A 286,593-nucleotide genomic window follows, 5' to 3' on the forward strand; every position below is an offset into this window, starting at 1 on the left:
TGCTGTGAACCTCAGATGTGCAAACTTGGGGGTTCCACCTTGGGGAAAACCTGGGTCTCCTTACCCAGACCTCGCACCCCCTCACTCCCCAAGCCTGGCTCCGTTCCCGCCTAGGAGCTTACCGTCTAGGCCCCGTCCTTCTGTTGTTTCGCCTCCTTGCCCCGTTGTGCTGGGGTGGGGATGGGTGGACTCAGTGATTACAGGTTACTTGATTATGAAGCTGATACTATTGAGGAAACTGAAGTTCAGAGAGAGTAGGTAACCTGCCTCAAGTCACACAGCAGTCAAGAGTAGCCAGGAAATAATAATGAGCTGTGGGAAGAGAGGGAGAAGCCTGTGGATGGTGTGATCATCTATGCCTCCTCCCCACACACCTAAGACTCAGCAGTTAAGTCGCCAGAAGGGTCTTCAGGATGAGACAAGGATGACCCCAGCCAGGCAGTCAGCCTGGAGGAGGCAGTTAAATTTTATTTGCTTTTTAGGGTCAGAACATGAGCCATTTTAATGCAGCTCTGAAGAACTCAAGGTTCTTTGTACATAACTTTCTTTTCTTTTTGTTGGCTGAGCCAACATAGCCTATGGCGTCTGAGTTCCCCTCCCGTCCATGTGTCAAATCTGCGCCTTCTGCAGTGGGAGCACGGACTCAGAACCACTGGACTGCCAGGGAAGTCCTAGAATTTTATTTTTTTATCAGTGATTTACTTGCTCCCAAGCAATAGCACCATCCAACTGATGCATAAGGCAAGCCATACATGCAAATCCCGTGTGTAATTTTTAGATTTTCTTGTCTGGAGAAGGGGATTTTCGTAAGGAAACTTGGCAGTGGTGTCTAGAGAGCGCGTACAGGCTTTGTTCCCACCTCCACCTCCCAGGCAAGTTTAATCTCCTTGAAACTCGCCTTATCTGTAAAATGGGATGATAAACCGTGAGGATGAGAACAGACCCTGCCCCGTGCCAGGCACACTCTCGGGGTTGGATGAGCAGTACCTGCGGGACTGTGCAGAGTGAGGGGCCCAAGTCCACAGACCGTCAGCGGGAATCCTGGAGGAGCAGCTACCTCGGCTCAAGGGTTCCGAAGGAGCAGCTGATGGGGTCCGTGGGTCTTGTGCTATGGGACCGCTGGAGCCAGGAGGGCAGGGCGGGGTGAGTGTCCAGGCTGCCCTAGGAAGGATGGGTGTGGGGGACATTCAGGGCATGCCAGGCAGGGGCAGACAGGGTGGAGCCTCCCTGTGCCCAGCAGGGACCAGCAGAGGGTGTGGGTGGCGTCAGGACCTCAGACTTCCTGAAAGCACCTTAAACTCTTTCAGAGCCGTAGGTGCTTCTGTAGTTCTGGGCGAGGGTGGGCGGGTGGTGGGAACACTGGCCAGGACCCCTAGGTTCAGGCTGGAGGCATGTGGCATATCTCCAGGGGAGGGGTCAGGGCTGTCCCTGTGTCCCCAGCCCGTGGGTGGCCTTGTCCTCCTGGAGGGACCCTCCTCCTGTTTTCTCTGCTTCCCTGGCTTGTCCCCGGGGCTTCTCCATGCTCTCTCCTGAACACAAAAATCCAAACCCCCCTGGCACCTCCACGGTCAATGCAGGGCATAGTCACCACCCTCTGCCGCCCAGCTTCAGGCCCCCACTCCTGCGCACCCCACATGGGAGCTGTGGAAGCCCACTGTGCTCTGCTTCGGCCAGTGGCTTTAGGATTCATTTGTTCCAGAAGGGAAATGAAAGAAGGGCCAAAGGGGAGAGGAAGGAAGATGTGTTCTCTGTTTCTCGCTGTATCTGGAAAACTCCTAAGTGTGCACTTTTTAAAAATTCTTTATTTATTTATTATTGGCTGCTCTGGGTCTTCATTTCTGCCCAGGCTTTTCTCTAGCTGGAGCGAGTGGGGGCTACTCGCTAGCTGTCGTGTGTGGGCTGCTCCCTGCGGGGGCTTCTCTTGTTGCCAAGCTGGGGCTCTAGGGCGCACAGGCTTCAGCAATTGCGGCTGGTGGGCTCAGTGAGTTGTGGTTCCCGGGCTCTAGAGCACCGTCTCCGTAGTTGGGGCCCACAGGCTTAGCTGCTCTGTGGCAGGTGGGATCCTTCTGGACCAGGGATCGAACCTGTGTCTCCTGCATTGGCAGGTGGGATTCTTTACCACTGTGCTACCAGGGAAGCCCCAAGTGTGCGCTTTTTAAGGGACACAATTCTTTTCTGTTTAATGTGAGGCAGAGTCCTCCCCACTCATCGTCAGGTGGACCCGCTGCCCTGGGAGGGGGTCTGGGGCTTCCAGGAGCAGCTTTGGGTCAGAGACCGGTGGGGAAGCTGGACAGGGCGGTGGGAGGGGGTGGCAGGGGCCTCTGGGTGTCTCCTCTCCCTTTTCTTCCAGGACAATGGCTGCCAGCAGAGGGAGATAAGGGGCTTGATTGGGTCCTGGTGGAATCACAGCCTCCTGCTGCTGCCTGGAGGAGGAGAGCTTCCCCGAGGATGCCCCGCCCCCAGCCTCCAGGGCCTCTGATCCCGGTCACTCTGCACCTTCATGGAAGGGCCCTGTCCTGACTCCCGGACTCAGTCACTCAAGGACAATGTCTTTCTGTCTTTCCTTCCATCTTCCCCCACCCCCTTTCTCTGTCTTTCTTCAAATGCAGAGTGTACCTGCCTTCAGTCTGCATCTGTGGAGAAGTTTGTCTGGCCAGGATGGGTGGGGGTCGTCCAGGTGCAGCTCAGCCAAGCGGAGGTGGGCCAGGTGGCTTAGTCTGGAGGGGAAAGAGAACCTAAACTTTCTCAGTAACTCTTACATTGATTATATATTGAAATGGTCATATTTGGGGCATACTCATGGGTTAAATGGGGCTTCCCTGGTGGCTCAGCTGGTAAAGAATCTGCCTGCAATGTGGGAGACCTGGGTTCAACCCTGGGTTGGGAGGATCCCCTGGAGAAGGGAAAGGCCCCACTCGAGTATTCTGGCCTGGAGAATTCCATGGACTGTATGGTACATGGGGTCACAAAGAGTCGGACACTACTGAGGGACTTTCACTTCATGGGTTAAATAAAACACTATTAAAATCGATTTCCTGGGTTTATTTTTACCATTTTGAGGAGGCTGCTGGAACATTTAAACTTACATCTGTGATTGACACAGAACATGTCCAGCTCCCAAAAGCCTCCTGGAGTCCCTCCTGGCCAGCACCTCCCCGGCTACTTTGACTGTTCTTGAACTTGATAAAAGGAGTCACTCCTTCCTATCTGTGGGGTCCTCCGTGGGCTACCCAAGTGGTGCTAGTGGTAAAGAACCTGCCTGCCAATGCAGGAGACGTTAAGATGCGGGCTTGATCCCTGGGTTGGGAAGATCCCCTGGAGGAGGCATCCCACTCCAGTATTCTTGTCTGGAGAATCCCATGGACAGAGGACCCTGGCAGGCTACAGACCATGGGGGCACAGAGAGGCAAAGAGGTGGACACAACATGCACGCACAGGGAACTCAACAAACCAGACTCTGGAAGGGGCCACCACAATAGCCGGGTCCTTGCCTTGGGCAGCGCGCACATGGTGGGAATGATGCCACGGAGTCCAGTCTGAGTGCCTGCACCTGAGCGAGGCCCACATCTGAACTGGGCTGAGTCAAACTGTGACCCTTGCCTGTAAATTCATGACCACCTGGAACCGCAGAAAGTGACCTATGTGCACGTAGGGTGTTTGCAGGAGTCATTAGTTAAGGATCTCAGATGAGATGATCCTGGGATGTGGGTGTTTTTATACGAGAAAGGAAAGGGAGGGGACGTCCCCAGTGGTCCAGTGGCTGACTCCACACTCTCAGTGCAGGGGGCCTGGGTTCAGTCCCTGGTTGGGGAACTAGATCCCACATGCCTACAACTAAGAGTTCGCCGGAACTAAAGATCCTGCCTGCCTCAACGAAGACCCAGTACAGCCAAATAAATATGTATACAAATAGATATTACGAAAGAGAAACGAGAGGGAAATGAAATTGGGGGACCCAGAGAGACACCAGGAAGGAGGTCCTGTGAAGACTGAGGCCAAGGACGCCTGGGGCCACCAGGGGCTGGAAAAAGCAGGGAGGAGAGTCGCCTGGAGCCCCCGCACAACCCTGCAGGCACCTCGATTTCTGCTGTCTGACCTCCAGAACCGTGAGAGAATAAATTTCTGCTGCTTCAAGCCAGCTGCAGCCCCAGGAAACCCCGCACAGAGCCTGTGGGGGCCCTTGGAGCAGCTCTCAGGAACAGAGAGGAAACTGAGGCTCGGGGAGTGCAAGCGAGTGAGGTCTTCTCACAGAGCACAGGTTTGGAACCCACCTCGACTAGCTGGGCATCAAGTCCCTGCCCCTCTCTGAGCCCCAGCATCCTTCTCCTTGAAGGGCTCTGCTGAAGGTGGACAGACACCCTCCTGCATAGGGCTGGGGGGCACCAAGGATGGCAGGGAGCTTGACTCCTCGGTGACACAGATGCTGCAAGAATCTGCCGTCAGCAGCGCCCCAGGTGCCTGGAGGCAGCGGTTTCTAAGGCATTCCTTGGTCAGGATTTTTGCCTTGCACAAGTTTTATCAGAAAATCCATAACAAGGCCAGAGATCAGGCCGGAGACACTGCAGTCCTCTGGCCACCGCAGGATGTGGCCAGAGCTGCCAGAAGGGAAGTGGACCCTGCGGGCATTTCCCTGCCTCTGCACCCAACACCCCACCTTCCCTTCAGCTGCCTTTCGGCCTCACAGGGTGGGGGCAGGATGGGTGGGAGTCCGGGACAGAGGAGGGGGCAGTGGGAGGAACTGTGGGGTCCCCCCCAGAGTGGAGAGGCTGGGGCTGGGTGAGCCTGGATCTGGGGGGCTTGTGACCCCCCACCCTAGGCCTGCCTAGGCCTGCTGGTGCTGTACCCTCCCAGCCCCTCAGATGGTGGCAAACTTCCTCCCCGCAAAACAAAAACTGCTTTCTGAGTGCATCTGCTCGGTCCGGTCCTCGTGAGCCTCAGGATGTGGGGCTCCCAGGCCCCCACCCCCATCACGCTGACTCACCCTCCTGCACGCGGTAACTCCTCCCCCATCTCAGCACCCCTCATTGCTCCTTCCCTCCATCTTCCTGCAGGCGTCAACAGAAGCACTCCCACACAAACCTTCCTTGGCTCCCCAGTGTCCTCAGGATAAACCCTGAGCACCTACCTGCAGGGGCCAGCCTCTCCCACACCCTATCCCCTCCCCTGCACCCCAGACTGAGCCCCAGCTGGACCCTGAACTCCTCTATCCCTGCTGCCTCCCGTGGACATATATCTTTTTCAGAACATTCCCTGATAACCCTGTGAGGTGGGTGGTATTGTACCCATTTCACAGAGGACAATGCTGAGGCTCCAGTGAGAAAGAAAGTTACAGGATGAGCGAGGCCCTGCACCCCAGTGGCCGCAGCTGCCCATGGTCCCACTTGGATGCTGTTGCCCCACCTGTGTGCTGACCTCTAGTTCTTTCTTTGGCCGTGCTGCATGTGGAATATTAGTTCCCCTCGTTCAGCTGCTAAGTCGTGTCTGATTCTGTGACCCCATGGACTGCAGCACGCCAGGCTCCCCTGTCCTTCACTGTCTCCCAGAGCTTGTTCAGACTCATGTGCATTGTCGGTGATGCCATCCAACCGTCTCAACCTCTGCCGCCTCCTTCTCCTCCTGCCCTTGATCTTTCCCTACCTGAACCCACACTTCCTGCAGTAGAAGCATGGAGTCTTAACCACTGGACTGCCAGGGAAGTCCCGAACTTCATTCAGGAAGTATCTGAATTTCATTCCTTTTTAAGGATGAATCATATTTCATTGTAAGGATGAGCTGCACTGTGTTTATCTACTCAACTGTCAGTGAACACTTGGGTTCCTTCCACTTTTTGGCAACTGTGAATAAATGCTGCTGTGAACACAGGTGTCCAAAATGTCTGTTCACGGCCCTGCCTTCAGTTCTTCTGGGCTTTTACCCAGAAGTCAAATTGCTGGACTGAATGGTCTTTCTTTCTCAATGGGCGTGGATTTGGAGAGAAATGTCAGCTTGGCTAAGAGAAATGAAGGAGGGTCTGCAGGAGGACTTGGGAAAAGGTTTCTTCCGTTTACAAAAGCAGCCCTCCACCTACAGCTGCTGGAGTCAGGGCGTCTGGAGTCTGTGAACGTGCATGAGAACACAATCACGTCCTGATGGTCAGTGACTGAATTAAGCATTTCCCTCCTTTAGGGGGGTGAGCCGCAAACCCCAGAAGGCCCTGTGGGTTTGCCACCTAGGGTTTCAGAACATACTACATCTATGTATTGCAGAAACTCCAGAGTGTCATTTGGACTCAGATAATGGTATTCTAAATCTACCACTAGTTATTATTTAATGTATCAAAAGGAAGCACATATTAGCACTTCACCATTAAACAACAGGCTTGACAATATAATGCAATTGGCTTCCTTTGTAATCTCATGTATTTTGTCTCATGTGCTTAAAAACATAACACTGAGAAGGGGTTTGTCAAAAACCTGGCTTAGATGACGCTGGGGAAATGTGATGTCCAGAGCCCTGGTAGCCATTCTGTGACTCTGAGGGGCTCAACCTGAGGGTAAAGCTGACTCAGGATGGCAGTGTGAGGACTAGGGGAAGTTCCAGGGTCCTTTTCCAGCTATTATCAGAATTAAGCAACCCAGGAAACTCCCCTCTTCAAGGCTTCTTATTTCTTGCCATAACTACTGGCCTTGCTATTTAGCCAGTTGAGTCCTTTTTTTAATTTTTTTTCTTTTTTGACTGCACCATGGTGGCTTGTGGGAGCTAAGTTCCCCAACCAGCAGTTCAACCCGGGCCACAGCAGTGAAAGCCCAGAATCCTAACCACTAGACCACTGGGAAATTCCCAGTTTTCTTTTCTTCTTCTTTTTTTTTTTTGCCTTGACGATTTCATGACCGAAGAGGGGTGTGTCCTAAAGGGTCCTGGAAGGGCCTAGGGAAAACTGGGCCTGCATAGAGCCTTGTGTGAATTAGAAGGAGGTGATCCTCTCGGGGATAAAACGTACCCTGACCAGGGGCTATGACCGTTGGTAAAGAGAACAACCTCTTTTCCTTCAGGTTGACACAGCTTGTCTAGGGGGGCTTGAGCTGGCTGTCCCCCTACCTCAGCCTTTGTGCAGCTGTACACGGAGGCCCTGGGAGAAGCCCCCAGTGGTGCAGAGCTGGTGAGCTTCGTGGAGGGCAGTGCCTGCAGAATTCAGACTCCCAGGCACTCTTGAGGGGGAGCCTCAGGCCGCACCCCTGCTGGCAACTCCCTGCCCCTGCCCTCCCTTCCCGCAAACGGCCCTGCAGCTGTGCTCCGCGCTCAGGCCCTAAGACCGCCCTCGTCCCCATCCCAGGACCCTCACCATGCCCTGCAAAGGGTCCTGGACAGGCACTGGGTCGGGCAGAGAGGGGCTCTCAGGACCCCTGAGCCAGGCGGGCAGTAGAAGGTCCCCCCCTCCCCACAGGAGGGTTCAGAATCCCCCAGACGCCCTGACAGGCCATGTAGACCTCACTCCAGCTCTTTCTGGGAAGCAGTGGGAGGGCAAGGGGCCAGGTGCCCACTTACGGAACCGTCGGGGTCTGGAGTCTGGGAGGGTCCGCAGGCCAGGGGAGGACTGAGCTGAGAAAGGCCCAGGCCGCAGGGAGAGTGAGCGAGGGTGCAGGCCGTGGTCTAGGCCTCCAGCCCTCCTGCCTCTGGGTCCCTCTGTGTTGCTGAGGCTGCCTGGCAGCTGGCGGGCCTCAGGGGTGCGTTTGTCAGGGGTGTGTGCAGGGCCTGACCGGGGCGCCGCAGCCGTGGCACTGGGGAGGGCGCGGGAGCAGACACGGCCCTGCTCGCCTGCGGGGGACGAGGGCGGAAGAGCCAAGGCACCCCGACAACTGGCCGAGGCGCTGGACGCCCGCCACCTCGTCTGCTGACCCCTGGGGCATCACCCCAAGCCCCAGACTCTGCTCTGGCTTCCCAGGAGGGCTGCCCCAGAAGTGCCCGGACCTGCCTTTTCAACGCGTAGATGAAGCACACTGAAGCAACATGCAAGGTTCCTCGGGGACCAGAGCCTCAGGCTCCCTTATCAGACAGAGCAGATTCCAGAACATTTCCCTCGCTGCCGAAGATGCCTGCCCTGACCCCTGGGATGCCTGGACCTGTGTGAAGAGTGTCAGAGTTCCTCTCCACCCCTGGGCACTCAGGGAAGGAGCCAGGAGCCGCCCCAGAGGAAGTGGAGGACGTTTGAGGTGGGTCTTTCCCATAAGCAGGGGGCTTGGCAGGTGGAGGAGAGAGACAGGAGGAGAGGGAGGCAGGAGACTTGAACAGAGAGGTGGGCCCCCCGAGGGTTCCGAGCACTGGGAGCGGGGAGATGGCCAGCTTCGCCCTGGAGGCAGCCGCCGGGCCCCCTGGCTGGATGGACCAGAGGCAACGGGGGTGGGGATCGAGGCTGCTGTCCCCGTGGAGGTGCTTGTCGCTGTTTCTCTCCCCAGCAGCAGAAAGCAATCAGAGGTGCTTCCCTGGTGACTCAGTGGATAAGAGTCCATCTGCCAACGCAGGAGACACAGGTTCGATTCCCGGTCTTGGAAGATCCCACACGCCGGGGAGCAACTAAACTCACGGGCCACAGCCATTGAACCTGTGTGATCAGAGCCTGTGTCTGCAAGGGAAGCCACCGCAGTGAGAAGCCCACACACCACAAGACCGTAGCCCCCTCTCACTGCAACCAGAGAAAAATCCGTGTAGCAACGGAGACCCAGCTTACCCACGAAAAAAAACAGTCAGCATCATGCTCAGAGCCCACTGGGAGAGGGAGGCGAGGTGACCGTGACGCCCCTGGACTTATGGACACAGTGTAGCAAGGGTTCCATGCAGGTTCGGGGAGGACGGATGACCAGGCCACTCAGCAGACGGGCCTGAGGCCAGGTTTCAGGGGTGCCGGCGGAGGGGTGGGAGGAGCCCTTGAGGGGGGGCACAGGCTGTCAGAAGTAGGAGTGGGGCAGCAGCCAGGTGTGGGGGGGAGGCTGAGGCCTGGTGCAGCCAGGGAAGCGGCCCTGCTCCTGGCAAGGATGTCTTGGCAGGAGACAGCTTCTGCCCAGGATGCTAATACCCTCTTAATTAGCCAGGCCCTTGCCAAGCTCACTCTGCCACAGCCTAACTTTGCAAAGCACACTCGGGCCTCAGAGCCGGCCCAGCACCTGCCATACTGTCGGACGGATGGGCCAGGTGCGGCCTCTGAGCCGCCCACTGAGGCCAGTCCAGGCCTTCCCCTCGGGGCGTCATCGTCCAGATGACAGAAACAGAAATACTTTGCAGGGACACGTGTTCAGAAAGACACAGGGAGGTCAGCCTGTGGACCTTTGCTCCAGCTGACCTGGTTCCACTCTGCTGAATTCCTATTCACCCAGCCTGGCCACTGCTTCCTCCTGGGGGCCCTCCTGGATCTCACAGTGAACTGTGAGATTCCCCGCTCCCCACAACAGCACACAGCACCACGTGGGTCAGGCCCTGGGCACCCCACTCCAGGTTTGGCTCCTGACTTACACGGGTTACAGTTTAGGACCAGGAACCGGGTATTACAAACCTCTTGTCGCATCCGACAAGATCACGATGTAGGGCAGAAACCAACACTCTGTCGTAAAGCAAGTATCCTTCAGTTAATATTAAAAAAAAAAAATCTGACAAGAGCCACGGCCTGGGCTCCTGAGAACTGCGTGTACCTGCTAAAAGCTGACACCGAGCCTCTCTGTCCTGCCCAGTCCAGGCCTCCGTTTGCCGACTGGTAACGTGAGGGCCCTGAGCCCAGATCGGCAGAGTCGTTCCTGCAGATGGGGTGATGGGGTGACAGTTGGTCCTGCCCTCCTTGGCTCTGACCCGACGGTGCTGGGGGTGTAGCCCGTGGCCTTGGAAGGCACAGCTGTCCGAGTCCCGCCCCGGAATCGCTTCCTCCCACTGAGGGCACCCGAGAGGGAGGCAGGCCGTACCAGGCTGCCTCGAGGGGCCACAGGGGAGGAACAACAAAGACACCATTCACGGGCTTGGGTCCCGAAGCCGGGCGTCCACGCGGGCTGGGCTGTGGACATCTGTGCGTCTGCAACGCGGACGGCACTTCTAGGCCCAGGGCCCCACTCACCTTGTTCAGAGAGAAGGGAGGGTGAGGCTTGGAGAGCATGGGGAGCCCCCTTCAACCCCGAATGATGCTGGCAGGAAACTCCCAGGATGTCACACCCTGGCCTTTTGCTGACGTGGAACTGAAGCTTCAAGGGGCTGTGATCTGCCCAGTGCCGCCCCCAAGACCTCCATCCCTGGTCCCTGGACCACAGTCAGGACCTCGGGTAGGGCCCAGGCCTCGAAAGCCGGCAACACCCTAGGCAGGTGTGATGGGAGGTTTCTAGCACCTCATGGGGATCCCGGGAGGCAAGGAGAGGGTGTGACTGCAGAGCTGGTGCGAAAGGGAGAGCCCCAGGAAGGAGGTGCAGGGCGGGAGCCGGCCTGAGGCCTGATTTGACTCCTCCCAGCTTGGTGATTCACTTGTGTGCTTTGTTCCCCGCTAAGACTGATTGATTTTTTAAAATGGAGGCAAAGATCACATAACATAAAATTAAGTGTTTTAAAGCACGTGATTCTGGGACTTCCCTGGCGCTCCAATGGCTAAGACTCTGTGCTTCCACTCCAGGGGCCACGGATTAGATCCCTGGTCGGGGAACTAAGATCCCACATGCTGCGAGGCACAGCCAATAAATAAATAAAAGTTTAAAAATTATAATAATAATAAAAACACCATACAGTCTCTGTGGCCTTTTGTTGTTGCTGTTGTTGAGGTTGAGTCATGTCCGACTCTCTTGCAAACCCTGTGGACTGTAGCCCACCAGGTTCCTCTGTCTGTGGGATTCTCCAGGCAAGAATGCTGGAGTGGGTTGCTGTTTCCTTCTCCAGGGAATCTTCACCGCTCAGGGATCAAACCCGCATCTCCTGCATTGGCAGGTGGATTCTTTACCACTGAGCCACCAGGGCAGTCCCTCTGTGGCCTTTGGTGCAATCAAAACCTTGTGTACCCGCCACCTCTACTTAGCTCCCAAACACTGTGGTCCCCCTGAAAGGAACCCCGTCCCCATGAAGCAGTCACTCCCTCTACACTGGCAGAGGTGTAATGCCTGCCCCCTCACCAGATATTACACCTGATCTTAGCCAAAAGGCCGAGAAGCCAGTCAGTCTTAAAAGAAATCAACCCTGAATACTCATTGGAAGGACTGATGCTGAAGCTGAAGCTCCAATACTTTGGCCACCTGATGCGAAGAGCTGACTCACCGGAAAAGACCCTGATGCTGGGAAAGATTGAAGGCAGGAGGAGAAGGGGGCGACAGAGGATGAGATGGTTGGATGGCATCACTGACTCGATGGACATGAGTTTGAGCAAACTCTGGGAGATGGTGAAGGACAGGGAAGTCTGGTGTGCTGCCGTCCATGGGGTCACAGAATCGGACATGACTGTGCCACCGAATGACAACAACTCCCACCAGAGACCAGCGCCAGGGGCCTCAGGAGTGGTGGGCGCCAGGGCCCGGGTCCCCAGCCAGGTCTCAGGAGATGTGGGGTTTGGCAAGATTTCCTCCAGGAGAAGCCGGGGAGCCCAAGGTGCTGGAGGCCCCCAGGCAGCACGGAGCAGCCCTGGCCCAGGTGAGAGGGCCCAGCACTGGGACAGGTTGGGGCCCAGCCTGTCCAGGGAGGCATTCGCCCTGGGGATCAAGCCTGAAGCCTCAGGCTTACAGAACAGCCTGCTAGGAATCTGAGGCCCTTCCACACGCCAGAGAGAACAGGTAGACAAAGCCTTGAGGGTGGAGGGGGTGGTGCGCCAAGAGAAGAAACACCTCTTATCTACACATTTACCTGTTGGCTCTCCATCACCACCTACAGAGCATGTTTCTGAACAAACGTAGAGAGAGGACCGGCAGGGTGAGTTTCAAACACGACGAAATGGCACACGCAGGACAAGGACTAAGGCAGAAGCGGAGATCCAGGATCAGAATGTCTGGGTCCATTATGGCTGCGGAAACTTTCAGGCGGACACAGGATTCGTAGTATGGCATCCCTTCTGCGGCCTCCCTGCTGGCACAATCAGTATATCCTCTCTATCCCCGCCTCCACCACCACGATTTTCTGGGAGAGAGGGGACTGAGAGAGGGGTATTTTATTTTTATTCTTAGTGTGCCTGTCTAAAACTGTAATTTTTTGGTTTCTTCGGCCGCGCTGGGTCTTCATGGCCCCAGGCGGGCTTTCCCTTGGTGCTGGTGAGAGGGGCCCGCTGCTGGCTTGGTGCGCGCGCTTCTCCTGGCGGTGCTGCTTTCTGCTGTAGAGCGTGGGCTGTAGCCGCAAGCGCTTCAGCAGCTGGGGCTCCCGGGCTCTCGGGCACAGGCTCAGTAGCGGCGGCGCACGGCCTTAGTGGCTTCATGGCATCCGGGGTCCTCCCAGAACAGGGACTGAACCCGCCTCACCTGCACTGGCAGGCGGATTCTTATCCACTGCACCACCAGGGAAGCCCTGTTTAAAACTTTTTTTATGGGAATGTCCAAACATTTATTCAAGTAGAGACTCGGAAATTCCCTGGAGGCCCAATGTTTGGGACTCTCCGCTTGCCCTGCCGAGGACCTGGGTTTGATCCCTGGTCAGAGCCAGGCTGAGTGGGCCAAAAAGGAAAAGAGAGAGACTCACATAAGTCATCCCCATGTACTCATCACCCTGTCTGGAAGAGCTTAAGGCAAAACCCATGCAGCATGGCATTTCATAGTGTTTTGTTGCGGCTTGTGGGATCTTACTTCCCCGACCGGGGATCGAACCCGGGCCCTTGGGGGTGGAATCACCAAGACCTGACCACTGGACAGTCAGGGACGTCCCTTCTCCTGTGACTTCAGTGGGGCGATGCACCGGGGATGGGACAGCCCCCTCCCGTCCGTGGTGGGCAGGCTCAGAAATTCTCCGAGGCTGTTGGGCGGGGAGGAGCCCGAGTCTCTGTGACTCGGGGACCTGGGCTCAGGCCGGCCGAGCAGCCCCTCCTGGTGGCCTCGTTTCCCTCCCCAGACCAGGCAGGAGGGCGCCCGGTGGCCAGCCTGGGAGCGGCCCCAGCCAAAGCACATCCGTTCTCCCCAGGCCATGCCCTCGTTCCGGGCAGTTCAGGTGGCTCCTGGGTTCCCGGGGGGCCCAGGGACACAGTGTCCGTGTTCCTGTCTTTCCCCAGAGGGACCTGAGGTGGAGCCTGCGGACAGGACCGTGTGGCTGCACGGGACACAGAGGCTCCCATTGTAACCGACACTCGGGGAAGGCGAGAGGAGGAAACGTGGGTGCGGAGCAGACAAGCAGTTTTGAAAATGCTCTTCGGCTAAACTGACCTAAGATTTTCTTGCTACATTGACATTTCAGCAATAACTAATAAGAATAATTTTTAAAAACCCGACTGATTCACATTCTTGTACAGCGGAAAGTGACATCACATTGTAAAGCAATTATCCTTCAATTAAAAAAATCCTGTGATAAACCATAATGGAAAAGAATATTTTAAAAAGAGAAAATATATATGTATGACCGAATCACTTTGGTGTACAACAGAAACTAACAGCATTGTAAATTAACTAAACTTCAATTAACAAAAAAACAAAACCCTGAGATGCTTTCCTTTCTCCTTATCTAAGGGGCTTCCCTGGTGGCTCAGTGGTAAAGAATCTGCCCGCAATGTAGGAGACACAGGTTCGATCGCTGGGTCAGGAAGATCCCTTGGAGAAGGGTATGGCAACCCACTCCAGTATTCTTCCCTGGAGAATCCCATCGATGGAGGAGCCTGGTGGGCTACAGTCCATGGGGTCACAAAAGAGTCGGACACAACAACAGCAAATAGGCTTGAGACCCACGGGAGTGTGGGTTTACACAATTTTGTAAAGCTGTTATCCTCCAGTTTAAAAAAATTCTGAGTTTGCTTGTCTTTGAAGTTCAAGGAGGAGAAAACAGCCTAATAGCAGTTATGCAGGTAGCGGGGTGGGAGTGGAGAGAGGTGGAGGACAAAGGCCTTTTTAGATTTGGGGATATTTGAACTATGTGAATGTGTTGTCTATTCAGAAAAAATTAAATAATAATCACTTAACTCCACGCCTGTTGAAATTAACCTCAATTCTTCATATATTGCCCCCTCCCCACCCCTCCCATCCCCAGTGTCAGGACTAACTAACCTGACTCCCCGATGCCTCAGTCTCGATTCTGTTCATTTGACCTGCCTGCCCTTGTCCACGGGGAAATCCAAGGTTTCCTTTCTATGTCCCATCCTCTGCATTGCTCTATCTGATGTTAATTTATTCAGCAAATTGGCACAAGGCTTGCGCTCCTGGCCAAGTGATCCTAAAGCTGTGCTCCACCATCGCTCTGACTATATGACTAGGGTCCTGGGAATTCCTGGGGGCCTTAAGGGGCTGTACCTTCCCTGGTGGCTCAGATGGTAAAGCGTCTGCCTACAATGTGGGAGACCTGGATTCGATCCCTGGTTCGGGAAGATCCTCTGGAGAAGGAAATGGCACCCCACTCCAGTACCCTTACCTGGAAAATCCCATGGACGGAGGAGTGTGGTAGACTAGTCCATGGGGTCGCAAAGAGTCGGACACAACTGAGCGACTTCACTTTCTTTCACTTTAGGGGGCTGGAGGGAGTCTGGCCTGTCTGTGTCCCCAGGACCAGCTGGTGTTTATGAGCGCTGACCATGTGCCAGGCACTGTCATCTAGGTGCCTGGTGTGTGCAGTCACCAACCTGTCCCCATCTGCCCAAGACCCTCCTGGTTTGAAAACTGAGTGCCACGTCCCAGGAACCCCTTGGCCCCATTCATGTGTGTGGGCTCCTGTCCTCTCAGCTTCTTTCCCGGGACAGACGCTATCATGATGCCCGTTTTAGAGATGGAAAAACTGAGGACCAGGATGTGCATTCGACCACAGGAAGCCCAGTGCAAGAGGCCAGGGCTACCACCCAGCTGGGCTCTCCAGTCTTTGTACCTATCAAAAGCATAACCTGGGAAGGCCTGGACCTACTCCCACCCCTGGCCTGACTGAGAGGCAGGAGCCCCCAACTCCAGCCCCACAGCAGGCACGTCTCAGCAGATCCCAGTCCTCGCTGTCAGCACGGGACTGCTGCCCCAGCCTTCTGTTATTCGGCATCCTCTCTTATGAGCCATGGCAGCTGGCCAGAGATTCTTGGGGATCTTGGGGATAGCAATGGGTTCTGAGGGTGGCCAAGGACAGGGTCTGAGCTCCAAGTCCTCAGGGACTTTCAGACCACCTTGAGATGAGGGATTTGCCTCTCTTCTACAAAAGGCGAAACAGGCTCAGAGAGGTTAAGTAACTTGACTATAGTCACACTGCCAGGGAGACCCTGGGTTTCAAGCCTATTTGTCATTGTTTAGTCACTAAAAGTTGTATCCGACTCTTTGCGACCTCATGGACTGTAACCTGCCAGGCTCCCCTGTCCATGGGATTCTCCAGGCAAGAATACTGGAGTGGGTCACCATTTCCTCCTCCAGGGGATCTTCCCGACCCAGGGATCAAACCCACAGACTCAGGTTCGCCTGCACTGGCAGGTGGATCCTTCGTCACCACACCACCAGGGAAGCACCTATCAGACGACTTCAAAATGAGAAACTTGGCTTCTCAGCCTCCAGAGCTTCGGGAGGGGGTGCTGTGGGCAGTGGCTGTCTGGGGCTCAAGGCCCTGCTGGTTAACCTACCTGACCTACAATAACAGGAAGGTAACGCAGAATTACCCTGGAAGATAAAAGCCCCTGGAGGAGGCTGCCTGGGGGGAGGCAGCGGCACAAACCAACCAGCCCGGGAGCCAGTTTAGTGCCCTCTGCCTTTAGCCTCGAGACCTTGTGGGCAGCCTGTGGTCATGCTGGCATTCCAGGGGCTTGCCTGGCATCTGGGGAATGTCCCAGCAAAAGTCTTGGCCTTTGGAGATGCTCAGAAAAGGGAAGTGCTCCTCTCCAGGGTGGGGGTGGGGATGGGCATCTGTAGGAAATATCCCCTCTGGGGTACCAGGCTCAGAGTCCAGTGCAGTGGGACCTGGGGGTGGGTACAGAATGGGAAGCGTGCTGGCCCCTGGGGTTGGAGTCGCGGGTTGCCCCCTTAGAGCTGTCCTTCCTGAGTCCTAGCACATCTCTTACCTGCTCCATAAAAGGGCTCGCTACTCACTCTATAGTGAAGAACGGGGATGTCTGGCGTGCTGCAGCCCATGGGGTCGCAAAGAGTTGGACACGACCAAGTGATGGAACAGCAACTCGCTCTATGCCTGTGAACCTCACCGGAACCCTGTGACCTCTGCCGCCTCGGGATGGGAACGCCGTTACTACTCCGGAGACCGATTTGGGCCAGTGGGGCTAGGTGCCTGGACCCCCGGGAGGGAGGGTGCCTTTCCGGGCAGTGTTCTGGGAGGGACGCTTCGGGGAACCACAGACCCCGCTTTGGAGGCTGCAGAGCCTGGGTTGGGTGAGTTGGGGTCGGCAGACGCCTTCCCAGCTCCTGGCCTGCGCCCACCCTTCCGCCCACAGGCACTTGGAGAGTCCCCTCTCTGCTCCTTCAAGGCTCTGCGCTAAGTCCACCTCCTCCAGGAGCCTCCGGAGCGCTCCGCTAGTCCTGATGAGCTCCGTGGTTTCCGAGGTCTCTAATCCACAACCTCTAATCTGACTCGGGCCTTCCTCCCGACTGGGCTTGGGGTTGGGGGGGCCTCCGAGGGGTCCCCTGCTCTGGGCGAGCCCTCAGGCTGCGGGGCCGCGAGGGTGGGGCTTTGGTATTGGGGGGAAGGGGGCGGTGGCCCCAAGTAGGGGGGACTGCAGAGGCCGGCGGTGCAGAAGGAGCGGCCGCTGCGAGCGCAGCTGCCGCCCGCGCCCCTCCGGGCTCCCCGCGCCACTCGCTGGCTCGGCCCGCGCGCCCCCGGCTCGGCGAGCCGCGGGGCGGGGCGGGGCGGGGGCGGGGCCTGGCGGCGCTGACGTCACCCCGCCTATAAAGGGGCTCGGGCGCCGCAAGCCGGCTTTGTAAAGCCGCTGCTGAGGGTGCGCGCACGGCCTCGGCCGCCGCCTAACAAAGAAGCAGGGCACCGCCGCCGGGACCCGCCACCGACCGCCCGGGCCGCGCCGGCCCGCCTCCAGCCGCCACCATGACCGCCAACGGCACGGCCGAGGCCCTGCAGATCCAGTTCGGGCTCATCAACTGCAGCAACAAGTACCTGACGGCCGAGACGTTCGGGTTCAAAGTGAACGCCTCGGCCAGCAGCCTGAAGAAGAAGCAGATCTGGACGCTGGAGCAGCCGCCCGACGAGGCGGGCAGCGCCGCCGTGTGCCTCCGCAGCCACCTGGGCCGCTACCTGGCGGCCGACAAGGACGGCAACGTGACCTGCGAGCACGAGGCGCCGGGCGCCGACTGCCGCTTTCTCATCGTGGCGCACGACGACGGCCGCTGGTCGCTGCAGTCCGAGGCGCACCGGCGCTATTTCGGCGGCACCGAGGACCGCCTGTCGTGCTTCGCTCAGACCGTGTCGCCGGCCGAGAAGTGGAGCGTGCACATCGCTATGCACCCGCAGGTCAACATCTACAGCCTGGCCCGCAAGCGCTACGCGCACCTGGGCGCGCGGCCGGCCGACGAGATCTCGGTGGACCGCGACGTGCCCTGGGGCGTCGACTCGCTCATCACGCTGGCCTTCCAGGATCAGCGCTACAGCTTGCAGACGGCCGACCACCGCTTCCTGCGCCACGACGGGCGCCTGGTGGCGCATCCTGAGCCCGCCACCGGCTACACGCTGGAGTTCCGCTCCGGCAAGGTGGCCTTCCGCGACTGCGAGGGCCGCTACCTGGCGCCGTCGGGGCCCAGCGGCACGCTCAAGGCGGGCAAGGCCACCAAGGTGGGCAAGGACGAGCTCTTCGCCCTGGAGCAGAGCTGCGCCCAGGTCGTGCTGCAGGCGGCCAACGAGAGGAACGTGTCCACGCGCCAGGGTGAGTGGGGACGCCGTCCCTCGCCTCTTCCGGGCCTTGCACAAAGCGCACCCCACCCCACCCCCGTCCCCACCGCCTCCCGCCCTTCCTTGCCCGCGGCAGTCCCGAGCGACGCCCGGTGCGCCCCCAGTGGGCGCGCAGGCCACCCTACCCGGCCGCAGGGCATGAGCTCCGATCCCGAGGAAGGGGCGAGGGGTGGGGCTTTGCCCATCTCTGGGGGCCGTGGAGCGGCCCCCACTCCGCCTTGGGCTTGGGGCTCCCTAGGCCGCGCTTAGGCCCCGCCCCGGGTGCCACCCTCGCACCCCCTGCTCAGTCTGGGTCTTCCCGACTTGTGCGGATTCCTAGGCTCAGTGGGCCCAGCTCTGGGGGAGGGGACGCCCCTCGCCCGGTGCCTCGTGTCCTTCCCGCCCCCCCCGTTAGTGGGTCTTCAGTTCCAGGGCGGAGCGAGGGGTCTCCCCCGGCGCGGGGCGCGCCCGCGCTCCCTAAGGTCGGCCTTTCGCGGGCGGGATGGGGGTCCTTTGGTCTCCGCAGGGTGCGCGTCCACCTCCCCCGGGGCTGGGCCGCTCTCCACCCACTCTGGCTGCTGGGAGGGGTTGGCCTCTGCTGGAGGGGGGCGCCCCGAGTGTCTGCCCTTCCCCCCCAGCCCCTCCTCCCGCGTCCGCCCCGCGCTTGAGGCCGCGGCCTTTGTGAGCAGGGGGCGGGCTCCTCGACAGGGCCCTCCCTCGCCCCCTTTGTCCTGCTTGGTCTCTGCGGATGAGAAAACCAGATGAGGCTGGGCGGGGAGGGAGTCGGCTTTCTGCAGGTCCCCCCTGCTGGGAACCCCGCGCCGCCCCCGGGGCTGGGTGCTCCGTTCGAAGCCGCCCCAGGAGGCGGCCTCCCTGCTCGCGCCCAGGTCCAGGGCGGCGTGGCGAGGATGGCTGCCCGCCAGGTACCCCGCCCTGCGGCTCCCGGCCGGTGCGCTCTCCTCCGTGGGTGCCCGAGAGCGGTCCCAGAGTGAGCCCGGAGACCCCAGCCCGGCACCCTCGGAAAGCGCCCCCTTCCTCGAGTAAACCCACCCCCTAAGACTCCCGCCTGGAACAGCTGGCTGCAACTCGACACGTCCTTTCCCGGGGCCTCCCGTTGGCCTGGCCATTTCCTACTGGCCTGCGCGCCAGAATGAGGCCCCTCTTTCCCGACTCAGATTCTCCCCCGGGCGGCTTCTCTTCCTTCTGGCGCCCTTGCCCCTTCTTTGGCCCAGAAGGCAGTCTGTTCCTTCCCCCCCAGGAGAACCTCTGGGTGTCTTGCTCCCTCCAGACAGGAAGTTGGACCTTGGCCTCCAGAGATAGCTGGGTGGGAACCCCAGGCAATGGCCCCCTTTCTCCTGAGGACCACCCTTTGGAGGTATGGACTCTGCCCAGGAGGTTGCAGCCTCGTGGCAGCTCCCGCCCAAGGTTGCAGGCTGTGGAGTGAAGTGGGCCAAGCTTCTTCCATCCTGCAGATGAGCGGGTTTAGGCCCAGAGAGGAGAACCCCTGTGCCCAAGGTCACACAGCAAGTATGTGGCAGGCAGAACTGGGTTTGAATCCAGAAAGGGCCCTCATCTGGACCCTCTGATGCCTCCCAGCCTCTGGGGACCACAGGGTCTCCCCTCTCCAGTCTCATACAGCACTAGGTGGGGCAGGACTCCTCACCCACTCCACAAACACTGAGCCCCTAGCAAGTGAGGCATGCTGAGGCCTGAGTGGTGAGCAAGTGGGCACGTCGAGGCGCCTTCCCTGCCGGGCGCTGTGTCCTCGTTGGGACATGAGCCACATCTTGGGCAACAGAGGTGTCTGGGACTGCAGGCAGTCCGTGAGGGCCCCGGGTTAGATGGGAGAGGTCCCTTTCTGGGGAGGACATTTGACCTGACCTGAGGGTGAACCGAAGGTGGGCTGTATCAGGTGTGTGGGACAGTGTTGTGGACACGGAGCACAGCTCATGCAAAGGCCCCGAGCAGAGAGGAGCAGAAAGCCCAGTGCTGGCAGAGAGCAGCTCATGAGGTTGGTTCACGGGTCTGGGTCAGCCAGCAGGGCTGCAGGACCCAGAGTGGAGCTTATCAGTGAAGGATGCTCTGTGCTTGCCAGCTGCGTCCCGTCCCTTCCCTGGGAAAGACTGGCAGGAGCCCTCTGGGGCCAGGAAGGGGCAGAGAGAGCCTGGGGTATTTTTGGCAGGTACCAGGTGGCGAGCCTGGACAAACACCCTCTCCTTTAAGTGAGGCTCGCTGGGGGTGTCATGCTGTGATTCAGGCGGATGGGGCAAGAGGAGCTGCCGGAAATTGCAGCAGGAGAGCCGCGGGCTCATCCATGTGTTTAAAGAGGAGGGAGCTCTGGGGGCCAAGGTTGGAGCTGCCTTGGCTTCAGGTTCTGGGGTCCGTTCTGATGTCGGGTCTCCCTGGCGGGATGGAGGGTGATGCGGGGGGTTTGGGGGGGCGTGCCTGCAGAGGCCATTTTGGACAGGCCTGCGTGGCAGGGAGGCGGAGGCGGCTCCTACAGACACATGTTGGGAAACACGGGCCAGGAAGGAGGAGCCTCCTAGGTTTTGCTGGCGGGGGATGTGAGTCATCCCAGCAGCCAGGGCCCCGTGCGGGTGGGGTGCTTCCTGCTGAAGCTGCAAGCTGCTCTCCGGCCTCAGTCTCCCCATCTGTAAAGGGCTAAACCTGGGCACGTTCTTTGCGGCCAGACCGTATTTCTGGGAGGGGGTCATTGCAGCCGCCGTTAGAGGCAGGGTCGGCCACCAGGGCGTGGGGGTCCTGAGAGCTGCTGTGACAAGGCAGATGGCATACATCCACCCCAGGTCCTGGGAAGCGGGTTCGTGGTGATCACACAGGCAGGGCCGCCAAGTGAGCCATATTCAAGCTCCTTTGGCGCCTGCCTGCTGTGGGCTCCGCTTCCCTGGTGGCTCAGATGGTAAGGTATCTGCCTGCAATGCTGGAGACTTAGGTTTGATCCCTGGGTCAAGAAGATCCCCTGGAGAAGGGCATGGCAACCCACTCCAATCTTCTTCCCTGGAGAATCCCATGGACAGAGGAGCCTGGCGGGCCACAGTCCATGGTGGGTTGCAAAGAGCTGGACACGACTGAGCGACTAACACCCGCACACACTGCCCTGGGCTCCAGCCAGACCCTGGGCGGAGCCTCAGCACAGTTCCCACCTGATCTCATAGGCCCTTTGCCTCTGGCCAGCTGTGCCCTGGGGTCTCTGTGCTCAGGAAGTGCCCAGCCCCAGCTCTTGAAGGTGAGGCTGGCTGGCTGGGGTGAGGAAGGGCTGGACGAGCTGGGCCTTGTAGGATGTGTAAGAGTTCTCTTGATAAGGCAGGTCACATTGGCCCCAGGGAACAACTCGTGTAAGGATGGAGTAGGAATTTAAGGTGGTCAGGTAGTGGCAAGAGTTGACAGCAAGGAGAAGTGAGGTGAGGGCACAGAAGCTTCTGGGCTCCCTCCCTTAAACTGAATGGGGTGGTGGAGAGCGCCCGATTTTTTACCATCCAGGGGATTTGGGGATGGCTAAGGCTGTGGGGGGATGAGACCATGGGGTCTGCTGCAGGCAGGGTGGGGGCCTGGCGTCTCCGGGGTGCGGGGATGTGCCTGTCGACTCTGGTGAACCCCCGCATCCCTCTCCTTACTTCTCGGGGCTCCAGTGGGCCTGTGACTCACGCTTTCTGTGCTGCTGTTGATGAAAAGAAAAATCCCGAAGAAAACCCTGTTCCCATAGTAACCCAGCTCTAATTAGAGACTCCCAAGGCCGAGTGGGGCCTTTCCCGTCAGGGCAGGGCCTTGGAGCCAGGATGGGCCCCCCTGGATGCAGTGGACACTTTCCCTCCTCCTGGAAAGTATGCCGAGGGAGGAAACCGTTCCTCCTGTTGGGGGCAGAATACCCGGTGTCTATTTGGCATCAGGCCCCTCTGTGCTTTCAATCTCCTGGCAGGACGGAGCTGGGTTGACAGAGAGGGAAACTGAGGCTGGGAGGTACGGTGCTCACGCAAGGCTCCTGGCCCCAACTTTGAGTACCTTGCTCGCTGGCCTAGGCCTGTCGATCACACCAGTTCCAGGACTGGACACAGACTGGACCTCGGACGGGGTCTGAGTGGCTGAGCAGACGGCGGTGGTCGTCGTGTGGCCCGGGGCAGGGACCCACCGCTTCAGAGTCTTGCTTTGTACTCCCCAGGGGTACAAAGTTAATGGAAGGAGCAGGGGTGCGGGGCTGGCTGAGCGCTCGGGACCTGGAGTCTCCTGGAGAAGGGCCCCCGGGCGTGTCTGGCCTGAGCCTGGTGTGCGCCTTGTGTACCAGCAGGTAGGCTGGCAAGCGCGGGAGGGCTGACTGCCATTCATGGCCCTCCCTTGCCCCCTTTGCCTTTCTCCCTGGGGAGCCCTCTCTGCGTTTTCTGCTGCTGAGGTGTGCCCGGCGAGGCTTCTCCCCTGTTCTTTCCTTGCCATCAGCCGGGCTCGCATGCGTGGGGCACGTGGTGCCCCGTGGCCTGGCAGGTGGGGTGGGGCAGGCTGGCTGGACGGGTCTGAGCCAGGAGGGAGCCCAGCCCCGCATGCTGGGCGTGGCCCCAGGACGGCCTGCCTATTGGGGACTGGGCGCCCCAGCAGGCCCCGCCCTCGCTGCTCCTTGCCTGGTGCTCCGTGGGGGGTGTCATGGTGGGTGGCGCTCACCCCCACCCCGGGGCCTGAGTAGACAGCTGATCCCTGACACTGGGGCTTAGGGGATCCCGAGGGGCTGGGGGTTCGAGCCCAGCAGTGGTGAGCGTCTGTTCAGGGTGACCCGTGGAGGCCGCGGCCACCAGTCCAGAGAGGGGAGGGAAGGCTGGGGGACAGGGCTTGGCACGAGGCCGGAGTTTGCCCCCTTCTCCTCCCGAGAGCCCGGGGACCCCTAGCTTTCTCCCTGGGTGACCTTGGGCAAGGGCACTATTTCTCTGTCTCCCTCTCTTGTGAGGCAGGGTGGCGCTGACATGGGACATGAGACCTGGTCAGCACAGGGCTGACACCTGTCAGGCCCTCTGGGTGGTGCCTGGAGAACCAAGAAGGGGTCCTGGGCCAGGGGTGTGGCACCCAGCCCCCAGACTTTGCCACCCGCCAGCCTCCTCTCATCTGAAAGGGTGCCTGCCACTGGCCCCGGCTTCATAAAGGCCTGGAGGCCCACCTCACCCGACGGTGGGGCTTTTAGACCCACGGTGCTTGGGGACCTGAACGTGTGGTTGTGACCAAAGGTCGCATTGCAGGTTTTAGCTGGAGGAGTCCACACAGGTGTGCAAAAGCGATGAGGCTGCAGCTAGTGGGAACAAAACCCCGGAAGCCACCCCCTTCACAGACAATTTCAGGACGTGGACACGTGTGAAGGGGTTAGGCAGGTCATGTGCAAATCGCGATCTGCCGCCCACATGCACTTTAAGGTCAAGAAAACGCGTGTGTGAATGCAGCAGAAACGGTTAGGAGGCTGTGGTCGCCCAGCGTTCACAGAGGCTCTCCGGGGGTGCTGTGGGCATGGGGGTGTGTGTGACTGCGCTTTTAGAGGAGTTTGCTAGATTTCCTGAAAGGAGCGTGTGCAATTGCTCTTTGAACTTCTACACGTACACAGAAGCAGGAGGGAACAATGAACTGCCGTGTAGCAACCCCCCCGCTGCCATCCCAGCTCCCTGGGCCTCCATTCATTGTTTTTGCTTGTACTTCCTGTAGAACCCAGACATCCGGGCATTTCATCTCGAAATCTTTGCCTGTGTCTCTATAAACAGCAAGGCATCCTCTTACATATTGACAACAAGATTAGCAGTAATGAACCCTTCCCCCCTAACCCCAGGCCACATTCGGATTCTCCTGGTTGGCTCTACAGTGTCTTCTTCCATCTGGTTTGTTGCAGAGTTTTACCTCTGTAATCAGAGAGAGTGATGTGTAAGTGGACTTGGCAGGCTTTGGTCCTTAACTGGTCCAGCCCAGGGTCCTGGGTTCTCCCTCTGATGTGGAGGCCGAGGGGTCTGAGCCGTGTGGTGCGTTCTCAGTAGCCCCTCCGCCTCCCACTGTACTGGTGTGTGAGGGCAGGGCTGAGGGTCAGCCAGAACGGGGGAGCAGGGGTCCCTGGTCCTAGCTGGAGGCTCTCCCCGCAGGTATGGACCTGTCGGCCAATCAGGACGAAGAGACCGACCAAGAGACCTTCCAACTGGAGATTGACCGCGACACCAAAAAATGCGCCTTCCGCACCCACTCGGGCAAGTACTGGACACTGACGACCACCGGGGGTGTGCAGTCCACCGCCTCCACCAAGTGAGTGCCCGCTGCCCGCGCTCGGCCACGCCGGCCCTTCTGTGGAGGGGGGCACCTCTCCTGACCCTGTCCCCCACCCCACCCCAGGGACGCCAGATGCTACTTTGACATCGAGTGGCGTGATCGGAGGATTATTCTGCGTGCGTCCAATGGCAAGTTCGTGACGGCCAAGAAGAATGGCCAGCTGGCGGCCTCCGTGGAGACGGCAGGTAGCCGCCTTGGGCACACCTCAAGCCGCAGTTCCCTGGGGCGGGGTCTCACTATGCCATGGTCACTTAACAACCCCACTGGAAGCCCGTCCTGTGCTGGGCGTCCTCCCAGGCTGCCCCCACCTTGCCTCCCCCAGGACTGGCATGCTGTGTGACTCTAGGCTCCTGCTGTCCCTCTCTGAGCCACACACACCCTGGGCGTCGCACTCCCAGCCCCCTGCCCCCACCTCCCTGAGGCTCACTGCCTTTCCCACTTCTTGGGACAGGGGACTCGGAGCTCTTCCTCATGAAGCTGATCAACCGGCCCATCATCGTGTTCCGTGGGGAGCACGGCTTCATCGGCTGCCGCAAGGTCACGGGCACCCTGGACGCCAACCGCTCCAACTATGACGTCTTCCAGCTGGAGTTCCGAGACGGTGCCTACAACATCAAAGGCAGGTGCCCCTGTGGGTGGGACTGGGCAGGGCACCCCCCGCCTGTGCGCCCCACTTGACCCTCTGACATGGCTTGGACCATTCCAGGCCCCACGTGGGAGCTCCAGCCGCTCTCGTGGGTACAGGAGGGAGACCATGCCAGACAGAGGGCTCCAGGAGGTGCTCCATCCATCCACGTGGGTGGACAGGGCAGACCCCAGCCGCACTCTGGGAGCCGTGATTGGAGGGTAGGGGGCAGAGCCTGAGGCAGGGCCTGACGGGGTCCCCCCTGTGCCTCTGCAGACTCCACAGGCAAGTACTGGATGGTGGGCAATGACTCGTCGGTGACCAGCAGTAGCGACAGCCCGGTGGACTTCTTCCTGGAGTTCTGCGACTACAACAAGGTGGCCATCAAGGTGGGCGGGCACTACCTGAAGGGGGACCACGCGGGGGTCCTGAAGGCCTGTGCCGACACCATCGACCCCACCACGCTGTGGGAGTACTAGGTCCCACGCCCGTGGCCCCCTCCCTGCCCCGCCCCCGCCCCCCGTTAACTCTCTTCTCCTGGGGGCTCTGCTGTGGGTGGCGAGTCCCTTGCCTTTCAAACTGGAAACCCAGAGCAAACGGTGCCCTCACCGGTCGTCCCCTGGGCAGGTCGGTACTCTGACCTGGCCCTGGGCGGGCTGTCCCGGCCCTCTGCCCTCTCTTATGTGCCCTGGGCGAGGCTGGAACTTCTCTCTCCTGACCTCAGATGACTCTGAGCCTTATTTCCCCAAAGAGGCCAAGGAGGAGCGGGGGAGCTGGGAGGCCTTCCCGAGCCCCCGCCCCCCGGAATGGCGGGGTGCGTAACTGGAATCTCCTGTCCCCTCCTGATCCTCCCTGCCCCCCCAGGAGCCACGCTCTTGCCCCAGGCCTGTTGGTGGCCCCCGCTTGCATCTCACAGGTTGGGGCTGGCTCCTGCCCCTGCACACCCTGCTGTGATCCCGGGACCCTGCCCCTGTCTCTCTTTGCTTTCCCTCTGGCCTGACTGGAAGCAGAAAATGACCAAATCAGTATTTTTTTTTTAATGAAATGTTACTGCTGGAGGAGCCCCAGGCAAGCCTGGTTGTAGCCATGAGTGGGCTTGGGAGTCTTGAGACAGAGGCCTCTCCTGGCCTCTGCGCCCTCCTCCCACTAGTGGTGGGGTAAGCGGGGTGTCTCCCAGAATCCAAACTCCCCTACCTTCTCAGGGGGTTTCTCCAGCCCCACCCTCCCGAGTGCCCGCCCCAGGCCCGAGTCTCACCTGGTGGTGCTGGGCCCCTCACCGCCTCAGCCAGGACCCCATGTGGTCGGTGCTCCTTGTCTGACCAGACTCCCGGGTCTCGGCAGGATGAAGCTAGGCCTCACCCTCAGCTGGGAGCCCCCTGGAAGCCCCCACCCCCCAACCCCTGCCGTGGCTCCCAGCCCTGACCCTGCCGGCTCCCCTCCCTTCCAGTTAGTGTCCACCATGCATCTCCCTCTGGGTGTCTTGGTCTTTTATTTTTTGTAAGTGTCATTTGTATAACTCTAAACGCCCATGATAGTAGCTTCAGACTGGAAAGAGCAAAATAAAATAACGCAAGTCTGCAGCCCCGAGGCTGTGTGTGTGTGTGTGCGCGCGCGCGCGCGCCGGGATGAAGGCAGACAGGAGGGGTGGGCCGGAGAACCCGACTCCTGCACGTTTAGGGGTTAGAGGTCAAGCCCACACAAACCAGCACACCTGGGCAGGTGTGCCTTGATTAGAGCATGGAGGCTTGGGCCGCCCCTTTCCATACTGAAAAGGCCTCCAGTGCGTCCATCCACACCACCAGACCGCAGGCTCCCACCGAGGTGGGGACCGGCCCTGGGAGGAGTTAGCTGGGTGGACTAGGCTTGCGGTCCAGGCTGGGTGCCTGAATCAGAAGACGCCGGCGCCGAGCTTACAGAGGGACAGAGCCACTTCTCTGTCTGGCAGATAAGAAGCCCAGGAAGTTTCCGGCCTCGAAGGGTCACCTGGGTCCCGAGTCCACCCTGCCCTTCTTGGTCCCTGGCCGACCACGTGGCCAGCCCTACGGGGACCTCCAGAGAGACAGGCGCTGGGTGGGCCCTCCTGTGCAGTCCCTCGTGTTACCCAGAGCCTGCCTGTTCCCATCTTACAGAGGGGAAGACTGAGGCTCACAGCAGCAAGGCGCAGCCTTAGGGGTGGAACGGGTGCCCCACGGGTGTCCAGCAGGCTTGGCCTGCAGCGGTCTCGCGGGGGCATAGGGGACCTGAGCGGTCGGCGGAAGCGCGGATTGGCTGCCGATGATGAAACTGGGATGCCTGCGCTGTGATTGGTGGTCCCTGGGGGCGGGAGTCTCGAGATTGACAAGGACAGATGGCGGCCACAAAGGGATGGTGAGCTCCCAGCGGGGTCCTGGCGACCAACCCCCACCGCTGTTCAAGCCAGGCTGGAAGCCAGAAAAGTCTCAGTGACGCGGAAGGAACAGATGAGGATTCCAGAGCCAAGCTCTTACAGACCGTTGGGGGCGGGGGTCCCCAGTTGGGCAGTGGAGCGAGGTGGAGGTGTTCCCCGCGGTGCCCTTGGAGAGGGCTGCCCAGGAGCGGAATGACCTGTCCTGGAGCGATTCCAGGGACCCCTGCCCGCATCCTCTGAGCCAGGCCTTAGGGGCTGGTTCTAAATTCCACGCATTCTGCAAAAATGAGCACCGGCTGCGTGCGTTCCAGGGGCTGTTCCCCTCCCCCCTCATCTTCTCTGCAAACGAGGTGCAAAGTCTGGTGGCAGAGGCGATCACACCTAGGGAGGAGGGGGGCCTAACCCAGTACCCGGGACGGGAAGAGCGGCCAGGCCAGGGAACCACCGCGGACGCAAAGGTCAGGAGTTGTGGCTGAGACCTGGCTGGGTCCCGAGGAGGAGTGGATCTGCTCGAGTGAGGCCGTCTCCAGGCCCCGTGGAGGCAATAGGATGCTATGGGAAGGAGGCAGACACTCCCGTGGTGCACAGGAGCACCGTGGGGACCTCCAGATTCACTCCTGCACACCGGGGCTACCCATGTGCTGATGTGTGTGTGGGGCTACCCATGTGCTGACGGGAAAGTGCGCCCAACCCCCACCCCGCCTCTGCCCCCATCAGAACTGGCTCTGGGGCCCCACGTCAGATTCCAGGGTGCAGTTCTTCCTCCAGCCAGAAGCATGTTTGCTTCCTCAGCGATTTCCAGTTCACAGGTCCCCGACCGCAGAACCCTGCACACAGGCACACGGGCCTGTGTACACGAGTGGGTGTGTGCACACAGGAACACATGCAGGCACGTACAAGAGCCCAGTGCACACAACACAGACGCACACAGACGCAGACATGCACACACAGGCACACAGACCCGCCCCCACTCAGCCCACATGCTGCCACCTTCTGTCCCTGGGGACTCCTTGCCTGGGTCCTCCTAGACCCTGACTGGCAGCTCCTCCCACCTCCAGCTGGGTGGGGGGCCCGCAGGGCCCCACAGTTCTGAGGGTGGGTTCCCCCCAAGCCTGCCGTGGAAGACGAGCAGGAGTCCAGCCTCCCATTGCTCAGATGGGGAAACAGAGGCCTAGAGAGTGCCCAGCGAGTCTGGGCAGGTGCAGCCAGTGCTCCAAACTCCTCCACTGGGGTTGATTGTGAGCCCAAATGAAGAACATGCAGTTGAACTTGTAAGGAAGGAAGAAGCAAGGGGAGACGAGCTGGCAGGGGCAGGACTGCTGGAGGCCGGGCGGGGCAGCTGGGGGCAGCTGTGGTTCCCAAGATGCAGCCCGGTCAGAAAAAAGCAGGACTTTTTTTCACAGACGGCCGTTCACATCCTTTTGGGGTGGGTCTTCCAGCCCTGCTTGGGGGCTCCAGCCCCGGGAGGACCCAGGTGGGTCCCTCAGAGCTTCCCAGGGGCATCTCCACGGGACACTTCAAGCCCAGGCCCCTGCACTCCCCAGCTCAGGCTCTTCCCTTGCTCTTCTCGAGGAGACCTAGCTGGGCCCCCCTTCCTCCAGGGACACGGTGGCCTCTGCTGTAACTGGGGAGGGGCCAAAACACACTCAAGTGTAAGGTGGGTGGCACTACCGAGGGACTCCCCCCGCCCCGGACTCCCTGGGGTCCTCGGGCCTCAGTCTCCCTCCTTCCAGGGGCAGCAAGATTGATGGGGGGAGGGGCTCTGAGACCCGCGGGGCAGCAAGAGGAGAAGGGGCCAGATGGGGGCTCCTGGCAGAAGCAGGCCCGGAGAAGGGGCCCGGGCCTGCCCGGCAGGGGTGGGGCGGGGCTGAGCAATTGGCCTGAAGCCCCAGCTTCCTGTGGGCCCCTGAGCTTAGTCAAGAGGAGGCTGAGCCTCCCTGAGGTGTGAATAATTAAGACCAAAGCTGCAGGAGATGGAGGAGGGGACCCTGCACCTCTCTCCCTGCCCCCACCCCCACCAAACAGGGACGACCCCCCAGAAGGGGAGGGAGACACACCTGCCAGGAACCTGGAACTGGGCAGGCTGCTCTGAAAGAGCTACATCCCTATCACAATGGTTGCTTTAAGAACTAAGGCGCCAGCAAGCAAGGGAATCTGGTTTGTCTGTTCTCACTTCCCCTTGCCACAGCGGGGCCCCAGTAAAGAAAGCCTTGCCTGAAAAAAAAAAAGAATTAAGAGAATAGGGGGCTTCCCTGGTGGTCCAGTGGCCAAGACTCTGCGCTCCCAGTACAGGGGGCCGGGTTTCAATCCTTGGTCAGAAAACTAGATTCCGCATGCCGCGAATTAAGAGTTTGCCTGCCGCGCTTATAGATCCTGAAGGCCGAAATGAAGATCAAAGTTCCCACACGCTGAACTAAGACCCCGTGCAGCCAAAGAAATAAATACTAAAAACAAAAACAACCAATGTGTGGTATCTATGTATATATACACACATGCACGCAATGGAATACTGCTCAGTCATAAAAAGGAATGAAATTGCCTTTTGTGACACCATGGCTGGATCTAGAGGGTATGTTGCTAAGTGAAATCAGTCAAAGACAAAGACTGTAGGAACAAGACAAAAACAGACTCACAGACACAAAGAACAAACAGGTAGTTGCCAGGACAGAGGACTTGGCGGGGGCGGCGGGGGCCGGGGGAGATGAGTAAGTGAAATCAGTGACCAGTGACGGGGACTTAGAGGTACAGATACCCGGTTACAAAATCAATAGTTCACAGGGATGCAGTGCAGACATAGGGGATATAGTTAATACTGTAAGAACTCGGTATGGTGGGTGACATGTGGTCGCTAGACTTATCCTGGTAGTGACTGTAACACATAGTGCATCTCTGTGTAACATTCATTATGTGTAGCCCACACCATGTTGTGCACCTGAAACCAACGTAACAGTGCAAGTCAGTGATGCTTCAGTAAAGAACCAACACATGTAACAGGTATGTCCAGGTACTGAAAGTCATGTGATCGGTTCCCCCAGAAACAAACGGACACGAGCGTCCAGGCCAAGGGGCTTCTTTGGGAGGAGACCCTAGGATGGGGAGAGACGGGGACGAGAAGGCAGGCAATGCCGCACCGTGGGCGCCGGGCTCCGAGCCCCGCTGGGAGGTTCAGGAGAGCAGGGCAGCGCATTGCAGGCAGAACCCTCCCTGATGAGCAGCGGTGCGGGCCTGTCACCCCCGCGCCTCTCCATCCTGGTGGGCTGCTTTCCAGAGCTGAGGTTCACAGGCCGCACCCCTGTGACGGGGGAGCCGAGGGGATATGTTATGCCCTTATTATCATGACCCCCACTGTATTTATTTTATGCCAATTAATTAACCAAATAACTTTTAATTGTGGTAAAATACATGAGCATAAAGGGGGCTTCCCTGGTGGCTCAAGGGTAAAGACTCTGGCTGCCAATGCAGGAGACGTAGGTTTGATCCCTGGGTTGGGAAGATCCCCTGGAGGAGCAAACGGCAACCCACTCCAGGATTCTTGCCTGGAGAATCCCATGGACAGAGGAGCCCGGCGGGCTACAGTCCATGGGGTCGCCAAAGAGTCGGACACGAGTTAGCAACTAAACAACGCTAGCGTAAAATCTACCATCTTAACCGTTCCTAATGGTTCAGTAGTGCTATCTTTATCCACATTGTTGGACCATCATCAGATCACCACCATCATCTCCAGAACTCTCTCCACCTTGTAAAACGGATGCTCTGTCCCCACTGAACACTGAGTCCTGGTCTCTCAGCCCCTGGCCCCCACCCTTATACAGTCTGTCTCCATGAACGTGACACTCAGGACCTCATCCGAGTGGAGTCCTGAGGTGCTTGTCCTTTTGTGGTGAGCTTATTTCACTTAACATAATGGTCCCAAGGTTCACCCACGCAGTAGCAAGTGCCAGAATTTCTTTTTTTTAATTTTTTTTGTTTTTTCAGAATTTCTTTTTTAAGGCTGGATACTGGGGCTTCCCTGGTGGTCCAGTGGTTAAGAATTTGCCTTCTAATGCAAGGGACACAGTTTCAATCCCGGGTCCGGGAAGATCCCACATGCTGCGGCAGAGCAACTAAGCCCGTGCGCCTTAACTAAAGAGTAGCCCCTGCTTGCTGCAACTAGAGAAAAGCCCAGCCCGAGCAGCAGTGAAGACTCAGCACAGCCTCCCCCCAAAAGAAGACTGGATCCTGTTCAGTTGTATTGATATGCCACAGCCGTCCATGGGCGTTTTGACGGCTTCCATTTATTAGCTATTGTAAATAATGCTGCTGTGAACGTAAGCGTGCAAGGCCCTGCTTCCCATTCTTTTGGGTACAGACCCAGAAGTGGACCTGCTGGGTCACGTGGCCATTCCAATTTTAAGGTTTTGAAGAACTGCCATAATGTCTCCCACAGCGGCTGCACCATTTTCATCCCCAGCAAGGGTGTAGGAGGGTTGTTTTATTTTCCGACACACAGAGCATCGGGCGTGTCCACAGCCCCCTCCCCTCACTGTCCCCTAACAGATGCCAGTTTTCCTTATCTGTGCAGACAGGCCTCCCTCTGTCCTGTCACATAGCCTCGGCACGTCCCGTCTAACCTACCTTGGCCCCTGCTCCCCGACCTTCACACCCCATCTCGCGAGTCATGGCTCGCACAGACACTGCTGAGTGGAACAGCGGTGGCAGGAGCTTGTTTACAAGTCCCCGGGCTCGATTCCTGGAAGGATAATTCCTGGGTCACTTGACATTCTGATCAATGCGGTCTGATGGCCTCCCCCTGAGACCCTGCCCAGCAGAGGATGAGTGTTTCTTTACACCCTTCCCAGCCTGGATGGAATCGCTCTTGAAGCTTCTGGCCAAGCGGAGAGGTGAGGAGCAGGGTGCAGTGTGCCCTGGGGAGTCTGTGCTCACCGGGAGCGCAGGGGTCTGCCCTGGGGGCTCCTGCCTGCTGGGTTTCCTTCTTCCCCTAAACGCCAGTGGCCAATTGGAGGGCTGTAAGTAAAAGCCTCCCACACCTCCCAGGGCTCCAGATGACGTCTCATCAAAGCGCTGGTAACCAGGGAGGCCCTGGGTCCCTGCGGCTCCCGAGGTGCCCGTTGGGGCTCAGAAGCGGCTGGGGCACGGCCGTTTCCCCCGACTCACCCGGCCCGAGGTCCTCCTCACAAAGGCCGTCGTTCCTGAGGGTGTAGAGTGGGCCCTGGAGGGCCCTCTTCCTCTTTTCTCTTGTGTTTCTTTGTTCGGGATAGTTTCCGCTGCTGTCTTCAAGTTCAGCAACATTTTTTTTGACCCCCTGCAGCATCTACTCTGTTATGAATTTCACCCGAGGTATTTTTAAAAAGATAAAACATTGCATAGTTTCATCTTTATTAATTTTAAAATTAATCCGTTTTGGGGGCTGTGCTGGGTCTTCGTCGCTGTGCGGGCTCTTCTCCAGTTGCGTCGAGGGGGCTATTCTTTGCCGTGGTGCTCAGGCTTCGCATTGCAGTGGCTTCTCTTGTTGTGGGGCCCAGGCTCCAGGGCACGGGCTCAGCAGCTGTGGCTCACGGGCTTAACTGCCCCACAGCCTGTGGGATCTTCCCAGACCAGGGGTCGAACCCGTGTCTCTCGGATCTCCTGCACTGGCAGGTAGGTACCACGAGTGCCACCTGGGAAGCCCTTCTTTCCTTTATGACTAAATATTATCCTGTCTGGAGAGACCCCATTTTGTTTGTCCCTTCATCAGACGGTGGACATTTGATTTGGATGGTTTCCACTTTTTGGCTATTTATGAATAATGCTAAATTATTGTTGTGTGAAACACATTCTAGGCAAACATCTCCGTAAACTTATAACTCCAGCTCTTGATACCTGGGCCGCTAGGACACCTGTAAAACCCCAGCCCTTGAGTGGGAAGGGCTTTCCAGGCTACCCAGGCAACTTCTTGCACCCCCTGTCCCCACCCCGGAGTTTACAGATGGGGAAACTGACACTCCAGCTGGCAGACGATTTGCCCACTGTTCCAGTTCAAAGAACACTCACTCACAAGCCAGTCAGTCCTAAAGGAAATTAGCCCTGAATATTCATTGGAGGGACTGATGCTGAAGCTGAAGCTCCAATACTTTGACCATCTGATGCGAAGAACCGATTCATTGGAAAAGATCCTGATGCTGGGAAAGACTGAGGGCAGAAGGGAGTGACAGAGGTTGAGATGGTTGGATGGCATCACCGACCAATAGACACGAGTCTGAGTGAACCCGGGGACATGGTGAAGGACAGGGAAGCCTGGCGTGCTGCAGTCCATGGGGTCGCAGAGTCGGACATGACTTGGTGACTGAACAAACACAAAGAACAATGAAGGTGAGCTTTGTGTGGCTCCTGGGAGTCAGAGTGCATCTTCACACACTCTCATTGGATGCCCTACCTCCCCCTTCTGAGGTGGGTCTCTTTATCCTCATTTCACAGATTTCTTCTTCCAGCAGTTAGTTATTTCCTGAACACTCCAGACTTTGAACCGGTGCTGGAGGTGGTGAGCTGGGCAGAACGGTGCTCCTAGGATCTCAGGGAGGCAGGAGCTACGGAAAATCTTCCAAAGGTAGGGAATGAATCCCAGACAGTCAGCATCTCAGCAGAAGAGAGCTCTATGTCCCAGAGGCAGGAAATGGGCAGAGCTGGGTAGGAACGCCCAGCTTCAGGGTCGCCCTGGGCTTCCTTTTTGGCCTTCCTCCCCATCAGGAGGGAGAGAAAGGAGATGTCTGTGGGGGTGGTGTGGGCGCCTCAGGGCTGAGGCTGGGAGCGGGCTAGGCCCCCAGCATGCCTGGGACAGGGCAGCCGGGCCTCCAGCAGGTCGCAGAGAAGTGCCTTTGCCTGCAGAGCATCCTTCCCTTGAGCTGCGGGCATGTTTCCACCTTCCAGACATATTGACCCTCCTAACTCTTGCCTGTCCACCTGTGAGGTCAAGCTGCCTTTTAAGATAAGGGCGGGGACACCTCGTGGAGACGTGTTTCAGAGCCCTAACTCTTGGCTGTGCTAGTGGTCACTTCGCTTGCGTTCCAATTTGTGTTTTCTATTTGTTTTTATATCATGTGTGTTTTGGGTAATTTGAGATTGCTCAGTTGTGTCCGACTCTTTGCGACCCCATGGACTATACAGTCCATGGAATTCTCCAGGCCAGAATAATGGAGTGGGTAGCCTTTCCCTTCTCCAGGGGATCTTCCCAACCCAGGGATTGAACCCCAGGTCTTCCGCATTGCAGGTGGATTCTTTACCAGCTGAGCCAGAAGGAAGTCCGTATTTTGGGTAAGTGGCCTTAAACTTGGTAGAAAGGAGGAAAGAGGGAGAGACAGAGACAGAGAGACAAAGAAGGTAACAGAGGGGACCAGGCTTGGGGCCGACACAGGTAGGGCAAACGGAGAAGGCTGCGGCCACTGTACCCCAAGAGGCGCCTCTTGCAGCTGAGGGGGGGCGGGGACGAGGCTAGTTTTGGGGTGTCTGGGGCGAGGTGGTTGATGTGCACTGGGCCCTGGAGAGCCCTTGACAGGCCCCGCGCGCCGTGCTGGGGGGAAGCGGGGGCCGCCTAGGGGCTGCCGGCTCAGCCAAACCGCAGGCGGGCTCAGAGCTGCCCCTGGGCCGGCAGCGCGGACCGGCCAGGAGCCCCGCGCGGTGCTCTCCAGCCGCGGCGCTCGTCGCTTCCTTCGCTGCTCCGGGCGGTTTCCTGTGGCTGCCGCGGCGGGGGCAGCTGGTCCTGGGCTGAGAGGCTGGGCCCTGCTGGGGGGCTTGGAGGCAAGAGGGACAGCCCCCAGGAAGCAAAGGCCAGAGAGGGGGCTCGGCCCGGAGCTCCTCCCTTTCCCCCTCCTCCCCCGTCGCCGCTCCCCTTCATTTCCTCCGGCTTCTGCCTTGCAAGCGAGCCCCGCCCCGCCCCCAGGCCAGGCGTCCTCAGGAGAGCGTCCCGGACAACGCTGGGGGCTGGGCGGCACACCTGCCCCGCACCCCCCGCCCCCCGCGTCTCAGCCAGTTCCCCCACCCTGCACGTCCAACCCCCGCCCCGCAACACATCCCACACATGCTACGGCCTCCACTAGTCCCCACACTGATGAGCGGATTGAAAATAAAGAGCCCCTGTGGACCAGACCCCCTCGTGATGCAGAGGAGGGGCCAGCCGGGGTCGGGGTGGGGGGCCCCTTCTGTGGCCTCTTGCCTGGAGGCTCCTCCCCATCACTTCCCCAGCCCCTGGCGGCTCCTGCTGTGCCCCTCATTCCCACAGTCTGGTATTTTAGTGGCATGTCTTGTCACCCGTGCTGGGGAACCTGACAGCCCAAGACCACCCAGTTGGGTGGCACCTTCCTGAAGCCCGGCCCAGGCCTGTCCCGCATTAGTGGTGTACACACAGGTGCCCACTGGGTGCAGGGCGCAGGGCATGGCCTCCATGCCACAATGGTTTTGACTGGCCCCTTTTAAGGCCCGGCCCAGCCCAGCCCAGCCCAGCCCAGCCAGGGATCAGTCTTTGGCAAAAATGTGCTGATTCCGACCAAGAGGGATGACATAGATGGGGTTTAAACATGATCATTATCCACCAGGGGTCATGGGAACAGAGGGCCAGCCAGCTGGGCATGACCAGCATCCTGGAAAGAGACTTTAGTAAGTCCAAACAGAACCCGAACAGAGCCTGTGGCAGGAGGTTATAAAAGAGAGAGCTAATTAAAAGCCACCTTCAGGAAGTCTTTGCTCATACCTGTTCCTGCTCCTGGTAGACGGAAAATCCGCACATCTGGTTTACTAATTTTGTGAAATACACCATGTATATCATAGGAAAAAACACTGGGAGGAAACACATCAAAGCCAACACAATCACGCAAATCAACTGGACTTCAATGCTGAGCCCCATCGCCCACCCTGACCCGACCTTGACTCACAGCTCTGCTGCTAGAAATGTATCTACTGTGATGTCAAAGGGAGTGTCCACTGAGGTGGTGTGTGCAGGAAATGGGAAGCACCCAGAGTTTCCTTAATGGGGGAATGGCCGGATCACTTGTGGCAAATCCATACACAGAAATACCACGGAAGGCATAAAAGGCACAGGTTAGAGCTATCTGGACCCATAGACCTGGAGGGCACACCATGATGGCGAGGAAAGTGAACTGCAGCCAGAGGTACGAAACCACTTTTGTGACAACAAAGACCCGGAGCGCTGATAAGCAGGTGCCTGCGGAGACGTGGAGGGTGAGCGGGGTGAAGGGGGGTAATGTGACTCTGGTGGCCTGAAGAGAGGATGGAAGAGAGACAACTGCGGACTGGGAGAGAAAACAGCACTGCTGATGAGGGCTGTAGGGCAGTCTAGGACAGTGCTGCTGCTGCTGCTGCTGCTGCTGAGTCGCTTCAGTCGTGTCCGACTCTGTGTGACCCCATAGACGGCAGCCCACCCGGCTCCCCCTATCCCTGGGATTCTCTAGGCAAGAACACTGGAGTGGGTTGCCCATTTCCTTCTCCAATGCATGAAAGTGAAAAGTCAAAGGGAAGTCGCTCAGTCGTGTCTGACTCTTAGCGACCACATGGACTGCAGCCCACCAGGCTCCTCCATCCACAGGATTTTCCAGGCAAGAGTACTGGATAGTGCTACAAATATGTAAATATGGAACGTGTACAGGAAGGAGACCTAGATGGCATAAGTAAACTTAAAAAATACACGAATTTAGAAGCTGGGAATGCAGATTAAGTTTTGTCTAGGATTTACTTCAGTACTTCAGCCTTTTTCAGACATGCAAAAAAGACGCCATTCAGTAAAAAGTTGTGAATGGGGACGAGGATAGCGTGGTCTATCGACGTTCTGAACTGGATTTGAGCCTGAGCGTGCGGTGTGCGCCTATGACCCACGGGCCTCCAGGCCTGGCAAACATGTCAAGTGTAAGGAAGGGGCTGCACCCGCAGCTCCTGTCTTCTCAGGACTGGCCTCCTCTCTGAGTGAGGCTTCTCCCTTCTGCACCCACTTCCCAGGCCGACTCCTCAGCCTGCTTGCAGAGACCTGGAAGAGGGACTGGCCATGGTTTGCCAAAGGCGACTCTGTGCTGAAAAGCACACAGCGCCTCCCCTGGTGGCCCAGAGCCGAAGGCTCCACGCTCGCTCCCAGGGCGGCAGGCCTGGGTCTGATCCCTGCTCAAGGAACTAGACCCCACATGCCGCAACCAAGAGCTTGTATGCCACAACTGAGCCCGTGGTAGCCAAATAAACAGTAAAACCGGACAAAAGCACCCGCCGTGCCCCACCTGACCTGGGCAGCTACCCAGGCAGGATGAGTGTGACGGATCGCCAGACCTCCCTCCTGGGCAGGCCTGGCCCCTCGGGGCAGCTCTGGAATCAGATCCTGCAGCTCTTGGGCAGCCTCCCGACCTCTGCTCTGGGAGAACTGTTAGGTGAGGTGTTAACTGTCCTGGGAATCTGTGGGCTTTCCGTCCAAGCAGCCCTGGTAACTTCGCAGGGGGCAGTGGGGCCTGCCTGATCATGACGTGCACTGAGAAAAGAAACCAGACAGCAGTCTGCACAAACATCTATTTACAAGAAAAACAAGTTACATATGATACAAGCTTTTTACACACAGTAGTTTAAACAATTATGTATTTTTACTACCAGAAAAAAAAATGTAATAAACTAATCATTTTTGCTGTTTTTATACAACGTGACTAGTCGTGCACACTTGTTTTAAAACCTTTCGCTAAGTGCAAATACTAGATTCCTCTCTCCAGTTTTAAGGCAAGAACAGGACTGCCACTGGGCAGTCTTTTGCTCCGGGGAGCAAGCCCAGAGGGGAAGGTGCCGGCTGCCTCCGGGACTGCTGTCCACAGACAGGGGCTCATCTCTGCAGGTGTCCTGGTGTTAGTGTCTTGAGGCCACCGTCTTGTCAGATGAGGATGTCCCATCTCTCCCCCTACCCCATCACCAGGACAGACCACTTCTCCAGGAGACTGAGACCCAGGTGCTGCCTCCGGGACATGGGGACACACACAGGCTCATTTCACAGACATGCCGGGACTTACGCTTGGTGGAGGCGCTGTGGCCGCTGACCTGCCAGCCACTCCACACCCCGGCTGGAGGAGCACTGGAAACTGGGCGCCCTTGGCTCAGAGAGAAAGGAGTGATTCCCTAGCTGCCCTGTGTGGCTAAGAACCGCCAGAACTCGTCTCAAAAGACGAGCCTTAGGGTTGGCCTTGAGGGAACCATCATTCCGTCTCCCTGTGCCGGGTGACCTCTACATGCCAGGTCCTAGGGCAGTCGCCGGGCCAGTGTCGGGCACACAACTGCCTGAGGTCTGTCCTTGCCACTGCCCCAGGCCCTCCATGGAGCCACATACCCTGGGACGCAGGGCCAAGGTGGAAGCTGGCTCCCTTGTTGGATGATGAATTGGGTCAGAGATCTAGAAGCTTCTGGTGGGCTGGGGTGAGACCGTCACCAGCTGAACAGGCAGACAGCACCTGGGGACACCTATGGGCAGCTCATGGCTCAGAGCCCTCCTGTGGGGAGCAGGGGCGGAGGTGGGGGAACGTGCCTTCCAGGCAGGGGAAGAAACCCTGTGGCTGCACCCAAGGGGTGGTGGCGGGGTGGGGTTGGGCAGGGAGGGCCTCCTGGCAGCAGAGGGCTGGTTTGGCCTCTCTTCAGGCACCCATCCCGCTCAGATCCAGACCCGGAGAAAACAGCAAGGATGGGCAACTCAGCCTCCTCTCCTCTCCAGCTTAATCTCTGAAAATCAGCTGAGGCTGATAGCAGAGGGCGCCCAGACATGGAGCATGTCCCCTGCACCAAGGTCTCTGTGCGTGAGCTCCGGGAACCCACAGCCATCGGAGTGTCACCCAGAGAACGGAGGCTAACACTGGGCGGGCCAGGCAGGTTCATCCCCACAGGGGCTGTGGCTCTGCAGGCGTGCTGGAGTGTGGTGACATGCTGCAAAGTGCGTGCTGGGGTGCGGCTGACACCCGGCTGGGGCTGGACAGCCAAAGGCCACGGGCGGTGTGGCGGGGGCTCCCAAACAAGTCCTGACTTCAGGACAGGTCTCCTGGCCCTGGGGACAGCCAGCGCCCCTGCCATGCCTTCGGGGAGAACCTGGGGGTGGCAAACACGAGGAGAGCCACCAGGGTGTCACAGCTAGCTCAGAAAGGCCTTGTATTTGGCGAAGATTTCGGGATCCCCACCGTCAGCTGCCAGGCATGGGGTAGGTAATAGGGATTGAGGGAAACTCTAGTAGGCCACAGAAAACTGGAAAAGTGAAAACTGAGTGAACAGCAAACGTTTCTTCAGATAAACCACAAACATCCCATTCCATGAAGTGGCTCCGTGGTCTCATCCGAGAGCCAAGAGGGGAGACCCTGGAAGCCCCGTGGCAGCGGGGGCCTGGGGGACACAGTCCACAGCTTTCCCCCAAGCAGTGCTCCCAGGCTTGTGAACATTACTCAGTCACCCCCTCACTGGGAGCAACTGGTCAGGGTGGCGGGGCGCACTTCACGCTGGGCGGGCCTCAGAGTGGGGGGACAGGAGAATCAGGCCTGCCGGACCTGGGTCCAGTCTCGCGGCTCTCCGAACTGCGCTGTTACTTCACTTTATTATGGGTCATGCTGCTGCGGCGAGGAAGGCTTACATGGTTTTTAACTGAGAGACTTCTGTTGTCTGCCAGGGGCTGGGGCTGGAGGCAAACATTTCCCTGCATCTACTCCTGCAGGGATATGAGTGGCAGGACTCTTTAGGAAGAGGGCTTCGCTGCCCCTAATTTCTGCCCAGCGAGTGCCAGACCAATCCTCATGGGCACCCACAGGGTACCAAAACCGGCTGGTTGCTCTTGAAGGAGCGGTGGCCCTTCCCAGAAGAAACTCTGCCCACCCTCCCGAGAGCCAAGTCCACCACCCCTACCTGGCAGGCCCGGCACAGCCAACGGCCTGGGCGGGGGCAGGGGCCAGGCATCAGAAGCGATGCCGAGGCTGGGGGCCAAAGTGCATGGGCAGGTTGTGCTCCAGGGGCACGTGGACGGGGGCAAATTCGTAGTTGATGCGCATATTGGGCAGGGGTGGCACGTAGGGTGCCGGGATGGGGCCCATGTTGAGGGGGAAGTTGTTGAACACGGGCCGGACGGGCGGCAGGGGGAAGGGCGGATGCACGAAGGCGTAGGGGGGTATCTGCGGCTGGTGCAGGTTCTGGGGCACGGGCCTTGGCAGGGCCTCGGTCCTCTGCACTTTCTCGGGGGGCTTCTCCAAGGGGGGCCCGATGCGTTTGAAGGTGTTCTCTGAAAAGGAGGCGGGATTTAGTCGAGAGAAGTGTTAACCCACTGTGTGCAGACCTGCTGGGGACCCAGCAGAACTGCTAGAGGTCAGGCCAGGCACCGGTGACCTGACTTCTTCCTGGTGGACACAGGAAGGATGGCCAGGCCAGACTGAGGCCAACTGAAGTCCCCAAAGCAGCATGCATGCACGGGTGCAGGCCCACCCCCCTCAGCAGCCACAAAGGACAAAAGTACATGTTCCCGCGAGCATCACAGCCCACAGGGGTCTCCTTAGGGGAAGGCAGCTCAGATCAGCTCAGAACGGGTGGAGCGTGTGTGGGAGCATCTCTTAGAGCCAGGGCCTGGGTGGCCGCTGACAGGAGCTCCATCGCCTTCCTCCAACCTCAGAGAGGCCTCCTGTCTTTTTCAGTTGGCTGTGGCTCCTGTTTGCTTCCTGAGTTCAATCTCACCAGCTGGGACCTACCTTCCTGCCTTCACGGAGCTGCTAACACTGCCTCTAAACTCTCGGAACCTTTCCCAGAGGGAGCTGGACTTGTGGATGGGGTAGACTGGGGCCTGCCTGAGGGACAGCCCTCCCTGGGGGTCCCTGGTGGGTAGGGGGCTGGGATTCCCACAGAGGCAAGCAGTGGGCATCCTTTCCTCCCCGTGGATACGAACTGCCTGGGCACAGGGCCTGTTCTGGGGAGAACTTGCCTCCATTCTTTCTTTTCTGTTCCTCTTCAGCCTCCTTCTGGATTTCCTCAATTAGCTTCTCGTCATCTTCCTAGAAGAAAAGCAACTGATGACAAGTTTGCTCTCAGCCAGCTCCACGTGGGGCTCAGGCCCTGCTGGGACATGCAGGAATCCGTGGGTCTGCACATTCCTCCTTCCCAGGTCTCCAAGAACCTTCTGGAACCAGATGGTGTTCCTGTGAGGCTGGGACAGAGAATGGGCCTGTGCAGGGCGGGTGGCTGTCTAGGGGCCAGGTTGAGAGCCTGCTCCATTCACTCAGCTTAGGGTTAAGAACTTCCCGGCAGAGGGCTACCCAAGGGCTTGGGATGGGCTGAGTCTGGAGTGGGCAGGGCCCAAGTAGCTTTAGATCTTGAGACTACAAGCTCTGAGCACAGAAACCCTTCTGCGTAGAGCCTGCAAGTTTTGCCGACTCCCTGAAATGGGCTGGACAGTTCACTGGCCTGCTGACCCTGAAGTTGGCTCTCAGCTCCTACTCGGCAGTGGGCGATAGATGGAGCAACATCCTGCCCACGGAGCACTGGCGGGGCCACGAGGAAAGCACTGCAGTTTAGGGGCAACTCCCCGACAGACTCACGCTCGGGAGACCTGCTTCGCTAAGGGGCGACTCAGCTATGGATGGTCCCAGCCTGGACACAGGAGTCGAAGAGGGCTCTGGGCACAGGCAGACATGTGGGCTTCACCAGGGACACTTCGGGGTCCCTGCCATGTACAGTTCCCCCACCTCCACCTGGCCCAGGCCTGTCCTGTGCAACGTGCTAGGGTTCGACCCACCCCTCAGTGGCCCTGCAGCAAGGCTGGGGGCTGAGAGGACACTCACTGGACTGAAGACCCATCAATACAGCGCACGTCTTTGCTGCCAGCCACAGGGCTGCTGCTGCACTGGCATGGCCACGGAGGGTGCAGGACTCAAGCCCACCCCGGGAACTGGGGCTGGACGAGGAGCAGAGTGTACGCTGCAGTCACAAGCTGACCCAATCGAGTGGCAGGCAGGTGCGCTCTGTCTCCTGGGGTCCAGCAGCAGCCTCTCCAGGAGTCCAGGGCAGTTGGGCTGGGCAGGAGTAAGAAGGGCAGGGGTGCCCAATATGGGGGCGGGGAAGTCTGCTGGACTCGAGTGCTGCCCCAGACGAGGCACGAGGCAAGGCCTGGTGTGGTCTGGGCTGGAAAACTGTCAGTGATAACTGGATTTTTCATGCCTACTGGATGCTGCCTGGCTGACATCACCTGTGGAACTCTGGGGACGTGAATGGAGGGGATGTGAAGAACACGTGGAACCCTTGGACTAGAGGAGAGCTTGGCAGTCTCAGCATGGAGCCAGGCCGTGGGCAGTAGTTATTAAGGTCACAGCCAAGATGGTCACCTGTGACTTCAGACAGTGCCGGCCCTGCCATGACCCTGGAGTCATAAGGGTCCCTCGCTCGGGGTGCACTGGACACCTACTCCACAAAAGTCCTAAGACATGGTCACCCAGCCTCTTTGTGAACACCCCCGGTGAGGAACCTTACTGCCCTGGAGCAACCGCTCAGCCAATCACCACACAGAACTCCAGTAACACAGCAGGTGTTGGCGGATGCAGACTGCAGGCCTCCATGTGAGGGTCAAGGTAAATTCCACTTGTCTAGGCTAGGAGCTGGCCAACATTTGCATTTTGCTGCCAGTGGCCAGCCTAGGAAGAAAGGTTAAGAAAAGAGTGATCTAGAAGAAAGGAGCTGCTGCCCCGCCCCGCCTGCCCTGCCCCGCCCCTCCCCGCGAGACTTGGGCCAGCACACTGCTGAGCACCCGAGTCTCTGCATCTCTTCTGTGGAACGGGCTGCTGTAAGGACCGCACGGGCTCAGTGCATAAAAGACCCAGCACAGCGCAAGCATGCCTCACGAACCGGACGAAGGCTGGCCAAAACGCCAGGGATAAAGATTTCAGCAAGATGGAAAGTTTCAGAAAACCCCCAAAGAGCTACTTAGGTGGTTCCCTGTCCCCGACGTCTGACTTGAAAACGTGGTGGGTGTAGGAATTCTTTCAGTCAGGAGTGTGTACTGAGCGAGCTGGATGCACAGCTCAGAATCAGGAGACCTGGCCCCTTCCCCAGGGAGCGCACATGGTTGTGCTGCAAACAGTTCCCGCTGGCGATCCTACGGTGTTCTCCGTGGGCTTACAGAGGCCTCTCACAGCACTGAGGACTGACCCTGGACCCCCGGCCCTCTCCCTCCTGAGTCTCATCTGTCAGGATGAAGAATGAAGGGTGAGGGGTGCTCTGTGAGTAGAGTCTCCAGGTCTCGCGCAGCACTGTAAATGGGATGGATGAGCAGGGCACCGGCCACATTTTTATCAACACCAAGTTTCCTGGGATAAATCCTAATGCTCCTGGTAAAAGTTCACCCCTGAATAAATAAATAGGTAGGTCGGAGGCACTTGCACAGCAAGTGTGAGCCAAGCTTCCTGAGCCGGGTCTGCCAGCTCCGGACCACAGAGTGGCCTAGGCCCCGCGCTGGCCGAGACTGCTGGGCCAGCACCGAGCCCCTCCGGAGGGCAGGGACAGCAGAGCCCGCCAGGCTGAGCCGGCACTGTCCGGGAGTCCCCGGGCCTCCTCCCTTCCTACCTTTGCACCGGTAACTCTGACTGCTCAGTGGACTCAGGACCGCTTGCCCTCACGTTCTGGCTCTCCCTGGTTAGGAAGTGCTCTTCAGAGTCTAAATACAGTCTGCATTTCACCAGAATATGTCAGCACTCAGCTATTTTGAGCAGTGATTGTTACCATAAATATTGAGTAAATTGTCAGTTATACCTAGAATATGGGTTAGGTGTCTCAGATTTCAACTTTCTCCAACTGGTTGGAGTCACAGGGCACTATGTCTAGAAACTAAGAACTCAAACACTTTTCAGTATATTTTTTTTTTTAAGAAAAAAATTACGTTTTCAGCCAAGTATGTTAGATTCTAAGGGTGAAGATTTTTTACTTCATCTGGGGTAGAATTCCCTTCCACAAGCAGTTTCCTTTGAGCCCTCAAAATTCCTCAAGAGTGAAGGCAGGCTGAACTGTACACTTTAAAAATGTACTTTATACATATTTTACCACAACTTAAAAAATTAATAATGTAAAGAAGAGAGAAGGCAGCTTCAGGGTTGATTCCGAGATAGCACGTGAAGACCGGCCCTCGTCAGAACACTCCAGGGTTCGGGTAAGCAGCACGTGAGGCTACTGAGGCTTTTCTAGAGGCGAGCGCCCTTGGCAAACACTCAAGGCGCTCTAAGTGTCACCATTCAGTGATCAAGGACACTGGTGAAGAAGGCCTGACATTCTGCAAAGCTAGGACACACCTAGGCTGCTGGAAATTGGGAACAATGGGAGGAAAAAAGATGCTGAGAGGCCTGGGGGTGCATGCGTGGGCTGGATCACAGAATGAACTGCCCTCCAGCCCCCTACAGGGGCTGAGTCACTTACAGGAAATCCAGGTGGGATGGAAGGCTCCCTCCTCACCCCCTTCCCCCTCCCCCAACTAGGGAATTTTATCTTACAACAGCATTGGCTTCCTAACAGAAAAGTAGCTGGCACGATGGAAGAACTCTAGCTTCGAGGCTCCACACACCCTGGCCTGGGGACCCCTCTGGTAGACCCAGCACGACCCAGGCGGGGGTCTAATCATTTCCATAGCAGGTTTACTGTGAGAAGTAAATGACCTCACCTTTATAAAGTGCCAAGCACAGTGACATAAGGGCATTAATACTTACTGAGCACCTACTATGTATCATGAAGATATCTTAACAATGCTAGAAGTTTGGTACTACTGAGTAATCCCTATACTACAAATAAGGAAACTGAGGCACACAGAAGGCAGACATACTGAAACCACATTCACAGAAAACTAGTCAATCTAATCACACTAGGACCACAGCCTTGTCTAACTCAATGAAACTAAGCCATGCCCGTGGGGCAACCCAAGACGGGCAGGTCATGGTGGAGAGGTCTGACAGGATGTGGTCCACTGGAGAAGGGAATGGCAAACCACTTCAGTATTCTTGCCTTGAGAACCTCATGAACAGTAGGGAAAGGAAAAATGATAGGATACTGAAAGAGGAACTCCCCAGGTCAGTAGGTGCCCAACACGCTACTGGCAATCAGTGGAGAAATGACTCCAGAAATAACGAAACGATGGAGCCAAAGCAAAAACAATACCCAGCTGTGGATGTGACTGGTGATAGAAGCAAGGTCCGATGCTGTAAAGAGCAATATTGCATAGGAACCTGGAATGTCAGGTCCATGAATCAAGGCAAATTGGAAGTGGTCAAACAAGAGATGGCAAGAGTGAACGTCGACATTCTAGGCATCAGTGAACTAAAATGGACTGGAATGAGTGAATTTCACTCAGATGACCATTATATCTACTACTGCGGGCAGGAATCCCTCAGAAGAAATGGAGTAGCCATCATGGTCAACAAGAGTCCGAAATACAGTACTTGGGTGCAATCTCAAAAACAACAGAATGATCTCTCTTCGTTTCCAAGGCAAACCATTCAATATCATGGTAATCCAAGCCTATGCCCCAACCAGTAATGCTGATGAAGCTGAAGTTGAACAGTTCTATGAAGACCTACAAGACCTTTTAGAACTAACACCCAAAAAACATGTCCTTTTCATTATAGGGGACTGGAACACAAAAGTAGGAAGTCAAGAAACACCTGGAGTAACAGGCAAATTTGGCCTTGGAATGCGGAATGAAGCAGGGCAAAGACTAATAGAGTTTTGCCAAGAAAATGCACTGGTCATAGCAAACACCCTCTTCCAACAACACAAGAGAAGACTCTACACATGGACATCACCAGATGGTCAACACTGAAATCAGATTGATAATATTCTTTGCAGCCAAAGATGGAGAAGCTCTATACAGTCAACAAAAACAAGACCAGGAGCTGACTGTGGCTCAGATCATGAACTCCTTATTACCAAATTCAGACTTAAATTCAAGAAAGTAGGGAAAACCGCTAGACCATTCAGGTATGACCTAAATCAAATCCCTTATGATTATACAGTGGAAGTGAGAAATAGATTTAAGGGCCTAGATCTGATAGACAGAGTGCCTGATGAACTATGGAATGAGGTTCGTGACATTGTACAGGAGACACGGATCAAGACCATCCCCATGGAAATGAAATGCAAAAAAGCAAAATGGCTGTCTGGGGAGGCCTTACAATAGCTGTGAAAAGAAGAGAAGCAAAAAGCAAAGGAGAAAAGGAAAGATATAAGCATCTGAATGCAGAGTTCCAGAGAATAGCAAGAAGAGATAAGAAAGCCTTCCTCAGCGATCAATCCAAAGAAACAGAGGAAAACAACAGAATGGGAAAGACTAGAGATATCTTGAAGAAAATTAGAGATATCAGGGGAACATTTCATGCAAAGATGGGCTCAATAAAGGACAGAAATGGTATGGCCCTAACAGAAGCAGAAGATATCAACAAGAGGTGGCAAGAATACACAGAAGAATGTACAAAAAAGATCTTCACGACCAAGATAATCATGATGGTGTGATCACTCATCTAGAGCCAGACATTCTGGAATGTGAAGTCCAGTGGGCCTTAGAAAGCATCACTACAAACAAAGCTAGTGGAGTGATGGAATTCCAGTTGAACTATTTCAAATCCTGAAAGATGATGCTGTGAAAATGCTGCACTCAATATGCCAGCAAATTTGGAAAACTCAGCAGTGGCCACAGGACTGGAAAAGGTCAGTTTTCATTCCAATCCCAAAGAAAAGCAATGCCAAAGAATGCTCAAACTACCGCACAATTGCACTCATCTCACACACTAGTAAAGTAATGCTCAAAATTCTCCAAGCCAGGCTTCAGCAATACGTGAACCGTGAACTCCCTGATGTTCAAGCTGGTTTTAGAAAAGGCAGAGGAACCAGAGATCAAATTGCCAACATCCGCTGGATCATGGAAAAAGCAAGAGAGTTCCAGAAAAACATCTATTTATGCTTTATTGACTATGCCAAAGCCTTTGACTATGTGGATCACAATAAACTGTGGAAAATTCTTAAAGAGATGGGAATACCAGACCACCTGACCTGCCTCTTGAGAAACCTGTATGCAGGTCATGAAGCAACAGTTAGAACTGGACATGGAACAACAGAATGGTTCCAAATAGGAAAAGGAGTACGTCAAGGCTGTACATTGTCACCCTGCTTATTTCACTTCTATGCAGAGTATTATCATGAGAAACACTGGGCTGGAAGAAACACAAGCTGGAATCAAGATTGCCGGGAGAAATATCAACAGCCTCAGATATGCAGATGACACCACCCTTACGGCAAAAAGTGAAGAGGAACTAAAAAGCCTCTTGATGAAAGTGAAAGTGGAGAGTGAAAAGGTTGGCTTAAAGCTCAACATTCAGAAAACGAAGATCATGGCATCTGGTCCCATCACTTCATGGGAAATAGATGGGGACACAGTGGAAACAGTGTCAGACTTCATTATTTTGGGCTCCAAAATCACTGCAGATGGCGACTGCAGCCATGAAATTAAAAGATGCTTACTCCTTGGAAGAAAAGTTATGACTAACCTAGATAGTACATTCAAAAGCAGCGACATTACTTTGCCGACTAGGGTCCGTCTAGTCAAGGTATGGTTTTTCCAGTGGTCATGTATGGATGTGAGAGTTGGACTGTGAAGAAAGCTGAGCGCCCAAGAATTGATGCTTTTGAACTGTGGTGTTGGAGAAGACTCTTTAGAGTCCCTTGGACTGCAAGGAGATCCAATCAGTCCATTCTGAAGGAGATCAGCCCTGGGATTTCTTTGGAGGGAATGATGCTAAAGCTGAAACTCCAGTACTTTGGCCACCTCATGCGAAGACTTGACTCATTGGAAAAGACTCTGATGCTGGGAGGGATTGGGGGCAGGAGGAGAAGGGGACGACCCAGGATGAGATGGCTGGATGGTATCACGGACTCGATGGACGTGAGTCTGAGTGAACTCTGGGAGCTGGTGAGGGACAGGGAGGCCTGGCGTGCTGTGATTCATGGGGTCGCAAAGAGTCGGACATGACTGCGACTGAACTGAACTGAGGCACACCATCAGTTTTGAATCCAGGCTGTGCAATCTCAAAGCCTGAGCTCTCAAGCACTTAAACCACCTGTGTTTGAACAGAAGCTTCTGGAACACTGGGACTGGAGGCAGTGTTACTGCCTGACCTAAGAACTGTCAGAGGTGACTATTTTTAGGCCCTGCTTTGTTCTACAAAGAGTGTCCCTTGCCCTCTTTGAAATATAAGACAGTTCCTTCTCTTTGGGATGGATGTAACTCTGAAATCTTCTTTGTCTACTAAATAAAAGAAGGGAACAGGGCAAAATAAAATACCTCTATTCAAGGAGGTGAACAGCCAGGACAGCAGGGAGGGAGACTCTTCCCTGAAAATTCTGATTTTTCTTGAGGTCCGCTCACCCAGGAGTGCATGTGACACCACTTGAAACATTAGGTCTCTGACTGGCCTCTGAGACCCTCTCACCCACAGCAGGAGCCGAGAGCTCAGGGAGCCCACAAGCCAGGAACCGAACATGCAGGCCAGGCTCCATCACCAAGGCCACAGGACTCACGGGCTCAAGGTAACGGAGTCGCTTACTGCTCCTGACCAGGGTGCTGCTCCAAGCCATCTCTGCATGTCCTTGCTTTGCTGACACGGTTCCTCATGAGGCCACCAAGTTACCTGTATACCTTGGAGTCCTGTGGGATTTTTTCCTTAGGCCACAAAAAGCCAGGGTTTTGATTCTTACACACATTAAAGCAATCTTAGGAAAAAGAGTTTAAAAAAACACTAGTAAATCTCACTAAGTTATCTCAGCAGAGATAACACCTGGGAAGATTGTGGCCTAATTCCCACTGTTCCTGTGTCCACATCTCACTTGCAAAACCCAAGGTTCCCTTCTGGAAGGCCTCATGCTGCACGCTCGGGTCCCACTTGCCTGCGTGTGCTGCTCTCGCTCACACGCGCCTGCACGCCACGTGTCTCTCCCGGCCACGAGCAAACAGGCCCTGCAATGCAGTTACATGCGGAAGGTCACCGCGTAAGTGGTGAGGAGTGAGACTGGGACCAGGGCAGGGCCTGGCTGCTCCTCCTGGGCTTCCTGTCCCCAGGGGCCCGGGCAGATCCGGACTCTGCAAGCAGGCAGGAGTGGAGGCTGAACCGTGCCCCCTCGAGACCTGAGTGCCCCTCCACACCCTGACTGCCTCAGTCACTGGGGAACCACGGGAGGGACAGACTGCTCTGCCCAAATCACCACCCTGGACACCTCGACAGGCCCTGGTGAGTGGCGACACAAGGCAAATGCCCACCCCAGCATTCCTCTCCGTGGCCTTTGGCTCACGGCCTAAGATGGACCCTGCAGGCCTTCTCTGCCCGCTCCTAACCTTGGTGAAACCTTTCAAGCAGATCCACAGAATGGGCACGTAAGCAAGTCTCAGACTGAGTGTAATGAAACAGCAGGCTTGAGCAGCAGTGACTCCACAGCACTTCCATCACTACTCGTGGCCACACTGGGAGGGGAGCCCAGACGCCTCCCCCACCCCCAGCCCAAGCGCAATGAGGACAGGCAGGAGAACACGGCTGAGCTCGCAGTGGGCGGGCGCACCCCAACACAGTGCCGAGGACAAAGGGTCAGAGCAGAGAGGGATATGGCGTCTCACCGCCCAGGAGATCTGGAGGAACACTTTATATAAAGAAACGCGCGGCTGCATCTTAACAGGGGGAGCGTTTTGCTTCCTTCCGCTGAATTCCTCTGAGCTCAGCAAGATACAGAAACACTGGCCTAACCCGGAAGACTCTGACACACCTGCCTCACATGGTGGGTGGGGAGTGAGGCGAGCCAGAGCATTCGGGGGCTGGCAGTGGGCGGCCTCTCCCAGTACCAACTCGGCATGCTGGCAGCCGGCAGAAGTGAGGGAGAAAAGCAGAGAGGCTTTCATGAAGAAAAACCACCCCAAAGCCCAACTTCTTACAATGTGTCCCCCAACAATGAAGCCCCACAGCTCTGCCCATGGAATGGGGTCTGGATGGGAGAAGATGAAAAGAAACTGCAGCTGGTTAAAGGGAAGAAGAGAAGGTTTCCGCCCATCAGATATTGACAAAATCGCCACCACAGGCTGAAGGTTCATAAAATAATGTCTGAGTACTTCGTGTGTAGCTATTTTTGTGAAGCTTTTAAACATCCTTTTGAGCCTGTTTCCTTCAACACGTCTGGGCACCAGGGCTGGCCACTCGCTTGCCTGCTGCCAGTCTCCTGTGGCCACAAAGGGAGGGTGGTTACTTTTCTTCTTCACTTTTCTTCCCCTTAAAGAGGGGACTGAGAATTCCAAGTCAACTGCTGCTCCCCTCCTGCCATTTTGGGAGTGGGGTTGCGGCTGGGATCCAGGTCATGTGTGGCCACAGCTGTTGTTAATAAACTTGCAATGATTTCATAAAAGGCTTCCAAAGAGCTGAGGATTTAGTTTCAAATTATTCCCAGATCGGCTGCAGATCGCCAAGCAACACCAGACCCTAACCCCCCAGCGCCAGCTGTCTCCCTGCAACAGGAAATTGGGGGGAGGAGGGTGAACTGCGGCCGGGGCAGCACGTGCTGTGCAGCTGGGGTCTGGAGAGGCGGGGAGGGGGCGCGGAGGAGGCCCGGACAGCGCGCTGGGGAGGAGTGCAGGCTGGACGGCTCTCGGCTGGTTCTGTGAAGACCTCCTTGGGGCAGAGGGGCCTGGAACCCACACCTTTCTGTCAACGCTCCCTGGCTAGAACCTGGAGGCGCGTGCAAGGTGGCCATGCTGTGATTCCTGTTGGGCTCAAGGACGCAGCCTGGGGCCCGCTGGCGTGCGCTGAATGTGACACAGGCAGACAGGCAGTGCCGAATGGGCTGAGCCACACCGCTTGCCTCCATGGTGCCGTCCTCCCTCGAGTCACCTCTAAACTGACTGGGCACACTGTCTAGGCCCCTTTCTGCATCTGCAACTTGCTCGGGGAGGGCCGGGGAGGGCCGGGGAGGGCCGGGGAGGGCCGGGGAGGGCCCACCCACCCCCACCCACCTATGGAGGCCTGCCTCTTCACTGGGCTCAGGGACCTGTGGGTGGCTCCCAGCCAGCTCCTGTACTTGTGACCCCTGCGCATGAGCATGGAGACTTTGGGACTGGAAGGAGCTAACATCTGCCTGAAGACCTGGGCTTGCATCCTGGTTTTACCAAGTGCCTCGAATCCTGTTCCTCACCTGTAGGATAAGAAAGTGGTCCCGCCTCCATGCTGTGATGGCAACAGTATTTAGACGTGAGGTTCACCTTACCATCTTGTTTCTTCTACAGAAGGTACATTTTAAAAGTTAAGGGAAAAAACACTGAAACTAACAATTAGTTATCGACCTGAAGTCTAGAGTATCTTTCTGAAGATATTCCCTGAAAGGGCCTCCACCTTTCACTCCCAATCCTCTCTGAAATACTTTTACTTCCTCTTCTTTCCCCAGGCCACTCAAACAAGAGTCTCACAGAAGCCCAGTGCCCTCAGCGCCCCTGACCCGTCAGGAAGGCAGATGCTGGTCCACGCTGGGTGGTGCTGGAGCCAACTGAGGGCAGAGGGCCGGTGGGCAGCTTTGTTTAAGATATGGAGAGAATAGAAGACCTGAGATCAACACGGGCCACTATTTTTTTGTATTTTAAGTCTGGCTGCACCACGCAGCTTCCAAGATCTTCGTCCCCAACCAGGGAGTGAAGCCGGGCCCTTGGCAGTGGGAGTATGGAGTGCTAACCATCGGGGTTCCCCATGCCACATTTTACTGACTGTAATCTTCTGCAAGTCTACATTTATACAACTGGGATGATACAGCTGCCTTAGAGCATAGTCACAGAAGTAAATGTATTCACACATATTAACGTCAGGTTCAATCCACTGCAGGTTTAGGAAAAGTAAATAAGTCTCCTGACCAAATGGCTAGGCGATAATGGTGCCAAATTGTAAACTGGTTGTAAAAGCCCTAGGGTTTTATTTGAACTGAACATGCCTCAAATTCTTATATTTAAAAAACAAAGAAGTTGTAGAGAACAACTCTATGCAGTTTCTGGTAGCCAAAACCCAAGATAAAACCAACTTTGGTTTGTATTTAAAGAGAAAATGCTCTTATGAATTTTGTCCCACTTCTAGAATCCAGCCTGCCAGGTGACTACTCTGAACACGGCTTCTAATAACAGTAAGGTGTAACTCGTTAACCCCACTAGGTAACCACTCATGGGCAAGAAAGCAGCACATTTGGGTCCAGTGAAGTCCCTGGGCAACCCACCCCCCACTGCAAAATAACGTCTGTTCATTTAGAGGCTTTGATTTGTCTGTGCATTCTGGCCCCTAAACTAGAAAACTGTAGTTTGTTGTGTCTGACTTGCTTCTGTTACTTTTCTGCTTCCTAAAAAAACATCTTGTTTTACAAGACTCTTGGTTGAATGTTTTGAGCTTATTTTCAGCAACTAATAGATAACTGACAGCTCTCTAATATGGAGTTAGTTCAGTTCCCAAGCAATCCGCAGTCATTAAGGACAGAAACTCAACTTCCTTCCAAACTACGAAGGGATAACTCCCTCACGGACAAATGAGAGGTTCTTCCCGGCCTTGCTGGCTCATTAAGCCGAGAGAAGGGTGACAGGCATGCTTTGTTTCCCTGGACTTCTGAACGGCTTTGTGTTCCCAGAAGCCCCAACAGATGCTGGGCTGGAATTCAATCGGTCTCCTGGTGAGAATCAAGGAGACGGGGCTGATCCCAGTTTTGATGGGAACAGGACAAGTGAACAAAATCTCTGGCTGTGGCTGCCTGAGGAAATCGCAGGGATTTATGCTGGCCTGACCTTCCTTTCGAACTTTACTCTGAGCAAATACAGAACCTTTCTCAGGGTAGAAGACGACAGTGCAACAAGAAAACACAGGGCAGTTGCACCTGTGGCCTAAACAAGGCAACAGAAAGAAACCTTTACAATCAACTCCACGTGTGGGAAGAAACGAGGTGGCAGGAGAAGGAAGAACGAGAAGGAGCAGAAAGGAAAGCAGGGCTGAGAGGAGGCCAGACCGCTGCCGCTCACCCTCCTGCACGCGGCCACTCCCACACTGCTCTTTGTTTCCGGAGAGGAGAGCAGCCTAAGAAATGCTTCCTAGGAGCTCCAGCTGAAGAAAAAGACCCGATTTCTTCACCAAGTTCCTAGAGATGAGCAGGCGCCCAGCTGCTGGCTGGCTGGGACCCAGGAAGCGAGTCAGCAAATAGCCAGGTCCGGGGCAGGGAGTTTTGCTACAAGGCAGTGCGGGGCACCCTGAAGAGCACTGCACAGAGCATCCCACTGTGGCTGCACCTCCTCCCGCTCAACCAGCAACAGGAGGGTGACTGTCTAGCTCCAAAGTCACCCCTTGGGTCGATTACTTCCTCAGTGACAGGAGGGTAGGCTTGCTAAGAGTCCTGCTGGGTCACGGGGCCGTGGAGTCAGAGTGGCTCCTGGGTTCCTCAGCCTGCTTTTCCACCCGGGAAGGAGACTATTCCTGCCGTGAGGACACGGGATTTTCAAGAGAACTCAGTGCTTTTCTGAGCCTGTGGGGAGCTCTGAGGACGATGCCGCCTGCCTGGCCTGCCACAGCTTCCAGCAGGGGCTGGCCCGACTCCCCAGCACCTTTTCTCACTAGAGCTGCTGGAGATGCTCTACACCAGAGCCAAGACTGGTGGTCAGCCAAGTCTTTCATCTTTGACTTACACAGTCCTAGCTTGGACAGTATTTCAGATTGGACTCATGGTCAACCTTTGGCGCCCATCTCTCCGTGCGCCCCAGTCCCCACGTCCTGCTGTCCCGCAGTCCTGGCCTGCTCAACATTCACCATCGTTTATGTACTTGCCTCGGGGCTAACTTGGGTCTCTGACCCCATCTACTCGCTATTTGTTCATGTAAGTCTTTCCACGTTTTCCTTTTTCCCTCTCTCCATGTTATATATAGATACATGGCATCACTTTTTACAGCTATATGCCGTATTGGGCTAGTCACCACTGTACTTAGACAGGAGGGAGAGAGAAACATCTGCCATGTCTAAGCCACTGTTATTTCTGGGCTTTCTCTTACCCACATCCAAACTGATCCTTATTACTATAGGGATATTTACTGATTCCTAACTCAGTCATATTACTCTTTACATATTAACAATATTATGTATCTACATAATTTATGTGTGACAACTATTTCCTCCAGTTTTTCATTTATCTTTACCTTTGTTTATGGTGTCTTGCCAAAGAGGATTTATGTTTCTCAGCCTGGCCTTGAGGCAGCTCTAAGAAGGACCTTGCCTTCTCCGAGACTATAAAAGTCATCTCTCCTTTGTGTTCTTGGAGCATCTTCAGATGGTTTGCCCAGTGCCCTCGAAACAGCTACTGGATGTTTCCCTCTCCACAGAGCAGCCAGCATGACCTTTACAACTTAAACTAGGCCGAGTCACTTGTGTCCTTCGGGCCTGCAACAGCTCCCGCCAGCCACTCGGTGAGACCCCCGGGCTGCTTCAGCGCCCACCTCTCTCCCCTCCCTCCCCTCGCTCACCACCTGCAAGCCACACTGGCCTTTTCTGTTCTACAGACAGGCTGGATCTGTTCGACTTCTCTGGCCTGCCTGCAGGTCTCACAGCAGACGCTGCCTCTCTCAGAGGTCTGCCGAGATGACTTCCTGCTCTGGCTCCCGTCACTCGCCACCACATTACTCTATGACTCTTCCTGCACTGCACCAACCACGGGAAGGGGTTTTGTTTTAAACTTAGTAAGACTGTAAACTCCATGAAGACTAGTCCTAGCAACACTGAGTAGTTACAAATGAAAGAATGGATGAATCTATCACTTCTCTAGGGATCTGAATGAAAATTTTATCACTTCGAATTCTCATGGGGCTGTTCCTGTCTCTGCTGTCTTCCTTTGATCTATCTGCCTATTCCTGCATTAGTCTACATGACTTTGATTAGTGCAGCTTCATAGTAAAAATTAAGTCTGTTTCAAAATTATAGGTAATTTTTTGATTAAAAAAAAATCCTACTGAATTTACACAAGAATTGCAGCAAACTTCTAGGTGACTTTGGACACAAGTGTGAAGTGAAAGTTGCTCAGTCGTGTCCAACTCTTTGCAACCCCATGGACTATACAGTCCATGGAATTCTCCAGGTCAGAATACTGGAGTGAGTAGCCTTTCCCTTCTCCAGGGGACCTTCCCAACCCAGGTCTCCTGCATTGCAGGCAGATTCTTTACCAGCTGAGCCAGAAGGGAAGCCCAAGTATACCGGAGTGGGTATCCTATCTCTTCTCCAGCAGATCTTCCAAACCCAGGAATCAAACCAGGGTCTCCTGCATTGCAGGATTCTTTACCAATGCTATCAGGGAAGCATTTTATACAAGGTAAATGCTATACAAATAGTTGCTGGCATGTGGCAAATTCAAATTTTGCTTTTTGAACTTTCTGGAAATTTTTTTTCCTTGAATATTTTCGATACATGGTTGGTTGAATCCATAGATGTAGAACCTGCAGATGTGAAGGGTTGACTGCATTTGTCTTTTTATCATCCAAAGGTATCATATAGAAAAGTATTATGGATAGCTATTAATACTGAACATTTCTGAACATCTGGAACAATCTTTCCTGGTCATGGTTTCTATTTGGTGATATTTTATTTATATTCGTAAGTGAGATAAATCTGTAGCTTTCTTTTTCAGGGTTACCTCTGAGAGGTTTTGGTATCAGCATTTGGCTGGCTTTATACAAATACATGTAAAACATTTCTTATTTTTCTATGCTCAAAAATATTTTGATGGCATACGAAATTCTATTCCCTAAAGGAGCAAAAGAACTCAGTTATAAACTATAGGGGAGTGCTGCTCTCTGCAGAGTGGCTTTCAGCTACTTTTTCAGTTTTTGTTATCAGTCTGTGCAGTTCCCTATCTTTTCAGGGGTCAAAATGCGCTAGGTATGTGTAAGACCTCTTTCTGTTGTATCATAGTATCGATACTTGCCCCCTACAAAGTGACGGGCAGCCGTTCATTCACTTACAGTGGGGTCGGTCCAGAGAGAGCATCGGGAACACTCCTGGCAGGGGGCTCCTGGGGAGCGAGGGTGCTGGCAGAAGTGGTCGTAGCCACTGATGGACACGCGGCAGAGGTAGCACATCTGGGCACCGCAGCGGCAGGACATGCGGTTGCAGCCTTCGGATTTGATGAGGCCGGTCCCACACTTGTGGCATTTCCTAATGCGGGCAGCAGTCATTTTTTCTTCACTTTAAAAAAAAAAGAAAGAAAGAAAACATGATTGGAGACAGCAGCGAAGATGAAAGAAAAATATTATGGCTGTGAAAGTATTTCTTTTCACAGATAATGACTGCTTGGCTCTTCTGGTGACATGTGAAGGGTGAAAAGAATCTATGTTTTGGAGTCTCAGAACTGGCTTCGCTTTTTCAGTTGGATGACCCTTCAGTTATTTAACTGCTTGGAGACTCAGTTTCCTCGTTTTCATAGTGTTTTGAAAGAGGATTACAGATAAGAAACAAAGCACCCTGGGGCACAGTGCCTGGTACCAGGTGTTTAGAGAATGATTATTCTGTTTGTTATAGGAGTCCGTAACAGGCTTAAAATAGAGAGGAAAAAAAAAAACTTAGGGTCTTCCTAAAGCTTGTAAAAACATATACACAAAGCTGGATAATAGACAGCCAATAAACCTTAGTTATACACACCTTATATTTTTAAGTACCTGACGTAAGGCCAGGGTAGACACACCTGGGGGCCAGCCAATAGCCACTTTATGACTTCCTCCTGTTGGCAGAGCCCGCCTCCTCTGGCAAACTGGCATGCTGGAATCCCACGTTCCCAGGTCCCTTGCAGCTAGGCGATGGGCATGCATATGACTCAATCCCGGCCAACGGGAAGCTTGTGGGGAGGCTGCCTGCTTTCCAAGGCACTTTAACTGATGTCTACAGTCAAAATGACAGGTCTTGGCTCTTTTTCAATAGCTGGCACTGCTGCATTAGTTACTTCTAATGGTGCTGTTCCTAACTCTAAAATAACACGTGCCAACGTTGCCTATAATGCTCATGTATGTCTTCCTCTGCTGCGCTGAATTCCTGAAGACAGAGGGCAGAGGCTGTGCTGCCTGTACCCAGCTGGCATGAAGAATTATGGTCCTGATGGGAAGGAGCCAAAGGTGTCCCTGCTAAGACCAAGAAGAGCATGAAGGAGCCCAAGGGTGCACAGCCCTGAAGGACTCATCCCACTGCTTGAGCACATTTCTCCTCTCCAAGTACGAACCCAGAGTGGTAAGCAGGGAACTGCCTCAGTGTAAGGACTGTAACTGTCTGGGGATGAGCTCTGATCCACTCTCTCCCTCCTAGAGCTGAGACAATGCAGCCTTCTTCCTTCCACCACTCCCCGTTTTTCTGCTAATGAGGAGGAGCAGCTAGGTGAGCGTGGGGCCGGCAAGTGTTTTTAAACACCGATGTTCAGAAGACTATTGTGGTATGCTCCTCAAAAGCCAGATCATGTGTTTAAAAACAGAAAAAAATGCATTCGGAAATTGGCTGCTATTCACTGAGGTCTAATTTCTGAATGGTCCAAAATAAAGGGAGAACATTGGCTTGAAAGAATTTAAATCCAGTTCAAGTTACAGAAGAACAAATGAGTTCTCAGTTTTACTGAATAGGAAACAAGGTCAAGGAGACAAGATTTTTAAAAGTGAGTTTATTACTGTCAACACTGTATACATGTTCATGATTTCAGTGAGCTCAGCAACTGTGAACACACTGCTCAACCCTCCACGTAAGGCTCACAAGGTTCTGATGAGAAGGTCTGCCCTCTGAAAAGCTGTGACCACAGCACAACTGCAATTTTCTACCTAGCAGGAGCTTTCTGGGTAAGCACACCCTGGAGGCTGCGGGCTGGCCTGAAGCCGCTGCGCTCTAGCGGCCTGGGACTGGCTCACTTCTTACCTGGGCAGCTCCTCAGGCTGTAGTGTGGGAGAGCAGTGGCTCAAGAGCACACTGTCCTTTCTCGGAAGAAAGCACAGGCCTGCTCTGTTCACCAAGCTGTGAGTCGTCCATGTGAAATAATACTGGGTGTGGTGGGGGGAAGTCAAGGTAGTTCTAAATGGATGGAGGAATATAAAGAACACATACAACTCAACATTATTGTGATGTTCAAACAGCTGTTCACACTGCAGGAATATCTATTCAAATCCATTTCTGCAAAACAAAAGTACTAGACGTGACCGGAATGACCTTGTCGCAAAAAAGGACTGCTCTTAAGGGGTTTTGGTGACCACCTATCCAGTGGTGTGAAAGTGCAAAATGGCACTGGGGAGAAATCATAGTTGGCTTTTTTGGGAGGAGGGTGATTTGGCAAGTCAATTCTAAACTAGGCAGGAAGCAAACAGGCCCACAGGATGTGATCGTTTGCAGGAAAGGAAGTGAGGCCTGAGCTGCAGCTGTGTGTGCTGACCTTGTGTCCAAACAGGAAGGCCCACTGCCCCCCTCTACACAACCAATCACGAGTCCGCGATCCCTTGCTTCTCTGTTCTCACCACTACCGAAGTGCACTGGGAGCACTTTCTGGGCACTGTCTATTCCTTGCGGCACATGCTACTTGAAATCTTAAATGGCGTTCCTTCATGAGCATATATATGTATTTTTTTGGTGATGACATGACACAAAAAATTAACCAATTTATCCAGTTTAAGGTATACAATTCAGGGACACCCAGTATACTCCCAGTGTTGTACACCCATCACCCTTCTCTGGTTCCAGAACACGTTCATCATCCCCCAAGGAAGCTTGGGACCTATGGAGCAGTCACTCTTCCCAACCCCCTTTCCACTGCAATCGCTAATGCGCTTTCTGTCTCTAGTGGGTTTGCCTATTCTGCACAGAGGCAAATATTCGGATGCCGATGAGTGCTTTATATACATGGAATCACGTTAACATGTGGCGTTCTCATACTGGCTTCTTCCACTTAGCCTGTTTTGAAAGCTCATCTGTGGTGTAGCCAAGTATCTTCACTCCCTTTCTATAGTTGAATAATACTCTGCTGTTGCTGCTCAGTCACTTCAGTCGTGTCCGACTCTATGCGACCCCACAGACGGCAGCCCATCAGGCTCCCCCATCCCTGGGATTCTCTGGAGTGGGTTGCCATTTCCTTCTCCAATGCATGAAAGTAAAAAGTGAACGTGAAGTCGCTCAGTCGTGTCCGACTCTTAGCGACCCCATGGACTGCAGCCTACCAGGCTCCTCCGCTCATGGGATTTTCCAGGCAAGAGGACTGGAGTGGGGTGCCACCGCCTTCTCTGGAATAACACTCTACTCTATGGCTGTAATACACTTGGTTGACCATTCCTCAGTTGGACATCTGGGCTGTTTCCTTCATCTGGCTAACACAAATAGTGCTGCTACCAACACTTCTGTACAAGTCTCGCTGGAGCACCTGCCTCACCTCATGCCACTCACTATGCTGTACCTTATTTCTCAGCAATAAGCCGCTCGTTATGCCCTGTGTGCACCCTGTTGTTTCTTTCTTCTGACAGTAGGCGACTGGGGTCCCTTGGCTCTCTGGTCCCTGGCATAACGGCTATGGGGGGCGGGCGGCAGAGAAGAAGTAGAAGCCCCTGGAGCACCCTTTCCCACAAAAGGTGACACCAGATTCCTGTGACCATCTTTGAGACTGGTGCCACCATCAAAAGCTTCCAAGACGCCGGGCTGTTGATTCCCAACGTATCTCCTTTACTCCTCTGACTGGCCTGTACTGAGGAATAGGTCCACGGCACCCCACAGGCCTGACCAGGTGCTAGCTCTCACTGCAGCTGCTGTTCCAGATGTCACCAGAGCAGCAAACAAACAGAACCTCTGGGAACTGGTATGCAGCTATGGATCCGGAAAATGCTTTTATTTTCTGTCCAATAAGCCGAGAACACCAGAAGCAGTGGGTAAGGATCTTGATCATCTGTCACCCAACAGATAACACACTCGACCACCACTCTAATGACATGCAACTGGAACCCAGGGAACAGGAAGCAGCAGGTACCCTAGTACATTAACATGGTATATGCACAGCAGAGGATGGGAGAAAACCCCCTAAAAGTACAGATGTCTCTCATTTCTATGACTCTCTGGTGGTCTGGAGGTCAGGTGTGTATATATCAGGCTATTATTCCTCCCAGAGCTAACCACACATTGCTGTATTTTGTATTCCCACCATGAAGAAAGAAACCAGACATCTGGGAGGCCTTTCTGCATTTTGGAATTAACATGTATCACATCTGGATATGTGGTTCTGATCCATTCACTCCTGAGACAAAAGGCCAGGTTTAAGCAATGCCTAAGCCAAGAGAAGCCTTCCAAGCTATGTTCCAAGTGTCTACAGCACACTAACATGCTGAATGGAGCTGGTAGCAGGAATGGACAGGAAAGTCAGACTGGGGGCTATGCTTTCAAAAAGTAACCAACTCTGGGAATTCTCTGGTGGTCCAGAGGTTAGAACTTGGTACTTTTACTGTGGGAGCCTGGGTGATCACTGGTTGGGGAACTAAGATCCCGAAAGCCACACAGTGGGACCAAAAGAAAAGTAACCAACTCTTCTAAGAAACATCTCTGGGTCTGTGACTGAGTCCTGGAGCAGTCCAAATGCCCGATCAGGGGGCCATCAAGAACCAATTTACTGAGCTGGGCAACACTCCATCAGCAAGTGCAAGCAGAATACACACGGCCAGGCCTGAGCAGGCCTTGAACGCAAGAAGCTGTCTGTTTATGTGCTTTGTCACAGTTATAAATCAGGGCCTTCTACTTAAAAACAACAACAAAGAGCTAATACTTATGGAAAACATCATGTGGCACAATCCTTCGTGGATGCTCTAACCTGCACAACTCTACAAGTAGTCTATATCTTATAGGTAAGAAAATTTTAAACTTAATTTAATTGGAGGATAATTACTTTACAATATGGTGGTGGTTTTAGCCACACGTCAACATGAATCGGCCACAGGTATACATGTGTCCCCCCATCCCGAACTCCTCACCCCATCCCATCCCTCTTGGTTGTCTCAGAGCACTGGCTTTGGGTGCTTGCTTCATGCATCCAACTTGTACTGGTCAACAGATAAGGAAATTTTTAGGCACAGAAAGATTAAAAAATTTGCTCCAGGCTCTTAACTACAGGTAACCCCAATGTGACCACATGACTCCTTAAGAGCAGAGTGAGCTTGTCTCTGGTCAGACAAAGACAGAAAGATGGACAAAAGAATCAGAGAGACACGAGAAGAATTCCACCGCCCCTGGCTGGCTTCGAAGACAGAGGAAGAAGGCCACGAGCCAAGGAATGTGAGAGCTTCCAGAAGCAGAGAATAACCTTCTATTCCCCGCTGCTGAGAAAATGGGGACCTCAGTCCTATACCCTCAAAGAACTGTATCCAGCCACCTGGATAATTCAGGATATTCTTCTCAATTTCAAGTTTAATAACCTTACATTTGGAAAGTCCCTTTTGCCATGTAAGGTAACATATCCACAGGTTTACAGATTCCACAAATTAGGGAGACATGGGACACTTCTGAGGAACACTGTTCTACCTACTAAACTTGTGGCAAACAGCAAAGCCAGGGAGCCCCTTGCCTGGACGCCAGTTCCTGCTCTGCCAATCACTGCTGCGTGAGCATGTCTACTTGGGCTCTCTGTGCCTCAGCTGTTGTCATTCGTAAAATGAGGATAACAGGGCCCATCTCTGGTGGAGACTTGGGACTGTTAACCGCCCTGAACAGCCACTTCCCACTTCATTTTCTTGGTTACAAAACCCACTCCTTACCCTTCAAATTTAAGCTGGACCAAAAACTCAGCCAGCTAGAGACTACATATGGAGTCTGCGTTGGGGCCTGACTGGGAGCACGTGGCTCAGTCTAGAGCAACAGGGTACGAGCAGAAACAACGGCCCTGTCTCTCTCCTCTCCCATGGGCCGGAGTGCAAATATGGGTGCCACCTAGTCACAACCACGGAGGTGAGAACACTCCTCCAGGGAATGACGAAGTGATGTGATAAAGAGAACGAGGTTTCTGAATGACCTCATGGGACAGATGTGTCCTATCTGCCTGGAAGGGCTGGACTATTATGAGAGAGAAATAGACGTTTGTATTATGTAAGTCAATGCATGTAAAAAGTTAGTCTCTGTAAAGTGCCCAGATACATACTGAGCGCTATACAGCAATGGTTCTGACTGACGGCATTATGTTGCATTCTAGAGGTTGTAATGGGGTTAGGTTGCTTCCTTGAGCCTATTCTAGACTGAAGTAGCTCGAGAGTTTATTTCTTCACACAGCATTTACTGCCTGCCATGCCCCCACAAAAGACAGGTTAATGGGGGAGTTGAGAATCAGTCAGTAGGCTCCCCAAACCATGTTACTCACATAGACGTTCGGTACTTGATGTCATCTTTTTCAGCCAGCTCCTCACAAGTGAGGCCGTTATGCTCTTTCCAGAGTCCTTGACACTTCCTACAGGTTTCCTGGGGATAAAGGAGAGACACAAAGACAGCTCTTGGTGAAGAGATACCATGTAAGTTTCCATTCAACAAGAGGGAATGTGAAACAAGCTTCACTTGGCTTGAATTCTTTTGGAGGATTGCTCTCCCTTTCAGCAGGGATATTTCTTAAGACATCTCTCAACAGAAGAAGTAAGAATCATTAGAAGGAACCATAGGGAAATTCTTCGCTCTTTAGATCAAAATAAAGCACTGCTCCCATCACCCAATTTGTATAAGGCTTTCTAAAAATTCCAAGAGTCGCCTGAAAAACCCAGAGGATCGATTTATGTGGTCTTGGGCTTTTAAAATTAAAATCCTGTGAGCTGTTTGAGGGCTGGTTCCACCCTCTAATCCAGCACTGGTCTGGCAGACACCACTTGCGTTAAAACTGAACCGAAGGACAATCTAGACCAGGATCACTAGGGGTCGTTACGGGAGACATCCCCTCAGCCACCCCTCACTCAAAACCATGGCTATCATCCTCCATAGCTTAACTCCATTTATAATATAAATTTTTAAAAGTATTACTTTTTATTCAAGGACCCGTCACAGTTTACAAAATATTCTCATATATGCTGGAAACCATCTTACCTCAACAAGAAGAATTTAAAGAAACATGAATCAAATGTAATTTCCATAAATGGAAATCACCACCGTAATAAGTACAATGAAGGAAAAGATGGTGTTATCAGCTTTCTTTGGCCTGGGGGCCAGTGAAGCCTTGAGGAAGTGGAGCCTGAGATTAGGAAGATGAGTCAAGAAAGCAAAAGGAGAATCGTGTTCCAGACAGAGGAACAGTAAGATGCTTGCAGAGGAAGTTGGGTAAGTTTGGTCCATGTAGCTGGACTGCAGATACTGAAAATAGGCCTAGCGAGGCCCACTGAAGCCTGTCTGTGTGAGGCTTTGTCAGTTCAGTTCAGTCGTGTTCGACCCTTTGTGACCCCATGAATCGCAGCACGCCACGCCTCCCAGTCCATCACCAACTCCCGGAGTTTATTCAAACTCACGTCTATTGAGTCGGTGATACCATCCAGCCATCTCATCCTCTGTCATCCCCTTCTCCTCCTGCCCCCAATCCCTCCCGGCATCAGGGTCTTTTTCAATGAGTCAACTCTTCGCATGAGGTGGCCAAAGTACTGGAGTTTCAGCTTTAGCATGAGTCCTTCCAATGAACACCCAGGACTGATCTCCTTTAGGATGGACTGGTTGGACCTCACTGAGGTCCAAGGGACTCTGAACACCACAGGTCAAGAGCATCAATTCTTCGGCACTCAGCTGTCTTCACAGTCCAACTCTCACATCCATACATGACCACTGGAAAAACCATACCTTGACTAGACGGACCTTTGTTGGCAAAGTAATGTGTCTGCTTTTGAATATGCTATCTAGGTTGGTCATAACTTTCCTTCCAAGGAGTAAGTGTCTTTTAATTTCACGGCTGCAATCACCATCTGCAGTGATTTTGGAGCCCAAAAAATAAAAGTCTGGTACTGTCTCCACTATGACCCCATCTATTTCCCATGAAGTGATGGGACCAGATGCCATGATCTTCGTTCTCTGAATGCTGAGCTTTAAGCCAACTTTTTCACTCTCCACTTTCACTTTCATCAAGAGGCTTTTTAGCTCCTCTTCACTTTCTGCCATAAGGGTGGTGTCATCTGCATATCTGAGGTTATTGATATTTCTCCCGGCACTCTTGATTCCAGCTTGTGCTTCTTCCAGCCCAGTGTTTCTCATGATATACTCTGCATATAAGTTAAATAAGCAGGGTGACAATATACAGCCTTGACGTACTCCTTTTCCTATTTGGAACCCGTCTGTTGTTCCATGTCCAGTTCTAACTGTTGCTTCCTGACCTGCATACAGATTTCTCAAAAGGCAGGTCAGATGGTCTGGTATTCCCATCTCTTTCAGAATTTTCCAGTTTCTTGTGATCCACACAGTCAAAGGCTGTGGCATAGTCAATAAAGCAGAAATAGATGTTTTTCTGGAACTCTCTTGCTTTTTCCATGATCCAGCGGATGTTGGCAATTTGATCTCTGGTTCCTCTGCCTTTTCTAAAACCAACCTGAACATCAGGGAGTTCACGGTTCACGTATTGCTGAAGCCTGGCTTGGAGAATTTTGAGCATTACTTTACTAGTGTGTGAGATGAGTGCAATTGTGTGGAAGTTTGAGCATTCTTTGGCATTGCCTTTCTTTGGGATTGGAATGAAAACTGACCTTTTCCAGTCCTGTGGCCACTGCTGAGTTTTCCAAATGTGCTGGCATATTGAGTGCAGCACTTTCACAGCATCATCTTTCAGGATTTGAAATGGCTCAACTGGAATTCCATCGCCTCCACTAGCTTTGTTCTTAGTGACGCTTTTGCCTTTTCATACTGAACAGTATGAAAAGGCAAAATGATAGGATACTGAAAGAGGAACTCCCCAAGTCGGTAGGTGTCCAATACGCTACTGGAGATCAGTGGAGAAATAACTCCAGAAAGAATGAAGGGATGGAACCAAAGCAAAAACAATACCCAGTTGTGGATGTGACTGGCGATAGTTCTAGCAAGGTCCGATGCTGTAAAGAGCAATATTGCATAGAAACTTGGAATGTTAGGTCCATGAATCAAGGCAAATTGGAAGTGGTCAAACAGAAGACGGCAAGCGTGTATGTCGACATTCTAGGCATCAGCAAACTAAAATGGACTGGAATGGGTGAATTTCACTCAGATGACCATTATATCTACTACTGCGGGCAGGAATCCCTCAGAAGAAATGGAGTAGCCATCATGGTCAACAAAGGAGTCTGAAATGCAGTACTTGGATGCAATCTCAAAAACAACAGAATGATCTCTCTTCGTTTCCAAGGCAAACCATTCAATATCATGGTAATCCAAGTCTATGCCCCAACCAGTAATGCTGAAGAAGCTGAAGTTGAACGGATCTATGAAGACTTGCAAGACCTTTTAGAACCAACACCCAAAAAAGACGTCCTTTCATTATAGGGGACTGGAATGCAAAAGTAGGAAGTCAAGAAACACCTGGAGTAACAGGCAAATTTGGCCTTGGAGTACGGAATGAAGCAGGGCAAAGACTAATAGAGTTTTGCCAAGAAGATGCAATGATCATAGCAAACACCCTCTTCCAACAACACAAGAGAAGACTCTACACATGGACATCACCAGATGGTCAACAATGAAATCAGACTGATTATATTCTTTGCAGCCAAAGATGGAGAAGCTCTATACAGTCAGCAAAACAAGACCAGGAGCTGACTGTGGCTCAGATCATGAACTCCTTATTACCAAATTCAGACTTAAATTGAAGAAAAGTGGGGAAAACCACTAGATCATTCAGGTATGACCTAAATCAAATCCCTTATGATTATACAGTGGAAGTGAGAAATAGATTTAAGGGACTAGATATGATAGACAGGGTGCCTGATGAACTATGGACGGAGGTTTGTGACACTGTACAGGAGACAGGGATCAAGACCATCCCCATGGAAAAGAAATGCAAAAAAAGCAAAATGGCTATCTGAGGAGGTCTTACAAATAGCTGTGAAAAGAAGAGAAGCAAAAAGCAAAGGAGAAAAGGAAATCTATTCCTATTCGAATGCAAAGTTCCAAAGAATAGCAAGGAGAGATAAGAAAGCCTTCCTCAGGGATCAATGCAAAGAAACAGAGGAAAACAAAATGGGAAAGACTAGAGATCTCTTCAAGAAAATTAGAGACACCAAAGGAACATTTCATGCAAAGACGGGCTCGATAAAGGACAGAAATGGTAGGCACCTAACAGAAGTAGAAGATATTAAGAAAAGGTGGCAAGAATACACAGAAAAACTGTACAGAAAAGAGCTTCACGACCCAGATAATCACGATGGTATGATCACTCACCTAGAGCCAGACATCCTGGAATGTGAAGTCAAGTGAGGCTTTGTAGGACATGATTATTGGTCTAACTTTTATGGTAAGAGTGCTGGGAGGCGTCAAAAGGTGTCAAGCATGGAAGTAACACGAGCAGGTTGCTGATTTTTAAAAGATGATTATGTGTAGTAGCATTTCTATATCAAAAAAAGGTGGTGGTGGGAGAATATGGTAATATACAAAAATCAGCCCCAAAGGATACCCAAGAATTGGTAGCACTGATTATCCTGAGTGGCTAGAAAGTGGGCTGTGGGCTGCCTGTATGTTACATAAATGTACTACCTAATTAAAATATAAAATTTAAAAAAGAAACAGAATGGACTTCATGAAGAACTGAGAACCTGAATAACTCTTTCTCATAAAAAGCCTTCAATCAGCGGGACGGGGTGGGGGTGGGGTTGAGAGGAGCTGGTCAGAGGCTGTCTGTTAAATGCTGTTGCTTCCAGAAGGCCCTGATGCTGTCTGGTCTACTACCGACATCTGTCAGCAAACAGAAGCTAAGTCAGTAGTGACTTCATTATTATACACCCAAACATAAAGCAGCACAAAACCCATTTTTAAAAGCCCTTGTGTCTGACTATTCTAGGAAACTGGAGGATAAACAACAGCTGGAGGACAGATGAGCTGGTATCTAGACCCTAACCTTCAAAACAATACCAACCTAGTCACCCACTAGGAGCAACAGCTTGGAAACAGTGCATAGCGTCGAGAGAGCTTTCCAGCACTCCTGGTGGCCCAGCTATTAATTCACGGGGCCTTCCTCACAGGGAAGAGCCCATCTTCCAGGCGAGGCACAGGCCCACAACAGTAAGGTGGCCCGGCCAAGCCGAGCCAGCTGGGAGTGAGGGGTCACCGTGAAGCCATTGCTCACTTCCAACACCACAGTGGCTCTCCTGTGGGTCTGTGTGTGGATTTTCAGGCATGTTCTTCTCGCTGAAGGCATCAGGGGTCCCAATGGATAAAATGAAACGCCTTTTGAAGAGACTAGAAACCCACAATTAAAATATGAGAAGCTAATAGCAGGCTGGGTGGGTTTTTACATTTGGAGCTTTCTCTGTTGCTTCTTCACAACATGCTCTCTTCTAAGCACAGTGTGCATTTTACTAAGAGGTAATCCTCTCAAGCACAGCTAGGCTTTGTTCCTAAATGCAACGAATGCTTAAACAGTATTAGAAGGAATGTTCTGGAACACTTCTAACATGAAGATAGTCAATTCTTCAAAGTAAGGTTAATGAAAGTCCCAAGGACCATTTGTAAGGCAGAGTACACAGCTGACAAGGAACTTCCAAACACGCGGGACGTGCACATCCTGGCTCTCAAATCTAATCAGGGAGACTCTCCATCACCCTTGTGCATGTTCAGATCAGGAGGAAGCAGCTGAGTTCATCACCATCGCAAATACACAGAGAAGTCAGCTCCTTCCTTTTTGATGAGGAAGGCGTGCACATACTGGTTATCTCGTTAAGGAGCAGCTACCAGCCAGTGTTCCTCATGGTATCAGAGAGATTTCTGGTCAAGTTTTTATGCTGCCCTTTAGTGCTTAAGATGCCTCAAGGTGATCTGCCTATTCATTAAGGTCTTAACCTTGCACTATGAAGAAAGCACTCGATGGCTTCTGTTCATCCATTTTCTGCTGCTTAAATGTTTAATGGGTAAGGCAGAAGATGTTTAATGGGTTTAGTTTCAGATGACCCTGTCAGGGAGCTGACATTTCTTCACTGAAACAGCTTCCCCAAAGGTAGCAGATGGTGCCCCAGGTCATCGTCTACACGTAGCAGGGCCTCCTGCTGGTGGCAGAGAACCTGAGAGAGGAGACCCAGGGTGACCAGGGTCCAAGTCGCCAGAATCAGTGCTCGCCACACCCCAGGCCTGCTCTGAAGCCGCTGCGTTCCTTGTCACTCTGCATCTTACCTGCCTGACTCCAGCTCTGTCTCAGAAGCGGAACAGGGTATAAGCTGCTCCCTTACTTCTGAATTGTTCCTTCAGGGAAACTTCCAGACTTACTCTCCTGGGGAGAGATGTCGCAAGCCTAAAATATGGGGATGGGGCTGTGGCCAATTCAAATAGAATCTCTGAATTCCAAGTCTCTGCTCTGCCATCTCAGGTACTCAAAGAATGATGGGGCTGTAAATCCTCAGAACTCTTTCATAAAAGCTGAGGCCCAGGCATGTGGCCATTCACAGATGCTCGGCATATTCTAGAAGCCACAGGGCTGTGGGCATTCAGGCCACATGTGTCTTCCAGTTGTCAAAGTCACTGGTTCTCCCCACCTCAAGACCCAAATGACACACGGATACTAGCCAAACCCAGTGAGAGTTTCATAGTGAGAGAGAAAAGCAGACAGCGAGATGGATGCTAGAACCCCTGGAATCAGTAAAGCTCGGCAAAGCCAGAGCTCAGGCACAAGCAGCGGGCTCTCCTTCCTGTCACCGAGGGAATTTGAGAAGTTCTGTTTTCTCTATGGTAAGGATGCCGAGGAAGTTAGATACATGAGCAAACCGAGTACAGCACAGTGGAGGTAAGCACACCAGTGTGCACACACACAGGCACACGAGAGGCAGCAGAGTAGGGGGAGGGGCGAAGTCAGACAAGGATTCTCTGAGGAGGTGGCATGTTCATGGGACTGAATAAAACCAGTATTATGAGTGATAAGAACACCCAAGCAACCGATATCCCATTTGGGCTGACATCTTTTAGTGCAGCGCCCTGCCCAGCTCCAATAGCCTGAAGTCTGTAAAATACGCGAACCAGGGACTTCCCTGGTGGTCCAGTGGTTAGGACCCCATGCTTTCACTTTTGAGGCCATGGGTTCAATCTCTGGTCAGGGAACTAAGATCCCATAAGCTGCAGGGCATGGCCAAAAAAAAAAAAAAGAGTAGAACCAGACTCTCAAGCATTTCAACTATCAAACATATTCAATGTGCTAATATTTTAATGAGCATGAATGCTTTTCATATCATTAAATTAAAAAATGTTTTAAACTAAAATTATTTAAAGGCATTTATTTCATCCTACCCTTTAAAACTTTCTAAATTTATATTTTGCAATGTATGTTACAACAGTAGTACAAACATGTAACTTATAAATAAATACCCATACACTCTGGGGGGAATTCTGCTGTATACATTTTTCTTCCCCGATAGAGAGAGCAATCATAAAGTCAGACATCTGCTGCTCTCGAGCTTGGACAGTCATGGAAGAAGGGAACCAGACAGGGCAGCAATCTGCCTGGGCTTGCATTTCCAGAAGCTCTGATGGACTGAAGGGCCGAGCAAGAGGCAGGAAGACAGTTAAGCAGAAACTGGAAGAGTCTGTGGGCTTGGGCTGCTGGAAGCATGGACTTGGATCGAGTGCTGCAGGAGGAGAAGCAGCTCCGAGTGAGGTGGGTGGTAGAGGTGAGAATACAAGTTTAATTTTAGACTAGCTTATTTATTCACTCTCAATATTTGCTGAATTTTTATCATTTGTCAAGGGCTATAGCAGATGCTGGGGATATAGCAATAAGCAAGTCAGACTTCTTGGGGTTTATGTTCTGGTGAAGAAAACATTAAACGAACAGGGTATCTAGCTACAACTGTGGTAGGAACATTTCAGAGGGAAAGCACTGGGTGCTGTAAAGCAGCAGAGTTAAGAATCAGCCCAGGGACCAGGAAAGCCTGAGGATACGGTGCTGAAGCTGAGCCCTCAGGGATGAGAAGAGTGAGCCGGATTTGGGGGAAGGGTGCTCTAGGCAGAGGGAGGAGCAGGGGGGAGGGCTCTGGCATGGGGGTGGGGGATGGCCTGTCTCATCTGCGGGGCAGAGGGAGCTGGTATTAGCTGGAGCCCAAGGGGGAGAGCTGACAGTGGACAGTGGTTAACCCTGGTGCAGCCACTGGAGGAGGGAGGTATTTGGAAAGCCAGGGTGATGGGTGGGAAGCACAATGATCTAATTTACATTTTTAAAAGACCATTCTGGCTGCTCATGGCGGAGGGAGGGATGCCTTGCTAGGCGGCAGGACTTTGCAGGGACCCCCCCCCCCCACCCCCAACACACACAGGACAAGGGCCCTGTAAACAACTTGGAGAACAAGCCCTAGAGTCTGGATTCAGTTCTGGGCCTAACTGCTGCTGCTGCTAAGTCACTTCAGTCGTGTCTGACTCTGTGCGACCCCACAGACAGCAGCCCACCAGGCTCCCCCGTCCCTGGGATTCTCCAGGCAAGAACACTGGAGTGGGTTGCCATTTCCTTCTCCAATGCATGAAAATGAAAAGTCAAAGTGAAGTCACTCAGTCGTATCCGACTCTTAGCGACCCCATGATTGCAGCCTACCAGGCTCCTCCGTCCATAGGATTTTCCAGGCAAGAGTACTGGAGTGGGGTGCCACTGCCTTCTCCATAGTCACTTCAGTTGTGTCCAACTCTGTGCGACCCCACAGACAGCAGCCCACCAGGCTCCACCATCCCTGGGATTCTCCAGGCAAGAAGACTGGAATGGGTTGCCATTTCCTTCTCCAATGCAGGAAAGTGAAAAGTGAAAGTGAAGTCGCTCAGTCGTGTCTGACTCTTAGCGACCACATGGACTGCAGCCCACCAGGCTCCTCCGCCCATGGGATTCTCCAGGCAAGAGGACTGGAGTGGGCACCATTGCCTTCTCCGAGCTTCCACAGCCCTCCACGACTCTGTTCCTTAACCCAGCGGGGCCAGCGATGAGCCTGCAGCAGTGAGGCTGATACGTGACTGGCAAACAGCTACACGTCTATCGTTTCTGGTCAGGAATAAGAGGGCCAGTTTCCCTACATGATTTCAGAAAGGGACTTGACTTTACAAAGGAGATTTGTTTTTTCAGCTTTGGCTCTTTGATGAGTTTCTCACTGAAATGTCATCTATATGGTAGAGACCATCTTTAAAAAGTGTCTCAAACTCAGATATCCCACTCAAGGTTTCCCTGGCTCAAGGTTTCAGACTTACACATCTTCCGGTACAGGCTGTTCACATACACATTTTATTCAGTCTTCACAGCAATACTACTTGGCCATTATTCACCCCCTCTCTTTTTTTTTGGTTAAGTAAATGAGAAAAGGAAGGCTCAGAGAGGCAAATTAACTTGTTCATAAGGTTATTAAGCTATGGACTCAAGTCTGCTCAAATCCATTCCTGCTTCCCACTCTGTTCTCACTGCCTCCTGGCACGGTGTTGTGAGCAAGAACAGGTCACTGCTCACTGGAAACCCAAGGGCATGAGGGTATGAGCATCTTATGTAGGGGAAACCACAGAGGAAGGGTCAGCGAGGTCATGTAGAATCCTGGGCATCAGGGCACTGAGGTGTGGACACCCAGCTGCAGCTGCACAGGATGCCTGCTTCCCCCGTTTCCTGGAGAGCTGGGAAGGACCCATGAAGAGGCAGGATGGACTAGGAGTAAACCCAAAGACACGGCTTCTTAATAATAATGATAGGAATCCGCGAACCACAGGGCAATCCCGGGCTGGACACGTGTGAGGAAGTAGCTGCTCTTGCCGCTTTCCACCAGCTTCATGTCTGGAAGTGTGTCCTGAGATTCCTATTAGATGTACACACATGAGCTTTCCACACCAGAACCAACTACCAATGACCTGGTCCTTCCCTCAACTAGCCACAGGGCCTTTCTTTGCAAATACTTGCCACTCACTTCCTCAGAGGTGGCCAGGACCAGAAGGGGTGAGGACCTGCGGGTGGCAGTGGCTGAGACCACGGCCACCACAAGGCTGCCCTGGAGCGCTCTGCACTGAGCGGAGCAGGGACACCTCCCCGCTCCTCCTTCGCCGAGAGCTGCCACGGGGACCAGCACTGTTCTCAGCAATCTGCCGGTGAACAAACGAAGTCCCCGCCCTCCTAGAGTCTATATTCTGGGGCGGGGGGGGGGGGGCAGTGGGCGGACCACCACACAGGTAAAATGTCTGCCCTGTCAGAAGACAGGGAACATCTGGGGAACTAAAGCCAGGTGCAGGGCAGAAGTGCAGCGAGGTGTGCGAGGCGGCACTGCAGCTCACGGCTGAAGGGCATCTGCTGGAGGAGGGGGAGTGGGACGGTGCAGGAGAAGACGCTTAGACAAGCCGCTGTCCAGGGCGCGCCCGTTCCGAGCCAGCACTCAGGCTAGCCCGCTGGCCTCCTGCCAGGACTCCACGCCTGACACTTCAGCCTTGCGAAGCTCTGCCGAGGTGTCCTTTCTCTGCTGGCAACACGTACTCATCAGCTCTCATTTCAAATACTAGGGGTTCCGGGAAACCCAACTGACTTGGTCAGAAGCTGGTACTTTTTCTCTGCACTCCCAGAGCCCTTGGCTTCAATGCTATTACAGAACCTTTAATAGTGCCTCGTGATTATCTGATTACATCACATCTCCAAGGGCTCAGGCACTCCTTGAAGGCATAGTCTATGCCCTGCTAATCACTACAGGCAGGCTTGGAGCGGAGGGTCCATCTATTAAAAAATGCCATCCCCTGAGTGCCTGCTGTGAGCCACACGGGGATCCACTGGTGACTAGGGCAGCAGAAAGTCCAGACTGAAAGGAGCCTATAATCTTCCACACTATGTCTCAATTATCTTCGGATTTCTAGGGCCTGGCACTAGGTCTGACACACACAAGGGGCTGAACGGATGAAAAGCTACAGAGACGATGGTGGGCAAGACAAAGCACATTCCGCTCCATGAAGAGCTACAAATGCGGCTAGCCTGCCCTGTTCTGGGGGCTTCTGCATTTTACGTGGGAAAAGGCACACGGAACCTCCAGGTAAATTGATCTCTCCCCCAAAGAACCCTATAACATCTTTTTCTTTAAAATTACACAAAACGTGGTGATGGTTTTACGACAAAGTCAAGTTACATGTGGGACAACTTCAAGTTAGTCCATCAAAGTTTATGCCTTAAGGATATGGGTTATGCCTTTTGCACTGCATTCCTTTCTTTGCTCCTTAAAACCCTTCCCCAAGCTAATGCACAAAACTTACAGATAGGTTACTACCAAGAAGTTAACGGCCAAATGCCTGCAGAAGGTGCTTGAGAAAGTACTGCATGCATTTAAAGTAAGATATTCTTGGTCAATTTTCTCCTATAGCTTCCATATGTGGAAACGGATCTCTCTTCATTTCCAATGAAAGGAGCTTCACCAAGTACACTGCCTGTGAGAGCCTCTAGTTCAGAGGGATTAGGACTCAAATCACAGTCAGTCAGGCTCTTCCCAGGGGGTGTGGAAGGTCAGTGGCCACCTGAGGTCAGATCACAGGTTCCTCCTGCCCACCCCTCACCCCAACAAGACAAGTCCAGCCTGCCTGGGCCTACTTTTCCTAAGGATGAACAAAATTCAAACATTAATTCTTTTGGTGATGTCTTATAATTACTGGATTACATCATGCCTCTACAAGAAGCCAAGCTCTCCTAAGAGATTTCTCACTATCCTTCAAATTAAATAATCTCTCTGAGACAGAAGAACCTTTTGATTTTTGAATGCAGAAATTAAAATCTGGGTGTGGCCAGGCAACAGCTCTGGGCAACATTACTGCAGAATGGGTTTCTCTGGGGAAGACTCCATAGTGTTCCTTTTTTTGGATGGACACACACACAGAACTATAGGAATTTAAAACATGTGCGCACTGGGTGCACACCCTACCACTTCTATGCACAGAAAGAGACTCTGAAAAGAGAAATCTCCAAATCTCATTCCTGCAGCTTAGAAGGAAGCCCAACAGCCCTTCTCTCCAGATTCACCGAGATCAGGTGACAAATCAGAACAGGCGGCTCATATCTGGTTTCTGTGCTGCTGCTGCCCCCTAGGGACAGGAAGCTGTGAAGGCACGGAGACTCATGGAGAGAGCTGGGCTGCCCGGGAGAGCGCTGGGTGTGCTCAGCTGGGTCCCACTCTGCAACCCCACGGACAGTAATCCACCAAGCGCCTCTGTTTGTGGAATTTTCCAGGCAAGAATACCGGAGTGGGGTTGCCAATTCCTTCTCCAGGGGATCTTCCCTAGGAGAGGGTAACACAGAAACACTGACTGGGAAAGGCCATTATACTAAGGCCATGGCTGCCTGCTTTTTACTGTACTACGCAGCCAGGACTTCTAAGAAACAGTGGGATGTAATGTAAATGTAAATTACTCCCGGGTGTCCAGGAATAATAGAAGTCCAATTTTACCTTTATTGAAATAACCACAAAACACCAATTTCCTCATAGAATTAATAGTTATTCAGGTATGACTTTCTCTAGAATGTCCACTGAACAGAACCATGGGGACGATATCAGCAACACCCGTGGCACGCCAGCAGGCACATCCTAATATACTCTGATGACTATGCTCGGTAATGGGGAATAAAATGGACAGATAGAAGTCGCCCACCTTCCCAGAAGTTACTCAGGGAAAGGTCACCATATGTCATATAAGTAAAACACACAGTGAGACAAGATTATAGGTGCTCAGGAGGAAAATATGGCGCTGCGTTGCAGAGAGGGCTGCTGTTCATAATTTGAAAGTGGGTGGCGGGGGAGGGCTTCTCTGAGAAAGTGTATTTAAGCAGAGACCTAACAGAGAAGAGGAAGTAGGCTCTGTGCTGTCTGGGGGGAGGGATTCCAGGCCATGGGAATAGCAAGGAGGGAGGTGGAAAGGCCGCTGGGCTGAAGAAGGGCGGGGTGTCTGGGGCCTGGGAGACAGTGCTAAGGACCCTGGCACGCACCCAGAGTAAACAGGTTAAAGAGGGTTCTCTGAAAAAGGACTTAAGTGAGTGAAGTCCTCAAACCCCGTCCACTGGCCTCCTCCCCGGCAAGCTCACAGGTCTTGGAGCCACACCTCCACCTGGGCCCCAGGTCTCTCGGGCCTCGTGCTGTGCTCACAGCTTTGAAAGGGCGGGTGGGCAGAGGCTGTGACTAAGCCCAGCCCAAAGGGCTCTGCTCACAGTAGACGCAAAACACAAGGCAAGTCTGGGGAACCAGCTCCTCACAGCTATGATTCATACAACTATGGACTAGAATCCATTGGTGGGTTATGAAATTATTTTAGTAAAATACAGTAAGTGGATTTTAAAAAACTAGAACAGAAAAGATACAAGAGTGCATTCCATATGCCAGGTATTTATTTCGTAAAACTATTGCTTTGGTTATACATATACATGTTTATGTTTGCACTGATTTTATGGTAAAATATATTCCTACTCTAAGTCACAGTCAAAACAATCTGAAAGCCATCAACTTAGGATTCAGTCAGTCATCCATCCGTTCAAACACCAAAAAGCTTCTTTAGAGGATGACTTACAGATGCACTGTACACCAGAAAAGCAGAGAAACCAGACCCCGCCATGCAGGCCTGAGCAGGAATGAAGGCCACCTGGGCACCTCTCCCCCGTGTCTGGTCCAGCAGCAGGCGGGGAGGTGTATGCAGCTGGGCTTCAAGACCAGGCAGAGGCGGCGCCGGAAGGTCTGAGCACACGAGGAAGGAGGGGCCTCAGACCTGGGCCGCACAGCGGAAGGGCTGAGTCGAAGGTGGGTGCGGTTCCAGGGGGCACTCTGTACAGCTGGCAGTGGTCCCAGCACCAGGGGCAGGACTCAGGGTTCCCAACACCCCTGGTGGATGCTGGGCAGGATGGCTCACAAACGTCTCTGACCCCGGCCCTTCGCCTGAGGAGCAGAAGTTTCCAAAGAAGGAGGCCCCGCAGGCCCCTTGTAGTGGCCTGTGTCTCCCGAAGGCGGCGTGGCTGCTCCCTCAGCCTGTACCGCCCCCTCCTTCCCACCCCACAGAGGTTCACACCCTAGCAGAGGAGCCATGAGCTGACTATAACTGTAATAAAATGAACAGTCATCCCCAAAGAGACCTGGACTGACAGCTGTGCTGCACAGGCCAGTCAGGCTCTCTAGACAGGGAAGGCGTCGACCAGAAGCCACACCTTCTCAGATGCTGCACCTGACAGAAGAGAGCACAGACAAATACCTGCTCTTTCGTGAGGAGAGGACTTCTTAAACACACCCCCCAAAGCACACACTACAAAGGCAAACTGAGTGAACGGAGTAGTCTCACCCCAGGGAAGACACCGCAGACAGGGTAACAGATGCGTGACTGACTGGAAGATATCTGGAACACTTAAAACCGAAAGCAGATTAATATCTAAAGCACACAGAGAACCGGCAAAAACTGGGAAGTAAAAACAAAAATCTGATATAAAAATGGGTTAAAGACATGAGAAGGGAGAGGAGCAACTTTAAAAGTTACCAAAGACAGATGACCAACAGGCACATGAAAGGATGCTCAACATCACTATTACAGAAACGCAGATCAAAATTACAATGAGGTGTCACCTCACACCGGTCACAATGACCATCACCAACAAGTCTACAAATAATAAACGGTGGAGAGGGTGTGGACAAAAGGGAACCTTCCTACACTGTTGGAGGGAAGGTAAATTGATACAGTCTCTATGGGGAACAGAATGGGGGTTTCTCAAAAAACTAAAAAAGAGAGTTATCACATGATCCAGCAATCTCACTCTTGGGCATATATCCAGAAAAGACAGGGACTTTTACTTTGAAAAGATACACACCCCCCCAAGGTTCACAGCAGCACTGTTCACAAAAGCCAAGGCATGGAAGCGACCTAAGTGTCCGCTGGCAGATGGGCGGATAAAGACGACGCGGTGCACACACGTATATACAACGGACCACTACTCAGCCGCAGAAAGAATGGAATAACGCTATCTGCAGCAACGTGAATGAAGCCTGCCCTTCTCACCTTTTAACCATTTGGGAGGAACTTCTTAAGAGTGACGAGGACACAATTCACCCTTTTGTTGGTAACTCGCATTATGGTCTCAGTATATGCCAGTCGCTCTGAGCTGTTACCAGCAAAGCCACAGGCATCCACCACAGCCATCCTTACCCTACTCGAGGGCTGCTGGGCCCTTGGAGTCCTCACGTTTGTTTGGCCAGATGGTTTTTTTCCTTATTGCTGTCTCTATGACTGCCCCCACGTACTCCTCCTTTCTCCCCTTCTATGGTTAAGGAGCTGAAGACTAGATAACGAAGCATTGCAGAACTGGGTCTCACATAAAAAGAGACTGATCTGAAGGTCAATCTCCAGGGTGAGCCCTGGAGGACAGAGCATGCAGGCTGGGATGTTAACTATCTTGGAGGCATCAAAGGCTATTCTGATTAGCTCCTGCCACTATTTCAGTATGGAAGATGAAAAAAGGCAGCTGTGGGAAATTCTTCTCAAAAATGGTAATGATTATGAAATCTGCCCTGGCTTGACCTTACGGCCCTTTACCAGCCAGATAATCCTTGCCTACTGGGCCAACGCTGTATGGCGAGTGGTGCCCTCTGTTCCCAGAGATGAGTGCGAGGGGCTGCAAGGATATCAGGTCAACCCCCCGACTCCGTGTTCAGTTTCCCTGAGGGTGGAACTTCCAGACTATACAGACCAACACCAGTCTTTAGATACCAGGGTGAAGGAGAAAAATTCCCACGTCTTCTCATTTTACCAGATGACAAGCTTCTGACCAGGACATCTTTAGTTAGTTCTCATTAACAGGCTTTCTCACAAAACCCAACCCATGAGATTAGTGCAGTGGGAGAACAGGTATGTTACAATCTTTTTAGATCGAGCATGCAGGTCTCATCATACTCATCTGAATATTTTAGGAACCATGGTTTATGAGAAGTTGTCAGTGTACTCTTATGAAACCCTTGTCAAGAAAACAAGACCTAAAAAGAAAGACATTACAGAGACATAGTATCTGCAACTGTAATAACAAATGATGTTTCCTGATGGGATTAATCAAGGAGTCTGGATTCATCTATATTCCCATATTCGATGAACTAGAAAATGGGGACATTATTGTAATCATGCTGTTTTCCCCCCAGGACTCAAGAAGAATGGAGTTATTCCTGAAGAAAACAAAAACAGAACAGATTTAGATTTTATGTGGGGGATGTGAGGAGTTCTTGGCGGTGTGGTTTGAACTCATTAGGCTAGGAGCTTGGGGAGAGCTGGGGCTGGAGTCCAGATGTGGAAGGCTCTGGCATGCAGAAGGAATTTAGGACAGCCTGGATGAGGTCACCCCGGGCAAGTGGGGACAAACACGAAGGGGCACAGGTCAGGGTCCTGGGGTGCTCCAGAGTCCTGGGGTGCTCCCGGGCAGAGAAGGGGGAAACAGGAAGCTTCTGAGTGGTGGGGCCTTTAAGGTAACTAGACTAGGTTTCTTAAATGGAAAGATGACAGATGAAAGAGAGTGGCTAAGACTGCTATGCTCGAGGGGCTGGCAATCACTCTTTTGGGCTAGCTGACAGCACCACAGCCAGCTCTCTCTGCCGGAGTATCGACACACATCCTACTTGCATTTCTCTCTGGTGAAGTCTTGCACAATTCATGACAGAATTTCTGGCATTCTGTAGTCCTAGAGGGACAAGAATCCAAAGCCCTGTAGTGTCAGGCTTCTTGGAACCAAGAACTGGCTCAACTCTGAGCCCCGCTCACCACTAGGTAACACGCAGATAACTCCTGGCTCACACTCTGTTCGTTACTGATGGCTTACACTGCATTGCTCACATAACCCAAGACCCCACGCTGGCAGCAGCGTCCTGGCTGCTGCAAACTTTAGCTCCAATTTATAGCAGAGGACTCCTCGTGGATACCCACGGCGGTGTACAGCCCTACCTTCCAGCACGGCTGGGCTGAGGGCTGGCAGCTAGGCCTCAGAGTGTGTGAGGAAGGAGGGACAGCCTCCACAGCTGTCCCAACTGTCAGTCACAGCTCCTCTGACTATTTCTGATAACGAGATTGGTAATGATTTCTGGAAAACCTGGGAGAGCAGCAGGTTCCTGGAGGGACAGCAGGGGTGGGGTGGGAACGGCCAGAGCGCGTCCGAGCAGGACAGGGAGCAACAACTCTCGGTCCGACTCCTTCCGGCGGCTGCCGCCTCCCCGCACGCCTGCATGGGCTCTGCACGTCGGCATCGCTTCATTTTCTTGCTCACCTCTCTGCTGACCCCTCAATCCCACTCCTTCTCCAGTGGTGCTCACTTCCCCTTGCAGAACTGGACTTTTATAAGGAAGCAGAGGTCACGCATGAGTGTTCCCCTGTGGAGGCTGCTGTCCCCTTGAATGCGGCCCCCACTCACTCGTTTTTGGACCCCTCGGGACAATTAAGTCTCTCAAGTTTCCTTTTTCTTCCTTTTCCCTGAGACAGACACACAGACTTGCTCTACTGGAGAGATTTTATGGCTTAGCATGCTGGGTGGACCGACTGGAGGAAAAAAATGACATACAGCAAGTTATTTCAGAAACTCCAGTAAAAAAGAAAATGATGCGGTTTCAGGTGTATTTCCAGGCTGGTAACTGGAAAGTCCCACTGGATTTTCCTCCACTTCTAAAGCTCAAGGCACCCCACCTGTCGCCCCAGGTGAAAACAATAAAGACAACAGTGTAGCAGAAGGCCTGGAGAATAAAAGGAAGCATCTGTTGCTATTTACTGCGATGGGCAGTCTCTTCTCAAAGATGGCCACTCTGCAGATCTCCCTGGAGAAGCACAAGGATTCACAGGCAACTGCAGCACCTCCGGTGGGCGCCTGGCCTGCACAGGCTCGCCTACGGCCGGCCCCAGGGGGGCTCCCCTCCTCCCTGCTCCTTTCCCCTCTGCCTTGTGCGCTTCTGAGTCCTGGTGATCAGAGCGCGGCAGCGCAGCCGGGTGCTCCTCGGGGCTTGTTTTCTACATCAGCACAGTCAGCGCAATTCAGTCGCTCAGTAGTGTCTGGACCTTTGCGACCCCACGGACTGCAGCAGGCCAGGCCTCCCTGTCCATCACCAACTCCCGGAGCTTATTCAAACTCACGTCCATTGAGTCGGTGATGCCATCCAACCGTCTCATCCTCTGTCGACCCCTTCTCCTCCCGCCTTCGATCTTTCCCAGCATCAGCGTCTTTTCCAGTGAGTCAGTTCGTTGCATCAGGTGGCCAAAGTACTGGAGCTTCAGCCTCAGTCCTTCCAAAGAACACTCAGGACTGATCTCCTTTAGGACAGACTGGCTGGATCTCCTTGCAGTCCAAGGGACTCTCAAGAGTCTTGTCCAACACCACAGTTCAAAAGCATCAGTTCTTTGGCCCTCAGCTTTCTTCACAGTCCAACCCTCACATCCGTACACGACCACTGGAAAAACAACAGCTTCGACTAGACGGATCTTTGTTGGCAAAGTAATGTCTCTGCTTTTTAATATGCTGTCTACGTTGGTTATAGCTTTTCTTTCAAGGAGCAAGCACCTTTTAATTTCATGGCTGAAATCATCATCGGCAGTGATTGTGGAGCCCAAAGTCACAGCACATAGTGCCCTGTGGGTATGTCTCTCTCTTTTTTTGCTCCTAAGCTTTCAACCTTTCCCTCCTTGCTCCTAGTTCATTCAGTTCAGTCGCTCAGTTGTGTCTGACTCTTTGCGACCCCATGAATCGCAGCACGCCAGGGCTTGCTCCTAAGTGTGACAGAAAGGAAAGCCTCTCTTGGGCCCAAGCAACATGACTGAATACAAGCATCAGAAGGAGGAGGAAGAAACGTCACTCGACACAAGGTCGTGGTGCAAAATGCAAGTGGAAGAGTTCCAACTCGCGAGGCATGGGAACAGGAAAACGAGACCTGTCTCAATGCAGAAACAACCGGCGTGGTCTCCCTCCCGATGCTGCACGCCCACCACACTCCCACTCCACATGCTTCGGCCGCTCCAGGTACTGTGTGAATTCTTTCAAATATTTCTGTTACGGCAAACAGTAGAACACTATGCATTTGGTTAGCATGCTAACCATCCTATGTCTCCAGGCACTGTTATCCTTAGACCCCTACTGACATGCCCACATGGCTCTTTATCCAACTGAAGACTAGTCCTCTCCCTTAGGAACAAGAGCAGTTTCATCAGTGATTTTCAATTCTGTGGGACAGAACACTATAAAGGACATCAGAGAACACTTTCATGCAGACGAGTGGCTACAGATGGCTTCCTCGGGGGATGGTTACCTAGTTACTTGCTCCTCAGAGGAGCAGCAGCACCGTCTTTCCCAGGAGCATGTCAGAAAGGCAGAACGTCAGGCTCCACTCCAGACTTGCCAAGCAGATCTGCGTTTTGACAGGGTTACTAAGTGATGCGAATACACAGTAAAGTTTGAGAAGGCCAGACCTCTCCTTACACAGGTCTTGGTTTTGCTGATTCTTTTGATACTTCTGCTCAGACAAGAGAGTACCAGGTAATCAGAGATCTTTAGGAGATCAGTTTTCACCACTGGCAATTTTTAGGGAAGCTGACTATATGCATTACCTGTTCTTTTCAACACGGCTATGGAGAGTGGCAGAGCATGCCCCATGCTCATGAAATCACCCCTTCGTCTTGCTTCAAGGGAAAGGCCATCAGAGCACGCGGCAGCAGGGGACGAAGCAGCATGAGCGAGCGAGGTGAGGCAGGGCCGGCAGTGAGGCCGCAGCTCTTTCTGTCTGTAAACCAGGGTCTAAAAGTATCAGATTTGCTAAATATTCTGCTGAAAACGCGACGGTGGGCAGTACCCTTTGGGAAGCGCCGTGCACACACACGATGCTGGTGCAGGGTCCCCAGGGCCGCACATAGCCCACTGCACCGAGCACACGCTCGCTGACCACAGAGGCTGCCTGCCCGTGCAGGGGAGGGCCCCACCCGACGCCACGTTGAGGGAGCCGCCTGGAAGGGACACTCAGAACCAGGGAGAGTGCGGAGCTGACTGCCGACAAAGACCAACGAGCCTTTATTTTCTCGCTTACTTATTTATTCTTGGACTAAAATGTTCAGCGCAGTTCGTCACTCAAGTATAAACAGACCTTAGGATCTGAAGCACTGTGAAAAAGTGTGTGATCAGGGAGAACTTCATCGATGGTGTGTCCCACCATCTGCCCCCGAAGCATGCTGAACCACCAGCCCCACTTTTCCATTCGTTTTCTTCATGTTCAAAAACCCAAAGGTGACCTCTGTGAGCGAAAGTGCAACTAAGGTGCTGAAATGGGTCTCGAAACACAGTATGTTGCAAATGTGACTTCCCTCTCAACCTTCTCAAGCTGTGTTTAGATTTTATCCATGGCCCCGACTCTCCGCTCCAGTTACGTGGCATACCGAGGGGGAACCTGTACTGCTGGCCATGTAAGGAGCCTGTCCACAGCCTTCCCTGCAGGCAAGACGAGCCCAGCCCAGGAAGGGAGCGTGGAAGGTCACCCAGTAGGAAGCATGTCCCTCACCCCTCTTTAGGCCCCTTCCCTAGAAAGGCTGCAGCGACCGTGTAAACACCTGGCCCTGCAGAGAGCTGCCAGAGTGGTGTCCTGGTGTTGCCAGTGTCTTTGTTTTTCACTCTTAATTCCTTCCGTTCAGCAACTACTCAGAACAGCAACAGATGGACAGCTGGGTAAAACTCCACCAGCAGCCGTTTGCCTTTTGTCAGGCTTCCCAAGCTCCGCTCCGCTCGGGCTCAGCAGTAACTGCCCTGTGTGCCTGGATAAAGGCTGGTCAACCTGGAAACACTGGGGGCGCGCCTGCTGAAGCTCTGAGAGACCTGTCTGTGACTTACTGGGAGCCCCGTATAACCACTCCAGTTTTATATGACTTGCTCAACTGAACCACACAGGCTAAAAAAGACACATTTTGGGGCGGCAGCTATTATGGACTGAATTCTGTTTCCTCCTACATTCGGATGCTGAAGTCCTGACTCCCCGTAGCTCAGAACCTATCTAGAGGGGCCGTCAGAGTGGGGATCGGGCTGAAAGGAGGGCCGACCCTGAGCCAGCCTGACTGGAGTGCTCACGGGAGAAGGGTGTGTGTGCACAGGGACACGGGCGATGTGTCCACAGTGGAAAGGCCCCGTGCAGACACAGGGCAGAGGCGGCGTCTGCGAGCCACGGGGAGAGGCCGAGAAGAGACCAGATGTGCCGACACCTCCATCTTGATCTTTTGTTAGGACAACCCCTGCAAATTAACAGAGTGGCTTCAATGGTGACCAAACATTAGGCTGCGGTGGGTCCAGAGGGGTTCTGACCTCTGTGCACACACTGCTGCCCTTCCATCCTCTTCGTACGTGCGGAGGCTCTAAGTCATGCTTTTGGGGGAACAGAAGGGAACAGACCGTGGAGACTGTGACTAAGTCCCAGAAAACGGAGAGTAAGTGCCACCAATTTATTTTCCATTCGGCTGAACATGTGGCTTCCCAGAATTGGGGCCTCTAAGTACAGTTGGCTTTGGGGGAGTAACAATCCTTTTCTTTCGGCCATGCTGCGTGGCTTGAATGACCTCTGTTCCCCAACGAGGGGTTGAACCTGAGTGGCAGCCTGCTCTGGTGCTGTCAGTATCTTTGTTTTTCATTCTTAATTGCTTCCTTATAGTAACCACTCACCACTCAGAACAGTAAAGGGCCCCCGCAGTGAGAGCACCGAGTCCCAGCCACTGCACCACCAGGGAAGCCCCGGCAATCTTGCAGTTGTATCAGTTACTCCTGTCTTTACTAATGACCTCACTTCACAAAATGGTCACGTTGAAGAGCTATGTTCGTGGCACTTAGTAAGGAGCAAAGCAACCAGCCTCAGAATATACCACCTCCCAAGGCAAAGCGTGAGGAGAGAGCTTGTGCTACTGACCAACTTCAACAGCAGGAAAGGAGCCGGGTGAGGCCGCCCTGAGCCAGGGCCGTTCATGGAAGGCCTCCTAAGGTGCACCCACAGAGCCACGGGGACGGTGGAGTTTCACACAGGTGGACAACATGGCCAAGTGTGTTCGGTATGACGACCACGCCGGTGCAGGCATGGAGCAGAAGCCAGAAGCAGAGACTTGCGAGGAGGCTGCCGTGCTGACCCCGGCCACAGTGCAGGGTGGAGGAGGGCAGCGGAGAGAACTTGGCGACAGGCTGCCAGGAGAGCTGGGAAGGTGGTCTAGACTGGAGGTGCGAGGACCTTTGTGCGTGAGGTTCTCTCTCTGGATTCTATCTGACCTCTGGGGATCTCCTGGTCAGAAAATCTACAGGACAGCTGAGACTTCCTGGGCCTTGCCCAAGAAGCTGCATTTATAGGTCTGTTCTGTCTTGAGAGACACGGTGTGTGGGGTGCCTATCAGCCTCCGTCCGTTGCAGTGGGGCAGGGACACACACGCACAGAGTGGGTTCCGCTCCGCTCTGCAGGGGCTCCCTGAGACCAGTCTCCTCAACACTCTGCGCTGAGAGAGATGCCTTCTCGCCAACACCAAACTCCACCTGTGGGCAGCACTGCATCTGGGGCCAGCCTTATCTGAGTGGGGGAAGCAGGCTGAAATCAGAGAGGTTCCTGAGATTCTCCTGTGGAGCCCCAGGGTATGTATATAAGGGCCTCTGCCTGCTTACCTGCCTACCTGCCTGACTATATATGGTCACTCATGTGGAAAGGATCCACAGAGCAGGGTGGACTGGAGAGGGCTTTGTGGAGACAGCAGGACAAGCAGGGAAGAGAATGGTCCCGGGGGAGGTTCAGCTAAAGGCACGTGTATGAACAGAGGCAGGTGGTGGTGGGGGACCTGGTCTGGTTTAAGGAACAGCAAGGCTGACGACATTTTAAGGCAGACTGGGAGGAGGAAGAGAGTCAGGGGCTGAGTGCAAGAGGCCAAGGCTCCAGACCAGAGACCAAGTCCAGGCCAAGTGAAATGGGGAGAGAAAAGACTCTGAAGAAATTCTTCCGTACGGCTAAGTTTAGAGGAAAACAATAAATAAATAACCCTAAGTCGTCACAGGCTACAAGAAAAATCTGCCAGACAAGAAATCCTTGGGAAGACTGTTCAAAAAAGGCTGACACCCACTTGCAGGAACACAAAGAAGGGAGCCTTGAACGCAGTGTGGATGTAAGACGGCTCGTGTCTGGACATGGTAGCTTCATATGTGATAGCAGAACTCCCACAATTTAACTGAAAGGTGATAATTCTAAAATAACAGCGCCTCTCGAACACTTGGCTACGGCACCGCTTATGAAGCAGCTGCTACGGGCTAGTCACTGCACTGGGTGCTTCCCGCCCATCAGCTTGTCAATCCTGGGCCCTGCACAGACGTGAGGGAGTCACAGACTCTCGAGGAGCCGAGGCTCCTGCGAGGGGAGTGGCTTTTCTGGGCTCTACCTCCATGGATGGAGGAGAGAAGCAGGCCCGCACAGATCATAAAGTGCAGAGCACCACCTCTATCTCAAAGAAATTCCTTTTCCCCCAGTTTCAGACCTTAAAAATTTATGCAGACTTGAACACAAAACCAAGCAGACAGGAAAAGTGTTGATAGCAGGTGCAAAAAAATGAGCACGGCTCCGAGACAAGACACACCCTGTCAGGACCTTGCCACAGCGCCTGCAGCAGAGCCAGTGGCCGCTTCCTGGCAGCCTTCGCACGTGTGGAGCGAACCTCAGTCTGTTCCAGGCCTCGGCCCAGTCCCGTCTGCCTGTCTGCACGGCCACCACAGCACCAACGGTGCTCTGGGGACCCAAAGAGAGCCCCGGATACCCTGAGAGGCCACAAACGGGGAACAGGTCCACAGTCGGCACGAACAGGCTTGTGCTGGAAAAAGCTGGTCTAATCTAAGTCCTTATTCTTATGGAAGAAGGGCACTTCAGGCCTAACAACTAGGGAAGAAATAAAAGACGCACCACAGTGTACTGTGACAGCCAGGCTGTGCAGAAAAGCCTCCAGCCTTCCTTGAGCTCTGGTTCAAAGTCCTTCCCCTCCCGCTATCGTCCTGTGCTATTGTTCCAAGGCTGACCTTGGGTCTATGGCAGGTGTGCACCCAGCTGGGAAGCTCCAGAGTGGACCAGAGAATGCCCGATATACTCTCAATTGAGGCCCCTGTTTCCAGGGGGTAGGGGTTATTGTTTCTTAAAGACAAAGCCAGACAAAAGCAAGCCAAAACAAACCAGATCCTGTGCAAAGATCTTCCTAAGAAAATCTAACTAGCAGCCTAGTCTAAATAAAACACTGACACCTCTCTCTCTCTCATACACACACGCGTGGAGCCCGCCCGCCTGCCCAAGTTTCAGGGCACTCGGATGTTACCTAGATGGTGTAAGAAGCTAAAAACAATTGTATTTTGTACTGGTATCATTTCCTAACTGATAAGGTGTTCATTTCAGGGCAAACATATATTATTTAGAGACATACTATTAATCTGGCTCGGGGGTGTGGGAAGGAATGAAAGATAAGATCCAGGCCACGATTCAAAGGTCCACATACAGGGAATTCCCTGGTGGTCCAGTGGAATGCCCTGCTCTCACTGCCAAGGGCTCAGGTTCGATCCCCAGTCAGGGAACTAAGATCCCACATGCTGCGTGGCGTGTCCAGAAAAAAAAAGGTCCATAAACAATTTTTGGTAGATTGTCACAACAAGCACTTATAAAGACACTGTTCTAAGCGCTTTCCACCACACCTACAGTCAGGATACAATAACCAGTCTGGAATCTGGCCACTCAACTGCCCCCACTGTGGGCTAAGAGCCAAACAGCTTCACCCTCCGCCAGGTGTGTCTGGTCACTTCACTCTGCGTCCACTGTCCCGGAGAGCCGTTCAGGGCTTCCCAGGAAAGGGTCAGCCCAGAGCGAGGGCCACACACGCAGAGGCCATGCGGGTTACTGCAGCAGAAACCAGCACAAATCAGAGCAGGGGGAAGCCGCGCTGTGAAGGGGTTAGAGAAACCGCTTCCGTTCTCTTCCCGGTTCCCGCAGGAGCCAGTGGATTCCTCTTTTACACACAATGGCACACCACACAATCCTCTGCCCCACGCTCAGAGCAAGACTACACGTGTTCCCAACTATCAGGTGACTGGATTCTGTACCAGTACTTCTGAAATTACTGGCTCTATCTTGATACCAAAGCTGCTGGCGTTTACTCCCAAGTTCAGAGATGGGCCCGCCAGTCTGGGCTGGCCTCTGGGAAGCCCGAATCTAGGCTTTATCTGTGAGGCTCGGTGGCCCTCTGCTGGCTGCCTGGTGTAATTGTTAGTTCCTCACCAGACCAGTGAGAAAATGGCCCTCAAAAACCTTCTCCATTTCACTGCCATCTACAAGGCTTTAGATTTTGACAACATCCACATGCACAAAAAATACGCAATACAACTTTCTGTCATCTGAGCGCGTGCAGCGTAGATATCGCCACCCACATTTCATAAGCAGGATCTAGAGAACATTAAGGCTTGAGCCCAGGAAGAGAAGGCGTACGTGGCCGAGGATCTGCCCAAGAGGCCCTCTAAGCCGCACTGCAGCCTCGCCGAGGCATCCAGTCCATCCCGTTCCGCAGCTGAGCGGCGGGAGAAGCACACAGGCTCCCCACACAGCCTGCTGCTCAAGAGCCTGGCTCTGGGCAGAGCTGGGTGGTCTGCCCCTGCCGTTCACTCAGGATAGTGGCTCACCTCCCAGCTCCAGTCTCCTCGTCCATCAAGGGGCCAGAACAGAGTTACAGGCCTGAATGAGACGCTGCCCTTGCAGCAACCACCCAACAGTTGACCGAGTGATGTTTCAGCTGCCGCTTGGCCATCACTAACGTCACAACTGTCGCAGCCTGGCCTCCAGGTCTCCTGCCCTCCCAGCACAGCTTCAGGAAAACCCTGGCTCCTAACAGGAGCTGGAGAAGCTCCTCATAGAGAAGGTGCAGAGCCTACTGCTGGTCACCAGGTTTCAGGTGAGAGCTGCCTTCTCTCCCTTGAAAGGTGAAGGGAAACTGGGGTGACAGAGTAAAAGAACTGAAGCAGAGGTCTGCAGCCACTGCTGAGGAGACAGACGATGGCGCAGGGAGCAGAGGATGAGCCCTGGGGATGACAGGGGTGCTGTGGTTGGCTTCCAGTTCCTTTCCAGTAACCATGACCAGAACTGGAATGGCCCTTGGAAAAGCAACAGGGACATTTACGGGAGCCACAAGTACAGCATGTTGGAAAGATGAGTGAGGAAAGCTACCAAACCGAAGAGCAGGAGAGCTGAGACACAGTGCCGTGAACAACAGGAGCCGCCAACACGCATCGAGGGCCTATGGGCTAACTGAACACTACTCACGCCTAGCCACTCAGTCCTCAGGCCCGTCTCCTAGGAGGGGCTATTCTCCTCCCCATTCTTCACAGCAGGGGAAACGGAGGCCAGGGGTGAGGAGGGCTGTGTAAGGCCACAGACTAGTGACGGAGGGGCTGGGATGTGAACACAGACACTGCTATTCCAGATGCCCCGATGAAGGGCGCTCAACAGCCTGCTTTGCCACTGTCTAGTGGCCGTGGGCACATTCTTTAGGCCCAGATTGGGGCAGCACAGAGAAGATGCTACATAAACAAATGGTGTGTTTATCAATACACTGAAGGGAAGCCAGAACCTGGGTGAGGCCTCCCAGTACCGGAGAGCCCCTGGACAGACCAAAGTGCCTCCTGTTCCTTATCAGATATCACGAGGTTATCTGATAAGGTTTAGCTCCAGGCGCTGGGGCAACAGACCACAGAATCAAACCACTGAAGTCCAGCAAGTGAAGGAACATTCCTGTCCTGGAATCTGTAGTGGAATGTGCTGCTGCAGGATACAATTAAAAAAAGAAAAAGAAAGGAGAGCCACTGAGAGAATCAGAGTATTTGTGTGAGTGAGTGCATTTTAAACAACCCGTCTCACGGGACTAGGAATAGGAGTATATTTAGAACGGCCCGTGGTAAGACAGAATCTGAGCAGCTAGACCACCTCATGAAGAGCCAGCCCTCCCATGACACCGGGGTCCATAAAGCCAGAACCCCCAATGCCCACACAGCGGGCTGGCCCACTCACAGCCTGCACCCCGGCTCCACCGTCACACTAGGACAACAGCAGCCGCCTGGACTGCACCGCGCCATCCCCTACTGCGCCCCCTGCCTTCAATCACTTCTCACCTGCACGCCTTTTTTTCAAACTGCTGCCTGAATAATCTTCTGAAAAACATGACTTGATCACATCACCCCCATTTCCCACCCTGGATGGACCTTCTACTGTCACCAGGAAGAGGCCCACACTCTCCACAGGGACTGTCCCCTCCCCAGCTGGCTCCTCACCTGCCACTGCCCCACCCCTCCCTCAGAAACACACCTCAAATATGCCGTGTCCTCTGCTGGGAGGCCTCTCCCCACCCCTCTGCCCTCGCTCCCCTGCAGCCTTCCAGGTGCAATCCTGAAGTCCCTTCTATAACGTGTGCTCTACTCTCCCACCCCCCGCCCCAGCCCACAGGCTCTGAGGCTCCCCTGCGGCAGAGAGTTGGGCAGGACCTGCAGGCAGCCTCCGCGGGGCCTGGCTCTCCTGGGGCTCTGATGGCGTCTCCAGGCAACAGGCCTCTGCATTCACCATTTCCACCTGGAGGTCTAGAAGGCACCACAGACGTGGAGCTTGCATCCTCACCCCCGCAAGCCCCGAGGGTCCCAGCCTGCCCGCCCACCACACACACAAGCCTCACCGCTCTGCCTGTCCCCGCACCTCAGCCCTCTGCTCCCCAGGTTGGGCACTCTTCTGCTAGAACACGGGGACTGAAACCAAAGCGAGTGTGGCCACTGTGGGGCATGGAGAGCCAGCTCAGCCATGACCCGCGCTCTAGATGTTTCCTGTTACCATGCCTAAAGCAGACCCTATCTTTGCTGTTTAGGAGATCTACTATTCTCTGAATTCTAATCCTGTTCTATCTCCCACTGTTCATCTAGAGTATTTTAGGAAAAAACACAAACTATTGTTGGCTTAATTCTGAAACAGAAAGGCTTCAAACAAGAGCCACGTTTCATAGCTCGGATCACCACGTCCAACGGCTTCCCTGATGGCTCAGACAGTGAAGAATCTGCCCGAAAGTGGGAGGCCGGGTTCAATCCCTGGGTCAGGAAGATCCCCTGGAGAAGGAAATGGCTACCCACTCCAGTATTCTTGTTTGGGGAATCCCATGGGCAGAGGAGCCTGGCGGGTTATAGTCCATGGGGTTGCGAAGAGTTGGACACGACTGAGTGACTGACACTTTCAATTTCAAAATGGCTTTTAAGCTTCTGACGGGAAAACTGCTAGCTCTGCTCCAGCGCACACGTCTCTCTTAATGGCCAGGAGGCATCCTCGGCACCCAGGGCAGGTGTCCTCTTCACTCCTCCTCAAGCCCCCCAGCTGACCGCGTCCAGGACCGTTCTGTCCTTTCACTCAGAAAGCAGCAGGAACAAACCCTGCGTGTCGACCGGGGGCAGTCTTCTGCCTGGCGCATGGGTCCAGGCCTCACTGGGCACAGGTGACATCTGCCACGGACAGTGCTGCCCAGCTCCGGCCCTCCTCCCGGCCCCGGTGCGCAATCCGATGCCACCACCCCGTCCTGATTTTACAACTGGACAGGAGCCTCAAGAGCAAGTTCAGAGCTGAGACAGGATGTGTGTGGCCTCAAAGGGTGGTGGCCCGGGACTCTTCTAAAGGATGCTACTGAGGAGACCAAGGGAGACAAACTTCCTGAGGCCACAGCGGCCACGAGGGAATGTTGGCCCACCCTTGCGGCGGCAGCGGCAGAGGCGCACACCCCCCTGTAGCGGCTCCTCTCCCGATGCTGCTTCACCCCACAGCTGTTCTCCTCATGGCAGGACAATCAAGAAAAGCCTGCACTCCAGTGGGGTACAACTGTCCACTCAGAGAGGGCCACTGAGAGCGGAGTGGTGCCAGGCTGCCAGGAGAAGCATGTGCACGCACCCCTTGCTTTCCTAGACTGTGAAGTTGGTAGATTCTGTACCTGTGTGCCAGCCCACACTTGCTTCTGCTCAAATCGGGACTCCCCAAATGCCTGTTCTGTCTCAAAACCCTCCGGATTTCCAGTGAAATCCCCCCCTCAACCCAGGCCTGTGCCCTGGCTGCGGAGCGCAAGGGGAGGGAGGGGCACTAGTGATGTCTCAACAGCTACTCCCACGGGCTCCCAGCAGCCTGTGCGCAAACAGCGCCCACGGACAGGAGGGACAGAGCTCACTCTCGTAGCGTCCCTCCTTTGACAAATCGAATGATGTACCTCATCATTGCTATCTTTCGAGGTGGCTAAAGAGGGAAAGTGGGCGCTGCTTTCCATCCACAGGTTCCGGCTGCCTGGGGCGGGCCCTCACCCCACAGCCCGCGCACCAGGCAGCCGGGCTGCTCAGGCGGCCCGCCCGGGTGAGGCCAGCCTCTCCCAGCGAGGCCTCTCTCTGCCAGCCCTCCAGGGGGCCTCTAGTTGCTCACGTCACACTCTGCTGCTTCCAGGAGGAGCCAGACAGAGCAGAAAGAGAGGCGCGGCTTTGGGGGCCAGGCTCTGGGGTCAGGCACCGGGGACGCTCCCCCGATCAGCCCCCACCGCACATGTGCAGACTAGGGGAGAGGGCGTGAGAAGGGGGCCCGCTGGCGGAGGTGGCCTGGGAGGGAACAGGATACAGTGCCCTTGAACGCTGCTCCCCCTCTGTGCCCCGCTGGGTCCCCGACCTCCTCCGCCTCCAGAACTAGATGGATAAATGCCACTGAAGTTAGGAGAGGGCGACTCCCTCCCACTGATTCCTGTCTCTTCTGTAGGCCTGGGCCTACTCTTCTCCTTCAGGCAGGCCACCAAGGTTGAAGGAACCAGGGTGCAAGAGAGGATTTTTAAGTTTGGGAGAACAGGGCTGCAGAAACTGTTTTGTTACTGCATTTTCCTGGACACAAGGGAGGCACATTAAACATTATTACTTTGAAAACGCAGCCAGATATAAGATGAATCTCATACAGGCAAATTCTATCACTTTCCCTCTTTCTACCCCGAATGAAAAGGACAAAGCGATGAGCTGAAAATGAGAGGGGAGGGTGTATAGTGGGAGGGAAATAAAAAGCCAAATGCTGAACCTGACAGAAATCATGGTTGAGCCACTCTCCCCTCACAGTCATATCCAAATGGCGAGTCACCAAGGCTGCAAACGTCTATCTCAGGAGTAATTAAATCAAATTAATCTTAGAAAAAGAGCTTTAAATGTTCAAAGCCCCATTAATTCTCATGCCTTGTAATTAAATATGTACGTTAAGAAGGCTTGGACAAAAGCAAAACATTTTCGAATGTGAATTCTTTATGTTCATAGACAGCATTATGATGCATTCTAATTACTGATCTTGCAGAAAACCATGTAAACATTTAGTGACGCGGACACTGGGAAACCACGGCACAGAGAATGCAGACACAACCTCCATCCAGACTGGGCTTCAGAAAAACGTGTCTTGATAAACACCTTCCCTTTTAAGGCTCCACACAAGTTATTCAACGATAATCTCCACATGGCTTTTCAACGCTCCCTGATCCTTGCCCCCTCTGCTCCTGAGGCGCGGCCCTCAGATGCATCTTGGAAAAGCCCTTGGCTTCTGCTGCACTGGGATCTACTTTATTTCCTTGTTCGTGTCAATCTCTCAGGGTCAGCCTTCTCTTAGATCATCAACCATGAAAGAGCTGGGTCACCCCGACATGCTGTGTGTCTTGAAGGGAAGGTATCAAACCCCGCATTTCTAAAACGGGTGTGCTCGTCAAAACTCTCAAGAACACTAGCCACGTGGTCTCTCAACAGCTCCTGACACTCCTTTGTCAAAGGGCTCTTGCCTCACAGAACTTCGCCTGCTTCTCACAACCTTAGTACTTCAAAGGAGGTGGGAAAGGAATTACTCGTCCATTTTTCTGATGAGAAGAGTCAGAGTAAAATGATCTGCTGACAGACAGTAAGCAGTTTAGAGCCTGAATGTTATCAGTTTTCTGATTGCGTGCTACTGGTCAGGTTGCCAGGGCCTCCAGTTAAGGACATCACAAGGTAGACCATAACACCCACAAAAAACTCTGCTCCCATGATTTGTCTACACTGCTTGGTTCTGTTAGTAGTGGAGTTATCAATTATTTTTTTTAAAGCAATGTGAGTAGGTTATAGACTGAATGTTTGTGCGTCCCCATATAATTCACACATTGCAATCCTAATTCCAACGTGATGGCATTAGGAGGCAGGACCTTCAGAGGCCTTGAGGGTGGAGCGCTCATGGATGGGATTCATTACAAGAAGAGGCAGGAGAACTTGCCCCCTCTGCTCTTCCTCATGTCATGATACATAGACAAGAGGGTCCTCATTTGAACTGAACCTGCCACGGGCTTGATCTTAAGACTTTCCAGCCTCCAGAACTATGTGAAGTAAACATCTATTGTTTAAGCCACCCAGTCTGTGCTAATGTGTTAGAGCAGCCTGAGCGAAGACGGCTGAGTTTGGAAAATTTATCGACAAAGTTTTCAAAGACAGGGATGTTTGTGCTAAAGGAATTTTACCTACAGAAGATCTTAAAAGATAAAAGCAGAAGCCCTGATTATTCTAACTGGATCCATGACCATGGTCAATTGAATGTATCTGTCAGGACTATCAGGTTCCAAATCAAACCCGAGAAATTAAAGGAGACGCAGAGCTTTCACACACAAAGGAAAGGATATGCTCATACCTAAGCTTTGGACAAAGATAACGTGCAGAGACTGTCATATTGACACCAGTGGATCTAACTGACATTTAAAAGTTTCTTCTAGGTCCAAAAGTCTGCGTGAAGCTCCTCTGCTGCCTGAAAGATCCTGAGGTAAGTAGATCTCATTCTAGGAGAAATCCAAGTGATTCAGCAATATCATTTCAGAGAAAAATGAAGTAAAGAAACCAAATGCCCCAAACGAGGAAGAATTCATAACAGTAAAAACCTCGTCTTTTGTTTCTTTCCTAAGTCTGAGGGAAGGGAGAAGATAATTGAACCTACCTACATTGTCAAGATTAGGGGTGTTATCTCGGAATTTTACTAACATCCCTTCCTTTGATCCTCAGATAGCCCGGAATGTCATCATATCCCGTCACACATGAGGAAACCAAGTCACTAAGAGAATGAAGGACCTGTCTAGATCACCTAGGTTATGCCCAGAACTCTCACTCTATTTAATGTTACATTTAACTTACTACCATACTCTTTCCCCTGTTTTCTAGCAAGAAAAAACCCCAAACTGCTGTTCTGACCATTTTACTTATGTCTGATGAAAGGTACTGGCTTTTGGAAGTGCAACCAAAGAGATGATTGGAGCAGTAAATAAACATCAGAAAAACGGGTCTGTTCAATGACAAAGTCTTTGTATTCTGTGTATTGATTCTGTTCCTGAGAAAAAACATTCAATGTCGGAAGTTTTTGCCTAATGAATTTCACTTACTTCTACCAGTGAAGACCAGATACGACTCTAGGGCTAGCAGACGGAGGGAGCACTTCAGTTCAGATAAAGAAGATGGCATTTTACTACCTGAACGGCACAAAGCCCTGCCAGGTTTTTGTGGAAGAGCCACGAGAGTAAACAGAAGGCACTTCCACTCTGAGTCCTGGACTCTTCCAGCTGACCTGAGAGGACGACATCAGGCTTTCTATTCTGCTGTTAAAGTACAGAACTGTGTAAATCCAAAATAATTCAACACAGATTGTCTTCTTTCAATTATTTTTATCATCTATTAGAGGGAACAAGCAGAATAAGAATGCATCAAAAGTACAGGTAAACAGTAAACAAAGTAGGGTAAAAACTGTATGTGATACAACACATTCATATATTCAGAAATCAAAAAGAAAGAGAAGCAGGAGCTAGCTGACTGGTTCATTCCAAACAGACTGAAGATCAGGGGAAAAAGTGTTCAGCTAAAACTCAGAATTCCATCCTGGAGTAGTTTTTGTTTTTTAAATCTCTGTGGACAATGGTTAAAGAAAAAAAAAAATACACGTACATGCTGAGAAACACAAAAAGGCACAGTGAGTGAAAGCCTGAGTTTTAGCCCAGGAAAAAAGCTTAAATTACACCCAAAAAGTACCTTGCTTTTTGTACTTGATAGTGTACTTCTTGGAGAGATTTCCTAATCCGTACTAATAGGTCTTTCCTTAATTTTTTGGAATGGGTTGCAAAATTTTGTTGCTCTCTCTTTCTAGGTGTGGGCCAATTCTCACTTTATCTATCTTACTTTATTATCAAGAAAAGGGTTGCTTTTGATAAAGTATGACTTAGGCTCCTAAATGAAGATAACAGCCAACATTACCATGCAGATCACTGCCTTTTAATCTTTCTCCCCCCACCCTGCTCTGCAAGGCTGGCAGGATCTTAGTTCCCTGGTCAGGGACTGAACTCAGGCCCTGGCAGTAAAAGTGCTAAGTCCTAATCACTGGACCACCAGGGAACTCCCAGATCACTGCTTCTGAAAGTAAAATTTGAAGAAACTCCAAAATAAAGAGTTGATTGAGAGAAGAGAAAAACAAGTGAAAACATTTTAAGAACTGGATTAAAGAAACAACCCTTCTTATGGGTCTGCCGTGGCTCCATCCTTCATGAAAGAAAAGTCAAGACCTTAGGACAAAACGAGTTCCTAGGAGGCAGCACCACCACCAGGAGCCCGAGGGCCCCCTGGGGGAGCCAGGGCCGGGGAGGGGAAAGAGTGCCCGCCCTCCCATGCGGCCCTGCTTCAGCATCTTGCTGGTGTGTGTGATACGGGAAACGCGACAGGACTCACTTTCAGTTTTGAGAATCATGACTCACTCTCCCTACATCCTCTCGATTCTGGCCATATTTATAGTAATATAAAACAAGAGAGGCAGCCCATGAGGCGGGAGCATAGAAGCCCACATCCTTTCAGTTCTACTGTCAAATGATTAACAATCCCTCCCCTATCATGAAGCCGTTTTCTTTTCAGGAAAAGTGTAAGCTTTGTGTCCTCTCAAAATGGTTTTTCCTGCTTTTCAACAATTAAAAAATATTATTTCAAAGCAGTTTTTCTTTTCCCCTGGACTCAACTCAGGGCTGTAATTCCATGATAGCACTCTTCAGTAAAATAATTTAGATGTAAAGAGTGCAAGAAAATGAGGGGGCAGGTAACCCACGCTCGCAGAGTTCAACCACATCAGTTTACTCATCTCTCTAGTCCCTTTCTACTTCCTGCTCCACGAGGACAAGGGCAGTGTTTCCAGAAGATGGACAGGCTTCTGATCAGAGACCAGTCTGACAAGGTTCCCCAGGTAACACAAAGACAGCTCCAGCAGCGTGAAGTTCTCTCCGTGAAGCAGCCAAGGGAGGATGAACTGCCCTTGCCTCTCAGCAGCCACTACACCAGCTCACGTGAGCCTGTCCACCGAACACACCCTCCACACGGGCAGGGCCGCTGTTACTGTCCCCTGCTCCACAGAGAGGAAGGGCGCGCTCTCCGACAGGGTGGGAGTGTGTGGGGTGGGGAGAAGCCCCCTGCTGCCCCTGCTCTGGCTGCTGCCACTCTGCCGCCCAACGGTTTGAACGTTAGGTGAGTGCACGTACTCACTGCCAAGCTCACATCTTCCAACAACACAGATGTGTCTCACCTGCCGTGGAGTGCGGATCTGGGGCTGGTGGAGACTTGACTCAGGTAGGTAAACTCGGGCCTGGAGGGGAAGGACTGATGCCAGCACACGCCTCTGCACCCCCTGCAATGCCTCTTCTGCCACCTGAACGCAGTCCCATCTGGATCACACCGCAACGCGCAAAGAACCTGCCTTCAAATGGCTTGTTCTGCCGTAATGAGTTCTGGATGTTCCTAAGTTCTGAGAGAAATGAACCCTGCGCACAGACAGTGAGACTGGGGTGACCCACCAATGAGCTGTGAAGAGCACCTCCCCACCCACCGACAGGGTCTCTGCTGGGTTGGCTTCTGGTGAAGACCCATCTCCACCCTGAACAAACAAGCACAACACCAAGCAATTCTGCCTGACAGCAGTATTTTACTGTTATGACGCCGTCTCGTGACCCACTTTACTCCCTGCCCCCTACTGCTCGGTTATAAGCAGTAATTAGTAATGTCAGTGCTCTGGCTGGATTGCTCCAGGCCCATTAATAATGCACAAGCAGGAACAGGATGAATGCCTAAGTGTACAACAGAGGTTTCAAGGTTAAAAGCAGTCATGGAGAGAGCCGGCGGGAGGCAGGCGGTGTGGGTAGAAGAGGAAGGCGTGTGTGTATGTGAGAGAGAGAGAGGGAGAGAGGAAGAGAAGGGAGGAGAGAGGTGATGAGGGGTCAGTTTTAAATCTGGCTTCTCAAACGCCCAGCTCCCCTCCACGGCCAGCGTGCATGGTGAAGCCTAACTCCCTGGGCCCTTCATCAAGCTGAGCGCCGCCTCTCCTCTCCTCGAGTGGACACAGGCCCCTGACGCCTGGTGGGGAGGGCGTCAGCGTTAGGTCTCAGGCACTGAAGAGCCACTAGTGTGTGACACAGGTCAGAGCAAACGGTGCCAGCGTCTTCAAATGTGTGTTTGGTGTTTCAAACGACCTCTCTTATGAACGGCAGTGCTCGCTTGTTCAGCCGAACTAGGACCTTCGCACTGAAGCTACACGGGAAAGTCAAGATAGCGACGCCGGGCCCTCCTTCAGTGCCCGAGACAGAGATGATCTACAGCTGCTCCCCTTCTCTGCAAACCTCTGCCCACCAATACGACACCCGGCATTCCTACCCGGAGCTTCGTATCAGAACCGAATGACAGCAAACAGGCCTGCATATCAGGCCTGGGCAAGGATGAGCCTGGCTATTTGAAAAATATCTGCCTGGGAGATGGGGGCGGGGCCCTGAAGCCAGGTAGACAGTCAGCTGTGACTCCTGCGCTGTTCGTATCTACTTGACCTTCTAAGTAGAGACAGCCCTTCACTTGTCCCTCACCAACCAAAACTGAACTGCTTTACTTACTAGGAAAGTAACAACTTTATCTGCTGATTTCACAACCAAAACCAGACATTTTAAAAGCTGGTCCCTGTGATGCTTGGGTGAATCAGATCCCATCCTTACTTGTTAGTCAGAAATAGTCTCTGTGGGAAAAGGAAGCAGTTGGAAGCAGTCTTGAATCATAATTACTGAAAGCTGTATTTATACCCATGGGGCTCTAACTTCTGTGCCAAGGTTTTCTCACTGTGCTGGAGACGGGGCTCCTGTAGAAAGGCCAATGAGAAGAAAGGGAGATCTGTCAGAGTTCTAGCTCTTTCCACTGCCTACAAAATTGCATCAGTCACCTACAACCTGAGCCAAAAAGCTCCCCTTCTGAGGGTGGTGAAGTCAGCCCTCCCAGGGATCCAGGAGGAAGGTCGACAGGTTTCAAAGTGGGCAAGTATATTTTCAAAATCATGTTTATCATTCCCCCCCGCCAAGTTCCCTAAAAGCAAAAATAAATAAATAAATAAATCCTTTTGTTCTAGAAGTCCAGAGATGACTAGGTTGATGAAAACAAGTGCAATTATTTTTTTAATTGGAAAAGTAACACATGCACAGTACTCCCTCTTCCCTTTGGAGAAAGCCTTCCCCAAAGCAATGCCCTGCAACCAATTTCTTCTCTCTCCTTCCACAAAGAGCTTCTGCACCTGACCACATACAACTCCTCCTCCTCCTCCCACTTGAGATCCAAATATAAGCGGACAATATCCACTGTTCTATACTTTGCTGTTTCTTTTTTAAACTTAATACATCTTGGTGATGGTTTCAGACTGGCACAACTAGGCCCATGTCATCCTCCTTAAGGCTACAGTGTCCTGGGCTCACAAGTCAAGTCCGGTCTGTTGCCTCTTTTAAGTGTGATCTGAACTAGATCGCAGTCCTGTTCATTTGTTCACGTGCTGTCTGTGGCTATGTGCAGGTGACAAAGGTGAAGCTGAGCATCGTGCCTGGCCCAGAATTCCTAGAATGTTTAATATTTACTATCTTGCCCTTTATAATAAAGAAAAAGCCTGCCCCCCTCTGGTGTATGTCCTTGTATGAACATGCACACGCAGTCTGTTTCCTGCTGATGAACACGCAAGTGGAAAACGGGCATCCTTAAGAATGAAACTGAACTGTCAGTGCTGGGAGGCACTAAGGAGGAGCGGGAGGACAGAGTGGGAACTGGCTGGAGAGGCCGGTGTGAAGAAGCAGGCTCAAAGAGGCACCTGCAGGGCAAGCCATAGCCTCCGAAAGTGTGACTTCTTCTTTTTAGAGGAAGTAAGAGGCAAACTGCAGGTCTCTTGATAAAAGGAAATTCCCCTTTGCTGTATCAAAGCTACTCCCTGTGTTCATGGTTTTCTTAGTTAGGCAAGGCTGCCTGAAGCATACTCTGACCAAATTAGGAAGCAAGCAGGCTGATGTCTCTAAGCCAGTCACCACATGGCCAGGACGCCCAGGCATGCGTAGACAGTGATGGATGGGGAAGGAGAGACTCAGTCCAAGAGAGAAGTGCTGCTTGCTTGAGAAATCAGCCTTATCAAAATTACACTTAATAAGAATTACTAATTGTTCTTGAAGATGAAATCCACTTCCTGCTTCTCACAAAAAAACAAGGGCTTCCAAGGTTTCTACAAGGAAAGACAGTGTGAGATGCACAGAAGAGAGGAATTCTGTGTGGAATTGTTCTGTTTACTCCAAGGGCAAAACGTACCAATTAGCTTTCTGATAGATTGATAGGATACTCAATTTTACACTATTGAGAAAAAAAGAACTTAGGAAGGTCATACTAAGAATGATTTGTGTAAATTTCCAATTGAAGACCATTACCTCCTGGAAGGACAAGGTTTTAAACTAGCCCTCCGCTCCCCAACGAGGCTGAGGGACGCGACACTGAGCCGTTCACACTGAGCTCGTTTCCGCCACCTCCATCCAGTGACATTCTCCTTCACGAAGGACTTCTGAGTTAACCTCTGGTTCTGAGCCAGTGAGCTCAGAATCTACTCTGACCACCAGCACTATCTGGGCAATAAAATTTAACCTTGAAAATCCTCGCTTTCCTCCCAAATTTGCAGACCAGCAAGATTTTTGGACATGATTTTTATTCCCTTAGGAATGTGCTCAGCTCAGTTCCAGCATTCGCTATGAAATCAGATGTGCAGTTGAGAGTTAAGGTAAGTTTAAATGATAAAACAAACCTCAGTTCTCCTCTACAGGAAAGTCTTTAAGGGAGCTAGGCTGAAAGATGCGGGCGCTGCTCCTGGCTCAGCCCGAGCACAGTGCCCTCTCCGGGGCGGCGGCCGCTCCCCTCGGAGAAAGCAGAGGCCCCAAACGGCTGTCGGTGCAGGCGGCTGTGCGCTGGCGCAGGGCTCCTGCTGAAACACCGCTTTCTGCGCTGCCGCTCAGTTTGTGCTGAGCTGGCATCCGGGCTCCTTTGCCAGGTTGTACGGGGCAGGAAATTCGCAATCACTATCTCTGGAGCGCTCCGTATGTTGTCAAAACTGCTAAGCGTTTGCTTTCTATCTACCCTTTACCAACTCTGCACGTTTAATGACAATCACCTAAAGGATCCATGAATTTTACTTATGAATTTAAAGGATACATGAGTTGACACTATACAGCACAGGTATTTGTCTGAAACCCTGGTTGACTGACATACAAACCCATCAATCAGGAACTGTGTTTCTGTTAGTCAAGATTTCTGTGACTCACCTGAGTCAAACTGTGCACCAGTGGACGGCTGAGGACACAGAGGGATTAGAGCGGTCCCTGACAAGGAGTTCTCATGTAACACAAAGACGACGGTTTGATCACTTCCTCAAGCTGTGTGAACCGCCTGCTTCATCTGCTCAGTGAAGACGCCTGGGCTGTATGACTCCCCTCTACCCCTCATAAATCCCGCGTCTACAGTTACAGATGGAGAAAAGCAGATGCCAGTAGGAGAGTCACCTGGGCAGGCCCAGTGTCGGCCCCTTGACAGGGCTGGAACCACACCCTTGTTCCCCACCAGACGAGTGTGAGTGTGACGGCACCCAGGGGGCTGGCAGGCCCTCCACGCCCTGCTCCCTGTGACGGAAGCGGCTGCTCGGCAGCCTGGCCTGAGCAGGGCCGTGGGCCGGGCCGCCGGGCCTCCCGTGGCACGGTCCTCTCCCGGCACATCTTCTGCTTTCTCACTGCAGGGCAGAGGCACACGGCTCTGCGCGAGCTTCGTTGCCCTTTTATGGTAGAAAAATGAATTGCCTGCCCAGCAGTGGAGCTGAGAGATGACAGAACGGAAAGCTGTCATTTGTTGTGGTTTTGGCAGCAAGCAAGTGTTCTCCTCTCAGCCACCCTTGGATGGACAGTGCACGCCTGGCATTCGGCAAGGAAAAGCAAAGCCCCAGCCACACAGCTCCCCGATGAGAGCCTAGCCTGCACAGCAATACATTTACTGAGGAATGGCATCAAGCCTCATTTTTATGAAAATGTACCTTTTACAAAACAAGGCATCAAAAGGTTTGTGCTTGTGAGTCCCAGAAAACATGGTTACAATCAGATCACATCTGAGGAACAGACCTCACTTCCTTGTACAACGAGGATGTGGGGCTGGAGCTGGGCAGCGAGGTGACCTCACTCTGGAGGAGGGGCTGTGGTTCTCCCTGCAGCCCAGCCAACCTGGGCCCTGTCTCCCGGATGGCTCAGGGGGGCAGGGGAGGCGCCACCAGCCCCAGATAAACGCAGCTCCTGGGAAAACACACCGATATCCAAGTCCCTGTGGTAATAAACAGCAGTTGGTACCACAGGGCCGTAAATGGTTTGCATTTCTGTCAGGAGGCCCACAGGAAAAAAAAAAGCAGGCCTCCCAGCAGCTGGGGAAACACTGTAAGAGGAAAATCTGGCAGATCTCTGTATGCACATCAGAGTTAGGGAAATAGGCCCATCTGAGTGAGAAATTAAGCTTAATCCAACATGCTTTCGGCTGGAAAACAAGTCTTTTTAAACGTGTGGGGAAAAAACTCTGATGGTTACGTGGTTCCTTCCATGTTTAAAAAGCACCCAGGACTGAAAACAGCACAGATGCCGGTGTGGAGCCAGCGCAGAGCAGCAGCAGCTGCTGGAGGACGCGCCTGGCCTCCGTCGGGCCCCCTTCCCAACACCCCTCCGACCCATGGTGGGCTGCGCGCTGGGGAAGCCCCACCGCAGGGAGGAGCCTCCGGGACAACCGGGCCGACTGTGTCCACCGCGGGCCCCGGGCAGGCACCTCCACCGTCCCTCCTGCCCGCTGCTGCCCCTCCCCGGCAGCTCCCGACAGCCCTCAGAAGACCGTGTCTCTCCAGGCCGATCCAACCCCACGAGGCCTTCTGGAGAAGGAAGCCACACAAGCGCTCGAGGCATTGCATGAACAAGCTGGCCTCGGGACCGAAGGGTTTGCTGGCCGAGGGCCACGCGGGCGCTGAGTGACTCAGGTCTGGGGTCACCAGAAACGCCCCTTCACAATAATACCACTGACCAGACTGCCCAGCTCCCCTAACGCTCTGTACCTCAGCCCTGCCCACCTCCCACTCCCTCCTTCAGGGCGCTCAAGGTCTACCCTTCTGGCACTGTGATCACTAGCACCCGGGCTGTCAACAGCTCCCTGGAGTGCCCAGAACCAGACCCACTGTCCCCACTCTGCCCTGCGAAGCCCTCGCAATCTGGGGTCTGCCTCTCTTCCCAGTCCACATCCTCCTGCTCCGTCACACCGCCTGCTGGCTGGCTACTCACGCCGCTTCGCTCATGTCAGAGGCCCGGTCCCCTGCTTCACCCACTAGGCCACAGTCCGGCCGAGACTCCGCTCCTGCACAAGCGTTTCCCGGTGGTGTGCTCGCCCACCTCTGGGAGCAGCCACCGTCACAGCTCCCGTCCTCGCGGGGCTGGCCTCCCCTGCTCAGAGCTCAGGAGGGCTGTGGCGGCCCCCGTCGCGTTTCTTCAGGCCTGGCAGCGCTCAGTCAGTATCTGAATGACCAGATCTGACCAGAGCCCCACAGAGTCCCACCTGCCCTGCCACAAGTCTAGGCTGAGGGGGTGGCTAACGAACGTGCTCAGAGAAGAGGGAAAAAATGTCAGGGATGATAAGGGGCAAGACCCTGTGGGGGCTTCTGCATGGTGACCAGACAAAAGTTTTTAGGAAGGACTGAGTCCAGAGAAAGAGAAGGAAGGACCCACATGCAGGCAGAGCCCTGGAATGAAGGTTTTAGGGGCAAGGGTGCCACCTGGGAAAAAAAGACCCAAGCTGGCAGAGATAAGGTCAGGTCAGAGCAGGTGCTGGCCTTGGAGAGAATAGGCGGCCAGAGGGCTGTGGTAACAAGACAGGGAGCAACAGATGTTTTTAGCAGCAAAATGTGACAGAAGAGGGGAGAGGAAGGCAAAAGCACAAGCTGTTGTCAAAGACAAGAGAAAAAAAACCATGATCTGTTTCACTCTCTTTGGGCTAAAATGTGGATCAGCTTATCAGACGTCGGGAGCTTTTGAAACTTAAAATGCTTTTCATATTCGTACTTCTGATGGGAAATAAAACTGAAAAGTGCTTTTATGGGGCTACAGGGATCTGATCTGAGAAGTTCGCTTAGCCTACTTCTCTTTGAAAACCAAATGTCAATGCCAATTTGAAAGTCCTCAGTATTCTAGAAATCAGAGTGTCTGGACTGGAAGGACACTCAAAAGGTCATCTGGTCTTCCTCCCGGCCTCAAGGGTGGACTGCAGGTTGCAAGGCATCCCAGAGGAAGAGAATCTGTTGAGGGCTGTGCCTGAGCCTCTGGCAGAGCTCTGCGCCAGGCCCCAGAACCCTGGAACCCATTTCACTGGTTACGGGATGGTCCAGCAATCCATTCAGGATTCCTGACAGGCAGCTCAAGTCTGTTTCCCCAGGGAGGCTGGAAAACATCAGGGCTCCACCAGGTGTACAGAAGAACCTCACACTCACAGAGAAACCCCACACACGCAGCCCTCACTCCTCGGGGATGATGAGCCCTTTAATCTTCCCACAAACAGCTGCTGACACTGTCCTATTATGTCACGAATTTTCCTCATCTCTTAAGGAAGTGACTACACCATGAAATGGGACAGTTCAGTGAAGGGTCTAACCCGTTTCCAAGAGTGAGGTGCCCTCAAAGCAGCAAACCAAAGTAGGTCAGAGCCCAGACACAGAATTCAAACCCATCTAGATTTCTATTGTTTTTCAAATTACTTTGTTATGAAAAAATGGAAATACACACAAACATAAATAATATAATGAGCCCCATGTATCCATCACTCGTGTTTATAAACTGCTAGCTCGTGGCCTATCTCGGCTCCCCTAAACTCTGTCTGCTCTGCCATTCTCTCTCTTCCAGTACAATTTCCAAACAAATCGCAGATTATGTATCACTCCATTTGTAAATATTTCAATTTGTATCTCTAAAAGACAAGGACTCCTAAAAAAACAATCTATCATACCAAAACCACACCTAAAAACACACAGACGATAAGAAAACCCCCAATCTGATTCCTGATGTCAACAGCTGCTGGCCATGTGACTTTGAGGTGACAAGGGGCAGAAGGCTCCTCAAGCCCAGCAGGAGCTCCACTGGCAGGCTCAAGGACTCCTGCAGCCTCAACTCTGATGCTTCTGATGCTTCCCCTGTGGCTCAGGGGGTAGAGAACCCGCCCACAGTGCGGGAGACCTGGGCTCGACCCCTGGGTGGGGAAGATCCCCTGGAAAAGGAATAGGCTACTTACCCCGATATTCTTGGGCTTCCCTGGTGGCTCAGGGGGTAAAGAACCCGCCTGCAGTGCGGGAGACCTGGGCTCGATCCCTGGGTTGGAAGCTCCCCTGGAGGAGAGAAAGGCTGCCTTCTCCAGTGTCCTGGCCTGGAGAAGTCCATGGACGGCACAGTCCACTGTCACCTCAGGGAGCCCCGATAGGTCAGGATCTGACCCTCAGCAGGGCAGTGCACCAGCTTTCGCCTGGGCTCCTCCTGCTGACCTCGGCGGACTGCCCTTGGTTTCCCAGCGCTGATTTGAGTTACCAAGGTGATTCCCAGTCCATCTTCTCAAGGGATATTAGCATGTAATACAGACGCAGAGCACACAGCTGCCACGCGGCTTCCTAAGAGACGGCAGAGCTGGCTCCTTAGCCTGTTACACTGGAGATGAAGGGCAGTGGGTGACGTGGATCTGGGTGGTCAATCCCACCTGGCCTCTGGGGACGAGAGAGGCCCTTCCATTTTTGGTATGTTTGTCTCAAAGTCAGGAAGGACGCTGAGGAGTAAAAGACCATTTACCTTCTCAGCGACCACAGAGCAATCAAAAAATGACCTTGAATTCAACAGTAAACACAAGAAATTCCACCCAGAGGCAGCTTCAGCAGAGGCTCCATTCTGATTCTGCCTGAACATTCCTCTCTGCTGCCTCGTCCCTTGCCTACATTCCTTCTCCCTGACACAGACACCCAGGAGGATACAGGGTGTTTTCGTGCTTGTGTTATTACCATAGCAACAATTTCTCTTCTACCTGGAAGGCTGGAAGCCCTGAAGCGCTCTGTGCTGAGAATGCAAAGGGGGGGGGAACTATCGCTTTGCACTCCAACACACATGCAACCCCCGTCCCTCCTCAAGGACATCACAATGAGGATCCCTAAAATTAGGGTGCTGATAGCCAGTAACACACAATGAGTGTAAAGACAAAAAGGAGGCAAGTGACTCTATAAAAAAATATTTTGTAGATTATCAATTCTTGAAGGATTTTTAACAGGAGGCCTTTAAAAAAAAACCAAAAAAACCCTGAGATTTCTAAAGACTCTGACTCGAAATGCATCTTTCCTTTGATGAGGCCACAGGCACAGAAAAATGCATTAAGTGATATCAGCAAGATGTTTGAAAGCACTAACCAAGTACTGTGGTTTCCAGCAAGAGACGAGCATGAGCGCTTCTGATGCCCGGACAGTCAGAGGTAGGCTGTTAGGAGTCTGATAAATGATGGCTAAAGGTGGCCAGAAAATCCACGAAAAAGGGTCAGAGTTTCTATTTAATGAAGTGCGCAAACAGACCTGTTAATCCACAGCATCTTTTTAAGTACCACAGTGTATTTTAGGAGAGACCAAAACAACAATAGACAGACAAGGAGCCGTGTCCTTCTGCCAAAGGACAGTGAAAGGAAAGGCAAGCAGCCCCCACCTCCAGGCCTGCTGGCTGCACTGCACGTGGGGTGACGGCCAAGACACAAAGGGCAGCGCCCTCCTATGAAGACGGTGACCAGCGACTGGGCTGTGGACACAAACCACCGATTGTTAAAAACCTTCCCTCTGTGACTAACTCGGAGTTCTCCAGCAAAACGCACTCTCTGTTTTGTCTCCAGGCCTTTCCCACACTCATCTCTCTGAATATCGTTGCCTGGGATGCCAATCCCTCTGAACAGGGATAAACAAAAAACCAAGAAGAAACCTGAATGGAGGGGAGCCGGCAGTGGAGAGGCTGAGACACGGAGGGCAAACACACGAGCAGCCTGCTTTAAGGCACAGCTCTCCCCAGGGTGGAACGGGGCTCTCCTCTCAACCTCAACGCTGTGGGCTCAAGTGACAGCAGTCATTTCTGACAGAACAGACTGGTCAGCAAAAAATTTAGCTTCAAAAACCTATCCCCTCTCCACTGTGGCATGCTAATAAGAAATGAAATTTTTTGAGTACATGATTTGAAAAATTAAGTGGTGGTGTTCAGTTGCTACGTCGTGTCTGACTCTTCGCGACCCCATGGCCTGCAGCCCACCTGGCTTCTCTGTCCTCCACTATCTCCCGGAGTTTGCTCAAATTCACGCTCATGGAGTCAGTGATGCTATCGGAGGTAAGTCTTCTTTTGGCCCTCTAACGGGACTTTACAACTGTCCCCGGTAGGGGAACTCTGTGACTCTGTGTAGCAGGTTCTACAAACCTGGGGGAGGAAGCTCCCGTCTGGAGTTCCTCTGCTCACCCGAGTCTGCACGGCGCCTGCACACACTCAGCATCAGTTGCCGCCTTCCCTCAAGGGCACCGGCTGCTTTACTGACTGAGACAAACGATGGCCAGAGGGGTAAGCACCTCAGTTACACTGTGTCGTTTAATGCAAACCACCCCCCACTCCCAGCCCTGGGTACAGATTTATATAGAGATACAACTGACAAGCCATTTACAAAAGCTCCATCAAACAGGTGCAACTGTTCTCATTTTACAGATAAAGGGAATGTGGCTCAGGGAGATGACGTATCTACCTAGGTCATGATGCCGAAAAGAGGAAGAGCTCAGATTAACCAAGAGACGTTCAAGAGCAAAAACCTCGTGTTAAACACTCCTCCAGACTGTCTGCTTAGCTGCCTCATGAACAAAAAGCTAGGGCACCCAGCCAAGGGCTGGCCCTGGAGCAGGGCGTCGAAGAACACTTCTCATGCAACTGTATTCAAAAAGAACTCTCAAAACAGAGAATTTACCAGTACAGCCCAGCAAAAAAAGTACTCATCCCACACAATGCTGACACAGGAGAAAGGTAAGGCTCTTCATCCCGAACTGAACAGGAAGTTCTGTGATCTGTCCCCTAGAAGGTGGCAACATCTTAACCATTTAAAGTAGCTTAATTAAGAAACGGTGACTGTTCTCCGAGGGGAGGATAGAGCGATGCCCATTTCCTGGGCGCAAGGGAAGTCAGCAAAAACCCAAGGCCTGGCTGCTGTTCCGTCCTCAGGCCCCGAAGTCTACCATGAGAGCTCTGTCTGGACCACCTTGGTTCGGAAAGTCAGCAGCTGGCTTCTGAGTGTCGAGGGGAGAGATCTGAGGGGCTGCGCCAGCCCCCACTGAGAAAGCTGAGATGGCAGCGTTGCTGCGCCCACTCACCAGTCCCCTAACCTTGGACACCCCAAGGCTGCTGTCCCAGGCCACCGCAAAAGCGAATACGCAGCAAAGTGAGTCCTACGAATGTTTTGGCTTCTGAGTGGATGTAAAGTTCTGTTGACACTACACAATGCACTATCCTGTGTACAATGGCACTGTGTCCAGAAAAGTCACACACAGACTTAATTAGAAAATACTGCATTGCCAAAGAATGGAACCATCACCTGAGCCTTCAGCGAGTCACAATCCTTGTGTGATAGTAATATCAAAGATCACTGATCACAGATCACCATAACAAATATAATAATATAAGTCTGAAATATGGCAAAAATAACTAAGATATGCCACAGAGACAAAGTGAGCAAATGCTGTTGGAAAAATAGCAACAGACGTGCTCAATGCAGGGCTGACAGAAGCCTTCCATTTGTTAAAACAAAACAAAACAAAACTGCAGTATCTGTGAAGTGTAATAAAATGAGGTATGACTGTGTAAGAATAAAAACTTTCTGTACAGTTGAGGGGAAGCAAAAATAAATGTCTTATTCATATTGGCATTTCAGTTTAATGCAAGCGTATTTTTACCTTTCCCTATTTTGGGTACATATCTATCTCCTTTTAAAATAACTACTGCAAACAACAGCAGAGATGGTATTTAAGTTTTATTAAGGAAGGCAGAGTAGGAAGAGTTAAGCAATATTTGCTTTTCGTTGCCTTTATTCTTCCTGGAAACACACACACACACATCCCTAACTGGAAGATCTAGCTTCTCAAACACAGTGTTTAATGTGCTAAGATGTCAAGTAAAGAAGTGTACGGATTTGAGACGCCTATGATGAACAGACTCACTATGCTATGTACTGTGGGAAGCTGACAAAAACTGGAAGCTGACAAAAACATTAAGACAAAGAGAGTTAAATCCTGAAAACCTCGCTGTTGTAACGCCAGCTCCGCCCAGCGCTCAGGGGGGCATGGCTCACAGGGATGGCCTTTGGGATCCACTCTGGGCTGTGCGCAGTGGCAGGGAGGCCCCACTTTGGGTTCTCAGCACCACCACTTTCCCTCGATGGACACTTCCCTGGATGACTCTGGGACCAATGGGAGCCTAGGGCCAGACAAAGCATCCTTCCCGTCACATCTGCACACCGCTGCAGCCTGAGCTCTTCAGTGGTTCAGCCGGAGCCCTCAGGCTCTGAAGGAAGTGACACCTCGGGAGAAGCAGGGGCAGCTGAGCGCTGAGGAGGAGCTCCTACCCACCTCCCTCATGTGCACTTGCATCACGCAGCGCGGACTTCCACGCCAGCAGAGGAGCCCTCAGCTGGCGATTTAAAAATCCTTGTTATCCAGACATTTGGTTCTTCTCAACATTACTCCCTGAATAAAGGTCGTCCCTGAGAGTGGGAACAAGAGGATCAGGCTTCATTCACATCTAGATAAATGTAAAGGCCTGTGCTCAGCACAGGAGTCAGATGACTGGCTGGGCCTCCAATTATAGTGTGGCCAATAAGTGCCAACCGTCCACTGTCACAGCTGGAACTGCCCTGGCACTGACAGCTGGTCCAGGTTCATTTACATTCTCTCCACGCAGCCACTGAGCTACTGCAGGCGGCTGCAGATGCCTGTTTTTTAGCAACAAACTGGTTCATTGCAGATGTGAATTTTGGTGATATTTTACTGCTGTCGAGTCAGTTAACACTGAATGCTACCAAGGACAGGATGGGGCCTGGAAAGCATGAAAAGAGATGAGCAGAGAAGCTGGCAGGTGAGAAAGCTACATAAAAACAAGGATAAGCAACACTGGGAAAAGGTGAGGGGTTGCACTATCACATTCTCATTCTTGGGCTCCACTAAAAGACACCAAGCAAGGAGGTCTTCACGGTTATTCTGATTAAAGTCTCACCACCCAGCCGTCTCCCTAACAGCACAGGTTTCATGAGTATTCCTAAACCTCTACCTTGTGGCCCCGGCTACCTTCCCGGAAAGCTCTACTTACACCTCTGAGTTTATGGAGCAAAGTCATGATTCTAGACAGGCAGAAAGAGGCCCGACAGAGAAATTTCTGACCCTAAAAAATATTCCAGAAGCATCACTTTCAAATCTCTTAATTTAATACCCCGCAGTCCCAACTCAAACACATCCAATCCACTCCTAAAAGCAGCATGTTAAAAACAAACTGATGAATTCTTTATCTGAGAATACGCAAGACGCTGAGGGCCTTGACAAAGGCATTCCATCACATCAATGAAACAAAGACTCTCTCCACATTTCATCAAAGATACAGTGTCTTATTCTTCCGGGATTTCAGGGGAATGATTCCAGGCATTCAGGCCCTCCTCCAGATAATGCATTCATATAAACGCCTCATCTCAGAGTGACAAGCTCCTGGAATTTTAACTGGAGTTCAGATTACTGGCAGTGGCACTGCAATAGGGGAGCAGATGCCCTGAGTCTCAAAAGGGCCAAACTGGCTTGTGGCTCATTTCTTGAAGAGGAGCAATCCTCAAGGATGAATGGTTGGTTCAGCCATCTAGCTGAAGAGAAAGTACGTCATCAGGAGAACAGGTACAAGTGAAAAAGGTAACGGCATGTGCCCTAACAACAATGACATCTCTGATGTTAAATTCTGAATGAGCAGAGTGGTCTGCTTTGGTACTGAACCTAAAGGAATGCTGTCAGTTCTTACAAGGCTGTTTCGCTGACACACACACTTTTGAAATGCCCAAGAGAAAACCTCTCCTCATGGAGCGTTAGTGCCACCTTGTGGCCAATCTCTCCACGGCTCCTGGAGGAGGAAACGGCACCCCACTGCAGTCTTCTCACCTGGGAAATCCACAGACAGAGGGGCCTGGCAGGCTGCACTCCATGGGGTCACGAAGAGCTGGACACAACTGAGCACGCACACATGCACAGGAATATTTCACTTTTAAGGTCTCTCTTCTTTTCAAGGGACAGGTGGCAAGTTCCTGGTAGGTATTAACTGTTAACTGGCTGTCACTGCCTCAGGTCCCTTGAGAGAGCTTTCCCTTCACTCTTCACACTGGGCCAACATGAATCTAGACCGTGAACGCTCCTGTGCCCAGGTGAGGATCAAGGCCTGAAGCACCCTGCAATGGGTAGACTGGGCGATGCAGTCTCTTCACTGCAAAGCACTACTGAGGGATATCCAAAGTTGAGAGCCACTGGAGAGATTACTTTCAACTTAGACAGCAAGACTCTTAAGGTCATACTTTCCCTAAACTCACCCATAAACTGCCTCCAGTGACCTAACTCCTACAGGGCCTCACTCCAGCCCCCTCGAGTTCCCACATTCCCTTCTGTTCTCCCCCAGGACTCCCTCCCTTCAATGTTTCTTACTCCTGACTCCAAAACCCTCCTACAGCCTAGATCTCCCCTGTGCTCCTGACCGTAGTCACTTTCCAAATAAATACTAAGCACCTGATGTGTGCCAGGCCCTAGGAAAAAGGCACTTACTGAATACTTCCACTCTCAAAACTCAACATGTCCAAAACAGAGTTGATCACCTCTCCTGGAACCTTTTTCTAATCTATTTCCAATTATGAATAGTTCATCATCCACTCAGAGGTTCAAACCAGAACAATGAGTCCTCCAGGTTTTCCCCACCCCCACAGTCACACCGCCTCTTTCTAATCCTATCTCCCGACTGTCTCTCCTCTTCTCCGCTCCCACTGTTAGCTCTGGTTCTCATGATCTGTACCAGTCTGAATGTGATAGGTTTGCTGCTGGAACAAACTCAAAATTCAATAGCTCAAAACAAACTTATTTCTACATGTCTATCTTGGCAGAAAGAAAAGACAGTGAAAGATATGCTCTCTTTCCTTTTGAAATCGGGGTAAGAACAACATAACATGGATTCTACCTTATTAACGGTAGATAGAAAGACTGAAGGCAGGAGGAGGGGACGACAGAGGATCAGATGGTTGGATGGTTATCACCAACTCGATGGACAGGAGTTTGAGCAAGCTCCAGGAGATGGTGAAGGGACAGGGAAGCCTGGTGTGCTGCAGTCCATGGGGTTGCAAAGAGGTAGCCACAACTAAGTGATTGGACAACTGCCTCACTAACACATTTTAAGCATACAGTTCAGTGCGTTAACTACACGGGTACCGCTGTGTGGCGCATCTCTAGAACTTATTCTGCATTTTGTGTGACTCAAGTTCAAATTCGTGCCCCCTGAGCTAGCAGGCAGATTCCTGATCACTGGACTGCCAGGGTTGTCCTACAGTGATCTTTTACAGGGAAAAACCTCCACCAATCAATCAGGCAATAGATTACGGAGGGCTCTCAACCTTCTCTGGATGCACCTTCTCTAGACTTATACGTGTACAGTTCCAGTTTGGAGAGGTCTTCTGTTTCTGGGAGTTTGCAATCTCTTGCTCCCTCTGGTGTCTGTCTGCAGTACTGCAGGTTCTCTGGAGCTGCTGTCAGATGCCCAGCTCTTTTTTCTTTTCAGAAGCCTTTATGTGAGCTTCCCAGGTGGCGCGGTGGGTGGGCAGGAGATGCAGGTTCAATCCCTAGGTCAGGAACATCCCCTGGAAGAGGGCATGGCAACCCTCTCCAGAATTCTTGCCTGGAGAATCCCATGGACAGAAGAGACTGGCGGGCTATGGTCCACTGGGTCAGAGAGAGTCCACATGACTGAAGCGACTGAGCAAGCAGCCCTTGGGTATCTAGAGTATGGTGGGTCTCATCAGTGCTCCGAGTTGGGCAAGAGAGAAACCAGCCCCGTAAAGAGCTCTCCACTCCCCCAAAGCTGGAACACTGGAAATATATGTCCCACTTTTCATTTCCCCTCGAGGCAAAAGCCACAGAGATGTAATGGCCTCTGTCTGCGACACTACGCGTCCTTGGGAACAGCAGCAAGCCTGTCAGCTCTCTTTTGTTCCCAGAGGCCTCCAGGCATCTAGAGTATGCAGGGCCCTGTCAGGGCTGAATCAAGTAAGACAGAAACCAGTCCCCTGGGCAGTAACCCAAAAAACTGGAACACTGGATGCACGTTCCAACTCTTCCCTTCTCCAAGGAGAAGCTGGGAACTGGGGTTTTCTCCTGCTCTCTCTACACTAAGCCAAGGAAAGTGGCAAAGGTGCGTGAGCGTTTGCTAGTCCAAACCACTGCCTTTGTCCTTGGTGATTTGAAACCTGGTGCTCCCTCCTGGCCGTGCTGAGCCTCAGGAAAGATACAAGCCAGCCCCTTGGGGAAGTTCTCTGAGAAGTCTGAGTGTCAGATGGATGTCCCCGTCTGCTAAGGGGCTGTGAGGAGTTGGGCGTTTCCTCCAGGTGTGCCGCATGTGCTGGACATGCATGTGAAGGACTCTGGGGGGGGCGGGGGGTGAGTTCCCATTTATTTCCCTACCAGCTGACTGCACTGTCTGGAGTACAGGAGCCGTGTAACTGGTTTTGAGATTTCTCACAAGGGTCTGGTCCATGTATTGTTAAATCAGTGTTTCTTGGAGGGAGGAGAGTTTGGGGCTACCTATTCCATCACCTTGCTGACATCACTTCTAAGCGTATGTTTTCCCACGCTTCCTCCAAGTGACCTCTCATCCACACTCACACTGCGCTGGCCCACAGAAACTACATAGCCCTCTCCAAGTTCGGCAGAGCGTGTATGTTCCTCCCACAGAGAGGAAGCAGAATACTTGGTTTTTCTGCCTAGGGTCTTAAGAGCCTGAAGGAGGCTTTTGCTGACATCCCAAGTTGGATGATCTCAGATACTCACGGGGCACTGTTTCAGACTCCCACGTACCCTGACACCTTCCTGTAACTGTCTTTGGCCTTCCAAATCATACACAAGCACTTTCACTGGTAGAGTCTAATTTGGCATCAGACCAGGAAATGTAATTTCTAGCTCAAGCTTAGCAATTCATGGAGACTTCCCAAGGTGGGCAGGCGACAGCGATGTGCAGCTCTCACCTAGATCACTCAACAGCCAGACCAACCTCTGCTGTTTCAGCTCTAGCCCCACCTCAGGATGGTGCTGAAGGCCTGCATACACGGCCCTGGCCCCTCCCAGCTCATGAGCCTGAGCCTTTCCCGTCACACTCCCAGCACCAGTTGCGTCCAGGAGGGGACTGCTCCCTGGACCCGGAACATTCCTCATCTTCACTTTCATGTCACTCCCACCCTGTTCTTCCTGTGGCTACTGGCTCCTTGCTCTCTGTTTCCTAGTTCAGGCCCCACCTTCCCAGGCATTCTAGTGGTGGATGCACTGGAACCACGCAGGACAGGCAGCTACTCTGCTTTCTTAGTTCCAAGATGCCAGAGATGACAGCTTGGGATGGGAACAAATTACTAAATGGATACATCAACTGTAAGAAAATATCCAGATTTTACACAGAAATATTAATGTTGAAAACAAAATGAGTAGTTAAGTCTGTCAGTCTAGCTTCTCCTTCCCTTTCCAATATCCACTTTCATTTCTTCACTTTCCAAAAGGGTGGGGGGTGGGGGAGATTTTAACATTCAACTCTGCTCATTCTATTTTAGGAAAATGGCTGAAAATATACTCGTCTAGCTAGATGCCGATGCGATATTCCTTAAAAACTTTTAAGTGGCTTATATAAACGGTTGACAAATTTCAAGACAGTCTCAGCTCACGAAGTAGGAGTCAAAGAAGAAAGACTTTCAGCAGCAAGGTGACTGGGCAGCTTTGGTCTCACCCTACACGACCAGTCCATATGGGAACAGCTGAGGAAGTCAGCTACCAGATGTGACAGAGATGCCACTGTGGCGCCCAGTTCTGTTAATCAAAGAAATACCCTGTGGACTTTGAAGGTGGCAGGATATGTGTGAATGCACATGTGCAAAGAAGTATTTGAGCACAACAGGATGGGGAGACGGCGAGCAAGAAAAGTACTGGCACCGTGGAGAAACACAGACTCCTTTACATTCTGCACTACAGTATCTGCCCTTCATGAAGATGGCATAAACCAGGGATCCAGGGCTATGTGCTTAAACACCATTTCTGAAACAAAGTCAACCACCTCACAAGGTACCAAATTCATCTGCTTTCATGCAAAGGAGAGCACTCCAATCCTTCTCAGGGGTCAGCATGCAGAGGACCAGCAAGGACTATGCCACTAAGGCAGTTCATAATACCAAATTCAACTGTGAGTCTAGAAAAGGCATTTGCCTCCCTACCTTTCGACAGCGAGGATTCGGACAACTGAACCTCTTCACGTCACTGTCCAACAGAGCAGGAAAGCTGCAGGAGGGGCACCTAGAATCAGAACAGCAGAAGGAAGGTTATTCAGAACACTGAGGTCTGGCTTCATTCTAGGACGGAGTTTTCAGCTGGAGAGCCACACCTCCCTTTACTCCTTACTCTTCACTGAAACACAGACTGAGGCGCTCTGTGCTGGCTCTCCCCAGGAAATGCAGGTGCCATTCTGAGTCCTGCCTCAGTGCAAACCACTCAGTAAACATACCTTTCTGAGAACTCTACATACGTCACCTCTCTTTTAACTCAATGCACAAGGACTATAGCTAGAAGCCAGATGATTAAGAGATGCCATGGAATGGAGGTAAAAATCTCAACTGCAGATTTTTCCATTAATAAAATTATTCTCTTATTTCAAAGCAAAAAATGCCAGAAAACCTGCAGCTAGGGCTCTGCCATAGAATTTCACTGTCAAAATGAAAGGGCCCGGGCAGTCTAAGTCTTCCTAACGGGGAACGAGTTGACAGATGACATTCTCTGACTCTGAGAACTCACCTGACAAGCTCATCAGCGTAGGCTGCTGCAACTTCTTCCTCTGCTTTTCGCTCATAGTATTTATACAGGATGGTCTGGGGAAGCACCTTCTCCAGTTCACTGGCTGGGAATGAGCACGTGCAGCTGCCCTCCATGCAGCTGAGCTCTGACTAGAATGACACCGCCAGGAGAAAAAGGGGAAAAAAATTTAACCCAAGTTTTCAGAAGCACACACACAAAAATTTCAGTGGTTAAATGCATCTTTCAATGGAAAGAAAATAAACAGTGGTTCAGAACAGACTCTGAGATGGTAAAGGTCCCCTCTTCTTTGAGAAAGCACTCTCAAAATAAGAAAACCATGAAATAAAAACACAAAGTCCACCTCTGCTTCCACCTGAGGACATCTACCAGCCTAAACCGGAATATATGAAGATGGGAAGCAGATGAGGATGGGTAAATGGCTTAGCAGATTAAAAGAGGAAAGTTATAGCTCAGGTCTGAAAAGAAGGTACTCAAGAGAAGCAAGCTGACTCTCTCTCTAGTTCCTGGAAAAGGTGGAGGTGAGCGGGAGGAGGGGCGAGGACTGACACAATGCTACTGCGCACTCCAGAGAGGACAGCACAGTGTACACACGACTCTTCTGTGCACTGGGAAATTAAACAATCGTGTGACTCATTTTATTGTGTTACATATTATACTGCAGTGGCCTGGAACTGAACTTGCAATATCTTTAAGTATGCCTATATTCTGCTAATCACATCCACTCTCTCAGTAACTGCTACTCAGCCCCTGACTAAACTACAACTGATTTTAGAATAACTGATGTCAAATCGTTTGATTACTGGTGTGGCACTTATGAAAAGCAACTGTGGTTTTTGAGTGTTTGTTAAGACAAAAACTCTGAATTCTATATTGTGTTATGTTGGTGTAAAGAGACATTGACTTTGCACAGAGAAATATAATCTTGCATAAAATATTATTCATTTTAATACAACTGTATAAAATCTTTTAAAATTTTTGTTAAAAACATACTAATTTGCAGCCTCATATATTCAATACAGGCTGCAGGATTCTCTTTTGGTGTTTATCCTTCATTTTATTTGTGAAGAGGAGTGAAGAAGCTGGTGCTCCTATGAGCCAGGCGTGAGAGCATGAAGAATTAAACCATTCCCTGAAAAGAAATCTAGTGTGCTTAGGACCAACATAATCACACAAATCAGAGGCTGTCGAGGAATCACACACATCAGCATGTCTTAGCAGAGTTCCACCTCACCCCAGAAAAGGTATTTCCATGAGGCATTTCCACTTGTCTATAAATGTGGTCTCCACAGACGCTGTATGGACACACTGCACCGTTCTTACCTTTCCAGATCCAAAGACTGCCTCTTGGGCGTATCTGATGAGACACTCTTTGCAGAATAAGTGAGCATCAGCACACTGCGTCAGCTCCTCGAATGGGAACTCCCCGTAGCAGCAGCGGCACTCAATCAGCTGGCCATCCTGGAGGCAGGCAGAAACACGTCAAAGTCCCTACACTCAAGTAGAGGAGGCAGCCTTGTTTCATATTCCCCCACCCCAAACACATTCCGAGGTGAAGAGCAATCCCTAGAAGCCATAAAACAATGATGAGCTGTTTTCTGCTGTAGAAATCTAGCTTAAGATGCCAGTACAAATATGACTACATATTAACAGCTAAAGACAGTATAATTTTCAAGTTTTTTGGGGTATTCTTTGGCATCATCCTTTGTATAAAGTTACCATATTCATGAATTTCACTGTACTGGCAGGACTATAACATCTATAATCAGACACTAACAGTCAGGAACAAGTGGCATGTGGGGTATTATCTTAAAATGTTTCAAAAGTTGCATTTTGCACCTTGTTATAAGACAAGAGTGCGATGGGGTTGTGTCTCAGTTCAAGCTTTGTCTTAAGGGACTACTGAAGCCATATAAAGCAGCGTTTCAAGTATTGTGAGTACCAGGAAACTCACCCTTCTCGTTAAGGGTAGTGACTGATCCAGTCATTAGTTCATTTCTACCGTGTGAGGAAAGGCCACTATGTGATGGCGGCTGGTGTCACACAAAGCCCATCCGGTCCTGAGGCTCAGCACATCTCTCCTTTCTAACTTGGAAGTGACATGCGAATTCTCAATGTTGCACTAGTGAAGCAACTCAGTCGTGTCCGACTCTTTGTGACCCCATGGACTGTAGCCCAACAGGCTCCTCAGTCCGTGGAATTTTCCAGGCAAGAGTACTGGAGTGGGTTGCCATTTCCTTCTCCAGGGGATCTTCCCAACCCAGGGATTGAACCCAGGTCTCCCGCACTGCAGCCAGACGCTTTACTGTCTGAGCCCCCAGGAGTCTATCTAATGGATTCCAGGCAATGTTTAAGACAAACAACTCTAACAACATTATCTTCCCTCCAAGTCTAATCCAATTTGGACTGAATGGTTTAATACCTGATTTTAACTTAGTTGAATCACAAACTCGGCAGGTCAACAGCAGAGGTTAAGGGAACCAATTTGTCATCAAAATGCACAGGAAATGTGAGATGAGAAAAACAGCTGATGAAAATACCAAGAATATGTTAATTAGATGAAATTTCAGTTACCTTTTGATACTGTTCTTCATTCATCTGCAGGGCAAGCAAAAAGTCTTCATGCTGAGGAACAAAAAATCAGACACACAGATGCAAATTTAGTCAAGATGTCATAAACCATTTAGCATTTACTTTCAGAAACGTAAAATAATGATCAATAGTCATCTCTTCAGTTATATAGCTTACTAGTTTAAAAAGTTAACTGATAATAAATTTAAAATGCATCAGAGTGCTGTATATAAAAAAGGAAACTTTATAAGTACTAGCATATATGGAGAAAACATTCTTAAATCTGACTCAAAATACAGAAAGAATAAAAGACTGACATAAAACACTTAAGAGTGTAGAACAGCATGTAAGTAAACAAAAAAACTGAATGGGTAAAAACCAAGTTTGACAACATACTTTGCTGGTAAGGCTAGCGAGAAACAGGCACTCTTCTACATTTCTGGTGAGAATGCAAAAGAGTACAACCACCACGGAGGGGGACTTGGCATGATGTTAACAGTGATGTAACTATACTCTAACTCATCAATTGCACTTATAGGAAATCTATTCCAAAGTTACCCTGGGGCAGAAATACGAAATGATATAGGCATACAGTTATTTATCATGGTACTATCTGTAACAGCAGAAATCTGGAAAGAAGTCTGAATGTCCAGCAAAAGGGCAACAACTGAGTCAACTCTCGTACTGCAGACAATGGCACACTAGGCAGTTTTTAAAGGAAGGAGAAAAATCTCCATGGATCGCTGTGGAGTCATCATCAGGATGCACTGTTAATCGCAAAGGGTAAGGGCAGAACAGTGTGTACCTTTTAGGTAAGAAAGAAATGTCCAAAATATATATATATACACACATACATGCTTTTACATAAAAGAAGGAAAGATAAACAAAAAACTATAAAATGGTTATGATAAGAGATCTGACCTCGCAGATATCCTAAAGAGTCTTGGGGAACTCAGGGGTCCATTGGCCAAATCTGAGTTTCTGGTCTAGAAAATACATACAGGCACACTTCATTTTATTGCACTTTGCAGACAGTGCTCTTCAAAAAAGAAAAGGAGAAAAAAAACACCCCACAAAAACTGAAGTTTTGTGACTTGCATCAAAGCAAGCCCACTGGTGCTGTTTCTCCAACAGCCATCTGTTTGCTTCAGGTGTCAGTGTCACTTTTGAACAATCCTCACAGTATTTAGACTTTTTCATTACTGTTACTGTCTTTGTTACAGTGGTCAGTGACCTTTGACGCTACCACTGCAACTGTTCTGGGGTGCCACGCATTGCGCCATCAGGCAGCGAGCTTGCCCAATGTACGTCATGCGTGTTCTGACCTCTCCACTGATGGGCTTTCCCCACTCCTCTCCCTAGTCCCCCAGGCCAATCAACAACCCTACAATGCTCTCCAAGCACTCAGATGGAAGCAAAAGTGGCCCATCTCTCAGCCACAATATTCTCATAAACCAAAGTCCAGATGAAAGACATGAGGAAGTTGTAGAAGAAAAGTCTGATGTCAGCAGAGGCTAGTTCATGAAGCTTAAGGAAAGACGCCATTTCCATAACATAAAAGCGCAAGACGAAGCAGTGGGTGCACGATGCTGTAGAAGTTGCAGCAAGTTATCCAGAAGATGTAGCTGAGATCATGCATGAAGGTGGCCACACTAAACAACAGATTTTCAAATGTAGATAAAACAGCTTTCTATTGGAAGAGGATGCCATCAAGGACCTTCACTGACAGAGAGAAGTCAATGCCTGGCTTCAAAGGACAGGCTGACTCTCGTTAGGAGTTAATGCACCTGATGACTTGAAGCTGAAGCCAGTGCTCCTTTTACCGTTCCAAAAATCCTAGGGCCCTTAAGAATTAGGCTATCTCTATTCCGCTCGTGTTCTATAAATGGAGCAACAAAGCCTGGATGACAGCCCATCTGTTTACAAGATGGCTTACTGAATAATTTAAGCTCGCTGAGAACCACTGCTGAGAAAGAGAGTCCTTTCAAAATATTACTGCTCACTGAAAGGCTCCTGGTCACCTAAGAGATCTAATGGAGAGGAAGGAGATTAATGTTTTCATGCCTGCTAACACAACATCCATTCTGCATCTCATGGATCAAGGAGTTAGTTTTTAACTTTTGAGACTTATTAAGAAATGCATTTTGTAAGGTTTATAAGCCATAGTGATTCCTATGATGAATGTGCGGCAAAGTCAACTGAAAACTTCTGGAAGGGATTCACCATTCCCTATGCAATTAAAAAAACATTTGTAATCTATGGGAAGATATGAATACACCAACATTAACAGGAGTCTGGAAGAAGCTGATCCCAACTCTCATGGCTGACTTTAAAGAAGGAATTAATTGCATATGTGGTATAAACAGTTAAGAGACCTAGAATTAGAATCGAATAGCTGCAATCTCATTAATAAAACCTTAAAGTGTAAGGAGCTGCTTTTTACAGATGAACCAAAAAAGAAGAAGCAGTTTCTTGAGATGGAAATTACTGGTGAAGATACTATGAAGACTGCTGAAATGACAACAAAGGATTTAGAAAATCGCATAAACTTAGTTGATAAGGCAGCAGCAGGATTTGAGCAACTGACTCCAATTTTGAAAGCTGTGGGTAAAATGCGATCAAACAGCATAGCATGTTACAGAGAAATCATTCATGAAACGAAGAGTATCGATCAATTCGGCAAACTTCATTTTTGCCACATCTTAAGAAATTTGGACAGCTACCTCAACCTTCAGCAAGCAGCTCTCATCAGGAGAAGCCACCAAAACTGAGGCAAGACCATCCCCTCCCCACCAGCGAAAAGATTATGACTTGCTGAAAACACAGATGATAGTTAGCGTTTGTTAGCAATAATGCATTTCTTAGTTAAGGCTGGGACATTGTTTTTTAGACGTAACGCTACTGCACACTTACTAGACTACAGTGCAGTGTAAACATAACTTTTCTATACACCGGGAAGCCAAAAAATTTTTATGATAAGCTTCACTACAGTATTCACTTTATTGTACTGGTCTGCAACTGAACCCACAATCTCTCTGAGGTCTGTCTGTATTAAATAACCAAATTTGTATCTTCCAGCTGACTTGCACATTTGATAGTACGTTTCTGGCCTGGAGAATTCAAGGGACTACATAGTCCATGGGGTTGCAGAGTCAGACACGACTGACTGACTTTGACTTTCACTTCGGGAAGAATTAAAGAGCTACACGGAATGTTTTTTCCTCTCCCAGTAGAGGGCGAAGAAGGTCAAACAGATGTGTTTATAAGTGCCAATTAAAATAACGTAAATCTGATTTGTGAGACTGTGAATTTTGGTATTACTACAAAATCTAGCTTTGTTTTCCTTTTAAAAACTTCACAGCTTATTCAAATTAATCACTTAAAAGACAAATCTTCAAAGACAGCTTTACGCTGAGCCCTACCAGCAAATCAGAATCCTAGAAACACATTCCAAACACATCTTCCTACCTCTGCCATCTCTTTGATTTTCTGCTCGTAGAACTCCTGCTCCTGCTGCACAGCTGGAAGGAGGGCACGCCGGTCATAGGACCTACAATGTCGCCGCTTATTTTCCAGAAAGAACATCCTCTTCTCTATTTTTTTGTCACCTAGAAGATACGCGACAATGCAGAATCATGCAGACAACTGTTCTGCTAGGAATCCAGGCAGCCATCCCAGTCTTGTGTGGCCTGGTCCCCCACCTACTCCTACCAGGATGTTAAGTTACGTGACTTTCCCATAACATTCTTTTTGGGAAAACTGGGCTCCTAACCATCCCCAACATTCCATGCACTTTCTGACATTCTTCCTCTCCATATCCATCCTTCATTATGATCCAACTGGAAGAGCTCCCCTATCCTGTCCATACAGCACTGTGTGTATACACCGCAATTCATGATGTGCTTACTACTGAGGACAGGGGTTGACGGTTTGGGGTTATCATCCAGAGCTGCTGTACCTACGTCTGCAGTTCAGCAGAGCACTCAAGAAGGAGCAGAACCGCTGGGTCAGCTTTAGAAAACAGCGGTAGTGTTCTGCAGTGCCTGTTCCAATTTACACTCGCCCTCTGCCAGCATCGTCGTCAGTTTTTAATATGAGCTATCCTGGTAGGTGCAAATGTGTTTTATGTATGTTTTAAAATTTTATTATTTTGAAAATGCAGTACCCAGATTTATAATAAATAACACTTAGAACACAAGCTAAGAAAATGACAAATGTCAGATTTTGCAACTGGTCTTGTTTAGGTTTTGTATTTCTTTGGTTGATTAGTAATGTACATTTTTCTAGAAAACTATCCATTCCATCCAGATTTTCTATTTACTCACAAAAGCCTGTTTTCTGGTAATCTCTATACCCTGATACATTTTTTTATTTTTCTTCTTTCCTCTTGTTCACTCTACTTTTAAAAAACTAAAACATTTTTTCATTGACTATTTAGAAAACCAGTTTTTAGTTCTCTGTTCTGTTCCATCTATCTGACTATACGTCTGCCAAGACCACCTGGTCTTAATCACTGTAATTACGGAGTAAGTCCTGAAATCCAGGAGACTGATTTCTCCCACTTTACTCTTCTTTTAAAAGATTATTTTAGCTATTCTAGTACCCTGCCTCTCCATATAAACTTCAGGATAATTTTAGGATACCTTGCTTGTATCTGCAAAAAAAATCTTGCTGGGATTTTGACAGAAATCACACTAGGCATGGATATCAATTTGGAGAGGATTTATATCTTAATTGAGTCTTCCAACCCACGAACACAGTACATGTCTTCATTTATTTATATCTTCTTTGATTTTTTTTTCTTCAGTGTTTTGTAGTTCTCATCACAAGTCCCATACATATTTTGTCAGATTCACACCTAAGTATTAAGTTTTTTCAAAATGACTTTAAATGGTATTGTACTTAAATCTTGACGTCCATATGCTCACTGCTAGCATACAGATACATGCATACACTGGTTTTTGTAGCCTGATCTTATACCCTGCAACGTTACTGAGCTTCCTTGGAGCTGTATATATCTACAATCATGTCATCTGCTTAGGAGCAGTTTTGGAAGAATTTTCCAGTGAAACCAAGTGGGGCTGGAGATCTTTTAGAAGATTTAAAATTATGAATTCAATTTCCTTAACAGCAATAGGGTTATCCAAATTATCTATTTTATATAGATAAGTTTATTGGTACTTTGTTTTTTGAGGAAATGGTCCATTTCATCTAGGCTGTCAAAATTACGTATGTAAAGATGTCCACAGTATTCCTCCTTGGATGTTTGTAGGGTCTACAGTGAAAGCCGCTATGAAGAGGAAGTTACCCTATAAAGAATAACTCCAATTTGCATCTTTTTTCTGTCAGCCTTGCTAGAGGGGACATGCTCCATTTTTACTGATGTTCCGTTTACATCCAAGTTCTATCTGCACTCCTCATGAGAGGCCATGTGGCTTTTTCATATACAATGAGAAAGGACACGGGAGGGAGAATCTAGTCTCTCTCTTTGCCAGCTGATGTATAGCTCAAACAGTACTGCTTGGATGGAAAACAGTTGAAAAGATAAGGAATGGGATTCCTGGACCAAATGAATGAGTCTAAGCTTATGTACTTATAAACCCCCTTTAAAAAAAAGACTATAAGTCATAGATATAAATGTAAATCAAGTGTTATTTTCTATTTCTAAATTTTCAGTGTCCTTAAAGATGACCTTGGTAAGACCAAGTTAAGAATCAGAATCTTGGGACTTCCTTGGTGATCCAGTGCTTAAGACTGCATTTTCACTGCCCGAGGCACAGGTCTGATCCCTGCTCCAGGAACTAGGATCTCACATAACGTGAAATGCAATTAAAAAAAAAAAAAATTCAGAGGTATACCCCGAAGAATGGGCTGAAACTAATGAGGTGATGTTCACAGTGAAAAATATCAAATGCATCAAAACTGAGAGGTGTGTGACTTAAAAAGCAAGGTAGGTAAGAAGATGAAGGTTTAATGTGAGACAATGGCAGGACAGTTTGATTTTAAGAAGTTAAGGTGTTCTCAGGCTGTATGGTTGAAATTATAGAACCTAAATCCCAGCTGCTGCCTCGAAACAGCAGACCTCATTTGGAGTACTGTGTCCAGCCTTGTACACCCGACCTCTCAAAGAGATAGAGACAAGCTACAGACAGACAGAAAGAAGGGCAACCGGGAAGATGAAGAGGCAACAGATTTCAAATCCTTTCAGAGGCAAGAACTACCAACATCGCAGAAAACCTCGGGAGGTACTTTCTACAAGACACAGCTGACCAGGAAGGGAGCAGACCACCTTGTGATGTGATACTTCCTGTTCTCTACCACTGAACGTCAGAAACAAGTACTGAATGACTGCCTGTTAGTATGCCTAGTTAAGCATGCCTAGCCTAAACAGGGTTGCCTGGTGGCTCAAACAGTGAAGTGTCTGCCTACAATGCAGGAGACCCAGGTTCAATCCCTGGGTCGGGAAGATCCCCTGGAGTAGGAAATGGCAACCCACTCCAGTATTTTTGCCTGGAGAATCCCATGGACAGAGGAGCCTGGTGGGCTACAGTCCATGGGGTCACAGAGTCGGACACGACTGAGCGACTTCACACACACACACAGAATGAAAAACTGCCTATACACCGTCCTCACTTTCATTCTGCCACAGATCTGTGAGAACATCGTGTTAGGAGAGCAGCTTGCTGACCTCACAAGTCAGGACTTAGGACATTTTCTTTTAGATCCTGAAGAGTTCAGAAATTCAAATACTTTCCAACTCTATAGCTATCTCATGGATTTTCCATTTAGACACACTCAGAGTTATGAAATTAATTACAGGTGTAACAGGAAGACAAATAGGAGAAAAGGGAAACATTTATGAAATAATCCACAGGAAAAGTTGAAGTGGACACTTCTCGGACACAAGCAACTAAGATCAAGTCTGTTGCAAAATTCAGCAAGTTTACCTTTGGGAGGGTGGCAGTGAGGAGGGGAATTAGACCGGAAGTAACCTCTTTGAAACAGCTTTCAGCAGTTATTTCATCAATATGAGTAACAGAACTTTGAACAGTTTAAGTGGCAACTTAAGAGCTGTGTGGCTTTGGCTGTGCAGAACCCACCCTCTCAGGTGTGTACATGGCTCCTCTGCAGTAAGCAACCAAGCACTGGCCCACTTTTCACCAAGGAGTCACAAGGTTAATTCTTGTCAAATCTTCAAGACCCATTTTCCCCGCAAGCTTAAAAATGTCCCTATACACAAATCTCTAACACTACACACAATTTTCCTTTCATGGTGTATCCTAAGCAGAAAGATGACCAATGCAGCCACTGTCCAAAAACACTGCCGTGCCATCAGAGAAGTCACATCAGTGACACTCCTCAGACTGCTGTGACCGGGCACTTCAGGCAGCCGCATCACGAGGCCCCTTTGGGTTGTGTGAGAGGGGACCGCTCACCATCATTAACAGTCACATTTGGCCATTACCTTGTTCAAATTTGAAATCTATGTAAGAATACTGATTCATTTCTTTTCTCTTTTTTCTTTTTCCACTGGTTTCTGGCGATAGCTCCTGCCATTTTTTAATGGCGTCAGAAAAGGCCTAAAAATTGAGAAAGGGAAAGGTTACTGCTGTAAATGGGACACAAGAATACGTGAAATGCAGGCAATCCCAAATCTCGTTGTGACTCACAGTTTCAGCTACCTTCCCTATATGGCTTACCAGAAAAAGTAGTGGCAAAATAAGCAGGCAGTGTTTCGTTACTTCATTTTCTCTTTCAACAACTGCTGTCATGGCAGAACCAAGATGCTGACTGATGAAGAGGTGCGTGAGAAAACAAACTACGCAAGGTGCCCATGAATCAGCCCAGGTTAAGCCACGTGGCAGAGGGCTGCAAGCCACGTTTCACAGGCGTGACGTCACACGGTGCTTCTCTGGCCAACAATCCCACTTCCACGTCCCCCACGTTCTCGCTGCTTTCACTTCTCCACTTTGTACTGAACACTGGAGCGCAACATGCTTACGCCAGAGATACTCCCTTCTCTTCCACAGCTTTAGCTTCTCCCTCTTTTTATATCTTTCCAATAGGCATTTAAAGGTGACCAAGTCTCTGCTATCTTAAAAGAAAACCTTTCCGCCCAGACCTCTTTCCTCTTCCAACTACCAGCTCCGCTTTCTTCCCTTGTTTGTAGCCAAGCTTATCAAAAAAGCCACCTGCACATGCCATCACCTCACCTCCCAGGAGCGCCAGCCCCCTCTGCCTTGGCCTCCACCTCACCTCTCCACTTGCTCACCTCCCTAACACGGGGCCCAGTCCAGGGCTTCTGCTTTGGCCCTTGCCCCCGGGATCCCAGCAGTGACACCACGTGGCCTGCCCCTCTGCCTAGTGTTTCCACGTGGGGAGTCTTCCAGGTAGCCCTGGCTCTCTTCTCACCTGACAGTCTCTTCAGGTCCTCGTCCAGGCTGGTGAGGTCACTTTCCAAATGCTGACGAATCTCAAAATCCCTTCTCCAGTCCATTATGTCCCCCACTTTTGGTCCATTCAGCCACTCAGTGAATTGTTTTTACTCAGATATCTGAGGCCCACCCAGCATGCTTGGCAGTTCAGCGTTTCCCGGATAGAATTCACTATCTTTTCCTCCAAATTAGCTCTTCTACAGGAATCCTCATCCCAGGAAATGACACCCCTGTCTTCCATGCCCTGCCCTCCCTCCCTACTGACCTCCTGCTTATGCAACACTCAGGGTTGTGACTAAATGTCACTTGCTCAGAGAGGCTCTCCTGGAGCCTCTTAGACCATCCTCTAGTTATACACTCTTTCAGAATAGTTATCACAGTTGTAATTACATACTTATTTGTGATCTGTTTCGTGTTACTTCCTCCCCTAGACTCTGAGCCTCTAGGACAGGGACTGTTACAACAGCTCATAGTGTGCCTTCAGCAACACGCACAATCTGGATCCGACACTCACTCAGTAAACAGAAGGTTACGGGGATGTGCACGTGTTATAGGAATGCTGCTAACCAATCACATTCTGAACCTGTTCATCTTAAACAGCTGTGCATCCCTGTGGCAAAGCGGTAACAAAACAAGTATTTTAAGAGAGAGGATCAGCCCTGCATCTTAACCTAACTCCTACCTCCCTTCCTTTTCAAAGCTCCTCAGTGTGGGAATCAAAAGGGAGTTGACATCTGCTGTATGCACCTCCTATAAGCGAGGCACTGCATGCAGCCCTTTCAAGTCCTTAACTTAGCCCATTTAATTCCCACCACAATCCTCTAAGGGAAGTTATTATTTATTTCACAGTAGAGGGAAGCAAGGCTACAGAGAGGGCAAACCTTAATTAAAGCGAGGACAGGACTCAGGCCAGTCTTGGAACTATAGCTCCTCTCTTTGGCGTCACTGTGTCCTCAGTCAGATTCGGTGAAACTCCACCAAGTTTCACCTTGCTACCTATCTGTATCCCTGATCAGTGTCCTCCACAGCTATGGTGCCTTCCTCCCTTGCTTCCTTTCTTTCTGGAATTCCCACTATACATGGTATTCCCCACAAATTCTTAGGCACCAGTGTCTGTACTCAGCTGCAAGACTAATTCATACCACATTTTATCTACAGGCAAATACCCTGCCCTTCAACCAAGGCTATTCTCTAAAACCCAGGAGAGGGAACAAGACAAGTTACTGTGACTTGCATTTTATAAATGAGGTAACTCGCAAATCAAATACCCAAAGTACTAGTTTTAATAATCAAGGATTCAGGCTGGTTACAATTTTCAGGGCATCTGTGACATCCTTTAAGGGATGACCTAAAAACATGACAACTGACATCTGATGATGTAAAAGCTGAGAAGTAGACAGGGACTCCTCTGTGGAGCCTGGTGGGAAGGTCAAGTCCAGAGATAGAGATATGTTACCTGTATGGAGATAAAGGTGACCATTCAAGTACACAGAGGGAGAAACCTAAGAAGCCTGGGTAAGACCCTGAGAATGACCACCTCACACAACAGAAGTTAAAGGATGGCTTAAAAAAGATGGCCCTGTCCATCAGCATTAAGTTTCATGAGGGAAGAACCCTGTGTGTCCACTGTGCCATTCCCAATGTGTGACCTATGGCAGGCACTCAGCAAACTGCCTGAAACAAAGAGGTAGTCGCATCTGTGGCAAGAGGGGGAATTTTCAATCTACTTGAACCATCAGTCAAGTGTGAGTGTGTAAAGCAAGACACAGAGAGTTGTCATCCGGGCTGGCCAGAGTTGGTCCATGCTTTTCCGTAAGATGGTACACAGATAGCTGAATGAACTTTTTGGTGAACTCAATAAAGTAAAGAAAATGTATCTTTGTCAAAAGGCAAGGTGAAGGAAACTCCCAAGATGACAGTCACAAGGCAGGCGTGGAGAGGGCAGCAGGCATGAAGTTCTGCAAGTTTAAGACCAAGAAGTGGCAGAACTAGAACTAGAATACAAGCGAGACATCAAATCTAAGTTTGATCAAGATTCTGGATGGAACCAATTTATAGGAAACAGACGAACTGTTTAATTATAATGCAGGGGTGCAGTCAGAGAAACTCAGACTGTGGAAGCCTGTAAGATAAAACAACCGTTTTTTTTCCAACAAATAAGCAGTAAGGAAAAACAAAGGAGAAAGAGAGCTTGCAGATTAAGAGACTCAAGAACTCACCAGCCACACGCAATAAACGTATTTCACTTGGAATTCTGTGACCAAACAAGCTGTTTAAAGATTTATGATATATTCAGAGAATCTGAATGCTGACTGGATATCTGATGATGTTAATTTTTAAGGTGTGATAATGGTATTTTGATTATATTTTAAAATATTTTGCCTTTATCTTTTAAAAATTAATACTGAAATACTTTATGGATGAAAAAAATGAAACGAAGCCTAGAATTTACTTCAGGTAGGGGTAGGCGGGTAAGGGTGGAAATACAAGACTGGGCAGGAGCTGGCAACTGCTGAAGGGGAGTGACAGTATGCAGGGTTAGGGCTTGTTACAATACCATCTCTACTCCTGTAAGCATCTGATGTTTACAGTAAACAGGGAAAAAAACAGCAATCCATGGAGAACTGATCCTGCCTTAGTCAGCATGCCTTCCCTAAGCTGTCAGCGTGTTTGGGGAGTGGTACAGAGAGGACGCCCTACTGCTGTAGTGAGGAAGCCCCTCAGGGTGTGTTTTCTGCCTCCCTGCCCATGTGAGTGTGACTTCCTACAAGGCGCAAGGCTCGTGCACCCTGTGTGTACAACAGGGAGACATTATAAAAGGGCACATCAGATTTTAGCTTTTGTCAAACATTATTTCCCCTTAAATACCTGATGTTCATTCAAGTAGCCCAACCCATCTCTTTTCAAAATCCTGTAGAATCTTAGATTAACAGCCCAGACAGACACACACCACAAAAAATATAAAGGGCCAGACAAATGAGGAAAAGGATATGGACGCTATGAACAAGAACTGAGCCATAAAACTCTACAATTTCCACCCAAATAGCGACGAGCTGGGGGATGATCAGACCTTCAATGTGGAGAAGCTCCTGCAAGCGAAGTCACTTTACTGACCTCAGGATGTAGGCAGGGACATTCCTAATGAGGACCAACCCACCTCCAGACCACGGGAGCTGTCTCCTGCTGCTACCCTTTTATTTTTCATCTGGGCTTCCTGGGAGCTCAGAAAATGTATAAGGCACCACAGGATCAATAAAGATGCCACACAGGGCCCTACAGATGAAAGAGCCCCTTCTTTCTCAAGGTCATTAATTTGGAGGGGGGAAGCTCATTCATTTTTGAATGACAGTATAGACATTCCCTCTTTAGCAGGGGGAATGAGAAGGCATTATCTACCAGAAATAGAAGGCATTATTTCTGTGATCCCTTCAGAGTATTTTTAACTAAAATGAACCTGTAATTAGGAGTCTGCTGACAGATGCCTGGATCTTACCAAGGTAGAGGTGGAAGGGGCCTAGACTCAGCACATTCACCGATGTTCACCTTCTTTCAGGTTAAGACCGCAGTGGGTGTTTTACCAAGTAAAGTAACTCCACATTTGCTTGCTAAGAGTCACCAGAACTTCAGCAAGAGAAACCGATTTAAAGGCAGGTGAGAAGAGGAACAGGCCAAGGACCCGCTGGTGCTGCTCTTCCGCCCTGGCTGTCATCAAAGGGCCTGTACAGTGGGCTGCACTAAATGGAACATGTCTGTTACTCACTAGCGACCAGCACATCTAAGATCTGGAACAGAGGCCCTTAAGTGGAATCTTATTTAGAGTCCAAAAAGAAAGAATGAAAACCTTGAGAGCTTTCAGGAGTTGCCCACTCTCTTCTGAAGCAAACCACCACTCCCTGGGCAGTGCTGGGCTCCTGGCCCTTTGGACTCTGCTTCACGTTAACTGAGCCATCTTGGGGAGGATTGTGGGACCAGCCCCAAGACAGAAAGCACACCAGGGAGGAACACACCCTTCCACTCCACATTCCACGGGGAAATTCACGTCCTTATGGTCATACCAGACCTTTCCTGCTTCTAATCTGTGTTTCTTTTCATTCAGTTCTTTCTGATCAGCAAACCCTTTGTCTACATATCTTCACCCTGACAAACTCCTTAGCTCTTTGCCATCATAAACCACCCCAACTTCTGCAAGCTGAACTCTTCATCCTGTTATCACGGGAAGAAGCAGTCAAGAGGTGTGCCCCACCAGAAGACCAAGTAGAGCACCTTTCGGGTGATTGCATAGTGTCCTTTGAGCTCGTGCAGGGCCCACTTGATGTCCTGACTGCTAAGCATTTTGAAGTCGGCCATCAGGAGGTCGGCAGCTTGGATGAAGCAGCGCTGGTCAAGAGGAGCCAATTTAGAATAGTCAAAAAAGTCTACTGTAGGCAACTGAAACGAGACAGAGGCACAACATAAGAGGCCAGACAGTGCACTTCTTGAGGGAAACCATTTGAAGAATTACTTACTGAAGAATAGAATAATCTGACTTGTATAGTTACTCTAAAAGAGGATACCAGCCCCGAACAAAGGTGAAGAAATGATGTTCAGAGAGGTTAAACAAGCTGTCTGGAGTCTGGAGACTAGTTTTGCTAGTTGGAACTATGAAAAAGTATAGTCAGGGGTTTGAACACAAGTTTTTAGCCATTTCCTTTTCAAAAAATGTTTAGAATAAACTGAGTTGTTTTTCCCCCAGCTACAAAATACAGGCATACTTCAGGAATACTGGAGGTTTGGTTTCAGACCACTGCAATGAAGTCAGAGTCACAATAAAGTGAGTCACACAAATTGTTTGGTTTCCTAACTTTTAGAAAAGTTAAAATTACACCATACTGTAGTCTAGTAAGCATGCAACAGTATATGTCTTAAAAAAAAAAAGCACATATTTCAATTAATTCCATAATTTATTGCTAAAAAATGCTAACCATTATCGGAGATTTCAGCAAATCAATCTTTTTGCAATAGTAACATCAAAGGTCACTGATCACAGATTATCGTAACAAATATAATAATACTAAAAAAAGTCAGAAATATCCTGAGAATTACAAAATGTAACAGAGATACGAAGTGAACAAAAGTTGTTGGGAAAATGGCACTGACAGATTTGCTCAAGGTAGGGTTGCCATAAACCTTCAATCTGTGAAAACAAAACCTGTAATATCTATAAAGCGCAATAAAATGAAGAGCAATAAAATGAGTTAATAACCATACATGAAAGAGACAGTCAAAAAGAATTTGTGGGAAGTGGAAGGATGGTGCATTAGAGACCAGTGAAGCAGTTCTGAACTATACTTTCCTTCAACCACTGAACATACTAAATGCTAGTCTGGACCACACATGAAGACAATGATTAAGATTTTTAAAAACCAAACTGTTTATATCTTGACACAGGATTTGGTTACACAGGTGTATGCACTGTATATAAACCTTACTCAAAAAGAAAAACAGGTATTAAACTCTAGGCAACAATCTGCGTGCTGAAGTATTTATGCAGCAGAATGCTGATGTTTTTGCAATTTGCTCTAAAGTGGGTTATAATAAAATATAAGAGGGATGCGCTGATGGACAGAGGGATGGATATGGGACAAACTGGACACAGTAAAACATCAACTTTTAATAGTACTGGCTGGTGTGTATATAGGAAATCAATAGGAAGTTCTTTTGGCTTTACTGTGTGTTTGAAAATTTCTTAATAAAATGTTAAAAAACCCTAAGATGATACAAAGAGTCCTGGCCAATTCTTGATTCATCTTAGGAACCTGTGTTGTAGGATTAAAGATATGGAGGATTTGTTTAATTCTTTGTGAGAAGGGAAGATGGAATTACAATGAAAGAAGTCAAATACAGAACTCAAGGTAACTCAGAGGGGGAAATCCCACTAAAATATGTATTCTGGAAAACCTATTTTCCTGGATAGTCTTAAAAAAATGCATCTTGACAAAGCACTTTATTCCCTTAAAAATGATGAAAAGAGGAGAGAATTTCCAAGTAGACACTGCAAAACAAGAGCACCACTTGCCTTCATCTCATCTTGGCTGGCAAGCAGGCTGCTGTTGGGATTCATAAGGATTCTGTCTTCTCTCTTTGGATAATCTGGATTTTCCAGAAGAAAATTACAAAGTCTGTAAAAATAAATGATGTTACTGTCACACTGCTTCCAAATGCCACACTTGCTCACTGATTCAAACATAATGTATGAAAACAAAATGTCTACTCACATTCTAATCGACCTATCAGGGAATGAAAATATCTGCAGATCAGAAAAACAAGTGAACAACTAAAGACGCTACACTGAATTTCCATTTTCACTTGCTAATGCGAAAAGCAACAAACATACCGAGAGAGGTAAACTCCTCTGAGGTTTCTGTTAGTTCTTACTGGTTGAACTGCATGGAACTGGAGAATTTAGATGAAAGTTATCTATCATTTGTCAGGAAAACTATTAACAAATAAGGGATGGGGGAAAAGTCTGTACTCACATTCACAATTAAAACTAGTTTTCTAAGAGTTAATAAACAGAACATAAAAGACCCGTGCTAATTCAGTAATACTTTTTTTAACCCTATGGTAAATAAATCCCCATGACGATCTGAGGGATGCTCAGTTTACTGTAAGGCTGAAGGAACAGACCATGTTTGCTTAAGAAAAAACTCTCTCCGTTCCAAAAGCACAGCCTTGTCTTTTTAATCACTACCAGGAAATCTTTCAAAAGCAAGGATAAGGAGAATAACCCATAAGATGTATCACTGCCCAGATCTACAAATTTAACTAGCAAGGCCCTTCAGCCTATAAAAACCAAACGCAGCAACACTCTGTGCTCTTGGGATATTCCACAGTGACAAGGACAGCTAGGGGTGTGCGGCATGAGCCACTTCAGCAGCAAGAAAGCTGCGCAGTCACACGGCAGGTGGGGCTTCCCCTCTACTCCAGCTTTCTTCCTTTCTCCTGCAGACTGCCTCGAAGGTGCCCCACCATGACTCCCCAGGTCTTCTCCTGAGTGTCAGGAATACAGCCTCTAATGAAGACAGGTCCAGCAGAAAGACTCAGAGAGACAGTGCTCCCCTTCCGCTCCTCTTCTCACCTGGCGCCAGACTGAACACTGGGGAGGCATGGCTCTTGCGCAAACCCCCTCAGGACCCTCAGCACTGGCCCAATGGCAATGCGCCCTCCTCCTCCTGCTCCAGGACTGGTCAAGCACCCTTCAACACCCTTTTCTTCATCATCACTTGCAGGAACCCCACATGCACTTTTCTGTTAAGCTCCCTTCCTATCACTAGGCCAGGTTCTCTGGAACACACGCCACAAGGCTTGAGAGGGAAAACCCCTTTCTCATATTACAGCAGTAGCAAGGGGAGACACCTTCCTCAAGAATTCTGAGCACATTTCCCTTTAAAACCACGGTCACTAGTGGTGACTCTCTGTTCCAGTACAAACTGGTGAGCACCACAGGTTACACAATCTCTGAAGGGTAGCTGAGAATCAGTCACCATGAAGAACCCAGTATTTGTGGAGAAAGGCATGGAATTCCAAACAATCCCTTTCTCATGCACACCTGGACATATTATAAACCAGGTGTGGAAGAGCTCCTCCATTTGAACCTTACTTGTTTGTAATGTTCAGATAAGTGCGGCTATCAAAGGCCAACAAACCGGCAAGAACTAGGCATGTGGGGAAGGATGAAAAAGTCAAATAAACAAGAATCTTCTTTGATAGAACAGCCATGCATGAATGAAGCCAGGTGGCTCAAGTGGGGTGTATGCAAGATGATCTTGGAAGAAAGAATTAAAACTCCTGTTTCCAGTTTTTAAAATCTCACCCTTTAAAAATTTCTATTTTTATACAGTCTCTAAATGCATTTTCTAAACCTATTTTAGAGCTTCTGTTCTTAGCAATTCATTTTGTATTTTCAACATGATGAAAAACTTCTCATATCAACATGATGCAAGATGTGGAATCCCACCTGTCGGCTATCAGAGGCTCTCACTTTGAACTGTCAAAATTCATTTCCATTTTAAAATCTCCTCTACTCCCACCAACACAACTTTCCTGGAGTTAAATGATATTCAGTGACACAGATAATTAAGAACAGAGTTTCCTTTCTACAGATATATGCTACAACCAAATACATTAATATTTACAGCCTGGGGCAAAGGCAGCGGGAGGCTTGTCAGAACTCAGATCTGCCCACCTACTGATATTATTCCATGCTTGATCTGACTTGACAAGCTAAAGGGTTTTGAGAAAGCACTCCCACTAAGAAAGCCAGGCTAATATTTCTAGCCTTTGTTCTTTAATAGTTGTTGCTGCCTCGATCCAATTTAAGTTGCATCATATGTGGGTAAAGTCTTAGTTAAAGAGAGCAGGTTACTGTCACAGGAGGCTCTCTGGATAACAGGCTTCTCCTGCTAAAATGACCAGCTGGTTACAACTAAAGATGACAAAGACTGGACACAAAATGTTGGAGAGTCAGCCCCACAAAGTATCAGCCTGCTCTCCTCTGCTCTGGGCTTCCTTTCAGCTCTACATTAACAACATTTAAGTCAGTTATGAGAATTAACAATTCAGTCTCAAAAGTCCAGGGACAAAAGGAAAACAGAGTCAGGAAAATCAAACAGTAGGACTTCCCTGGTAGTACGGTGGATAAGAATCCACCTGCCAATGCTGGGTATATGGGTGTGATCTCTGGTCCGGGAAGACTGCACCTGCCATAGGGCAGCAAAGTCCATGCGCCACAACTACTAAAGCCTGAGCACCAGAGAGCTTGTGCTCCGCAACGAGAAGTAACTGCAATGAGAAGCCCAAGCACTGCAACGAAGAATAGCCTCCACTTGTCACAACTAGAGGAAGTCCCTATGCAGCAACAAAGACCCAGTACAATAAAAGATAAACTAATAAATTATACATATAAAAAATCAGACTGTAGGTTTGAAAGTATTCAATACAATTACTGAACATTTCCTTTCCACTGGAATTCATAAGACTTTGCATTAGGGACAGAGTTAGTAAGTCCCAAGAGAAAAGGATGTGTGCGAGACTCACGAGGAAGGAGGACAAACTGTCACAGGATCTGTCAATCTGATCACGTTTTACTGATACTGCAGACAACTAACCTTGTAGGTATTTAAAAAACAATATATTCATCTACAGAACGAGAGAGAAACATTAAAGTATACTAAATTTCTAAAGGGTTACTTTGCTGCTGCTGCTGCTGCTAAGTCGCTTCAGTCGTGCCAACTCTGTGCGACCCCATAGACGGCAGCCCACCAGGCTCCCCCATCCCTGGGATTCTCCAGGCAAGAACACTGGAGTGGGTTGCCATTTCCTTCTCCAATGCATGAAAGTGAAAAGTGAAAGGGAAGTCGCTCAGTCGTGTCTGACTCTTCGTGACCCCATGGACTGCAGCTTACCACGCTCCTCCGCTCGCGGGATTTTCCAGGCAAGAGTACTGGAGTGGGGTGCCATCGCCTTCTCCAAAGGGTTACTTTAAAATTTACTAAAAGAGTCAGACACAACTGAGCGAGTGAGCACAGACCACTGGAAAGCTATTTGGAAATATGTTTCAAGCATCATGAATCTATTTATAATCCCTGATTCCAAACTTAAGGGTTTCAGGATCTAGAGTGTAATTTTAAAAAAGGAAACTACTATATGGAATAATGTAGAATAACACTTATCAGAACATCAGTGAAACTATGAACAAGGAGAATAACAAAGAGGAGAAAAATTAATCAAGAGGAAAATTCAATACAATAATTTTTAATTAAAGGTGATCAACACCATGAAGAAAACAATGAAAAGTACTTTTTACTTAACATTACTTCATTAAAAATCCAAAAGTGTATTTGCTCTGAAAAAAAGTATGTTTTCATTCCAAGAACTAAAAAGGTACATTAAAAAAAATTAATTATTTTTTAGTTTAGTGGACATCTAGGAGATATTTTTCACTGTAAAATTGTAGTGATTTCTGTTCAATTTTGTCATGACTTTAAAACTGCTCTAAAAAATAGTTTATTAATTTTGATAATCCACTATCAGAAAGAAAAATTATAAATTATTTAATTTATATAATTATAAAAAAACTAATTATAAAACACCACTTATACAAAACCTCCATGTCTACAGTAATTCAAGAAACAAGCAAGTGGAGGAAAATAGCAAAATTTTCCTTACAGCAGAATATCAGATAATAAACTAGGCGGTGGATATAGGGTATTCATTTTACAGTTTTTCACTTTTTATGTTCAAAAATTATAGGGGGGAAAATCTGTAACCAAAAAAACGTAAGTGGGGAGTATACTAGATCAAGAAGCTAAAAAGGTCAACAAATACATTATGAAACCTTGATTCCAACCTGGTTTAAAAAACTGAAAGCAGTGGCTGCCCCTCAATGAAGGGGACAGACAGGGCTACCAATGGCACCAACAGTGCCTTGGTACGAATCAGAAAAATCCATCTCCTCTGGGCTGCTAATCTCAGAGAAGGCCCTTTACACTTGGTCATGGCAGCCAGCTCCCCACTCACACCCCTGCTGAATTTTACGGTACACAATATGATCTTGGAGTACTTTATTGTTTAATTAAAATAACCTGTATTAAACAGCTGAAAATATAATTAAATTCAGTGTCTATTGTTCTTTACAAATTTACAGCTGTTCCACATCTGCAGACAAGAAGGTGGTGAAAGAGCACAAGCAGAAAGAGACTTGCCCGACTCTGTGCGACCCCAGACTGCAGCCCGCCAGGCTCCTCAGTCCGTAGGGTTTCCCAGGCTAGAATGCTGGAGTGGGCTGCCAGTTCCTCCTCCAGGGGATGGAGCCGGCATCTCCTGTTGTCTCCTGCACTGCAGGCGGATTCTTTACCCACTGAGCCACTGGGGAAGCCTCAAGCAAGACGTATGTAGTATCAATGCTCAGAATTAACTAAACATCTTAATCCTATAACCACACGACTGCAAGACCCAGAAAACAGTCTGCATACAATTAAAATCAGAACTCTTCCAACAGGATGATTAAAAAAGACATAATGTTAACTGAAATAAGCCAGCCATAAAAGGACAAATATTGTGTGATTTCACCTACATGAGGTCTCTAGAGGAGCCAAATTCACAAAGACAGAAAGCAAAACAGTGGTTGCCAGGGGCTCAGGAGAGGGACTGGGGACAGAGTGCCAGTTTGGGAAGATGAAAACATTCTGGAGATGGATGGTCGTGGCAGCTGTGCAAAAATGGAATAAACATACTTAACCCCCCCGGCACTGCGCACTTAAACACGGCTGTGCATGCGCATGCTAAGCCGCTCAGTCGTGTCCAGCTCTCTGGGACCCCATAGATTGCAGCCAACCAGGCTCCTCTGTCCATGGGAGTCTCCAGGCAAGAATACTGGAGTGGGTTGCCTTTCCCTCCTCCAGGGGATCTTCCCAACCAAGGGATCAAATCCGCGTTTCTTGAGTCTCCTGCATTGACAGGCAGACTCTACCACTAAGCCATCTAGAAAACCCTAAAAATGATTAAAATGGTAAATTTTTATGTTAAGTACATTTTAATGGCAATTTAAAAAAAAGGCACAGTTAGTATACTTACACATTCAAATCATAGTAATTCTTCAAATGAATTATTTCCTCAACATACCCATTTGCTACATCAGGAAATCTTACTTCCTAGGAAGGAATAAATACATTATTTATTTGTCATTCCCTAGAGTAATTTCAAAGTGCAATAAAAATCAGATAGCAAAAAGTATACAAAATGACTAAACGCTAGAAAAGGACTATAAAGGAGGTTTGTGTCTGGTTTAAAATTCCACACTAGGTGCCCAGATTTATCTGTCTACACAGAACATGGAAAAAGGTCCCTAGAGACCACCTGGTCCTCTGCCCCCATTCCATGTATTCATTTTTCTCTTTCAGTAAATACTGAGCATCTCAGCCCGAGCAAAGGGCGCCTAAAGATGAACATGGCACTTTCTAGTGTACATATACCCTTAGAAGCACACAATCCAGCAGACCAGATGAAAAACACCCAGGGAAGGAGTAAAAGACTGCTCAGAGGCAAATGGCCGCCCACAAAGCCCTGCATTCACCTTCTTGGTCAGTGGTACATAACACAACTTGGTATAAAGACAGAAATGCTCTATTCCGTGTTTTCCAGCGTGGTGGCTGTTCAGACTCATGTGGCTATTAAGCACTTAAAATTTGACTGGTGCCACTGAAAATGAAATTTAAGTTTCATTTAATTTTAAGACATTTAAATTTAAACAGCCAAATGAGGCTATCATATTGGACAGTGCAGCTCTAGGTCATCTTATAAACTTGGTTGAGGGTTTGAATTTGGAGTTAACTCAATTCCTTTTTAAAAACTGTAGGGACCACTCATGACAGCACCAGGGCACCCACAACCTGCAGCCAGAATCCCAGGGGGCACCGCTGAGGGGGTTAAGGCTAGATTAAGGAATTCTGATTTAATTTTTGTACCTCCAGCTTTTCTTCTTCTAGTCTATAAATCTAGGAAATTAGGAAAATGAGTCCACATTCACAATGCTTTAGTAATAAACGGAAACAATGTATTTGTGTGTATAATGACTTACTTATCAAAATAAAACTTACTGTCTCTTTCACCAACAGTGCAATGAGTTCCTGGTCTACGTCAGAAGCTTCTTGCCCCCAAAGGTTTTCCAAATTGGGCTCCTGAGTTTCTTCTAGTGGAAATGCTGGGCCTGGCTCTTCTTCATCTATTCCTAGTTGCTGGTCTTCAAGCTCTCCCAGAGGATGGGCAGGCCGAGGAGAAGCAGGGTCTGGAATCCAATCCTGCTGGGGCTCTGGTCTCGCAAACGCCGGTCTTGGAAAAGCTGATCCCCGGGGCTCATGCTGATATAGCAGTGGGCCCAGCTCTGCTTCTGGACGCCGCTCCTGAGGTACAACCTGGCTTGGTACCTCACGGGGCTGCTGGTTCAGAGACTGGAAGTAAGGGTGGTCTAACCAGCAGTCTTCTTCAATGGCCTGGTCATCGAGGATATCAGATGATTCTCCGAGGTTGGATAAAAGCTCTGTCTCTGACTCTTCAGATGACTGGTTCTGAGTGTCCAAAGGATCAGCTTCTGGAAAAAGATGACCTTCTTTTAAGATAATGACTTTCTGCTCTGATCTGGGGTTGATGAGGTCATTGGTTGCTTGGTTGTGACTTGGTCCAGGCTTAGGTTCTCTTTCTGTTTGGCCACTTGGCTTCATGAATCCAGAAACTCCAGGAGGCCCAAGATCTAGAAATTCACCGTAGTCATCCTCAGAATCATCCTGTGTCCCAGAACCAAACAATGAGCTGTTATACACGGGAAAATAGCCATTCGTATCTGATTCAAAGGCTGCTCTAGAGTTTTTAGGCCTTTCTTCTCCCAATCTTTTGAGATCTTGCCATTGGGCAGCTGGTTTGATGAGATTGGGTCGTGATGTCTGAGGTTTGTATGTCTAAGAAAAAATGAAATTTTAATAATAACAATTCAATTTTTTTCCTGTGTCTATTTCCTTATGTATTATATTGAGCTTCTGAGGTAGGACAGGTTAAGAAACAAAAACAAGCCCCCCCCCCCCCCGCCCATAAGACCTATTCTTCAAATTTATCTTCATACTGAAATCTGATCACACTATAGTAACTATAACAATCAGAGCAGCCATTCAGAGATTGAAGCCTGACTTATAGTTTGAATCATAATTTCATTTGCGACCATAAAACAAAAGTAACTGCATAGTAGAGAAAATAATGAAAGAATGACAGCACAGCAGAGGAGAGAGAGACGGTCAATAAGCACAAGGAAAAAATCTAAACCTCATCAGTAATTTAGCAAAATGCAAGTTAAAATGACATTCTACCCCCTCCCCAAGACTGGCAAACAGCTTTTTAGTTAGACAACATTAAACACAGATGTGTTCAATGTGGGACAGATGTGGGAAAACTTACTATCACTCCTTCCTGGTGAATTTAGGAGAGGAATTTGGTATTGCTTATTTTTTAAAAAATGTAATCTATCAATGTCACTTTTCAATATCAATCCTATACACCCTTATGTATCCAAAGGGGGCATATATAAGGGTATTCACTGCCACACTGATTGCATCATAAAAAGAGAACACTAGAAGCATTCTGAAGTTTGTCCCTAAGCATGCAGTTAAGTAAACTACTTATCTGCTTTACAAAATACTCTCTGACTCTCCCCCACCCCCACTCCGAGAGGTGGTTCTGTATGTGATGACATGGAAACTTCACCAAGAAATGTTAAGTGAAGAAAAGCCACAAAACACACACAGACTGATTTCTATTCTTTGGGAAAAAATGGAACACAGACATAAACATCCCATTTCTAAAAGCATGTATGTGTATATATACATTGAATATATACATACATGCATGAACCCACACATGTGTGAATTCAAAGAAAAAGATTTGGAAGGATACGTGCCAAGCCTGTGACAACAGTTCCTCTGGGAAATCTCTGGGGCAGAAGGGGCTGGTGAAGCGAGACTAGTTTTCTCTGTATTGTATCAATTTCCACAGAGAACACAACCATGTGTTACTTGTGAATTTAAAAAGTAAAATGCCAAATTTTAAGGTAGCAGAATAAAGACGTCTCTGACCCTGATCTTTTCTGAAGTCACCCCAATCCAGAGAGAATGAGACAAAGAACTGAAAATCTCTGAATAAACCAACACACATTTGTGATCCCAAATCACAACATATGTGAGGAGGAGCTGATAAATGCAGTGGGAGAAGTACATCCAGATTTCAGGCAGGCAGAGAAAGCTTCAGAAAGGCAGAGTTCTCCAAAGCAGGTGGTGTGGCCTGCAGAGGGAAAACCAACAGTCCCTTGTTTGAAACACTGGGAATCTGTTCACTGTCGGGCAGCAAGGATTTTCTGAGGAGGTTAGACTGAATGAAGACAGACGTCCCTGCTGAAGGTAGGCTGTCAGTGAGGCAGGAGAGAAAGAACTTTGATCTGGGCTGCTCTGGAGGTGGCAATCACGGCTGGGCAGTAAGAAAGAAACAAGCATACGTGCGTGTAAGCACACTTCCCGCCCCATGCAGCCCCAACATCCCGTCATAGGAAGAATTCCTGCTAGTCATGAACAGTGCCTGAGCCCTTCCCCAACATAAAATACCTACAAAGAGCCGGTCCAGGAAAATTTCAAATGCATTCGAAGTTGAGTAGTAATAAAAAACAACCAGCACAGCAACCACATGAAGATGTCTAACTACTGAAACAGAAGTGGTAGATGAGTGACACATATGATGAAGTCTGCACCACACAGTGAATGAAACAAGAAGAGAGAGATGCAAGAGTACAATGGAGTGAAGAAATAATTAGCTATTCAATATACATGTTTTAAATCATGGTTTTGTAGAAATTACAGTAACTATTGAAAGTTGGGAGGGAAAATAAGAGAAGCTGAGGATCAAAAGATACACTCAAAGCTGATAAATCAACATGTAAGGACATATGTAAGAACAGCATCTGAAAGTATAAAACTAAGTACTAGAATAACTGAAAAAACAAAACAAAACAAAAAAAACAACTAAGGATAAAAACCTTTCAAATCACCAGCAAGAACAGATGACCCCAATATAAATAAAACAAAACCTCAAAGATGCAGGGAACATAGTGAAAGATTATTTTTTTTAAGCAATAAAAATGTAAAGCATATTAAACATTATGAGAGAACAAAGTATAATAGTCATGTTAATAAAGAAAAATTAGATGAATTCACTCACTAAATTTCAGTTTCTTAATTTAAGTAGAACCACTAGCCAAAACCCAACTATATAATCAACTCCAGGCGTATGTCCACAGGAAAACTTCCACATGAATGTTCACAGCAGCATCATTCATAATAGTGAAAACGTAGAAGCAACTCAAATGTCCATCAATCAATGAAACAACATGTGATACGGCCACAGAACGGAACAGTATTAAGCAATAAAAAAGGAACTGAAGTACCAATTCATGCTACATCATAGATGACCATGAAAACTTATGCTAAACGAAAGAAGGACCAAACAGTGTATGATTCCATTCATATAAAAGGTCTAGAATAGGCAGATGTACAGAGACAGTCCATGGAATTCTCTAGGCAAGAATACTGGAGTGGGTAGCCATTTCCTTTTCCAGGGGATCTTCCCGACCCAGGGATCAAACCTGCGTCTCTTGCGTTGCAGGCAGATTCTTTACCATCTGAGTCGCCAGGGAAGCCCTATGCAGACAGAAGTGGTTAGCTGTTCTCAGGACTGGGTCAAAGAGCAAAGAGGAGGGAAAATAATGGTCAACTCATCAAATCAAGAAAAAAGGCAAAAAATCCCACAAGCACACTAAAACAGAAAAGGAAAATTGGAGGAGCCATAGATTCAGAATAAGTAGAGTAAATAGAAAGAACAGGCTATTTTGTTTAGTTCTATTAAATACATTAAAAAAAACACTGAAAAGTATCAGTGAAAAAAACCAATAAAAAGCAACGGAAAATCTAGACACGTCGATCATCACAGAGGAAGCTGAAACAGTTTCCAAGAACTGTCCTTCATGAAAAGAAACAGCCCAAATGCCTTTAGGGCAAATCCTACCAAATCTTCAAAGAATAGGTAACTCCAACATTATTTAAATACTGCTGTAAGAGTACTCGCAGCTATTCTATTAATACTGAGTGTCCCAAGAATCAATTATTAACTTGAAATATATTTCTTCATGGTAAATTTCAGAAAACTCACTTCCGCCAGGATGACATCATCATCCAGGTCCTCTTCATCATGTTGCTGAGGAGCTGGGGTGACCAGCATTGGAACCCCTTCCTCATCAGAGGAGTCAGATATGGTGATGGGTCCATCTCTGAGATTGATCCAGTCTAAAAGCAGGCAGAGAGAACACTGTTATCAGGAGGTGGGCATAATCATATTCAGTCCTTTAATTCAACTTTGCCATGAAAAGGGTCAAACCTAAAGCCAAGTTCATGGCTACTGGAGTGTTAACTTCTCTCCTCAGGCAGCACATGCACCTAAGCATTAAAATAAGCTTTCTGTGCTGATCTTTGCCAATAATTCATTTTGGGAATCATCAGAGAAAATCTGACAATTACTATGCTCAAGATTATCAACTTTTTCTTATACTAGACTGGAGGAATCTGTTGATAAAATCTTCTTGACTGGCAACTAAACAGTGAAATCATGGCCTCCCATCTCATCTCTACTCCTCCAAGGGAATATAAAACACTGTTTTATTCAAACTGATAGGTCTGAAAAAAACTCACTCAGAAACAGTAAAATTTTCACTTAATATTTGATATTAGTTTGCTCATCTTACTTATAAATCTTGAGTATTATTTATGCAAATGTATTTCAGTGGTGTAGTCAAATACCCATTTAGCATCTATGACAGTAAGCAAGTTAAACTTTCTAGTTTCCTTTTTAAACACAACCAGAGTGCAACTAGCCATCTAGACGTAATAATTCTGTCCAAGGTCTCTAACTCCTTTTATTCGTCTGAAGATAGATCACATTTGATATGAATTACTGGATAACACAAACTGACAATTCCTTCAGAAAGCGCAATTATTTTTCTCAAGGTTAATGCCTCATGTACTTTTATGGTATCCAACAATTTGAAAAGCAATATAAAACCAATTATCTCATTTCATCCCTGTAACAGGGCTGTGGTGATGCCAAGGATAGCAGTTTAGTTAAGTCCATGAGATCTAGGGTAAAACTGCCTGGATTCCAATCTCAGCTCTACCACATACTAGCTGCATGATGCCATTATTTACTTCTTTAGGCATCCATTTCCTCATCATTGAAGAAAGGCTAACAACAGTGCCTACTGAAAATAGCTGTATTAGCTTAGAAAACCCACATAAAATGCCTATTTATTATAGTACTTCACACACAGTTAAGTTGTCTGATTCCAAGTCCAATGCTACCTACACAGCAGACTGATGTATCTAACAACTGGCCTGCAGAAGTGTACTGCAGAGGGCTGGCAGAATGAATCCAAGTGACCAGCACCACTGCATTTGAAACTCCACTTAAATGACAGTAAAGGAGCTCGTAAAAAGTAAAAATGAAAGTAAAAAATGTCCTCCTTTTTAGGACACAAAGAAGAAAAAAGGAAATGATAGCTAGCAAGAGATTTAAACAAAATTCTCAGCAGATTTTCAGAGGCAAGAAATCTAGAGGAGTGGAAAAGGCTCAAACCCACAGTCTGCAGAGGTCAGCTGACCAGAGGCAGCTTAATCCATGTTGCAGAATCACAGATTTCCTTGAAAAATATTCTCAATTATTGTACGCCTTTGTTCATTTCCAGTCTTTAAATGGTTATTTTAGACAATCCTAATTTTACTGTTAATTCTGGGGAGAGGATTTGCCAAGTTTCTCATTTAGCCATTCCAGAAGACCCACCCTGTGGAGGTCCATTCTGAAGAGTCACCAACACAGAGAGTCACTAGACACCAGGCCAAGAGAGAAAAGGCGTGTCACTGAAACAGGCATAATGAGTAACTCTGCTGCCTTCTGTTAACTGGCCCCTGAATGCTGGCAGACAGTCTTAGATTCTACATGCAGAAATTGTAGGTTCCTCTGAGGAAGAACTGGCCCAGAAAAAAAGACAGACAACAAGCCTGGGGCACCCAGCAAAAAAGTTGGTTTTAAACCTATCACCTCACAGTGAATCCCAATGGTTGACAAGATACTCCCCAAAATACCACATATAAACATACTAGCTTTACAATACATACTTTAACCTTAAGTATAACAGAACAAAGTTTATGATTCATACAAAAGGCCTGTATGACCTGTGTGACCATCACCAATGCTGGTAAATGCATTTCTAGCACATTAGGAGCCTAACGCCACAGATCAGTTTCTGAGTATAAAATTCTCGTTTCTGGCTTCCATGCAAATAACCCGTCTGAGACATACCCATGATGTTGATGTTGCATTATGCAGTTTCCTCTGTATGTAATCTACTACATGAGTATGTATGAATAAGTTACTTATTTTTCTGTTGACATTTGACATTTGGGCTGGTTCCAGTCTTGGCTATTGTGGATAATACTGTTATGAATATTCCTGTATATCTATCTTGGCATACTCATTTCAGCTGGGTACATTCTAGAAGTGCTGAGGCACAGGGAAAGCATATGTTCAGTTTTAGTGGACAATGTCAAACAGCTTCCTAAATTGTCTATGCCAACTTATACCACCACCAGTAGTGTAGGAACTTGAAACTTATTTTGTACCTCAAAATAAGGTCAATTTTGGCAAACACATTAGGTGCAACATTCCTATGTCTATTATATCAAATTTGTTGATCATGTTCTTCCAAATGTTCTATATTCATACTAATGTTTGTGTGTGTTTGCTCTCTCTGTTATTGTAAGAAACATGCTAAAATCCCCCATTTTGACTGTGGATTTGTCCAGTTATCCTTTCAGTTCTGTCAATTTTCTCTTTGTATATTTTAATATCATATTACTACACATATAGAGATTAGAATTGCTTTATCTCCCCAGACTCTTAAACTTTTTTAAAACTTTTATCTTTATTGACACTTCTGGCTGAATTGTGTATGTTATCTGATAATTTAAAGCCTTTGACTGTGTGGATCACAATAAACTGTGGAAAATTCTGAAAGAGATGGGCATACCAGACCACCTGACCTGCCTCTTGAGAAACCTGTATGCAGGTCAGAGAACTGGACATGGAACAACAGACTGGTTCCAAGTAGGAAAAGGAGTACATCAAGGCTGTATACTGTCACCCTGCTTATTCCACTTATATGCAGAGTACATCATGAGGAACGCTGGGCTGGAAGAAGCACAAGCTGGAATCAAGATTGCCAGGAGAAATACCAATAATCTCAGATATGCAGATGACACCACCCTTACGGCAGAAAGTAAAGAAGAACTAAACAGCCTCTTGATGAAAGTGAAAGTGGAGAGTGAAAAAGTTGGCTTAAAGCTCAACATTCAGAAAACAAAGATCATGGCATCTGGTCCCATCACTTCATGGGAAATAGATGGGGAAACAGTGGACACAGTGTCAGACTTTATTTTGGGGGGCTCCAAAATCACTGCAGATGGCGATTACAGCAATGAAATTAAAAGACACTTACTCCTTGGAAGGAAAGTTATGATCAACCTAGACAGCATATTAAAAAGCAGACATTACTTTGCCAACAAAGGTCCGTCTAGTCAATGCTATGGTTTTTCCAGTAGTCACGTATGGATGTGAGAGCTGGACTATAAAGAAAGCTGAGCACCGAAGAATTGATGCTTTTGAACTGTGGTGTTGGAGAAGACTTTTGAGAGTCCCTTGGACTGCAAGGAAATCCAATCAGTCCATCCTAAAGGAGATCAGTCCTGGGTGTTCACTGGAAGGACTGATGTTGAGGCTGAAACTCCAATACTTTGGCCACCTGATGTGAAGAGCTGACTCATTGGAAAAGACCCTGATGCTGGGAAAGATTGATGGCAGGAAGAGACAGCAGCAACAGAGGATGAGATGGTTGGATGGCATCATTGACTCAATGGACATGGGTTTGGGTGGACTCCGGGAATTGGTGATGGACAGGGAGGCCTGGTGTGCTGCGGTTTATGGAGTCACAAAGAGTCAGACACGACGGAGCAACTGATCTGAACTGAAAGGCTCTGTTTTGAGGGTTACTATTTGCATAATGTATCTTCTATTCATTCTTATACTTTTAATCTTTATTTCACCTTCATTTTTAAGCCTACCTTCGCTGGGTATAGAATTTCCATGTGAATAATATTCAGCAATGAAAAAGAATTGAATTACTGATACATGCAACAGTATGGATGAATCAAAAAACTGCTGTGCTGAGGAATTCAAGTATGAAGAGTACATACTGTATGGTTCCATTTATATGAAATTGTACAGTGACAGAAAGCAGGTCAGAGTTGGGTGAGAACTGCCTGCAAAGGGGCATAAAGGAATCTTCCTGGATATGTTCTACATCATAACTGAGGTGGTGGTTATATGAGTATATTCATTTTTCAAAAGTCACTGAATTATATATATAGTTAAAATGTATACACTTATTATATGTAAATTATACCTCAATAAAGACGATTTAAAAACTTAAACATTTAAGGGGATGACACAGTAGAAATTATTACTACAGCTAATAAAAACAACTCTATGTCTAAACAAATCCTCACTATGTGTGCAAAATAAAGTTTGTTCAGCAGAAAAATATATCTCCAAAGTTAGTAGTTTTCCAGAATTTTTGTTCTTAAAGAAACTCTGTTCAAGTATATTTAAGATCCAATTTAGGAAAAAAAAACACCCCGCAACATTAATTTGATATGCATGTTTGGAAAATATGGAACTGATCACATATACAAATATAGCTAGGATTTAAAACTTCCTAAATAACAACACATTATGGCTATAATCACTACCAACTTAGAAAACACTATTAATAATAGCTTAAAAAATTGGTATTTCTTCTGTTTTTATAATTTGCATAGCTTAAGCAAATTTATTTTTCTCTCTTTATCTGCTTAATAAACTTTGCTAAATTTTATTTATTTATTCTTTGGCCGTGTCTCATGACATGTGGGGCCTTGGTTCCCCAAACCTGCGCCCGCTGCAGCAGAAGCATGGAGTCCTAAACCACTAGACCACCGGGGAATTCCCTGCTCATTTTTAAATGCTCTGAAAGCCGTATATATAAAATTTTATCTTTTGCTGGGAAAAAAGTCTTCATAAATACAAAGTACTATCAATAGCAAAACATAAAAAAAGGTACAACCTCTTCTATGGACTTTATAATCTTCTCCTATTCATCAGCATAACTTTTTTCCTTTTAGCCTAGGTGTAACTGTGAACTGGACATGGAACAAGAGACTGGTTCCAAATAGGAAAAGGAATACGTCGAGGCTGTATATTGTCACCCTGCTTATTTAACTTATATGCAGAGTACATCATGAGAAACGCTGGGCTGGAAGAAGCACAAGCTGGAATCAAGATTGCCGGGAGAAATATCAATAACCTCAGATATGCAGATGATACCACCCTTATGGCAGAAAAGTGAAGAGCTAAAAAACCTCTTGATGAAAGTCAAAGAGGAGACTGAAAAAGTTGGCTTAAAGCTCAACATTCAGAAAACAAAGATCATGGCATCTGGTCCATGGCACTTCATGGGAAAGAGATGGGGAAATAGCTGAAACAGAGTCAGACTTTATTTTGGGGGGCACCAAAATCACTGCAGATGGTGACTGCTGCCATGAAATCAAAAGATGCTTACTCCTTGGAAGAAAAGTTATGACCAACCTAGAAGCATACTGAAAAGCAGAGACATTACTTTGCCAACAAAGGTCCGTCTGGTCAAGGCTATGGTTTTTCCAGTGGTCATGTATGGATGTGGGAGTTGGACTGTGAAGAAGGCTAAGCGCCAAAGAACTGATGCTTTTGGACTGTAGTGTTAGAGAAGACTCTGGAGAGTCCCTTGGACTGCAAGGAGATCCAACCAGTCCATTCTAAAGATCAGTCCTGGGTGTTCTTTGGAAGGAATGATGCTAAAGCTGAAACTCCAGTACTCTGGCCACCTCATGTGAAGAGTTGACTCATTGGAAAAGACTCTGATGCTGGGAGGGATTGGGGGCAGGAGGAGAAGGGGACGACAGAGGATGAGATGGCTGGATGGCATCACTGACTCGACGGATGTGAGTCTGAGTGAACTCCAGGAGATGGTGATGGACAGGGAGGCCTGGCGTGCTGCGATTCATGGGGTCGCAAAGAGTCAGACACGACTGAGCGACTGAACTGAACTGAACTGTGAATCAGGATCTGATAGGAAATTTCACATGCATTTAGAAATCTTAAAGAAATGAAGGGTCCCTTCCCTTTATGAATCAATGAATTTCCCCATATTTTAAACACTGTAAAGTCAAGGAATACATGTCCTAAAATTCCCTGTAAGGCTAAACCAGAGTCTTCTGGCAAAAGAGAAGTTAGGCCTGTATGAGGGGGCCAGAAATGCAGTAGCAGCACCTGATGTACGATCAGAACTTACAGCCCTAGAGGAACTGTACTCCTCTGCAATCACCATTCCTTCAAAACCTGAGAAGTACCACTGTTCCCACCCTCCTCTCTTAAGATTCAATCTTCTTGTGATGGAAGACTCTTTAGCGTCACTCACGCCAGCAGGCGTCACCATTCAACACAAAACTCTAGTCTAATGAGTCCATTTAAATCTGATGCTCTGAGGTCTGAAAAGGAAACATTTCTGGATTCTATACGGTGCAAAACAGATTAATTTCAAATATGATATAACAAGACTAAGGGAAAAAGCAATGATGAAAGAGAAAACGGGCACACTTACCTTGTCCCCGGTGGCAGTGGAAGTTGTTTAAGTGAATCACCTCTTCACTGTTGGTTCCCTCTGCCATTTTCCAACGCAGACGTACACCTATGTGCTTGCTAATATCTAACCATGGCGACTACCTAGTCCAAAGGGCGTGAAAAAGAAAATTATTAAGAATGAAGAAGTATCAAAACTCTTCCCACATATCTAGTCAAGATAGCATTCTCAGCTTATAAACTGAAAACACCACTAAAAAGAAAAATTTTTTCAGTCTTTTGAATGAATAACTAAAGTTAACAGAAGAGGAAAAACTAAAATTTTTTTAAAATTCCTGCAAAAGAAGATACAAAAGATGAACAAAGGATCAAAGACTAGATGGGATATACATTTTTAAAAAGTGAAACTAAACAAAAAAATAAATAAAAGGAAATAAAAGATTTTCTAAAAAGTAAAATTAAAAACTCATTTACTACAACATACTGAATGGGAGAAAAATATTTGCAAGTCCTAACCCCTAGTAAGGTGCTAAAATCCAGACTATATAAAGAACTCGTACATCTCAATGGCAAAAATAATAAATAATCCAATATCTCAAATTAAGATATTCAAATGGCTAACAGGTATATTAAAAAGCGCTCAACATTACTATACATCAGTGAAAGGCAAATCAAAAACACCTCTGCCTGTTGAATGACTATCATTCATTCAAAAAGATGAGAGATAATGCTAGCAGGATACGGAAAAAAGGAACACTCTACACTGTTGGTAGGATTATAACTGGAATAGACACTATGGAAAATAGCATGGAAGTTCCTCAGAATTTTAAAACAGAACTACCACATGATCCTGCGATTCCACTTCTGGGTGTGTAACTGAAGGAAATGAAACCACTGGTTTGAAGACCCCTACACTGCCATGATCACCGCAGCACTATTTACACCAGTGAAGGCATGCAGACGACCTAAGTGTCCAATGACAGATGAATGGGTAAAGAAAATGGAGTAATATTCAGCTACAGAAAAGAAGGATATCCTGCTATCTGTGGCATGGATGAACTATTCCATCTCTCACAGAAACTGTAAACCACCACTGAGGGAAAGTAAGGAGCAAATAAAGGAAGAGACATACCACATGCACGGGCTGGAATGCTTGATTATGCAAAGATGTCAGTTCTCCCCAAACTGGTGTACACGTTTAATACACCCTTACTCAGATTTTTTACATGGATATGCACTAGATGATTATAAAATTTACAAGAAAAAGTGAAGACCCCAGAATCAGCAAAGCATTCATAGCCAAAAAGACAGAGAACTTATACTATCAGATATTAAGTCTTGTTATAAAGCTACAGTAATTAAGACAATGTAGTATTGGCAAAAGAAGACCAATGGAACAGAGTCCAGACACAGATTTGTTCACATGTGGACATTTATGACAGAAGCAGCCCTGCAGAGCAATGTAAACATATGATTTTTAAACTGTATGACACTGTACTGGAAAGCTATATTTTGGGAGGATGGGGAAAAATCAAAGAACTAGACCTCATCTTTATGTCTTAGACAAAATAATTTTTATGTGAACTGCTGATTTAAATGGTAAGCTAAAATAAACTTTCTGGAAGATAACATAAAATACCTTCAAGAATCAGAGCTGGGAAAGATATCTTTTTTAGAATAATAATTTATTTTAATTGGAGGCTAATTACTTTACAACATTGTGGTGGGCCGACTCCAGTACTCTTGCCTGGAAAATCCAATGGATGAAGGAGCCTGGTAGGTTGCAATCCATGGGGTCGCTAAGAGTCGGCCACAACTGAGCTACTTCAATTTCGCTTTTCACTTTCATGCACTGGGGAAGGAAATGGCAACCCACTCCAGAGTTTTTGCCTGGAGAATCCCAGGGACGGCAGAGCCTGGGAGACTGCTGTCTACGGGGTCGCACAGAGTCGGACACGACTGAAACGACTTGGCAGCAGCAGCAGGCAGCAGCAGCACTGTGGTGGTTTTCGACATATGTTGACATGAACCAGCCATGGGTGTACATGTGGGCCCCCGCCTCCCTCCCCATGGAAAGATATCTTAAATAGGATAGGAAAAGTGTTGTCCGCAAAAGCAAAGACTGAAGTACTGTACATTAAAACAAATATTCTAGTCACCAAAAAATTATTAAGAGTGGTGGTGTCCAGTGGCTAAGACGGAGCTCCTTACGCAGGGGGTCCAGATTCAATTCCCGCTCGGGGAACTACAGCTCACATGCCGCAACTAAAAGAGCTCATATGCCACAACTAAGACCTGGTGCAGCCAGACAGATAAGTTCTTTTTTCTTTTGGTAAACGGCAAGGTTAGAGAGGAAAAAGGTCACTATCAGGGGAAAAAAGAGTGTTTGCCTCTCTGAAACAGTATTTGGGGGTCAAGAGGAGAGAATTATTTAAGTCTTTCTGTAGTTTGATTTTTGAACCATTTTCTTGCTTTACTCTGATGGACATCAGAAGAATGAAAATCAAGTAAGAATCAAAAGGGGACAATTTTAACTCCTACGGCTCCTTTTTAGTTCCAAGAGTCTATCTGTAACCTACAGACTCAAGGTTTTTCTTCTTAAGAAAATTTGTTTTCTTTGTCTTCCTGAGAGAAACCACGTGCTTCAAAAGAGGTAGGCCCTAGACCATGGCTTCTCATAATATGACGTCTATAAAAAGATAATCAAATAATGTCAGTATTTTTCAACTAAAACTTACAGTTTTATAGCAAGACTGTGTTTAAGTATTACAACAGAACTTTCTGATATCTATAACTGGACAAAGGTACCTCAATGTTTAAAAATTATAAATCCAAGCATAAGCTCAGGTATCTCATCTGAAATAATGATGTTATTTCCAAATGGCATAGTATAAAGGAAAGAGCTCTGCTGTCTACTTTCAACTGCCTTTATTCAAGTGTTTTTCTTTCCAATACAACTTTCAAAAAGTACTTTGAACACTTAATTCCAAATTTCCTATTTCTTCTTTTACCACAACTAGATTCCTTCGATTTTACACCGGAAAACAAAGGAAAATGTGATTTATTTTATATCTAATTTGGTTAGACTGTTAAGTTTGTAGTTAAGCAGATTACCAGTGCTGCTTTAAAAGCAAGATTCCTCATGAATGGCATGTACAGTGGCCCCAAGCTGCAGTGAGAAGAGAAGTCTGAAAATGAAATTTCTACTCCCGACTAGCTTCTCTGTAAAGGTCATTTAACTCCCTGACATTCAGTCCTCTCATACGGGCTCAGATCAGATTGTCTAAGTATGAACCCAGGTTTCACCAACTAGTCAATCAGTGACTATGCATAACTGCTTCAGTCCTCTCATACGGGCTCAGATCAGATTGTCTAAGTATGAACCCAGGTTTCACCAACTAGTCAATCAGTGACTATGCATAACTGCTTAATCTTTCAGGCCTAATTTCTTTCTTCATGAAATGAGAACACAGTTGTTCTGAAATTGAGTTAAATACATATAAAGTGTTTAGTAGAGCACCTGGCACACAGTAAGGGCCACATTATGACTATTATTATGACTTGTGAAATGGGAAGAGTAGATGTACAGTTTTTGTTAATAATTAAGGGTTGATAATACAGCCCAACCAGGGTAGGGATGGGAGGGGGTTATTCTCCTCTTCCAAGCTACTTTTCACTAGTGCTATAACTATTCACATAAAACTTTTACTTCCTTCTTTAGGAAATTTCATTTTTCCTCTGGAAGTAACAAGAACCTATATATGTCTTTTCACTTAATGATCAGACACCAAAGTGGAGTTCAGAAATAGGAAATGCCTTTCAAGAAAGAACAGTTCAATTATTTCTTGCCTTTAATTATACAAATCATCATATACATTTATGATTATACTTTACAGTCAAATATACCAGTTAAAGCTTCCAAATTAGAACCAGAAATTAGCATGTATTCATCAATTCATTACTCAGTGGAGAATTCTTTTTTTTTAAGAATCTTATGTGGGTAATATTGAAAGAGTTTAAGAAAATTGTATGGTACTACTTCTATGTTCCTTCCTTTCCACCTCCCACAACTGTCCTAATGATCTTTTTTTAAACCCTTCTCTTCCTTGTATGAATGAATCAACACATGATGAGAAAGAGTTCACATTTTGTTTTCTCCATATGCCCTTGACTCCGTCTTATTCATAAGTGAACTTTCAGTGTTTCACAGTTGTTGAATGAACGAATGACTCTGAAAATAACTTCCTCTGCCAGAGACTGGAGCTGTTCATCACAGCCATATGTAAGTAGTCAAGTAATGTGGCTTACGTGAAAACAACCAGTTTCTCATTCTCTTCGTCAATTATAAAGTATTACACAATGTAGTGTAATAAAAAATTACATTATAGAAAATTTGGAAAACAAAGGAAGTCAGGAAAAGATGGGAATCATCCATGGTTCTCTCATACAATTTTATTACTGTCAAAATTGCATCTTTCCTTTCCTGTGACCAGAGTCCGTAGGTCTGTCTTAAACCAACTATTTCCTTCTTACTCCTCTGTTCACGTCACTCCTCCACTTTTCCTTTCAGATGCTCCTAATGTAATACTGTACGGTCCTGGGGTTTTGTGGTGGTGCTGCTTTCCAGAATAATTTCCAAAAATATGCCCGTCACTTCTGCAACACTGATTTTGGGGTAATAAAGGAAAAGAGGGCAAAAGAGAGCCAGGCCAGGCTGGGAGAAGCTGACATGCCCAGGTTATACCAGCCCCCACAAAACCACTTCCAAGCATATTTTTAAAAATGTCTATAAATGATTACTGCTCTTCATTCAAATACTAGTTTCTCATCTTAATATTTAGATAGCCATTCTTTGTAATCCTGTACTAACATGTAATCAATATCAACACAAAAAAGTTGCTAATGGTTATTTCTAAGCAGTAGGTTTATATTTTTGCTTCCTTAAATTTTGATTTTTCTACACTAAACTGGTATTATTTACTTAACACTTAAAGAATCTGTGTTATGCATCACGGGGAATAACAAAGAAAATCCCACGTGGATCTTGCCTCACAGAACTTCCATCAGTGAGAGAAAATAGGCACACAATTGAGTATCTACAAAGCATGGTCTTTACTGCAAGACAAAGACTTTGACAGTTAGGAGAGGCCAGGCAGTCAGGGAAGGCTGAGGGGAGACAGCCGTATTTAAGCTAAACTGAATGCTCTGCCAGTTCCACGCCTAGTTTTAAGACAGTAGCACTTCCATCAAGGGCTCTGGAAGCCCAGAGTGACCATGGTAAGAAGTCTGACTACCCTACCGGAGAGACCACATGGAAAGCTCTGACACTACATGGAGAGGGAAAGGCAGCTGGGCTGTCTTCCAGCAGCCTCAGACAAGCCATTTGAATAAAGAAGTCATTCTGGAAGTATATCCTCCAGTCCCAGCCACTGTGGCTGACAGCATGTGAATCAAAAAAAAAAAAAGTCCCAGGTGAAATCTTCCCAATTTCCTTACCCACAAAACTGCCAACAAGTAAAACTGTTGTATTAAGTCACTAAGCTCAGAGGTGGTTTGCTAACAGAAAAGTGAAGTACAGCTCTAATTTTTATTTTTTAATCCAATGGGAAGGAATGCAGAGTTGTGCTTTAGGAACAACGACCAAGCTGCAAAGTGTAAGACAGACTTCAGAAGACATCCAGAGGCAGGAAAACCCAGTAAACAAGAGTCAGTGAAGTGGGAACTAAAGGTAAAAGGTAACAGCAAGCAGAGGAAGGAAAAGACGTAAGATACTAATTATAAAGGTTAGAGTCAATGGGATTTTTTTTTTTTTTAAGGACACAGCACACGGCATGTGGGATTTTAGTTTCCTAACCAGAGACTGAACCTGCACCCCCTGCAACGGAGTCTTAACCATCAGACCACCAGCAAAGTGCAACGATGGGATTTCGTATGTAACTGGTCATCAGGGCAAGAAGCAGCAAGGAGTCAAAGTTGACCTCGATGTTGAGATCAGATGACTGGACGATGGTGATACTATAACGAAAGAACAATGAAGTTGATGAGTTCAGAAAAAGAAAATGCAATGCACGTTAATTTCAATATAGATACAAAATGAAGGAACTAAGGTAAAATAGCATCCATAATCAGAGATGATATGCCAACAATTAGTCTGGAGTTCAAGTGGTTTCAAAGAGCTCTAAAAATTCTGTTATCAGTATCTTTTTACAACACAAAAGGTTTTAAACCAGAAATTATTCAAACTTTTCAGTGGGTAGGCTAACGAGCTTAACATAAAACATTAAGATTTTTTTCTCCAGTTGTCAACTGAAAATTGGTTCGGAAACTGGGATGGATAAGCAAGCATATCCCCAGTCCACAAAGAAGAAATCAATGTTTTCAACGCTATTTTTAAAGTTGAATCCTCCGTTAACTCATGACATCCTGCCCATTCTATCCCAACACTGTCTACAAGTTGTACCCCCCAATGAATTTTCATATAGCACGGAATTTTTGTTTTTTAAACCACAAATCTCTTCATGGCAGAACCAAAATCCTTACCATGGCCTATGAAACCCTGCCTCACATGACCTTGCTGACACAGCCAGCCCCACCTCATTCTTATTCCCCTATTCACCATTCTCCAGAAACCACGGCTCAGGTCCTATTGCTGTGAAACTTCAGGTTCTTCTCTCTGCCTCTCTTTGACCAAATTAATTCTATTTATTCTTCAGTTCCCCATCTTAAAATTTCACTTCTCAGAGAAAAACCTTTCCAGACTAGTGTTTGTTCATATGTCTCTCACTCCTTCCAAGTACTACCACAATAAAATATTTAGGAAGCTATGCTTAACATCCACCTCCTTTGCTAAAAACAGTTCCAAGAAGGCAGGGAACTGAAAGTTAACCTGTTAGTTCCTCAGTCATATTCGACTCTTTGCGACCCCATGGACTGTAGCCCACCAGGCTCCTCTGTTAATGGGATTCTCCAGGCAAGAACGCTTGAGTGGGTTGCCATTTCCTTCTCCGGGGAATCTTTCCGACCCAGGGATCGAAACCCAGTCTCCTGTACTGCAGGCAGATTCTTTACTGTCTGAGCCACCAGGGAAGCCCCAAGAAGGTAGGACTCTTGTGCATTTCATTTCCAAAGCCTCAGGACACGGCATACAGCCCGGCAAAAGTAAATACGTCAGAACTTCTTGAATATTCACAAGTATAGCAGGATAATTAGGAGTATGAACTCTGGAGCCAAACTGGGTTCAAGTCCCAGCTTAGACTCTTACAAGGTAAGTTATTTTTTTCAGCACCTCATTTTCTCCCTCTTGAAAATAAGGGACGACAAAAGCCATGTTATCGAGGATTCAGAGTTAATATACGGAAAATCCTTAGAACAGTATCTAGCTAAAGAAAATTATGACGTCTGTAAAGCTCTTACCACAGCCTAGAACACTGTAAATACTCATTAACATGAGCACAGGCTCTCTCATCCACCCTATTTCATAAACTTTCAGTCTTCCAGACTCATAGCTCAACTTCCTTCATTACACTTCTCCAAACGGGCTGCAAGGCTTCTTCTCTTTCTGTAGTTGCTGCCTGCCTTCAGGAGGAAACTATAAAGCCTCTATTTACGTTAACAGGGAGCTCCGAAAGACTCCAGAGCCCCAGGCTCTCGAGCTATTTCCTTAAATCCAGCCACTTCCTACTCCCAGCTACTATAAACGACTTCTGCAAAAAAAAAAAAAAAAAAACCCTAACGGAGCAAGGCCGTTTCTCCGCGGTCTTCCTGCCGGCCAGCATTCTGAACGCGGCCGTGCCCTCTTCCAGCCGCGCAAGCCATCTTCTCGTGGTATCAAAAAGCCTAAGCCCAGCCCCCTCCAGGCGCTCCTCACGACGCAGCCCGACTGATCACAGCGCTCCACTCGCTGAGGTCGGCACCCTGCCCTGCGGACGTCGCGGAGACCCCGCAAGGCTCTCAGCGCGCTGGGTCACGAGACCGGAGCGGCCCAAAGTTTTCGACAATCGCCCCACGCGGCATTCGAGCCACAACCCACGCGAAACAGCGCCTTCGTGCGCCGCCCAGCACTCCGAGCACACGGGGCGGGGGTTCGCTTTCCCTGCGCTGCCCGGGGTTCGGGGAGTCCTCACGCGGGTGGGCAGCAGCGAGCGGCCGCCTTCTGGGGAAGAAGCCCCTCCAGAGGTGAGCCGCGAGGGTCCGGGACCGCGGCCCGCAGCTCCACCCCCGCCCCCACCCCGGGGCGTCGGAGTTCAAAGTCACGGCGCTGCGCCCCCCCGCGCGCTCCGGGCCGCGCTCCGCTCCACGGCCACCGCTTCCCGGGAGGTGCTGCCGAGGAAACTCGAGTCTTTCGGCGCTTTCGAGTCCTCGCGCGGCGGACCCACCGACCGGCCCGCGAAACTTCCCGAAGTAACGGGACCCGCGGCGGGTCCGCCGGCCGCCCGTGCCTTTGTCGCTCTTGCCTGGCCGCCGGCCCCGCTGCTCCAGCCGCTCGGCGCTGCCCGGAGCCGGCCCTGGGCTCGCTCGCGTCGGGGCAGCCGCCCGGCCCGGCCCGCGCCCCCCCCCCCCCCCCGGGGCCCTTCACGGTCGAGCCCCCGCCCCCACCCCCGGCTTAATGGAGGCGCCCGGTGAAGACGCCACTCGCCCCACAGAGCCGGCCGGGGAGCCGCGGCCGATACTTACTCGCCACTCGACTCGCCGGCTCGCGAGGCAGGCTCTGGCTCTTCTGTCGCCGCGGTTTCCAGTCAGCAGGAGCGGCCGCGACTGCCTGGTTGCCGCCGCCGCCGCCGCCGAGGCCGCCGCTGCGCTCCTTCCGGCCTTGCCGAGGCGTCACCGCGCGCCTGCGCACAGCGCCCCCTCCCGACTAATGACAGGAAGAACCATAGAGGCACGCAGGGGGCTAGGGAGGAGGGGTCTGGGGAGTAAGACCATAGAGAGGGACTCCTGTCCTTCGTCCCGGCTCGCCGTGGGCTGAGTCTTGACTTCGCCACTAGGCGGGAGGACGAAGGGAGCCCCGTGAGGTGTCACTATCACTCTGGGGTTTTCAGCTCCAGAGCGTGAAGCGGGTGAACGTGGAAATCTCCTGGATCTGCATTTGCTTGCACCCATTGGCTTTGGTAAATCATTCACGGAACATATTTGCAGAGGGCTTCCTGTGTGCCAGGCACTGTCCTGGGAATTGGAGCAAAAGCAGTACAGAAGATCCCTGTTCTCATGAAACTTGTATTTCAGTGGACAAGTCAATAACTGGTGAACTAACGAACCAGTTAAAATACTGGCTCAGGCTGGAAGTGTTCGGAAACACGCACACACACAGATGAAAAAGCAGAGAAAAGGATAGAGTGATGGGGATAATTGTTGTTTACTAACTAAGTTGTATCCGACTGTTGTGACCCCAAGGACTGTAGCCCACCAAGCTCCTCTGTCTGTGGGATTTCCCAGGCAAGCATAGTGGAATGGGTTGCCATTTCCTTCTCCAGGGGATCTTTCCCACCCGGGGATCGAACCCACACTTCCTGCATTGGCAGGCGGATTCTTTCCAGCTGAGCCACCAGGGAAGCTGCGATGGAGATAATAGTGTGGTCTAAATCAAGTGAGGGAATGGGCCATGGCGACCACCTGAAGAAAGCGCTCCAAGCAGAGGGTATAGCAAGAGCAAAGCCCTGAGATTGTGAATATGCCTGGAGTGTTAGAAAAACAGGGTGATGCCCGGTGGCTGCAAAGCAGTGAGACGGAGTGCTAGGGAATGGGCTTGGCAAGCTGGTTAGGAGCCAAATAGTAGACGGTCTTAAAATGCATTTGGATTTTAAGTGTGATGGAAAGCTGCTGGGGAACTGGGGACGGGTGTGAGTTGATTTGCTGGCGTTTTCCAAAAGCACTCTGGTGGCTCTTTGGACCTAGACCGTAGAAAGGTTAGAGCAGAATCAGGAACACCAGTTATGAAGCTGTCGCAGGTTCTAAACGATGAGAGATGGTGACTTGGATCAGCACCGCCGAGGAGGACGTGATGAGAATGGTCGGATTAGGGATTGTTTTTAATGTAAAAAAAATTTGTTGATGGATTGGATGTAGACAGAGAGAATGAAAGGAACTGAGGATAACTGCAGGTTTTTGGCTTGTGCAGCTGGGTGAATGGTGATGCCATTCACAAACATGGGAAAAATCAGGAGGAACAGATTTTGGCTGGAGTAGGGAGAAGTGAATGTGTTTCTGCACGTTACATTGCAAACTAGACCCTAGCTTTGTCAGTAGGCAAATAGATCTATGAATCTGTAGCTTCAGAAAGATAAGAACTCAGAGGCTGAGGACTTAAATTGGGATTTACTAAGATACAGATAATATATAAACCCTCAGGACTGGCTATACTTATACCCGGGGAATGAGTGTAGATAGAGAAGAGAGGACAGCTGAGGGAGGCCAGGGTCACCTAACATTTAGGATCTGGAGGAGGATGTCAAGAAGGAAAGAGCAGTACGGGAGGATGAAACACAGAAGAGAGTGGTATCCCAAGGCTAGAGAAAGAAAGTGTCCCGAGGAGAAGGGAGTTATCAACAATGCCAAACGCTCCTCAGAGATTCAACACAATACAACTGAATTTCAGAAAAACCAGAAGGAGAGCCGTTAGCTAAGAGTGAGGTCAGAGAGAGGGTCTTGGAGGTTTGTGAAAGAAAACGATGAGAGAATGAAATGATAGCAACTGCAAAGGGTTGCTGGTCTGGAGTTCTGGGATTATAAACTTAAAGTGAGGCCAGGTAGCAAGGAGGTGGATCTTTGTCCAGGTACTTGCATAGATGCAGAGGTAAGAAAGAATCTAGAGAGATAGAAGGGTGTCAAAGAGAGGGATTCTTGAAGCTGAGGTCTTAGAAATTGGTGCAGTTTTGGTAATGATGAAGCCTAGGGTGTAACTATATGCTTTGCAGTCAAAGATGGAGAAGCTCTATACCATCAACAAAAAACAAGACCGGAAACTGACTGTGGCTCAGATCATGAACTCCTCATTGCCAAATTCAGTCTTAAATTGAAGACAGTAGGGAGAACCACTAGACCATTCAGGTATGACCTAAATCAAATCCCTTATGATTATACAGTAGAAGTGAGAAATAGATTCAAGGGGTTAGATCTGATAGCCTGAAGAACTATGGATGGAGGTTCGTGACACTACAGGAGGCAGGGATCAAGACCATCCTCAAGAAAAAGAAATGCCAAAAGGGAAAATGGCTGTCTGAGGAGGCCTTACAAATAGCTGTGAAAAGAAGAGAAGCGAAAGGCAAAGGAGAAAAGGAAAGATATACCCATTTGAATGCAGAGTTCCAAAGAATAGCAAGAAGAGATAAGAAAGCCTTCCTCAGTGATCAATGCAGAGAAATAGAGGAAAACAATAGAATGGGAAAGACTAGAGATCTCCTCAAGAAAATTAGAGATACCAAGGGAACAGTTCATGCAAAGAAAAGCAGAAGATATTAAGAAGAGGTGGCAAGAATACACAGAAGAACTGTACAAAAAAGATCTTCACGACCCAGATAATCATGATGGTATGATCACTCACCTAGAGCCAGACATCCTGGAATGCGAAGTCAAGTGGGCCTTAGGAATCATCACTACAAACAAAGGTAGTGGAGGTGATGGAATTCCAGTGGAGCTAGTTCAAATCCTAAAAGATGATGCTGTGAAAGTGCTGCACTCAATATGCCAGCATATTTGGAAAACTCAGCAGTGGCCACAGGACTGGAAAAGGTCAGTTTTCATTCCAATCCCAAAGAAAGGCAATGCCAAAGAATGCTCAAACTACTGCACAATTGCACTCACCTCACACGCTAGCAAAGCAATGCTCAAAATTCTCCAAGCCAGGCTTCAACAGTATGTGAACTGTGAACTTCCAGACGTTCAAGCTGGATTTAGAAAAGGTAGAGGAACCAGAGATCAAATTGCCAACATCTGCTGGATCATCGAAAAAGCAAGAGAGTTCCAGAAAAAAACATCTACTTCTGTTTTATTGACTATGCCAAAGTCTTTGGCTGTGTGGATCACAACAAACTATGGAACATTCTTAATACCAGACCACCTGACCTTCCTCCTGAGAAATCTGTATGCAGGTCAGGAAGCAACAGTTAGAACTGGACGTGGAAAAACAGACCGGTTCCAAATAGGAAAAGGAGTACATCAAGGCTGTCTATTGTCACCCTGCTTATTTCACTTATATGCAGAGTACATCATGAGAAACGCTGGGCTGGAAGAAGCACAAGCTGGAATCAAGATTGCCAGGAGAAATACCGGTAACCTCAGATATGTGAATAACACCACTCTCATGGCAGAAAGCGAAGAAGAACTAAAGAGCCTCTTGATGAAAGTGAAAGAGGAGAGTGAAAATGTTGGCTTAAAGCTCAACATTCAGAAAACCAAGATCATGGCATCTGGTCCCATCACTTGACGGCAAATAGATGGGGAAACAGTGGAAACAGTGACTTTATTTTGGGGGGCTCCAAAATCACTGCAGATGGTGACTGCAGCCATGAAACTAAAAGACGTTTGCTCCTTGGAAGAAAAGTTATGACCAACCTAGAAAGCATATTAAAAAGCAGAGACATTTCTTTGCCAACAAAGATTTGTCCAGTCAAAGCTATGGTTTTTCCAGTGGTCATGTATGGATGTGAGAGTTGGACTATAAAGAAAGCTGAGCGCCAAAGAATTGATGCTTTTGAACTGTGGTGTGTGGAGAAGACTCTTGAGAGTCCCTTGGACTGCAAGGAGATCCAACCATTTCATCCGAAAGGAAATCAGTCCTGAATATTCATTGGAAGGACTGATGCTGAAGCTGAAGCTTCAATACTTTGGCCACCTGATGCAAAGAACTGACTCTTTGGAAAAGACCCTGTTGCTGGGAAAGATTGAAGGCAGGAGGAGAAGGGGACAACAGAGGATGAAATGGTTGGATGGCATCACTGACTCAATGGACATGAGTTTGAGTAAACTCCAGGAGCTGGTGTGGACAGGGAGGCCTGGCGTGCTGCAGTTCATGGGGTCGAAAAGAGTTGGACACGACTGAGCGACTGAACTGAACTGAGAGTGTAACTGTGCGTGTGGATTAACAGGTGAAGTCATGATCATTGAAGGGGAGGGATCAGAAAGCTAAGAGCCTGGGAGTGGAGAGATAGTTTAAAAGGATGTTAAATCATCAAGAAAGATGTCAGAATGGCAGGTAGAGGGCATGGAATAAGATACGTCCTAAAATCATCAATGAATGAGAAGGAATGACCTGCTGACCAGCAGACAGCAGGACAGAGAATGGCCCTTGCTTCCAAAGATTCCGTTAGTTGTCATATTTGTTGTTGTTTTGGCCGCTCCACCTGGCTTGTGGGATCTTGGCTCCCCGACTAGGATCCGGCCCGTGCCCCTGCAGTGGAAGTGCAGAATCTTAACCACTGGACTGCCAGGGAAGTCCCACTGTTACTATTTATTTGCTGCTGCTGCCCCCTCTGACTGAGATGACACCGGTGAGCCCCCACCAGCTCTCTCATCGACCTACAAAGCAGCAGAGCTGAGAAGCGGGCACATTCCCAAATCTCAGACATTTGAGCAGTACCACCACAAACAGTATTTGCCTAATCTACTTGTTGCCCATTAATGATGTTTTTCTTTAGACGGATTCATTTTTGTTAAAATATATTTATTTAAGATCGATTGGGAGTCTGGGAGTTTGGCATTAGAAGGTGCAAACTATTACATATAGAATGGATAAACAACAAGGGCCAACTGTAGAGCACAGGGAACCGTTTTCAGTATCCTGTGATAAACCACAATGGAAAAGAATATAAAATATATATATATACACGTATGACTGAATCACTTTGCTGTACAGTAAAAACACAACATTGGAAATCAACTATTTAATATATTTTTAAAATACATATTTATGTAAAAAGGAAACAGACTCACCTCACAGACATAGAAAACAAATTTATCATTACCAAGTTTAGGATTAGCAGATACAAACTACTATATATAAAATAGATAATCAACAAGGTCCTATTGTATAGCACAGGGACCTATATTCAATATATTATAGTAACCTATAATGGAAAAGAACCTGAAAAAGGATATATATGCATATATATATATATATATATATATAACCACTTTGCTATACACCAGAAACTAACACGATGTTGTAAATCAACCAAAATTCAATAAAAAATAAAAAGGAAACTTTATTTTACTGCTATAAGTAAAAACGTCTCACTTTCCATAAGCAGAAGGTAACCAGAAAAATATATTCCATGTTATTAAAATTTTTAAGTTTACAATTAAAGCAATGAACTACAAGTAAAAGTTAAATCAAGGTACAAGACATGAAACTTAAAACATGCTTCGTTGAGAGAAGAATGAAGTGGCTGTGGTCTGAGCTCCGGGAGGGTTCGCAGGCCCTGTGCGTGTGCTCTTCGGGTCATGGTGAAAGGAGTGGAATTCCCTTATTGAGACTGAGGTCATGTAAAAACCAGCGGCTCCGGTTGGGTTACAACATGTTCATTTCTGCTGTACAGCAAGGTGATTCAGATATACATATAGAGATATGCTTTTTCATATTCTCTTCCATTATGGTTTATCAGGGGATATTGAACACAGTTCCTTGTGCTATACCGTAGAACCTTGTTGTTTCTCTGTTCTATATACAACAGTTTGCATCTGCTAATCCCGAACTCCCCACCCTTCCCTGCCCTGCCCCTGGCTGGCAACCGTAAGTCTATTCCGTGTATCTGTGAGTCTGTTTCTGTTTCAAAGATGTGATCATTTGTGTCACGTATTTTTTTTTCTTTTCACTGAGGACGATTTATTATAATTTGCTGGGAGCACACAGGTACTAGTTAAACCAGAACTATGTCTACACAGAAGTGGGCAATAATAAGTAGCCCTTCCACGGAGAACCGCGTGCCCTTGCTCGCCGCATCACGATGTTTTCGGTTCTTGGTGGGCCGCCTGTGCCGCTCAGGTCCTCTCTCCAGGCGCTCAGCCTCCTCTGCGTGGTGAGAGATCTCATGTTCCTGGTGTTTTCCTTCACGGCCGCGGGCCGTAATTCTCAGCACGAGCTTGGAAGGAACGCTTCTCTTCTGCCTGCTCTCTTCTTCCAAAGGCCCCACCTGCATCCCAGACCCAGCCGGCACTGATTATCTGCCAGTTCCGAGCTGGAGCCTCGGGCCTCGCAGGGCCCAAAGGCTTTGCACGCGGAGCTGCTTTCGTGCCTCCAGCCCCATTCCTGTCAGGGAAGCCCTGCTCCTGTGACCTTGTGTCACGTTTTAGATCGTGAGTACGTGCTGGCATATGGTATTTGTCGTTTTCTTCCCGACTTACTTCACTCAGTATGATAATCCCTAGGTCCATCCACGTTCCTTCAAATGACATTATTTCACTCGTTTTGATGAATGAGTAATGTTCCGTTGTGTATACATCACATCTTCTTTATCCATGTATCTGTCAATAGACATGTGGGTTGTTTCCGTGTCTTGGCTGTTATAAATAGTGCTGCTATGAACAGAGGGGTGCGTGTATCTTTTTGAATTAAAGTTTTGTCTGGATGTGCAGCCGGGAGTGGGATTGTTGGATCATAGGGCCACTCTATTTTTCATTTTTTTGAGGCGCCTCCATACTGATTTCCATGATGGCTGCACCAATTTACATTCCCACCAATAGTGCAGGAGGGTTCCCTCTTCTCCACATCCTCTCCAGCATTTGTTATTTGTAGATTTTCAATGCTAGCCATTCTGACCAGGGTGAGGTGTTACCTCAGTGTAGTTTTGATGTGCTTTTCTCTAATAATTACCTATGGCATCTTTTCATGTGTCTGTGGGTCATCTGTACGAATCACGTTTCTGTAAGTTACTGACCGAGTCCTTAGCTTGGCTGCAATGTCAGGAAGATTTACATGGCTGCTATTTTTACTTTCTTTGCATTATTTGGATTAACACTCTGAGTGGAGAGTCAAACATTCCCTCTTCACTGACCAGAATCAGCCCTTTAACTACAGTAGGAAAAATGAAAATACGAAACAAAAACCATTTTTGTGTGAAACTTGGCGAAAACTGGCACTTAAGTTAAAAAGAAAAGTTCTTTATACTTGCTGCCTTAAAATGCTATCTGCCCAAAGCTCTGAAAGACTTAAAGGTAGTAATACTACAAGATTACTGAGTTTTTGTAGATTTGATAATAAAACTTGCCTATTTTAAAGAAGAGAGAGAGAAAAGAATGGAATAGTCAGTGATCAGTCAGCAATCAAGGAATATTTGTTCCACATGTATAGTTTAAGGGAAAATGAAGTTCTATATCAACAAGAGGAACTGGGGACTTCCCTGGTGGTCCAGTGGTCAAGAATCTGCCTTGCAAGGCAGGGGTCAGGGGTTTGATCCTTGGTCAGGGAACTAAGAGCCCACAAGCCTCGTAGAAACAAAACCCAAGTGCTGCAACTGCTGAGCCCGCGGGCCACATCTGCCGAGTCCACGGACGGTCATGAAGGGTCCTGCACGCTGCGAGGAAGATCCTGCATGCTGCAACCAAGGCCCGATGCAGTCAAGTCAAAAGATAAATAAACAAACAAGAGGAGTCCCTGTTGTTGTTTTCTTTTTTTTTTTGCTTTTCATGTTAACCAGCACCACAAATCAGAAAGGGAAAAAGATACCTATCTACAGACAAAACTATTGACAACAAATGATGTTTGAAATCCGGAAATTCCGATCAACCGTACTGGCTATACTTCCATGTAACAGGGCAGGTGGTGTGACACACACACCAACCCTCCGAACCTTCCAGAGAGCTGTGGTACAATTCGTACATCCGTATGAGTCATCACAGCAGTGTTCCCTTGATTTCATTTTCTGGTTATAAGCAGTTAATGTGGCAGCGACCTATAAAACAATTTATAACAGCAGAGGACTGTGTTTTCCTAATTTGTGCGTCATCACTTTGTTCCCAAGGGCTGGAAGTCTCACCGTCAGCTTTATCTAGATGAGGCTGTGCTCATCTGGCCATGAAGGAAATTACTCCTGAACTCTGCCTGCATTCAGAAGTAGTCATCTCCTGCCATTCAGGCCCAATGCAGTAACAGTCTAATTTGTATTCAATGCAATGCAGCTGCTATAAGTGTACATTCCTATGAGTTTTGACAGATTATATGCCCATGTAACCCTCAGCATAATCAACACAGAGACCATCTCCATCACCCCAAAACATTCCCCGTGCTCCTTCCTTGCCAATCCACCACCCCCATCCCTGGTGCTAGGCAACCACTCATCTTTCTATCACTTTAGATTTAGAATTGCTTTTCCTATAGCTTCAGATAAATGAGCTCATAAAGCAGGTACTCTGTGTCTGGTTCCTTTTGTTCAACATATGTTCATTTGTTGGTAATTTTATTACAGTAAAATACATAGAAAATAGAATCTACCATCTTCACCACTTTTAAGTACACACTGCTGCTGCTGCTGCTAAGTCGCTTCAGTCGTGTCCAACTCTGTGTGACCCCAGAGATGGCAGCCCACCAGGCTCCCCCGTCCCTGGGACTCTCCAGGCAAGAAGACTAGAGTGGGTTGCCATTTCCTTCTCCAATGCAGGAAAGTGAAGAGTGAAAGTGAAGTCGCTCAGTCGTGTCCGACTCCTGGCGACCCGATGGACTGCAGCCCTCCAGGCTCCTGTCCCTGGGGTTCTCTGGGCGAGAGCACGGCTGCAGTGGTGTTAAATACATTTATAATGTTGTGCAATCACTGTCACCACCTGTCACCGTAACTTTTTTGTAAAACCAGAATTCTACACCCATTCAACAATCACTCCCCATTCCCTGCCCCAGCGCCTGTCAACCACCATTCTACTTTCTGTCTCTAGGATTTTGACTACCCTAAGTGTGTTGGAGAAGGAAATGGCAGCCCAGTCCAGTATTCTTGCCCGGAGAATCCCAGGGACAGAGGAGCCTGTTCGGCTGCCGTCTATGGGGTCACACAGAGTCGGACATGACTGATGTGGCTTAGCAGCAGCAGCAAGTACCTCATTTAAATGTGCCCATGCAGTATTTGTATTTTTGTGACTGATTTATTTCACTTAGCGTGGTGTCCTCGAGTTTTATCCATGTTGTAGTATGTGTCAGAATCTTCTTTCTTTTTAAGGCTGAATTGTAGCCCATTGTGTATGTTACCACGTTTTGCTTATCCGGTCATCTGTCAGTGGACACGTGGGTTACTTCCATGTTTTAACTATTGTGAACAATGCAGCTGTGAACACGGGCATACAAATATCCCTTCGAGATCCTGCTTTCAACTCCTTTGGGTGTATGTTTACCTGCAGCCTACCAGACTCCTCCATCCATGGCATTTTCCAGGCAAGAATACAGGAGTGGGGTGCCATTGCCTTCTCTGTTACTATTCAGAAGTGGAATTGCTGGGTCATATGGTAATTCTGGTTTTCATTTTTGAGGAACATACTGTTTTCTACCGTTTTGACATTCCTATTAACTGCTCAAGAGTTGCAACTTTTCCACATCCTTGCCAATATTGTTATTTACTGTTCTTTAAAAATGTTTCCCATGCAAAGGCAATGAGGTGGTATCTCACTGTAGCTTTGATTGACATTTCCCTAATGATTATGATCTTCAGCGTCTTTTCATGTGCATGCTTGCTATTTGTGTATTTTCTTTGGAGAAATATCTGTTCAGGCTTTTGTCCATTTGTGAATGAATTTGTTTCTTCATTATTGAGTTTTAGGTGATTTCTATATATTCTGGATACTAACTCCTCATCAGATATATGATTTCTATATATTTTCTCCCATTCTGTGGATGGCCTTTTTATCTCCATTGATATTGTCTTTTAAATTTTTTAAAATTTATTTTTGTTATATTTTATTGTTTTATTTATTTAATAATAATACACTGGGTCTTAGTTGTGGCAGGATCTTCACCACAGCACTGCACTTCTCTTTATCTGTGGCACCTGGACGCTGCTGCTCCAAGCCATGTGGAATCTTAGTTCCCTGATCAGGGGTCGAAACTGCATTGGAAGGCAGATTCTTAACCACTGGACTGCCAGGAAAGTCCCTACATTAGTGTGGTTTAATTTTTGTTTCCTTAATGGTGAATTATGTTCAGCATCTTCTCCTGTACTTATTGGCCTTTTTATTTCTTCTTTTGTGAAATTTTTGTTCAATTTGTTGGCCCATTATTTAAATTGAGTGCTTCATCTTCTTACAATTGTTATAAAAGTTTTTTTTTTTCAATAAAAGTCCTTAATATTGTGCATATTTTCTCTCAAATCTCTTGCTTTTTTGTTTACTTGATGGTGTCTTTTGAAAAATAAGTTATTAGTTTTCATGTATTTCTTAACATTTCCATTCAATTCAAACATTTTGTTATTTCCCTTGTGATTTTTTAGTTGACTTACAGATTATTTAGGACTGTGTTTTAAATTTCTTTATTATTTGGAATTAAATTTCTTTATTATTGTTAGATATCTTTCTCTAATTCACTTCTAATTTAATTTTTTTGTGACTAGAGAACATATTCTACATGCTATCAACTCAAAAACATTTTTCAAGAATTGGCCAATGATGTTCCGTGGCCAGTGATGTGGTCTACTTTAGTGAATCCATGTACATTTGGAAAGGAAGTGTATTCTTTTGTTCTTCGGTAGAATGTTCTGGACAAGTCAGCAAGGTCAGTGTTAAAATATCCATCCTGATTTTCTGTCTCTTTGTTCTTCCAGTGAGAAAGAGGGGAAGTCTTGAAATTTCCAACTAAGACCTTAGGTTTGTTGACAGCATATAGCTGGGTCTTGCATTTTTATCTAACGTGACAACATTTGTCTTTTAATTCAAGTGGTTAAGCCATTTTGATTTAATATAATTATTTCTATGACTGGGTCTAAATCTGCTGTCTCGTATTTGTTTTCTATTTTGGCCCTTTTATTCTTTGTTCTCTTTTTTCTCCCTTCTGGATTTAACTGAATAATTTTGAGATTTCCATTTTATCTCTACTGTTGGCTAATCAACTGTTCCTCTCCGTGTTAACCTTTTAACGATCTCATTAAGGTTTATAACATGAATACTTACCTTATCATAACCCATCTTCTTATAATGGTAAACCCTTAAATGAAAAATATACTTTCACTTCCCCCCTCCCATCTTTTATGCTGTTTTTAAAGTCTTTATTGAATTTGTTACAATATTGCTTCTGTTTTATGTTTTGGTTTTTTGGCCACAAGGCACGTGGGCTCTTAGGTCCCCAATGAGGGATCGAACTCTCACCCCCTGCCATTGGAAGGCGAAGTCTTAACAACTGGACCGCCAAGAAGATCCCACTTTTAGGCTTTTACTTCCACATATAATTTGAACCACAATTCTACTCTTTCCATAGTTGTGTCCTACAATTTCTGGCTGCCTGAGTTTCCCTGAGTTCTGATCTCTATCTCCTCCACTCAATAAGGGTCCTGAGTTCTGATTAGGTCTTCCCTCCTTGCACCTCTGTTCCAGAAATTGCTTCTGGGCAGAAGTTGGGGTAGTTATAGGCCTTATTTCTTTTGTCACCTGTCCGTCGGGCATCCAGTCCTGTGCTTCGTGCTGTCCAACGTCCGCAAACTGCTGTTTCATATACGTGTGTGTGTGTATTATATATAATGTGCATATATATGTTATGAACCATAAGAGGTTCTTGCCATTCAAGGGATGCCATCCAAGCTCTTATATACCATAAGAGGTGGAAGGCTCGGCACTACTTACTTGAATCTTCTCCTGAGCAGTAAAGTTTTTGAAATCGTGGGGGTTTTATGGTACTTTTATTGTTTGTATGCAAATGAATACAAAGTTCTGTATAGTCAAAGGAAGATGCAGTGCAGCCAAAAATATTTTTTAATGTTTTTGCTTAGCACAGTGATACCTGTACCTGCTTTGGAAAACCCTGAGCCAGTCTAATCTCGAAGTGTTATAACAGGTGGGAAATAGAAAGTGAGTGACATGCCCAACATCACACAGGTTGTTAATGTCAGATTCTGATCTAAAACTCCAGAGATTTTGGGGAATTCCCTGGTGGTCCAGAGGCTAGAACTTGGCACTTTCACTGCCACGACCTGTGTTCAGTCCCTGGTTGGGGAAGTAAGATCCTGAAAGCCACAAGGCACAGCCAAAACACACACACACACACACACACACACACACACACACACACACACACAATTTAGGAAGTTTTTCAATTTCTAGATGGTTCTTACTGTACACTTTGCCTCCATTGCTCTTTCTTCTGCTTCCTCTATCTCTTCCCACATTCAAATTTCAAAAGGAAGCATCTAGGGAAAGAATCAGATTCCACAAATACGTACTGAGTGTCTACCATTTACTTAGTCATAATTCAGTTATCAGTTCAGTTCAGTCGCTCAGTCGTGTCCGACTCTTTGCGACTCCATGAACCACAGCACGCCAGGCCTCCTTGTCTATCACCAACTCCCAGAGTCCACCCAAACCCGTGTCCATTGTGTTGGTGATGCCATCCAACCATCTTATCCTCTGTTGTCCCCTTCTCTTCCTGCCTTCAATCTTTCCCAGGATCAGGGTCTTTTCAAATGAGTCAGCTCTCCGCATCAGTTGGCCAAAGTATTGGAGCTTCAGCTTCAACATCAGTCCTTCCAATGAACACCCAGGACTGATCTCCTTTAGGATGGACTGGTTGGATCTCCTGGCAGTCCAAGGGACTCTCAAGAGTCTTCTCCAACACCAATTCACTTATCAATCAAATGCTATTTTTCTGACAAATTTCTTTGACAATTAGGGTTAGTGAGTCTCCTCAGAAGACGAGGCAGCCCAGCCGCGTGCGTCTGCAAGCCCTGGTTGGGAAGGCCCGAGTGCGCCTCCAGAACGGCAGAGCTCCAGCTCTGCTCAGAGGCCCGATCTGGCAGAGTCCCGGGCGCGAGGCTGCTCTGCCCTGGGCGAGCCTTGCCCAGACTTGCCTCGCTGCTAGGGTTACTGCCCAGGGCTGGCCTCTTGGTGACCTCCTCTTTGAATTGTGCCTTTATAGCCCATTTATAATGTGTAGTTATGTTATGTATACAACCAGCTGCGCTCCTCCGGTGGCTCAGTGGTAAAGGATCTGCTTGCCAACGTAGGAGACTTGGATTTGATCCCTGGTGGGGAAGATCCCCTGGAGGAGGAAATGGCAAACCACTCCAGTATTCTTGCCTGGGAAATCCCATGGACAGAAGAGCCTGGCAGGCTACAGTCAATGGGGTCGCAAAAGAGTTGGACATGACTTACTGACTAAACAAAACATTTGTATCAACACTCCATTATAAACAATAAAAACAATGGATATGCACAAGGATATGAAGGCTGAGTAGTAAATAATATTTTTTAAAGGTTTGGTTTTGTTTTCATTTCTGTGTTAGAAAGGGGTTAGATCAGTGAGCCCTTTTGCCACTGGGCTTCAAAGGATCAAGATTCTGTGATTCTGTGTTGCTATGGGGATGAGAGTACATGACTCAAATGCACAGCATGTTCCGTTGCTTAGGTAATTATGAGCATCTTCACCCTCTCAATCAGGGCCTGCTTTGTCACAGATATTAGCCATGGGATAAAATAAGCCTAGGGCTTCAAGTGCCATGAGACAGAAGTGAAAATCAAGAAAACCTGTGGAAGGTTTTAGAGGAAGTGGAAAATTCCACTTGCTGGTAGACTTGGCTGGCCTCATGGTGACAGCCGGCAACATGGATGGCATGGTTACTGCTGTGTTCAGAAAGCTAGCTCCTCGGTAGAAGGGGGATTGCCATTCCACAGGTGCCTGGCGGTGTGAGGGTTAGATGGCCTGTTCAGAGACCACCAGCAAGTAGAGAGACCCAGAAAGCTTGAGTGCGCCACAAAATGTCAGACTTGTGATGCAAAAAGGGGTGGAGATCGAGTCAAAGGGATCTGAGGGAAAGCCTTTGTACTGGTTGTTGTTCAGTTGCTAAGTCCTGTCTGATTCTTTGCGACCCCATGGACTGTAGCACACCAGGCTTCCCTGTCGTTCACCATGTCCTGGAGTTTGCTCAAACTCATGTTCATTGAGTCGGTGATGCCATCCAACCATCTCATCCTCTGTCGTCCCCTTCTCCTCCTGCCCTCAGTCTTTCCCAGCATCAGGGTCTTTTCCAATTAGTCAGCTTTTCGCATCAGGTGGCCAAAGAATTGGAGTTTCAGATTCAGCATCAGTCCTTCCAATGAATATTCAGGACTGATCCCCTTTAGGATGGACTGGTTGCAGTCTAAGGGGCTCTCAGGAGTCTTCCTCAGCACCACAGTCTGAAAGCATCAATTCTTTGGCACTCAGCCTTCTTTATGGTCCAACTCATGTCTGTACATGATTACTGGAAATATTATAGCTTTGACTATATGAACATGATATAATGGGTTAAAAAAAACCTGCTGTAAGGAATTCTCTGGTTGTCCAGTGGTTAGGACTCTGTGTGTTCACTGCCTAGGGCATGAGTTCAACTCCTGGCAGGGGAACTAAGATCTCACAAGCCCTGAAGCACAGAAAAATAAAACCCAGAAAACTCTGCTATAAATTGGCATTTAATAATATAATAATTCATTGTTCAGTCACTAAATTGTGCCTGACTCTTTGCAACTCCATGGATTGTTGCATACCAGGCTCCTCTGTCCATGGGATTTCCCAGGCAAAAATACTGGAGTGGGTTGCCATTTCCTACTCCAGGGGATCTTCCCGACCCAGGGAAGCCTGGTGGCTCAGATGATAAAGAATCTGAGTTAACTAGTTTCTCTGGTTAACTAGTTTCTCCTGAGGGCAGATCTTGTTAAGAAAACCAGAATGCTCTGGTGTATTTAAAATGGCCACGTCTCTCTCCTTCCCTTGCAGGAGGTATGAGGCGATTTTCCTCCTATCTTCACCTTGAGAAGCTGGTCAAGCTCTGGAGGTAAAACTCACAGAAGTGTGGGGACCTCCCTGGAGACTCTGAGTCTCACACTTGTCCCCACTAAGCCTCCAGCAATTTATCAATTACGGCTCGGGTTTTCTTACCCTGATTGGTCCACATGGAGATTTCTGCTCTGGTAAGTTGTGGTTCTCTATATTCACCTGTCTTTCCAATTTTGGGGGGCAGTTGTTTGCCCTGTGACCTCATTTTTCTGATGACTCTAAGACTGTTGATTTATCAGTTTGTTTTGCTTTTTACTAATGTGGATAGAGTGGTGACTTCTAAGCTCCTTACTGCTGCCATGTGTTTTTAAGATAAACAGTTGACTTGTTGGGAACACAAGTGGGAACACAAGGCTTGGGGGAGAATTAGACCACCTCTGGAGATATTGAAGAAAACATTAATTTTAATGGAAGGCAGGGCAGGTTTTAAAAGAAGGAATACAAATTTTATCTAGGCACCTGAGACCCACATGAATGGGACTTTGCAGAGTTTTCTTTGAAATTAAGAATAAGAGATTTAGTTATTTCAATTTTTCTAAGAGGAGATTTTATTATGGGACATTGATTTCTCTGTTGAAGCTTAATATAAGGGTTTATATTACTGAACTCTGGGACTTTTTATTTTATAGTGTTGGCATTGTATTATTTTAACTGTGCTGTCACTGGTTAATTGTTAAATAATGTCTCAAGACCAAAAAAATCAGAACATAAACAACAGAAGCAATATTGTAACAAATTCAATAAATTATTTATTTTAAAAAAGATTGACTTATTTTATTTTTTGGTCCCTTCCCCATCTATTTTAAACTACTTTCCATGGAATCTTGATGTGAGAAGGTGATAGCTTTAACAGGTTTATTCTTAAAAGAAAAAAATAATAAATCTAATGTTATCGGGGAAAAATAAGTGATAAATCTCTGGTTGTATTGATCAATACAAAAGAGATACTAATTCTTGGAAAACTCTCTAGAAATACATCTGGAAATTTTAAATAATTCAAAGTAATAGATACGGTAAATAACATAGTAAAAACTTGAATGTACTGAATTAAAAGAAGTTTGGAAGGAAAAATATATTACCAAAGTCAATTAAACAGGAAGGGGAAAACAAAAGACATAAAACCCTCAAACAATTATCCTGTAAAGGTTCTGCACTCAGAAGGCTTGCAAATGAGCCTTTTCAAACTTTTTTAAGGAGATGATTTCTATTGTTTATAATTCTCCCTAAAACAAACCAAAAGCTGTTAATAGAAAGCTGTGTAGCTGAATCTGCAAAGGACTCAAATCCCTGACGTCCAAATCTAACACAAGAATTAGAAACAAAGGGAAAAGCAGTTCCATGTTACAAAAAGACTAAGATTACTTTTCTCTTTTTTTTCAAAAAGAGCATGAACTGAATCTAATGATATATTTTAAAAGTTCTTATGCATTTTATTCAATAATAAAAACAGGCTGATATGAACCTTACTATTTGAACATATTAGTAAGTAGCTTAAATGATAATTAATAGGTTTTTCATAATCACATCATGACATTCCTTACCCCTAACATCCTCCTCCAGTACATAAATACTTAAATACTTACACACACACACACACACACACAGAGTATATGTGTCACAGAGAATATCTGTTTTAGACCAATATCATATTTGGTTTTTCAAACTCTACAGGCAATTCTGACAGCAACACTGTAAAATAAGTCAAACAGGATACCCTAAAATTTTAAGATTTAGTAACTTTAGCAGTATAAATGTTAGATGTATATGAAAAGCATCATTTTATTTTTATTTTTCATTTTAGTACTGTTTTATTTAACTCAGTATGTCCAAAACATTGTTCCTTCAGCATATAGTTATTATAAATAAGCTAATGAGATATTTTCTATTCATATTTTTCATACCAAGTCTTCAAAATTCATGGTATTTTACAATTAAAGCACATTTTAATTTAGACTTGGGCTTCCCAGGTGGCACTAGTGGTAAAGAATCTCCTGCTAATGCAGGAGATGCAAGAGATGTGGGTTCAATACCTGGGTCAGGAAGATCCCCTGGAAGAGGAAATGGAAACCCACTCCAGTATTCTGGACTAGCCACCTTTCAAATACTCAGTATTCAAAGGTAGTTAGTGGCTACTAGTGCTGACTAGCACATAACTACACAATCACAAAGGAAAATTTTCTTCCAAAATGACCCTCCACCTGAAACGTATTACACTTTTCAAGAGCTCTAGGAATCAGAAAGCTCTTCTTTCTGAAAAGCATCATTTTAAGTTTAAACTCTTCTTACTTTCACTTAGTGAATTTTGAACAATACATCTTAATGGCAAATAATGAGGGAAGCCCCACAATACAATAGCTAGTCAAAATATGCAGAATGTACAGAAAAGTATTTACCATTGACTGCATCTTTGAAAATAAATGAAGACCAACCAGATGAGAACAGGCCAGGCTGTTTATTCAGAGGTTATCAGAGGAAAGGAGTATAGACTTGGATTACCATGATGTTGAATGGTTTGCCTTGGAAATGAACCGAGATCATTCTGTTGTTTTTGAGATTTCTGTGGGCACAGGACTGGAAAAGATCAGTTTTCACTCCAATCCCAGAGAATGGCAATGCCAAAGAATTTAAAAATACCATACAATTCCGCTCATTTCACATGCTAGCAAGGTAACGCTCAAAATCCTTCAAGGTAAGCTTCAGCAGTATGTGAACTGAGAACTTCCAGATGTACAATCTGGGTTTAGAAAAAGCAGAGGAACCAAAGATTAAATTGCCAACATTTGTTGGATCATAGAGAAAGCAAGGGAATGCCAGGAAAACATCTACTTCTGCTTCATTGACTACACTAAAGCCGTTGACTGTATGAATCACAACAAACTGTGGAAAATTCTTAAAGAGATGAGAATACCGGACCATCTTACCTGTCTAGTGAGAAACTTGTATGCACGTCAAGAAGTAATAGAACCCGACATAGATCAATGGACTGGTTCAAAATTGGGAAAGAAGTACAACAGGCTGCATATTGTCACCCTGCATAGTATTTAACTTACATGCAGAGTACATCATGGAAAATTCTGGATTGGATGAATCATGGCTGGAATCAAGGTTGCCAGCAGAAATATCAACAACCTCAGATATGCAGATGATACCACTCTGATGGCAGAAAATGAAGCAGAACTAAAGATTCTCTTGATGATGGTTAAGGAGGGAGGGAAAAAGCTGGCTTGAAATTCAACATTCAAAAAACAAAGATCATGGCATCCAGTCCCATCACTTCATGGCAAATAGATAGGGAAACAATGGAAACAGTGACAGACTTTATTTTCTTGGCCTCCAAAATCACTGCAGATGGTGACTGCAGCCATGAAATTAAAAGACACTTGCTCCTTGGAAGAAAAGCTATGACAAACCAGGACAGCATATTAAAAGGCAAAGACATCACTATGCTGACAAAGGTCTGTGTAGTCAAATCTATGGTTTTTCTAGTAGTCACGTACGGATATGAGAGTTGGGCCATAAGGAAGGCTGAGAGCAGAACTGATGCTTTCAAACTGTGGTGCTGGAGAAGACTCTTGAGTGTCCCTTGGACTGGAAGAAGGTCAAACCAGTCAACCCTAAAGGAAATCAACCCTGAATATTCATTAGAAGGACAGATGCTGAAGGTGAAACTCCAACACTTTGGACACCTGATGTGAAGAGCCAACTCATTGGAAAAGACCCTGATATGGGAAAGATTTAAGGCAAAAGGATAAATGGGCAGCAGAGGATAAGATGGTTAGATAGCAACATCAACTCAATGGACATGAATTTGAGCAAACTCCAGGAGATAATGGAGGCCAGAGGAGCCTGGCATGCTACAGTCCATGAGGTCAGAAAGAGTCAGACACGCCTTAGGGACTGAACACCACCACCAGCAACAACAAAAGCGAGGAGAACTCAGTAATTGATGAAGTCCTGGTCATTTGGAGCTAACTTCTACAAAAGTTACTGCTTAGCTTCCTGGAGGTTGGCTAGAGGTAGTGGCCTGGCTTCCTAGGCTTTTTACTGTAGTTCAAGGAGTTGATTTCTTGGGTAGATCATGGGGGTGGTAGATCAGGGTTCCGTTGTTTATTTCTGGACACCACCCTTATGGCAGAAAGTGAAGAGAAACTAAAAAGCCTCTTGATGAAAGTGAAAGAGGAGAGTGAAAAAGTTGGCTTAAAGCTCAACATTCAGAAAACGAACATCATGGCATCCGGTCCCATCACTCCATGGGAAATAGATGGAGAAACAGTGGAAACAGTGTCAGACTTTATTTTTGGGGGCTCCAAAATCACTGCAGATGGTGATTACAGCCATGAAATTAAAAGACGCTTACTCCTTGGAAGAAAAGTTATGACCAACCTAGACAGCATATTCAAAAGTAGAGACATTACTTTGCCGACTAAGGTCCGTCTAGTCAAGGCTATGGTTTTTCCAGTAGTCAGGTATGGATGTGAGAGTTGGCCTGTGAAGAAGGCTGAGTGCCGAAGAATTGATGCTTTTGAGCTGTGGTGTTGGAGAAGACTCTTGAGAGTGCCTTGGACTGCAAGGAGATCCAACCAGTCCATTCTGAGGGAGATCAACCCTGGTATTTCTTTGGAAGGAATGATGCTAAAGCTGAAACTCCAGTACTTTGGCCACCTCATGTGAAGAGTTGACTCATTGGAAAGGGCTTTGATGCTGGGAGGGATTGGGGGCAGGAGAAGGGGACGACCGAGGATGAGATGGCTGGATGGCATCACTGACTTGATGAACGCGAGTCTGAGTGAACTCCAGGAGTTGGTGATGGACAGGGAGGCTTGGCGTGCTGCGATTCATGGGGTCGCAAAGAGTCGGAAACGATTAAGCGACTGAACGATTGAACTGAACTAAAGGGACATGTGGGGTCTTACTTCCTTCACCAGGGATAGAACCTGCGCCCCCTGCATTGTCAGCAAGGCGTCTTAACCACTGGACCTGCCACGCGACATGCCTCCTCTTGCCACAGGCACCTGCCCACGCCAGCCACCCCCGTGCGCGAAGCCCCTCACTCAGGCTGACCGGAAGGGCCTTGCCGCGGAGCCTGCCGGGAGTTGTAGTTCCATCCTGGTCCAGGGTTGTCTATGCAGTGCAGGGGTAGAGGGGCGCGGGTCGACTCAGATCTGCGCATTTTCGGACATGAGTGGTCTTGTGGTCTTCAGACTTGGGAGCACCTCGGACCTGGCCGGTTTTGAGGTCTCTGCGGCACCTCGGACTGATGTTTCCCTCGGCTTCTGGCTGTAGAAGGGACTCACGTGACGGAATCCACGGTCGCAAAGCCAGGCGGGCACTGGGAGGGGGTGCTCCGTGCGGGGTCGCTCCATCCGATGTCTTCTTAGGAGGGTCAAGGTTTTTGTCTGGTCCGAGGTAGGGGCCACAGGCTGGCTGGGTTTCACTGCTTCTCTGATCTCCAGCAGCTCAGCCTCGCCTGAGCCCACCATCCACAGGGAGCTACTTTAGGACACAGTAGTGATAGCATTGGCCCCAAAGAGCTGGGCACTAGCTCTCCCTGGCACGGTCGCCCCTTTTTCCTGACGGTGGATTTGTTTCCGATGTTTAACTTGGAGTTTCTCTGCCTACCCAGAGCCCTGAACTCCACTTGGGTGCCCAGACCTCCTGTGGGTGAGGAAAGTGTCTTCTGACACCGCTCCCCCGCCCAACTCCTGCGGACCTTACATCCAGCCGAGGGTAGGCGCTGAGCTATGAGGGCAATTAAGGAAGGCTATGAAATGACTGTTACTTCAGAAGTCTACAGTGTCAGTCTTTTAGAGTGTCTGGCCCTGGGGGAACACCGGCTCCCATCCGCGGCCAAAGACTTATGGACCTGTCAGTCAGGTAAACAGATAAGGGCCCCTCTGCGTGTGAGTGCCCGGATATCTCTATTGGATGAACGGACCCACCCCCAACCCCCACCGGAGAGAGGGAGGGTCCTACTGGGGGAGGCGGGACTAAAGATCAGACTTCAGTAGGGTCTGCTAGGTGGAAAGATGCAAAAGGGTATTCCCAGATGAGGGAACAGCATACTAAAGGTAAGAGGCTTAAGGGTACTGCTAGGTTGGGTGCTATGGAGGAGCCATTACAAAAATCTTGACTGGAATTTGATTGGATCTAATGTTTCTTTGATGGGTGTATTTTTGAGTATGGATCCATTTCATGTAAAGTTTAGTGGTTTGTTTGGTTTTCTGTTGCTTTGTTAATTTGAGTAATTTATACATTTTCTGGAAAGTTGTCCAATTCAATTTGTTTATGGCGTTAATTTGTAGTACTTGCCTGGATTAAAAGAAAACTTCAGTATATCTGTAATTGTCTCCTTTTTCAAGTCCAAAAATTGTTTCTGTTTTGCCCACTCTTTTTTGATCAGTCCTGCCTGCAGTTAGTCTTTTATTAGTTTAAAATACAAAACAATTATTTTATTAGTTGTAATAAATCCTTTCCAAGAGTTGAATTTAGTTTTTTGTTTAATTTTTCATTTGGGCACAATTTCAGAATTAAAGTCATAATAGAATAGTACAAATAATTCCTAAATAGATTTCATCTAAATTCCCTAACATTTTGCCACATTCGTATAGGAGGTTCCAGAGGGATTTCAGAGCCAATTAAGGAAAAAGATGTAACCATGAATTGCAGGAGCACAATGACATTATTTATGCATGCGTATGAGGAGTAAGGGGGCCTCTTTCAGCATGAGACCACCTAGAGGCTAGGGCCCAGAGGCCGTTTCCCAGAGAAGAGGAGAATAAGGGAACCCCTGAGGTATATAAAGCCACTTAGGGTCTTTATATCTTTATAGCCACTCATGGCAAAGGAGTTTGTGTAACTCAGTGAAGGTATATGCCATGCCGTGCAGGGCCACCCAAGACGGAGGAGTTATAGTGGAGAGTGCTGACAAAACATGGTCCAGTGGAGAAGGAAATGGCAACCCACTCCAGTATTCTTGCCTGGAAACTCCCATGGACAGAGAAGCCTGGCAGGCTACAGTCCATGAGGTCGCAAAGAGCTGGACACAACTTAAGCAACTGAACAACCACCACCAGAAACGGTGCGGTTTCACAGGGCAGGTAAAGTGTGCAGCTTCTAAATGACTACAGATGTGCTGATATTTAGACTGTGTTTAAAACATTCACATGTGTTGCTATCTGAGTTTGGGGCTGCTGGTCTTTTGAGCTAGAGATCTCGGACAGCTGTGAAGAAATAAACAACCCAGGGGCCAATCTGCAGAGGACATCTTTGGCTAATTTATATGACAATTTGCTTTATCCTGCTTTTCCTCCCTCCTCTATATATTTGTGTGTAAATACTTTAATGTGCATTTCCCCAAAACAAGGGCATTCTGTCACATAAACACAGTATAATCAAGAAATCAGAATTGGTGTATGCCATTGTCTAGCCCATGGATCTTACATTTTACTAGCTGTCTCAGTAGTACCTTTTCTAGCTAAAGAAACTCTAGGATCACACATTGGAACCCCCTCCCCACTTTGGTCTCCTTTAATCTGGAGCCTTTTAAAGCATTAACAGTTTTGAAGAATACAGGCCACTTATGATCGTTCCTTAATTTAAGTTTGTCTGATGTTTTGTCATGATTAGATTCAGGTAATACATTCGGGGCAGGATTTTTTTAAAGATATATGCTTAAGTATTTCTTTTCTTCTAAAATTTCTTTTCATACTTGTTAATTTCTTTTTTAAAACATCTTTTGAGTTTATTCTTTTCTGTGCTCGCTTCCTGCATTTGTATGTCATTAATTTTCATTAATTTCATGCTTGCCTTAGGGCTGTAAATTTCCTTTAAATATGTTTTTAAATATCCACCAATTTTGGTATGTAGTATTTTTGTTGTCATTGTTGTAAATATCTTTGCATTCTTTTTATTTTCTAATTTTATTACTTTTTGGTTTAGAGAGTAGCATTTATGCAATATTGATTTTTTTTTAAAGGTTTGTTGAGGGTTTTTTTTTTTAGCTTGTCAATTTTATAACTATATCAGATGGCAGTTTGAAAAATGTATATTCTCTATCTATTGCGTTCACTCTCTGATCCAATGTCAAGCTTTTGTGCACCCACATCATATGCTATTCCTTTTTGTACCCTAGATCTTCGTCTCTCAAAGTATATACTAAAGTCTTTTGCTGTCACAACTTGTCAGTTTCTCTTCGTTGTGTCCAGTGTTTTCTGCGCATTTAACCTGCATCATGTGCATTCGCTGGGGTGCACTGGACCCGGGATCGAGCTGGCTTTGGGTCATTGCTTTGTCTTCTGGTGGGTTGTTCTTTCTAGCTTTTTGTCTGTCTCCTAATTTTTTAAATGAATGCCAGACATTGTGTGTGGGAGACTTCTGCTGGGCTGTTTCTGTATTGGAGCTGGGAGGACAGGAGTTGTGAGTTGCGCAGAGCTGGCATTTCTTGTTGCTATGGTTATCGTGGGTCTCTGCTCTGGCTTAGAGCTGGCTGGTTACTTACTGGTTCCCCACTCCGCCCACCGCCAACCTCCCCCCCTTGACTGTCTCCTCCTGCTGGTGTTCCCTGTCTGCTCCTTGTGCTGGCTGACCAGGGAGGAGGGGCAAGGTACTCTTTCCCTCTCAGTTTTAGGAGGGCCCTGGGCCCTGGGGATGTGTCTCTCCCCTGGAGGTAGTGTAATAGGGAGTTACTGGTCCTGCTCACCCACTGGTCAGCACAGCAGTGGGCCGTGCCTCCAAGCAGCCAGCTGGCAATGACATCAGTGTTAGGGGGTGATTCAGCCAATGGTTGGTGGACTGATGGTCATCAGGTAGAGACTGAGGTAAGAGGTGGATTCTCGCCTTCTCCAGGGGGCCCTCCAGCTCACCCAAACTCAGACTTGCTGTTGAGCTGGGGGGCCCAGGGAATAGGCTCCAGGGCCCTCCCCAAGGCTACCCCCTAGCCAGGCCCAGGCCTTGAGGTAGCAGTGACCCTCTCCCCCATCCCCAGCTCTGACTGAATAGCGTGAGACAGTCTTCGAGACCTGGCCCCTGCCAACTGGGCGGCTGAGGGCTGGCTGGGTCCTGGGTGCCTGGCACCTTCAGCGATGACAGCTGGGCAGCATCTGAGGCCCTGGCCCTGAGGGGGCCACTCACTGAGCTCCGTCTTCTCCTTAGCTAGGACTGGGACTTTGGAGGGCAAGCGTTGTGCCTGGTGACCTGGCCTTTTCTTGTCAGGACAGAGTAACGTTCGTTTGGTAGAGACTTCGAGGAACATCGCCACCTGACCTCAAGGACAAAGGGTGTGACGCCGAGAAGTCTGCATCAACGAACCATGCTCCTGCCTCACCTTTCCTAGGAAAGGGCTTTGCTGAGAGCTTTTGAGGAATTTGGGGTTTTTAAGGCACAAGCCACCCATCTCCTTGAATGACTCTGAGATAAACCTTCCTCAGTTTCAAACTCTTGACATTTTGGGATTGTTTGCCTCATTGTGTGTTGAGGGCATGGACTTGTGTTTCAGTAACAGTAGGAGGTGCTAATAGTCTGAGCCTAGGACCTATGTCTGCCCCTCGCCCATGGGGATAGGGTTTTCTTTTCCTGCTGCTGCTTCCTCCTGCCACATATGGTAGGTATTACCCATGATCAGGGTGCAACAAAAGGGTTTTGCTAACCCTTCCTCCAGCAACATGGGACTTTTGTTCCTCAGGAGAGAAATTTCTGGAAGGATGGGGCTTCCTGCGTTCCCATGGCCCTCCTCTGGCCCAGGGGAGTCTCCGTGTGATCTCCAGCCACGCCCTGTGTTCTCCAGCCCCGCCCTGTGTTCCTCCTCTCTATCTGTATCACAGATCACCACCAATTCGGTGATTTAGAGTAGCTTACAGTTCTGAGGCCACGTGACCCAGTGGAACAGCCATGCACTCTGCTCGGGTTTCCAAAACAAAATCAAGATGCTGGACAGGCTGGCCTCTTCTCCGGGGCTTCCAGGGAGAGTCCGCTCCTGGTGTGCAGAATCAGGGGAAGTAGGTTTCTGGCAGTCTGGGCTGGGGGCCCCTGCCCCGCTGCCTGCTCTGGGCTGAGGTTGTCCCTCAGCATCTTCTCACACTCACACCCACCTCCAAAGCCAGAGACGATGGCCGGGCTCCTGCTGGGGTCCTCCCTCTTCATGTCTCTCCTCTCCTGCCCCCATCCATTGCCAACTCAGAGATGAAGTGTCCTGCCGACGTTTTTACATGAGTCTCACCACCTCATCTGTTTATTTCCAGGTTTTCTTAGTGTCTTTCCAAAGGCTTAGAATCAGACTGTAGCCAAGGCGGCTTGGTCCTGTCTGCATAGTCAAGCTTGTTTCTACCCCTAGAGAGTCTCAGAGGCCAGAGCCGAGCCTTCAGCTGATGGTAAGTTCCAAGCAGGAGAGCAGAGCTTTAGTGCTCAGAACAGGCCCCAGTCCTCAAATGCCAGGAGTCCCAAATTAGAATAACTCTCCTAAGAAAGGTGACCCAGGGAGCAGCCTTCTCCTTGGAAAGAGGGATCCCTTTCTTATCCCACTTGGTAGCTTAGGGCTGAAGTTGGAGGCTCATCATGTGGGGCAGCCACCGCCCCCTGGAAAGGGCTCCTAAGAGCAGCCTGGGACCCTCTTGCAGCCAGAATTGGGTGATGTCATTGCCTTAGGGGATCACCTAGGATTCGGTCTGGGGGGAAGATTTCCAGGAGGAGAGGCGGTCTCCTGCCTTAGCGTGTGAGAAGCATGAACTTGGAGGGAAGGGCCTCCCATGGTTCTGAGAGTGACATCGCCCCCCCCACCCCGCCCCCCGCCCACCGATTTCTCTGCACTCATCTGCGTTTACTTCATTTTCTGCTGTCCATCCAGCTAGATTTCTAGCTTGTCATCTGATGTCACCTCCATACCTGACTTCTCGTGACCCGTAACCTTCCCTCCTAGTTGAGTCAAGGCCCAGACTTTGCTTTCTTAAACGTATTTCGTTTTTCTTTCTCCTGTTAAAGACGAAAGAAAATGGGCATGAGAGGGGTGTTCAGAGCCATCCAGCTTACTAGAGGCCAAGCCAGCACTAGCACCCAGGGCTCCTGTCCGGAGGAGGGAGGCCTGGCGGCACCCAGGCTAAACCCTGCCCCTCCCCACTCTCCACCGCTTCAGACCTTCTCATGGATTTCAGCTCCTCTGGGTGCAGGACTCTGACAGGAGGTCATGGAGAGAGGACCCAGTAAGATGATACATGTAAATTTTTATGAAATACATAAGTTTTAAACAATGAGCATGTTTTACTGTTGAAAAACTTAGAAAACAAATCCTATGAAGCAAAGGTAACCACGGTTAACATTCTGCCTGTTTTCTACAGAAGTTTTTTCTTGATGTGTTTACGAAAACCCATTCTCTGATAAAGAAGCAGAAAATGGGGTAGCAGGTCACAGGCCACAGAGCATAGAGGGTTTCTGACCTAGGCTTTTGACCCAGACTGTCCAGCCTGCCTTTCCCGGTGGGCTTCCTGGAGCCGCCATCACAAAGCACCGCAAGCCTAGTGGCTTACACAACAGACGCTGAATCTTGCCCAGCGCTGGAGGCCAGCGGGACCTGCCCCAGGCCTCTCTCCAAGCTCCGGGAGGCTTGCCGGCCATCTGTGGCATTCCTCGATTTCGGCTGCATCATCGGACCTCTGCCTTCCTCCTCTGTTACCCCTCTCTGAATCACATGCTATGTGCCCTGCTTTTTCCCACTTGCTGGTATTGTTGGAAGATCATTCCACCTCAAATATTTACATTATTTTATGTTGATTCATAGCTTAGCATGCTTTAATTTGTATCATAATTTATCAACCATTCTCTTATTTTTCAGTTCAGTAGCCTCCATTTATTTATTAAAAAAAAAAAAAACACCCTCAGAATTCTTTATGGAGTTTCCTGTCATTCTAGAGTTTTAGTATCTCTGCAGAATTCTTGGATCAAACTCCAGTGTGTCTCTGTCCTGAGTAGGAACATACGTAGGACCAGGAGAGAGATAGGTGTGGGGTCCAGTTGATGCTTCCAGCCACAGTAAATTTGCTCCTGAACCTTCATGTTCCTGTTCCCTGGGAAAATGAGGAAAGGAGGAGGAGGGCTCAGGAGAAGCCATCAGATCTTGTCCCGTATTTGGTAAGTGGCAGAGCCTGACCAGGACCATTTCCTGTACAGGAGTCAGCACAGTTGAGCCAGGACAGGTCTCAGTAATAAAAGCGACTGTTGACAAACTGCAGCCATGAGAGGAAAGCTGAACAAAATGTAGCAGGATCCACAGATAGAACCAAGCACCCCGGGTTAATAGACTTCCAGTTGCTTGGCTGAGTGACACTGAATGGACTCTGCCTTCTGGTACCCATTTCCATTTTTTCCCTGTGGATTTCCTCAACACCTGGTGATAGAAGCTTTGGGTTAGGAGATTAGTAGGCTACAGATATTTTTAAAATAATAATTTAAAAGACATGATGATATATGAAATGCCTGTTTGTCATAGAAAAGCTTAGAAAATTCATCTAAGTAAAAAGAAAAAAGTAAAAATGGTTATTACCCAACTATACAAAGCTAACTACTATTTGCATTTTGTCCTACATCATTTCAGAGATTATACTCTGTGTGTGGGGTGGGGGAGAGAGAGAGTTCAAGATTCCTTTCAACCACCTTTTTCAGTTGCCAGTAGAGTAGCATAAATAGTCTTCTATGCTTTTATTTTTATTAGCTACATCATGTTTATTTCCCTTTGGCTGTGGTATATTCATTTAACTAGTCCTCTGTACTTGGATATTTAGTTATGTCTGCTTTTTTGGAGTTTTACCAAACTGTAATAAATATCTTGGCCGCTAAATCTTTGCCCAAACTCATGATTGTTTCTGCAGGATAAACTTCTATGAATTAAATTTCTGGGTGATGGCGGGGGAGGGTAGTAAACGGCATGGTGATGACTGAGACGCAGAGATGTATATTCTGTTAAGCAGAAAAATAATTTAAATTCAAACCTCAAGGTCAGGTCCCCATCACATTCCAAGGTGAGGGCTTTGCTCTGATAAACGGGGTTCTTGGGAGGAACCCCTGCCACCCTGTGCCTGGGGTGTTAGAGCAGTTGATTCTGAGGCTGGAGGCAAGGCTGGCCTCTCACGTCCTCTCCTCCCCCACCCCAATCTCTGCCTCCACAGGTGTCTGCCTTTCCCAGACCAGCAAGGAAGGACCATGTGCCAGGTGAGTGTGGCACTTCTTTACACTGTGCTTTTCATTTTCCCATGGATTTCAGGATGCTTAAACGAATTCATCCAGTAAAACACAATCCCTACAGAAATCAGGACCAGTGGAAACAGGGAGATAATGGCAGATCAAGGCCATGGGGAGGGCAGGGCAGGCACCCTACACAGGCTGTTGGAGTTATTAGCTGCCCTCTAAACTTGCATCTGACATGTCTGTCACTTTAAGAAGATTCCATCCAATACATGACTTGTGTTGTCTGGGACGAACATATCACCCTCTCAGGGAACATAATGCTTTCCAGGATATTTAGACATTTATGTGATGGGTCTTCACACGTCAGATATAATAGGCAGGGTCCTCAATAACAACAACATTCAAATAAACGCAACAGCAGATCTCCTGTGAGTTCCCCCCGCCCTCACGGAATCAAGTATGTACTATATCAATATAGAAATTCTGTGATTACAGTTGTTGCAGGGAGAGTCAGAATACTCAGGTCTACATAAACAGCCTTGTTAGAGTTCACACTGACCTAGATAAAACACTCCATGATCCAGAGGAAAGAACGGATGAGTGGTATGTTCTTTGAACTGCTGTTTGTGATAATTCTGGACACAGATAGAGCCTGAACAGCTCCAAGCTTCAGTGTTCAGCAGGGGCGGGGGAGATGGTCTGAGCTGTCCTGCCTCCTCTCTCCGTGACTTTGACCTCAGCCACAGCCCTTAACCCCACTTGTGTCCTTTCTCAGTGGCCATCCATATCTTTCTTCAGACATCACGACATCATGTATTCTATTGCCAGTCACCGTCAAATGCCTCCAGTCCTAAAGGGCCTCCCTCTTTACCCCAGGCTCTGAGGATGCATGAACTTGAAGTACGCTGGTCAGAGTCCTGGAAGTTACAAAGCCTGAGACCCAGAGCTAGTTGAGGACAAAGGCAGGCTTGAGGCAGCAGCCCAAGCTGTGGGAAGAGCAGGCGTGCTACTGGGACTCGGAACGTTCTCCCCAGGGACCCAGACCTCACTAGGGGTCTCCCTTGTTCCCGTGACTCCTTTTCTCATACCAACTTATCCATATGACCATAAATAGGGCTTCCACAGCTCACATTTACAAATTCTGCCACAGAGCGGGACCAAGTCTCCTTCCTCAGCTGGAAAGATCTTTGGGAAAGGTTGGGATCGGTTCAGCTTAGTTCAAGGGCTGAGGGGCTGAGTCTGCAAAGGGGAGCTCCCAGGAGCACCACGGGCTTGGAATGGGGGTGGGGGGGGCGGGGGAGGGAGGAAGATGAGACCTGGTAGATAAACATCGCAGTGGTCCATGCCAGGAAGACAAGCATTCACAGGTTTCTAGTTCAGGGATCTCCCTGTTAGGGTTATGTGTGATAAAAACCACAATAAAGCTTGTAAATATATCCACTGAGCACTTACGTGCTGGTCTCTGTTTTTAGTATATTATTGCATGAATAAACCTGTGAGATGGTATCATTAATCCCTTCCTCCGTTCTACAGCTGAACAAACTGAGGCTAGAGATATTAAAATCCATTAGGTGATGGAGTTGGGATCTGAATGTAGAGAAGACATGGAGTTGGGATCTGAATGCAGAGAAGAGAGACAGACCTAGAACTGGGCCCTTAATAATTAAACTAGTTTTATCTGCCAATAGCAAATCCCCAGCAGAGGAATCCAGTAGTATTGATGCGTTCTAGACATGCGCTGTCCATAATGGCTGGAGAAGGAAATGATAACCCACTCCATGATTCTTGCCTGAAAAGTCCCACAGACAGGGGAGCCTGGTGGGCTACAGTCCATGGGGTCCGGAGATGACTGAGTGTACTCGCACACACAGACATGCAACATGGTAGCCAGTAACCACAGGTAGATACTGAGCATTCAAAGTGTGGTTAGTGTGACTGTGGATTTGAATTTTTACATTATATTTCAATTTTAAAACTTCAGAGTAAAATATTTTTCAGGAAACACAACTTTGTTTTGATAGGACTACATTTCACCAAAGTGAAACTGAAAACTGTGTATAAATAAGATATACTTTAACTGGAAAGTACTACCAAGTTTTGAAGATGTGGTATTTAAAAAGGATGAAAACTGGAGCTTCCTTGGTGGTCCAGAGGTTAAGACTATGCTTCCAGTGGAGGGGGTACAGGTTCCATCCCCGGTCAGGAACCTAAGATCCCACATACCACGTAGTGCAGTCAACAAATTTTAAAAATTAAAAAAAGAATGAAAACTATACCTGTATACATGGACTCCTTTCTCTGCTTTCCCCTTGTTACCACCTTAACTTTGCCTGTATCTCATGTTGAAGATTATAACTGTGCCTGAATTTTATTCATTCTCTCTGATTCCCACCTCATGATACAGCAATCATCTAATTATCAGATTATCTTTTGTAGCTCCCCTTCTTAAGTACTGAGATGGAGACCCTCTTGCCTGCAGGAAAAAAACGTCATTTGCTCCATGATCTGATCCCTACGCCCACCACCCCCCAAAACACCCCCTTATACACACACCTCTACACTATCATTCCCAATTTATTCCTACTTCCTACCGAATTTCCCCATGACTCCTTGGGCCATGCTTCTTGATAGGAATATCTTTCCAACATCAGAACATGCTTTATTTTTCATGATTCTGCTCATCTACAAACTCCAATGAGGCTTAACTTAACATCAGGATGTTGAATCTGGCTGATGTCTTCGTGTCCTGTACTTAAATGTCCTTACATCATAGCCTTCAGTGTATTGTTAACATATAGCAGTCTCTTACATTCATCTCATGCCACCAGGCAACAAGCACCCTTGAACAGGAGCACTGTGGCATTCAGCTTTCAACCGCAAGCATCACGCAGAACACCAGTAACATACCTGGTCCCCCACCGATGCTTGCTCTCTAAATGGAAGGATGGATGGATGGATGGATGAATAGAAGGCAGACACTTTCTAATGATTTTTTTTTCTCTCCTACAAAATGCAGTACAAAGTTAGGGGCATGCTAAGCTTCCTATGTAACTGAACATGGGGAAACCTGCCCTCCGAAGGTGGTAAGACCTGTCTCCTCTACACCTCTGCGTAATACCTTGTGCCGAGCACTCCAGATTCATCAGGAATGTGCTGTTCCAGGGGTCCTTGTCATTCAGAGACGTGGCTGTGGGCTTCACCCGTAAGGAGTGGCAGGAGCTGGACCCGACACAGAGGACCCTGTACCGGGATGTGATGCTGGAGAACTACAGCCACCTGGTCTCCGCGGGTGAGGAAGGCTTCCAGGTCCCCCCACCCCTGCTATGTCTGAGCTCCTTCCTTTCCAGTTACATAAGACCCCTTAAGTACTCAAAATGTTCATCCTGGGGTTTCAGTCATCAACTGTTAAGTCCTGTTCTAATCTCACCTGGATTATTGGTGAATTTTCCTCCCAAGTGAAACAGCTATTCTTTGGCCGAGAGGTAAATATTCATTGTGCGGCCTGAGCCTTCTGCTTCCTTGGGTGTCCCAGATGGCTCAGCATAAACCTCTTTTTAAAAATAATCTTTTGGCCATGCCACAAGGCATGTGGGATCTTAGTTCCATAACTAGGGATCAAACCCATCTCCCGGCATTGGCAGCACGGAGTCTTGACCACTGGACCGCTAGGGAAGTCCCTCAGGATAAATCTTGTAACTGTTTCTCGTGAACAGGGTGTCAAGTCACCAAACCAGCTGTGATCTCCAGGTTGGAGCAGGGGCAAGAGCCATGGATGGAGGAGGAAGAGATTCTGAGATGGAGCTTTCCAGGTGAGAGAACCAGTGTGCAGGGGGACAGAAGACATGGGGTCCCAGAAGGTCACAAAGCAGAATCTCTGATTTTTTTTAAATTTCAGGCCACTGTGTTAAAAGCCTTGAATCTTTGCAAGCAACTGTGGACAGCTGGCCGAAGACCTTGAGATGCCCAAATGATTTCTGCTACCTGCGCCCATCACGTCACGGCATGATCACTTGCCCTCCCATGGATTTTAGAGAAAGACATTCTTTTAAAATTTATCCTTTCTTTCTACTCTGCCACCCTCTTCTAAGACCTTGCCTTCTCAGTCTTTCTCTAGAATCTTTAGGCTTACACTTGTCCCCTTGGTTATGATACAGGCTTTCTCAAGCTCTCAGATATGTGTAGATTTGCCCTATTTTAAAATAAGTTATTTTGTGCCACTCATTTTTTTTTGGCCATGATGTGTATGTAGCATGCAGGATCTTAGTCCCCAGATCAGGGATCAAACCCATGCCCCCTGCAGTGGAAGGAGAGTCTTCACCACTGGACAGCCAGAGAATTCCGGTACCACTCATTTTTATTTTAGTTTTCTAAAATAGTTTTCTCTGCTTCACTGTGAAATGCCTCAAAAAATATATTTGCTATCTTTTATATGACTTTAAATTCATCTTTCAAGACCATGCATGTATTGATAACATGTCCCCATTTTGTCTGACAGGTTATAACTAAAGCTTTTCCTCCATCTCCGTGTATTCCCATGGGGAGCAGAGCCTTTGTTTTATTCACCCTTGTTTCTGCAGGATACACATAATGTATATCAACTAACCCTTTCTCCCTTCTAGGATAAGGATCCTTTATCAAGCATCCATTCAGGGTGGTTGTTTTTAATCAGGGGTGTGCACCAGAATCACTGGGGAAGCTTTAAAAATGCCCCTGGCTGGTCCCAACCCAGAAAATTCTGATGGGAAAGATCAGCCAAGGGAGTAGGAAGTGTGTGTAGTAGGAATAGGATTATCATAATTTAATCTGGGCACTCAGGTTTGAAACCACAAAGTTAATCCTCCTTCCAAACACTACTTTAAAAATTTTTTTTTACTTTTTATTTTTTCCCAAACGTTTCTGAAATAGTTTAGTCCTACCATGTGCTCCTGAAGGCTCAGTTGGTAAAGAAACCGCTTGCAATGCAAGAGACCCAGGTTCGATCCCTGGGTCGGGAAGATCCCCTGGAGAAGTGAATGGCAACCCACTCCAGTATTCTTGCCTGGAGAATCCCTTGGACAGAGGAGTCGGGTGAACTACGGTAGTCCATGGGGTGGCAGAGTTGGACACGACTGAGCGACTAACACGTTCATGGTGCTCCTGGGAAGATAAACACGTCTGTGACCTTATTATTTTTTTTCCTAGTAGTTTCCCAAGTTGATAGGCAACGGGAACACGGAGAGGAACCTCTGAACCAAGCAGAACTCCCAGACAAGAAACAACTGACCCCAGAAGGGCACCACGCACCTAACACGGTTGGAAAAAACACCTCTCAGGACACAGACGTCGTCCCTTCAGAACAACAGGGCCCTCGGTGTGAGTCGTGCGGCACCGCCTTGCCAGGCAAGGCGGACGTCACTGTCACTCCCAGCGCGTACCTCGCGAGGAGGAGGTTCGAATACGATGCACAGGGGAACCTGTTTCTCTACTCGAAGCTGGACGCTCCCCGTGCCGGGGCGCGCCCACGCCAGTGTAACCGGTGCCGAGAAGCTGTAAGTCGTGCCCAGGCCCTTAATGCCGACCAAGGAGCCCACAGGAAAGAGGAACCCCGCAAACGCACCACAGGCGGGAAGGGCCTCTCCCACAAGGCAAGACTCATTACCCGTCAGAAAGCCCACAGGGAAGAGGCACCCTCAGGGCGGAAGGACCAGGGGGGAGGCGGTCCGCCCCGGCAAACAGCCGGGAACTCAGGCGGACCGGAAGCGCCGCCGAAACAGGAAATGCCGTAGGAAGCTCACGGGGGAGCCGAACCTGTGCATCCCTCAGGCCGTTCTGACTGGAGAGAAGCCTTACAAGTGTTCCGGCTGTGAGGAACCTTCTCCCACAGGTCGCGCCTCATCGAATACCACAGATGTCACATGGGAGAGAAGCCCTACGGTTGCCCAGAGTGTGGAAAGTACTTCTCCCGGAAGTCCTGCCTGGTCCTCCATCAGAGGGCGCACACCGGGGAGAAGCCCTACGCGTGCGGCCGGTGCTGCAAGGCCTTCTTCCGGAAGTCGCACCTCATCCTCCATCAGAGGACGCACACGGGAGAGAAACCCTGCCAGTGCGGTAAGGGCTTCTCGCAGAACTCTTGCCTCCTCATCCACGAGAGGACCCACATGGGCAGGAGGCCCTACGAGTGCTCCGCTGGCGGGAAGACCTTCACCCAGGAGGCGAACCTCCTCCGACACCACAGGATTCACACCCGGTAGAAGCTGTACCGACAGGGTGAGACAAGGCTTTCATCACGAATTCCCAGCACACGGAGGATTGAAAACCCTGTGGACTTTGTGAACGTGGAAAACCCCTTTGCCGGGAAGTCCAGGGCCAACTGTGGGCAGAGCGTCATACCAAAGTGAAACCCTAATAATTTAGAGAGTCAGGAAAAGCTTATTCTTTTTTTAATTTTTTAATCTTTTTGCCACACCACCGTGGCATGTATGATCTTAGTTGCCTGACCAGGGATCAACATCGTGTGTCCTGCATTGGAAGTGCAGAAACTTAACCACTGGACCCAACAGGGAAGTCCCGAAAAGCTTATTCTCTTAAAACTAAGAAGGGTAGTGACTCTCTAGAGGGATTTATTTTTTATAGGATAAACTTAACTGTGAAGTGTATCTGTGTCTCATAGTAACTGTGGCTGTTGAGCTCTGAAGTCAACGAACAAGTTAAACGGTTAAGACTGCATATTGAATAAGGCTGAATGAGGCACAGGACAATCCCAGGGGTATACTGGGGCTATGTTCCTGGAGATGTTCCATAAACATAATTTTATTTTACTTATTTTTGAATTGCATTTATATTTGAACACAATTGTGGACTTGTAGATACCATAATATGGCAGATGATATCTATCAAGTTTCCACACTAATTACACCCTTTTGTCTTTAATATATGTTACAACTGGAACGTTCCAAATTTACTACTCAACGAGAAGTCCATACACAGTACCACATACCGTTTGGTTTTTTGTTTGCTGGCAAATATTACAGAGCACCCCTTGGATCAGGAAGCCAGCAACTTCATGAGGTACCCTCATCCCTATCATCTAGTTCACAAGTCATGTTAAATGTGCAAGGGTGGGGCTCCCTTTTCTGGCAGTATAGTGGACCATCATAAGTGAAAAACGTTCCACTAAAAAGTGAGACTTCAAAGATGCATTGGCTCAGATTTAACAAAAGACATGCATTAGCATGCATATATGCATGCAGTATGTGTACATATGCATATGTATATACATGCAGTATATGCCTAGCTGAGTAATTAGAAATATTCTAATGTACTAGAATGTACTAGATGTACTCCATGTATATCTGTCGAGAGTTTAGCTACGTTGCTCTCTGGTATTGCTGCCTTGTCATCCATCATATTTGGTCGAGGCTGCAGGGACCCTAAGCTGATAATAATAGCCCCTCGAACGAGGACATGCCCAATGGCAGCGATCGGCCGCAAGCAGATATAAGTCCCTGGTGTGACTTCCTCCCAGCTCTTATGATCAGCAGCCTGCCTCCCAGTGTCTGTGTGTCTTACGCCTCTTAGCCGGAACCCTGTGAGCTCATCAGAACCCTCCTCTGTGGGTTTGAATTAACTGATATGATCCTAACCCAGCAACCCCAGAGCATGCCTCCTGTGGACCCTAATAAAGGCATGTGTGCCAAGTCCAGTCTGTCTGCACTCGATCTTGACCTCCCCTCCAGGCATGCTATGGACTCAGTCCAGGCCCTGTGAGTGTTAAACGAGTCTGTTTCAATTTCTCTGTGGTCTGTTGTTCAACCCACTCATCGTCCTGCACCCTGTGCTCCACTTAGCGAAGTCTCTCAGTCGTGTCCGACTCTTTGCGACCCCATGGACTGTAACCTATCAGGCTACTCTGACCATGGGATTTTCCAGGCAAGAATGCTGGATTGGGTAGCCATTTCCTTCTCCAGGGGATCTTTCTGACCCAGGGATTGAACCTGGGTCTCCTGCATTGCAAGCAGATGCTTTACCATCTGAGCCACCAGGGAAGCCTCTTAACAAGTGTTAATTTAACAGAGTCTTGACACCTGGGAACAAGATGGTACCAACTGACAATGGGAACAGTCTTGCAATTGGGTACTGGCGAAATGCCTTTCAGCTGTGAGAGCTCCAGGGCTCCCCCAGCTGGGATGTTCCATCTGAGGGCCCCCCTGTGCTACCACCTCCCAACCCCCAAGTGCAGGCACCCCAGAACCCCCCTGGAACACTGCTCTTGGGGGCTGCTTTGAGGGGCTGTGGGTGTGTGTCCTGCCTGTTACTGCCCCACAGAGGATGAACTCCCCCAGCGAATGTTAGACTTGGAGTGTTTCCCCAATTCAGGTGCAGACCCAGCTGTCGACTAATCCAGAGCTGGCCTCGGTTTTCCGAAAGGTCCTATCAGGACAGGTGAGGGCTGGAGTGCTCAGTGCCTAGAACCACCAACTCACCAAAGCATGGGTTCCAGGCTCCGAGGTCCCAGCTCTGGGGACCCTGCTGCCTCTGCCCTGGTGGAGGTGACCCTAACCCTGCTGGGGCTGATGGGACCACCCTGGGGGGAAGCGGCCGCCTAGGAGTCTGGTTGCCAGGGAGCCCACTGCAGACCCTTATGGCAGTGTGTCACTCAGTTGCTCAGGTGTGACTCTTTGGGACTGTAGCCCGCCAGGCTCCTCTGTCCATGGGGTTCTCCAGGCAAGAATACTGGAATGGGTTGCCATGCCTTCCTCCAGGGGATCTTCCCAGGGATTGAACCTGAGTCTCTTGTGTCTCCTGCATTGGCAGGTGGATTCTTTACCACTAGTGCCACCTGGGAAGCCCTTTGGTAACTCCTCTAAGGCCAAGTCATGGGTGGGGAGTGGGAGTGGCAGGCAATAGAGAATTAGAAGCCAAAATCTGGAACTAGATTACATCTTTGAAAGCTGCTGAGAGTAAACCTTGAACGTTCTCATTATTAGCAAATAAAATTTGGCAGCGACATGAAGTGATGTTAACTAGAGCTATTGTGGTGATACTTTCTCAATGTATACAAATCTCGAATCATTGTATGCCTGAAACCAATGTGATGTTATGTGTCAGTTATCTCTCAATAAATAAATAAACTGAAAATTGAAACCTGATGTGTCTCAAGATTCAAAACATTCTGAAAGACTTTGTACAGCAGGAGGGAGAGAAGAGGTGCTGCTACTCCACACCATGGAATTCAGCCAAAGACCCATGATACATAACCTTCTTAAAGAAATCAGGGGACCTCCTGGTGGTCCAGTGGCTAAGACTCCGAACTCCCAATTCAGGGGGCCTGGGTTCAATCCCTGGTCAGGGAACTAAATCCCATATGCTGCAACTAAGACCTGGTGAAGTCAAAGAAATAGATATTTTTTAAAAAAGAAAAAAGAACCCAGGGACGGAGGACCACCATTAGCAAACGCAGGCTGGGTTCATCGTGGCTCCAAAGCAGCTGCAGCCACCTGTGCTCAGCATCTAGACAGCTCCAAGGCCCTTGACGGCCAGTCAAGGACCAAGGCTTCCTCGGCGGTGGCCAACACTCTCATCTTGTGCAGCCTGGGTAACAGGCCCACTGATGGTCCTTGGGACTAACCCGGTCCCAGGAGATGCACTGAAAGCAATTAGCTGCAGACACCAGGCTGTTAGAATGGCCGTCCCTCAGCATCTCTGGAGTGAGGACTTCCTCACAGCTGTAGGATTTGGGGAAGAATTGTGGGAGGGGGCTTCCTGTGTGCCTCGGGTTCCTGAGCACTGGCCTCAGAGAAGCAGGAGTTAAGAATGGAGCTGGCACAGACAGATGGCCAGGGACCCCTTCCATAAGATCATTTCTTTCTTTCTTTCTTTTTTAGTCTCTTCCACCTGTCCTCCTCTCTTTTTAAAATTGAAGTAAAATTGTTTTACGATGTTGTGTTTCAGGTGTATAACAACGTGGTTCAGTTATAGGTCTATTTTTCAGATTCTTTTCCCTTATAGGTCATTACAGAATATTGTGTTGAGTTCCTCTGCTATACAGTAGCTCCTTGTTGGTTATCTATCTTATGTATAGTAGGTGGGTATCTGTTAATCCCAAGCTCCTAATTTATCCCCCCCCCCCCCCCCCCCCCCCGCCCCGGCTCTGCTTTTCCCTTTGGTAACATTGTTTGTTTTCTGTAATCTAGAGATGATCATACTAAGTGAAGTAAGCCAGAGAGAGACAAATACAGAGCTCTTCGGGGGTATCTCTCTCCTTTTAAAAAAAAACACTTTATTTTAAAATTATTTTTATTTACTTATTTGGCTGCATTGGGTCTTCATTGCAGCATGTGGGATCTAGTTCCCTGACCAGGGATCAAATCTTGACGTAGATTATTGTTCCCTGTATGGGAAGTGTGGATCCTTAGCCACTGGATCACCAGGGAAGTCCCTGGGTCTCTTTCATAAAGGCACTAATCTGATTCATGAAGTCTCCGCCCTCACGACCTCATCAACTCTAGAGACCCCCCCCACCCCTAATAACAGACTAATAATGGGGAGCAGTTTTCAACATGTGAATTGCAGGGTAGGGGGGACACATTCAGTCTACAGCAGGTATGGTGTTGGGATTTACTGTTGAATTATACAAGGGATTTTCATAGATGGAAAAAAGCAGCACAAAGCTGTATGAGTACAAGTGTGATAATAAGAAGTTATTTTGGTGAATGGCTTGAACCAGTCGCAGTTCATCTCACAGAAAACAAACTCCACAGATCTTAAGGACGCATCTGGAAGTTTTGCACATACGTATACCCATAGAATTACCACCCCAGTCGACACATAGAACGTTGCCAGCATCCAGGCAATCTCCCTGTGCCCTCTGCCAACCCAAACCCTTCCCCAGTTAACCACCACGATGACATCAAAAGCCGCACGAGTTTGTCATTGGCCTTTACTTAAACGGGAGCATCCAGTGTGTGTTCTTTGTGTCTTGCTCCTTACACTATTACATCTGTGTTGTTCTCATTTTTTGCCAATAGCAGTACTACTTCTTTTTTGTTGTTCGTAGTATTCCACTGCATGAACATGCCACAAGCTGGGTTTTTTAAAAATATTTTTTTGATGTAGATTATTAGATTTCTTTTTATAATATTGCTTCTGATTAATGTTTTGGTTTTTTGGCTGCAAGGCACGTGGGGTCTTAGCTCCCCAACCAGGGATCGAACCTGCACCCCCTGCATTGGAAGGCAAAGTCTTAACCACAGAACCACCAGGGTAGTCCTGCCACAAGCTGTTTGTATCTATTCTGTTCACGAACATCTGGATCATTTCCAGTTTTTGTCTGCTATAAACAGTGCTGCCATAGACGTCCTCTACGTGAGTACTCACTCCTTTTCAAAAGGTACCGTGTGGCCATGACTCAGAGCAGTAGTTCCCAACCAGGGGTGACTTTGTCCCCAAGGCATGTTTGCCAGTGTGTGATGACATTTTGGATCATCACAACTTGGGTAGGGGAGTGCTGTGTGCCATGTGGGTACAGACAAAGGATGCCCTTGAGGGCCCTACAGTGCACAGGTCGGTACCCCCCTCAGAGAGATCTACCCACTCAAACTGTCCATAGAAGCAGAAGAACTAGGCTGGAGCCTGATTTTGGGGTCCTTGTCTGCTGCCTCCAGATGATGTCTAGTAGGCCTTGGGGAATCATAGATGGTTCTGGAATATGAAGTTTCCACCCAGGAGAGGGGATTTCAGAAGAGAGACCCCCACCTGGCATCAGCGTTAGGTGGCATCAGCCTGATGGCCAGCACCTGGTGTCCTGGGGCCCACGGCCCGCCACAGCGCTCCCTGCACATCGCGGTTCCGCAGTGTGTAGATGGCCGGGTAGAGCAGGGGGGTGAGGCTGATGTAGATGAGTGAGACTAGCTTGTCCTCCTCCAGGGAGTGGCTGCGCAGGGGCCGGGCGCACATGGCCGTGGCACAGCCGTAGTGCGGCACGGCCACTGTCAGGTGGGACGCTACGGTGCTGAAGGCCTTGCGGCGGCCCACGACCCCACCAGCCCCGAGGATGACCACCAGCACCCGGGTGTAGGAGAGCAGGATGAGGGCCAGCGGCAGCACCAGCAGCAGCAGGCAGGCCGCCAGCAGGGTGTGCTCCTGGAGGTCCCGGTCGCCGCAGGCCAGCACCAAGACCGCCGGGAGGTCACAGAAGACGTGGTTGACCACGCCCCCGTGGCAGAAGGGCAGCTGGAATATGGCTGTGGTGAGGCCCAAGGCCAGGAGAGAGCCCCCCAGGCCACAGCAGGCCAGGAGGCACCAGCAGAGCTCCACGGTCATGAGCTGGGGGTAGTAGAGGGGGTGGCAGATGGCCAGGTAGCGGTCCAGGGCCATGGCCGCCAGCAACAGGCACTCGGAGCCCCCCAGTGCCACAAAGAGGCCCATCTGGGTGGCGCAGGTGGAGGGGCCCACTGCCTGGCCCCCGGGCGGCAGGAGGAAGCCGGCCAGCATGGGCGGGGTCAGCACCAGTGTATAGGCCACCTCCACGGCAGACAGGGCCCCCAGGAAGAAGTACATGGGGGTGTGCAGGGCAGCGTCTACCACGGCCAGGCCCACGATCAGCAGGTTCCCCGTCAGCGTGGCCAGATAGAGCGGCAGGAGGAGGGCAAAGAGCAGCGCCCGGAGCTCTGGGGGCCACCCCGAGAAGCCCAGGATCACGAACTCCCATGGGGCGCTCCAGTTGGACGCGGGCCAGTGGCTCATCGTTGGGACCTGGGCAAGGAGCAGTGGGGCCTTCTCTTCTCCTTGGCTTGCCCCACTGCCTTCCCTGGCCCGTCCATTGCTTCCCCTTCCTGCACCCACCCTAGGGATGCAGCGCTTTCTCCCCAACCCACTGTTTCCCACCTCATTTCCTGCAGCCCAAGGTCCTCCAGGAAGTCAAGACATTCGGAGCCACGGTCCACCCTCCCTTCTGGCCTCCTGCACCCCACTGCATTTCCATGCACCCAGGGGTCTCCTTCACACCTGCCCACTGCCCTCTGGTTCTATCCAGCCTTCTAAACCCCACACCACCTGTACCCCGGGGCCAGCCTCCTGGGTTCCAGCCTATGGTAATGACAACCCATATGGTGGGGCTGAACCCTGGACTGGAAGACTGAAGCAGCCCCCGTTTCCACCGGCTGACCCTGAGCAGCATTAACGTCTCCAGTTCTCAGAGGCCCCGCCTTCCTCCCTTACACGAGGTCACAGCTCCTAGATCCCTGCTGATAAGACTTGTGTCCTCCTCTCTGGCCTGCCACAGCCTGTGTTCGGTTGTCTTTATTTTCCATTTCTTTCTCTTGGCAGGACTCGGGACAAACCCCTGGTCGTCCTGGGCCTGTTATTTCCCTCCTATGCAATTATAGGGAAAAAAAAATCAGGCAGGGAAGATGGCCCGTCCCCTCTGTGCTGTGATGAGCCTTCCTGATCGACAGCATCCTGTTCTCTGACTTAAGTGAGTCCCCGATCTCTCTCACGACCCACTCCCTTCTCTTAGCGGCAGGCCCTAGGCATTCCACCAGCACTTCCAACCCAACCAGTCCTGAACTCACTGCATCACTTCAGACCCAAACTCCCTCTCCTTCTGCGGATGGAGCTGGTCCAGCACTGAAACTGGAAACCAGGAAGGCATGGCCAGTGAAGTCCCTCTCCTGCTCCTTCATGTACAACAGGGCATCGTGCCCTGCTGAGCACTACTGACAGCCTCCAGAATCTTTTCTCCCTGGGCTCCTGTTTTCTCTCCCCTGAATGATCCCAACAGGGCCTGCCTGGCCCTCCCGCTCCCGGCTGCGTCTTTCTAATCACTTTTTTGTACCACCAATGGGAATGACCCTTCGAAAGGATGGATATCAACTCTCCCTTCTTACCTTAAGGTTTAAGTCCACAAAGTCCTCAGCACAGTGTGCCATCCAGCTTCACGTCTTGCTCATTCAGGATGCCCTGGAGTCCCAGCATCATCTTCCTAAAAAAGATGGGAGGTTCCATTCTTCCTTCAAAGAGGAACTCACAAGTCACGTCCCACATGGGTGAAGACTCCTCGCCCCCAGGCAGGCTTGGTGTCATCCTCTCATTCTACGGTTGTTATGGCAACACCACTCAATTCAGCCTCCTGGAACCAGAGATTCGAGTTGTCCTTGTTGCTGGGCCGAATGACTGTAAGTGAAGGAGTTAGTTACTCAAGCCTCATTTCTCCCACACGTTTGCCTCCGTGTCCCTATCACGTCCCTAACCTGGGTTTCTGGACCTGGAACCACAGAGAGAGTCAGAGGCTCCACCCTTTTTCACAACACCCTCTGGCCCCAACTTCTGTGGCCTCCTCTCTGCAAATGCTCCTGACCATTTGAAATCCACACTGCGGTTAATCTCAGGTGGGGTCCATGCAGTCAATCGTCTTCAAGGTCAATGCTGGAATTGCTGTTCAGTTGCTAAGTCGTGTCCAGCTCTTTGTGACTCTGCGGAGTGCAGCACGCCAGGATTCCCTGTCCTACACTGTCTCCTGGAGTTTGTTCAGTTTTACATCCATTGATGAATTTGGTCCACTGATGAGTTGGTGATGCTATCTGACCATCTTATCCTCTGCCACCCTCTTCTTTTGCCTTCAATCTTTCCCAGCATCAGGGTCTTTCCCAATGAGTCATCTCTTCATCAGGGCAATGGCCCCACCCCCTCCCCCAAAAACCTACTAGAATAATTGTTCATCTCCCCACGCCGGTACCAAAGGTCAAGTCAGAAAAACAAACATTAATGCATAAAACAAACAAAAATGCATATATGTGGGATCTAGAAAAATGGTACAGATGAACGTGTTTGCAAGAAACAGAAACACAGATGTAGAGAACAAAGGTATGGATGCTAAGAGGGTAAGGGAGGTGGGTTGACTTGAGGGATTGGGATTGACATATATATACTAATATGTTAAAACAACAAACTAATGAGAACCTACTGTATAGCACAGGGAACTCTACTCAGTGCTCTGTGGTGATCTAAGCGAGAAGGAAATCCAAAAAAGTATGCATATATGTATATGTATAACTGGTTCATTTCACTGTACAGCAGAAACTAACACAACATGTTAAAGCAACTATAACCCAATTTTTTTTTTTTTAAAAAGGGTCAGTTGTTCTGCCATCTGAAATAGCTCAGCTGGAATTCCGTCACCTCCACTAGCTTTGTTCATAGTGATGCTTCCTAAGGCCCACTTGACTTCACCTTCCAGTATGTCTGGCTCTAGGTGAGTGATCACACCATTGTGGTTCTCTGGGTCATGCAGATCTTTTTTGTACAGTTCTTCTGTGTATTCTTGCCACCTCTTCTTATATCTTCTGCTTCTGTTAGGTCCATACCATTTCTGTTCTTTATTGTGCCCATCTTTGCATGAAATGTTCCCTTGGTATCTCTAATTTTCTTGAAGAGGTCTCTAGTCTTCCCACCCTTGTTTTCCTCTATTTCTTTGCATTGATCACTGAGAAAGGCTTTCTCATCTCTCCTTGCTATTCTTTGGAACTCTGCATTCAAATGGGTATATCTTTCCTTTTCTCCTTTGCCTTTCACTTCTCTTCTTTTCTCAGCTATTTGTAAGTCCTCCTCATTTTGCCTTTTTTGTATTTCTTTTTCTTGGGGATGGTCTTGATCCCTGCCTCCTGTACAATGTCATGAATCTCTGGGCACTCTGTCTATCAGATCTAATCCCTTGAACCTATTTGTCACTTTCACTGTATAATCATAAGGGATTTAATTTCGGTCATACCTGAATGGTCTAGTGGTTTTCCCTACGGCTGGGGAGAATAGAATCCATCTGATTTCGGTGTTGACCATCTGGTGATGTCCATGTGTACAGTCTCCTCTTGTGTTGTTGGAAGAGGGTGTCTGCTATGACCAGTGCGTCCTCTGGGCAAAACTCTTGGAAACAATGAGAATGGTGAGACACTTTATTTTGGGGGGCTCCAAAATCACTGCAGATGGTGACTGCAGCCATGAAATTAAAAGACGCGTGCTCCTTGGAAGAAAAGCTATGACCAACCTAGACAGCATATTAAAAAGCAAAGGTCCATCTAGCCAAAGCTATGGTTTTTCCAGTGGTCAAGTGTGGATGTGAGAGTTGGACTATAAAGGAAGCTGAGCACCGAAGAACTGATGCTTTTGAACCGTGGCGTTGCAGAAGACTCTTTGAGAGTCCCTTGGACTGCAAGGAGAGCCAACCAATCCACCCTAAAGGAAGTCAGTCCTGAATTCTCATTGGAAGGACAGATGCTGGTCCAATACTTTGGCCACCTGATGCAAAGAACTGACTCATTTGAAAAGACCCTGATGCTGGGAAAGATTGAGAGCAGGAGGAGAAGGGGACGACAGAGGATGAGATGGTTGGATGGGATCACCGACTCGATGCACATGGGTTTGAGTAAGCTCTGGGAGTTGGTGATGGACAGGGAAGCCTGGCGTACTGCAGTCCATGGGGTTGCAAAGAGTCGGACACAACTGAATGACTGAACTGAACTCAACTGTCCTGCCATCTCAACAAGTGACACATTCTTCCTCCTCTCTTCTCTCTCCATACACTCCCAGTTTTTAAAATGTCACCTCTTTGAAGGCTAATTCAAGCTCACCTTTCCCAAGGAGCCCTACCTGGCTGGGTCCAATCACTGCTCCAAGGCAATTACGTATGTTAAGAGCACAGCAGACATCCGTTGACACATATCAAACCACCCGGTCAGGCTGATTCTGATGTGGACACTCCAGCATCCCTGAGCTGTCTCTTCATATCTAACCAGTGTTTCCTCTTCTCCTGCCTGAGGTCACTTTATAGAATCCAGACCAACAGCCAGCATGCTGTGAACCATGAAATCCGTAACCATTCACTAAGCTGGTCACAACGTGTCCCTGTCTGTTTCCTCACCCCTAACATAACAGAGTTGGACCAGATAGTCTTGAAAGTTCCTTCCTGTTCTGATACTATATGGTTCTATCAAAAGATGAGTTTGTGCTTATGCTTTTACTCCCAAGCAGAGCCATTTTTTAAAAGATATTTTGATGTTTTAGGAATCCATAGAGAAATTGTAAGAGGTCAGTCTAATTTCAGATCAGTAAAGGAAACAAAGTAGATGTCCATTTATGAATCTTAGAGGGGCCTTAGGCCAGTGTACTCATCAATATAGCTTTACTTAGCTACACTCATGTGTCTGTGTGGCCATTTGCACACTTGACTGCCATGCCTTTCTGGACATGTTCTCCCTCATCATTCAGTTTTGGGGGGCGGTGCTCAGACAACAGGGCTGTGGCGGGGAAGAGGGAGGAGGTCTGCTTCCCAGCCCTCTCTGTGATGCTGCCCAAGTCGCGCCTTCTCTCTGTGGTCTGAGAGCACCCTCAGGTATCAGGGTCTAGCTCCTTTGTCCTCTTGAAGCCAGGACGGTGTGAGGACACACACCAGGCTTCTCGTTTCACTGGTGGAGAGAGCCCAGAGAGAGTTTTGAACCTTTGGGAGCCCCAGTGGCCTTCCCCAACCCCAGAGAATGGTTTTCATGATGGATGGCAAATGTCTGGCACAGCAGTCCCTGCTATAGCAGGTGGCATTGGAAAAAATACCAGAACATCAAGACAAGCTTCATCCTGTCATTTGCTTCCTGCTGCCTGCGTATCTGGCGCATGCGGCCCTGCTGAAGCGCTCTGGATGGGGAGTTACCTGGAGAGGTGGGCGGCAGCATGCGCCGTGGGTCGGTCAGCATTGCCTCTGCCGTCTGCTCTGATTCTGAGACGGGAAATGCCGGCAAGCTGGGGCCCGGGCCTCTCTTCCCCAATCCCTGGCCCCAGCTCTTCCTCCACTGTCTCCTGGGAAGTTGTCCAGAGACCCTGACCCTGCCTGACTCTTCACTGGTATTGCCCCCTCCCCGCTACATCATTCCCTGCAAACACAGATGGGCGTGAGGGACGGCATCGAAGTCACCACTGCGGGGGCTCTGTTACTGCTATTTGTTGAGTGAGGGGCAGGCTTTATCCTCAGTGCTCAGCGTGCACCGTTTAATATTCATGAGACCGCCATGGAGCCGTAATCATCATCATTACTGCTTATATACAGGGGAGGAGGCCAAGACTCACAGACACTGAGCTGCTGAAGGGGTCACACAGTGTCCTCTGGAATCAGGATCTGTCCCCCGGGGCTGGCTGACTGCAGTCTGTGCTGTTCAGTGGGGGCATCCACTCTTCTCTGGGGCTCTCACCTGTCCCCCATCCCCCGAAATGAGGGGAAACAGAAAGGCACGGAAGGAGGAAGAAAACAGCAGACCCAGAGGCTAAGACCAGAAATGGGCAGGGCTGCACCTGCCGAGGGGCCGCAGATGGGTGAGCAGTGAAAACGTGTCGCTCGGCCGTGTCCCCAGCTCAGGGTGTTCACCAGGCTCTGGGCTCATAGAGAGAGATGGAGCAGAGAGAAAGAGAGGGAGGGATGCAGAAACAGAAACAAAGATGGGAAAATGGGAAGAGACAGAGAGAGGGGAGAGAAAGAGAGATGCAGAGACAGACACAGAGGGAGCCAGAGCCAGGGCGAGACAGAGAACCTCCTACACCCCCAGCTTTCTGTACCTCAGACTCACCCCCTCACCACCCCCGTGAGGGTTTTCTCTCCACTGCAAGCGTGGAATTCAGGTGGTGAATTCTAGCACGAGCTTGGCACTCGGTCCCCGCCACCCGCACCCACGAGGTGCCCTCTTCCCTGACATCCCAGGAGAAGAGACCAGAATGTGGAGACTGATCTGGAGAAGCCCAGACCCCAAATTCCAGCTGCATTCAATCCTTAGCTACTTGGCTGGCTGGGTGTATGGCCCACCCTCTGATCCTTAGCCATGATCTTAGCCATGACTCCTGACAGAGGGAGCGATCTAGTTGGGATCGTGCAGAAAGTGGCTCAAATTCTGGTTGGAAGAAGCACAAGTTCCAATCATCACAACGTGGACCCAGCACACCTTTCTGGCCTCCTCTCCAACATCCTTTGTCCCTGCCCCTTATTCACAAGTTCCCCCCAGCCACCTGCACGTGCCCTGGCCACTCCAACCTCCCTGACCTCACACATCCTTCTCCGTGTCAGAATATCCTTTCCCCACCTGGAAATCTACTCATTCAAGGCCAGGATCAAACATCAGCTCCTTGGCAAATAAAAATGCTGGGGTAGCAGTGGAGGCTGTAGAGGGGTTTTGTAGGAAGTGACGCGCCTACAGCCTCCACCTCCTCATTTTCCCTCTTTGCTCATCATCATCCAACTTCTGTTCCCAGGGACTCTCAACAAGAAAAGGGACGCTTAATAGGTTTCCCAGGGCCCACTTAAGGGTCTGGCTGGATCCAAAGCCCCAGGGCCTCATTAGTGATCTTCTCCGCCTGCTGGGGCACCTAAGGAGCTTGATGGTCTCAGAAGGCTGGAGAGGGAATTGGGACCTGAACTGGGGTAGTCCTGAGAAAGGCTGAAACTGCTGGGCCAAGGGGACAGGAAGCCACCACCCTGACGCGACCAAGAGACTGTCTGCTGCAAGAGCTGGGGGTAGACTTGAACCCGGGGGGATGAACAGCCCAAAGCAGTTTGGCAGACGGCTCCCTGGAGAGAGGAGAGGGAGGTTCCTGCTCACTCCATGTTTCCCCAAAGTTTGAACCAAGGGGCGGCCAGGAGACTGAAGATCTCAGGATGGGCTGACTGGTGTAACTGGTGGGGGTAGACATTTTCATCCTTATCTGCATCCTCAGTATCACCACCACCATCCCATGTTCAGCATCAGCAGCTCTGGACAGCAAAATCCAGCTACACAGACTTCTTGTGTTCTTTTGCCCACTTACAGAGAAAATCATAGCACTGCGGAATACATGGTCTTCTAATTTGCTGTTCCCAATTAACACTGAGTTACATACATTTCCCATGTTGCTACCTATTTTTGTAACTAAGGGTTAATTTTACTTCTTTTTAAAAATACAAAATACTTGGCTCAAATTTCAAAGGGTATACAAGAATACAGTCTGCTGCCTGCAAGAACCCTGACTCCAAAGTCACGCAATGGCAATGGATTTTTGTCAGATTCCTATTTCTCCTCACAGAGATCTAGGTACATACACATACATGTGTGTTATTTACTCTTCAAGATTTTTCTGACCATCTTAAAAGTCTTTATTAAATTTGTTACATTACTGCTTCTGTTTTATGTTTTGGTTTTCGGCCATGAGGCATGGGGGAATCTTAGCTCCCAGATCAGGGATTGAACCTGCATTGGAAGACAAAATCTTTAACCACTGGATCACTAGGGGAAGTTCCTAATTTACTCTTTTTTCATTGACAAAACACAAGCGCTGTCCCCAAACTATTATGTATATGTCTTCTTTTGTTTAGCAATGTATCTTGGAAATCATCCTGTATTGGTAAAATTTTAGTTTACTTAATAAACACTTTTGCTATTGCACAAGTAAATAAAGAAATTTTAAAAATTTCCTGCCTACATTTTCTTATTAAACATTTATGGTTTGGTTTAAAATAAACAGTTAAATGTTTAACCCATATGCAATTGATTCTTAAATTCAGCACTATAAATACAACTTTATTTTATTTTTACCAGATGTTGACCATCATTTAAAATATACATTATAACTGATACATAACAGACCTACAGAGAAGTGCACAAAATAATGGCAGAGTTGAATGAATGCTCACAAAGGGATAAAATGGAATTTTGCCAGAATTCCAGAAACCCTTCTCACCGCCCCCCACACTGTTACCCTCCCTCTCCCCTGAAGGAAAACAGTAGTCAAGTGTTTAGCACCATATATCCGTTTTGCTTGTCTCTGAACTCTACGGTACATATTCTTTTGTGTCTGACATTAAAGAAAAACTTAAAAAAGGCACTTGGTTAGCGATCAGCATGCTGTTTACTCATATACAACAGAGATCACAACCGTGGATTGACTTCTAAGTAACTAAAAACAAAACCCACCAAGATTTAAATTAAAGAAAGAGGGAAAGGAAAGAATAAATGCTGCGGACAGTCTTGGAATGGACACTTTTTTCCCCAGATACACCGATTTGCTATAATCTAGCAAGGAGGTCAGAAAAATCTGTCATTCATTAGGTGGATTAATGAGTGGTATCACAGAAAACAATTTCAGTGGTTTGTAGATTCACCAGAAAACCTTGAGAGTTTAGCTATGGAAAATAAGTATAAGCTATCTTTCTGTAATGCCTTATCTGCAATCAAAACTGACCCAGCATGCAAAGAAGCAGAAAAATATGATCCATAATCAGGTAAAAAATCAGTCAGAACTGATCCAGAAATAACACAGATGATAGATTTTAGCAGACAAGGACATTACAAGTTATAATAACTGTATTCCATATATTCATGAACTAGAGGAAAAACTGGACATGTTTAGGAGAAACATGGCATATACCAAAAAGGTGAAAAAAGAAACTTCTAGAGAAGAAAATAACCATGTCCTAATGAAAAATTACACTGGATGAAATTAACAGCAGATTAGACAATGCAGAAGAGATTAGTGAACTTGATACTGAGATAGAAACTATCCAAAATGAAAAGAAGAGAAAATAAGGGCTAAAGAAACTTCCAAATGTAAAAACAAAAACAAAACTAAGTCCACAGAGCCAAGAAATTAAAAAAAATCCCAAAAACAAGAAATATGAAGAAAACAATGAAATATCTTTATATCAGTGACAAAATGGGACTTCCCTGGAGGTGCAGTAGTTAAGACTCTGAGCTTCCCATGCAGGGGGCACAGGCTCAATCCTCGCTCAGGGAACTAAGATCTCACATGTCGCACAGTGCAGTCTAAACACCCAACAATCAGTGACAAAAAGAAAATATAAAAATATCTATAGTGAAGTTGCTTAGTCGTGTCCAACTTTTTGTGACCCCATGGACTGTAGCCCACCAGGCTCCTCCATCCATGGGATTTTCCAGGAAGAATACTGGAGTGGGTTGCCATTTCCTTCTCCAGCAGATCTTCCCAACCCTGGGATTGAACCCAGGGGTCTCCCACATTGTAGGCAGACACTTTACCGTCTGAGCCACCAGGGAAGTAAATATCTATAAAGATATATTATATACAGAGTAATAAACACAGAGTTATGGCCAACTATTTGTCATAAACAATGCAAGGCTGAAGACAGTGGAACAACATTTTTAAAGTACAAAAAAAATCCATACACAGTAAAAATATCTTTCAAAAAAGATGACAAAAATTTCAAATTTTCTGGATGTAAAAAAAAAGCAGAAAGAATTCATTACCTGCAGTAAATCTTTTAAGATGTGTTGCAACTGATATTGGCAAAAGTTTCTGTAGAGCAGAAAAAGGCTCAGCTTGACAAATATACAAAGCATGTGAAAATAAAAGACCATGGTCAAACCCCAAGCCAACATAATACTCAATGGTGAAAAGCTGAAAGCCTTCCTGCTAAACTTCGGAACAAAACAAGAATACTTTCTCTTTCAACACAGTACTGGAAGTCCTAGGCACAGCAATCATTTACGAAAAAGAAACAAAAGGGATTCAAATGAAAGGGAAGAGGCACAATTGTCATATCCAGGTGAGAATGATACTCTATGCAGAAAACCCTAGAGACTCCACACAAAAACTAATACAGCTAAGAAATTAATTCAGCAAGTTAGTAGGATACAAGATTGATAAATATAAATCTGTTTCATTTCTTTATACCAACAATGAAACATCAGAAAGAAAAAAAAAACCACCACCCATTTAAAATACCTAGGAATAAACCTAACCAAGGAGGTGAAAGATCTACATCCTGAAAAGTATAAAACACTGATAAAGAAAACTGAAGATGATTCAAAGAAATAAAAAGATATACCATGCTCTTGGATTGGAAGAATTAATATTGTTAAAGTGGCCATACTACCCAAAGCAATCTACAGATTTAATGCATCTCCTATCAAAATAACCCATGAAACTTTCCAGAGCACTAGAACAAATAATCCTAAAATGTATATGCGACCACAAAAGATCCAGAATTGCCAAAGCATTCCTGAGGAAAAAGAACAAACCTGAAGGCATAATCCGTCAAGCTTTCAGACAATACTACAAAGCTACAGTAATCAATTTAATTGGTATTTAATACACCTAACCTACCAAACTTCACAGCTTAATCGAGCCTACCTTAACACGCTCAAAACACTCAGTTGGGTGAAATCATCTAACACAAAGCTTATTTTATAATAAATGCTGAGTATCTCATATAATTGATTGAATGCTATACTGAAAGTGAAAACCAGAATGGTGTCTGTGTCCAGAATGGTTGTAAGTGTATTGGTCATTTACCATCATGATTGTGAATGCGTGGCTGACTGGGAGCTGTGGCTCACTGCCACTGTCCAGCATCATGAAAGAGTAGCACACTGCATATTGCTAGCCCGGGAAAAGATCAAAATTCTGCAGACCGTGTATTGCTTTCACACCATGGTAGAGTTAGAAAATGGTAAATCAAACCATGGTATGTCACAGACCGTCTGTAAACCTACAATTAACATGTTAATTTAAGACAATCTAGCTTGGATTACTACCAACCTAATTAGGTAGGATACAAAAACACTCTGACAATATACCTGCCTCCTCTATCACATGCTTTGTGCTTTTTGCCAAACAAATTACATCTGGAAGGAAATCTGTCCCTACAATTTACCGTCTCAAGTTCCATATTCGCTTGGTGGATCCCGTTGGGCCAGAGACTTTATCAGATCCGTGAGGGACCATAGTCCTCCCAGCCCCGAGGACCAACAGAGCGCTTTTGCCCAATGGGTCATGGTGGAGATCTCGATGCTGGGAAAACTCAACTCCACACTTTGACACCAGAGGGCGGAGCTCTGCGCTGTTCTTGGGGGAGGAGGCATTTCCTCGAGATGCGGAAATTAGAGACCTGGAAGGATCCCATTGCTTTAAAATGTACCTGGGGAACTTCCCTGGTGGTTCAGTGGCTAAGACTCCACGCTCCCAAAGCAGGGGGCCCAGGTTCCATCCCCGATCAGGGAACTAGATCACACATGCCGGCACTAAGAACCTGCATTCCACAACTCTCACGCCACAACTAAAGATCCTGCAGGCTGCAAGGGAGATCGAAGATCCTGAACGTGCTGCAACTAAGACCCTGAGCAGTCAAAAAAAAATAAATATTTTAAAAAATCTTGTTACAAATAAATAAAATAATTGTATCTGGGATTAAACTGATAGGTATGACTGAGTGATAACAATGAGAGGTCAATGGCATCGACTGGTTTTATTACTGGAAGCTCCCCTCTAAACCAGTGGGACATCATGCCCTCCCAGGACAAACCCCGGAACACAATTGGTGGGTAGTTTAGCCCTACAATCAGCAGAGGCCAAATCATCTATGATACCATCTACAAAAGCTGATTAGCACACCCCTTCACGCTCCCAGACTTCACACCCCCATCATACACAGCAGCCCAAGACAACGGGGATCTGCCTCTTGTGGGAGGAGCCACTCCTGTTCCCATTTTGCAGATGGGGAAAGGAGACCCAAAGTTTGAGCGGAAAGCAGTTACAATCTCAGCAGAGACCATCCCGGGAGAGGACCGGAGCCAGGTGTCTGTGCCTCAACTCTCACCTTCAGCTTTACTGCTGAACTGCGCATGTTCTCCAGCTGGCGGGGCCTCCTCGGGGTCCCAAGTCTTCCCCACGCTTCTCAGGGGGACACCGCCACTCCCCTCAACCCCCCAACTCAGTCCTTCCTTTCCAGGGGTTCTGGAATTCTCTCTAGGGAGGACTGACCTGGGGGTGACATAGAGGTCTTCCGGGCACAGGTCTTGAGGCTGGAACTCTCGCCTTCATCTTGGTCTTGGGACGGGTCTCTGGCATCAGGGAGAAGAGGGTTCAGTCCTTTTGAAACCGAGGACAGTCTTCAGATCCATTAAACTATAACTTGCTTAAGAAATAATCAACTGTACCCTGATTTCAGCATCCAGCTGGCTTTAACTGTTGCTACGAAAGACGTGAATATCCTCCAAGCGGCCTAAACAATAAGATGTTTGCCCAAGTTGTTTCTCAGGGACTTGAAGCCACTGGTTAAGACCGGTTGAGCCCACGTACCCGCCACGTGGGGACGCGCAAGCGTGCCTTCTGACGTCAGAGAGCCACGAGCTCCACCTGCAGAACGTGCTGGAGCCGCCCTTCCGCTTCCAGGAAGCCGGAAGCTCAGCCACGCCTGCGCAGTACTACGATGATCTCACCTTTACCTTCTCTCCAATCACCTTCCCCCACGTGCCTCCCCACGCCGCAGCTTTATCCCACAAATATCCCAAGCCCCGCCCCTTCAAGCAGGTGGGTCGAGATTTGTTCTCTTCTTCCCCGGAGGTCTCGTGAATAATAACACTTTTCTTTGCTATGTGCCTCGCATTTCGCTGTTCGGCCTGTTGTGCATCCGGAAAACGAAGAACTTCCTCCAAGACCCTTTGCTACCAGAACCCTGATCCCTTTCTGGGGAGAGAGGAGCCCAGGCCTTGGGCAGGGGCCGCCCAAAGGCCGCAGCACCAGGGGGCTCACAGCCCAGCACTCAGAGCCTGGGGGCAGCAGGAGGAGATCAGCATGGGGAGCCCAGCGAGAATCCCTGCTCTCCAGCCCGGAGTAGTCCCGGGGGCAAAGGTTCCAGCCCCTGGAACCCAGAGGCCAGCTTGCAAACCTCATGAACATCCCTGGTCTTCAGTGGCCCCTCACTTACCACCTCCTTCGGACCCTTGCTTCATTCACAGCAGTAATTGTTTTAATCAATTAGGTTGTTAGCCCAAAGGATGCTCACGACTGGGGTGTCCCCAGGTCCCCAACACAGAGGGGGCCCACCTGGAGAGGGGGAAAGTGAAAAGGGAAAGTGAAGTCGCTCAGTTCAGTTCAGTTCAGTTCAGTTGCTCAGTCTTGTCCGACTCTTTGCGACCCCATGAATCGCTGCACGCCAGGCCTCCCTGTCCATCACCAACTCCTGGAGTTCACTCAGACTCACATCCATCGAGTCAGTGATGCCATCCAGCCATCTCATCCTCTGTCATCTCCTTCTCCTCCTGCCCCCAATCCCTCCCAGCATCAGAGTCTTTTCCAATGAGTCAACTCTTCGCCTGAGGTGGCCAGAGTACTGGAGTTTCAGCTTTAGCATCATTCCTTCCAAAGAAATCCCAGGGCTGATCTTCTTCAGAATGGACTGATTGGATCTCGTTGCAGTTCAAGGGACTCTCAAGAGTCTTCTCCAAAACCACAGTTCGAAAGCATCAATTCTTCGGCGCTCAGCCTTCTTCACAGTCCAACTCTCACATCCATACATGACCACAGGAAAAACCATGGCCTTGACTAGACGGACCTTAGTTGGCAAAGTAATGTCTCTGCTTTTGAATATACTATCTAGGTTGGTCATAACTTTTCTTCCAAGGAGTAAGCGTCTTTTAATTTCATGGCTGCAGTCACCATCTGCAGTGATTTTGGAGCCCCCCAAAATAAAGTCTGACACTGTGTCCACTGTTTCCCCATCTATTTCCCATGAAGTGATGGGACCAGATGCCATGATCTTGGTTTTCTGAATGTTGAGCTTTAGGCCAACTTTTTCACTGTCCTCTTTCACTTTCATCAAGAGGCTCTTTAGTTCCTCTTCGCTTTCTGCCATAAGGCTGGTGTCATCTGCATATCTGAGGTTATTGATATTTCTCCCGGCAATCTTGATTCCAGCTTGTGCTTCTTCCAGCCAAGCGTTTCTCATGATGTACTCTGCATATAAGTTAAATAAGCAGGGTGACAATAGACAGCCTTGATGTACTCCTTTTCCTATTTGGAACCAGTCTGTTGTTCCATGTCCAGTTCTAACTGCTGCTTCCTGACTTGCATACAGATTTCTCAAGAGGCAGGTCAGGTGGTCTGGTATTCCCATCTCTTGAAGAATTTTCCACAGTTTCTTGTGATCCACACAGTCAAAGGCTTTGGCATAGTCAATAAAGCAGAAATACATGGTTTTCTGGAACTCTCTTGCTTTTTCCATGATCCAGCGGATGTTGGCAATTTGATCTCTGGCTCCTCTGCCTTTTCTAAAACCAGCTTGAACATCTGGAAGTTCACAGTTCATGTATTGCTGAAGCCTGTCTTGGAGAATTTTGAGCGTTACTTTACTAGCATGTGAGACGAGTGCAATTGTGCAGTAGTTTGAGCATTCTTTGTCATTGCCTTTCTTTGAGATTGGAATGAAAACTGACCTTTTCCAGTCCTGTGGCCACTGCTGAGTTTTCCAAATGTGCTGGCATATTGAGTGCAGCACTTTCACAGCATCATCTTTCAGGATTTGAAACAGCTCAACTGGAATTCCATCACCTCCACTAGCTTTGTTCGTAGCAATGCTTTCCAAGGCCCACTTGACTTCACATTCCAGGATGTCTGGCTCTAGATTAGTGATCACACCATCATGATTCTCTGGGTCATGAAGATCTTTTTTGTACAGTTCTTCTGTGTATTCTTGCCACCTCTTCTTAATCTTCTGCTTCTGTTAGATCCATACCATTTCTGTCCTTTATTGAGCCCATCTTTGCATGAAATGTTCCCTTGGTATCTCTAATTTTCTTGAAGAGATCTCTAGTCTTTCCCATTCTGTTCTTTTCCTCTATTTCTTTGCATTGATTGCTGAAGAAGGCTTTCTTATCTCTTCTTGCTATTCTCTGGAACTCTGCATTCAGATGCTTATATCTTTCCTTTTCTCCTTTGCTTTTCGCCTCTCTTCTTTTCACCGCTATTTGTAAGGCCTCCCCAGACAGCCATTTTGCTTTTTTGCATTTCTTTTCTATGGGGATGGTCTTGATCCCTGACTCCTGTACAATGTCACGAACCTCATTCCATAGTTCATCAGGCACTCTATCTATCAGATCTAGGCCCTTAAATCTATTTCTAACTTCCACTGTATAATCATAAGGGATTTGATTTAGGTCATACCTGAATGATCTGGTGGTTTTCCCTACTTTCTTCAACTTAAGTCTGAATTTGCTAATAAGGAGTTCATGATCTGAGCCACAGTCAGCTCCTGGTCTTGTTTTTGTTGACTGTATAGAGCTTCTCCATCTTTGGCTGCAAAGAATATAATCAATCTGATTTCGGTGTTGACCATCTGGTGATATCCATGTGTAGAGTCTTCTCTTGTGTTGTTGGAAGAGTGTTTGCTATGACCAGTGCATTTTCTTGGCAAAACTCTATTAGTCTTTGCCCTGCTTCATTCCGCATTCCAAGGCCAAATTTACCTGTTACTCCAGGTGTTTCTTGACTTCCTACTTTTGCATTTTAGTCCCCTGTAATGAAAAGGACATCTAACTCTTTGGGACCCCATGGACTGTAGCCTACAGGGCTCCTCCGTTCATGGGGTTTTCCGGGCAAAGGTACTGGAGTGGGTTGCCATTTCCTCCTCCAGAGGGTCTTCCTGACCCACGGATCGGACCCAGGTCTACCTGCACTGCAGGCAGATGCTTTACCCTTTGAACCACTAGAGAAGCTCGCTAGGGAGAGGGGGAACAATTCCATAATGAACGTGAGGTGGCGGTGCAGTTCCGAGTTCTGCCGCCAGAGGGCAGGACTGCCCGCAGGTCCCGTGGGACCGCGGTGGTTTCCGCCCCAGGAAGCCCGCCTTCCCGCGTGGGCTCATTTCTCCACCGAGAATCCTACGCACTCCTGCCCAGGGTGATCGGCGAGCCGCTCTGGAGCCTAGGCTGCCAGTCACAGGTGACATAGTGATAGATGTCTTCTGTGAGGGGAAGAAGGACCCGAGAAGAGGGGGCCCCGGAGAGACCGGGTCGGGTCTGCTCAGCACACTCAGTGCTGCTTCAGACTCACAAATGCTATGAGTCTAGCTGTGTATGTCTGTGTGTGCTCAGTCGTGTCCAACTCTTTGCAACCCCGTGGTCTGTAGCCCGCCAGGCTCCTCTGTCCATGAGATTCTCCAGGCAAGAATCCTGGAGTGGGTTGCCATGCCCTCCTGTAGGGGATCTACCCGACCCAGGGACTGAACCTAAATCTCTTGTATTGACAGGCGGGTTCTTTACCAGTCCAGGTGAGCAGGGGGCAAAGGAGGTGGGAAAACATCCTGTGCTTCCTGAGAGGTCTTTCTGGAAACAAGGAGAGAGGAGTCCTGCCCACAGCATAAGATTTTTTCACATTTCAATTTATAACCCATGATGGTGAAACCCACTTTTGGAAATAAAATAATAGCATCCTTGGGCTGTCCTCCTCAGATAACTGGGCATCATGCATCCCAAGTATGGTCAATGGAATTGATGGTTAGCAAAAAGTACCTACCGCTCTAGTGAAAAAAGCATACAGAGATCGCTGAAGGCCCAACTGCATTGAAGAGCTGCTGGCCAGCGACCTAAAAATCATTGATTGTGTGCACCAGCAGGCTCACGGGGAAGACAGTCAGTTGTCTTTTCTGAGAAGCAGAATGTACAGGTCATATTGGTATGTTTAGATCGGCCAGTGTGGGATTATTTACGCTGTAAAAATTGGCAGGACTTCCCTGGTGGTCCAGTGGTTAGGGGACATAGGTTTGATCCCTGGTCAGGGAAGATCCTGCATGCCACGCAGCCCAGCCAAAAAAGAAAAGAAAATTGGCATTACCAATCAGGGTTCGGTTTATTCAGTCAGTTGTTGACACTCAGTGTCACACCACGGCCACAGTGCAGGCGCGGCAACCATCCCACCTCCTGTAGGCTTCCCTGCTCCACCGGGGACCCATTTCTTGTTGCCCGAGATCTCCATCAGGCATGGTCACTCCAGGCCCCTGGTGCACCCCACCTGTGCAAGCTACACCCCTACCCTTGCTGGGCCAGTTTATACCCCATCTTGCCTTCTTCTGCCAGCCCCAGGCTCTCTGCCCTTTCTGGCCCCCAGCTCCACCCCTGGCTCTTTTCCTGATGCCCAGGCATTCCCCCTCCGACCACCTGAAGGCAGATGTCACTATGGGCCAGCGCCTCTGGCTTGGATGGAATAGGGGGTCTCTCCAGACAATAGTTGGGATCCCTAGAGCTGGAGTTATGGCTCCTGCTGCCCACAGGGCCCAGACAGCCCCATGGCCTGTGCCCCCCACTGGACCCCACAGAACAGAGCTGTCAATGAACACATCACTTTAACTTCAAAACAATTTTAATAATCCAAAAAGAAGCAAGAGAGGGTACATGTCTGCCAGTGCTCTGATGCCCACGCCCAGCCCCTGATGCTGAGCCTGGGGAAGGGGGCCTCAGAAGTGGGTCTTGGGGGGTGTTCACTGGGGTGGGGGAAGCCCCAGGTCCCCCCCATAAGCCACAGTCCTGCCTCCTGGGCTTCAGGGCTGCACCGCGGTGGCAGCGACATCATGCCACAGGAGGACAGCCAAAGTGAGGGAGGTGGTTTGCGACTGCCCGCTGGCCTCTGTTTTCTCCAGCTTGGGGACCTGGGGAAGAACAAGCAGGCTCCAGGTGTGGCTGGAAGGGTGCCCGCCCCAGCCAGTGCCCTGGTTCTCTGTGCAGGGCAGTTCCTGGAGAGAAGCCACAGGCAGATCCCCCGGGCTTGGAGCAGGTGTGGGGTTGGATCTCCGATGCCGCTCCAGACCTGTTCCCAGCTCCCTGCCACCCCCTTGTCTCTCCATCCTCTTGACTCTCAGGGGTGGACCAGTCCACCCTCATCCTGTCCCCTGTTCTTACCCATCCTTGCCCCCTGCCCCACCTTCCTTCTGTCCCATCATCTCTTTATTCCTGCCCCTCATCTGTCCTGCCCAATCGCCTCTGTCCCTCAGGCCCCCTCCCTATATATCATGTCTATGTCTCTCCCTTCTTGGTGTCCCTCTGGCTCCCACCCTTGCTGCCTGCCTCCGCCCCTCTTCCCTGTCCTCCTCTCCCCAACCCCCAATGAGAGGCTGTTGTGACCTTGGAGGAGGCTCTGCTGCAGGCTCTCCTGGGTTTTGGTTTCCGGGATGGGAGCGGCAGTGGCAGCGGGGCCGGGGGCAGCCGGGAGGAGCAGCAGCAGCAGGAGCAGCGCGCACCGCATGGCCGGGCAGGCGGGGCGGCTAGGAGTGGGCGAGAGGTGGGTGGTCAGAGCCCCCGCCCTTTGTCTCCCCGCTTCCGCGGGCCTGGCGCCTCACTCACAGCTCTGTCACTCTCTGGCCCACAGGCCTGTACGGTTCTCGCCGGTGGGGCCGATGCGCCTCTGAGCCCAGGCCGAGCTCCACTGCTGACCACGCCCCCGCCTGGCCCCGCCCCTCAACTGTTACGCCCAACCCCAACTTGTTATGAATGCCACGCCCCCAGGGCAAAGCCACGCCCCAACTCCGGAAGCCCTGGTTTCACCTGTAGTGTCCAATTTTTCGGTTGTTTAGCATGAGATTAAATGTTTCCTGTTACTGTATCGTCGAAGGCACAGCTGTACTGTCTCTGTTCCCACTCCACACCCTTTGCTCACAAGTCAGCGATTCAATGGCCGTTCACCAGTCTGGAAGAAACTATGCCGGTTTTGAGTTCTTCAGTATGAACCGGAGTTTATTTTTTGTTGTTGTGATTACCTGTGGTGACCGGGGAGTCATCTTTTTCCCTTATGGCCCTCATGTAACTAGGGAAACCTGTGACATTATCATCACCACATATCATGTGTCCCCTCTAAACGGCTCAGGTGGTTGGATAACAAACCTGGACATAATTTGGGATGGAACAAGGATCCGCTGGTGAATTTTTGCCCTCAGGGGTAAGTGGTCTTGCATCAAGGTCTTTTGACCTACTTAAGAGAATTCAGAGATAAAACCTGGAGTTAACGGGCTCCAAGTTGAACATGGGTAAATATATGAAGTGGGCTTATGATGCAAGGTGTGGGCGTGACCTAGCTTGACCACATACCTAGTGCTTGAGCCCAGGAGACAGAGTGAACAGTGAGCCAATGTGAGGGTCACACCTAACTCCTTGGTCACGCCTCCACCAGCAAGCAAGGCACAAATAATACACAGCGCACTCCATCCTGCAATGCGGAAGACCTAGGTTTGATCCCTGGGTGGGAAAGATCCCCTGGAGAAGGAAATGGCAACCCACTCCAGTACTCTTGCCTGGAAAATCCCATGGATGGAGGAGCCTGGTAGGCCACAGCCTATGGGGTCGCAAAGAGTTGGACACGCCGAGCGACTTCTCTCACTCCATCTAATGTCCTAATTCTTCACTGCTGTGCCATACTCCCAGCCAACTTCCCCCACCTCCCATGCTGAGGGTTTTTACCTTTTATGCTGCAAGGTCTTAGCTATATCCTTCACTCAGTAACATCTGCACTGTTAACTGTGTATTTTATGTTCGTTGAAAGGATAACCTGAAAACTTAAATTTTTCATCACATCAAACTCACCATTGTATTTGACCTCAAAGAAAGGCCACCTCTGTGACAAGGTGATGGTTAAGATGCACCCCAAATTAATATAAAAAATACTTCACCTGAGAAAACTGGAAAGGCTTACACACATCAGTTTATTGAAGAGGTGGTCCAAACCTATTTGTATGTTCCAGACCCCATTTACATATGCCAAAGGGGAGCATGACAATGTATGTAATGGTCCTGTTCCTTTCCAAATATTTACTGAAGATATACATTATACTAAGCTTTAAGGTCACAATGTAAGAAATCTTAGTAGTGGCCCTTAAACTAAGAGTATTTCCTGCACAGTTATGCAAAATCTACCATTTAGTTCTGTTATGCAGCATATTCATGTACATCTAGAAAAATATGGCTAAAAGGCTGAGCAACAAAAATGGTAGACGTCTTTGACTTTTAAAAATGTTTTATGGACGTGTAATATACATGCAGAAAAACACACGTATCTTGAGTGCACTGAACACTCAAGATAGTCAGCACCCAGATTTACAAACCAATTATCACCAGCACCAGATAAATACTCCTCACAAGCCTTTGCTGAAGCTGACTGCTATCCTGATTTCTAACTGCATAGACAAGTTTTGCCTGTTCTTATACTTTATATGGATGGGATCATAGTCTGTTTGCTTTTGTGTCTGAATTCCTTCACTCAGCATTAGATGTGGAACTGTTATTACCTGTGCTTATTGCTCATTCTCCTTGCTCCCTGGAGAAGGGAAAGGCTACCCACTCCAGTATTCTGGCCTGGAGAATTCCATGGACTGTACAGCCCATGGGGTCACAAAGAGTTGGACATGACTGAGCAACTTTCATTTTTCTCTTTGCTTTACAGTGTTTTCCGGTGGAAACACCACTGACATTTAAGGTTCTATTGCACAGGTGTCTTCAGAGTTGTTTTCCACAGTTTTATGCCATGAACATTCCAGGACACATCCTTTGGTGGACATCTACATGTACAATGGACACGTGCATGACTGCTAGGCTTGGGTTAAAAGGGTAGACACACAGGTTTGGCTCCAAGTGCCAGCTTTCTCAAATGGTTCTATTAGTGGGCTACAGCACCAGCAGTGTAGATGGGTTTCTGTTACATCCTTGCCAGAGCTTGATGCTTTTTTATGCTTTTCATTTTAACCACTTCAGAGCTGGGCAGCAATGCCACATGGGGTTTTAAATCTGCCTTCTCCAGATTAGGAATTCCCTGGTGACCCAGATGGTAGAGTCTGCCTGCAATGCGGGAGAACCAGGTTCAATCCCTGGGTCAGGAAGCTCCCCTGAAGAAAGAAATGGCAACCCACTCCAGTATTCTTGTCTGAAAAATCCCATGGATGGAGGAGCCTGGCAGGCTTCAGTCCATGGGGTTGCAAAGAGTCGGACACAACTGAAGCGACTTCACTTCCCTTCTCCAGATTACTAGCAAATGTAACATACCTTTTCATGTGTTTATTCTCAGTGCAGATAGTCTCTTTTGTGATGTCCAAGTCTTTCAGCCATTTCTTTTTTCTTGTGGATCTGTACGAGTTCTTTTTAGATCAGGGGTCAGTAACTACAGCCTGCTGGCCAAATCCAGACCTCCACCAGTGTCTGCAAATAGTCTTACTGGGACATCTGTGTTCAATATGTTGAGCAGTTGTAAAGGAAACCGTGTCACCCACTAAGTCCCAAATACGATCTGATCATCTACCATGCATTCTTCTACACTAGATTCTGCTGCCAGGTATCGGAATTGCAAAGTTTATTATTTTACATTTCATACTTAATCTGTGACTGCATTTCAACTGGTCTATTTTCTATTAAATTATAAAATTTAATCGATAAACCATTTATTGGAAACAATAGCCTTCCCCACATTACAACACATTATCACCTTTGCCAAAAACGACTGAATTATGTACGGATTTTCTGGAATCTCTATCATAGTTTCACTGATCAATTTGTTTATCTTTGTGCCAATACCACAGGAACGTAATTCCTATGGCTTTCTAACAGCTCTTGATATCTGGCACTATAAGTCCTCTACTTCTATCTGTTCTAGAAGATACCTTTGACTGTTACTGGTCTTTACATTTTTCACATGAATTTGAGAATTCATTTCCATTAAAAAATGCTAGCATTTTAGGGTCACACTGAATATGTGAATTAACTTGGGGAAAACTGACATCTTTTTAACACATCATTGACCAGGGAATTTTTGCAGAAACTAAAGCCTGTGGCATTAATAAGTCTCCAGTCAATAATGCGTTAAAATTGTCCTGGAAACAATAAACAAGTTATATCCCACTGAATCTTCTGGAATTTTTTTTTTTTTCTGGACCCAATTCTTGGAAAATACAGTTAGATAATTTCCCCCCTCAGGCACTTAAGGATTTCTGTTATTACTGTAAGTGGTATTGCTTTAAACTTTTCATTTTGTTTGTTGCTGGTATATTAAAAAACCAATTTTTGCATAATGACCTTGTTTGCAGGGATTCTGCTCAATTCACTCAATTTTAATTACCTGAATATTCCCTAGAATTTTCCATGTACAAACAAGTTTTACTTGTAATCCTTATGCCTTTTCATTCTTTTGCTTCCCTTGCTTCCCTAGCTAGGTCTTTCTGCACAATAATGAATAAAACCAGGGACAGCAGATACCACTTTTTTGGGGGGAAGAAAAGTTCCAATATTTCACCATTCAATATGCTGTTTGTTGTAGCAGAAGATATTCTTTATCCAATAAAGGAAATTCTTTTCTATATGTGGTTTGTTAAGAACACAAATGGATGCTAATTTCATGAGTCTCCTGCATACTAGGTTACTTTTCTTCAACGTGATTAATTATAGTGATTTTTTTTTAAATTAACATATCCTCACATTCCTGGAGTAAGACCCATTTGATCACTCTTTTGTTATCTTTTTTCCAGAACTGTTTCTGTTATGTTAGCCCAGGATTCAGTCACGTGACCACTATAAACAAGTTACCAATAATCAGAATGAAATTATCACGACTGGTTTAGATCACTCAGGATTCACCCTCTGTGTCATGTGAAGTAATAGTAGATACCTAACTTCTTCCAGTGAGTAAAGAGGGGAGAAGGGACGCTGCATTAATCAACCAAAAATGACTGCTAGAAAGCTGCATCAATTTGTTTTCAAAATTCTGGAATAAAAGTCAGTACAGAAAGTAATGACACCAGATTCACATCAAATAAAGCACAGGCAGATTTTCTGGATTACATCATAGTGGCAAACTGCACACTCTAACCTGTGGGTTAAAAAACAAGAGTGGCAGGAGAGACGGGCGTATTTTAGAGTGTGACCAGTATAGCTGTCCTTCACCGAACAGACTAGTTTCCAAGTGATCTATGCACGGTTTATGAAAATAGTATTTTTAAGTCTTTTTTGCTCCAGTGCAGCTGGAAACTGTACAAAAGTCACTGGCTCCTTTGTAGTACTCACTAAAAGCCCATTTGAAAATGCCTCAAAAGAATAGAAAATTATGAATTTTAACTATTTAGTACCTGTGAAACACCTCAACAACAATATGCCTACATTAGCACATTTTGCCAGCTTAATATTCAAATAAGAATACTGCCTTTTCACAAATTATTGAAATCCAAACTTCCATAGGGTTGCATAGAATTAACCACATTTTGGAAATGTGAGAGAAACTGCCATGTACATTTTTAATGCTAGAGTCCTCATTATCAACTCCAGAATATTTTAAAAGTTCATTTTCTGCAATGAAAGTTTATTCAGAGCTGATAGCTTCTGATAGTTTCTATAAACATTAGATTTTATGTCAGAAATATGGCTTTTAGTATAACAACTGCCAAGACAATGTATTTTCGACATTCATCGCTTCAACAGATTTAGCCTCAGTATGACTCCCTGATATGTAAATACAATTGGAATCCAAAATAAATATTAAATATTTATAGAGTTTTACTCTTGTATAAACTGTCTAGTTGTCCAATGAGTTGCTGAAAGCTTTGCTTCTTGTGTTTTTAGGGATTGGTCTTTGTGAAAATTCAGGTTAGAATCAACCCAATGCCTAAACGCTTTTCCTCGTTCAGAAACAGGAACTCTCAGACAGTGGTATCTGACTCTCAGCTGGACTTTCCACATCCATTATGTGCAGAGGATTTTCTAGAATGAGAACTAACTTCAGAGGAGACTTCCCATGTCAAGTACATTCAAGGTCCCTCTCCTGTGAATTCTCTGATGGCTGTTGAAGGCCGACCTGTGGTGGAATTTTTTCCCACACTCACTACATTCATACGGCTTCTCTCCTGAATGAGTCCTGTAATGCACAGTGAGGTATGACTTCTGAGAGAAGACTTTCCCACATTCATTACATTCGTAGGGCTTCTCTCCTGAGTGGCTTCTGTAGTGCACAGTGAGGTTTGACATCCGAGAGAAGACTTTCCCGCACTTGCTACATTCATAAGGTTTCTCTCCCGAGTGGATCCTGTGATGTATTGTTAGATAAGACTTCTGAGAGAAGAACTTCCCACACTCGTAACACTCGTAAGGCTTCTCTCCTGTGTGGACTCTCTGGTGTCGGAAGAGGGACGAGTTATGGGAGAAGGTTTTCCCACACTCGTTACACCCGTAGGGTTTCTCTTCTGAATGACTCCTATAATGTATGGTGTAGTACGACAGCTCAGAGAACACCTTCCCGCATATGTTACATTCATACGACTTCTCCCCTGTGGGAAGCGGCTGATGCCCTTCGAAAGCTGAGTTTTCAAGGAAGGTTTTCCCACACTCACTACATTCATAGGGCTTCTCTCCTAGATGAGTTGTGTGAAGGCTGGTGAGGTGTGAGAGCTTCCCGCACTCACTGCATTCATGGGGCTTCTCATCTGTGTGTACTTTCCTATGTCTGATAAAGGCTGAGTTGAGGTTGAAGGTTTTCCCGCATTCATTACATTCATAGGGCTTCTCTTCTAAGTGACTCCTGTAATGGATAGTGAGGTATGATACCCGAGAGAAAAACTTCCCACACTCACTGCACTGGTAGGGCTTCTCTCCTGTGTGTGTTCTCTGGTGTGTGATGAGTGTGGATTTCCGGTAGTAGGATTTCCCACATTCATTGCATTTGTAAAGCTTCTCTCCTGTGTGGGTTCTCTGGTGGTCGCTAAGAGCTGACTTGCGGGAGAAGGATTTTCCGCATTCACTACATGGATAGGGTCTTTCTCCTGAATGGTTTCTCTGGTGTAGGGTGAGATGTGTCTTTTGGCAGAAGGTTTTCCCACACTCATTACATTCATAGGGCTTCTCTCCTGAATGAGTCCTCAGGTGTTGTGTGAGGTGCAACTTTTGACAGAAGGTTTTCCCACACTCATTGCATTTATACGGCTTCTCCTCTAAATGTGATCTCCGATGCACGGTGAGGGTTCCTTTTTGGCTGAAGGATTTCCCACATACGTTACATGCATAAGGTTTCTCTCCTGTGTGAGCCCTCTGATGTATAATGAATTTTGACTTTTTGCAGAAGGATTTTCCACACTCACTGCATTCAAAGGGCTTCAAGTCCATCTGCGATCTCTGGTATATATTAAAATTTGACATCTGGATGAAGTCAGGTCTAGAATCATTCCACTCATAGCACTTGTCCCCCATATAAGTGCTCTTATGAGTAATGAAAACGGCTTCATTGTCTAAGGCTTCTGTGCATCCATTATATTCAAAGGGTTTCTCCAAAATACTAATTTTCTGAATACTTTCTTCATTTTGAGAACAGGCTTCCCCATTTTGATGAAATTCATACAGTTTCTCTCCATATGTTTTCCCACATTCATTACACTCATCCGGTTTCTTTCTTGCATAGCTTCCATCACTAATAATTAATTCTGAAGTAGATTCCAAAGTCTTCCCACATGAGACACAATTATAAGACATTAGATTTAAAGGAGCAAGACTTGTTTCCACGTTATATGTTTTATCAAATGCATCCTCTCTCTCCTTGGTCAGCGTTCTGCTGCTGATAGAAACAGCTTGCCTTGAACATTCATCTTCATTTTCTTGCATTCTCTGTATCAGGTCACCAACTTTCCAGACTTTTTCTAAAAAAAGAATAAAAGTAAACAAATCTTGTGAATCTGAACACACCAAATTATAGGATGAGAGCAGTACTCAAGGGCCTACTGCAGGCTTGACTCTAGCTTTAGCGTCAATCTCCACACATAAAACCAAGTGACCATTTACAAACATCACATCCCACCACCTCACCTGAATGCTGCTGCTGTAGGAACTTGCTGTCTACTACCCATGGCTCTTCTCCTTGCTCCAACTTGATGATCACGTTGGGTTTGGTGCTGTCATAACCTGTGAATGAGAAAGAGCCAACATGGACCAGCTGCTGGGTTCTGGGTCCCTAAACAGAAGCTGCTGCCTCAGGAGCTGCAGAATAAAGTGTCTATTTTTGCACTTAATCAAAACTAGAGCCTTTCAATGGAGAAGCAAAGATACAAATTACTCTTAACTGGTGCCCAAAAGGAATTAAATGGTTTTATTGATTTCCTCAAAGTCAAGCATAAAGTCCTTAAACTGGAAGCCCCCACAGAGCAGCAACTCAGAAAGCAGTTCTCCTCACCCACGGAGACAAGGTGGCTGTAGTTCTCCAGCATCACGTCCCTGTAGGTCATCTTCTCCTCAGGGTCCAACTGCTGCCACTCCTCCTGGGTGAAGTCCACAGCCACATCCCTGAACGATACTGACCCCTGTAATGGCACCATGATGGGAACTGGGTGACATGAACCTGACACACAAGGACAGGAGCTCCCCAGCTCACTGGGAAAAGTAACTCTGAAGACTGAAAGCCTCATTTGTGTTAACAGATGTTGAGAGGAAAACAAGCCATGTTAGAAACACACTACCTTTGAGTTCTTTAATGTGTCAAAAAACAAAACTTCCAAAAAACTCTCAAACCAAAAGAAATGAAAAAGAGTTCTAACTTTGTGTTTAAAGTATGAGTTCTCTATCAGAGGATGAAGGAAGGTGAAACCCCACTCCGGCTCAAAAAAGCTTACAGCCCATTGGGAGGCACTGGGTCAGTGAACACATGCATTCCACTCCATCATTCCTTTCAGTGGCCTCTACGGGCAAGGCCTCTGCCTCCCACCTCTTCATGCTCGTGCAGCCCAGCAGTCAGCCATCCTGGTTCTGTGCTTTCATCCTCTGGCCCCTCTGTTCTCACCAGTTACTTGGAGCCATCTGCTTGGCTAAATTTTTTACTGCCTTCAAATGATATTTCAAGCATCTCATTCTGGGAGCAATAAAATGTGTTACTTGAGAGACTGCTCGGGGAATTATTAGAGTGACACATACAAGGCGGAGAGTGGTCTACCAAGAGAGAAGTGAACCATTTTAATTATATGTTGGCAGACAAGGCTTTGCAGGTTCAGCTGAGTTCAGGGGAAATCCTCTGAATCTCAGGAATCCTCTTTAACTCAAAAGAGGTGGCGAAAGTGGAACCTTTATGCATTGTTAGTGGTAAAGTAAAATGGTGCAACTACTATGGAAAACAGCATGGTGGCTCCCCCAAAAATGAAAAACAGAATTAACACATAATTCAGCAATTCCACTTCTGGGTCTCCACCCTCCAAAAAAAATGAAAGCAAGGCCTTGAAGAGATACTGTACACCCAGGTTCATAGCAACATTATTTGCAAAAACTAAAAGCATGGGAGGAAAAAAAAAATACTAAAACACAGAAATGACCATCCATTGATGGATGAATGGTTAAGCAAAATGTGATAATACACACAATGGAATGTGATTCAGCTTGAAAAAGGCAGGAAATTCTGACACATGGTACCACATGGATGACCTTTAAGGATATTATGCTGAGTGAAATAAGTCAGTCACAAAAGGACAAATACTGCATAATTCCACTTAGATGAGCTATTCAAAGTAGTCAAAATCCTAGAAAGAGAGAGAAAATGGTGATCACCAGGGGCTGGGGAAGGGGAATGGGGAGTCAGTGTTTAATGGGTACAGAGTTTCAGTTTTGAAAGATGAGAAACAGATGGAGATGGATAGTGGTGATGACTGCACAACAACATGAATGTTCTTAAGACCACTATCCTGTATACTTAGAAACGGATACCATACTAAATTTTGTTATGTGTATTTTCCCACAATAAAAAATGTGGAGGAGAAAATGCAGTGATGCCTGAGGACACACCCTCACCCACTCCCTTCCACAGCTCTGCAGCCACCCCCTCCCTGAAGGAAAGAGGAATGAGGTGTGGTCACTGGTTAAGTGTGCTCACAATGTTGTTACTGTTTAGTTGTTAAGTTGTGTCCAGCTCTTTTGGGACCCCATGGACTGTAGCCCACCAGGCTCCAGTGTCCATGGGGTTTCCTAGGCAAGAATACTGGAACATGCTGCCATTTCCTTTCCAGGGGATCTTCATAATCCAGGGGTCAAACCCGTGTCTCCTGCACTGGTAGGTGGACTTTACCACTGAGCCATCACTGAATAGAAATTATTTTCTCAAAAGATGAAATTTTAAAAAATCAAGAATTGTCAGTTGAGGAAAACAACATAAATAAAAAATAAACATCAGGATAAACAACTCAACAATGATGAAACCAAATTTATAAAGGAAAACAACTCACACTGACTTATATTTTATAATAAGCAGAATATTGCTTCCAGAAAATGAGAACATTCTGCTAAGAAACAGCAACTGGAGATACTTAGAAATTGAAGACTGGATTGTGGAATTAAAAAAAAAAATCCTGGAGTAAGAAGCTTGATTATCAAATGGGACACAGAATATATAACTTAGAAAATTTCTCTGAAAACAAGAAATTGGAATGATGAAAGAAAAACCATAGGTATGAAAGTCAGATCCAACATTTTCAGAAAGAGATTATAGAGGATGAACAATGAAAAATCATCAGATATTCCTCAATCAAAGATCATAAAAATAAACAAAATAAAACAAAACATCCTTAAAAGGGGCCATATAATCTGCAAAGAACAACACTGGGGGAAATATAGATTAAGAAATATTGAGATAAAATTTCTAAAATTTTACGATCAGAAAAAAAAATCCTAAAGTTAAATATATATTAAAAAACAAACACTAGTTACCCTGGTTTAACTCTAGCCCACTCCAATATTTCTTGCCTGAAAAATCCCATGGACAGAGGAGCCTGGCAGGCTACTGTCCAAAGGGGCTCAAACAGTTGGACCTGACTGAGCACACACATAGGAAGTAAAAATCTTCTGGGTTAATTTTGTTTGGAAGACAAGAAGTGGCAGGGGTTAGAAGACTGAGCAATCAAAAAAAAAAAACAAACCCAAAATGAGACATTTTCTAAGCATATCATCTGGTTTAATATTTGGAAATTCATTAATACAATCTGCCATTATAATACAGCTAAAAGGAGAAGTGTCACAATTCCAGAGATGCTGAAAAGACCTCTGAAAATATTCAAATGCATCCTAATTTTTTTTTTTTAAAAGACCCTCAAGAAAATAGGAACTGATGGAAAGTTCACTAAGATGAATATGTGTATGTGGTGGTGTTGTTCAGTTGCTAAGTTGTGTGGGTCTTTTGCGAACCCATGGACTGTAACCCATCGGCTCCTCTGTCCATGGGATTTCCCAGGCAAGAATACTGGAGTGGGTTGCCAATTCCTTCTCCAGGGGATCTTCCCAACTCATGTTGAACCCGAATTTCCTGAGTTGGCAGGCAGGTTCTTTACCACTGAGCCATCAGAGAAGCCCTGTGTCTATACATACTCATACCCTACCATGCACAGTATGTGTGATACATACACGTACAACCACATGTATACACTTTAAGTTTACAAACACATATTTATGCTTCAGTTCTCTGAGTTCTACAGTCAGGACTAATTTAATGGGGAAACAACAGACACATTCTCACTAAGATTACACTAAGATTAGAAACAAGGCAAAACACTCATCATCTCCAATTAGAGAAAACAATTACAGGCCTAACAAAAGGTCAGTAAAAGTATTTCTATTAACAGATAATATATTATACCTAGAAAACTCAGAAAATCAACAATGGAACTAAATCAGTAAAAGGAACTCTGTTAGGTAACAGAATTTATAGTTAACACACATAAAAGCAATAGCTCTCATTACATAAAAAGGAAAAAGATGTAATTCGGGCATACATGCAGTTTACAACAGCAACAGAAATGTACAAAATCTATACTAGAAAAATTTAAAAACATTCCTAAAAAAGAATGAATGGAATGATTCTCTTTGCTCTTGGATAGGCTGTGAGGCATAAAATGAGATGTGCCTTTACCAAGACACATCACAATCCAATGGCTAAAAACCAGTGATAAAAAGAATAAACACAGCAAGAGGAGAAGGGAAAAAAAAGATTTTATATACAGAAGAACAAAGATAAGGATAACATCAGATTTCTGGTGGAAACCATGTAAACAAGAAGACACTGGAGTAAAAAACAATAGCAGCAATGATTCCTTTAAAAGGGAAGGTAAAATAAAGACATTTTCAGACATACAAGAGCTAAAAGAATTCAATAACAACTAGAAGAAATACAGGGCTTCCTGGTGGTTCAGACAGTAAAGAGTCTACCTGCAATGCAGGAGACCTGGATTTGATCCCTGGGTCAGAAAGTTCCCTTGAAGAAGGGAATGGCCACCCACTCCGGCATTGTTGCCTGGAGAAGTCCATGGACAGAGGATCCCAGTGAGCTACATTCCCTGAGGTCGCCTAGAGTTGGACATGACTGAGCAACTAACAGTATGGTATGGTCTAGAAGAGATATTAAAGAAAGCCCCCCAGGCAGAAGGAAAATGACAGCAGAGAAAAATGTGGATCAGAACAAAGAAGCACCAGAAATGGGAACTATGCCTTTTCTCTCATCACTTAAAACTCTTTTAAAGATAACTAATTAAAAACAACAATGTATTATGGGATTGGTATGACCTGCAAAAATAAAATGCAACAGTGTAAAGACCAAGATGGGAGAGATAGAACTGCAGCTTCTTATACTCTAAGTGAAATAGTATATAACTTGAATATAAACTATGATAAAGTTATATATTATAAACCCTAAAGTATCCAGTAAAATAACAAGTGTTCTAACAACCCAACAAAGGGTATAAAATGGAATCATTAAAAAAGTCAGTTCAAAGGAAGGAAGACAAAGAAGATGGGATGAACAGAAAATAAAGACACGAGACAATAACCTAACTGGCTGTATTAATACTTACATTATATGCAAATAGCCTAAACACCCCAATTAATAGAATTCTCAAATTGGATAAAAAACAAGGCCCAACTATATGCTGTCTTCAAATGCTATATTTTGCATATAAAGATGCAAATAGGTTAAAAGTTAAAGGACAGAATAAGATATTGCACATCACATGACTCAAAAGAAAACTGGAGTGGATTTATAAATATCAGAGATTCCATTTCACAGCATACATTCTTACCAGGATGGGAGGTCACTGAACAATGACAAAGTGGCTAATTAATCAAGAGGACATAACAATCTTAAATGTTTAGGTATCTTTTAATGAAATTCACGTGGAGAAGGCAATGGCACCCCACTCCAGTACTCTTGCCTGGAGAATCCCATGGATGGAGGAGCCTGGTAGGCTGCAGTCCATGGGGTCGCTAAGTCGGACATGACTGAGTGACTTCACTTTCACCTTTCGCTTTCATGCATTGGAGAAGGAAATGGCAACCCACTCCAGTGTTCTTGCCTGGAGAATCCCAGGGACGGGGGAGCCTGGTGGGCTGCCGTCTATAGGGTCGCACAGAATCGGACACGACTGAAGTAACTTAGCAATGAAATTCATGAAGCAAAAACTGACAGAATTGCCAACGACAAACAGACAAACCACAACCACAGATTTCAACAGCCTTCGCTCATGATCGATGGGAAAATTGGCAGCTCAGAAAGGACACAGTATACCTGAACAACACTAACAACTTGATGTGAATGATATTCACAGAACACTCTGAGAGCACAACAGGCACTCTTCTCATGCGCACATGAAATTCTCCAAGAAATGGTTTCTCCTTGTAGTCAACATAAATCACATAAGGGATGGATGGTATTTTCCTTTTTCCTATAAAATCAATCATATTTGCAGCTGGATTCCAGGAGTCCTAAAGCATCACACTACCTTTACATGTGAACTAAACAGAATCTAGATGCCAATTTGTCCCTGTAACGTGTATTTTACATGACAGTGTCTTTAATTTATTTCTACCAGCCCATTTAAAAAGTGTGGATCCTTATATACATCCTTAAAGGCATTACAAAACAAAGCGCGAGTATATATAAACAGACAGGAAAACTCACCTGGGATTCATTCATTTTCTGCTGCTCTTGGAAAAAGCTAGACTGTGAACCCGTGTACCTAGAGGAAGGGAAGCAATTAGTTGATGCCGTGAGTAACCTGGCCTACCTAGGCAGGAACCTCCTGGAAACATTCAGAAGAGGCTAAAGGGGTCCTACAGGAGAAACACACATTTGAACCCCTGTAACTCCAACAACATCAGGTTACTCTCACTGGTGAATATAAACACTGACTCACTTTTCAAACAGTTTGCCAGCATTAAATAAAAAGTGCAAAAAAACACCACAAAAAACAAAACCCCTCCCTGTGGCACTGTTTAAATACTCCGTTGTCTCTTTAAACTGATTAAAATCAAAGATTCCTGTCTCTTTAAACTGATTAAAAGATTCCATGGAAATGGAGAATGTGAAGCTCTCAAAAGTGAGATAAATGAGCATCAAGGCATGGCATTATAAATGATCTGACTCAACCAAGTTACCACTGTAAAGAGTTTTTGTTTTGTTTTGAAATTAAGAAAGCTGCAATACAGTCGGAGAGGGCATTTGCCCCAGGAGTCTGATCTTGCTAATAATCCCACCTGCAGACCCAATGACCTGGGACAAGTCACCTCCCTTTTCAGGCCCAGTCACCTCCTTCCTCAACTGAGGCAGCGGGACACACGCCTCGAAGACTCATCCCGCACTAACTACACGGTGCGAGTCCACCGGGCAGAACCCACGGAGGAGGGGGGCGTGGCGTGTCACCGGAAGCTTAGATTACAGAACCAAGTGCTGATGAGTCTTGAGACACGTGCAAGATCCCAAAAAGGCGAGAGAAAGAGGAGGGGCGCCAGGGATGGAGGGAGGGGTGGACGCGGTACGTCCGGGCCAAGCCTGGGGCCCCCACTGCCCCAGGACACCCAGAACTCACAGGCCCCGGGGAAGCCCAATCCCCGGCTGGGAGCAGCCGGCCCTGCCCTCTAGCCCGGCCCCTAGACCGCAAAGCGGTCAAATCTCAGTCGCTCTCTCGTGGGGTCCGGAGCGGGCTCCCCAAGCCCTGCTCTCCGAGGGACGCAGGATCAACAGCCGCCTGGAGACCGCAGACGCACCATCTACCTCGTCGGGACTCGCTGGCCGGCCCCGGGCTCCCCAGGCTCCGGCCAGGGGCTTCTGCTCCGGCGCGCTCCTCTCCCCGAGTCCTTCCTCTCCGCCTCCCGAGGCCGCTGCGGGCGAGGAGATGGCTTTGGGCCTACGCGACGAGCTCCCCTCAGGCCAACGTCCCTCCCAGGGCTTCACAGTTCAGTGCGCAGCAGACGATCGGGCCCGAGCCCCGCCGCTCCTTAGCCGCCGCCGCCACCTGTCCGGCCTATCCGACCCAGCCCGAGGGCTCCGGGGCTCGAGCTTGAGGGTCTCGGCTCCAGCCTCCGCCCGGCCCGCGAGAACCCTCGCGCGCACAGCCCGCGCCCGCTGGACGCAGGCCCAGCCGGACGGCGTTCCAGCCCCGCAGGCCCCGGAATGCCCGCCTGCCGGAGGCCAGAGCCTGGGAACGAGGGTGAGTGGTGACCCGGGCAGCGACAGGAAGCGACAGAGGCGCCGAGGCGGTACGCGTGCGCGAACACGCACACCGGACGAGACGCTCCAGCGCTGGAGGACGCCGGAAGTCCGCCTGCCAAAGCCCGCCTCCGGGAACCGGGCAAATATCAGGACTCTATTTCCCAGAAGTCTCCACGCCCCAGGAAGTTCCTCATCAGGTTGTGAAAGAGGTGCTGTGTTGAGGGGATGGGCCTCTTGGACGTGGGAATCAAACTTCCTTTTAATTTAAGGGAATGTCTGTAATGTCACCGCTTTTTCAGGCATCTTGCCTTTTATGTCCTGGTGTCCTAATATTTTCCTTGTGCGTGCTCAGTCGTTCAGTCGTGTCCGAAACTTTGCGACCCCATGGACTGTTGCCTGACAGGTTCCTCTGTCCATGGAATTTTCCAGGCAAGAATACTGCAGTGGGTTGCCATTTCCTCCTCCAGAGGGTCTTCCCCAACCCAAGAATTGAATCCACCTCTCTTGTATTGGCAGGGAGATTCTTTACCACAAAGCCATAATATTTTCCTTACCTTGAGTGTTTCAAGTCTTAGAATCAGTGTTCACAGACAACTGTGGTAAATAAGGGAAAGGGGTTTATCATGTCTGCTTCTGATCATTTGTGAAATATCTAATTAAAGTATTAATAAACAGAGTTTAGCAATAATAGAGTATTAGACTGTGTGGATCACAATAAACTGTGGAAAATTCTTCAAGAGATGGAAATACCAGACCACCTGACCTGCCTCTTGAGAAAGCTCTATGCAGGTCAGGAAGCAACAGTTAGAACTGGACATGGAACAGACTGGTTCCAAATAGGAAAACGAGTACATCAAGGCTGTCTATTGTCACCCTGCTTATTTCACTTCTATGCAGAGTACATCATGAGAAACGCTGGGCTGGAAGAAGCACAGGCTGGAATCAAGATTGCCAGGAGAAATATCAATAACCTCAGATATGCAGATGACACCAGCCTTATGGCAGAAAGTGAAGAGGAACTCAAAAGCCTCTTGATGAAAGTGAAAGTGGAGAGTGGAAAAATTGGCTTACAGCTCAACATTCAGAAAACGAAGATCATGGCACCTGGTCCCATCACTTCATGGGAAATAGATGGGGAAACAGTGGAAACAGTGTCAGACTTTATTTTGGGGGGCTCCAAAATCACTGCAGATGGTGACTGCAGCCATGAAATTCAAAGACTCTTACTCCTTGGAAGAAAAGTTATGACCAACACAGATAGCATGTTGAAAAGCAGAGACATTACTTTGCCAACAAAGGTCCGTCTAGTCAAGGCTATGGTTTTTCCAGTGGTCATGTATGGATGTGAGAGTTGAACTGTGGAGAAAGCTGAGCATTGAAGAATTGATGCTTTAGAACTGTGGTGTTGGAGAAGACTCTTGAGAGTCCCTTGGACTGCAAGGAGATCCAACCAGTCCATTCTGAAGGAGATCAGCCCTGGGATTTCTTTGGAAGGAATGATGCTAAAGCTGAAACTCCAGTATTTTGGCCACCTCAGGCGAGGAGTTGACTCATTGGAAAAGACTCTGATGCTGGGAGGGATTGGGGGCAGGAGGAAAAGGGGACGACAGAGGATGAGATGGCTGGATGGCATCACTGACTCGATGGACGTGAGTCTGAGTGAACTCCAGGAGTTGGTGATGGACAGGGAGGCCTGGTGTGCTGCGATTCATGGGGTTGCAAAGAGTCGGACACGACTGAGCGACTGAACTGAACTGAACTGAGCCTAGGATACCTTCCTTTCTCTTCTAGGGAGAAAGAAATCTAGTTTTTCCAAGCCATTAAAAAAAATTTTTTTTTAGTCGGCTACCCTGGGTATTAGTTGCAGCTCACAGGACTTTCAGTCTTTGGTGTGGTATGCAGACTCTTAGTTGCAGCATGTGGGATCTAGTTCCCTGACCAGGGATTAAACCCCAGGCCTCTTGCATTGCGGAGAAGGCAATGGCACCCCACTCCAGTACTCTTGCCTGGAAAATCCCATGGATGGAGGAGCCTGGTAGGCTGCAGTCCATGGGGTCACTAAGAGTCGGACACGACTGAAGCGACTTAGCAGCAGCAGCAGCAGCAGCTCTTGCATTAAGAGAGCAAATCTCCTGGTTTCCTGCCTGGAGATTGATGGTGTTCATTTCAAATTTCCAACAGATGAAAAGAGTGTCATGAAATGATCACTCACCCCATAACCCGCTCTTCAGCGTGTAGCCCCTTCCTCTGCTCCCTTTACAATCCTCGAGCAAAACCTGGGGAGGGGAGAGTTGGGTTTTTGGGACATGAAGCCAACTTCTCTGCAGGGTCGCCGGCTTCCTCAATAAAGCTGTTTTTCCTTTTACCCAGCACTTGTCTCTCAGTATTGAATTTTTGAATGAGGTGAGATCTGCCTCATCTTTGATTGCTTTTTCTACATGGAAAATAATTCAGGATTATTTTTCAGAGTTAAGAAATGTGGTTGGGTAATCACAACGCCATTAAGCAACATAACATTTCGTTTGACTGCAAACAGGCAAACCAAACTGGTAATGACCACGCACATTATGACTGTGAAAAGAGTTTCATCTTTATTATATTTCCAGCATTATCCTCTTTAATAATCTAAAATTACATACAAACATCTCAAGACAAGCCGAAAAAATTACAACTGAATTACCATAATTCAATAATAAGAACTTTAGAAGTTAACATTTATGTTTACAAAAATTAGGAGGAATGACCCACCTAGCTATAAGTAGAATCGATATATTATGTAAATATAATAGATTAAAAACACAAAAACCTCTTGAAAATGTATACAAAATTGTATTTACCTATACACAACAGCTATAATATTCATCACAAAACTTTGTAGGAATAACATGTTTTCAAAACAAAGACTGTTTCAAAACTATTTAAAGTAGATATATAAAAATAAAATATAAAAATAAATACAATAATTTTACAGGCAACATTCTCAAAATAAGCCAGTGATGATGGCAAACTTTGAGTCATCTATCATGATGCTATGGCTCTACTTTTATATTTTAAAGTAATTCCTTCCTATCCCAAGCCCCCTACATTTTACCTTCAAATGAATCTAGACTAGGGCAAACTAGTGTATAAAAATGGGGCCACCAACATCTAACTCAGGGGAGATTTGAATTAATCTGAAAATTGGGGTGGTGCCTTAGGAAAGAAAAGAATCTGAAAAAAACCCTGATTTCTTATTGTCTCACCAAAGACTCCTGGAAGCACACTCCGCTCCTAGGAGTACGACCGGAAGACTCTTCAGTTCATTCTAGGAGATGCTGGATTCTTTCCCATTTTCTGCACAGAGGCTTCCCTTGTCCTTCCTTGTGGCTATCATCAGTGCCTGAATTGACTTTCCCTTGAAAATTCTCATCTCCTCTGGGTGATCTGGAAGTGAGAGAGCTAGGGTGTCAGATTTTGAAGGGGCGACTCTCCAGATATAAAGATTATTTATGAGCTTTCCTCCTGGTTCAGTAGTAAAGAATCCACCTGCCAATGCAGGGGACATGGGTTTGATCCCTGATCTGGGAAGATCCCACGTGCCAAGGAGCAACTAAGCCCGTGTGCCACAACTGCTGAAGCCCGAGCACCTTAGAGCCTGTGCTCCACAGGAGAAGTCACTGTGATGAGAAGCCACACACAGCAACTAGAGAAAAGCCCTCACAGCGACAAAGAACCAGCACAGACAAAAATAAATAACTAAATAAAATTATTACAAAGGTATTATTTACATTCTCAATCAATTCTAACCAGAGTTTAGGCTAATTAATAATCCCAGGTTTACTTCAAATTCTCCATTCTAAACCCCAATCCTGAACCAGTGTTTTCAAGTGTGATTTCTGGACTTTGGTAACCCCAACTCCAGAAATGACTGAATACACCTAAGTTCAGGCCCTGGAATTTGCTTTATGGCCAAGATTCTAGGTGATTCTGCTCAGGCAGCTGGCACTCAGACAATGCTGCTGTAGTTTTAACTCACCTCGGTCCTTTTGCACCACTCAGAATCTGAACTTTCAACCATGCTACAAACATTACTAAAAAGTCAACATTATGAATCATAAGACCAGATGCCTGATCCCTAATCCTAAGCCTGGATCCTAATGTTTAAATAATACTTACTCCTAAACTTGGTTAGTGTTATGGTCTGAATGTTGTGTCCCCCTAAAATCCTTATGTTGAAATCATAAACCTTAAGGTGATAGTATTGGGCTTCCCCAGTGGCTCAGACAGTAAAGAATCTGCCTGCAATGCAGGAAACCCAGGTTCCATCCCTGGATCAAGAAGATCCTCTGGAGAAGGGAATGGCTATCCACTCCAGTGTTCTTGCCTGGGAAATCCTATGGACAAAAGAACCTGGTGGGCTATAGTCCATGGGGTCTCAAAGAGCTGGACATGACAGAGAGATTAACTACAGCAAGGTGATGGTTTTTGCAGGTGGGATCTTTGAGAGGTTACTAAGTCATGGTGTAGAGTCCCCATGAATGAGACTACTGCCGTTATAAAAGGGCCCATGGTTTTTGTTGTGTTTAACCCACTCAACTGTAGTTTTTTTTTTTTTTGGCCACACTGCAAAAGTACGCGGAAGTACACGGAACTTCCCAACCAGGAACTGAACTCACGTGCCCTGTATTGAAAGCACAGAGTCTTAACCACTAGACCTCAAGGGAACATCTCCAGTCTTCAGTATTTTGTCAGGGAAACTCAAATGGACTAAGACAGTTAGTTTACAATTTAAGCCAAACCTTTGCTTAATTCTCTGCCCACATCTATAACACCATTGGTAGATCATAATAAGCCAGGCTGAAGATAGCATTTCTTAACCTTCACTGGTTCTGATAAACTCCCTTGACCAAAAACTTGAGGTGGGAAATGTGTCATTGTACAAGAGGAGTGACTGGTCCAGGAGTGGTGAGTCAGAGGAAATAACCACAGGTGATCTGGAGATAAGGAATTTGAAAGTGAATTTGGATGAAATAAAGCTAGTCATAATTTCTCTTTTATTGTTTACCACGTAGGCTGTTTTGTCTAACATCCTATTTGTAGACAATGAATTTGTGGAAGATAGATTCTAAGAGTCGCTATCCCAGAGGGATGAAAGGCCACAGATGAATTAAAAACAGAAACTCAAAACACAATATATGGAAAAAATTAGAAGCATTCACTTTTCACAAAACCCAACATCCCATCAAAGCTGTTATTTGGACCCCATTGTTTTGGGTGAAATGATTGCAGCCAAACCCATGCCTCTGTGACAAGTAGTTTTCCCCGAGGCCTGGCACCCATGGACCCCACTGTACTTGCATCTGTGTGTGGTGGTCAGTCTGTAGCTGGGAGCTGAGTTAGCATCTGGCCGTGTGCCCGGCTGGCCTAAGTCACAGGATGGAAGGTGATGGTGGTCCACAATTGGAATCCTCAATGAACAACACATCATTCTGCCTACATCTGCGAGGACACAGACCTACCTTTCCTCAGGCTGGTGATCTCAGGCCCTCGTGGTCCTGGGGGGCCCCTAGGGCAAGAGGGCACGATCTCGATCCCACACCCAGAGCCTCGGGTGAAAAGCTTGGATCTGCAAAGATGAACAGTCCCTTGAAATGATGATGCCTCTCCAAGTCAACCGCTCACCTCCCCTTGTCCAGCCTCCAGTTTTTTCCCCCAATCCTCATGATCCCTCCCTTCCTCACCACCCTCACTTCCAAGCCCCCACAGCCCACCTACCTTCTCACACTCTTCCTGTGTTACCCTCATCTTCCAGTTCATAGAACAGATGAATTGGAAAAGCAGTTTGTGGAACAAGTGACGCTGGGAGTGGTTTCTTCCATAGAGGAACGACAAGATGATCTGTTTGGGGGCCTGGTTGTCCTCCTCCATCTTACTGGCCAGGTAGCTGAAAAGACATCAGGCGGCTGTCAGGAGCAGGACAGGAAGGGCCTCCGCCTGAGGTCAGCTTTCTAGAAAGGATGCGGGCTGAGCATCTTCACACAACCTGCCCAGCCCTCCCCAGCATCCCCAGTCATCAAAGAGCCACTGCTGGGCAGGACCTTCAGAAGGGCATCTCTCACACCTTGTTGATGAGGATGAAATCCAAACCTCTGTTCCTTTCCATTGGTTTTATGTACACACACCTGACTCCCTAGGTTGTAGGTACATGTACAGTTCCTGAGGGCTGGAACTGATCTATTTCTGCATTCATCCCTTTCCTACTAAATGATATGTTTAGGGCTTGGCTCTTATTGATGCATTAATTCAGCAGCCCTTCTTGAGTCTCTCTTCCCATCACCTCATATCCCCCAGCACATTGTTGTTGTTTAGTCACTAAGTTGTGTCTGACTTTTTGTGGCCCCATGGACTGTAGCCTCTCAGGCTTCTCTGTTTAGGAGATTTCCCAGGCAAAAATATTGGAGAGGGTTTTCATTTCCTTCTCCAGGGGATCTTCCTGACCCAGGGATCAAACCCAAATCTCCTGCATTGCGGGTGGATTCTTTACCACTGTGCCACTGGGGAAGCCCCAATCACATAGGGTGCCCTTTATAAGGTTTCACTGAATGAATGGAAGAATGTTTTATAGCCAAATGCAATACAGATTACCTTGGAGACTCACTATAACAAACCGTTGCAAAATGAAAAAGAATTGTGCTGAGGAAAATACCAATGCATTGGCATTTTGACAAGACCTGCCTTCCCCAGTGGTTACTGTAACAGGATTGGGGAAGGGGGAAGGGAGAGAAGAAATGACTATAATGCAAAACATCACATTATAATAGGATTTTAAGGAAAGTGTTGGTAGGATTCAGAAATTAGGGAGCTCAGGCACCATGAAGGTTTTGGTGTTTGAACTCAACTTAAGGATAAGGTCATTTTCTTCAGATAAATGTGTGTGGGAAAGATATCTGGAAAGAAAGCATAAGGATATAAAATAGAAAATAGAGGGAAGGGCATTTGGAGGGAACAGTGAAACAAAGGAATAAAGAATCCGGACAGTAAGCAAGGGTGATGGCAACTGTTGAGAGGGTTGACTTCCAAACCTGAACTCTGGCCTTGATTTTGGTGAGTAATTAGCCAATGAATACAGGTCATACCCGTGTCTTTAGAAGAATATTCGGGCAAATAAAGCCGACTGGCTTGGGAGAGACTTGGAACATCAGTGGGGAGGGTTTTACACCGGATTTCAGCTGTGTAATGAGGACCCCAGTCATGGCCTTTGTCATGGGAACCCAAAAATGGAACATGGTAAGGAGTGAGACAGAAGAATTCAAACCGGAAATGAAACTCTCAGGCCTGTTTACTTGGGGACAGGATGTTGTCAGTTCTTTCTTCCTCTCCTCTTAGCAGGATTTCTTTGTTTCCTTCCACCTTTTGACTGATATTAGGGTTTGTTTTGACAACAATATAAAAAACATACTTCATATATATACATATGATTTTTTACTTTTATCTAGTTTCACTTTTTCTATTTTATATTCAGTCTTCCCATTTCATTTAGTTTATGTTTTCTAATTTGTCCATTTCGTTTTTTTGATGTTCTGTCTCAAGACTTTATCAAGTGTAGTAGAAAAGCTTTTGCATACATATATATACATATATATTATATGTATATATATCTTAGAAAACTTATTAATTTTGGCCTAACAAAATACTTATGACATTTTGACTATACTTGTTTGACTTAGTATGAATAGAATGCTAGATTTCTAATTTAAAAAATAGACAAGCAACAAGAATCAAAGATTTACTGTATAGCACAGGGGTTGACACGGGAGCCTGGTGGGCCCCAGCCCATGGGGTCACAGAGTTGGACACAACTGAGTGACTAACACAGGGAACTATAGTCAAAATACCTTGTAATAACCTTTAATAGAAAATAATCTGAGAAAACGTGTATATGTATAACTGAATAAGCTTGCTGAGCACCTGAAACACGATAAGTCAACCATACTTCAATTAAATATATATATTAAGGGAAAAAACATACTTCAATTCAAAAAGAAAGCACTCCACCATAAACAGTACAAATAGGCGTTTTTGTTTTTGTTTTTTAAAGGTGAAAGGGACGAGCCCCATACCTCTCCTTCCACCCTCCCAGGGTGCTGAGCATTGATGGGGAGATAGAGCAAGCTACTCACAGAGCTATGAAGAAATGGATCCTCCGGTATTGCCAGGAGAAGAGGCCGGCTCGGCTGAAATAAGCAATCACCATCGCCAGGAGATACTGATGGACAGAAAGGAAAACAGAGGGAGATCACATCCCAGAAGAGCAAAACAAGAGAAGGGAGCGGCAGGACTTCCCAGGGGGTGCAGTGGTAAAGAAGCCACGTGCCAACGCAGGGGACTCAGGTTCCATCTCTGGGATGGGAAGATCCCTGAGAGATGGAAATGGCAACCCACTCCAGTATTCTTATCTGGAAAATCCCCTGAGCAGAGGAGCCTGGTAGGCTACAGTCTGTGGGGTCTCAAAAGAGTCAACATGTCTTAGTGACTAAACGGCAACCACAAAGAGCGGGAGGTGGGGACTGGGTGGTGCCCCTCGGAGAAGAGCCCCCGCCGCACGTTGGGTGAGCTTGATTATTTCTGAGGAGGAGAGGACGGAAAGTCCACGATGCTCCCAGGACAGGGGCTGTGGGTTTGAGGGCAGCCAGCACTGGATGGTTTTTGATGAGCTGGAGCAAAGATGAGTCTCCTCTGAGCAGAGCGGGGGACTTAGGTGACCATCAAGTGAGCTCGCGTGGGGCTCAAACCCCAGAGGACACCTCCAGGCCCCCGGAGGGAGTTGGTGACAAGGCATCAGGTTGGAAAGGGGAGTGGAAATCTGGGTTTAGAGAGTACCCCCACCCCACCCCACCCCGGACAGGTGCTGGAACAGAAATCCCTCTCAGGGGATGACTCACCTTGTCAGATACCTTCAGGTTTCTGTCCCAGGCCAGGAATCTCTTAATGACATGATCCTCTGTGAAAAGAGGGCAGATGTTAGACAATAGGAACAGGACTGCCAGAACATTCCAGAACAAAGAGGGAGAACGATGCCTCCAATGGGGAAATTTTGGGATGTGACTCAGGGTAGGGGGAGGGAAGACCTTTCACTGGATGAGGAAAGGGGGTGACTCCCCTTCTAGGGGTGGCAAATGAGAGGGACCAGGGCCCCTTTGTTATGCGTGCACATACCACTGCAGAAGCCGTCAAGTTATCACAGTTTCTCACCTGACAGTCATGTCAGGCATGTAGATTCAAACAGCCTAGATTCAGTGAGGGCTAAGAATCCTCAGGGGTGCAGCTACCAAGTTAACCTCATCTTACAAGACTGTCGTTTCCAAGACTGATCTCTGCTCTGCTCTGCTGTGCTCTGTCGCTTCAGTCGTGTCCGACTCTTTGCGACCCCATGGACCATAGCCCACCACGCTCTGTCCATGAGATTCTCCAGGCAAGAATACTGGAGTGGGTAGCCTTTCTCTTCTCCAGGGGATCTTCTCAACCCAGGGATTGAACCTGCGTCTCTTGCACTGCAGGCAGAGTCTTTACCACTGAGCCATCAGTATCATTTCTAAGTCTAATCTAATCCTGCCTCATTCCTAAGTGTCCCTGGTGAGTGCTCAGTACCGAGTCCCCCAGGGACTGAGAGCTCATCAGCTAGCAGGGAATTCCTCTCCCTTGGAAAAATGTAGTCGTTAGAAGTTTTTTTTTTTTTTTTTAAATTATAGAACAGGAGGTTGCAGGGCTGATGGGGAAGGGTCCTTACCAAGCATCTTGTTGAAGACCTTGTGGTGTTCAGGCAGCACCAAAAACACCTGCTGTTTCTTCAACTTCATCCTGAGCCCACTCAGCGACTTCACGATCCAGCTGTCCTGGGCCTCGTCCTCCGCCTCTGCTCCAAATGCCGCTGACCACTTCCTCTTATAGCCAGGGCGCCAAGGCAGGGAGCTGGAGCTGGCCCAGAGGGCTGAGAAAGGAAAAGAGGGTTAGGAAGCTTTTGATGGGAAGCTTTTGTCTTTGGAATCAGCCACTGGTTCCCCAACCCCTAAACCATTCCCACTCCCATCCCCCACTCTCCCCATCCGGCCTCCCCAGTCTCATAGATTGTTGTCCTTTCCACCTTTCTCTGTCGATATCCATCTACCCCTCCCTCCATTTTTCCAGTTTCCCAGCCTGAAAATCTCTGCCTCATGGCAGGTAATTTCTCCCACTGTGTTGTTCTAGTCACCAAGTCACGTTTCTCTGTGACCCCGTGGACTGTAGTCCATGAGGCTGGTCTGCCCGTGGGATTTTCAGACAAGAACACAGGAGTAGACCCAAGTCTCTTGCATTGGCAGGCGAATTCTTTACCACCGACTCACCAGAGAAGCAATTTCTCCCACTCAGGAAAAAAAAAAGGAACCCTCTCTTTGTTTCCCCTCTTCCTTTCTTTCACTGTTGGATCTCAGGTCCTAACCTCCTTTCTTGCTTCCCAGGTTTTCTGTGTCTCCAGCTCCTGTCCTCTCCTCCCCAAGCCTCTGACTTTCTGAGTATCTCCTTCCGTCCACACGCACCTTAGACAGGAGCTCCTTCCTGACCTCTGTACCCCTTCCTCCCCAGTGTTAACCCCCTGAAATTCCTTCTCATGCCCAGCTCGCTCACCTGAGGGTCCTGGGCTTTCTTCACTGGCGAGCATCACCATGGGGAGCCCCAAGGAGCTGGACTGGGGTCTCTGGTCCTCAAACTGGGAATTCAGGCAACAACTGGCCATGATTTCTCCCGAACTCTTCTTCCACGCAACCTAGACTCTGTTCTGTCTTAGCTCTTCTGGATCCTGGCTAAACGCAAGCGTGGTGTCCCTTCTTCAAGCTGAGGATGAACTGGGAGTGGAGGATGTTCCAGGAGATGCTGCTGTCCACCTCCACCATCGAGCACTATGGGAGTCTGCTCTTCCAATCAGGAAGGTCAGAAGCCTCTGACGTCGCTGGTCATTCCAATCTGGCAACCAGCTTGAAGAAAAACACAAGTAACTGTTTGACCGAGGCGTCCACTTCTCCTGGAGATTAAGGGGAAATTGTATCTCCTGCTACTGACCCAACTCCTGACCATCCCCCAAAACCATTCTTCAGGTGTTGGATTCCCTGTTCATCCCGTCCCAGCGGGCTTGCCCTCTTTCAGGGTACAGTTGAGTGTATCAGACACTTCTGTTTTGTGCAACCATTCCCACTGTCATCTCCAAAATGTGTTCATCTTCCCAAACTGAAACTTGGTCCCCATTAAACACTAACTCCCCATCCTCGGCCTCCAGCTCCTGGCACCCATCCTTCTACTTTCTGTCTCTTCGAATCTGACCCCTCTAGGGAGTTCATAGAAGTGGAATTGTATAACATTTGTCCATTTGTATCTGGCTGATTCACTGAGTGTAACATCTTCAAGGTTCACCCTTGTGGTAGCCTAAATCAAAATTTCTTTCTTAGACCCCCAAAGCTGGTGTGGATGGAACACAATAGGCAAGAAGGAAAGAAAACTCTGGCTCTGAGGTCGTTCTGATGTATCCTAAGTGCAATGGGAAACCAGTGAAGGAGAGGAGCCATGGTCCAATTTGCATCAAAAGGGAAAAAATTAATGTCGCCTGCTGTGTTAATGGGTGGGGTGGAGGGAACCCCCTGGTGGTCCAGTGGTTAGGACTCTGTGCTCTCACTGCTGAGGCTGAGCTCAACCCCTCGACGGGGAACTGAGACCCCACAAGATGTGAAAAAATGGGGTGGAGACTCAGCAAGAGTTGGAACTAGGGAGACCCAGATGTGGTTAGGAGTTGGGGGGTGGGTAAGTCCAGAAAGGGGATGTCTGAAAAGATGGAGAGAAGTCATCAGGTTCCAGGCATCTGGAGGAAGAACCAGCAGGTCTCTTCGGGGGATTAGACATGGGGGAGGCTGGAGGGCTGTAGTCCTGTATCCTCTGTGTCCTTGCACATGTGTACGCCTCTTCTGCACGCGGGCATTCTAAGCCACTTCAGTTGTGTCCGACTCTTTGCAACACTATGGACTGCAGCCCACCAGGCTCCTCTGTCCATGGGATTCTCCAGGCAAGAATACTGGAGTGGGGGTGCCGTGCCCTCCTTCCTGACCCAGGGATTGAACCTGCATCTCTTCCATCTCCTGCTTTGGCAGGCAGGTTCTTTACCGCTAGCACCACCTGGGAAGCCCTTTATGGCTCTCCTGCTGAAACTTGTTTCTACAGAGAAATACTAACTCTTCCTCTTAAAAGTGGAATTATCGAATTTTCACTGTATATAAAAAGAAATATCAAATATCATTAAATAAATAAATGAATGCTCTCTGTATAGATTTTAAAAGTTTCCTTCCCTTTTATGGATTAACTGTATCAACATACACACTACATTTTCTTTATCCATTCATCTGTCAACGAACACTTGGGTTCTTTCACAACTTTGGCTCTGAGCCCTACTTTTGAATTATTGTTTGGACTTTGATGAGAAGTACCTCTGTTGTTCAGGGTGTGCCCAAAGTTTTATTTTGTATTTTGATCACTTACGTGTTTCTAGTTGGTCATCTAGAGTCAGAGCAGTTCATCAAAGGTGTGGAGACCGTCTCCCTGAGTTGCTCTCCACGACTTTCCGAGATGGACTAGGTCTCAGAGGCCATGCAAACCATGTCTGAGTTCCTCCGCAGCTGCCACTAGACTGGTTCTCCTCACTTGGGCACTGCTGGGAGAAGCATGGCTGCTTGAGGACCTGTGTCCTTCTGCTGTGGACGACGTTCAATTGTTAGGAGGCAAATGAGTTCAGGTTTGCATCCACTAGGCTTTCACCCATCAACGCTGATTAGGTCTCTCCATAACAAAACAGAAATTCACTCTCTCTCCCAGTTAACAAGCTTTCAAATATTAGAAGATTGGTTTTCTGTCTTCCTGTTATGAACAGCAAAATGCCTTGATTGTTTAATCTAATCTTCAAATCTGGATTTGCATAATCCAATCTTCCCCTGCCCACCTTGCCCAATCAGGTTACAATTGTGTGGGGTCTGTTGCTATGTTGACCAAAAATGGCATAAACAACCCAGATTGAATCTGCTGCTGTAACTAAGCAGAACCTCAGGGTCTTCTGGGATGAATTCTCCTCCTGTCTTCCCCTGCATCTTGTCATTAGAAAATTTTAGCCTCCTTGGCCTTCTCCAAGTTCCAAAGAATAAATCTAATCAAAGAAGTGAGAACATGCACAAAGAAAGAAAAACAGCCAAAAAGAGACAAAATAATAATAGTTTAGCCACTAAACAAAGTCAGTGTTCCTTTAGTTCCTCCTCAAGGGGTATAGATAATATTCTGGGCCAAGCCCTGTGAGGTATTTCACAGATACTGAAAACTCCATCAGGTGGAAGAAGTTACAAGCTTGTAGATCCCAGACCAGTAGGAACCAGAAGGTTAATGATGTTGACTCCTGGTTACCTCACCACCAGCCAATCAGAGGAAGGTCCACAAACTGATCACACAACCCCACAATCACCCCTCCCGCACTCTTTTTCCTTCACTTAAATTTTAAAATTTTATATTAGAGTATAGTTGATTTATAATGCTGTCTATGTTTCAGTTATACATTAATATATATATCTATTCTTTTTCTCAGATTCTTTTCCCTACAGCGTTTCCCACCCCTCCCCCCCCCCCCCATGTTGTGCAGCTTGTGGAATCTCAGTTCTCTGACCAGGGACTGAACCTGGGCCACAGTGGTGAAAGCCTGGAACCCTAACCACTAGGCCACCAAGAAGCTCCACAGGTTATTACAGGATCTTGTGTAGAGTTCCCCGTGCTGTACAGGATTGCCTATTGTTTCGGCCTTAGCGTGTGGCATGCGGGAATTGTCGTTCCCTGACCAGGGAGCAAACTCGCACCTCCTGCACTGGGGGTGAAGAGTCTTAACCACTGGCCTACTGGGAAAGTCCTGATTGTCCATTTTATATGTCATAGTGTGTATATGTTAACCCCGAACTCCTAATTTATCTCTCCACCCCTCACATTTCCCCTTTGGTAACCATAAATATGCCAGCAAATTTGGAAAACGCAGCAGTGGCCACAGGACTGGGAAAGGTCAGTGTTCATTCCAATCCCAAAGAAAGGCAATGCCAAAGAATGCTCAAACTACCGCACAATTGCACTCGTCTCACATGCTAGTAAAGTAATGCTCAAAATTCTTCAAGCCAGGCTTCAGCAATACGTGAACCATGATCTTCCTGATGTTCAAGCTGGTTTTAGAAAAGGCAGAGGAACCAGAGATCAAATTGCCAACATCCGCTGGATCATGGAAAAAGCAAGAGAGTTCCAGAAAAGCATCTATTTCTGCTTTATTAACTATGCCAAAGCCTTTGACTGTGTGGATCACAAGAAACTGTGGAAAATTCTGAAAGAGATGGGAATACCAGACCACCTGACCTGCCTCTTGAGAAAGCTCTATGCAGGTCAGGAAGCAACAGTTAGAACTGGACATGGAACAACAGACGGGTTCCAAATAGGAAAAGGAGTACATCAAGGCTGTATATTGTCACCCTGCTTATTTAACTAATATGCAGAATACATCATGAGAAATGCTGGGCTGGAAGAAGCACAAGCTGGAATCAAGATTGCCAGGAGAAATACCAGTAACCTCAGATATGCAGATGACACCAGCCTTATGGCAGAAAGTGAAGAGGAGCTAAAAAGCCTCTTGATGAAAGTGAAAGAGGAGAGTGAAAAAGTTGGCTTAAAGCTCAACATTCAGAAAACGAAGATCATGGCATCTGGTCCCATCACTGCATGGGAAATAGATGGGGAAACAGTGGAAACAGTGACTTTATTTTTTGGGGCTCCAAAATCATTGCAGATGGTGACTGCAGCCATGAAATTAAAAGACGCTTACTCCTTGGAAGAAAAGTTATGACCAACACAGATAGCATATTCAAAAGCAGAGACATTACTTTGCCGACTAAGGTCCGTCTAGTCAAGGCTATGGTTTTTCCTGTGGTCATGTATGGATGTGAGAGTTGGACTGTGAAGAAGGCTGAGCGCTGAAGAATTGATGCTTTCGAACTGTGGTGTTGGAGAAGACTCTTGAGAGTCCCTTGGACTGTAAGGAGATCCAACCAGTCCATTCTGAAGGAGATCAGCCCTGGGATTTCTTTGGAAGGAATGATGCTAAAGCTCAAACTCCAGTACTTTGGCCACCTCATGTGAAGAGTTGACTCATTGGAAAAGACTCTGATGCTGGGAGGGATTGGGGGCAGGAGGAGAAGGGGACGACAGAGGATGAGATGGCTGGATGGCATCACTGACTCGATGGACGTGAGTCTGAGTGAACTCCAGGAGTTGGTGATGGACAGGGGTGGCGTGCTGTGATTCATGGGGTCGCAAAGAGTTGGACACAACTGAGCGACTGAACTGAACTGAACTTAGCCATAAATTTGTTTTCTATGTCTGTGAGTCCATTTCTGTTTTGTAAGTAAGTTCATTTGTATCATTTTTTAAGATTCTACATAGAAAGGAGATCATATTTTTTTGACTTTCTCTTTCTGACTTACCTCACTCAGTATTATGATCTCTAGCTCCACCCATGGTGCTGCAAGTGGCATTGTTTCATTCTTTTTCAAGGTTTCCTAACATTCCATCGTGTATATGCACCACATCAACTTTATCCATTCACCTGTTGATGGATGTGTAAGTTGCTTCTGTGTCTTGGCTACTGTAAATAACATGGCTGTGAACATAGAGGTGCATGTATCTTTCTGAGTTATGGGTTTCTCCTGATATATGCCCAGGAGTGGGATTGCTGGATCACATAGTAGCTCTATTTTCAGTTTTTTAAGGGCCTTCCACACTATCCTCCATAGTGGCTGCACCTTATATTCCTACCAACAATCACACCCCATCTTTAAAAACTCTTCCCTGAAAGTCACTTGGGGAGTTGGGGCCTGTTGACCATTAGCTGCCTGGACTCCTTGCTTGTCACCTTGTTCCACTTTCCTTCCTCACGACCCAGTGTCAGGAGACTGGCTTTACTGTGTGCATGTGAGCAGACTCAAGATTTGTTCAGCAACAGTGTATTCAGGGGGAAAAGCAGAACTATCACTTCTCCTCTTCTCTCTCCCTCCTATGAATGCAGTTTAAGATAACTGTACTGAAGAAATATCAGCACTGTGAAATGAAAGTGCTTTGTCAATACAATCCTTTCAGCTGAGAATCACATGGAGAAAATAATAAACAGATGCCAGGACCCAGGCTCACTGATTCTAATTCCACAGCACTGAGCTAGAGCCTAATTTGAACTTTCTTGTTGACACGCTTCTGATGGAAATCTCTGGGTGAGATGAGCTGCCCAGGCTGGTGCAATTGCTGTTATTCAGTCCCTAAGTTGTGTCTGACTCTTTGTGACCCCAAGGACTGTAGTCCACCAGGTTCCACTGTCCATGGGATTCTCCAGGCAAGAATACTGGAATGGCTTGCCATTTCCTTCTCTAGAGGATATTCCCAGATCAGGGATCGAACCCACCTCTCCTGCATTGGCAGGTGGGTTCTTTACTAGTAAGCCACCGGGGAAGCCCCGCTGGTGCAGTAGGAAGTCCTAAAGAAAGCATGTCACCATTGAATGAAATAAGCAGGAAGGGGTGAACCATGACCTAGACCCTAACATGGAAGGGTTGTGGCCAAGCGGTGGGTCCAGGGCTGAGCAAATATATGAACCAGCTTCCAGTCCTCCTGCCAACAGGTCCACGACAACCCCTCAAGCTGCCTCGTGCTGCTGTGGATAAGCAGAGCCAGGATCGGAGTTTCTGACAAGCACCTACCTGGTACCTACCTAGTGTATATGGAGTGAAGAAATTGCCCCCTCCACCTGCAGCAGATCTTCCCCTACACCTCTTGGAGAGACCCACTCCTGCCAATGGCCCAATTTGGACTTGCAACCTGCGGAACTGTCAGACAATTCATTTCTGTTGTTTAAGCCCGCTGGTTTGGCATACTTTGTGACACAGCCCAAGAAAACTGCCACAACCGGGATTTTATTGTTGTTGTTTTTGCCTTGTTTTTACTTTGGCTGTGCTGGGTCTTCATTGCAGCTCTATGGGGCTTTTAGTTGTGGCACAAGGGCTGGAAGTTTGCCAGGCTCAAGCTGAGAGCACTCAACTGCACCACTGTTGATATCATCTATGATGTCATGGGGGTGGCAGCCATCAACATCGCAGCCCACAGACTGGGCAATCCCCAGGATCTCTTTAATGGTTCCAGAGAGTTTTCTAGCTAGAGATCGATGATGCATCTGCCTGGCAATGTTGACCATCTCATTAAAACCGATGTTTCCACTGTATCTAGTGTTTTTCTGCTTCTTCCTGTCTTTTGGCAGTTCCTTGAGGGCTTCAGCAGTTCCATAAGAAGTAGAAGGTACCACTCAATCTGGGCCTGTCTGCTCTGAATGATCAGTTTCACTGTATCCTCAGACCCTTCCAATCACCAGTTGCCTTGGTGATGTCATCACCAGCCTCTTTTGCAGACAGACCCTGGGGCCAGTCTTGGGGGCCAGGGCAGACATGGTACCGACCTCCCCTCTATGCACCTCACTATATGACTCTGATCTTGTTGATGTTGAATTTAGGCGGCATGGTGGAGGCAGATGGTGTCAAAACAATGCGGATTTCTGACACCCAAGGAAGTAGCATCTTTGCCTCCTCCAAGCTGAAAATGTTGTCAAGTTTTTTCACAGAAGACAAATTACTGTTATTTTAAACATGTATGCAATGGATTCTCTCCTGAGCTATATAAAAAGATGAGGTTCATCTCATTTACACAAATAGTGGTTCCCTTGTGATGCACAGCATAGCCTGCTTTTTTTTTTTTTTTTGGCCAGTCCCACAGCATGCCAGATCTTAATTCCTCCAGGAGGGAGTGAACCTGAGCCCCCTGTGTTTGGAGGGCAGAGCCCACCAGGGAAGTCCCACAGCCTGCTTTCATGGTTATTCAACAATAAAACTGTTTTCTTTACTTCTACATCTGGGAAGAGGATTTTCTGGATTGGCAGAAGATTTTATTTTTAATTTTACCCATACCAGATTTGGAGAAGTAACTGGTCGAGAACACGGTTACATGATTTCACCCCCAAAATAGTGATAAATCATTGTCCTTATGATTCTATTTTTGAAAAATGACATTTTTATCTAACATAAACAATATCCTGTTAAAAAGGTAAGCTCGCAGGTATTCCTTTTTTCAATTTGTATGTCCCTGGTGGTGCAGAGGTTAAAGCGTCTGCCTGCAGTGTGGGAGACCTGGGTTCAATCCCTGGGTCGGGAAGATCCCCTGGAGAAGGAAATGGCAATCCACTCCAGTATTCTTGCCTGGAGAATCCCATGGACGTAGGATTTTGGTGGGCTACAGTCCACGGGTTGCAGAGTCGACACGACTGAGCGATTTCACTTTCACTTTCTGATTTTTCTACTGTTCTTAATGCATTGATTGTGTAATCTAGAAAAGCTACAATTTTTATTCTCTTTTCCTTCCTTGGAGAAACCATATGCCCATGATTGAACATTTATTATCATGGCTGAAGATTTATTATATCCTAGCATTTTAATGAAACATAGTATTTCAACAGTTGAAATTGGACATGGAACAGACTGGTTCCAAATAGGGAAAGGAGTATGTCAAGGTTGTATATTGTCACCCTGCTTATTTAACTTATATGCAGAGTATATCATGTGAAATGTTGGGCTGGATTAAGCACAAGCTGGAATCAAGGTTGCTGGGAGAAACATCAATAACCTCAGATATGCAGATGACACCAGCCTTATAGCAGAAAGTGAAAAAGAACTTAAGAGCCTCTTGATGAAAGTGAAAGTGGAGAGTGAAAAAGTTGGCTTAAAACTCAACATTCAGAAAACTAAGATCATGGCATCTAGTCCCATCACTTCATGGCAAATAGATGGGGAAACAATGGAAACAGTGACAGACTTTATTTTGGAGGGCTCCAAAATCACTGCAGACGGTGACTGCAGCCATGAAATTAAAAGACACTTGCTCTTTGGAAAAATGCTATGATCAACATAGACAGCATATTAAAAATCAGAGACATTACTTTACCAACAAAGATCGGTCGAGTAAAAAGTATGGTTTTTCCACTAGTCATGTATGGATGTGAGAGTTGGACTATAATGAAAGCTGAGCGCTGAAGAATTGATGCTTTTGAACTGTGGTGTTGGAGACGACTCTTGAGAATCCCTTGGACTGCAAGGAGATCCAACCAGCCAATCCTAGGGAAAATCAGTCCTGAATATTCATTGGAAAGACTGATTCTGAAGCTGAAACTCCAATACGTTGACCACCTGATGCAAAGAACTGATTCATTGGAAAAGACCCTGATGCAGGAAAGATTGAAGGCAGGAGGAGAAGGGGACGACAGAGGATGAGATGCTGCTGCTGCTGCTGCTGCTGCTAAGTGTCTTCCGTCATATCTGACTCTGTGTGACCCCATAGACGGCAGCCCACCGGGCTCCTCTGTCCCTGGGATTCTCCAGGCAAGAATATTGGAGTGTGTTGCCATTTCCTTCTCCCGAGGATGAGATGATTGGATGGCATCACCGACTCTATGGACATGAGTTTGAGCAAGCTCCGGAACTTGGTGACGGACATGGAAGCCTCGCATGCTAGTCTGTGGGGTGGCAAAGAGTCAGACATGACTGAGCTACTGAACTGAACTGAACTGTTAGTATTTCAGTTAAGGAAATGGCAACCTACTCCAGTATTCTTGCCTGGAGAATCCCATAGACAGACACGACTTAGCCACTAAACCACCACCACCACCAAACAGGATACACTCCTTCCCCTCTCTGGTTTGTCGGAGATCCTCAGGTCTAACCTAAAATACCTCTGGGCAGGGAAAGGACCAGGGATCCAGGAGGCAATCACACAGGACCCCACCTGAGGCCATATGTTTCCTTGACTCCTAATAGGAGTTAACAAATGGGATATTGATTCCCTCGTTCAGAGGGTCCATCCTCTCGGCACAGCATTGCTTCATCTCCAGATGAGGTGGAGACATTTACGAGGTTCTCTAACTTCATGGCGCGGAGACTTCTGGGAAATAGAGTCTTGCTATCTGTCCGGCTCCCGGGGGCGGGCCCCGGTGCCCAGACTTCCGGCGTCCTCCTGCGCTGGGGCTCTGCGTTCTGTGTGCGTGTTCGCGCACGCGCACCGGCGCTTTTGCTCCCCGTCGCTGGCCAGGTCACCGCTCGCCCTCGTTCCCAGGCTTTGGCCTCCGGCTGGCGGGGATTCCAGGGCCTGCGGGACTGGAACGCCGTCTGGCAGGGCTGGCATCCAGCGGACGCGGGCTGTGCACGCGAGGGTTCTCGCGGGCCGGGCGGAGGCTGGAGCCGAGACCCCGGATCTCGAGCCCCGGAGCCCTCGGGCTGGGTCGGAGAGGCCCGGCGAGCGGCGGCGACGGCTAAGGAGCGGCGGGGCCCGGTCCCTACCGTCTGCAGCGCACGACACGGTGAAGCCTCGGGAACGACGCTGGCCTGAAGGGATCTTGTCCCGTAGGCCCAGAGCTGGCTCCTCGGGCCCAGAGGCCTCGGGAGGCGGAGAGGAGGGACTCGGCGAGAGTAGCGCTCCGCAGGAGCAGTCCCCGGCCGGAGCCTGGGGAGCCCGGAGCCGGTCAGCGAGTCTCGAAGAGGTAGGTGGTGCGTCTGCGGTCTCCAGGCGGCTGTTGATCTTACGCCCCTCGGAGAGCAAGGCTTGGGGAGCCCGCTCCGGACCCCACGAGAGAGCGACTGAGAAGATTTGACCGCCTTACCGGGGTCGAGAGGCCGGGCTAGAGGGCAGGGCCGGCTGCTCCGCTGGGGCTCCGCTGGGGCTTGTGAGTTCTCGGTGTCCTGGGGCAGTGGGGGCCCCAGGCTTGGCCCGGACGTGCCGCGTCCACCCCTCCCTCCATCCCCGAGGCCCCTCCTCCTCTTTCTCTCTCGCCTTCTTGCGATCCTGCACGTGTCTCTCAAGGCTCATCAGCACTTGGTTCTGTAATCTAAGCCTCCGCTGACACGCCACGCCCCCTTCCTCCGCGGGTTCTGCCCGGTGGACGCACAGTGTAGTTAGTGCGGGATGAGTCTTCTTCGAGGCGTCTGTCCCGCTGCCTCAGATGAGGGAGGAGGTGACTGGGCCTGAGAAGGGAGGTGACTTGTCCCAGGTCATTGGGTCTGCAGGTGGGATCGTTAGCAAGATCAGACTCCAGGGGAAAGTGCTCTGTCAGTTTCTTAATAAGAGATCTTTTTTGAGCATTGCGTTTCAGTTCAGTTCAGTCGCTCAGTCGTGTCCGACTCTTTCAAACCGCATGAATCGCAGCACGCCAGCCCCCCTGTCCGTCACCAACTCCCGGAGTTCACTCAGATTCACGTCCATCGAGTCAGTGATGCCATCCAGCCATCTCATCCTCTGTCGTCCCGTTCTCCTCCTGCCCCCAATCCCTCCCAGCATCAGAGTCTTTTCCAATGAGTCAACTTTTCGCATGAGGTGGCCAAAGTACTGGAGTTTCAGCTTTAGCATCATTCCTTCCAAAGAAATCCCAGGGCTGATCTTCAGAATGGACTGGTTGGATCTCCTTGCAGTCCAAGGGACTCTCAAGAGTCTTCTCTCCAATACCACAGTTAAAAAGCGTCAGTTCTTCGGCGCTCAGCCTTCTTCACAGTCCAACTCTCACATCCATACATGACCATTGGGAAAACCATAGCCTTGACTAGGTGGACCTTAGTCGGCAAAGTAATGCGTTTAAGTTTGTACAAATAAGTCAAAGACTGAGCCTCGCCTGAGTGTTTCGCGTTACTCAGAGCATCCCGTGGATTTTCTGATCTTAACAGAATTAGTAAGAAAACTGTAATTGTTTATTGTTACTATTTTATAGTTAATGATGGAAGTTTACTTTAGTAGGATTCGATGTTCATCCACTGATGAAAAAGTGTTTTCCCGCAGTACCGTAATCATGTGGGAGTTACAGGCCTGTGGGTTTGTCCTCAGTCTCTGTTCTTCTAAGCCCTGCTGGAAAGTGAAAGGGCGTGTTTCCCACAAGTGTCTAGTGAAGTGCTGGGCAGGGCTCGTTCACACTAGCTCTTCTTGGGTCGCCTCACTACCTGCGTTCCCTCCTTCAGGTCCACCTCTGCTTTCACAGTCCTGCAGGTTATTCCGAGAGCAGCGGAAAATGAATCAATCTCTGGTGAGTTTTGCTGTTTACTTATTTACTCCCTACTCCGTTCTGTAGGCTTCCCTCCTGGCTCAGATTGTAATGAATCTGCCTGCAATGTAGGAGACCCGGGTTTGATCCTTGGGTCAAGAAGATCCCCTGGAGAAGGGAATGTCAAACCACTCCACTATTCATGCCTGGAGAATTCCATGGATAGAGGAGCCTGGATTGACTCCAGAGAGCGGCTAGCACTTTCACTGATTTGTAATAACACTTTAGGAGGCCCAATAGTTCAGAATTTAAAATGGAAAAGTAGGAATAGGTAAAAGATAGGGTTAGACAAAGCATAGAGAGCAGGTCAGCACCAAGTGTTTCTGGCAAGTTCTATGTGTAGATTCCAGGATCCTCCAGAGGTCTTAAAGTCACAGAACAAGCCTTGAGTTCTTGACATTCATTGCAAAAAGTGACAAACACCATCTATTGCTTGCCTTACATTGTCCTTTCCAAACACTTATCCTTGGGTGATAAACATTTCCTTGATATGATATGTGGTGGAGGATGGGTGAGGGAATCAAGTCAGGGGGACTTGGGGCTCCAGCTGGATGGCAGTCTGGCAAGGGGGAGGCCTCAGTGAGTTCCCACTGCTGCTGGTCCTGGGCCCCAGTACGTAGTGCACGTCCATGCCCTTGGGTTTTTTCTCAGTCATGAGTGAGGTTGAGAATATTTTCATAGGTTTAGAAGCTGTTTCTTCTTTTTAATTAATAGACTTTTTAGAACAGTTTTAGGTTTATGGGGAAATTGAGCTGACAGTACAGAGTTCCCGATAACTGTCCCTCTTGGTTTCCTCCATTGTTATCATCTCACACTTGTGCGGTGCATCCTCTCAACTGTTGATACCTTATTATCACCTGGAGTCCGTAGTTTATATTAGGGGTCTCTCTGTATTCAGGTCTTGACAAATGTGTAGTGAATGACCTTCAGCCACCAAAGAAGTACAGTATAGAACTGCTTTGCCACCAGAAACAACCCAAGGCACCTCCTGTTTGTCTTTCTCTCTGCCCCCAGCCCCCAACAGCTGCTCATCTTATTACCGTCAATGTATTTTTGTCTTTTACAGAATGTCACGTAGTTGGAATCGTACAGTATGTGGTCTTTTCAGACTGGTGTGTTTTTCTTTTTGTATGAAGGGCCTGTTCATGTCCACAGTCCATCTTTCTGTCTCAGTACTGATTTGGTTTGCTTGTCTTATTGACTAACAGAGTAGCCTTAAGTATTTATAAATGTTTCCAGTTGGAGTCATGTTAGTGAACATTGTTTTCCAAGTTTTTTTGTCTTTTTACTTGATTTTCCAGCAATAGAGTATAATTCTTTAATCTTTTTCATTTTGAGAGGTTGAATACTATTCATTTTTTAAAATTTCTCAAAACCACAAGATTCCTAGTCTTATCCGCGCAAGTGAATAGGAGCACCCTCCTTGGTCACTACTGAAGTACAGCTTCTTTCAAGGATGTGGGTGGAGGTGGGGAGAGAGGAATTCATTGGCCTTGTGCTTCTCTTCTGGCTCTTGCTTTCTCTTTCCGGTTCTGGGCACTGCGTCAGCCACTCTCTTGCACTTGGTGAAGACTTTTAATGTGTGGACCCCCCAGTCCTCAGGGGGCAGACGCAGGTATGTCTGGTGATGTCTAGTTGGAGTATGGGCTGAGTTCTGGAAGATTTGCTGTTGCTCTCAGACAGGCTTCTCCAGGCTAGACCAGGGCAGTGCTGTACATATCCTCTGTCTGCCTTGGGCAGTGACTCCTTCTACTGGTGTGTCTCATCAGCAGGGCACCCTCAGCCTTCCCAGGCCTGCAAAGTCTGGGTCCCAGTCATCTTGGCATGTAGAGCTTGGGGTCAGGGGACAGGAGCCATTCTGTACCTTCAGTTGTTCCACATGAATAACTTTGATTTTCAGTCAACATCAGGAGTTCATCATTGTCTCTGATAGACCCTGAGCTTGACGAGGTCGTTTCCTTAATCTCTTCCTAACCACTCCTGTCTCCATGTTCTGTTGAGAGCTGCTGCTGTTGCTGCTAAGTCACTTCAGTTCAGTTCAGTCGCTCAGTCACGTCCGACTCCGCGACCCCATGAATCGCAGCACGCCGGGCCTCCCTGCCCATCACCAACTCCCGGAGTTCACTCAGACTCACGTCCATCGAGTCAGTGATGCCATCCAGCCATCTCATCCTCTGTCAACCCCTTCTACTCCTGCCCCCAATCCCTCATCACAGTCTTTTCCAATGAGTCAACTCTTCGCATGAGGTGGCCAGAGTACTGGAGTTTCAGCTTTAGCGTCATTCTTTCCAAAGAAATCCCAGGGCTGATCTCCTTCAGGATGGACTGGTTGGATCTCCTTGCAGTCCAAGGGGCTCTCAAGAGTCTTCTCCAACACCACAGTTCAAAAGCATCAATTCTTCAGCGCTCAGCTTTCTTCACAGTCCAGCTCTCACATCCATACATGACCACTAGAAAAACCATAGCCTTGACTAGACAGATCTTTGTTGGCAAAGTAATGTCTCTGCTTTTCAAATATGCTATCTAGATTGGTCATAACTTTTCTTCCAAGGAGTAAGCATCTTTTAATTTCATGGCTGCAGTCACCATCTGTAGTGACTTTGGAGCCCCCCAAAATAAAGTCTGACACTGTGTCCACTGTTTCCCCATCTATTTGCCATCAAGTGATGGGACCAGATGCCATGATCTTCGTTTTCTGAATGTTGAGCTTTAAGCCAACTTTTTCACTCTCCACTTTCACTTTCATCAAGAGCCTTTTTAGTTCCTCTTCACTTTCTGCCATAAGGGTGGTGTCATCTGCATATCTGAGGTTATTGATATTTCTCTCAGCAATCTTGATTCCAGCTTGTGCTTCTTCCAGCCCAGCATTTCTCATGATGGACTCTGCATATAAGTGAAATAAGCAGGGTGACAATATACAGCCTTGACATACTCCTTTTCCTATTTGGAACTAGTCTGTTGTTCCATGTCCAGTTTTAACTGTTGCTTCCTGACCTGCATATAGGTTTTTCAAGAGGCAGGTTAGGTGGTCTGGTATTCCCATCTCTTTCAGAATTTTCCAGTTTATTCTGAGCCACATAGTCAAAGGGTTTGGCATAGTCAATAAAGCAGAAATAGATGTTTTTCTGGAACTCTCTTTCTTTTTCCATGATCCATCGGATGTTGGCAATTTGATCTCTGGTTCCTCTGCCTTTTCTAAAACCAGCTTGAACATCTGGAAGTTCATGGTGCACATATTGCTGAAGCCTGTCTTGGAGAATTTTGAGCATTACTTTACTAGCGTGTGAGATGAGTGCAATTGTGTGGTAGTTTGAGCATTCTTTGGCATTGCCTTTCTTTGGGATTGGAATGAAAACTGACCTTTTCCAGTCCTTTGGCCGCAGCTGAGTTTTCCAAATTTGCTGGCATATTGAGTGCAGCACTTTCACAGCATCATCTTTCAGGATTTGAAACAGCTCAACTGGAATTCCATCACCTCCACTAGCTTTGTTTGTAGTGATGCTTTCTAAGGCCCACTTGACTTCACATTCCAGGATGTCTGGCTCTAGGTGAGTGATCACACCATCAGGATTATCCGGGTCATGAAGATCTTTTTTGTATAGTTCTTTTGTGTATTCCTGCCACTTCTTAATATCTTCTGCTTCTGTTAGGTCCAGACCATTTCTGTCCTTTATCAAGCCCATGTTTGCATGAAATGTTCCCTTGGTATCTCTAATTTTCTTGAAGAGATCTCTAGTCTTTCCCATTCTGTTGTTTTCCTTTATTTCTTTGCATTGATCGCTGAGGAAAGCTTTCTTATCACGTCTTGCTATTCTTTGGAACTCTGTATTCAGATGCTATGCTTATATCTTTCCTTTTCTCCTTTGCTTTTCACTTCTCTTCTTTTCCCAGTTATTTGTAAGGCCTCCCCAGACAGCCATTTTGCTTTTTTGCATTTCTTTTCCATGGGGATGGTCTTGATCCCTGTCTCCTGTACAATGTCACGAACCTCTTTCCATAGTTCATCAGGCACTCTATCTATGAATCTAGTCCCTTAAATCTATTTCTCACTTCCACTGTATAATCATAAGGGATTTGATTTAGGTCATACCTGAATCGTCTAGTGGTTTTCCCTATTTTCTTCAATTTCAGTCTGAATTTGGCAATAAGGAGTTCATGATCTGAGCCACAGTCAGCTCCTGGTCTTGTTTTTTTTGACTGTATAGAGGTTCTCCTTCTTTGGCTGCAAAGAATATAATCAATCTGATTTTGGTGTTGACCATCTGATGATGTTCAACTGGTGCAGAGTCTTCTCTTGTGTTGTTGGAAGAGGGTGTTTGCTATGACCAGTGTATTTTCTTGGCAAAACTCTATTAGTCTTTGCCCTGCTTCATTCCGTATTCCAAGGCCAAATTTGCCTGTTACTCCAGGTGTTTCTTGACTTCCTACTTTTGCATTCCAATCCCCTATAATGAAAAGGACATCTTTTGGGGTGTTAGTTCTGAAAGGTCTTGTAGGTCTTCATAGAGCCATTTAACTTCAACTTTTTCAGCATTATTGGTTGGGGCATAGACTTGGATTACTGTGATATTGAATGGTTTGCCTTGGAAACGAAGAGAGAGCATTCTGTCATTTTTGAGATTGCATCCAAGTACTGCATTTCGGACTCTTTTGTTGATCATGATGGCTACTCCGTTTCTTCTAAGGGATTCCTGCCTGCAGTAGTGGATGTAATGGTCGCCTGAGTTAAATTCAGCCATTCCAGTCCATTTTAGTTTGCTGATTCCTAGAATGTTGACGTTCACTCTTGCCTTCTCCTGTTTGACCACTTCCAATTTGCCTTGATTCATGGACCTGACATTCCAGGTTCCTATGCAATATTGCTCTTTACAGCATCGGATCTTGCTTCTATCACCAGTCACATCCACAACTGGGGATTGTTTTTGCTTTGGCTCCATCCCTTCATTCTTTCTGGAGTTATTTCTCCACTGATCTCCAGTAGCATATTGGGCATCTACTGACCTGGGGAGTTCCTCTTTCAGTATCTCATCATTTTGCCTTTCATGGGATTCTCAAGGCAAGAATACTGAAGTGGTTTGTCATTCCCTTCTCTGGTGGACCACATTCTGTCAGACCTCTCCACCATGACCTGCCCATCTCGGGTGGCCCCACAGGGCATGGCTTAGTTTCATTGAGTTTGACAAGGCTGTGGTCCTAGTGTGATTAGATTGACTAGTTTTCTGTGAGTATGGTTTCAGTGTGTCTGCCCTCTGATGCCCTCTTGGAACACCTACCGTCTTACTTGGGTTTCTGTTACCTTGGACTTGGGGTGTCTCTTCATGGCTGCTCCAGGAAAGTGCAGCCACTGCTCCTTACCTTGGACGAGGGGTATCTCCTCGCCCCTGCCCCTCCTGACCTTGACATGGATTAGCTCCTCTAAATCGCTTCAGTCGTGTCTGACTCTGTGCAACCCCATAGACAGCAGCCCACCAGGCTCCCCCGTCCCTGGGATTTCCAGGCAAGAGTACTCGAGTGGGTTGCCATTGCCTTCTGTCTGTTGAGAGTACCTGAACCTTATTGGTTTTAACACACTGGCACTGTTTTGTAATCTTTTCTGGGCAATTGCATAAATTTAACAGACCCATTACGTTTAGTTATTTAAGTTTACTTCTATGTTTTCTGATTCATTCTGATTTGCAGAGTGACGAGATACACAGTAGATAATCAACAATAATAGCGGGTATTGAAAAGTGTGTTATGTCCAAAGAACTGTGTTAAGTGCTTTCCATGAAAGAGCCTGTTTGGTACTGATCTGTATCATGTGACAGGCACCATTATTGTCTTTATTCTAGAGGTGATGGTACAGGAGGAAACAGGCTGTAATGACTGTGTGAGTGTGAGTGTTTGTGAATTTACTCAGAAGATCCACACTCACAGGTCTGGGTGTGGCAGTTTCCAGTTCTGTTGTGTGCTTTGTGCCCCTCATCAGGAGTAAGTGAGCTCCGTCCCTGGAAGGTGTTGGGGGATGAAGGGATTCCAAGTCCTTGGCTGGGCATTAGGGCGGGATGAAATAAGCTGTTTCCAGTAGCTCGAGGAGCAGGCTAGGGTCAGGTCGAGGCAGGCTTATCTCTGTAGTAAAATATGGAACTGGGATGTGCTGCCTGGCTTGCTCATCGCCTTGGTAACTGTGGTAAATACTACAGCTCAGCTCCTTCTGTGAGTTGTAGGAGGAGGTCAGGGCAAGAACAGAAGAGATGCTTGGGCTGGTGATAAACACTGGGAAATCTTGAAGTGTAGAAGGTTATTAATGCCTGGAGAATACCCATGGACAGAGGAACCTGGGAGTCTACAGTCCATGGGGTCGCAAAGAGCTGGACACGACTGAGTGACTAAGCACAGCGTGCCACAGCGCAGGTTATTAAAGCCGTGAGACAAGATGAGATCACCATCAAGGCCAAGGGTACAAGAGAAGAACTGAGCCCCAGGGCCCTATGATGACTTGAGGAGGACTCAGAGGAGAGCAGGGGCCAGTGAAGGAGTGACCGGGGAGGACAAAGGAGAACCAACCGACATTATTAATGTTCTGGAAGCAGAATGAAGGAGCGCAGTGCATCTTGGGTTTGCACACTGCCCTCAGGCCTGTGCTACTCGAGGGCACAGGCTCTGTCTGCTGGTCTCGTCCTCAGGACTTTTGCTGGCTCACAGTGTAAGGCTGTATTTTCTTTTTTTCCTGTACATTGAGCAAACTCACGGCAGTGTATTATATTTATTTTCCTTCCGTAAGGCCCATAATATAGAAAAGGTACACAGTGTAAACTTGACCAGTGAGCTGGGTGAGCTCTTGTCCCTGTGTATCTGCTCCATGTCACCCAGTTCCCACTACGGTGCCATTACAGGGGTCAGTGTCATTCAGGGACGTGGCCGTGGACTTCACACAGGAGGAGTGGCAGCACCTAGACCCTGAGCAGAAGACGACCTACAGGGACGTGATGCTGGAGAACTACAGCCACCTCATCTCTGTGGGTGAGGAGAGAGAGAAACTAGATTTCCCTCTGACTTAATGATTTTAACTTTGAACTTGTGGGCTTCCCAGGCGGCACAGTGGTAAAAGAATCCACCTGCCAATGCAGGAGATGTAAGAGATTCAGGTTCGATCTTACAAAACTGAATTGGGTTGGGAAGATCCCCTGGTGTAGAAAATGGAAACCCACTGCAGTATTCTTGCTTGGAAAATCCCATGGACAGAGGAACCTGGCAATCTGCAGTCCATGGGGTTGCCTAGAGTCAGCTGACCAAGCATACACACACACAGACACACACACTTTAACTTTGAACTTGACAGAACAACTGGAATCATCTGGGGTACCAGGTAGGGCATGTGGTCTCTATCTCTGGGTAGGTTCTGATTCTGGCACAGCACCAATGGCACTTCTCTCCTGTAGCTCGTAAGCCAGCCTTTTGCTTACATGACACATCTGGAAGCCCAGCAGCCAAGTTCAAGTTCTCTCTTGTATCTGTTAACAGGGTGTCACATTATCAAACCGGAAGTCATCACCAAATTGGAGCAAGGAGAAGAGCCGTGGGTGGTGGAAGGAGAATTCCTGCTTCAGAGTCACTCAGGTGTGTGTGTGGGGGGTGGCAGTAAGGAGGGTGATCACTCAGGAGTGTTTTTCGCTGGAGCTTTTTAATGGTGCCAAACCTGAGAAGTGACTGAAGAGAGTTGTTCTTGCACTCTGGCAACTCGAATCTTACTCCCTAAGGCTTTTTCCTTCCCCACAGCAGCTTGTGTTGGTAGAGCTTCCCACTCTGGCTTCTGCTCTGAATCAAAACCTGCTTGCTTCCTTCCTCCTCTTAAACCTCAGAACTTCTTATGGCATTTTGTTGGCAGGCATATATATAGTCTGTCATTAGAGAATAACTCCTGACTCTCCATGTTCTCATTAGTTTCCTTCTTCTTTCCCGTGAAATGCCTCAGGCTTGTTTCTATCCCTGGCTTCACTTCTCACTTCTCTTTCTTTGAGGTCAGAGTTCACAGCCCCATCCTGTGCATAAACCAGTGAACTCAGTTCACCTGTGCTGTCCTAATCACGGCACTGGTCATTCCTGCTGGAGTTTGGTGACAGCATCACAAGGTCTCCCTATTCCGCCTGATGCTCACTTTCATCTTGTCTCTTACTTTCTGTTCTGTCGGCAGTATCTTGAATCATGTTGTGTCTGAGCAGGTGCTCAGTCAAGTAGGAGACAGAAATGAGTCCTGATTCATTTACCACCTCCACCCTGCCCCCTCCAGAAACATCCCTGAAGGGTCTGCCTCACCCTCTGGTGGTTTATTCCCCAAGCTCTTCAGAAGGTCTGAAGAGTATTTAAGGTATTTATATAAGGTATTTATTTAAGGTATTTAAGTATTTATAATCTCAGGTATTTAAGGCTTTTATGTGTTTCATGCTGCTCTGTCTACCTGTTCCTGGTTCATTGTTTCCTGAGAGCTGTAGGTGCTCCTCCATTCTCATTGGATCTGCAAGATGTGTTCCCCTGACTTTTGAATCCATCTTATCAGTAGTCTCACAGGATGAGCCTACAGCCATTCTCTGTTGATTCCTAAAGGCAGTTTAAATTCCTCTTCCTTTCAGAATCATGCAGTATTGTCCCTATGTTGCCCAGAAATTTTAATTTTGTATTGTTTGCTGAAACTCTGGCTAAACTTCATTTGATCCACACTTCTAAAGTCTCTTCTGTTTCACTGAGGTGTGGGTTATTTGTCCAGATTACACATTCTGTAAGTCTGAACTCAAGTTTTCCCTTTCAGCTCTAATACCAGTCTCTTCCTTCCCTCGACTTTAACTCCATCTCAAGGTGATGCTTTAGGAAAAAAATCTAGGTCTGATCAAGAAGTCTGTTGACTGTGTTTTTTACTTGGGTTTCTCCACCCACCCTCCTCAAGTTTTGATAGATTCTGAGGAAACCTATCTTTTCTCAGGTTTTTGCCTCAGGAAAGATAGATTTTGAGTAGATCAAAGGCTGGAAGTCAGGCAAATTTAGTAAAACAACAGGAGCAGAGACTTGCAATTGAATATAAGCTGGGGCATATTGGTACCAAACCATCTCAGTGTAAGTGGTAGCCCCTTGGACTCTGCTCTGTGTCTCCCCACGATATGAAGCGACTTGGTGTGAAATGGAGACCTCTTGCACAGTCCTCCTGGTCCTTGTGCAGCAGCTAAACTCATTGCTCCCCTGTCAGTTGACCTGTTTGCTGTGAGCCCTTTCATATCTAAGAATCAGGCATTTATCCAACATCCTCTATCTTCAGATCATTTCTCCACGTTTTTACCTTCTGTACCCAGTTTTGAACAAAATTTTGAAATATTATTGTGTGCATGTACTCAGTCATGTCTGACTCTTTGCAGACATGGACTGTAGCCTACCAGGCTCCTTTGTCCATGGCATTTCCCAGGTAAGTGTACTGGAGTGGGTTGCCATTTCCTCCTCCAGGGCATCTTTCTGACCCAGGGATCAGACCTGTATTTCCTGCACTGCAGGTGGATTCTTTATCACTTGTTTTTATCAGCTTTCTTCACCGCTGGAGATCATGGAGCTTGTGTGTGTGCATGTGCAAATTTATTCCAAACCAAAATAAGGGGGGAAAATACACTTGGAATGGTTTTCACCTGTCCAAGAAGCTAGCACCTGTGCCACAATGAAATGCTTGTGTACAAATCACATGTCATTTCTTACCTAGGAAGTTGCATAAATATTGGTTAATCTTGCCTCTTTTTAGAAGTCTGGAAAGTTCATGATCTGATGGAGGGAAGCCAGGAAAATGAAGACAAACATTCAAGGCAAACTGAATCCATTAACATCAAAACCCTGCCTGAAGGGAGAGGTAATGGTCTTGGTAAGACTTGTAATGTGGAAACAAGCCCTGTTCCTTCAAGAAAAAGATCCTATCAGTGTGATTCATGTGAAAAGAGTTTAAAGTCTATTTCAGAATATATTAGTAGTGATGGTAGCTATGCAAGAATGAAACCTGATGAATGTAGTGCTTGTGGGAGATCACTTCTCCATGTGAAGCTTGAAAAAACTCATCTCGGAGATAAACCTTATGAATTTAACCAAAACAGGGAGGCTTATGCTCTAAATGGAGAAAGTATTTATCAGAACATTCACATTTTGGAGAAACCCTTTGAATATATCGAATGCCAGAAAGCCTTTCAGAAGGATACAGTGTTTGTTAACCATATAGAGGAGAAGCCCTACAAGTGGAATGAATCTGAAATAGCCTTTCTCCAAATGTCAAACCTCAGTGTGCACCCAACAACTCATTTGGAAATGAAACCCTATGAGTGCAATGCATGTGGGAAATCCTTCTGTAAAAAGTCCAAGTTTATTATCCACCAGAGGACTCACACAGGAGAGAAACCTTATGAATGTAATCAGTGTGGGAAATCCTTCTGCCAGAAGGGCACCCTCACTGTCCATCAGCGAACACACACAGGGGAGAAGCCCTATGAATGTACTGAATGCGGGAAAACCTTCTACCAGAAGTTACACCTCATTCAACACCAGAGAACTCACTCAGGAGAGAAGCCCTATGAATGTAGCTACTGTGGAAAAGCCTTTTGCCAGAAGACACACCTCACACAGCACCAGAGAACACATTCGGGAGAGAGACCCTATGTTTGTCATGACTGTGGAAAAACCTTCTCCCAGAAGTCAGCCCTTAATGACCACCAGAAAATTCACACAGGCGTGAAACTCTACAAGTGCAACGAGTGTGGGAAATGCTTCTGCCGCAAGTCTACCCTCACCACACACCAGAGGACACACACGGGAGAGAAGCCCTATGAGTGCAACGAATGTGGAAAGTTCTTCTCTCGGCTGTCATATCTCACTGTGCATTACAGAACTCATTCAGGAGAGAAGCCCTATGAATGTAACGAGTGTGGGAAAACCTTCTACCTTAACTCAGCCCTCATGAGACACCAGAGAGTCCACACAGGAGAGAAGCCTTATGAGTGCAATGAGTGTGGAAAGTTATTCTCCCAGTTGTCGTACCTCACCATACATCACAGAACTCACTCAGGAGTGAAGCCCTACGAATGTAATGAATGTGGGAAGACCTTCTACCAGAATTCTGCCCTTTGTAGACACCGGAGGATACATAAAGGAGAGAAGCCCTATGAATGTTACATATGTGGGAAGTTCTTCTCGCAAATGTCATACCTCACGATACATCACAGAATTCATTCAGGAGAGAAGCCCTACGAATGTAACGAATGTGGGAAAACCTTCTGCCAGAATTCAGCCCTTAACAGACACCAGAGGACACACACAGGAGAGAAAGCCTATGAGTGTTACGAATGTGGCAAATTCTTCTCTCAGATGTCGTATCTCACTATACATCATCGAATTCATTCAGGAGAGAAACCTTTTGAATGTAACGAATGTGGGAAAGCCTTCTCTCGGATGTCATACCTCACTGTACATTACAGAACTCACTCAGGAGAGAAGCCATATGAATGTACCGAATGTGGGAAAAAATTCTACCACAAATCAGCCTTCAACAGCCATCAGAGAATTCACAGGAGAGGGAACATGAATGTACTTGATGTGGGAAGGCTTCTCTGAAGTCAGATCTCTCATAACGTCGCAGAACCCTCTCCATATAATGAATAAGTAACTCCTACCATCCCGAGTTGGAGAGTTCATACAGGTGGGTGTGAACAAACCTGTGAGTATTTTTCCGACTTGGAACCTGAAAGTTTGCAGGTTGGAAACCACAGCTGTAACTAGCCCACATGACATGCTGACAGGAGTAAAAAATCTATCAGTATTTAAATTGGACATAGTTTCACTATGAATTCAAACTTTTACATATCAGGGAATTCAGATCAAGGAGACATCTCTCAAGGAACGTGGAAAACATTCTGTTGAAAATTATGAAACTAAAATTTGTTTCTGATAAAATGTCAAGCTTTTGTGAAAAAGAAACCACAGAGGATGGTTGTTTTGAATAAACATGCTCCTTATGTACATAGAAGCTGTAAAATCGCCGGGTAGCTAATTAAGATGGCAGCATGGCAACATTAAGCTCACACATGAGTGGATCCTGAGGGTGTTTGGGTGCTTCTGTTTGCTTTTTAGGATGCTGCATTACAGGAGTTGTATGTTCAGCTTGAATCATGTTAGAAAAGGCATTGTATCCTTATTAGAATAATTTCTAAGGTATTTTAAATAGCACCACTATGCTAGCATCTAAATATGTATAGATAATGAACTAATATTTGAAAGATATGAAGTATACTTCTCTTTGTGCTCTTCCCTGGCATTTATAAATGGATTTTATCATTGTTAATGAATTAAGTCTTCCATAAGAAAACCAATGTTTTTAATAGTGTTTTAACTGTATCTGAATCAGCAAGAGATAAAAATCTGTGCATAAAGTAGAAAATTGCATAGATAATTTAAAATGGTTAATGCCACAAGTCTCTGTAGTAAGGGACAGCTGTAGGACTCATTGCAATCAGTATGGTTTAAAAAATGTACTTAAAATAGTCTCGTTTTAATCTATTTTTTTCCACTTAGTTTTATATTTAGATGCCTTTGTAAGTGTAAGTGTGCAGAGCACATGTACTATGTAATCTAGAAATTAACTGTATTTTTATTTGATACGGTGGTGTTTTTAAGCACCATGGTTTGTTCCTTCCTGAATGGATTGAGAGAGCAGGTTCATACAGGTTGTAGCTGGTGTTGCTGAGTGACCAACCTAGTCACTCATTCCTTGTTTTTGGCTGCCTGAGTCTGGGTATCCATTCCTCTTGATGGAACAGGGGATAAATCCTGATTAGTTTCAACCAATAATGATAATCCCTTTCTCATAGCCAGTAATTGGTTTAGAGTATTTGGAGGACCCCATTCTAGACAGGTAAAGGAAATATCTTGAGCAGGTTATTTCTGGAAAAGGTTTCTTCAAAGGTTCAAGGAATCATGCCAGGTGCAGTGGGATCCTGTTCAACGTTTCCTTACCTGGCTGTGTCTTTCAACGATGGTTATAATTTGTGCATGGCAGAGCAGAAAGTCTGGAAGAACCTGGGACCTGGATGATGCTCTTGAGCTACCGAACCAGCCAGCCTTGTAGCCACTCTGTCTCTGGACTGTTTCTCTTGTGAAAAACTGAATTGTAGATTGATTTAGGTTGCTTCCAGTGAAAACTAAAGATATAGAGCTTGTAGGAGTTATGTAATTGAGAAGTGGGCTTTAGGTAAATCACTTTTTTTGAGGTGTTGACATAGAGATGATTTATTTTCTGTAAATTTTGGTGTAAATATTACTCAAATATTTGAGTATTAGAAAACTTGAAACAATTCAATGTGTGTGTTTTCCTCAATTTTTACATTACTGACCTAAGAACTTTTGGAGCCTGATATGATGTCAGGTATATCTTTCTTTCCCTAATGCATGACATAAATTTTGTTTAGGTTAATTTGTTATTCATGGGTCATTGCTACCGTGTTGTTGTTGATATATGGGTAAGGTAAGGACTCACTTTTGTTTCTTTTCCAGTGATTAGCCTGATAGCTTGTATTATTTGAGTCATCCACCCCTTTCTGCAGAGATGAGATGCTATGTTTCTCATGTGTTTCTGTCACTCATGGCTCCCGTTTTTCTTGCTTATCACTTTTCCATCAGATTTGTCTAGATGATCTTGAGTCTGCTATGTAACAGGTACTAAGATTCTGGTACAGTGTATAGTTTTATGTAGGAAGTATATATTCATAGTATACTTGTTGAAGCTTTCCCACACTAATGGGCAGTAGCTTAAGTACCCAGTATGCATTTTAAGTAAAATATTTGGAAAGCTTATAAATGATTTACCACGTTCTTTTTTCTGTTACAAAGTGCCTGATACCAAAGGGCCCATGTGTATGTGGCCCTCAACTGCCTCTTCAGTAATACGGTTGTAGAATTTCTCTATTGTTTCAGAGACACCAGTGTTTTCATACTATTACATCTCTGAAATAGTGTAACACATTCTAATTTAACTGGTGTTTTTTCTTCCTTAGAGGTACTTAAAATAATGGTTTGTCTTATATTTGATGGATGGAATGCAATATTTGAAAAGTTTTAAACTATTCCTGGCAAGACCTGCATTCACGAAAGAAGGCACCATGGGAGATGGCCCACTCATCTGGCAGCAAGGAGTGAATGTGGAATTGGGGCAGAGCGCAAATGCTTGCTCTTTATATGCACAGTGACTTCATCCTGTGGAGCGTGAGCAGATTAGGAACTCCCAGTGGATTTCCAGGGGCTAAGCCAGGGGTTGACCCCTGCCGGCACCTACAGGTGAGAGATTCTCCAAGGTTCTCACCCACCCCACCTGGCCCCAGTCATCCTAATGTTAGTGAAATGGTGGTTCATTGGTTGGCCTCTCAAACAGGTCAAAATGAAGACCATTGTTAACACCAGGGCAATATTCCGAGACCATGGAGTGACCCTCTCTTCTTTATTCCACTGCAGTGATAATGTTTCTATCCTGGTGACTGATAATGTTTGTATCCTACAGAAGTGCATAAAATGATACTGACCTGGACATACATTTTAAATTTAATGCTGTATCGTGCAGTAGTCCCTGTGTTTATAAACCCCTGAGAAGTTCTATACACAAGAGAATGTGTATACAGGGAGTTTGACCACAGCAAGATTTTGAGGTATCCTAGGTGACCATCACTAGAAGAGGTGGGTAAAAGGTGGATCATGCATTGGGATGGTGTCTAGCAATCAGAAATGTGTGTTCTGCTTGCATGTAGCACATCCAATTAGCACTTTTAGATATGAATGCAAAAAATTAATGGAATGAGATTTCATACAAGTAAACAATGCTTATATCAATTAAAGTTACACACACCCTTACAGAAGTTACAATGGTGAGTGCTAAAGGTCCTACCTTTATCAGTGAGTGCCTTTGGGGGAAGGGATGGAACTGGGGTTTGGCATGAAGAAAGAATGGGGTCCACACAGATACCAACACTGATAATACATGTTTTGAGCTGAGTAGTACAGTTAACATTGTGCCAGGACTCCTCCAGAAATACTGAAGACATACACACAGGAAAATTAAAGACCCGCACTTACAATCCTCAATGTTTTATTCTGTTCAGTTTTAACCAGAATTTTATGGCTCAGTTGCCTAAATGATACCTGTGCCTTTTCTGGCAGAGCTGCCCAGCCAACATCCCCCCACACCTCAGGTCAGCAGCCAATGGGTGACAACTGGTGCTCCAGGTACAGGCTCCTGAGGCAGGCAAGAATCAGACTTCATTCCCATGGAACTGGGCTGTATATCTCACCTGTTAGCCACTGTCTGTAAGAAGGGAGCAGGGCTTCCCTTTGTTGTCTCCTGGGCTTAGAGCAGTCTTCCCAGATGGCTGGTGCCAAAGGCATTTAAAGGCACAAGTACTGGGGGCAGCAACCTGGGGCAGCATAATAGTCAAGGTGAGCAGCAGACATACTGAGAAGCCGGGGAAGGAAGAGGTTGGAAAACTGACGTGTGTGGGGATAAGAGGTTTTAAAAGCTTCCATGTGCACATTGCATGTGTGCAGGGTGGGACATCACTCAGAAAAGATGTGGAAAGTCCCTATGCACTCACCTAGCAACTCTGTAAGCTGGAAGTGAAGACTAAGGCAGAGTGGAAGCAGCCTGGTCAAGCTCTAGAGGCGTACCCAACACAGCCAGCCTGCAAAACTAGGGGAGTGCCTTCACATTGCCTCATGTTTGACTCACATTTGACCTCTGACACATTCCCATTGATTAGTGCTTCCTTCGTTTTTGACCAAGGAGGCCCAGGGTCACCTTGCACACCCTGGGCGTGACCTAGACTGAGCTCTTTCTCCAAGGAGTTCCTTGTAGGGGCCAATGTTGGGAACTGACTTTGCTCACCACTCTGGGGGGTGTTACTCAGTGGACAGAGCTATGAAATATGTAATTTTAAAAATGAATAATATCTTTTGATTCATATTTATCATCATAGGGAGGTCACATGAATTCTTTGATTTCTATGGTTGTCTTATCTCTTAAACTGGAAGTTTTGATTCCTAGTAACTTTTATAATTTCTTTTAGCTTTCTCCTACAATGTACACAAAATAGATTCAAATAAACAGCAATATTATCAGGAAGAAAACTGATAAGTGATTTTATAATTTTTGGCTGGCATTTTTGTCCTTAAACACTTTCATTTAGGGATGTAACATAACTCAATCATAACACAGAGTGCAGTATTTCTTCAAAGAATTACTTCTTTTGTGTGGTCAAGTTGCCAATTTGGCATTAAGTTGATTTCAATTTCAGAATCTTTTTACTTTTGAATATGTAAATCACTCATTTGTTCAAAGTTTAAAAATTCATAAAAAGGTAAAATCAAAGAAACCTTGCTTCCACCCCCTCTCTACAAATAACATTCTCAGAGACCCTCTCTCCTAATGAGCTCTCTGATGTACATGAGCTCAAGTTTTCTCCCATGAATTCGCAAAGGTATGACACATATGACTCTACACAGGAATATTTTTCACATCTGCTGCCATTCAGGATATCTCTTGTGTGTGAATCACTTCATATTTAGAGTTGACTTCTTGTAGAAGGATTTCCCATATTTGTTATATTCATAAGGCTTCTTCCCCTGTGGTGTTTGCTGGTGTACTGTGAGGGCTGACTTCATACAGAAAGGACTTCCCGCATCTCTTACATTCGTAGGGCTTCTCCCCTGTGTGGATTCTCTGATGATTAATGAGGTTTGACTTCACATAAAACCTTTTTCCACATTCATTACATTTGAAGGGGTTCTTCCCTGTGTGAGTTCTCTGATGCACAGTGAGGTATGATTTCAGAAAGGTTTCTCACATTCACTACATTTATAAGCCTTCTCTTCTGTGTGAGTCCTCTGATGCATGGTTAGGGCTGACTTAAAACAGAAACATTCAACACATTTACTACACCCATGGGGTTTCTCTCCAGTGTGTGTTCTCTGATGTTCAATGAGATGTGATTTCTGGAGGAAATTTTTCCCACATTCTTCACATTGATAAGGTTTCTCCCTGTGTGTGTTCACTGATGTTAAGTGTGGTGTGACTTCTGAAAGAAAGTTTTACTACATTCTTTACATTTTTAAGGTTTCTCCCATGTGTATTCTCTGGTGCTGAGGGTTGACTTCTCACATTCATTACATTCAAAGTATTTCTCTTCTGAGTGTGTCATCTGATAAACCAGTTAGGCTTGACTTCAGAGAAGGCTTTCCCACATACTTCACACACATGGGATTTCTTTCCTGTGTGATTTCTCTGATGACTATTAAGAAGCAACTTCACATAGAATGACTTCTCGCATTCACTGCATTTAAAGGATTTTGCCCCAGTGTGAGTCCTCTGGTGTATGAGGGTTGAGTTCATACAGAAGGCTTTCCCACATTCACTATATTTGTGTGGTTTCTCCCCTGCGTGTTTTCTGATGTTTTGTGAGGTCTGACTTTTTGTAGGAGTTCTCACATTCACTGCACCCATGGGGTCTCTCCCTGCTATGAGTTCTTTGATGGACAGTGAGGGTCAAATTCATAAAGGATTTGCCACACTCACTACATTCATATGGTTTCAACCCTGAGTGAATTTTATGATGTTTAGTGAGATTAGACTTGACACAGAAGGTTTTTCCACATTCATTAGTCATAAGGGTTCTTTGCTGTATGAGAGACTTGATGAATAATTAGGCCTGACTTAGAGTAGAAGGATGTCCCACATTCAGTACTTTCATAGGGTTTCTTCTCTGTATGTTTCTCCTGGTGAAGGTGCAATGCTGATGTACACAGAATAGAAGGATTTTCCACATTCATCACATTTGCAGGGCTTCTCCCCTGTGTGTGTGCTCCGGTGATCAGCAAATTGTGACCTCTGTGAGTAAGTTTTCCCATGTCGTTGCATTTGAAAGGTTTCTCCCCTGTATGCATCTTCTGGTGTTTAGTTAGATTTGATTTCACGCAGAAAAATTTCCCACAATCCTTACACTCCTATGTTTTCTTCCCTGTGGGAATTTTCTAGTGATGGTTGAATTTTGATTTTGTGTAGGATTTCCCACAATCTTTACACTGGTAGGGCTTCTCTCATGTGTGAGTACTCTGGCTCAGCTTTAGGGCTGAGATCTCATGGAAAGATTTCTTGCACTCATCACACACATGAAGCTTCTTTTGCTGGTTGGTAATGGCTGACTTCCCAGGGGTTTTGTCACATTCACAGGTTTTCTTTCCTGCATCAGTTCTTTGCTGGATGGTGTCTTGTGCTATTTGGAAGGTTTTCCCACATTTATTATTGTCACATGGCTCCTCTTCTTGTATGTTTTCTGATGTTCAGTGAGGTGGGACTCCTGGTAAAAAGATTTCTTGCAGTGACTACATTCAGATATTTTCTCTCTTGTGAGTTTTATGAGGTTAAAGTAAGATGAGATTTCTTGCTGAAATTCTCATTTCCATGAGATTTGTGGGTTTTCTCTACATTAGTTTCCTGATGTTGAAAGAGGGTTGATGTCTCATGCTCATTAACTTCAGGGTGATTCTCCCTTGTGCATTTCCTGCTGGATTTGGAGAGCTAACTTGTCACTGGTATCTTGCCCCTCCCTGTTCCTCATAATCCTGGGTACTCTATTCTGTTTGAGTCTTCTGTGGTGGGATGGTAGCTGCCTCACTGGAGGTGGCTGCTCTGCACTCATGACCTTCAACAGGTGGTCCCGAAGGCCAAATCTTCTGTTGCCCACAAGGGTCCTCATTATGACTCAGGGGTCTCCCATCTTGGTTATGGTTGTTGGATGCTTCCCAGGATGAGTATCCTCTTGATTATTACCAAGAAGCAACTTCCCACATGTATTAATTTCATCAGAGTCCTTATCTGAAACATTTTTATCATGCCACACTTCCCTGTCATTCACCAACTCCTGGAGCTTACTCAAACTCATGTCCATAGAGTCAGTGATGCCATCCAACCATCTCATGCTCTTTGTTCCCTTGTCCTCCTGGCCTCAATCTTTCCCAGCATCAGGCTCTTTTCCAGTGAGTCAGCTCTTGGCGTCAGGTGGCCAAAGTATTGGAGCTTCAGTCTCAGCATCAGTCCTTCCAAAGAATATTCAGGACTGATCTTTAGGAGTGACTGGTTGGATCCCCTTGCAGTCCAAGGGGCTCTGAAGAGTCTTCTCCAACACCACAGTTCAAAAGCATCAACTCTTTGGCATTCAGCTTTTTTTTATAATCCAACTCTCCTATCCATACATGACTACTGAAAAAACCATAGCTTTGAGTAGATGGACCTTTGTCAGCAAAGAAATATCTCTGCTTTAATTTAATATGTTTTGGTCATAGCTTTTCTTCCAAGGAGCAAGTGTCTTTTAATTTCATGGCTGCAGTCACCATCTGCAGTGATTATCGAGCCCCCAAAATTAAAGTCTCACACTGTTTCCATTGTTTCCCCATCTATTTGCCGTGAAGTGATGGGACCGGATGCCATGATCTTTGTTTTCCGAATGTTGTTTTAAGCCAACTTTTTCACTCTCCTCTTTCACTTTCATCAAGAGGCTCTTTAGTTCTTCTTTGCTTTCTGTCATAAGGGTGGTGTCATCTGCATATTTGAGGTTATTGATATTTCTCCCAGCAATCTTGATTCCAGCTTGTGCTTCATCCAGCCCAGCATTTTGCATGATGTACTCTGCATATAAGTTAAATAAGCAGGGTGACAATATACAGCCTTGATGTACTCCTTTCCCGATTTCGAATCAGTCTGTTGTTCCATGTCCAGTTCTAACTGTTGCTTCTTGACCTGCACACAGATTTCTCAGGAGGCAGGTCAGGAGCTCTGATATTCCCATCTCTTTAAGAATTTTCCACAGTTTGTTGTGATCCACACAGTCAAAGGCTTTGGTGTAGTCAATAAAGCAGATGTTTTTCTGGAACTCTCTTGTTTTTTTCGATAATCCAACAGATGCTGGCAATTTGATCTCTGGTTCCTCTGCCTTTTCTAAATCCAGCTTGAACATCTGGAAGTTCACGGTTCACGTATGGTTGACGCCTGGCTTGGAGCATTTTGAGCATTACCTTGCTAGCGTGTGAGATGAGTGCAGTTGTGCGATCATTTGAACATTCTTTGGCACTGCCTTTCTTTGGGATTGGAATGAAAACTGACCTTTTCCAGTCCTGTGACCACTGCTGAGTTTTCCAAATTTGCTGGCATATTGAGTGCAGCACTTTCACAGCATCATCTTTTAGGATTTGAAATAGCCCAACTGGAATTCCATCCCCTCCACTAGCTTTTTCGTAGTGATGCTTCCTAAGGCCCACTGCGCATTCCAGGATGTCTGACTCTAGGTGAGTGATCACACCACTGTGGTTATCTGGGTCATGAAGATCTTTTTTGTATAGTTCTTATGTGTGTTCTTGCCACCTCTTAACATCTTGTTTCTTTTAGGTCCATACCATTTCTGTCTTTTATGTTGCCCATCTTTGCATGAAATGTTCCCTTGATATCTCTAATTTTCTTGAAGAGACTCCTAGCCTTTTCTGTTCTATTTTTTCCTCTTATTTCTTTGCATTGATCACTGAGGAAGGCTTTCTTATCTCTCCTTGCTATTCTTTGGAGCTCTGCATTCAAACGGGTATATCTTTCCTTTTCTCCTTTGCCTTTTGCTTCTCTTCTGTTCTCAGCTATCTGTAAGGCCTTCTCAGACAGCCATTTTGCCTTTTGCATTTCTTTTTCTTGGGGATGGTCTTGATCCCTGCCTCCTGTACAATGTCACAAACCTCTGTCCATAGTTCATCAGGCACTCTGTTTATCAGATCTAATCCCTTGAATCTATTTGTCACTTCTACTGTATAATCATAAGGGATTTGATTTAGGTCATACCTGAATGGTCTAGTGATTTTCCCTACTTTCTTCAATTTAAGTCTGAATTTGGCAATAAGGAGTTCATGATCTGAACCACGGTCAGCTCCCAGTCTTGTTTTTGCTGACTGTATAGATCTTTATCTTTCGCTGCAAAGAATATAATCAGTCTCATTTTGGTATTCACCATCTGGTGATGTGTAATCTTCTCTTGTGTTTTTGGAAGAGGGTGTTTGCTATGACCAGTGAGTTCTCTTCACAAAACTCAGTTAGCCTTTGCCCTGCTTCATTCTGTATTCCAAGGCCAAATTTGACTGTTATTCCAGGTATCTCTTGATTTCCTACTTTTGCATTCCAGTCCCCTATAATGAAAAGGACATCTTTTTTGGGTGTTAGTTCTAAAAGGTCTTGTAGGTCTTCATAGAACTGTTCAAATTCAGCTTCTTCAGCATTATTGGTTGGGGCATAGACTTGGATTCATGTGATATTGAATGGTTTGCCTTGGAAGCAAACAGAGATCATTCTGTCCACCCAGGGATGGTGGGATGAGATTTAGCACTTTCCTGTAGCTCAAATGGTAAAGAATCTGTCTGCAATGCAGGAGATCAGGGTTCAATCCCTCAGTTGGGAAGATCCTCTGGAGAAGGTTATAGCAATCCACTCCAGAATTCTTGCCTGGAGAATCTCATGGATAGAGGAGTCTGGCAGGCTATCTCAGCGGGGTTGCAAACAGCTGGACACGACTGAGCAGCCTTTGTCTATAAGGTCATAAATAAGAAAAGTTAGGTGTACTTGAGAAAAGCTAACATATTTCTTATGTACATATAATTTATTACATCAGTGATTCTCACTTTTTAGTCCCAAGCTCCTATGATGAAATCCTGAGCATGTATTTTCTCTTTTGATCAGAAAAAGGAAAAATAGAAAACATTTGCTATATTGGAAAAGGGAGCATAAAACTATAATGAACACACATAGATTTGCTGTTTTGCAAAGACCATCAGAACTTAAAAGAAGAAACTAAAGCTGAGGGAAACACACAGATAACTGGGTGATTACCCCAACAAAAACCATGAATAGGAAGTAGAACAAGGAATATGAGTGTACATGGATGTCAGACGACATAGCAGAGGAAATCTTAGGTATGGGATAAAACATTGTATGTATTCAGATACAGCCCACTACCTATAAGCCAATGGGAAAATAAGGCATAGTACTTGTTCAAGATATCCTTACAAAAATACATGATAAAATATTTTTTTTAATATTCACCCCAATCACAAGTCACAGTCTGACAGGTTTTTACACTCAGTAGTCTGCTTTTCAGCTTTGCTTCCACAAAAATTTAGAAGTCCTCCAGGAAATATATCTCCCTTTCCCTCCCCCTCTGCTTCTCTCTCTCCCAACTCCTTTCCTCACATACTTTGAAAAAATGATGCCTCTTAAACTCCATTTTCTCCAACACTGAAGTAGTTACTGCCTATATTTTTTTATTAACACACTATGGAAAGGACTAACTTTATCCAATAGTACATGATAACACTGAATTTCAATATGTATCACATGATTTTGTTCTTCTCTCCCAATTACATCCTATGCTCCTAGCAGGTTTTATTGTATCTCTACTTGCCTTTGAGTCCCTCTGAGTAGATGTATAGTTGGCAGCTCTCAAATAGTATCAGAATTACCTATTTCATACTGCAGTATAGTTGACTTAAAATGTGGCATCAGTTTCAGGCAGATAACAAAGTGATTCAGCTATACATAAGCAAATATCTGTTCTTTTTCAAAGTCTTTCTCCATATAGGCTGTTACAGAGTATTGAGCAGAGTTCCCTGTACTATATAGTAGGTCCTTGTTGGTTATCTAATTTACATACAGTACTGTGTGTATATTAATCCCAACCTCCTAAATTATCCCTCCCCCACCCCAGATTTACCTGGAAATTTTTTTTCAAAACATGGAGGATAAACTGTCATAGCCTGGTGTCAATCTATATGCCTTATGAATCAGAATCTGAAAGTAAGTGATGTAGGCCTGTATACTTAGGAAATGCTTTCTGAATAGATAGTCAAACCTATGAATATTAATAGGTGAGCATATCTCTTATATATTACCCATCAAATGAAGGAAAAGTTAAAAAAAAAAAGAAAAAAGAGGCCCCACATGCTCTCCGGTGTCACAGTGCATGGTGAGGTCTGAGTCCTTGTGGCTCAGCCACTAACTGAAATGTGAATTCTAAGAGGGGAGAGAGTACAGAGCACTTCAAAACAGGTGTGAACTTGAGCTCAAACATTAAATAGTGTAAAACACACAAGCGTTAACTACACAGCACGCACAGTCCTAAATCCTTTCTTCAGGGTCTGGAAAGGCAAACCTCAAAAACAGGTGCAGGTGTGGGTAAGACATATGTATGAGCAGTTTGGAACTTAACCGTAAGTGTTTGGGCAACATCAACAAAAAAGGATGAATATGCCTTGATGTGTTTAAGAAGAGGAGTCTTAAGTAATAGAGAGCAGCCCTAGGTTTATATAAGGCCACCAACAAGACAAAACAGATGCTTTAGATTTTAAAATATATACTTAGAATTAGGAATGAAATAAGGCCTCAGAGAATAAGGTTCTGGTTTTGAGTGAGGTCACTGGAAGGTAAGAATAAAAGGTACAGAAGACGGTTTTCAAAAGAAATTAAAAAGAGAAACTAGGGAGAGATCAGTACTACATGTGCTTTTTGTGGTTGTCAGATACAGGAGAAGAAAAGTGTTAGAGCCTAAGTAAGTGGAAACAAGAAATGTGAGATTTACATTTTGGAAGAAAAGATTTCAAGGTTAGCCTCTGCCATACTGACAATGAAAGAACTGTAACACCTCAGGTAAAATGCAGCATAGAGGGCGGATAAGGCTGAGATGGAGGAGGTGGAATTTTTCAGCCACTGGGGAAAGCAAAAAGCTTAACTCTTGAGTAACAGATGAGTACTGAAGAAGCGTTAAAGGGAAGGGACATTGGAAGCCTAGTTCTTAACAAACTTCCCAGGAGACAGAGTGATCGAATGATCAGAACTGTTTGCTAAAACGTCTTAAGTACGACGTCATAATTTTTGGCAAATTTGAGGATAGAAAATGCTATTTCACTGTGATACTTTTTCTCTCTCTGATTACCAAAGAAATTGTAGATATTCTTATCTATCATTTGTGTTTTTGTTTCCCATTTGTGTCTCCTTTTCATGTATCTTGTTCACTTCTCTCTTGGGCTGTTGGGAATTTTTCTTATGAATGGTAGGAATTTATTATTTGACAAACTTTTATTAAATGCTAAACGCACTGTATGAGACAGTGGAAACAGACATGAAAGAAAAAAGACCCTGTTCCCATGAAGTTTACATCCTAGTGGAAGTAAATAGAAATTAAGTAGAATAAGATAAAATGCCTTGTTTAAATTTCTATTTGAGAAAAGTGTGTAAGCTCCAGGAGCTCAGGGAAAGTGTTGGTTTATCAGTGTATCTTCAACTCCAAAGAGCACAGGTGGCACAGGACAGGAATATTTGCAGAATGAATAAACAAATGCCTGGGCAGGGGCAGGAACTGAAAAGAAAATAGTCCATAAAATTGGAGGGAAATGAATACTAGAGAAGGAGAAACCAAGAACAAAGGTCTAAGAAGAGGCAGGCAGCCAATCAATGCTGGGAACAAGAATGGTCATCTTCCTTAAAAGTCAGGCAGGAAAGGAAAGCACTGGTGTTTTAAAAGAGTGGTGGACGGAAGTACAGTTTGGGTTATCTGAGGCAGGCTGGCTTGCCATTCAGTTACTTTCAAAGGTCTGAGGCCCCTGAAGAGTATTACTGACACAGAGACCAAAGGTCCCAGTTTCTGAACCAAGCTACTGGTCCACATTTCCACTGGCTTCTTTTTTTCCACCTGATAATGGTTAGCTCACCGGAACCACTCCAGCCTGGGAATTTTAATGGCCACAGCTGTTCTCCTTGCTCCAGCTTGATGATCACCTCTGGTCTGGCAATGCAGTACCCTGTGCGTGAGACATGGGGTAAGACTTCTGACAAGCCTCTTGGACATCAGAGCCCCTGAAGGATGAGGAAGGTGCAGGTTCAGGAGTCACGTGATAAAGGTGCCCACTTGAACCTTTCTTTTGGAAGGTGAGAACAGCAAGCTTTCTGTGCCCAAGCAAACACGTCTGACCCATAAGATGAACACACATCATAAAGGTTCACCAAGGGCTTATAAGTTTTGGCAGCTAATGAAAGAAAAACAGTGAGGCATTACACAGAGAAGACATCTCACCCACAGAGACCAGGTGGCTATAGCTCTCCAGCATCACATCCCAGGATAGGGTCCTCTGATACCTGTCAGTTGTCACCACTCATTCCGGGTGAAGTCCACAGTCATGTCCTTGAATGACATGGGTCCTTGGCCAGCACACTTCTATTCAAACCAAAGAGATCAGTACTGAGTGACATGAAAGATATGCAAAATAATTCTTAATATGTTTACCATAAGTATTATACAGGCTGCCAATCTACACATTGTTTTGTGGTTTACTTTATAGATAGAAGTGGTATTGTGATAGGAAAATCCAGATGGTGTATTAACTTATTAATTCCAACAAAAACTCTGAAGTTCCTACCATACATCTGAAATTGTCCCAGCTTGCCAAGACTGTTGAGTTAAATCAGTCCTTTTTGTTTGGGCTTCAAGGAGCTTAAAGGAGACAAATTAGATCTACGAATACTCCTCCTGTAGTAAGGTATTATTCAGTTCAGTTCAGTTGCTCAGTCGTGTCCAACTCTTTGTGACCCCATGAATTGCAGCACACCAGGCCTCCCTGTCCATCACCAACTCCCGGAGTTCACTCAGACTCATGTCCATCGAGTCAGTGATGCCATCCAGCCATCTCATCCTCTGTCGTCCCCTTCTCCTCCTGCCCCCAATCCCTCCCAGCATCAGAGTCTTTTCCAATGAGTCAACTCTTCGCATCAGGTGGCCAAAGTATTGGAGTTTCAGCTTTAGCATCAGTCCTTCCAAAGAACATCCAGGACTGATCTTTCGAATGGACTGGTTGGATCTCCTTGCAGTCCAAGGGACTCTCAAGAGTCTTCTCCAACAGCACAGTTCAAAAGCATCAGTTCTTCGGCGCTCTGCCTTCTTCACAGTCCAACTCTCACATCCATACATGACCACTGGAAAAACCATAGCCTTGGCTAGACGGACCTTTGTTGGCAAAGTAATGTCTCTGCTTTTCAATATGCTATCCAGGTTGGTGGTAACTTTCCTCCCAAGGAGTAAGCGTCTTTTAATTTCATGGCTGCAATCACCATCTGCAGTGATTTTGGAGCCCCCCAAAATAAAGTCTGACACTGTTTCCACATCTATTTGCCATCAAGTGATGGGACCAGATGCCAGCCATGATCTTCATTTTCTGAATGTTGAGCTTTCAGCCAACTTTTTCACTCTCCTCTTTCACTTTCATCAAGAGGCTTTTTAGTTCCTCTTCACTTTCTGCCATAAGGGTGGTGTCATCTGCTACGAGTCCGACACGACTCAGTGACTTCACTTTAAAGTTTCACTTTCATGCACTGGAGAAAGAAATGGCAACCCACTCCAGTGTTCTTGCCTGGAGAATCCCAGGGAAGGCGGAGCCTGGTGGGCTGCCGTCTATGGGGTCACATAGAGTCGGACACGACTGAAGCGACTTAGCAGCAGCAGCATCTGCATATCTGAGGTTACTGATATTTCTCCCGGCAATCTTGATTCCAGCTTGTGTTTCTTCCAGCCAAGCGTTTCTCATGATGTACTCTGCATGTAAGTGAAATAAGCAGGGTGACAATATACAGCCTTGACGTACTCCTTTTCCTATTTGGAACCAGTCTGTTGTTCCATGTCCAGTTCTGTTGCTTCCTGACCTGCATATAGGTTTCTCAAGAGGCAGATCAGGTGGTCTGGTATTCCCATCTCTTTCAGAATTCTCCACAGTTTATTGTGAGCCACATAGTCAAAGGCTTTGGCATAGTCAATAAAGCAGAAATAGATGTTTTTCTGGAACTCTCCTGCTTTTTCCATGATCCATCGGATGTTGGCAATTTGATCTCTGGTTTCTCTGCCTTTTCTAAAACCAGCTTGAACATCTGGAAGTTCACGGTTCATGTATTGCTGAAGCCTGTCTTGGAGAATTTTGAGCATTACTTTACTAGCGTGTGAGATGAGTGCAATTGTGTGGTAGTTTGAGCATTCTTTGGCATTGCCTTTCTTTGGTATTGGAATGAACACTGACCTTTTCCAGTCCTGTGGCCACTGCTGAGTTTTCCAAATGTGCTGGCATATTGAGTGCAGCACTTTCACAGCATCATCTTCCAGGATTTGAAATAGCTCCACTGGAATTCCATCACCTTCACTAGCTTTGTTTGTAGTGATGCTTTCTAAGGCCCACTTGACTTCACATTCCAGGATGTCTGGCTCTAGGTGAGTGATCACACCATCGTGATTATCTTGGTCGTGAAGATCTTTTTTGTACAGTTCTGTGTATTCCTGCCACCTCTTCTTAATATCTTCTGCTTCTGTTAGGTCCATACCATTTCTGTCCTTTATTGAGCCCATCTTTGCATGAAATGTTCCCTTGGTATCTCTAATTTTCTTGAAGAGATCTTTAGTCTTTCCCATTCTGTTGTTTGCCTCTATTTCTTTGCACTGATCACTGAGGAAGGCTTTCTTATCTCTCCTTGCTATTCTTTGGAACTCTGCATTCAGATGCTTATATCTTTCCTTTTCTCTTTTGCTTTTCGCTTCTCTTCTTTTGACAGCTATTTGTGTGGTCTCCCCAGACAGCCATTTTGCTTTTTTGCATTTCTTTTCTATGGGGATGGTCTTGATCCCTGACTCCTGTACAATGTCACAAACCTCTGTCCATAGTTCTTCAGGCACTCTTATCTATGAGATCTAGTCCCTTAAATCTATTTCTCACTTCCACTGTATAATCATAAGGAATTTGATTTAGGTCATACCTGAATGATCTGGTGGTTTTCCCTACTTTCTTCAATTTCAGTCTGAATTTGGAAATAAGGAGTTCATGATCTGAGCCACAGTCAGCTCCCAGTCTTGTTTTTGCTGAATGTATAGAGCTTCTCCATCTTTGGCTGCATAGAATATAATCAATCTGATTTTGATGTTGACCATCCAGTGATGTCCATGTGTAGAGTCTTCTCTTGTGTTGTTGGAAGAGGGTGTTTGCTATGCCCAGTGGGTTCTCCTGGCAAAACTCTACTAGCCTTTGCCCTGCTTCATTCCATATTCCAAGGCCAAATTTGCCTCTTACCCCAGGTGTGTCCTGACTTCCTACTTTTTCATTCCAGTCAGAGCTATGCTAAAAAATCAGTGTTTTGTGTTGTCTGGCCAGGCTTCACTGAATAGCAGACCTTTATTAATGTAGTACCACTGCATATGCAGAGTTAAAGAGACATGAAAAACACACAGCAGTATGACAGAAATGGGAGCAGGGCAGGGCCATGAGAAGATGAAAAGCTGCAAAGGTGTTCAGGAACACACTGTGCAGTAATTCTGGACTCATCCCTGGAATTGAGAGTTCTCCAAAATGCTTCATCACCCCCCTGAGTGTCAAGTTTTGAGCACCCCCAATTTATTTTTAATAAGTATTTCTGTTGTTGTTGTTCAGTCACTAAGTCATGTCCGACTCTGTCACCCCATGGTCTGTAGCCCACCAGGCTCCTCCGTCCTCCACTATCTCCCGGAATTTGCTCAAATGCATGGCCACTGAATTGGTGATGCTATCTAACCATCTCATCCTCTGCCACCCCCTTCTCCTTTTGCCTTCTTTTCTAGCATTGAAGTAATATATACATTCTCTTAATCCACACAATAATGATAACCTTAACTTATCTTTCTTTCATTAAATGTTTAAATGTAACCAGTCTACTGTCTTCTTCCCAGCAGAGAAGAAAGCACTGGGGTATCTTGTGCCTCCACAGGTGGGAGGTGTGGCCACTGAAGACAAGGAGGAGCCAGTGAAGACACACATGCAATCTCTGTCGCAGCCGTAGTATTTACATTAAACAGCAACAAGGAGCTTCCTTGGTGCTCACAGGTGGAGAGTCCACCTGCCAATGCAGAGGATACAGGTTTGATCCCTGATCTGGGAGGATCCCACATACCATGAAGCAGCTGAGCCCATGCACCACAACTATTGAGTCTATGGTCTAGAGCCCAGAAGCTGCAGCTATTGAGCCCACGTGCCCCAGAGCCCATGCTCTGAAACAAGAGAAGCCACCGCAATGCACGCCTCGACTAGAGTAGCTCCCACTTGCCGCAGAAAAAGCCTGTGCAGTAACGAAGACCCAGCACAGCCAAAAATAAATGCATGAATAAAATATTTTAAAATAAAATTTAAAAAAAAGAAATGACATCTTAAAGGTAGTAGAGTCTAGATGCCACCCAGGATGAAGTTAGGGGCAGGAAGGACAGGATGAACCCCATTCTGGTAGCTTTTTATATGAACATACTAACAAAACGCCAGGAAATCCACTGGAAAAAAAAATAGGGAACAGAGAAGAGAAACACTTCACCTGGCATTTGCTCATTTTCTGTTGTTCTTGGAAGACTGTCCAAACCTGGGAAGGCATTCCTGGAAGAGGAGGAAGAGGCAACAGGATGATGAGAGCTCCTCAATGCTCCACACACCAGCTGGGTAACTGTGATCCTGGAGGAGAGGAAGGCTGACAGCTGCGCCTGAGTGATTTCTTAAATCTGCAACGTTCCCTTACTGCTTTAACTACTTACAACCCTGCCCACTAACAGAGAAACATCTAAAGCAGAATTATTAAGCAAATGATAGTGTCTCAAAATATGATGCCTTCGTTAAAACTGATATGGCAGGGTAGAAAACCTAAAGGCTATTTTGTGTAATTGTTTTACTACCAAGATATTAACCCCTTGAGTCTGAGAATCCTCATAGTTTTGAAAAAAGGGATAGGGCCCTTAAACTTAGGTGTTTTGTTTGGTTTAAAAAACAAAAAACTTTCTTCTAACTTGCTGTTACTCAAAAGGATTTTTTTCTTTTTTTAAGGAAACATGTTTCTGTGCGATCGCGTGGAAAGCACAAGCCAGGACTTCCCATGTGCCTCTTACTGATTCTTCACCGGTCAATTCCCCCTTCAAGTTTTTTTCCCTTCTGTCAAATGACACAAAAATACACAATCCTGGCAAACCCTCCAGGAACTCCTACTCTTGATTGAGAGTAGTAACAACAGAAAAGCAACAACTTTTCTAAGAACAGGAACAACAGAGAAACAACTCCAGATGCCTGACATGGTTACAAAGCTGACCAGCTTCTGGAAAGGAGTAGTGGAGAATGAAGTGAGGGAAGAATCGCCCAGCACCCCACCACACGGGCCACATTGCTCATGCCTTCCGTCCCTGTCCCCAGCTTCCTTCTCTCTTCCCCTGAGCGACACACTCCTTTTCTGGGTTTCTGCCGCTGCTTTTCTGGAGCTCGGATGGGGTTCGGGCCCGAGGGTGGAAGGCAGGGGGGGTTCCCCGGTGAGGTTCCCGGAGCCCCCTCCTTCTGACCTCGGTAGAGATGCCTTATTCCAGCAGAGCCTAGGAAACTGATTCACTTCAGCGGGAAGCTACCTCGGGGCCTGCTTCTCTGAGAACACGCAGCTACCCGAGGCTCCGGCCGCGCCTCTACAACGGCGGGCCACGAGCGGTTGGAGTGCCCCCGGCCCGGCCAGCTGTGCCGGACAGCGCAGCGAGAGGCAACAGGCCACAAATCTTAGAAAACGAGGGAAACCGCCTGGCGTGCTGCAGTTTGTGGGGTGCTAGAGTCGGGTACGACTT

The 286,593-nt window shown here is 47.6% G+C and overlaps 7 protein-coding genes and 2 pseudogenes across 9 annotated transcripts; 3 read left to right on the forward strand and 6 right to left on the reverse strand.

Moving 5' to 3' along the window:
- The first annotated feature begins 17,007 nt into the window (after positions 1-17,007).
- FSCN1 (fascin actin-bundling protein 1) lies at positions 17,008-26,443 on the forward strand. Its single transcript, XM_052662706.1, has 5 exons — positions 17,008-17,944; positions 24,060-24,216; positions 24,304-24,425; positions 24,692-24,859; positions 25,142-26,443. Exons 1-5 carry the CDS (start codon positions 17,113-17,115, stop codon positions 25,342-25,344), a joined length of 1,482 nt encoding a protein of 493 aa, XP_052518666.1. The 5' UTR covers positions 17,008-17,112; the 3' UTR covers positions 25,345-26,443.
- Positions 26,444-37,863: 11,420 nt separating this feature from the next.
- Positions 37,864-159,121, reverse strand: RNF216 (ring finger protein 216). Of its 3 annotated transcripts, none has more exons than XM_052659983.1 (17): positions 158,991-159,121; positions 150,340-150,461; positions 143,712-143,845; positions 139,574-140,257; positions 138,552-138,628; positions 132,994-133,096; positions 131,202-131,366; positions 125,969-126,083; positions 121,972-122,111; positions 118,507-118,557; positions 117,256-117,393; positions 115,915-116,063; positions 115,341-115,419; positions 62,643-62,740; positions 56,269-56,491; positions 41,188-41,257; positions 37,864-40,497 (listed from the first exon to the last, which is right to left on the reverse strand). In XM_052659983.1, the coding sequence occupies exons 2-17, from the start codon at positions 150,404-150,406 to the stop codon at positions 40,178-40,180; spliced, it is 2,613 nt and encodes an 870-aa protein (XP_052515943.1). In that variant the 5' UTR covers positions 150,407-150,461; positions 158,991-159,121; the 3' UTR covers positions 37,864-40,177. The 3 variants fall into 3 exon arrangements, with proteins under 3 accessions (XP_052515943.1, XP_052515935.1, XP_052515952.1); XM_052659975.1 differs by having other exon boundaries at positions 139,574-140,428; XM_052659992.1 differs by lacking the exons at positions 150,340-150,461; positions 158,991-159,121 and having other exon boundaries at positions 139,574-140,223; positions 143,712-143,811.
- A 28,295-nt stretch (positions 159,122-187,416) lies between these two features.
- On the forward strand, positions 187,417-193,631 carry LOC128043583 (zinc finger protein 239-like). Its single transcript, XM_052635960.1, has 4 exons — positions 187,417-187,425; positions 190,564-190,690; positions 192,586-193,162; positions 193,265-193,631. The coding sequence occupies exons 1-4, from the start codon at positions 187,417-187,419 to the stop codon at positions 193,629-193,631; spliced, it is 1,080 nt and encodes a 359-aa protein (XP_052491920.1).
- A 5,515-nt stretch (positions 193,632-199,146) lies between these two features.
- Positions 199,147-200,124, reverse strand: LOC128043587 (olfactory receptor 10AC1-like). Its single transcript, XM_052635964.1, has one exon. It carries the CDS (start codon positions 200,122-200,124, stop codon positions 199,147-199,149), a length of 978 nt encoding a protein of 325 aa, XP_052491924.1.
- A 23,441-nt stretch (positions 200,125-223,565) lies between these two features.
- Positions 223,566-233,286, reverse strand: RBAK (RB associated KRAB zinc finger). Its single transcript, XM_052663447.1, has 5 exons — positions 233,197-233,286; positions 232,105-232,162; positions 226,360-226,486; positions 225,996-226,091; positions 223,566-225,829 (listed from the first exon to the last, which is right to left on the reverse strand). Exons 2-5 carry the CDS (start codon positions 232,117-232,119, stop codon positions 223,926-223,928), a joined length of 2,142 nt encoding a protein of 713 aa, XP_052519407.1. The 5' UTR covers positions 232,120-232,162; positions 233,197-233,286; the 3' UTR covers positions 223,566-223,925.
- Positions 233,287-239,179: 5,893 nt separating this feature from the next.
- LOC128043596 (speedy protein E4-like) lies at positions 239,180-244,541 on the reverse strand. Its single transcript, XM_052635971.1, has 7 exons — positions 244,464-244,541; positions 244,276-244,357; positions 243,401-243,601; positions 242,556-242,614; positions 241,794-241,879; positions 239,389-239,557; positions 239,180-239,239 (listed from the first exon to the last, which is right to left on the reverse strand). The coding sequence occupies exons 1-7, from the start codon at positions 244,539-244,541 to the stop codon at positions 239,180-239,182; spliced, it is 735 nt and encodes a 244-aa protein (XP_052491931.1).
- Positions 244,542-250,714: 6,173 nt separating this feature from the next.
- On the reverse strand, positions 250,715-251,323 carry LOC128043598 (60S ribosomal protein L12-like; annotated as a pseudogene).
- Positions 251,324-253,890: 2,567 nt separating this feature from the next.
- ZNF12 (zinc finger protein 12) lies at positions 253,891-267,506 on the forward strand. Its single transcript, XM_052659231.1, has 6 exons — positions 253,891-254,314; positions 255,777-255,841; positions 262,735-262,861; positions 263,363-263,458; positions 265,614-265,718; positions 265,824-267,506. Exons 2-6 carry the CDS (start codon positions 255,827-255,829, stop codon positions 267,461-267,463), a joined length of 1,983 nt encoding a protein of 660 aa, XP_052515191.1. The 5' UTR covers positions 253,891-254,314; positions 255,777-255,826; the 3' UTR covers positions 267,464-267,506.
- A 5,574-nt stretch (positions 267,507-273,080) lies between these two features.
- On the reverse strand, positions 273,081-274,638 carry LOC128043603 (zinc finger protein 510-like; annotated as a pseudogene).
- Positions 274,639-286,593: the final 11,955 nt, after the last annotated feature.

The sequence above is a fragment of the Budorcas taxicolor genome, chromosome 2 (assembly GCF_023091745.1).
Source record: "Budorcas taxicolor isolate Tak-1 chromosome 2, Takin1.1, whole genome shotgun sequence".
Lineage (NCBI taxonomy): Eukaryota > Metazoa > Chordata > Mammalia > Artiodactyla > Bovidae > Budorcas > Budorcas taxicolor.

What these genes read in the sequence shown, in the direction of transcription:
- LOC128043587 (XM_052635964.1), bottom strand. Translation starts at nt 200,124, where the DNA reads ATGAGCCACTGGCCCGCGTCCAACTGGAGCGCCCCATGGGAGTTCGTG.
- ZNF12 (XM_052659231.1), top strand. An exon ending in CCTGCTTCAGAGTCACTCAG is followed by an intron (nt 263,459 to 265,613) that starts GTGTGTGTGTGG and finishes GCCTCTTTTTAG; the next exon opens with AAGTCTGGAAAGTTCATGAT. An exon ending in AACCCTGCCTGAAGGGAGAG is followed by an intron (nt 265,719 to 265,823) that starts GTAATGGTCTTG and finishes AGTCTATTTCAG; the next exon opens with AATATATTAGTAGTGATGGT.
- LOC128043583 (XM_052635960.1), top strand. An exon ending in CAGCCACCTGGTCTCCGCGG is followed by an intron (nt 190,691 to 192,585) that starts GTGAGGAAGGCT and finishes TTTTCCTAGTAG; the next exon opens with TTTCCCAAGTTGATAGGCAA. An exon ending in CCGCCGAAACAGGAAATGCC is followed by an intron (nt 193,163 to 193,264) that starts GTAGGAAGCTCA and finishes CTTCTCCCACAG; the next exon opens with GTCGCGCCTCATCGAATACC.
- RNF216 (XM_052659975.1), bottom strand. Translation starts at nt 150,406, where the DNA reads ATGGCAGAGGGAACCAACAGTGAAGAGGTGATTCACTTAAACAACTTC. An exon ending in ACTATGCAATCACCCGAAAG is followed by an intron (nt 126,084 to 131,201) that starts GTGCTCTACTTG and finishes CTCAATTTTTAG; the next exon opens with GCCTTTTCTGACGCCATTAA. An exon ending in TACGCTGATGAGCTTGTCAG is followed by an intron (nt 115,420 to 115,914) that starts GTGAGTTCTCAG and finishes TTCTGATTCTAG; the next exon opens with GTGCCCCTCCTGCAGCTTTC.
- FSCN1 (XM_052662706.1), top strand. Translation starts at nt 17,113, where the DNA reads ATGACCGCCAACGGCACGGCCGAGGCCCTGCAGATCCAGTTCGGGCTC. An exon ending in GAACGTGTCCACGCGCCAGG is followed by an intron (nt 17,945 to 24,059) that starts GTGAGTGGGGAC and finishes CTCTCCCCGCAG; the next exon opens with GTATGGACCTGTCGGCCAAT. An exon ending in CAGTCCACCGCCTCCACCAA is followed by an intron (nt 24,217 to 24,303) that starts GTGAGTGCCCGC and finishes ACCCCACCCCAG; the next exon opens with GGACGCCAGATGCTACTTTG.
- LOC128043596 (XM_052635971.1), bottom strand. Translation starts at nt 244,541, where the DNA reads ATGGTGGAGGTGGACAGCAGCATCTCCTGGAACATCCTCCACTCCCAG. An exon ending in ACCTGAAGGTATCTGACAAG is followed by an intron (nt 241,880 to 242,555) that starts GTGAGTCATCCC and finishes TCTGTCCATCAG; the next exon opens with TATCTCCTGGCGATGGTGAT. An exon ending in ATCCATTTCTTCATAGCTCT is followed by an intron (nt 239,558 to 241,793) that starts GTGAGTAGCTTG and finishes ATGTCTTTTCAG; the next exon opens with CTACCTGGCCAGTAAGATGG.
- RBAK (XM_052663447.1), bottom strand. An exon ending in CAGCCACCTTGTCTCCGTGG is followed by an intron (nt 226,092 to 226,359) that starts GTGAGGAGAACT and finishes TCTCATTCACAG; the next exon opens with GTTATGACAGCACCAAACCC. An exon ending in CCTACAGCAGCAGCATTCAG is followed by an intron (nt 225,830 to 225,995) that starts GTGAGGTGGTGG and finishes TTCTTTTTTTAG; the next exon opens with AAAAAGTCTGGAAAGTTGGT.